The sequence below is a fragment of the Rousettus aegyptiacus genome, unplaced genomic scaffold (genome assembly GCF_014176215.1).
Source record: "Rousettus aegyptiacus isolate mRouAeg1 unplaced genomic scaffold, mRouAeg1.p scaffold_m13_p_2, whole genome shotgun sequence".
NCBI lineage: Eukaryota > Metazoa > Chordata > Mammalia > Chiroptera > Pteropodidae > Rousettus > Rousettus aegyptiacus.
The window spans coordinates 155,165,890-155,454,247 of NW_023416295.1; the positions used below are offsets into that span (position 1 = coordinate 155,165,890).

The following is a 288,358-nucleotide window of genomic DNA, read 5'->3' on the forward strand; positions in this document are numbered from 1 at the left end:
CAGGAAGTCGAGGCTTATATGTCATCCTGAGCTAAGAAACTGGGACATGGTCCTGAAGCTTCAAAGGGGTTGGAGGCCAATTCACCGGAAGATAAGAAGAGCAGATGTTTGCCCTGCCATGCAAGTACATCTTTCAGATAAAAAGTTATTTCTGGTGATAGCTCTTTTTCTGGGCCGAGCTCCCCTTATCTAAATTATTTTAGCCAGTTAAGGGAGAGGTAAAAGTTTTTTTTGGCTGGTCTAATAAATAAATTGACATAAGATAGATTAATGGGAGAAAAACAAAGTCTTGGGTCTTGATGCCTTCAACTCAAAATAATCTACATGTCAAATTGGTACATTTTTGGGGTGGCATATTCTGCTCCCCTTCATTATCAAACAAATTTCAAAAGATCCCTGAGCAGGTCAGAAATTGTGAGCAGTTATGATATATTTAACAGTAAAACCAGAGAAAAACCTATAACAAAACTCATACAGAAAAAAAGCTGTTGAGAAGTTAAAAAATAAAAGCCGCTCTCAACAAAGCTCCCAGCTCAGAGTCAACAAAAAAGCAGGTCTGGGACAATTATCAAAGCAAGAAATTAAAGAAAGAATGCAGAATACCTAGAACTTTCAAGCGCCTTCCCCTCTACTGCTTATATGAAACGGGAGACATCTTCAGCATTTGACTTTAGGAAAAAACTCCTAGAACAGCTTTCTAAACAAAGTGAACAGTTTACCTTGTGTGTGGGTGTGGGTATAGTGTGGGGAGTGTCCTTGTTAATGGTGAGGCTAGAGAGAAGGAGAGCAGATAGACAAAAAAGAACTGCTAATTTCAACTTTTGCCCCTAGCAAGAAATTTGATATCAGTTCTGACACAGACAGCTCCCAGAATATGTTCTGATGCCTGAGAAGCAAGAAGGTGACTGGATGGAAAGACAAGTTCTCCCTCACTACCACTCTCATGGGAGACAGGTTATTCAACCTACTCTATTGCATTTCTGGACCTTTCCCTACTTCCAGCATGCACATGTCCCTCCCGCCAGCCCAATGGCAATGACCAAAGGGCAAGGTATCAAAACTAATTCAACTCAACAAGTGAACATCAATTCTAGAATGAAAGCTCATTGCAAAAGGGTTGTCTTTTTTCTCTGCTATATCCCCAAAATCCATTCCAGTGTCATTGCGCAGTAATATTTGTTAAATGAATTGATAAAAGCAAGTCAATAGAAATAACTTAAATGCTCAACATTAATGAAATTGCTTAAATAACGATCCATACAGCTAACTATTATGCAACCATTAAAATGCTTATTTGTAAAGTACTGATATAGAGAAATATTCAATATCAATTTTTTTTTAATGGAAGAAATAGCATTCACTAAGGTAACCTACAACCTGGTGGGTTTACAGATTTTTGCTTTGTGTGTGTGTGGTTTCTGATTGCTTTATTATTAAAATTTACTAGAAATTTATCTTTTATTTTTTTCTTTAGGACACATCCAAACCCAACCCAGATATAATTATCACCTATTGGGAATTCAGGAATAATTAAGTATGAAAAGAATGAACCCAGGAAGTCACAGGAGGGAAAGCATTTGAACTGAGTTCTAAAAATGAGTGGGACTTCAACAGGCGGCGAATAAGACAGACACGAGGGAAACCGCAAAGGATCTTAGCAAAGGAACAGTCTCAAATTGAGTCGTTAGTTCTGCAAGACACCAGAAATGCGGACAAGACAGAGTGAGCAGGGGATGCAGAAAAAAACCTAGCGAACAGAAGTGGTTTCAGAGTGTTCATCTCGCCAAATGCCACCAGACGGGAGAGAAATGATAAAGATCATAGTAACGATAACACACACAGGCATTCAAGTGTGGAAAGGAAAGAATAAAGTCGTTAAGAAAGCCAGGACGATCAAGACCCAATTGCTCTTCACTGTTCTCTAGGCGCCAGCACTGAAGACAGCAAAACCCAGGGCAGCAGACGGCGAAACAGCACCTCTCGCAGGCGGCCAACGGTCTCGGGAAGCAGCAGGAAGAAGCGGCCTGGCGTGAGAACTACAACTCCCACTGCAGCCCGCGGCACAGGGACCCTTCCGTATTTCCGCTTCTGCCGCCCGCCCTCACGTGCCCTCTTCAGTCGAACCCACACCGGAGCGGGCCTGGCGCGTGACCGCGCATGACCCCGCGTGACGGGGTGTTCCGGCCGAGAGGCCCCAGGGCAAGGCTCTGGGACCCATTGGCAGAAAGGCGACCCAAAAAGGTGGACCTGAACTTGAAAATCTCGATAATGATTGGAGTTGATGGGACAAGGGCGGAGTCTAACGCCCGCGACGCTGGCCAATCAACGTCCGGGATGATCTGGGGACCGGGAAGGGGAAAGGAGCGAGATGGATCCGTGATCACATGCCCCGGGGTCTGGTGGGAGGAGCAGTTGCCCAGTGGCCGCCTGGCGCTTCCTGTTTCCGGTTCCCAGAGTGGAGCACCGCGAGGCGCTGGGGGGAACGCTGGCTGTGACACGAGCTCTGGGACTGGGGTCTGCGGCTGGCCCCTCGCTGGCCCTGTCTCCCAGCCCCAGACAAGTACTCACCCAGGGAGTCTGAGCTTTGGCTACTCCCTTTGCCCGTGACACGTGAGTATTAGGGGCTGGAGAGCGCTCACACCTTGCCGTCTGTGATAGGGGCCGAGATCGTTAAGTCTCCCTTGTCGGGGGTTCGAGCCAGAAATCCAGCTCAGGAACCCTGAAACAGAACGGAGGCGGAGGCTTAAGGGCGAGTCGTCACAGAGTCCCAAGGGACGTGAGAGAGACAGGACCTCCAAGACCAGACTGGGAATTTACGTGTATTTGGAAAGCAGGGGAAGGAAGGTCTCTAGGTATGGAGTGCGTTTGAGGTGTAACTGGATACTTTAGAAGGAATTTTGGCCTGCATCGTAGAGGAAGATAGCATTATTTGGAGAGGGTATGGCCTTAAGCAGTTGGAAAGTTAGGAGACCAGAATTTCCAGAACCCTGGAGGAAGTTTAAGGAGGATGAGTGTATGGTATGGCAAAGAGTAGCTAGTTGAAGAATTATTGTTATGTTCCTCTTTGTAGGGAGCTTCCACCCTTGGGACATAGAGCTGCTTCTCAGGTTTTTCAGCACTGGGCCTTTTAGCTAATTAGGACTGATTTTCTAAAAGTGTAGGTTGCTGGAGACAGGAGAGAAGGGCTGCTACCTCAGACATGAATGAGATGAGAGTGGAAATTTCATTGAAAAATGGAAAATGCTCATGACTAGTCTTGAGGGGTGAGTAAGTGAATGGTACAGAGTACCCCCGTGATGTAAACTGCTTCCCACTTCCTGGTTTAGTCATTGGTCATGCCACTGAGGAGAATTTTTTAGCACTACCAAATAGATCTATCATTGAACAAGAAAATTGAAGGGAATTTTTCAAACTCTTACATTCCTGCCCCTTCTTTCCAAAGTATTTAGACAAACTCTTGCACCTTGAGAATCTAATTGTAGTACATTAAAAAGGAACTACCCAGCCCTTGGATTTCATACTCTTTCTTGTACATTTTTGCACCCCTATATTTATCAGAAAACTTTCAGCAAATATCTTTGTGCCATTGATAATCCAGGTTGGCCCACTAACTTTATACCTGTTCAATGTTTTTATAATCTAGGGTGAGTAACCTCTGTAAGCATCAGTTTCCTCATCTGTAAATGGGAGAAAGTAACCTACTTTTCTGGGTTGTGAAGATTAAGAAACATAATCTAGGTAAAGCACTTAGAGCACATGCCACTGAATTGAAGAAAAGCAACTCGACCATATAGCCAAACGTTAAGCTGGAAAGAGAGAAGACTGTCGAAGAATATTCTCTTTCTAACTTTTTGAACCAATAAGCAAATGAAAGCTAGCTCAACTCAATTAGTGCTGACTGCAAGGTGTTTTACCCTTCATCATTTCCCAATTTTGTGAGAGTCTCTGTTCTAATTTAGGAAAAGAAATCATCAACTCTTAACATAAGGAACTAACTGTAAGGCCAAAGAACACAGAATTCTGTGTGAGCATCCCTCCAGAAAAACTGGTCCTGGGAAAAAAATCTTGAAAGCCCAGAAAGCTGAAATTTTAATTTAGGCCCTAAGAAAATATAAGGAAAAAATGGCATGCTAAATTAATCAAATGAAAGAAGTCTCTTCTTTTTAAGTAACTAATCTGGTCAAGTTGTGTGTTGAGCAATGAGTTAATTTAAGGAAGATAGAAGTTTGAGGTCTTAGTTCTTTATTCCACTCATTCAGTGAACTGTGTGAGGCATCACTTCTCCTTGCTTTGTCAAAAAGAAAGCAAAACTTTGGCTGCCTACTCTGATCCCATAAAAACTGATATGAAAGGAGATATACATGTAGTGGAGTATATAGACCATGAGCTCTAAGTCAGACTATTTGGTTCACTCTACTAGGTCTGTCACAGTTTTCTTATCTGTAAATAGGGACAATAACTGTATTACTTCATAGGGTTATTGTAAGAATTGATTTATGTATGTTAAGTGCTTCAAACAATGGCAGAAGGCAAGCACTCATTGTTTCCTATTAGTGTCTTAAATGTGCTTATGGGAGCCTCAGACTTTTTGGCTGACTATAAGTAGTCTGTGGAAACGCCTTATTAATATTACTGTAGTGAATTAATGTTTAGAGTACCCAAAGTCAGGGAGACAACTTCCCAAGCATGTGTTGTCCTAGTGGAGTATGGGAACCATAAGGTCAAATGTAAGTTTGTTTAGGGGAGTGGAGAAAATTCATTCAGGGCTCAGAGCTTCCATTTTCCTATCTTTAAACTTATTGGTACTCATTAAATGCTGCATATTTCAAGTTTTACATTCTAAAAATGCAATAGAGTCAGTGGACAGCATGGAAAAGAAATAGAGGACTTTAAAGAGTATTGGAACCAAAGTCCAGACTTGTAGTGTGGAAGCATTTTATAATATAATGGAGAAAAGTTTGGAAGAATTAATTCTTTGTATCAGAAAAATTAGTGATACCATTACATTATGAAATTAACAAGTAGCAGTGGCCTGAAGGGTCATTAATGATATCAGAGTGAAGACTTTTGCAAGGGTGGATTAGAGAAAAGAAAATGAGTTTGGGAAGCAGGGCCATGTGTTTCCTAGAGCAGTACAAGCATCAAGTCAATTAGATTTACTAAATTGTAAAGTGACTTGGTGATTCTCAAGGGTTGTGAGCAGTTTGGAGTGTAGGAAGATAACTGTTCTTACTGGAAATATAGAAACTCTTGAGCTTCATGACTTGGAGGCTGAGCTAGATTTTGGAAGACTTCTTCAAACCGCTCGTTTTGACCTAGCGAATTTTCTTTTTCCTGTAATTTAAATGATTGAGTTATTTTTCAGAAATGAGACATTAAAATGGATAATGTCAAGTTTAGGTGCTGTGGCTGTGTATCTCGATTCATCAATCTTATCGAGAATATGAATGAAGACCGTGGGACGCTCCTGAATAATGGAATGAGAAGTTAGGGCCCAAAGTAGTCATGTCTCTTTCTCTATTTTTACATCTTTTTTAGTAGTTTCCAAATAAACCCTATCAAGTGTTAAGTTGTAATCTGCACATTATGTTAGAGCCACTGGATTAAGCAGTATATATGCATACACTTCTCAGTTGTTCCTTTCCTTTGTTTAAAGCAAGTTCCAGGCAGAAATCCCATCCCTCTGGCCTCAGCTTCTTCCTGTTAGATATGTAGTCTGCAAAGTAAGAAAAACAAACAAGCACGCAAACAAAACCTAGTCGATCCTGCCAGTAGCATAATTTCGTGTCAAAGGTTAAGCCATACGTGTCTAGGTACACGAGAATGGTACAGTGAAACTGCACAAAGTTTAAAGTATTAAATTTCAAATAATAAGATATTGCAACCTAACTTTTCACCAAACAGTAAAGAAGTGAGGATGTTTCCAATGAGGCTGTCATAATTAACTAATTCTTTTTTGTTCATTCCTTTCCTTCTTCTCAACTCCATAGTGCGTCTGAAGGACTCACCTCTGAATTAGACTGAAGGTTATATATCTGAGCTTCCTGATATAGGTGCTCTTGGCACAGAGATATCAAAATGTATTATTTGTTGCATATGCAAAGAATTTTATACTTTCTGCATAATCAAAATACCATCATTGGTGGCACCTAGGCCATTAGTTAGTCCTTCGTCAGCTTCTAGAACAAAAAAATGAGTTTTTCTCTTAGTAGAACTGAGGAGTTGGTAAACTGCTTTGGAAGTCGAGGTATTCTTGTTCTATGCACACCTTGCTAAGATCAACAACAACCTATAGACACTCTTTAAGGCCAGTGCCGTCCTCTTCGTTGAGTGCACGTTGTGCCCTTGTCCTGGAAGGGGACAGGAAGGACAAGATGTAAACGACAGCTTCAGGCAATAGTGTCAGCAAGGACAAAGCTTTCAAAATAAGTTTTGAAAAGAAAAAGAGAAACCTAGAGACTTAAGAATCCAATTCAGAATATTAAAGGACAGGAAAAAAATAATTTGGATGAGAGCTAAAAGCTTGAAATAGACATAAGATAAAACCTAACTTCATAATATGAAGAAAACTGGCTAGTATAAAATAAGAGGTGATGGGTGGAAGAGAAAATGTTTTTTAGAAAGTAGCTTTCATTTATATGCTCTTTCTCTTCTGTCCTGTTCCTCCCCACCCACTTCTCCAACACACACACTCTCCCCCAAAAGGATGTTCCCCTTCTACAGCTGTTGGAGGACTAGATTACTACTGCTGCTACTCCTGGCTGTGACGGTGAAGGAATCCTGGCAGGCAGAAGAGAAAACCTGCGACCTGGTAGGAGAAAAAGGTAGAGAGTCAGAGAAAGAGTTGGCTCTACTGAATAGGATGAAACCACTGTATAACAAAAGGTAAATGAGAAGAACATTAAAGGGTTTGAGAAATAACTTTGTTAAAGAATCTTTTCCTCCTCTTACTGATTTTATTTTGGTATTACTATTGATTATGGAGGAAATACATGTATAATAACCTCCTCTTTATCCGGGATAGCTGGTCCTATCTTGCATTTATGACGTAGAGCAAATTCTCGCCCCAGTTCTTTGTAGCAATGTGCAATTCTCTTTCGCAGAAGAGTAGTTGTTTCCAAGACTGGATTCAAAAGACCAGCTTGTAGGAATTTAAAAAGCGTTATTTGATGCTTCCATGTGATAAGACTTTAGAAGTATCAGATAAGTGTATGTAGGCCTGTACACATCATCAGAAGTGACAAATCTTTAGGTATGAGATCTGAAGATGCTCTTTAAGGTACCAGGGAACATAGACCCTTATTCACAGGGAAATGGTAGCTAACACTTTAGCATAGTCTAGAGCAGGTATTCTAGGAATATCTAGTTGTCTGGGGTGGTATATTTAATTAGTCATCAACAGTTAGGATGGTCTGTCAGGGTCATGGATAGCTTATGATTCAACAAGTATTATTCACTGTTAACATTTAGTTGTGACATCAGATAAATTAAATACACCTTTGGGAGGTCAGTAAAAGGAAAAGAGGCTGCTCTTCTAAGATCGATAGCCAGTAACTCTCCTCTTCCTTCTTTCTCCTTCTTCGTACAGCTTTGAGAGCACTGTGGGCCAGGGCCCAGACAAGTATATGTACATATTCAGAGTGTGCCGGGAAGCTGGCAACCACACCTCTGGGGCAGGCCTGGTGCAGATCAACAAAAGTAATGGGAAGGAGACAGTAGTGGGGAGACTCAACGAGACTCACATCTTCAATGGAAGTAAGACTCTGCCTGTTGACTGTTTGATCCTGTTAATCCCTCTGACCATCCTGTGTGTCTTTCCTAGTCTCTTGAGAATATCATATGATATGTGTGGTTCAGCACACCTGAGACTATAAACCACCGGATACTTGGTTCCATAGCTTTTCTGGAGCCAAGGCTCAGGACATCATGAAAAGTTTATGCAAAAAAAGAATCTAGCTGGAATTGTATAGCCTGGAGTCCCTTTATCCATTTCCTGTTTGCCCCAAGAATACTCACCAGCGGTGCTCGTGGCTGCAGCATTTACCCAAGATAACTCAAGATTACAGTCCTAACCTGACCACCAAAGTTTGTCACAGAATGCCTCGTTTTTATTATTTTCATGTCACTCTAGTATATCAGTAGTCTTTGGAAACAAATGATATTCTATGTATAGCATTCTGTTTTTAGCAGTGATGTTTCCATTTACAAAATATAATAATTCTCGATCATTGGAAATGTCAAATCCTAGAAAATGCAGCATTCCTACACATTATGTTAATTAACATCATTCTTGAACAGGTGTTAGCCAGAGAGTCATTTGATGAATCTGATATATGTATACATTTCCGTTATATTAGAATTAGAGACAAGTTCTGTTTAGAAATAACTCCCAAGAATAGTTTTTATTTTCGATTTTCACATTGAAAACTAGTCAGATTTGCTTCAACCTCAAAGAGCATATTTATGTAAAATTAACACTGGCAGTGAGCTGCACTTTTTTTTTCTAAATGGGAGATGGGTTAATAATGAGTTTTTCATGCTAGGCTTCAAAATATTAACCATCATCATTTCTCATCAAATTAATCACTTTGCCAGTTAAATTTTAAGATCAAGGTTTACAAACTATTCAGTCTACAAAAATTTCCCTACAAAGTTGTGATAATGATGGTGATAATATTTCTCAAAAGTCATAAAATCTTATTGCTGGAAAGGACTATGTGAGTACCTTAAGCAGATAAATAAGTATTGCCTCAGTGCAAGTGTTTGCTCCTATAAATTATAAAAAGTAAAAAAATAATGTAAAGAATGTGGGTCTGTGGATCAGAAGATTGGATTTTTGACCCAAATCATCACATTTACTTGTCCTGTGACTGAAAAATCATTTTACCTTTTGACTTTTCGTATACACAAAATTGGAAGCAGAATCCTTACCTTACTCATCTCACATGACATGAATCAAGTGATATTTTGCAAAAGAAATTTGAATACAGTAAATGCTAAAGAAAAAGAAATCCTTCCCAATCTTAAAATCATCGATTTTGAACTTATCTGTGGCTAATTTAAATCTTAGGCTTTTCCCCACTACCCAGTAATTATATGGAACCTCTTCTTTTGATGTTAGCAGGTGTTCAGCAAATGTGAGTCATTGTTAAGGTATGAATCATAATTGTTTTTGCACTATCCATTGCCTGCCTTTAACGTGGGGAATTAAGATCCTTATATGAATATCTGTCTGATTCTTAGATGTCTTAGCAAGGGAACATAACTTGAAAAAAGCAAGTTTTACCTTGATATATCTCGTTTACAAAACTTATTCTGATGAGGGTTATTTTAATTAAAACCAGTGTCAACTGTACTATAGTACCCAATTCTGCCTCTGCTTTTCCCCGACCCCACGCTCCATTTCCCTCCTCAGGTAATTGGATCATGCTGATCTATAAAGGGGGTGATGAATATGACAATCACTGTGGCAAGGAGCAGCGTCGTGCAGTGGTGATGATCTCCTGCAATCGACACACCCTAGCGGTGAGGCATCCTTGGGCGTGTGAGCCTAGAGAGATGAAAGGATTGACCTGAGGTGGGAGAGACTTTCCAGAGGAGACAAGATACATTGGGATGGACAAGGGAAAACTAGAAATTCTGTCTTTCCCTGTGGCAGACACCCATCTTCTAACATAAATGAAAATAGGTTATTGAACCAAAGGAAAGCAGATATTTGGGGGGTTTTGTAGGGGTTTTTTCTTTTTTAGGTGGAGTCAGAAGAAACCACTTTACCACATAAATGTTGTGTTCTGTCCTTTCATCATTAGGACAATTTTAACCCTGTGTCTGAGGAGCGAGGCAAAATCCAAGATTGTTTATACCTCTTTGAGATGGATAGTAGCTTGGCCTGTTCTCCTGAGATCTCCCACCTCAGTGTGGGTTCTATCTTACTTGTCACGTGAGTATCTTTTCCCTTATCAGTCCAAGTCTTCTCTTTTGTTTAACTGATAATTTCTTGTATATGAGTACAATTGTGTATTTATAATATTTTATAATTCAAGGGGGTGAAGTTTGTGTGGAAACCCTCTTTAAACTCTGACTATACAAATTTTTTTAAAATGTGAGATTTAATATTTTATCCCCCAAAAATATTCACATTAGAGGTATTTTTTTTCTCCTGCCTGAGAGCTGGGCAGTTTTTAAACTATCCCATTAGATTGTTAGAACTTTCAGACAGAAACATGTATCTAATGGTGACTGTTCTTGGCAGAACTCACACTGCGTCTTTTTTTCTGAGCATTTTTTCTTAGACTGATAGCGCTCTTATTGGTTTTCTAAGGAAGCTACCAGCCCCCTTTTTAACATAACTACATCCCCCCACCCACAGTTTATAGAACACAGCTTAGGAAACCGCTAACAGTGAATACAGATGATCCTTAGTATCCGAGTTTTACTCTTTCATGGTTTTTAAGATGGATCTTTCTTCTTCGACAGGTTTGCATCTCTGGTTGCTGTCTATATCATCGGGGGGTTCCTATACCAGCGACTGGTGGTAGGAGCCAAAGGAATAGAGCAGTTTCCTCACTTAGCCTTCTGGCAGGATCTTGGCAACCTGGTAGCAGTAAGTAACAGGGCAGCTGGCTGAGTCCGTAGCCTGCTTACAAGGTTGAATGACCAGCCATCCCGCTTTGCCCAAACTGAGGGGTTTCCTGAGATATGGAACTTGGGTGCTAAAACCACAAGAGGCCCAGCAAACCAGGACAGATAGCTGCCCTAGCACTAAGCAGCATAGGATCTTACTATCTGGCCTTGCTAAGACTTGGCTGGAAGAACAACATTGTTCCTTAACTTTAGGAATCTAATACAGATATTAAGGGGCCTAGGTAGGAAGGTGAGGCCTAATTAGAATTTTTCCCCCGTTTCTCCCAATTTAGGCTTATCCTTGGAGCTTCAGGGTGTTCTCTTCATTATCCCTGGAGAAAACTAGTTCTTGCCACATTCTTAGACCATAAATATACTTTGCTTTACCCCAAGGTTGCTTATTCCAAACAATCATTTCTTTCCTTTGCCTCTTTCCATACAGGATGGTTGTGACTTCGTGTGCCGTTCTAAACCCCGAAATGTGCCTGCTGCATATCGTGGTGTGGGGGATGATCAGCTGGGGGAGGAATCAGAAGAAAGGGATGATCATTTATTACCAATGTGATTGCACTTTAAATTCCCAGCTTCTTCAGCCCCCTGCCCAGACCAAAGCATACTCAGCCAGATTTCTGAAGCAGTCTCTCCTCCAGTCTCTCCTCTCACCCTTAATGTTGCTCTTGCTTTCCAGTTTGCTTTTGGTTTGCATCCTCTTCTCACTAGTTGATATACCTTCCCTTTTTCCATTTTTGCTTTTTCCTCAAGAGGTAGAGTTGTAGGTCAGAGGTAACAGGGCCAGTGACAAGAAGCTATTGCACTGGCTTGGTACAGGAGGGTACAATTAGGATCATTTCAATGAGCAAAAGCATGTGGCAGGCTTGCTGGCCCTTCCTTTTTTAAACACATTTTCACAAGTTCTTGAGACACTGGATTTCTTTAATTTTAAAAAAAGAACAAGGGAAGAAACATTTATACAAAGGATTGACTTCATGCTCTTACTCTCTACCCTCCAGTAGTGTCCATGAGAATATGGATGTCCTTTTTTTGCTGCTTGGAACTACTTTGCAGTGATCTCTTGGATGCAGTCTAAGTACTGCCATTTGGTCCAAGCCTGGAGATGTAGACCACCTCTGGAGTTAGGATGCGAAAAGTGTGAAATTTCCCAAGTAGAAGATTCTAAGGTACCATGCCATCATTCGTTGGCATTGGAGTGACTTTAAGTTAGAATTAGGTCCTGGACTGTGTTCTTGTGGTTATTAGTCCATATGTAGCCAAAATGCCTAATCTAGAAGTCCAATTTTCTACGAAGGGAAATTGAAAGCGTCCTCCACTTTGCAACAGGAGTTCTGGAAAAGGGAAGTTTACCTTGCAGTGGGATCTCCTTGATGGCTTTACCCTCCTACTCGTAGTAAAAGCTGGCAAAGCTTTTCATATTCCTGAGATGTTTCCCGCCACCAGTGTTTCTAAACATGTTGCACTTTCTTCACAGGCATGTCATTTTGACCTTTTTATTTTCAGTCTTCTGGAAAGGGAATGGAGGCAAAAGTAGGACGTCTAGGGCTCTGCCATCCTCTGCGCTGGGTGTGGGATGCTGCTTCACCTGCCCCTCCTTCTGGCTCAGGGAAGTGTCATCTTGCCCACAGCATTTCTGTGGAGAGGTTTTTAATCCTTTGATGCTTCCGCCTTTCTATTTAGGCCACATGCCCCGAAACCTGGCCTGATCTTTCTTTAATAGTGAACCTGTGCCATTGAAGAGCAACATGGCTCCACTCGACACAAGGGGATGGAATCAATAGGTAGGGGCCCTTTATAGCCTTAGAGAAGAAAATGAAATTATTTCATCCTTGGACTTTAAATACTATTGGAATGATTTCTTTTTCTTTCCAAACAGGGAAAATGATGTTATAAAGGCATCTTTTTTGTTATTTGTTTGCATCCCTCCCCCACACTCTGGTGTTTTAAAAATGCAAAAAAAAAAAAAAAAAAATTTTTGTACAAAGACACTTGAAAGATTAAAAAAAAAAATACATGTTGGCCTAGTCATTTGTGTGAAAGACACTGGATTGGAGTAACAGACAACTGAGACCAATTTTTATCCTTTTACTGAGGAGGAAAAAAATATTTAATATTTTTGTTGTATAAGGAATAGCACCTAAGGCAGGTATTTATACTCCTGACCTCGGCCCCACACACTCGTTTCATAAAGCTATAGGACAGAGCAGAGTTGGAATTGAAAAGAAAGGGCAGAAAGACAACAGATAGAGTGGAAGGGAGCAGGGGGATGCAGAAAAAATTGACAACAGTCACATGTGCTAAACACTTTTAGTCCCTGCGGCAACTCAGAATGATGCCAACCAAGTCCCTACGCCGGCTGGTGAGCCTGCCACAGATGCAGGAGAAAATGTTCACTAGTATGGGAGTGAGTGACGACAAAACGGCCATAGCTACAGTCAGACACTCCAGAGGAAGTCCCAGTTTTTGCTACTTGTGTCACACAAGCTAGAAGAACCCTACCTCTCCCATTGGGGAGGCACACCTACATTCCGCCCATTTCCTTGCCTTACCGCACCGTATATTCCTCTTGGAGAACTGAGACCCTGGCTAGACACTCTAGGACAAGGCTGAGCAGTCCTCATTCTCCAGACTTCTTTTATAAAGACTGGATTGGAGTAGGTGAGAACTGTAAAGATTTTTGAAAATAAAGTGGAACCCAGAGGAAATGTCAAAAGCTCTGCCATGTAGCACCAGCAACCGTTTCTCACACTTTCCTTCCCTGTCTCAGTGATCCCCTCCACAGAAGCTTTACATACTGGAACAGTCCTTTATTCCCTGTAAAATCTGTGGGACCAGGCTGTAACCTGGACAGTGGGGATGCCTGCCTTAGGCTGCTTTGTGCAAGAGAGCCACCTTAGGTCTCCTTGAGAATGTTTATCTTGGCGCAGATCTTGAGGGCAGGGCCCAGCTTGATGTTCATGGCACTCATAAGATGTTCCTCTTTAAGTAATAAAAGGGCCTGTCCATCAATCTCCTGGGAACGAAACTCCTCTGCAATCTCTTGGCAGCCTAAAAGGAAATGGTAGGAATATGTATGAGAAAGGACATGGTAGCATCAGAGAAAAAAAGGTGAAAATTAAAGATGAGAAAACAGACCTAAATGGTTAATCCCAAAGTATGTGTCCCAAATTCAGTAAAACAAAGGTCTGGAATGGCAAGTTTAAAACGCAAAAGGAAATCAGAGCGACTGGCTAATTAAAAAGAAAAAAGTGCCAAGATAAAGAACACTGGCAAAAAATTAAAATAAACCTTGTGACACTTATGTTTAAGGGCACAGAATTCAGACAAATAGCAAAAAGGGTAGAGTGATTTTCGGGAGAAAGCCACACCTTTGTCAAGAATAGCTTATAAACACTGCTACTTTGAAAAGAAGCAGGCAACAGTGGTACCTTATTTCCTAATCCCCTTCTTTGAAAAAGTATTTTATCCATGCTGGAACTGTTGCTGATTGTGGGTCTCACAATCACATAAAAAATATACTTTATCCAAAAATTATTAGCAATAAATAATAGCTGAATCATAATAAGTGTTTGATATGAAAACCAAACACTGAAATTGCTGACACAGCAGAGGACAGTCAACCCAGCAGGAAACTGGGAAACCAGGCTGGAGGCAAGTAACTTAAATATCAAGAGTAGAGCTTTTGTCATACCACATGGGCCCCTTCTTAGAAGTCAGTAATGTTCCCTGTTACCTAGGCCCGGGTGGGATGACCTAGGGAAAACTAAGCATGCAGGTGGCCCAGATTCTGTTGGATGGGCCCACAGTACCTTGTAGAGAAGCAATAAACTCGTACACCTCCTCTACACTCCAACGGCTAGGATTACTAGACAGGAACACAGGGTTGATGCCATGTAACTCTGGGGTAGGCGGGGCTGTATTGGGGTTCCCCAGGTCTCGTTCTCCATGGCCAGCTCTCACTGATAAAGGCCCAGGAGATGTTGGAGAGAGTGCTTCATCATAACTGGAATTATCTGAACCCCGGCTAGAGTCCTCTTGACCCTACAAAGAAAATTGAAAAACAGTAAGGTCATGAATAACAGTGTTTCCTCTCCCCTCCCCAAAAACCTTGAGTTTGGGTTAATATTGGGCATAGAGGAAAAACTGATCTTACATAAATGAAGTAATGTGTACTTCATTTGCAAATGCCCTAAGTCACCTGTCTACTTTCAAGCACCTTTCAGGTATACACTACCACTTTCTCGATTCTTCCCTTCTACCAATGATTGTCCTAGATTTTCTCTAATAAATATAGTATTAAAATTAATGGATACATGAACCAGTAATCAGATGAGAGGGGACCAAACAGGTCAGGATCTTTTGGAATTCTCAGTAATGCAATCAATGTGAAACCAGTTCTGGTCTCATACTCTCTAGGTTCATTTTAAAGGTCGCTGGCGCTGTGACGGCCGCTCACCCGGTGGCGCTTGCCCTGAATCTTGGCTCGGGCGATGTCAGAGGAGCTGCGCCGGGGTCCGCGCCGGCGGGCACGAGCATAGTTGACTTCTTGAAACTCTTTCATTTTTTTCCTCTTCAGCCGGAACTGGTGGCTACAGCTCACATTATACCTACAGGTCAGGCACATAAGGATGTCAAAGGTGCTACAGAAGATTACCTGGCTACCCAGTGCTAAAGGTAAACTGGCATTTTAAGAACTGATTTGGGGAAGACAATAAAAGAAAGATGGAGACATTAAATATCAGCTGTGAGATGATCCTAGATGGAGGAAGCAGGCTGAAGGTGAGGAGGAGGTGTCCACAGTACCTCTTAGCACAAGTCATGGAGCAGAATCTCTTGGAGCCGCGAAACTGCTCTGCAGGGGCGTACTTCCCACAGTACTCGCACTTCAGGAGATTCGCCTTCTTATCTAGCTCTGAAAAACAAGGTATCACTTGAAAGCTGCCATCAGTTTTTGCTGCCACATAAGTCATCATTAGGCCCAGAGCTGGACTCTAATTACTCTCAGGGTTTGTCCCTAGAGACCTCCACCACCTAACTGAAAATCCCTAAAACATAAATTTCAAATTCTAAAACCATGAAGGAACGTCCCACAAGGATATCAGTTTACCTAACCTTAGGCCAGACTATTTCCATTTTGATGACTGATTTTATCCTAATTCGTACTCCCAGATTTCCGACAAGACTGCATTTCTGAACAAGAGAGGAACTGATTACTTACTAATGCCTAGAAAGATATTCCTCTCCCACACAGTTTCCAAAAGCAGGGGGGTAAAGTGTAAATAATAAGAGTTTATAATATAGACTATAAAATCTAGAACAAGGAGAACTGGAGATTAAGAAATATCTAATTTTAGATAATCTTTTGAAAAATACATCCTTACAGTAAATAATTTAACAGGTTACTTTAGCTTGAAAAAAATCCCCCTAATCCTATGGAATTCCTTTTGTGTGATTCTAAATATTCGGATACATATTATGGTTTCTGTGTCCTGATAGACATCATATAATTCCTACTTTAAACAGATAATTACTATTTTACACTGAATCCTCAAACACATCTCCATGAGCCTCCTTCCCTGGACTGGTCTGTAAATAAATACTTACCAACAGATGGGCTGTCCCCTCCCAAGGGGCCACCTGACTGATTCTCATTCAGCCCTGTCGGGAGGCCAGTCTGCAGTGGCTTCTCAGACTCTTTCAGTAACTGAGAACAACCCACCTGTCTCAGAAAAAGGTCACAGTTAAGTCAGCCTAATTCCTTTCTGCTTCTCTATAGCTTTCCCCAGCATTTCTCACCATCATGTCTTTGCCTGGAACTCTTGAGTTAAAGGTCAAGTCTGGTTCAGAGAGACTCATTCTCAATGTGGCAGTCAAGTCTCTAACAGGCTTTTTTCAAATAAGCCACTGGAGAACAGGTTCCTAACCAGACTCCCTAGTTCGTCCTTTTCCTTCCTAAGTTGAGGGAAGTCACTAGGATAGCTGTGTTCTGGTTCTACAAGTCAGTACCTAGAAAGGTCCATTAACTTCTCCAACACAATTTTCTTCATTATAAACAACTCAGTTTGTGTAACTAAATATTACAGCTTTAAAAGTCATATTCTTCCTTTTCTCCTTTTTTCAACATTTTCCTTTGCCCTTCTTTACAACTCACAAAATAAACAGCAAAACTGAACCATTCTCTATTAATTAAATAGTTCTGAGCCTTTTGATTTTAATGGAGACAACAGTCAGACCAAGATCCCCCTTAAAAGTCCGACCTCATGGCCCTGCCCTCACCGGGAATGGTTCTGCTCCTTCCTGGATAACAAAGCCTTCAATGATGTGGGTGAGAATCTGGGGCTTCACAATGGCCTGTGGGGGTTTTGAGTCACCCATCTGTCTGGACACCATGGCTAGTGTAGGAGGCGGTGCAGATGGGGCAGGAGCCAAGGATACGAGTTCACCACTTGGGGCATTAGCATTCACATTGGTCATTGGTTCACCTTTCTCTGGAAAATAAACACAAATTCAGGAACAGACATGGGATAACATAAGTGACCCATCTGTTAGCCAAGCCAGCCTGATTTTCCACAATACATATTCACCTTTCCACAAATTCATCATTCACCCTGGGTTCTATTTCTGAATCTACTCATTTGTCCACCAAGTTCAGGCCATATTCTCCTGAACCAGATTTATCTTTTAGCTCACTCACTCAGAACATTAATCTCTGTGTGCCCCAACAGCACTGCAGAGGTAAGTCTCTCACCTCCAAGACTGCTCTTCTCCTCCATGGCCTTTGGGCTCTCTGCTACTGGAGATGCCTTGGCAGGAAGCATTGAACCCATTGTAGAGACATCGTCTCTCTCTTCCTCAGACTCTGCCTTTCGTTTGACACCCAATGTCTGGGGTTTGCCCTATAAAATGAAGTATGGGAAAGAAATCAAGATATATGAATGAGGATAAGGAACCACACATATCCTTATTACTTTCAGAGAAAATTTTCTTAGTTCCAGATTCCCCAATCTTTACTTTCCAGGGTACATTAAATTCCCTGTCATGTCCAAGAAGTATAAATTCCACATCAGGACAAAAGAAAATGCAACATTAATTAGTCCTAGACCTTAAGACCCTGGGTTCATTATGGCCCAACTAAGAACTATTGTTTTTCTAAAGATTGTTTAGGTGGTTTATGTTATCTTGATCCAACTCAGTATAGATCCAAAACCCAAAACAACTTCAGTACCACATTTAGTAGTATGAAGTTCAGATTTTATATATATTTACATCTCTCTCTCACAAAAGGAGCAAATACCAGTACCTTAGCTTTCCATTAATCTCTCTCTACTCTTCATTCCCCTACTAAGTTAAATTCTATTTCTACTCTGCCCCAGGTTCACTCTCAAGAGTGACAGTGCCCTCAAAGCATCAGACATCACTCACCGGCAGGTGCACAGACTGCATGTAGAAGGCAGCAGGGACCTGGGCTACAACAGGTGAGGAGGTGGTAGCCCCACCCTTTACCACATGTGCTGTCCCCTGCACAGGAGCAAGGGTCATCCCAGAGGCCAATGTGGGAGGGCACTCCTGCAGTGTACCAGGAGCCTGGGATGAAGGTGGCGAGGAGGAGGCCAAATGGGACTGGCCAGGCTGCATTGTACCTGGCATCCCCCGGGGAGTAGGTACAGCAGCTGCCAGCTGTGCCAACCCCAAAGCCTGTGCCTGGGCTGTACCTGGCTGTCGGGTGCCCACAACTTGCACAGGGATATGGGGTGGTGGTTGCTGGGTAGCTGACATCTTAGCAGCCCCCAACTGAGGAGGTTTGATCGGTGCTCCAGGTGGTTTGGATTGGATGGGAATGGGTGGCTTGGGAGTTGGGTCGGGTGGGAGGGACAAGGGTGAAGACTGGAGCATAGGTTGAACCACCAGGGTTTGGGCTTGCTGCTGGGACTGGGAAGGTGGGACCTGCTGAGTAGGTGGGACCTGTGGTGGCTGAGGGGCAGAGAGAGCTGTGGCTTGCTGCTGCTGCTGCTGCTGCTGCTGCTGCTGCTGCTGCTGCTGCTGCTGCTGTTGCTGCTGCTGTTGCTGCTGCTGCTGTTGCTGTTGCTGCTGCTGCTGTTGCTGCTGTTGCTGCTGCTGCTGCTGCTGCTGCTGCTGCTGCTGAGCCAACTGGAGGTGTGTGGCTGTGTGGAGTAGCTGAGACTGGCGGTGCTGGAACTGCTGCTGATGGTGGATGGCAATCTGCTGCTGGATCACCACCTGCTTCTGCTGCAGGTGGATCTGCTGCTGTTGCTGAATCAGGGAATGGGGCTGGATCTGTGTGTAGGTGGCTATAGGAAGCAAAGAAGAGCAGAAAATAATCATCATTATAAATTGAAAGTAAAATCATCTTTCCAAGGTGTACTTAGTTTTGGAATCACACAGTGAATGAAAATCTAACCTGGAAGGACCTGAGAGATCACCTCATCCATACTCTTTCCTCTGAGTCCAACATTACCAGATCTTACCAACTATTTCTAAAAGATCTCAAAGAAAGAATTCCCTTACTCAATCACTTAACAATCTCCTGTAATTTCTTACATTTATCTAACTTTTACTTTCTTTGCTATACTTAAATCTTGTTACTTTATACTCAGCAAAGTAAGCTGGCCCATCCTCTGTATGAGTGGACTGAGTTCCTCAAGGCTGAGTCCATGTTTCATTCATTTTTACATCCCTAGAACCCAGCCCGGCACATCAGATACATTTAATAGTCACTGAAAGAATAAATATCCACAGAGGTAAAAATTCCAACATCTTCCCATAAATGTCACGGTTTTTAAGACTCATCATCATTTTAGGTCCCCGCCTATGAGAAGTCTTAGGAATCAGCAGTTACAGGCTCTGACTATACCCAGTTTCCTCCACCAAAAACCAGAGTTGATGATCTCCCACCTCCTACACTACCAGGCAGTCCAGAGAACATTATGTATATGAAAGCATTTTGGAAACAGAAATGCTTTGTACATAAATACTAAGTTATTAGCAATACAACTGATAATTAACTCTAACTTTTTGTGAGTAAATTATCCAAATGTAGCAACAACTAAAGTGCTAGAAATAAGGAAGGCAAAAATAAACATTGCCAAGTAAGGTACACACATCTAACTATATCCAACAATAGCCTGAAAGCAAGTATAAATGGTTTTGGGTTATATTATTCATTTTTATCCTTATTGACACAGATGATAAGCTATTAAACCATGGTTCTATTCATTAGCCCTAAGCACTCTAAGGCACTTATACTGTCTGTGCTCTGTACTGGGCCAACTAACCACCATTAGACACAAAATAAAGAGAGAATTCATCCCTTATGCTAGATTGTAAGCTCCATCAGGACAGAGAATCTGTTTTTTCAAAGGTGTATCTCTAGCACCTCCTAAAACACTGTAGGCAAGTTGAGAAGAACTGGGTAAATGAATGGGTAGAGTGAGTAAACTAAAGAACTCAGGGCCTAAGAAAGAGAGGACAAGGCAACTTGTAGACTGAGTTTACAAGATCTGTTACCTGTTCTCCCATCTTCCTGGCCTAATATTATCAAGGCTGATGTGACTCTCTTTCCACTACTCCAGGACAAAAAGCAGCAGGAAAAAAGGCAAAGAAATGTACTCTAAAGATTTCAATTTCTAAGAGAATAATGACAATATAAGAATGATCACTCACCTGAGCTAATAAGGGTCTGGCTAGGAGCAGGTGTAGCTGTCCGTGTCAGGTTCATGCCCACGTTCTGCTGACCAGTGCCATCTGCTTCTGCCTTCTTGGCTGCCGCACTTTCTGCTTCAGTCTGGCTTCCCTGACTCACAGTCACTGTTTGGGCTGCAGGCAAGGGCTGCACCACTCCTGTGCCCTTCCTGGGACAGCTCCCACCACCACCCATTCCTGAGGAAGGCAACTGACCCATGCCCCCAGGTGCCTGGCCACTTCCACCTGGACCCATAGACCCTGGGATGCTATTCCCACTGCCTCCACCAGCTTGACTAAGGTTGAGGGACTGGCCTGAGGCCGCAGAGGAAGCCTGAGCCACAGCTAGGGCCTGGCCAGAGGCCTGGGAGAGGCCAGAGACAGGGGAGGCTCCGGGAGGAATAGCCTTCTGAGTAGAGCCTTGCATTTGAGGTCCTTGGGCAGAGGCCTGTTGGTTTCTCACAGCCAAGTTCTGCACCTGAAAGATAAGAAGAAAAAGGTAGACTGAAAAAGGACAACAAGAGGCACTAATGTCAAAGATTTCCATGGCCAATTCAGAAGCAGTGAAGACAGCTGCATATTCCACAGCCAACCTCAACTCATCTCCCCACCTTTACGATTATATACACTAAAGGCCTCCAGTCACCTAGGCAAGACCTCCTGAATCAAATTTTATTTTTCAGTCTCCTTCATTCACTAACAAAATCTATCATTAAGTTTGGTAATTTATTCCCTCAAAAAGTCTCAGATTTTCCCTTTTCTCTCCATTTATTCATTCAACATTTACCAAATACCTACTCTGCCTCAGGTATTACACTGTATACTGGAAATGCAGAGATGAAAGAGAGTCCCTGCTCTTAATGAGTACTTTCTATTTGGACAGAAAGACAAGAAAGTCACCAATAACCATATTATACATTGCACAGATATGCACAAAGTGCCATGGGAACACAGAGGAAGATTAACTCAGACCAGATAGATTAGGAAAGACTTTCTAAAACAGGTAATGTCTGAACTGAAGCCCAGTAGGTAATAGTGAAGGTGAGAGTTTGAAGACACAGGTAATGACATTTGCAAGACTTATCGAGCCAAGAAAAAGCATAGCATTTTTGGAAATTAAGAATATTTCATTATGTTTGGAGTGAGTTAGAAGGAGTGGCAAGAAATGAAACTAGGAAGGGTAGGCTGAGGCTAGGGAGGTAGAAAGGTGTCAGATCAAGAAGGGCCTGGTATGTTATAATAAGGAGAATGTGAACTTTAGTTTGGAAACAGAAAATGTATCTGTCTTCTTCACTGTTATATTCCCAGCACCTAGCACAGTACCTGACACATAGTAAGTACTCCAAAATATGAACAGAAAGAAGGAATAATGAATGAGTGCTTAACTGATTATAGGAAGGCACCGAAGAATATTAATCAGAATAAATATGATCAAATCTATAGTTGAAACCATTCTTTTAGACATTGCTGATAGAAATGTAAATCGGTACAGCCACTCTAGGAAACAGCTTGGTATCAAACCCTAAGTTGAACATTTACATACCCTCTAACCCAGGAATTCCACAAGAAAAACCCTTGCTATGTATAACTGGAGGCATGCATGAGAGTGTTCACAGCAGCACTATTCATAGTAACAAAAGTCTGAACAACCCAAATGGCCATTATCAGAAGAGAATATACTATATTATATTCATACAATGGAATATTACACAGAAATCAAAATTAATAAAGTATAATGACATGCAACAATATGCATGGATCTTGACAATAAGCTATTAGGAAAGCATTCCCAAAGATTACATATAGTGCAAGTACCTTACAAATGTAAATACAAACAAAATGTACATTTATATACATTATGTAATGATATATATAAATATATATAAATGGTATGGTATCTGGGATTTGCTTCTAAATAATCCACAAATGGAAGGAAGGGGCCTAGACAGACTGGCTACCTGTTGATAAATGTTGAAGCTAGATGGTAAGTACATAAGGATTCATATTTTTTCCATGTTTTATATGTCTGAAATTTTCCATAATAAAAAGTACTTTATTATATGAAATACAATTAAACTATATTACAAGGAAGGAAGGATGAACCTAGGAATCTGAATGTCCTTACCATTGGTGGAACTGGGATTGATTATATTATTAAAACTTACTGAGTAAATAAATAAAAGTGGGCCATGAATGGACCATTGATGAGAGGATGTCAGGAGCCAAGGACATGATTTATCAAATTCTGTATACAAGAGGTACAATTAAAAATAATGTTAGTAAAATCATATATTTTCATATTAAGAAAACTTATTCTAATAGTAATGTGGAAGAGGATGAGAAACAGATAAGGCTAAAGTCAAGAGACTGGTTAGAAAACCAGCACAATAATTCAGGTGAAAAATAAAAGAACCTGAATCAAGCAACATCAGTAAAGAAGAGTTAATAGCTTTTGAGAAATATTTACAAGAATCATTAGGATTAGGTGCTAGGGCACTTATTACTATCTGGCAATTATACAGTTTTTTCCTACTCGGCTTTCTTTCTGTAATGGCTACTTAAAAGTTTTCTACTCTCCCTATACCTCAGAACCACTTCCTCTTTCCTCTCATTCACCCCTGCAGAGACAATAAAACCATTTCATGAGCATGATACCCCACCAAATCTATACATTCATCTACATAAGCACCCATCACTTACTTCTCCCTCCTCTCCCTTCTACCCCTCCTCATTCTCAAGAAGCTTATGTTACCAATTCTCTCCTGTCTTTTCACCCTCTCCTGTACTGGCTCCTTCCTTTTGCTGTCCCTGAACCTCACCTCCCCTCTCCCAGTTTCATATTCCTTTCCTGTCACTGCTAAACTCTTAATAATTGTTTACATTCATTGATTGCATCTATTCCCATTATCCTCAGTTATTCCTCACCCCGATGACTCCACTGAAATGGTTCTTCATCCATACCTGTAACTCCATCTTTCTTGCCCTCTTTACTGCATTTGATGGAGGACCCTTGCCACTTCTTGTTCCACTCTGTTCCCTGGTTTTCATGACACCACACAATCCAGATGTTGTCTGTCACTTTTTCCTGTTCACCTTTGCCAGTCCATTACCCTCCACTTGACCTGAACTGCCCTATTTTCTAAGGGCTCCCTAACCCTCGGGGCTTCATCTTAAAGGCTTTCTCTTATCAATCTATGCCATCTCCCTACGAAATTTCAAACACTCCCTAGAATTCAATTATCAATATGCCCATTGCTCTTGAATGTTTATCTCAACACAGCTGTCCTCTGAGTTTCCACCACATACATAACATCACTGACCCTGTATCTCTTCCTGGACGGCTAGAAAGGGCTGCACATCCAAAAGTGAACTTCACCCTAAATCCACTTCTCCAACATTATTTATCTCATAATTATCACTACCACCCACCTCACTACTGTGTGAGGTCTTATCTCTGGCTTCTTCCTCAACTCCCTATCCACTGAATCTGTTCTCCTTTTTTACTGACCTATGCTTTTCTCAATATTCATTTCTGTCCATCTCCATTGCTACCACCCAATCCAAACACCATCTTTCCCATAAACTGTTATGATGGTGTTGTTCTCCCTACATTCATACTCATGCTATTTCCATTTATTCTCCATAGAGGAGCCAACAATCTTTAAAATTAACAAACAACAAAAACCTCAAATCACTCCATGTCATGCTTAAAGTCCTTCCATAGCTTCCCATTGCCCTTCACATAAAGCCCAAAATCCTAAAAACAGTGCCCGAGGTCCTGCAAGATGAGGTTTCACATACCTCTCCAGCACCATCTCCATCCTCTTTGCCAAACTCCAGGAATACAGGTCTTTCTTTCAGTTCCTCAAATATATAAAGCTCCTTCCCTCCTCAGGAATTTTGGACATAAGGTTCCCCCGCATTCAGCACTCTCTTTCCATGTCTTCACCTAACTAGCTTCTACAGGCCTGAATTTAACTGTCACCTCCTCAGAGAGCCCTTCTTGACTTCTATCCCCATCCCAAGGCTAAATTAAGTCCTTTTCTGTTTTCAGAGCATGCTGTACTTCCTAATGAAACAATTATTAAACCACTCAGGTGATTATGTATGTATATAATGTCTGGTACTTCAATGATTTGTGATCTCTATCAGTCTAGTCATTGTGACTTCCTTGGGCATTCAAGGCTAAGGAATATATATATCTGATATAGAATAATGATAGCTAATACTCATAAACACTCATCATCTCAGGCACTGTTCAAGCACTTACACATATAAACTCATTTAGTCCTCAAAACATACCCTGGAGTATATATTTTATAATAAATGTTTTATATATTAAAAAACCATGGCAAAAAGATATTAGGTCATTTGCCTGGGTCACACAGTCAGTTGGAATCTGACCCAAACATCGGATTCGCACTTTCAACCACTACTCTGTCCTTCCACATGTTGACACTCAACAAATAGATGGATAAATGAAAGAACTGGATATGGAAACAGTCTCAACCTCACTCATCCTCTGATCCTACTGTTGGCATAGTCTAAAACAAAGGTCTTACCTTGTTACTAGCTGACCCCAAGAGTCTCTTTAGTAGGTTCCCTAATTTCTCTTTCTTCTCTGGGTACATGTTCCTAGTTGCCTCTTTCTAAAGTACTTGTCTTTTCCTATTACTCTGCTGTTCAACAGCCAGCAATGACCCCTGCTACCTACGAAGTTACTTAGCTTTCAGACTTTTCCCAACAATGACCTTTTCTACCATCAGCCTGTTGTCTCCACTTTATGCTCACCCCTAACTCAGAGTCACACATATACGAATGATGCCTTCACATAGACTGTTCTCACACCAGTTTTCTTCTTACTCCAAATCAAATCATACCCCATCCTCCAAGAATTTGTTCAAGTATCCCGAAATTCACTTAAGATTACTGCAGCCAACTCTTCTCATATCAAAGTTAGTGCCATTTACTTTTGCATTTCTTTGTTTTCTAAGCTTTTTTTTTTTTAATAAGGACCTGACTCATATTTCTTTTCAGTCTCCCAAAGTTTCTAGTATATATCTGAGCACATCGACAGAAAGAAAGCTCAATATTTTCTTGCTATTTGATAAACTAAAAGAATAAAGTAAGTATTATGAGATCCCAGTTTATATCCCAGTAATAAGATAAAAAAAATTCAGGCTTAAAAAATATATATAACACTAACACTTTATGTATATATTGGGGATAAGGCATGGGGAACAATGGTGAAGATTTCCCTTGGAACACAGCGAGCAGAAACGGATTGCTAAAAAGGTTGAGAGCTATAGGAACTCATAAAGAGAAGGAATCAAACATCCTTCCAGCAGCTTAGCCAGGTCAGCTTCACATCCATGTAACAGGACAATTCCCTCAACCATCCCTCATCTTCCAGAGACAGTACTGCAAGGAGAGAGAATTAAGACTTCCTGAACAAAATGAGCCATGGAGGGCAAAAGAATAGTAAGGAAATCTGCCCTGTGTTAAGAATAAGGCTTTCCAGATCCACAGGGCTATTTTCAGTCAAATTTATTTCTCTTACTAACTCAAATAACTCAAAAGTTGTATGGGATTTAAGTCCTATAGAAATTAAGAAAAAGACAAAAAAAAAAAAAAAGAAAAAAAATAAGAATTCTGAAAAGTGGTAATGGGACATAAGGGTGGGCCTTAGTCTGTGGTCATTCCCTTCATCCTCCCCAGTGCCCATCCACAGGTCAATGGTTGCCACTGACCTGATCTGCATCTGTATGGACTCCCGGAGACTGAGCAGATGGCACCTCCTGCTGGACTGCAGCCACTGCCCCGTTAGGCATCAGGATGAGTTGGGAGGCTAGAGGCACATTGCGGCCAAGGGTCCGGTTTACCTGCAATAGGTTTCCCAGCTGTGGCTGGCAAGGAGAGGAGGAAGAAGAGCAGAGGAAAGCGAGCCAGAGGAAAAGAAGAAAGACAGAAGAAACGGAAGGGAAGGACCACAAGACAAAATAAACAGAAGATATGAAATAGTAAGCCCTGCCCCTTTCCACACCAACCCAGGAGACCCTTTGTTTTCCATATGTGATGAATCATCCAGAAGAAAACCTAGAATGTGTATAAAACTAGAGATGGATAACAAAGAGTCACACATCAAAGAAGTTGAGACAATGAGAATCTTAGCACAAGTATTTATGTATAGTAAGTAGATAAGCTAAGAGCTAACACTTAGAATTAGGTTTAAAGATTAGACTATCTGATGTTAATTTAGACAAATGTTAAGGTGAACACTTCTAATTTAGGATCTCAATGTAATCTGCAGGCTACCTGTGAATACTGGGCGTTACTTCTAGAGGTAAGTAAGGTATAGGAAGGAGATGGGCTTGTCTTAAAACAGCTGGGTAACTATGGTTAAATAAAATAGCTTTCACTCAAGTCCTAGCCAGGACAGAACAGTTATGCCTGTGGGACAATGGCAGTTGTGTCTGTGGCTTACCCGTAGATACATCTGGGCTTGGGACTGGTTGAGGGGTGGGGAGGTGGTGTTCCCCAGTAGCACAGATTGGGTCAAAGTGGTAGCACTGGGAGAGCTCACACTCTGGGATCGGCTGATGAGCTGAGCGGCCGACGTGGTGGCCAGATTGATCTGTATGGTATAGAAAGGAATGAAGACTAAGAATTTAAGAAAGGTGAAAGGAAATGAAAGTGACTGACAAATTCAGAGTGATATGGTCAAGAACAGAATACCTCCCTTTCACAGAGTCAGGGGTAGAAATGATTAATACTTTCCTTTCTGTAACTGTCATCCTGGCTACTGTGGTATATTACCAAAGTAAAGAAACCAGTCCCTAGCCACCAGCGTAACAGTTGAGAAGGCAAATGGAACAGATTTTACTTCTCATTGAAGGGTCTAGAGATTAGTCCCTTTCCTTTATTATCTCCTCTTCTTCCCCAGGATTTTCTTCCTCCTTTCTTAGACTTCCTTGTTAAGACTCCTATATAGATCCAAGTTGGTTACTTTTCTGTTACTAACATTCACTACATAAGAGCAATAAATACCATTGATGGTTCAGTAAACACTCTGAGATGGGCCACACAAAGTTTAGCCCAGAAACAAAGATGCCAAGAGAGAAGCCTCTCCTCAGTGGGAAGAAGCGGTACTCACTGAGGCCTGGGTGGTGGCAGTCTGCTGCTGTGCAGTGCTGGTGTTTGGGGAGCTGGCCTGCCGACTGGCAGCAATTGTGGCCTGAGAGAGAGAAAAGGAAATAAAAAAGAGCGGAGACAACAAAGAAAAAGGCTCTGAATCTGCCAGCAATAAATCAGAGGCAAAGAAAGTAATAAAGACTTCAGGTAAGAACCAAAAGACTCTTATGAAGCAAAGAAAAGTATATCCACTATGCCAACGATCTCGCCTTACCACATATGCTAACTACCCAGTGACTCCCACAGAACCCCCCTGGGGCAGGCAGGCAATCTGTCCTCCTCTTCCCACTTTCTTTTAGATGGAAGAACCTTTGGTCAGGTCACATTGTGAATAACTGATAAAACGAACCCACAGCTGTCCAATACAAATATAATGTGAGCCACGTATATAATTTTCTAATATGTACATTTTTTAAAAGAGAATAGAAATAGGGGAACACTCCTATAGTGTATTTTAAGCCAATATAGCTCTCGTTTCAACATGTAACCAACATAAACAAACTACTGAGATATTTTACTTTTTTTTCTTGCTAAGTCGTTGAAATACAAATCTTACTGCACATCTCAGTTGGGAAAGGCCACATTTCAAGTACTCAATAGCACCACGTGGCTAGTGGCTACCGCATTACATAGTGTAGTTCTAGACATAGCCAGTCTACCTCCAAAAGGAAGTTCTCCCACAGTTCTCACTACAACCGCAGAAGCTAAGATCCATTAATCTTTCTACAGGAGGACAGGAGGCAGAGGAGAATGTTTCTAGCCAGGCAGGGTGCAATATGCCCCTACCCACCTGTAGCACCTATCCCCTCCCTCTTAGGCCAGCTGGCTGCTGACCTCTCACCTGCTGGACGGCAGCCAGGCTATGCAGCTGGGCATTACTGAGCTGCTGCTGGAGCATGAACTGGTGGAAATACTGAGCCGCGTTGGGCTGACGCTGCAGTGCCTGCAGAGCCTAGGAGGAGAAAGAAAAGATCAACTCACTTAGAATGAATCACTCCTAACTCCTATTCTATGCAAATCACTGTGATCCTGTGAAAGTGACACAGGGCAAGGAGACAAAGGAAGATGGGAGTTTGGCTAAACCATCAACTTCTGATTTGTCCACTTTGTTTATATGAGAACCAGTAAGTTCATATAGTCCTCAAAAAGTGGAGAAACAATTAATTCTGCTATGCTCTATATATAAAGAAAAGTAAAGCAGTGTAACTCACATGAACGCTTATTTCTTAAAATGGAATCTAAAAATACATGATACAGCAAAGAAAAGAATAGGGAGGGGATAGATGGCTCAAAAATAAATGGAATGTTGATAAATGTAAAGAGAAGAAGAAAGTAAAAGGCCATATTCTAGAGATACAACAGAGGTGATAAAGCCCTAAAGAGTTGAAAATGATGGAAAACTTGAGTAAGTGGCTTATGAATGATTCTAGCATACAAAATTTTCAAATAACTGCCATTTTCAAACATCTACAATATAATGCTAATGCATGTTTCTTAAACAATATTGGTAATTTAGTTTTAAGTGTTAACTTTAGGATATTACTATATTCTTCTTCTTTAATGATTAAAACTATTTATGATATTCTTATTCTTTAATGATTAAAACTAGTTATTCTAGTAACCAAAATACTTTAATTAAAGGACTCCATTCCCAAGCAAATTTTTAAAATCATGAAATTTACCATTTGTCTAAAAATAAAACTCTAAAGAGTTTTATACTTCTGTTACTCAAGGTGATTTTTAAAAGACCAAAGATTAAAAACCTGAGAATCCATGAAGAGAAATGGTTAGTGAGAATCTAGTTACATGAACTGAACAGTACAAAAAAAACCTTAAGACTGAATCTCAGTCTCTGTTTGCTTGCTCAAACTGTTTTAAACTCCTAAGATTCTCAGAGCTAGAAGTGACCTTAGTCATCACCTAATCCAACTCCCCCAGTTTTCTACAAAGGAACTAAGGGCGATTATCTTCTGGAATCCATGCCTTCCCCCAGCCAATACTCACAGATCACAGCCCCTCAGAGCTGAACCTCACCTGCACTGCTTGCCGTTCGTACAGTGACATTTGAGCTATCTGGGGCCGAGAGCTGCCCCCAGAGCTGGAACTCCCATTGGTGGAGTTAGAGTTCTGCTCGCTCTCAGTCTCCATGATAGTGGTCCAGGAGTCCCAAGGCTGGTGCTCTAACTCAAGACCTAGATGGAAGTAGCAAACAATTAAAATTTATACCTGATCTCGAACTATTATTTCATATTATTATTCATATAATCTAAGAATCTTCCTCTTCATCCATAATCCATGTTTTTTTTTAACTACCAAATCTGCAGTATACATTTCCCCACACCATCTTTTGAAGCTATGCAGTGTCTCAAAAGAAACAACTTTTACACATTCCCTCATAGCTGTTATTAAATATAAAATGGCAGGGATGTAAGATAGCACCTCACAATACTAAGGCCAGCTTACATTCCCATAACACTTTTGAACAATTTAAAATCTTCCTGTTTAAAACTTATTGTTATCTCATTTTTATCTGCATCTGCAACATCCTTATCAGTATCATCCTAACATCAGTCACCATTTACTGTGAAGCCACTAGGTGCCTCTTCTCACTGAGTTAGGCTCTTCACCTTCATTATCTCTCACAGTGCTTAAAGATAAATATTATTATTCCCGCATTACAATTATGAAAATGAGGTTTTCTGAGATTGAAGGAGCTGTCCTACTAAGTATCAAGTCTACACTAGCACATGCTTCTTTAAATCAGAAACCAAATCTATGATTAAGACAGTGTCACTCAGTTGGAGTATGCACTGTCCTCAGTTTATGGAGGAGGGCCCTAAGATACACACAGGTTAAACACATCATGAGCAGTCAAAAAACTAGGAGGTAGAAGAGCTCGTCTACAGCCCATGTATAGCTCAAAGAGCTACCTGGTTCAAGTTCAGGCTAACAACAACACCTTGGGCATGTCACTTTCCCTTCTTATACCTCAGTTTCCCCATCTGCAAACAAAGCTTCACAACTGAATGTAATATATCATTTTAACAAATGACTCCCAGGTATTAAACATATTAAATATACAGCAATGAAAATCTTCAAGAAAAAGAGATTCAATTTTTTAGCCAACTAAAGTGGTCACAATTAACCCTCTGGGGTCTAGACTAAAATTTGCAAAATGACATTTGCAAACACTGGTGAGAACCAAGCAAAGAAATAGGAGAAGAGAAGCAAGAAGACATATACCTTTAAAGCAGCACTAAATGACAATAAGAGTTTTTTTTATTCGTTCGTTTTTTTTTCTCCTGTTAAACCTAAACACTATATTCTGTGCTTTCGCGGCACAGAAATAGGTCTACAAACCACACTACGTGGTTTAGGAATGTAAACATCAAACCAGAATTTCTGTTAAGGGCTGTCAACAGTTTTATTACAGTGGATGTATCTTAATGACTGCATCCAAAACAAAAAAAGTAAGTAAAATCAAACCGGCTAGCATTAGAAATAGAGTTGGGGACATTTCTTGTTATTACATTCCCAATATCATCTGATTGCATCATTATCCCCCAAGAACTACCCATCTCTTCAGTTTCATTTAGGAATAGCAAATGTCAGTGCAAACGGATGTAACCCAAGTACATAGGAGAAATCATATCAGTTTCAACTCTAGTCTACCTTCTCCCCACATCTTTTGCCAAAATATCAAAGCACTAAACAGATACAGACCCATGAATCCTCATTATCAGCATGTGAAGAAAAAAAGTGGGTAAGGATTAGAGGCAGCACTCACAGTTGTATAGATCACTGGACTTAGTTGACTCAGAGACATGAGACCCCTTTACTAGCTAGAGGGGGCATTAATTCCTACATTAATAGGTAAAAATGCTAATAAACTAAATGGTCCCCCCATCTACCCCAAAATGGAAGCCTTCTTAATATTTTTTTCAGATTGTGAAATGGATACAGAGATAGAAAGGGACAAGGTTAAAGTCTTTAATAAAATCCAGGGAACTGTCATCAAAACCAGGATTTCTGTATCCCAGGTACATAAATCTATTCGTTCAAGATCAAAGTTGGGACTGTAAAATTAAGTACAGAAAATGAAGACAGCAAAAAGTTTGGGAAGCACAGCGAATTCGAATTTCAGAATTAAACGAGAAGAAAGAGTGAGAAACTGATCCACAGAGGTCCCCACAATAGCTAAACCATTGTCGTCTTGAAAGGTAGTATTTGGGTGTGTATGGATTTGGGTGGGTAGGAGCACAGACCCCCTGGAAGGCAGGTAGGAAAGGATATTGAAGTAGAACTATTACTGGGCCTATTGAGCCAAGAGTTGGAAGAAATCAATTTCCCGAGGCATAAAACTCTGTCTTGTGGAAAGGATGGGGCATGGGAAGGAAGGCGGGAGAAGGGGGTGGTTCCGAGAAGTCTGTGCCAAAGAAATGGAAGTAATCTGGAGTAGAGGAATAGTAGACGCCCAGGGGTCCTTGTTGTATATGAACCTTAATGAAAATGAGGTTCCAAAGAGAAATCAAATACACTGGGGTAAGGTAGCAGAAAGAATAGTACCAGAAGTGAACTGACCCAAGTTAGCAGGGAAATGTGCTTACTGATAATAGGGAGACGGGCAAAAGAGACAGACAGAAGTCAAGGAACCGGAGGCTGAGGAACCCAGCGGACCGTATAAAGCAAGGAGATAACTAGACAGCATGCTTAGATGGGAGAGCCAAAGTCTAAGAAGAAAAAATGAATGAGAAAATGAGCAGTCAGAAGCAACTAGGGTAACGGACAGACAGCATTAAGCACAGCGACACGAACAGCAAGTCTTGGACAGGCAGAGCCGAAGGACCGCAGAGCTAAGCACTAGAGGTAGGCAGGGAAAGAAACTGGGGGAGGTACCTGGGGCGTTGCACAGACCGAGGTGGCTGGAGAAACCTCCCCGCGCAGCCAAGCCCCCAGAGGTGCTGCCCCTCCCCAGCCCGCGGTCGCCGGGTTACCTTCGCGCCTGGCTCAGCACCCAAGTGCTCCCGGGGGGCGTCCACCTCATGTGCCGGGGTCCCCCGGTCGCCGGGCTGGGCGGGGGGATCGCTCGGCCTCCGCGGCGGGTTCCCCTCGCCTCCTCCCCTTCCTGGAGGGGCGGGGGCGCCGAGGGCGGGGTGGGAGGTGCCCGGCGCGGCCGCAGCTCCCCGCCCCTCCCGCCGCTCCGGGTGCGGGCCCGGCCGCGGCTTTGCCAGGCCTCCGGGGCTCGCTCCGGGCCTGTCACTTCCTGCCAAGCCGAGAGGGTGGGGGCTGCAGGCTGGGGGCTGCGGGCCGGGCTGGAGGAGGGGGCTGGCGGGGAGGTGCTTCCGGGGCAGCCGGACCCCTCCCCCGGCCCACCCCCTCCCCTCGGCGCCCTCCTCCCCCTCCCTCCGCGCGTCCCTCGTTTCCTGCCGGCGCCCGTTGCCATGACGACGCCGCTCCCGGGCCTCTGCGCTCTAGGCCCCGGGGTTGTTTTTTTTCCCAGTCTCTCTCTCCCTTTCTCCTTTTTTTTTCCCCCCTTCTTTCTCTCCGAGTTCTGCTCTCCGGTTGGAGGGACGAAACTGAGAAAGTGCTGGCCTCTAGTGGGGAACTCACCTCTCACAGAGGAGAGGGAGATGGGAGAAGGGAGGGAAGTGACGTGAAAAGGGGAAAAAAGAAGGTATTTTCTGGAGCTTCTGGGAATAAGGCATAGAAAGAAAGGATCAAAGGGACCAACAGGAGGAGAGGGAGAAAGAGCAAAGCAACGACCCCAGAGACACGATAGACTGGGAAAAGAAAGAAAGCCGAGGAAAGAACAGGAAAGAAAAAAAAGACTGAGGAAAAAGAATTTTGATTGTTTAATCTCTCACCTCAACTCCAAGAAGGCGGGAAAGAATGCTGCTGCAACTGAAACAGTGAACCCGTTAGGAGTTGACACTCCTCTAAAAGCAATCTAATATAACTTGCTTTGAGTAACACCTTTAGGTCTGTAAATTCAGGGATTTTGTGTGCTTGTGTGTTCTTAGGCTTAAATGCGCATGTAAAAGAATTAGAACGACAAAAACAAGGGGGAAGGTAAGGGTATCAAAAGAACAATGGGGCGGTATTTGGGAATATTAAACGTTTGATAAAGCAATAGCCTTTGTCATCGGTTTTTAATTATCTTAGACTTTGAACATTTAGCAAATACTTATAGAGCACCTACTATGTGTCTCTCACTGTTTTTTGGAAGCTTGGATTACATCAGTGCGCAGAACAAAGATAACTGCCCTCATTAACCCTTACAGAAGGGACCAGGGGACACCTTGTGGATTAATGACTAGAGCTGATGCTTTTTCTGTTGTTACCGTAGTCCAGTAACTATATTTATCTCGTGACTTTTTCCTAACCTCTGTTCTATCCAGGTATTTCTTTGTCAACCCGCTCTTTAGTCTCTCCTTTAAAAGCCAATGCATGGGTTGTTTTGACAGGAAAAATAGAAGTGTTCTCTTTGTTTATAAATTAGATCCGTTTAGATATGCATTGAGAGAGGAGTGTTTGGGCTCCAGGCTCTTAATTAGCGGTAGCCAAATTTATAGAAGAGAAAAATCTCTTCCAGGCTTCTAAGAACCAGTCAGACAAGTATGCCAGTGAAGAAACCAGAGGGCAGCCAAAGGACTGGAAAAAGAAAGATGTAAGGTGTGGGGAGGTGAAAGGGTATGTTGCCAGGATGGATGACCGGCTTTGGCTGAGAATGAATTGGAAAGGTTCTGGCAAAAACTAGTGGTAAAAACTAAATAAAGCATTAGTCATCTAATTCAAACGGAGATTTGTGGCAAGTTTAAAGCTTTCTTGTAGAGGCTTAGAATAGATACATGGAGCCTACGCTGAAGATCCTAGCACTAATTAAAAAAAAAAAAAAAAGTTGTGCTGATGGATAACTTTCAGATTATGTGACATTCAGGTCAAGAGATATTACTCATGTGCTTCCATGAGTTCCATGAGAGAATTATCACTGTTCAATGTCTAAAGAAAGCTTGTTATATATTCCAAGGATAAAGAACCCAGATGCCAGCCTGTGTTTTTCCAATAGCCTATGGAATTTGCATACCTAATGGGTACCTGGCCATTTCAGCCTCATTAGTAATGGAGCAGGATCACTACCAATGCATATAGTTACATTCCACCTCTAAAAAAGATTTGTATTTTCTGGACTACCAGCCTCTACATCTACTTAAAGTTATATGTTTAGACGATGTTAAGGGATAAGATATGATGTACAATTTGTTGGATGTCTGATAGAAATCTAGCCTAGGAATACTCTTATTACAGAGCATGCCTTATTGATTATGGGCCAATAGTTTAACCTTTTTTTTTTCTATAAAGGCTTATACCCTACATTTCCCAGTAATTCTTTTCAAGTTCGTTTCTTCCCAAGATAGACCAGTCTTCCAGGGGCTAAGCAATTTTCCAAAGAAAATTTCAGGATAAAAATATATATCAACAGTAAAGTGAAGTATTAGAAAACCTCCATTCATAAAAAAAAAAAAAAAAAAAAAAAAAAAATCATTGCCGTAGACTAAAATCAGCTTGGGAAGAACTTACCTAAACAGAGCAAAACAATTTGTGATTCCTAAAAAATCCATGACTGATTTTCTTTTTTTGCTAAACTTTCTCATTTTCATTTAATGATTGTGCTGGAATTAGTCTTTTCTTTTACAAACCAAATAGTTCTTGCGAATGGAGGCTAAATAATTTCTTTACTCTGCATAACACTGAAAGTCTTTAGCTTAAAGAGGTGAGAAGGAAATGCATTCTATCTGGTAAGTAGAAATTGAAGCCCTCCCCCTGCAAATTTACCTAAATAAGGTTTTGAAAGGAAGTTAACTGTTTGGAAGCAACTAAAGCAAATAAAATAGAAAGTTAGCTAATATAATTTTGCACATCAACTGATGTTTGAATAAGAATTCTTCAAACTTCTAAGTCCTGCATTGTGCAATGAATTGTGAAGGAAGAGATGGTCTTTACCACTAGAGGTGTTAGTATCATTGGAATGTGTGTATTTACAAGTAGCCAAGCAAGTAAGCATGTGTGATCACATTTTTATGCAAATGTGGATAGGAGTAGTGGTGGGGGGGGGTGGAATCAAAACCTTTTCTCTAGCTACCGCCAATTTTGGATGTGAACCACTACATATATCCCACCCCCATCTCACCACAATTCTATATGTCACTTAAGGTCTAGTTGGGAGAAAAAAAAAAGATGATTTCTCCCAAAACGAAGAGGATTTTTAGATTTTTAAAGCAAAACAGAACTTTATCCATCCCCTCAATTTTAAGTGGAGAAAATTGAACACTAAAAAATAAATGTAGAAGAGGGGCATTTTATAATCCCTGGCGAGTGGAAAATATCTTTATGTGTTAATTTCCTAGATGCTCACCCTTCTCTCAAATAAAAAAAAAGAAAAAAGAAAAAGAAAAAAACCATAGAATTTAAAGAATAAAGATACTTCTCATTCCTCACCATTAATGCCCATGATAGAGTTCAGGACACACTAACCCAAAACATAGCACCTTGGCACATTGACTATTTTAAGCTGAAGAAGTTTGAAAAAATAGCAGAAACAGGAAAGTTATTCTGACTTCTTTCCCTTTCTTCTTTCCTAAAAGAGGTAATAAAACCCTCAGGTGAGAGGTTCCCAAGGAAGAAAGAGCATCCTTATCCCAGAAGACAAAGGGACACCACGAAGAAGCCTAGCAAACAGGCCTTGCCATGTTTCCCCCAGTTAAGTACACTTACGTCACACTCCTTAACCTATAATATTCTTCCACAGTTGTCCACTCTTCATCAAATTCAGCATAAAAATACACGAGTCTATTTCTTTGGATCTTCATTTTGTAATGAAGACTCCTATGTCACATAAAACTTAAATTAAATGTGTTAAGATAAATTTCTAGGCCCAAGATTGAGACACTCCTGCCTGGGGTGCCCCATCAGCAAAGTGAAACTCAAGATAGTTTTCATGTCCCCTGTAGATATGCCTCTTTACCATAAACACAGCATATGCAATCAGCCAATCCTCAAATGCCAAGCCAACTCTGGGCCGTGTATTTACTTCATTGTTGTTTATTCTTTATAAAGAATCCCGTCTCCCATCCCATTTTGCAGCTTTCCAAATAGACACCGTCCACTTCATGCAGTGTTAAAGTTGGTAACCATCACCTAAACTGTCGTCTTTAGTCATTTTTAAAAACAATAGGTATGTTTTCCTCCTGTAAATTTATGTCAGTTTAGTTTTCAGACTTAGCCAGGAACCCCTAAGAAGGTTAAGGAATGATTTTTCCTCTCTTACACCACCCAAATTCCTTCTCTTTAGAACAGAAATTTAAAATTGGCATATTGATTGGTTCAGCTCAATATGCCATGCATCATTACCTTCAAAAAAAGGAAGAGATATACCCCCAAACCTCGAGTAGCATAAGGTTGGCAATAACATAGGTGTCACCTGTTTAAACAGTTACCATGTGATTAAGGGCAAATCATGCACTTTCTTTCAGCTTTGGTTTTCTTTCTGTAAGTGGGAATAAAATCTAGTAGTTGTTGGAAATAAATGAGATGTTTATAAAGTATTTCGTACAGTATCTGACACATAATACGAGCTATTATTATTAGTTTCCTTTAGTAACCCAATATATTTTTTTATCATCGAATGTATCTAAACCACTCTTTGTTTCTTATTCAGCCTATAACTCAACTTTTTAAACTCACAATTTAATGAGTTTATAAGTTACTGAATTTATTGTCAAGGAGAAAAAACTTTTCTTCTATTCAATTAATGGGGGCCCCCCAAATTAAACTAACAAAAGACAAATTCACAGGAGAAAAGACACACAATTTTTATTAATATTTACTTGTATGGGAGTTCAGAAAAGAATTAAAACTCAAAGAAGCCATTAGACTCAGGAGCTTATAAACTCTTCTTAACAAATGAAAGACAGGTTGAACTTCCAGGAACATAAATTGCAAAATTGCTGGGGAATAGTGCTTTCTTTTCTTCCTGGGTGGGGATGGCAGAGCTGGGGGAGACCTCCCTCACAGGGAAATTTATTAGGCAGAGAGCTCTTCCTGCATGTGTTCATTCTCAGTTGCCTTTCACTCAAAATAAGACTCATGCCAAAGTGGTATATTTGGGGGTGGCATATTCGGCTCCTCTTTATTGCTATCATTTTATATGAAAAGAGTATTTTGTTTCCTGTGTACAAAATTTACCTCTTTTTGGCTTCAAGTGTGTCTCCTGGTCTACGTTTCCAGAACTTGGTTACAAATCCATGCTGAGACAAGTCCTGGATATATGTCCTCTGGAGTTATGTGCCCAAGGCCAAGAGACCTAAACTCCTAGAAAGAAGTCTAAAGGGGAAAAAAGAATCAAATATACTTAGAGCCTCTGTTCGTGGCTTCATATATATTATTGTGTTCAACTATCTCAACAGCCTTTTCAGCTAGCTATTATTAATCCTTAAATTAAGGAAATTAAGGTTCAGGAAGTTTAAGTGAATTGCTCAAAGTTTATGGGAGTAGTAACAGAGTCCAATTTAAATTCAGGTCTGTCTGACTCCCAAGCTCTAATTGCATCACATCTTCCTCAGTGTGAAATAAAGTAGTGCAGATCTATTTAAAATGCTTAGCATACACATAAATGTTTGCACAAAGATGTTTGGCATTTGCTATTGTAAATGCATGCAATGGAGGGCCCACTCGGCCTTGGTTAACAATGGGAATAGCTCTGGTTATCAGACCATAAAGATCCCAGGGAGATGTCTCAGCAAAAAAATAAAGAAGAGAAAGGTATTATTTCCCTAAATTCTCTCTTTTCTCCTTAGCCTGCTGATAATCTTTGGTAAGCAGATAATAGCCCCAAAGATGTCCTCACCCATGAAATCTATGAACATGTTATGCTAAGGCGAAGGGGAATTAAAGTTGCAAATGGAATTAACTTTCCAAACAGCTGACCTGAAACTAAGAAGATTATCCTAAGCTATCTGGATGAGCCCAGGGTAATCACAGGGTCCTTAAAGATGTAAACGACGGAGAGAAGACAGGTCCAGTGATATGATGAGAGAAGGACTCATCCTGCCGTTGCTGGCTTTGAAGATGGAAGGGGACCATAAGGTGAGCAAGCAGGAAGCCTCTAGAAGCTGAAGGGGGAAGGGGCGGGGGACAAGGAAATGGATTTTCCCCTAGAGCCTCCAGAAAAGAGCATAGACCTAACACCTCGATTTTCGCTCAGTGAGATTCATGTCAGACTTCTAATCTACAGAACTATAAAGTAATACATTTGTGTTGTTTTAAGCCACTAAATTCGTGGTAAATTGTTAGAACAGCAATAGGAAACTAACATGTAAGCTAACCAATGTGTCAAAAAGTAGCTGCTCATCTTAGAGCATTCCTGCTTCCTAAAGTCCAGCCAGTTGCCAACTTCATTATTCTTCTGTTTGCTGACAACAGGAGAATTTATTGTATCTCACATGCTTGGACTAATCAATGAGTAAGTGCTCCAAATCATTTTGAATGGCAGCTTTTCAGTTCTGTGAAAATGATATTAAAGTACAGTTTTCAAAAAGGTAAAATCATAACTCATGCAAATATAAAATGAATATGTATCAAAAATTTTACATAACTCATTAATTAAAGAACCAGTGAGATGTCGAACTCAGTTAATAATGTTTTTGAGAAACTTGGTGTTTCCAGGCAATTTAATAAAAGAATGTTAGAGAAGGTGTCTAGTTTGGATACAGAATTGGTTAATGTCCTATTGGACATGAACCATAACCTTAAGGATTATTTTTCAACCACTGGACAGTAACTGTTTGCACTATGAATTAATCTCTGCTTCTTCAGAGATGCAAAGTAACCCAGTCAATAGGAAATCAATGAAAAGCTCAAGCCCAGTACTAAACTGAAATAACACCTAGTAACTTTTCCTTCTATTTCTAACTTACGGTTCATTCATTCATTTGTTTGTTTTTTGTTTTTGTTTTGTTTTTTTACAAGTATAAATCTGGGTAAAGAAACAGAGTTGCCAGAGTCAGGGAGAATAAATCTTCCCACAAGAGCGCTTTGCCTGAGATTTTCTTCCTGACCACATTCTAGACACGTGAATGGCAAACCACCAACAATTGCAGCAAACCTGCTCCTCCCACAGACTTTCCCAGTTTAGAAGATGGCAATCCCAGTTATTTAAGCCAAAAAACCTTGCAAACATCCTTGACTCTTATCTTTAGTTCACACCCTGCGTCTAACTCATCCATTTATTCAGTATTCAATAGCTATAATTTGAGGGCTACTATAAGACAGTCACTTCTTTCTGTCATGGATGTCCCTCAATAGACAAAACATAAAAATTCTTACCCCCATAGAGCCCTCTCTTTAGTGGGGAAGAAAAACAATAAACAAATAAGTAAGATCTAAAATCTATACAACGTTAGATGACGACATGCAATAGAGGAAAATTTTTAAATGGAAAGGGGTCGGGACTTGGAATTTAAGTAAGAGAGATCTCACGGAGAAGATGGTATTTAAGAAGAGGTCTGAAGGGAGCGAACAAGTCAGCCATGTGTGTATTTGCTCTAGACAGGGGGATTGTGTGCCATGTGTTGAAGTAATGACTGGGTTTGGGACACACTACTCCAAAATATGACTCCTTGGCATATTGAATATTTTAAGCTAAAGAAGTTTGAGAAAACAGCAGAAACAGGAAGGTTAGAGTGACCTTCTCTACAGCATCCTCCCTCGAAACGGGTCATGAACCCTCATGTGAGAGGTGCCCTCCCTATACCTGATAAAGAGCATTTCTATTCTGAATACAAAAGGATGCTGAGAAGAATCTGAACAAACAGGCCCTCCTCAGTTTCCCCCAGTTTACTACATTTACCTCATACTCTCTAACCAATCATATTTCTCCTCTACTATCTGCTCTTCATCAAACCTAGCATAAAAATACTTCCATTAATCTGTCTTTGTCAGTTTAATTTTTAGACCCAACCAGTGACCCTAAGAGAGTCAAGGAAAACTTCTTCCTCCCCTAAAGGAACAGCAAGCACAGCATGTATTGGACCAGAATAAGCCAAGAAGAGAAGAGTTGGAGATGAGGTGAGAGTTGTAAGGAAGTGTGGGAGTGCCAGGGAGGAGAGGGTGAGGGAGGGAAAAAGCAAGTAATAATTATTTAAAAAATAATAATAATAAATGACTTTGGCTTTTACTCTGAGAGATATCAGAAGGATTTGAGTAGAGGAGTAATGCGATCTGATTTACATTTTTTCATAGGATCCCTCTGGCAGCTTATTAAGAACAGGCATGAGAGACAAAGATAGAAATTGGTAGACCAGTTAGAAGGTGTTTGCAATAGACCAGGGTGGTAACAGTGGAGATGGTATGGAGTGGTCACCAATATACTGGATATATTTTGAAGCTAGAACCAATAAGATTTACTGACATAATGGGTGTGGGATGTGAGAAAAGGAAAACACACACACACACACACACACACACACACACACACACACACACACGTGACTCCAAGCTTTTTAGCCTAAGAATAGACCTTAGAGATTATTCTGTAAGAGAATATGTACAGCTGCCATATTCTTTTTTTAACAGTTGCATAGTATTCCCTGTGTAGACACATTGAATGGACATTTTTGATATTATATAATATAGATATTTTGATGGACATTTTTGTTATTTATAGTATTTTATAATCATAATACCCTTAAGCAGGTATTAAGCAGTACACATAGATGCGACACAACTCTAAAAAGTTCTGTAAAGTGTAATTGTTAAGTCAAAATGCAAGTATGTTTTATATTGCAAAATTCCTATCTGTAGAGGTTTATCCACTTAAGACAATATAAAAGTACAGTATTTTCCTAAGTGGGCAAGTTAATCCTGGCAGCCAGAAGTAGATATAATCCTGGGCCCTTTACAGGATGAGTCAAAGTAGGGATGGCATATGAAAACAATATCTCTCAAACTTGCCAGGGAAGCTAAATGGTTAAAAACCTCTGTTTTAGATGACTTCTTGTATATGCCTTATAATTTTATAGTTGTCTTTCTCTACCTTTTAAATGTATTTCTATTCCTCCCTGCCTTTTCAACCCTCCATACACACACCTACCAATCCATTCACCTCCACACATGCCCAAGAAAACACATCCCCTAAGGACACTTGTTAGTGGAAGATAAGATATACTTCCCATAGAAAGATGATGTATTATTAATAGAATACACACTTTTGATGGTTTTGTTTGTAGTAATAAATTTATCCTGAGCTTTTTGTTTTTCTTGAAACAACATTCTATGTTTACAAGATGCTGGTTAGTGTTAAAAATGCAATATATTATTTAACCATGAATGATTTTTCTGTACATAAACCAAAATTACTAAATGAAAAAGCAAGTCCAAATGGATTCTTGCATCAATAGTGTTAGCGGGAAATTTGGGAGCACTGCCTCCAGGATCTATCTAGATGTGCTCAGCTTTAGTAATTCTACACTTTATAATAGATTCAAACATTTTCTCCGTACATTCAAACTTGACCTATAAATGATGACAAGTTCAGATTTCTGAAGCTGTGAACTATAGTATCACATGAATGGTCAGTATGTCTCTCTTGTTTATATTGGGAACGATTTATAATGATGACTCAAGTAGAGAAAGCAACAACATTGATCCTAGGCAGGAATTGGCTTCCGTAGCCTAATGGCTTGGTAGTCCTGCTAAAGGTGATTATTTTACTGTCTGAGTGTCACAAAGGTAGTCTGGTTTTTTAACTTCGAATACATAGAGGAGGAAAAAATCTGTACCTTCTTAAGTTCTGCAGTAAGGGTCCGAAAATTAGGCTGACAACAGTTTAATAGGGGAAAGGTTTATTTTATATGCACATGGGGGAAGGGGGATCTCAGTCTCACACACACACACACACACACACACACACACACACACACACACACAAAGCAGTTAGGCCTGGGAGCTTATATTACCATTTTAACAAAGGGCTATAAACTTGTGGAGAAATGATAAGACAAAGTAAAAGGGGTTTAGGCTTCTGGGTGCAGTAAATTGTGAGAAAGTAAACATATGGGGGAATCAAACAGAAAATAAGGGTTAGCTTAGTAAGATTTGTTTGTGCAGACCCATCTAGGTGCCATCTTCCACTTATAGTGTCTGGCGATTCAGTTCTCTTCTTCCTAATATGGCAGAAGGAAAGGGGGACACCGTCACAAAGGGAAATTTATGACCTGATTTTAGGCAGATAGGGGGAGATAGAGAGCTATTCTTGCATTTGCTGTCTCTCAGTTGCCTTCAACTCAATCCAATCTTTATGCCAACATGGCATGTTTTGCAGTGGAATACTCTGATATCCTTCGAACGTATCACTCATAAAACCTGAATTCATATACCTGAATCTATAATTCTTTGCACAAACATAACACCCTCAGAAAAATAGTAAATTACTTTGTTCAAAGTATTATGCTAGGCGTCATGAACATACAAAGACAAACAAAAATATTCACTCCTTTCAAACAATATGATTAGGAAACAAAATCAGGTATATATATTGTTTAACGTGGTTAAGGGCATGAACTATGACATCTGGGTTTGGATCCTGTCTCTGCTACTTATTAACTCTGCCACTTACATGGTCCTGAGCATGTGTCACAACCTCTGCAGGTCTCATTCTCCTTATCTGAAAAATGAAGGCTCTATCTATCTTTTGGGGTTGTTATGAGAATTAAGTAAGTGATACATAGAATTTATTTAGCCTATTGATTGTCCTTGGTAAGCTTTCAATAAATATTGATTGTTAGTATTAACTACTAGTGTATAAGCAGATCATGATAAGAGATTATAAAAGGATTGTACATACTCAAGGATAACAATGTCCCCATCTGTTCTTCATAAGAATTTCCCTTCCTATGAAAAAAAGAAAACAATATTTGGAGTAAGGTTTTCTCAGAACATGAAGGAATCAGAAGAAACATCTTTAAGAAACCTATCTCTTGATCAAACTGGTCAAATGATAACCTCGATAGTCATTTACAGTAGCTAACTATGCTAGATGATTTTTAATTATCCATTTAATCTTCACATTGGCCTGGAGATGTCATCCTTACAATGTCTCATCTAGATTTGGGGTTATTAACGAGTCTGTATTCAAACTCTGTCTCTGATCTGACGTCCTGGAAGGCTTTAGGGAGGAACCACCAGATCCACTGTGCATAAGTAGCACCTTCCAGACTCACTGGCCTTCCGTCTCCCTCAGCAACCATGACGCAACTCATGTAGTATCCTTGGCTTGTAAGCCTCAAAAATTTTTGTGCTAAAAGGTGAAATGTAGAGTGAACTCATGAAAGCTCCCCTAATTTCTATTCTTTAACAAGAAATTGGTATAATATCTCCTTTGTGTCACCATGAAAGCTTTATTTGAGAGTTAACCCAGTCTCATAGAAGTAAGACACTTTTCAGGAGAAAATAATCAATACATATATATTTTCAGCACATTTTGCGTTTTCAACACTGCACTAGGGTATGTAAGAAATACAGAACTATAAAACATTGTCTCTGTTCTCAAAAAGCTTGTAATATGGAAGGATAGAAGAAAACTGCTAATGTAAATTATAGCAGCCAAGCAACACATAAAATTTTTTCTTTACTGAAAATACTAAAACCAGATGGCACATTATCTCTGGGTAGTGAGTAGAAGAAAGAAACTAACATTGGGCTAAGTGATTTCACATGTGATTCCTCTCAAGCATTTGTCGAATTAAGAACTATTTTCTCCATTTTGATTGATGAGGTTACCAAAACTGACATGCTAAATGACTTGTCCATGATAACATAAATATTGGAACAAAACTCTAAATATTAAATTCTAAATCTCTTACTGCTTTTATCATATTGAGGAAGCCTTGAAGACTTGTCACAATTGTTCCAGAGCTTTCTCCTTCTAGGTATACGGTAGGATTGTACTTTCCCCGCCCACCTGAAGTTAAGTATGGCCAAGTGATTTGTGCTTGCCAGTGAAACATAAGTGGATGTGATATGCATTACTTCTGGGCAGAAGACTCAAGAGCCAGTGCACACAATGAACCTTGTTTTCTCTTGTCCGTTGCCACAACATAGAGCAATATTCGAAATAACAGCTGTTTGATCACCTTGGTTCCTGGAATGAAGACAATGTGGAGCGCAGGCCCTATCCGACCTTCTTTGAACATATAGAATGAGGAATAACTGTTTTAACTTTAAGCACTAAACTTTGAGGTTGTTTATCTTAGCAACTTAACGTAACTAATCTTGACTCATTAGTACTGAAAATAAGGCGCTGTTCTCATTAAACTCCTAAAATATATAACTTTCACTTAAGGATCAGGGGCAGATGATGAAGAAACTTACTGGAGACTGAAAGTCTGGGATGATATTTTTTTTCTATAATAACTTGAGAGTCTGATAATGTGTTCGATGATCTTATAATTCTAGAAAAATTTGGAAAATAGCAGTAGAATGTATTTGACTGCATTTGATAAGGCACTACAAGAGATGATCATAGTAAAGAACTGGACAGTGTTTAATCAGAAACAAAAGGGAAAAGAGAGAGTTTGAAAATTGGAGACTTAAGGGTTTGGAAGAGACACTGAATAAAAAAACTTTTGAGTAATAAAAGCCAATTAGACCTTAGTTTTGTGGCAAAGATCAAATCAAAGTATGGTAGTCATATTACTTGTTATAACCTAAAAATAGATTAATGTTTTGCCCAAAAAATCCTTTCTGTTAGGAAAAAAATGGCTTAGGGTTTAGCTCTCTCACCAAAGCTTAGTAGGCTTAAAGTACTCACAATTAAGTTGAGAAAGAAAGAAGTCTTGAAAGAAAGAATTATAGATATGCCTATTGATACATGGGGCTGACAAGAATTAAATAGATAAGAAGCTAAATTTTGAAACCATAAACGTGTGTTAAGAAATTTGTCACTGAAAAATGACTCCTGGATTCTTAATCTTTTGTAGGCAATGAGCAAGCTGTAAAACCTGCTCGGTAGTCCAATGCCCTCCTCAGATGTGACTGAGGAGGATGATGGCCAAGAGAGAGCTTCCAGAGGGTGGAGCCACTGCCACAGAGAGCGTGAACTGGCAAGTCTCTCTTGGGAACAAAATTGGACCTAATCAAGGACATTTCTCATCCCCAAGGTAAGAGACCTTCTGAATATTTGTCTAGAAATTCTCCAGAGTAACAATTTTTCTGGTTAAAACATTAAACAAACAAACAAATAAATACATAGGAGCTTTGAATGCCTTATTTTTTATGTTAAATAATCTCTACCTTTCACATATCACAGAAGGCTAATTGTGAAAAGACTGTAACCTGCTCGATTTCTATAGTCCTCAGGTTTCATGTGCTGCTTGTCTTGGATATCATAATGAATTCTGCACTTTGGGTCCCAGTTTCCTCATTTTTCTGTTAAAGAGATCTTTCTGTGTAATTTCTAAAGACAGTTTTAAAAAATTGTGATTCTCTCTTCTGCCAAAGGTGAGCAGTTCTTGAACTTTATTTATCCAAGATTTAGAAAATGTTCTTCACTGCATCTCTAAATTACTAAAAAAAATAGTACAGGGTTGTCTCTCCCTAGGACCATGTACATGACAACCTTGCACTGGTGAGGGACATTAGTCACAGGATAGATTCTTATGTATTCAGGATGATGACTTCGAACTGGGAAATTCTGTGTGTACATTCTTATTCAAAATGTTTGGAAATGGGATCACAAGATGAGTAGAATGGTGGACACAGAAAACAGGAAAACAGAGAAAAATAACCTCAGTTTCCAGAGAAGGCATAAGTTATTTCCTCTGTCTGGAACATTCTTCCCACACCTCACTCCTGTACCTATATCATTCCTGCTTATGCTGCAGCCTACAGAGCAAGCATCACTTCTGGGAATCCTTACTTCAGCCCCAAGATGAGGTTAGGTTCCCATAACTCCCGTCCTTTGTTGTATTCATTTCACTCATAACTACATGTTCAGTGCTTATCTTCCTCACTAAGCTCTAAGCCTTACCAGGGCAGAGAGTGTAGTTATGTTCATCCTATGCCTAGCACAGTGCCTGGCACTCAGTAGGCTCCCAACAAACATGTATTTAATGAAGGCCTCTGCAGTCGCCTTCATATTTCAGTGTTGTGGAATAATTATTTATCTTCCCCGCCTCACTACCATGTAATTGCCCTTTATGATAGAAGAGAAGAAACCAGGAATAAGGGAAAATGTGCCCCACTGGTTTTGCCAAAACCATAAATTGCTGAGGGGGAAAATACTAGTAGAATGCTTCAAACAGTAATGTCATTCACAAAAGATTAAAATGTGCATACTCCGAAAAAAACTAAGTCTCGTATAACTACAGAGCAAATGCAATTGGATAGCTTTTATTTAAGGAATATCTCATACTCAGTTTCTGAATTTCTGCAGCAACCGTCAGAGGATAAAAGATGATGTTTCTTAAATTTATACATGTGCAATTGAACAGGGACAGCATATTTCTGAAAATATATTTAAGAAACTGAGAACCATCTATACCCACACAGTGTACTGTCTGCTTTAACTTTACTATCCCACTGTCTTCATCAATATGACTTTAATATTCCAAGAAACTCTTGCCCAGAGAATAAAAGTTGCAAATAATTATATTGTTTCATTCAGGAACATCTAGAAAAACAACTTTGAACGGCTCAGCTTTTCACAGACAATATTTAAAAGATTATTTATTCCCGAAGACTTTTCAAAACCCTCACCTTGCTGTGCCCACAATCTTAACCATGTTTCTTACTCAATCTTCATCAAACCACTACACTGAAAGACTGCCCCACCTGAAACCAGATTCCAACACCTCATAAATATCCTGACTTCCCCCTCCTCTCCCGGACACTACTAAGGCTTCCTTCAAGGTAGTGTCCTCCCTCACTATGGTTTGAATAAGCCCAGCTTTGCCCTATCTATGGGTGTTTAGGCAGTATTTTCAGGGAACTAGCATTTGACAAAACTAATAGTGGTTACCTTTGAGGAGGGAATTGAAAGAAGAGACGTGGAAGGCGTCCTTTTGCACCATTGGATTTTTACACTGGTATGTCTTATCTATGCCGAAATAAATGATAAAACAAAATTTAAACATGTGAGAAAATGCAGAAGACACATGTGTACTCTCCTCTCTGACCAGAAGGTGTCATTCCTTGCCTAGGTACAAGCTGCCTCCATCCTTCCTTGGGGATGGGGCAAGGGATGACAGGAGGGCCTCAGAGTAAGGTAGAGGATCTAAGTGGTCCTGGAAATTTTAACTCCTCGAAAGAAGGATCCAGGATCTCTCCTCACGATAATAGCTAATATTTATCAAATACTTTCTAAATGCCAAATACTATTTTAAAAACATCTTTCTTAAGGTAAAATTAGTGTATATTTACACATATTTAAAGTGTGCAACATGATGAATTTCGACATATGCATACAACCATAAAACCATTACTGCAGTCAAGATAATGAACATCACCCCCAAAAGTTTCCTCATGCTAATTTCATCCCTCTCTCCATCTGGATAAGTTTTTAAGTATTTTTCATGGATAATATTATTTCATTCTCATCACTACTCTTTCAATACTCTCATTCTCATTTTACAAAGGAGGGTACTGAGGTGTAGACAGGTTAAATAACTTGCTGAAAGTCGGTCAGCTAGCAAGTTGTAGAGCTGCTAAATGAACACTGGCAGATTTGACACCAGATATACATTAAATCATGTACTGCAATTTTCAAACTGTAGTACATATATCTCTGGGGTGTATGAAGACTTTCCAAAGATACTAGGGCTTAAGTTCCCAGATCTTCAATGTCCACATGTAATCTCCATCTCAACGATTTACTAAGAATGGTGTATATGAGTTGAAGTGTCATGATTATTCCTTTTTCTCCTTTCTCTTTTCACTTTACAAAAAATATGACTTTCATTCATTCATTCCATGGTGCGTTGTTCTTGTTCTGGGATTTAAAAAGTAAAATCGAAATGTGTTCACTTTGTATAGGTAAGTTAATTTAAGGTAAAATTCTTTTTCAAGTCAAGATTTACAATACTTTCAACCAAATCAAAGGAGGACCTGATTAAACTGAGTATTGATAATAGATCACTGAGAATAATTTTTGATGAAAGATTATTGTATGGTTTTTGGCATATAACTTGAAAGAGTTTAGAAAAGTCAGCGAGTGGCATTGCTGAAGCCAAAAGCCTTCCATTCGTACTTACTTATTTACATGAGTGAGATTTCCCAGAAAATTAAAAATAGAAATAAAATTAATCCTAATACTTTTCTCCTTCTAGAACTAATAATCATCTGTAGATACATGCACAAATTGAAAAAAAATCCCAACCATATCCATCTTATTAGGAACTGTGTTTCTAATTTTATTTTACATTTTGTATTCAAAATTTATTTAACAAAACATATGGTTATTTAACTTTTTACTCTTAAATTCTGTGCTATTTTGATTAATTGTATCTATTCATAATTGTATTGTTAACCCAATCCACAAGAATTCTTGAATCTCTTTAAGTTTTATAAAATAAAAACACTTTTGCTATTTCAAGATATATGTGTATTCTTGTGGCAGAAGCTTGATAGGGTAAATAATAAAATATTAGCATAAAATATATTAGAAAATGTCTATGATGAAAGTGGATGGAAGGGAAAAAGGAACAATGTAAAAATTCTAACTATTGAACTTATTCATGTAAATTTTTAATGAATATTGGATATAAAGACATATGGGCTGTAGATTACATTGGACAATATTTCTTAAGTGATACAACAGTTTCATTCCTGCCAGCATTATAATATCTAGAATTGACATACTTTTAATTATTTAAATTCAAGATGAATATTCTAGATATTGATTTGAAAATATTCCAGGGAGTGTATTCTTTTAAAAATTTCTTTTAGGAGATATGCTACAAAAAATGTTTAAAGTTCATGTCTTGCCTCATATTCACTTCATGGAAAACAAAATTAATGGTCCTGACTGGTTGATCCAAAATCTCTTTGGGGATGCATCATAGAATATATAGTATTCCTCCAAAATTTATATATGGAAGCTCTAATCCCCAATATAACTATATTTGAAGACAGGGCCCTTAAAAAGGTAATTAAGGCTAAAGTAGGTCATAAGGATAAGGCCCTAATTCAATATGACTGTCACCTTATAAGAGTACCAAGGATGCACACACACAAGGAATTACCATGTGAGGACACAGTGAGATTGCTGCCTGCGAGCCAAGAGCAGAAGCCTCAGAAGAAACCAAACCTGTCAACATCTTGATCTTGGAATTTTAGCCTCCAGAATTACAAGGAACAAAGGTCTGTAGTTTAAGCCACCCGTTCTGTTGTATTTTGTTATGGCAGCTCTAGCAGCCTAATACAAGATGTTTCAAGTATAGAGTATATGGTAGACCATAAGCCTGAGAGAAATTTCCATTATTTAGGACCACAAAGGTTATTTTTAATATAAAAATACAGGATAGAGTTCTGAATTAGCAAACATCTGTATCAAAGCCATATTATTATCTCTGAAAATGAGATAATCTCATGATTTGAGTGTCATCGACCCTATTTCAAAGGGACAGTAAAATCACCACAATTCTCTCTCTAACCACAGCTTTAACCTCTCTAGAAGGGAAAAGTGAAAATGCATTGGGTTTTTTTTTTTTCCATTTACAAAATGCGACAAGGTTTTTGCTCAAAAATAAATAGACATATAGAGAAAATTCTGCATGTCAATTTTTTCTATTTGCAAAACCTAATTCCTCTTATAATCATCTTGAATCTCAGTTTGAGAGTCAGCTTAGAAAACTGTTGGTTTATACAGTGATTGTTCAGTGGAATTGAGAAGGAGGCCTTCAGTACTACCAAGGAGAGGAAGTTCATAAATTTGAGGAATCCTACAACATTACCAAAGAAGGGACTCGGGGAAGGAAGGAAGAACATCCTCGATGAAAACTCCTTTCCCTCATGTCTTTTTTCCAAATGTTTATGTATTACCTTATTTATTTTTTCTACTTTTTATTCCTTTTTTATACTTCTTTTTTTTCTTGTGTTTCGTTTATCCCAATTACTCTCCCTTTCTTAACTATTTCATCAGGGAACTTGTGAGAGGACAAGAAAGTATCAAAGAACCAGAATATATGAAGATAGAACAACGGCTGTTTCTTGACAGAAGGTGGTACTGCTAAATGCACAGGCTGAGGGTCATTCTTATCTATGGTTTATTATTCAGGGTTTGCCTAAGGCTCTGATAATTTAAGTCACATGCTTCTGTCTTGAATACACACCAGAGTAGTCCCACGGCTTCTTGTGTCAGGGCTTCATCTCCCTTCCCTATTTTCTCACCTCAACTTATTTTCCTTTCTGTTCACTTCCTCCTTAATGGAAAAGCCTTCTTAGATCATGACTATCTGAACAGATACTTCAGATTTAAGTGTGTAGGGGAAGAGCAGAGAAGATAAAAGGTCGGAGAGATTAGGATGGTGTCTAACAGCCATTTATTATTATTTATATTATATTTACTATACAATATATATTTTGATACCTCTTATCTAAAAAAAACAAATGTTCCCAATGCTGGTCATTCACACTTGACCTTGGTTAACATGTGATATGCATGTTTCACTCACTCAGTATATTATTGAGCACATACTATTTTTAGGCATTAAGGGGGGGTCAAAGATGAATAAATCTGACATGGTTCCTGCCGTCAAGGGTTTATAGTTTAGTAGGAAGCACCATGAAGATAATCACAAAGTACAAGACAGCAAAGCAAAAGATGTAGTTGAAATGCTAAGGTAGTTGAGAAGCCTAAAGGAATTCACCTACGGCATTGAAGACTGAGGATATCCTTGAGGAGGGTGGCACCTGAATTGGGTCTTCAGAAAAAGCAGACAATAAATGAAAATTTTAAATGCAGTGGAGAAAAGCTGGGCGACCTGCACCATTGAACAACATTAATCTTTTTAGTTTAGTTTATTCAACAAATATTTATAAAACATTTATTTAATGTGGTAAGCACTGGGAATAAAATAGTGACCTGATCACAATCTCTGTTTTTAAGGTGTTTACACTCTGGAGGCATATTGGCTTTCTATTGTTACTGTAACAAACTATCACAAATTTTGCAACTTAAAACAATACCCATTTATTCTCCTGCAGTTCTTTAAGTCAGAAAGCTGGGTGGGGCTCAGCTAGTTCCATTGCTCCAGGTATCACAAGATCGACTTCAAGGTATTCACTCACCAGGCTGGGCTTTTCTCTGGAGGCAGTGGAAGACAGTCTGCTTCCAAACTCAGTCAGGTCGTCGGCAGAATTAAGTGACTTGCAGTTGTAGTTTGAGGTCCCCATTTCCTTGCTGCTCACCTTCCTTATCATTTTGTCCCCTCCACCTTGCAAGCCAGCAGTAGCTGGTGACACCTTCCTCACATTCTGAATCTTTCTTACTTCCTCTTCTGCCTGTCACTTCTGCCTCTTGGTGAAAGTTATCTGTTTTTAAGGGCTCATGTGATTAAATATGGACCACCCAGGTAATCCAGGATAATCTTCCTATTTTAAAGTGTGTAACTTTAATAATCATATCTGCAAAGTCCTTTTTGCCCAGAAAGGTATCATATTCACAGGTTCTAGGGTTTTGGGCACAGACATGTTTGGGAGCCTTTCTACCACTACAACACGAGATCAGATAAGTGCAGAGACATTTACAACATAGTATAATTGGCCCTCGATATGGATAAGTATAGCATCCTATGGGACACACAGCACATTTAACCTTGAAGGGGAATTGGGGAACCTCTTTGTATTAATTATCTATTGATGCATTAAAAAAGTACCAAGAAACATAATGACTAAAACAATATCTGTTTATTATTTCACAAGTTTCTGTGGATCAGGAATTCAGAAGCAGCTCAGCTGGCAATTCTAGCTCAAACTCTCTCATAAGGTTACCATCAGGATGTCAGCTGGGACAGTCATCTGAAGGCTTGACTGGAGTTGAGATATCTTCCTTCAAGCTTACTCATGTGACTGTTGGCAAAAGGACTTGGTTCCTTACTAGCTGTTGGCTGAAGGTCTCAGTTTTCACCATGGGGGCCTTTCCATACTGTTTAACTGTCCTTACAACATTGGCAGGAAGCCATAATGTCTACTATTTTCTGATATCGCCATCACTTCTGCCTTATTCTATTCAGTAGAAGTGATCACTAAGAAAGCTGACATTTGAGTAGAAGGGAATTAAGGACCACTTAAAAAAAAAATGTGCTCAAGAGTTTTTGGACATATTTTAAAGCATCACACCATCTATCTTGTCCCTAGAAATATCATCTCTGTAGCTCCCTGTGGGTTAGTCTCCACTCATTCTACCCTGACTTGCTGCTCTTTGTACCAGTGTATTTACCTTGCTTCTGATGGTGATGTCCTATCACCTGGTTTCCATTATTCTATCTTTCTCATTGCTATCAGAGGGTCAAGTTTTGTAACAGCATCTCCTGTCTTCAACCCATGCCTGCAGAGTACAGCCACCACTTAGCTTCTCAGTGATGCTGGTGCCTCATTGAACAAAGCACTTCTGACCCCTTTGGTAAACAAAATGCCCTCTGGCTCTTCCCATTGAATTCTGCAGCAAGATAACTTCTCTGAGCTACCCGATTCCTTCTTCAGCTATCTACCATGGCAGTTCTGTTGTTTCTGCTTCTCTTATGGGCATCACTTTCCTTAAGCTTCCTATGAGCCATCTCAGTACCATTTTTGTACTATCTTCTGGGATCCTTACCTGGATATAAAATTCTGTATCCTGGGAATGTTCTCCTATATTGATAGACTCTTCTTTATCCAACCTATGTTCTAGATCCCTTAATTCGGCACCTCAGAATTTATCTGATGCATACTCTCCTGGCTCCTGCTGGTATGTGTGGCTGGATCCTGCAGCTTCTTCTGGATATAATCCTTTCCCTCCCTTAGCAGGCCCAGCACTTCCCCAGTCAGATTGTTATATGACTTATTCCTAGTTATTGGCATAATGGGCAGGCGAGAAATAAGGGACATACTCTGTCTTGCACGGTAAAAGCTTCTGCCTCATCTTTAAGCATTTAACAGAGAGCAGTAGGACACTTTTTCAGGCTCTGAGGATTCAGGGGAATCTGGAAATTCGTCAATTTTGAGTGTATCAATCATACGTCCCCATCTCAATGTCTTAGGGTCCCAGTCCTTCCCAAACAGTGCTTTGACCTTAGCATATCAGATCTGTAATTGTTGCACACCAGAGTGTAATTGTTGCACACCAGAGCTGTTCCTCTTATGGCAAAGCTTTGAACCTGGTCTTCAGATTTTCTTGCCCTCTGGCTGTAGAAGTTGAGAATGTTTATATCCTACCAAGAGGCCCTCTGATTTTTATGCTTAGCACATACATAATTGCTTATTAATCACCCTTAACGTGTAATTATCTTTCTCCAAAGCATCTATTGCTCCTCATCAAAAGCCATCCAATTCCACCGTCCTTATAAATACTATTTCCTCTGTACTTCTTAAACACCTGATACAGTGCTCAGCCTATTGCATTTTCTTCCACGGATACGCCGTTTCAGTGTAATAGAGGCGAAAACTTCAACGACTGCACTGCTAACAATACCAGGGACTAGCAATGCTCCAGCCGCCCACCGTGATGGAGTCCTCTTCAGCACCTAGTCAATTGATGATTTAGCTCCAAAGGCACAATTTAGAATCTGTTTCCTTGAACCAAATCTGACACCGCTTCCAGATTTTCTAGGAAGCTGACTTTGAGATATAGATTTATGTGCAGGGAATTTATGAGAGAATGTTCTCACGATCAACATCTGGGGTTGATGAAAGGAGGTTAGGCTGCATGCAACTGAGTCACAATAAATCTCATGAGATCTGGAACTGAGGTACTGTGCAGTGTTCTTGAATTGAGGCAAGGAGGCAGGGTCTTTATCCCCCACTCGGGCCATTTATTGATTTTGGGCTGTTCCTGGAAAGTGAGGGGACAATAGATAAGGACAATTGTCCAGAAAAGACACAACTGCGAGCTGTCAGCAGCTGTGGAAATAAGTGCTTCTATCCCGAATGGGGGTAGATGTGGGTGGTGTGCCACAGAGTCCATTATACTGTCATTATCTCTGGGTTAGAAGGTGGTGTACTTAGATTCTCTAAAACAGTCTAAGAAAAAATCAGGACAATAAGTGAATTTAGAAAGGTTGCTGGATTCAAGTCCAAATGTAAAACAAATAGAAAATTAAATTTAAATAGTGATACTATTTATGATAGCATCAAAAAATTTCAAATGCCTAGGAATAAATCTAATATAAGATATACACCACCACTACACTGAAAACTATAAAACACTGCAGAGAGAAATTAAGGATGACCTTAATAGACTGAGAAATAGAACACATTCATAAATTGAAAGACTTTATATTTATAAAGATGTCAGTAATCAGTAAATCTATAGCTTCAAAGCACTCCTCCCAATTCAAGCAGGTTTTTATATTTTTTTTTTTGAGGAAATTAAACTGATTCGAATTCATATAGGAATTCAAAAGGCCAGGAATAGCCTAGGCTATCTTGAAGAAGAATCACAAAACTAGAGGATTATACTACCAGATATCATATATATGATAAATATATAAAACTATTAAATGTAAAACTATAGTTCGTGTGTGTGGAGGGGTACTGTTGTAAGGATAGGCAAACTGAACAATGAAACAAGACAGAACCTAGAAATAAACTCTCACATGTGTAGTTACCTCATGTATGATAAGAGCAACACACTGCAATGTACTAGGCAAAGGAAGGCCTTTCAACAGATGGTGCTGAGTCAACTGGATATCCACACAGAAAAACAATGTATTTTGATCCCCACCTCACACTATATGCCAAAATTAATCCAAAATGGATTGTGTATCTAAAAGACAAAGTTAAAATTTTTAAAAAAGCTTTGAAGTGAAAACATAAGGAAAACACTTTTGTGATCCTGGAGTATACAAAGATTACTTAAATAGAACATAAAAAGCACTCACTTGAACTGTATTAAAATGAACAACTTTTGTTCCCCAAAAGACACTATTAAAAGAATGAGAAGGCAACCCTCACACAGAAAGGCATTTGCAATGCACATGTCTTATTTAAAAAATATAAAGAATTCCTAAAGACAGTTCAGTGGAAAATAAACAAAGACTTTGAACATACACTTTATAAAAGAAGATATCCTACTACAATGAAATACTACGTCACATCACTGAATGACTAGAACCAAAAAGTCAGATAACAACAAGTATTGATGAGGATGTGGAGAAGTCAGAAACCTCATACACTGCCAGTGGGAATGTAAAATGGTATAGACAGTCTAGCAGTTCCTCAAATGACTGAACTTTTCTCTTGCCTGTCCAACACGTACAAGGGGACGCAGTCAGTGACGTCATCAAGCACTCAGGCTCCTTTGATCTCTCTGCTCTCTGGTTTTCAGCATATGGTTTTTATCTGCATAGTTGCAAAATGGCTCCCCTTCCTCCAGGAATCTTATCCTTATTCCAGTCAGGAAGGCGAAGGAAGGATCAAAAGCTTTCCTCATGTGAGGCTTTGTCATTTTATCCAGAAAGGAATTTATTTCCAGAGGCTTCCAGTTATTTTCTGTTGACTAGAATTCTGCCACATGTTCACCGTTCACTGCAAGCGATTCTGAGAGGGTGAGTACTTTTGCTAGGCATGTTGTCGTTCCAAATAAAATTGTGGTTTTTGTTAGTGAGGAAGAAGAGAATGGATAATGGGGAAGCATTAAAAGTATATCACACAGGGTACAAGTACTCAAGGACCTGACGTCCTGGTGGGGGAACTAGACGGGTTAACGGAAAACCTGACCCAGTTTGGTGAGTCTTCACAGAGAAGCACAAAGGGCTGGAGGAGCATAGAGGAGTTCTTGGGGAAGGCGTATTTACAAGAGTAGAAAGCACACCTTGAAGGCCATACCTTACAGGTCTAGTGGAAGTCTTGCAGGCAGAAGAGATGAAAAGGCTTTCCAAGTAGCATATATCAAAATTATCAGAGAGCACAGTAGAAATAGATAATTAATTGTAGTTTGATATTCCTAGAGAAGTAAGTGTGCGGCTGGAAGGCCAAAGATGGACCTAGAGGGACAGATGCAGGAGGACCTCTCTGCCCTACCCACTCCTGCCTGAAATTTCCCTTCATGGTGCCTCTCCTCCTCTCCCCCATACCAGGAGGAGAACAAACCTTATCACAGGAGATAGAAAGTCAGGATTGACTTCTATCTGCGTAAACAAACCTTACTAAAATAACCTTTATCTTCCATTCCTTTTCCACATGTATTTACCTCTTCACAATTTACCACCCCTAGAAGCCCAAACCTCTTTTGCTTTGTCACTTCTCCATAACTTCTCATCCTCTGTTGGAAAAGTAATATAAGCTCCAGGGCCTAACTGATTCTTGGGGTTTTCATCTTTTTCCTGTGAAGCCACCACATGCATGTGAAATAAACTTTTTCTCTTATAAATCTCTGTGTTTTGTTTTGCTGTTTTTTGTTGTTGTTGGGTTTGGTTTTGTTTTGTTTTTTGGCCAGTTTAATTCACAAGTATCACCCACTGAATATAAGAATGTAGAGAAAAAGATTTTCCTTTTCTACATAATCCACAGTCTAGAATCCTGTCACTTTCCCCAGACTCCTGTCTTACATCCAGTTAGTCACTGACATGGTGAGCTTTACCTGTGCCTTGTGCTCAACCTGGGGAAGCTTTTCCTGACCACCCTTTCACCTCAGTCTGGGACGGTACCTCTCTTATGTGCTCCTATAGCTTATTGTACTTTCTTCTACCATTATTTTTTTGTCACATTGTATTATAACTTGTTAATTTGCTTATTTTCTCTCACCAGTACTCTGTGAGCTCCTTGAGGATAAAAACTCCATTTAATTTATCTTTGCATTCCAAGGCCTGATAAAGTACCCGACATATAATAAATGTATGTATTGAGTACTTACCATAAGGATTCTATAATGCCAAGTGTTACTTAATCCTTACAATCACCTTGCTTCTCAAGTATGCAAAAATGTTTACATTTCAGTAAGTACAACAGTGTAAATGTTCTCATTAACATCTTTCTATTCGGGGTAGTTGACAATTTAAGTCATAAGAATCTTCCTTTTTCCTTTCCCAAAAGATACAAGAACAATTTCTGTAATCATTTAAAATGTTCTCTACCCAGACATAACTTCTTATGTCTTGAGGATCACCACTTCCCTCCATTGCAAAAAGGTGGTCACTCAGGTAGGAGCTACAGAGCCAAATGAAACAGAAGGTGGGGCTTCAGTGAGTGCGAGCATTCGGGACTCTGCCCTCTTTTCTTTAGAGTTCTCTCTGTTCTCTTCCTGTGATACCTGAGGGGTAAGGCAGGCCTCCCTTTGGGTATTCCTATCTTCTTTCACTTTGGGGATGGCCTCCTTTGGGTATTCTCATCTTCATTCATTTGCGGAACTTTTAGGAGGACCAGGGTCTAGAGTGTAGGAGACAGGGAATAATAAATCGTTTATATAACTATGGCCCTAGGCTCAAGGAAATATGTCTATGTTGTGGACTTACTTTTCCCTGACTCTGTCATAATTTATGATCTAGAGGAGCAATATCAGAATGTGGATATCCAGGGTAAAGGGTGTAATCACCTAAAGAATCTTCTCTGTTTAAATATCACTCATCTCCCCTCCCCCTGCCCCCACCCCGTGCCTCCAAATCTGTTTCTAAAGCAAAAAGATTGCTCCAAGGAAGATCTGACGCGGCGATGTGGTATCCCATGTGGGAAAGAGCTTGGGAATCATGCAAGAAGAAAGCAGGGAGACAGAGGGAATCCCGGCCGGCCACTTTTCTTGTTATTGCTCAGTTTGCTCTGCGGTGACTGCTGGCTGAACACGGTCCCTAAATTAGGATTGAAGTCAAATGTGAGGTTTTTTATTTTAATAGCAATGATCATCTTCAAACAGAACCTTTGGTATCCACAAAAATATGCACATAACCAAGTGTACGGATTTTCTTTTCTTTGAAAAGAAAAGAAAATTTATTTATTTTTCATTCTATTTCCAAAGCCCTTAATTACACTCCCCTTGGATTTAACCTCTGGAAAGACCTCCGTATCATCCCTGGATCACCCTCTACCATCACCTCCTCTCTGGAGAGTCCCCTAAATGGCTAAATCACATCTTCTCCCTCAGTGATCTTTCCCATGTCATTCCTTCTTTTCATGATTACTATTAGCTTATCTCCCCCAGTCCTTTCTTCTGGTACTTAAGCATCTGTGAAGTTGTCAAAAGTAGCTGAGGTTCAGGACTGCTCATCTGTTACCCACTCTCTAGTCAATCACAGAAATCAAATTATTTGTTTTAAGAGGCAGACGAATGTTGCCCAGTACTGTCATAGAGGATTAATTTAATCTCTTTTCAACTTCTATCATGGGGTGGGAGGGAGGGGGTACAAAGACAAAAACAGTGAAAGACATCATGACACTCAGAAACTCTTCATAATTATAGAGGAGCTTTTTCCTATCTAGAAAAAAATCTCACAAATGCATGATAAGATTATTAATAGTGTTATCTCAGGGGAGTAGAATCGGGTAATCTTTACTTTTGTCTTAGTATTTTTATATAACAAAGATATATAACATAAAAATAATTGGGGAAATTTATCAATTTCCAATCAGAAGAAAATACTGTTTTTAAAAATCACATAGAGCTCCTCATGCAAATGCTACTATTAATTTTTTTTTCTGATTTGACCATAGAGATTATTACTCTCTCTTTAAGAGTTTAGGACAAAAAAGGAAAAGGCCACTTTCTATGAAAAATCAGCTTCCAAAAGACACTAACAGCAACTCAGAAGAAGGCCCCCTTAACTTCTGAATACTACCATCCTACCCAAAAGGCCACCCTTTTCTCTTCTGGGCTTACCTCATTCACAGGGATCAGAATACTGAATTGTTGCCTGTCCATCTATAAAATGAAATGATATATTTTATTATGTTGCAAGCCTCACACATTCAGAGAGAAAATACTTCATAAAAGCTACTACTTTAATCCTTTTCAGAGGATCCCTGCAGGTTGTACCCAGAATTACAGGAAGATTCTGGTCAGTAATATTTGCACACTTGTGATAAATTATTAATCGCAGCCAGAATATTAAAAATAGTCCTTAGAGAACAATGGTCTACATTGTTTCTTTGGTCTATAGACCACATCCTGTAAAATATCTCTAATGCAAGTGACTTCTTAAAATGCCATATAATCGATTTAAATTGTTTTAAGAGATCAGATAATGCAATTATGTGTTACTTGCCTTGGGAAGGAATATTTGTAAAATTAAGAGAGATATCATAAAGAATGAGGCAGAAGTATGTTGGAGGATGCAGGCAAACCTCAGCGCTCACCTGGTAAGTAGTAGTCATAAACTCTGATAGTTGCTGGCTTCAGGTTGGTGACTAACGCCCTTCGGCTGATGGTAAAGGTAGAGGTTTGAGTTTTTTTACTGAGCTGTGGGGAAGACAGACACAACATCACATTAAAACTAAAGTAAAAATAATACTCTGTGTAATGTGGAGGTTAAAAAACTCCTGCTGTTTTCATACAGATTTTCTGAAACCATCCCATCTGTCCTTTCTGCCCTATGCCAGTCTTAAAGACACGGTTTCCTGCTGACTTCCTGGCTCTTTCTTTTCTTAGGATCTTAAAGCTTCCTAGCCCTTCTGTAAAATGGTTCCCTCCATTTTTGGTCTGCTCTAACCCATGGCTCCTCTATCAAATAACTGAAGTAGTCAAAGAAACAGAGACATTTACTCCAATAGCTCTATGCTCCCTACTGGTTTTTGTCTATTAATTCAGTATCTGATTCAATGACATCTCAAAGAGGCCATTTCTAACCATCTTATTTCAAAATAGTCACGTCTTGGCTTATTCCCACCACCACCCTTTAGCCCCTTATCCTTTGTAGCGCTTATACTACTGAAATTACTGTTGTATATGTGTATGTATATGTGTATACACTTATAAATGTACTTTTTAATTTGCATAATGTTTGTCTCTCCACTAGCATATTAACTCCACAGAGGGCAGGAATCATGTCTGTTATTTTTACTGCTGCAGCTGCATCACATCGGAGAGTATCTGGCATATGTTGATCGCTCAATAATTATTTGTTGAATAAGTAAATAAATGGATAACTTTAAACAATTGTAAAAGTGAATCTCATATAACAAGAAAATAAGATTCAGGTTATACATTTAGATATAGAATTATAAACACCTAGATATAGATATAGAATTTTTAGATATAGAATTATAAACATTTTTCATTAAAATGTTATATTAAATTTCTGAAAGGATTTCTTTAGTGACAGTGCCTCTTGAAAGGTAGTCCAGGAACTCTCAGGGATCCCCAAGACAATACCTGAGGGTTTATGAAACCAGAATTATTTTTGGAATAATACTAAAACATTATTTGTTTCTTTCATTCTCATTCTCTTTTAAGTACAGTGTGTAGGGGCTACTTGATGTATGATATTGCAATGGATTGACCAGAAGCAAAATGGAGAATTTCATTCTTTTCAATTAAGCCAGATATTAAAGTAAAGATGCAAAACAATCTGATATTTTCACTTTTTTTGTTTTGAGAAATATAGTTATTTTTCATTAAAATGTTATATTAAATTGTAGTGAATTTATTATTTTAATAAATATTTTAAGATTTTTTCAGTTTTAGTTTATAATCAGATGTCAATAGCTATAACGCACAACATCATAAGCTCTTTGAGGTCCTCGGTAATTTAAGAGTGTAGAGGAGTCCTTGAAACCAAAACTTTTGGGCACCACTATTCTTCTCCCTCATTTAGTTACCATAAAGGTTTAAAGTAAATGACTAATATAAACCAAATGAGAGTTGGGATAACAGTCTTAATACATGGCCAAATAGAATCTAAGACAAAAAAAAAATTATATGTGTGTCTGTGAATATCTAAGGCAAGATACACACACACATGCACACATATATAATTAGGGTAAAAGAAGGACAGTATATATTAATATAAGGAAAACTGAATAAGAAGATATGTTCATAAAAATATACGCACCTTAATTATGTAGTTGCAAAATATATCAAGAAACAACTGACAGAATTGCACAGATAAATGAAAAAACCAACAATTGTAATTAGAAATTTTAACATATTATTTTCAGAAACTTAGTTCGAGCAGAAAAATAAGCAGAGATATCGAAGACCTGAACAATAGAAATAATGATCTTGGATTTTTTAAAATCTAGATCGAATCCATACCCAAGAAAAATGGAATAGACATTCTTTTGGAGCACATGCTGAAGTTTCCCAAAAGAAACCATTTATTAGGTCATAAAAGAAACTTCTATACATTCCAGATGGTCACTACCATGAAGACTATATTCTCAGACCATAATGCAATAAAATTAGAAATTAATAACAAAGGGATGACTTTGAAAATTTCATGCATTTTCAAAAAAATTATAGACCTGAATGGAAATTAAAACAATGGTTGTCAAAAATTGTGAGATGAAGGTAGAATGTACTTAGAGGGAAATTTATAGTTCGAATTCGTTAGAAAATAAGGGAAACTAGAAATAAACTCAGAGTTCAACTTAAGAAGTTGGAAAAAAGTAACAGAAAATATCCTCCCCCTTCAGTCCAAAATAAAGAAAAAATGAAATAATAAAGAAATTAATGAAGCACAATACCAAAACCAACCAAATGAATAACAAAAAATAACAGGTAAGAGGAATAAACCCAAAAGCTATTTATACTAAATGTGAATAAGACTGTATTCTGGTAAAGTTGATCAAGAGAAAAGGAGAGGAAATACACACAAAAAAGGGGGGAAATAAACCACATGTGTAATCATGGGCTTTTAGATCATCAGACTTGATGTCTCAAATCAGAAGCTGACTGACAAATTTGGCTGAATACACTGATGAGAAGGTCATTACAGTGTCAGGATGCGAAAATTTTAAACTACAATATTGTGATTTCAGGGTTGTTCCTGACAGACTAAACAGAGTTACCTCAAAAGAAACTATATGGCACTCACTCAAAATAGCAAACCCCTGGTCTCTGGGAGAGTAACAAAAACATCGTTTGATAAATGAATTAGTGTGGGGGCAGGCAGCTGGAAACAAATGTTAATAACATTGGTAAATTTTACTTGAAGATACTCTTATCTGTCAGTTATACGATAAAGTTACCTTTGTCCTTGTGTTGAATAGAATGTGATGAAATAACAACCTTTAGAACATTACTCATCCTTGAGAACTTTTTGTTTTGTTGATATGAATATTAACATTACATTAACATAACATCAATAGTAATGTTTATAGAGAGGCCTACTCTATACCAGGCACAGCTCTAAATATCTTTTACATACTTTAAATTCAACTCTTTGAATAGCTCTGTGAGATAGGTAACTATTTTTACCACCACCCACCCTCGTTTTACAGCTGAGGTAACAGATATTCGGCCATTTTCGGCTACAATGTTGTATGTGGTTACTGAGCACTTGAAATGTGGCCAGTCAGAAATGGGATGTGCTTTAAGTGTAAAATACATACTGGACTTCAAAAATGTAGTAAGGAAAAAAATGTAAATACCTCATTAACACCTTTATATATTAATTATCTGGCAAAATGAAAATCTTTGGGGTATATAAGGTTGAATAAAATATATTTATATTGAAATTAATTTTATCTGTTTCTCTTTACTTTTTAAAATGTGGCCACTAGAAATTTTTAAATGACTTAGATGGCTCACATTTTGTATCTGTTGGACAGCGCACCCTAGAGGTGCAGGAGGCTATTGCATGGTTTATCAGCATGGAGGCAGAATTCATTTCACAGTGTGGACTCACTCTCTCAGGTCCCACATCCCTGTGTGTGGGACACTAGTATACACAGATTAGAAGGGAAGTCACAAAGATATATAAACAATCAACCTCTCGGGTTCAGTTCTTGAATACCTACCTCATCCAAGTAAAAGTGAAGTGTGTCCATTTCAGACTCAACCTTCTTCACCAGTGGTTGCTGGAGAAGCTGAATAAAAAAGAAGAAAAAGAAGCTAAGAACTAGAACCTTCTCTATGCCACAGGGGAATCTTCCAGAGCTCTCTCATGATCAAGGCAACAACATATATGGTGGAAAATGTAAGAAAAAGGAATAAAGACTATTACAAGTTCCATTTCATATATCTGATGCATATCTGCAGCCCATTTAGATAATATAATCATGAGGTGTGTGTGTGTGTGTGTGTGTGTGTGTGTGTGTGTGTTTACCATGATGCTCCTTTCACCAGCTTTTTAATACTAATGTTAGGTCCCTGGCAGCTAGTCAAAGAAGAAAGCAGAAGTGACTTACTAATTGATTGGTGCCATCTGTGGGACTGAAGCCAGAAAGCATCTTCACTTCCATGATGGCCATGTTGGAAGAGCTGCGACTCCCTCACATAACTGAGGGCAGAAAGAAGAAGGCTGTATGAGCCCAGGATTTTCCCTCTCAGCACACTGCATCCCCAACACACACACACACACACACGCCCAGCTTCCACAATCCAGGTGCCCCCATCACCACCTCAAGTTTCCTCACTTGCTGTGGATGGCGAGAGTCAAGGATTGAGGTGAAGTTGGCTGCTCGCATCTAGTTTTTCCTATTTCCACGCTAAGATTAAAGGTCTCCACATTTTTAGGAGGGAGAATATTGTATCTCAGCACAGTCTAGTAGGAAGAAATAGATAACCAAATCAGAGTTGGGAAAAAAATAGAGATCATATAGTTCAAACTACTTTCCTTACAAATAAGCTAGATAGAAGGTTCTACTGAAGACGAAGATGCCCTTGGACTCTCCTTCCCAACATACACTCATTCTCATGGATCTCTGCTTACCTGCACATAGACACAGCCCTGGCCTGTGGCCTCCTAGGTATACACCCCAGGGACACTGGGCAGAGTCTCCTGCTGAAATACCAACCGGCTGGCAGCCTGAACGTTGAAAGTGCGCTGGAAATTCTCAGTGGATTTAACAGCCAGGGTAACTGCCTCACACGGTACATAGGCAGTTGTGGCATATTTAGCAAGAGCTTGGAGAGCAACTACAGTATCCTGAGGAAAACAATCAAGCTTGAGGTCACAACCTTATAACCTACCCATCCGGTGGTGGTTCACCAGCTTAGATGATATCTCTTCTAAGTGTCCAAGAACCACATTCACCAACACTGGGGAAGTTGACATAGAAATCACAATATCTTGCCTGTGCAGAAAATTGTCATCGAGTTATTATTGAACATCTGTAGGTCGCTAGGCTAATCTCATTTATTCATAATCGGTGACCAAACCTACCTTCAGAATGGCTATTGTTAGAAGCAAGTGGGTTACTGTTCAGTATATATTTTGCAGTTTCCTTATTTGAGGAGGAAACAGCAGTAACTTGATAGCCTAGAAATTGCACGTTCTTCAGAGTTATTTAACTGTGTAATGATCCTCTCTGTCAGTGGTCCCCAACCTTTGCGGCACCAGGGACCGATGCTCCTCTGAGAATCTAATGCTTGATGATCTGAAGTGGAGCTGAGGTGGTGATGCTAACACTGGGGAGCAGCTACAAATACAGATGAGGCTTTGCGTGCCTCTCCTGCTGTTCGACCCCGTTCCTGATAGGCCATGAACTGGCACCAGTCCGTGGTCCAGGTTTGGGGACCCCTGCTCTATGGCACAGTTGGAGAAGGTATTAGGAAAACCTTGGAAAATCCCTCCTTGCAGGTCGAGGCTTCTTAGCCATTATACTATGTGACACTCATTTCTTCATCTGGCATCATGTAGGTTGAATCTTTCCATTCTGAAAATATTTTCTCTTTATTTATATAAATTACAACTAAGGGAAAGGAAAAAAGAATGAGGTGTTTAGCAAATTTTTCATATCTCATTCTATTATGAGAATTTTTAACATGCTTGATAAAATAAGAGAATCCCACTTCCTCCTATCCCAAATAAAAAAGAACAGTTGTATTTAGACATTACACTGTCATATAAAAACAGGAAGGCAGGTCGCCACCCTGGGGGAAGCTGTAAACAAGTTCTGCCTGTGCAGCTTGACAATCTACAAACAACTTTTTGTCTACCCTCTGTGAACTGGAGCCAAGAAAGTCTTTCTTGCTCGGACACATGGAAGCATTGCGAGGAGTGGGACCTCATCATCAGCTGAGAAACCCACATAGGTGATACATGGCTTCTTGTAACAGCCCAGAATTTCACTGGAAAACAATTCTGATATATACCTGTTACCGAGAGTTCTAAACATTTCATCCACTACTTTCTAAAATTGTATATTATAATTATTTAGGACTCAGCAAGAAGAAGGAAGTCTTTTCTGATCATTGGCCAAGAATTTCCCTAAAATAAGGAAATATAGTATCATAAACATTTCTCTAATTCCAATTAAGTCATTACTATACTCGAGCTCAGGGCTCTTAATATCTTTACCAAACAATTCATCTATTAAAATCTGTTCATTTTTCCAGGCCTAATTTATATGATATATCCTCAGTGAAACTGGCCCTAATTTCAACAAATTAGAATCTCTATTAGGACAAGAATATGTTTTTTTATTTACTTCTGTATCCTTGGAAACTTAGACATGGTAGGTATTTAATATTTGCAGAACAAATGAATTAATTACTATTCTCTTGTGATCATCAAATCATCTTCATGACATTTTAAAAATTTATTGTACCCCATTTCCTACTGCTACCCCACTGATTCAATTTCTCCTTACCCCTAACCTAAACAAATGAAATAACCTCTTGATCTCTTCAAATCTAGTGTCTCCACCCTCTAAATCGGCTCGTATACCAAGTGACAGATTAATCTTTCAGAAACAAAGTTAAAAAAATTAATAGCTCTAGGTACAAACTTGAGTCTGATATGCAAGGCCCTTCCTAATGTGAACTTACCCTACCTTTCCAACTTGAGTCCCATTATGCTTCTGCTAAACCAGTTTTCCAACAGCCATTCCACACTTTTGCAAATGATGTCTTTACTCACACCATTCTCTCTTACTTTCAATAGCTGCCTACCAAAATATTCTTTTAGATCTACCTCAAATGCCATTCCCCTGTGAAGATTTTTCTTATCCCTCAAGCTGATGTACATTCTCTCTCCTTTTTGAAATTCAATATTTTGTACCTTTTGTATCTTATGTTTTATATATATATATAAAATCAGATTCTGCTTTATAATATAAGAACTTTTCTTCACTTTCTTTCTAGACTGCAAACTTTTTAGAGACTATGTCCTACTAGCTTTCTAATACCTAAAATGGTAGAAGGAGGTATGTCCATAATATCTTGATTTTATGCTTACAGACCCCATAAGTGGCTTTCTAATTTATTAATATATAAATTTAGCCATAATTAGATATGTTCTCTTTACATGTAAAACATGAATCTCATGATATTTCATACTCTACAAAGAAAGAGTATTAAATGCATATTGTACTACATATAAATGACCCAATTTTCTGAATTCTTCTGTATGTTTTGCACATGCCTTTTCTTCCTTCTCTATAGAATTATAAGTCCCTAGACCTACAGGGCAAGGCCAGTAGTTTTTCCTCCACACAGGAGTCTAATCCTACCTGATAAGTGGCAGTAGGAGAGCAGGCTATTTACCTGAGTGGAAGAGAAGCCCCCATACGCATTGCGTTGCTTGGCCAACCAGCCACTATGCCAGTGGCCTTGGCTATCTCCTTTTGAGTCAGACCGGCTTTAGTAAGCCAGGCCAACAATACATACGCTGTAAGTTCCACATCTACAGCCTCAGGCTGAGACCAAGGGCTGGCATCCAATGACCGAGTAGGTTTCTGGCTCCAGTGAATGGAGTCTCCCATGGAGAAAGAAGCTTAATTTGAAAGGCCTTGGAAGGCAATGACTTGTCCATGTTCACTTTACAAATGCTATACCTTAAACCAAAGAACATAACAATCAAAAATTAATCATGAGTTAGAAAAATATATATATAACATATATGCAGGGGTGTGTGTGTGTGTGTGTGTGTGTGTGTGTGTGTGTGTGTGTGTTTACACCCACACATAATTCCCCAAGGGAGCATCAATAAATGCTTCCAGCAATTATATGAAAACCACCCTTGTCACTCTATAAATTTTAATGCTAACAGAAATAGGTAAGTAGAAACTACTTATAAGCATTTTATCTGTTTGGGGCTTTTTTTTTTTTTTTGGCTTACAGAATTTTATTAGTTTTCAGGACTTGTATTACTTAATAAAAGATTTAACATTTTAAGAAGAAAAAAATGGCAGAATATGCATGAGAACTCTGAGAACCCACAGAAGAAATGCTAATGAGGGTGAGCAAATAGAATGTGAGACCAAGACAAAACTGTGACAGCCAAGGGGACCGAAGACAAAGAAGAACAAACAGAAACGAGAAGAGTGGAAGCTAGAAGTCTAATTAAGTATAACTTTAGAGATAATAAATGTGTAAACCACAGGAGGCAATCAGAAAACATGTAAGCCTGCAATGCAAGGTAGTGGAGAAGAGATCATCGCATTAAGTCAGCTTACAGCAGGCATCACGGTCTGAGACACCCATTCCATGATTAGAGTTGCCTATACACAGGACAAAAAAACTACCCAGAACCCATATGAGAGGGCAACTTGGCAATCACATTTATATAAGTGAAAGCTGACATTAAACTTTTGCCTGGAAGTATAATTTTACATACAATTCTAGATAAATAAAATGCATTAATATTTTATTTATAAGATCTGTTATGCTGTCAAATATTATTCTAAATATATCCACAGTTTTAAAGGGACCTTGTAAAATAATCTCTAAGTGTAAGTCTTACCCTTCAACGTGTTACACAAAAGAATGATCTTACGCCAAAGAATCGTTAAATACTTGCAAAAGGGTGATTTTACAATGCCGGTAGGTTTTCTGACTAACTTCTACCACCTGTTTTCTTTTCATGTTAAAAATATAACAATGCCTTTGAACTTATGTGGGCTTTCCCACAAAAATCTCAATTATTTTATGACACTAACTTTTACTAAAATGAATCCCAGGATTGAATAGCCATGGAACTATGGAGACTAGGGGAAATTATAGATAACTCACAGCATATTTTTCATGATTTCAAAAAACTCTTAATATGGCCAACATACCTGAGATGATAGCCTGCTGATCTATCTGCTCCAGAAGAATGTTTCTGATGTCCATCTCTCCGGCCAGAGAGAAAGTATAAGCTAGTAAGGCCTGTGTGTAGAGGCTGGTGGTAGAGGAAACAGAATTCTTGAGACACTGCAGACCCTGTCTCACCATTGGGTCCTAAAAAGTGAAGGTGAAGAACTGAATTTATAAGGCATTTTTTTGTAAAACAGGAAATGATAAGGAAATCATCATATCCTCTTTGAGTTTAAAAGGCTGAATAGGGACAAAAATAGGTAAATTCCTTTAGAAATAGGCATGAGAAGAAGGGTATAAAGAAGAGGAACCAGAGAAACTCACATCTATAGTTTTTCTCATCTCCAGCAATGCAGCTGTGATGTATGATGTCAAAGAGATCTCATCATCGACACCACCCTAGAGAGAAACGGGGAGACAGTAAGTCAAGGCAGCAGCCAGCACATGCAAAAATTATGTGCAGATTACAAAACGGTGATCCCCTCTCTGAATGGATGAATTATTTTAAAAAGAAAAGAAAAAGAAAAAAGCACTCCTAGGAGCTAACTGCAGCCCCAGGAGAACTGGCTGGACTTCAATAACTGCAGAGACTTAAACAGTAGCCTGCAAGAGGTAATACCAGCTCTTCAGCTTTGAGTGGGTATGTAGGAAATCCAAGAGAAGGGATTAGAAAGGATGAGGATTTTTGTTTTGTTTTGTTTTGTTTTTAAAGGGGGGTGGGAATAAAAAAAGAATCTCTTATTCTCATATTCTTACTGAATCTGAGCCATTAAAGGAGCAAGACTAAACCAACTCACCTAGCTCGAGGAAACCCACTGCCTGGGACCTGATTTCCTTGGTCAGCAGCCCTGACTTCTCTAGGTACTGTAAGACATAGATGATGGGAGCAAACAATACCATGTTCTGCTCCCCACAGCCACTTGGCATCTGCACCAGATTGTCTAGGTTCTGCAGGGCTGTGCCCATAATGTCTCCTGGGATACAAAGGAGAGAGAAGGAAGGTGGCGGTAGAAACCTTCAGAGTTATTATTTATTTAACAAATATGTATTAGCTATCATTTAGTATCTGCTCTGTGGCCTGGGAGACAACAATAAGTCAAACACAGTCTCTACCTCAAAGAGCTCATAGTCAGACAGGCAAACAATTACAACACACTACAATTCTAATTCTTTATAAACAATTATAATATACTACTATAGTACTGGGAATGTACAAGGTGCTAGAGACACAGAGAGGTATATAGGTCACCCGAGGGCATTCAAGGCTTTTAAGAAAACATGTCCTTGAAGATGGTGAATATTTTAACAAAACCTGCAGCAATTAGACTCAATATTTAAGTTCCTTCACTGCATAAAAGGTCATCACCCTCCAAATCTCCTAGTCCTTCTCAAACACACACAATCCTGATACCTGTTTTCAAGTTATATCTACTGACCCCTCCATATACTTTAGCTAAGAAGCCTGACATAAGTGATTCATGAATATCTGCATTGTCCTCAAGGAGCTCGAAATGCACTACGGAAGGTAGACAGCAAGCCACAATACAATTACAGTAGAGTAAATGCTATACCAGAAGTATGACTCAAATACAGTCAAAACGGAGCAATTTTAACCTGAAAGGGATCTTGGTAGGATGTAAGAGTAAAGAAAGAACTTAACATTTCTAGAGCTCCTACTATGATCTAGATATTTCACTGGGAACTTTATATCATATTTAATCTTCGCATGAATCCTGAGAGGTAAGTTATTATCACTGTTTTACAGAAAGAAAAAGAAGAATCAGAATTGTTCGCTAACTTATTCGAGGTCATGAGGCTGTCAAATGGCATAACTGGGATCCTAACTCAGTTTTACATGACTTTTAAGCTCATGCTTTTCTACTCACTCCCTCTCCTTGCCTAGAGAAGCGAAGTGTCCTGCCTTTGTAAATATGGCTGAATCTTTCCCAGACTATACTCAAAAAGTTTAATTCTTCATTTTCTTAAATGGTTGCTGTGAACATTTTGTCTTTACTCTACCCAGTTGCTAGACCACCTAAACCTAAATACATGTCAAGTTTCAGTGACCTTCAACTTCCTCCTGACCAGACTTCTTTCCATTTTTAACAAGAGCATACACATATGTCTGTCTAATCCCCCTAGACTGTATCAGCCCATTACGTAATATAAACCCTCTTCCTTTGTCACTTTTAATCTACCACAACTTCCTTTAGATAGGTTCTCATGCCCCACCTCACCTGCCTTGGCAGCCTTTGAACCCATTTCTCCCTTTTTGAGCCCGAATCTCTAGCTACTTACCCAGAACCATGATACAAGCCTTGCTTGAATCTGGAACAACATCCACAGGGAGGTCCAGGGATATAGATTCTGCAGCCGCTTTTCCTGCGAAAGGCGGAGAAGAGGTGAAACAGAAGGTGAGAATAGTGGGGTTCTCAAGGCAAAACCATAGGAAAATAGTCTACAATCCAGGGCTTTCTGTACCCAGTGCTCTCTGTAGGATAGAGGCAGATTTTTTTTAACCTATTCATTGTAATCTTTGCTGAAAATACATTCCCAAGAGAGTCATGATTGTACATTTTCTCTTCTTCATCCTGCCTCTCAGCTCATTGGCCCTTTTGGGGTGGTACCCCTAGATGCTCCTACCTTGTTGTCCTAATTATTCCTCTTTGTGACTAAATAAATCTTCAGCTGCCTAAGGAAATTCTCACCACCAACCCCTCTCTGAGTTCACCCGCCTTTCGGGCACAGCAACGAACTGTGTGTCTTCTCCACAAGGACTCCCTCTGGCTGACATAAAGAGAGACATGGATGGGTGAAAACGATGAAGATGAATGTCAGGGCAGGTGGCACTGAAGGAATAGGAAGGGGGAGGGAAATGGGGAGAAAAGGCTCTCCCTGTACCCCCAGCCCTCACCATGCTTCTCTCAGAGATGAAGAGCACAGAGCTCTTCAGAAGGACTTCATTTTAACCCAGGGATGAGCCTCTCAGTAAAATTATTTCTAGGCAAGGGCTAGAGCTAAGGACAAGTTTAGGAAACTTCTAAGAGGCAGTATTACAATGGAGTTAGTGATGGACTTAAAAAAAAAAAAAAAAAAGCTAATGATGCCTTTAGGGATTTAAGAGAATCTAAATTCATTGAGTGTTTATAAAGTACCAGGCACTAATAAAATGTATTAGGCCCTTTCACAGACCATTGGAATGGGTTAAGCAAATAGTTAAAGGCATAAAAGGGCCAGGGAAGGAGAAAGGTGAGCTATCTGATTGGAGCTGTGAGAGACTAACTGGTATGATTGGACACACAGCGAACATTCCCGGGTTGCTTGCCATCTCTCTCCCTCTGAAGCTAGGCCTGCAGAAAACTCACCTTGACCAGAACAGGTTTGACAAGTGTGTCACTCCGGCCCTTTTCTGGAACAAATCCCTTCTGGCCTCCGCAGAGTTCATTGCTGTCCAGAATCTTAGCACTAATAGTAAAATTTACATGACCTGAGAAGAAGAAAGGAAGGCATTAACCCTGTCATAAGGAAGTTTCTTCCCCTCTAGACCAGAGCTTCTTAAACTGAGTGGTATACAAATCAGCTGGGGACCTTGTTATAATGCAAACTGTAGGTCTGGGGTAGGGCCTCTCTTCTCCATTTTTGAGCTTCCAGGTCATGTTAATGATGCTAGTCAAGTGTGGTAGGCAGCCTCTAAGGGCCCCCAATAATCCCTGCATCCTGGCAGTTATGTCGTTGTGTAATCCTCCCTCATTAATGAAGATTTAGTGATTCACTTCTTCTGAAGAGGATAGGGCAGAAGTAATGAGATGTCATTTCTGAGATTCGATTTTAAAAAAGACTGCAGCTTCTGTTTTGGGTGCACTCTTTCTCTTGAACCCCTCGTTCTGAAGAAAGCCAGCTGTCCCTGTGAGAAACACAGGCTGTAGAATGAGCTTGAAAGAGGATCTTCTCCTAATCAGATCTTCAAGTGAGAACATAGCCCTGGCTGAGAGCTTGACTAGAACTTCATGAGACACCTTGAGCCAGGGGCACCCGGATAACCGACCCACAGAAACTGTGTAATAATCTTTGTTCTTTTTAAGCCACGTAATTGTAGAGTACTTTGTTAAGCAGCAGTAGTTAACTAACACATTCAAAAACCATACTTTGAGTTGTCAGGAATTATTCCATAAGCAAATGACATCTCCTAGAGTTAGTGTGATGATGAAATGAGTTAATCCATGTAGAGCAATTAGAATAGTGCCCGGCCCATTATAAGTGCTTGGTTGGTCCTGGCAGAAATATTAAAAGCTCCTTTTCACACTCGAAATAGTCCAATTTGGATAATTATTTAGATCATCTATCAAAGAGTATTTGCTTATTTATTTGTAACATAGATTTAGGAAGGAGAAAAATAGAAGCAAGTAAAATGAAAGGGAAAGAAGAAACAAAGCAAATGCAGTAAAGGATGGCGATCTCAATCTCTGAGCTTTGGCTCTATGCTTTCCGTGCCCATCTAACCCCTTCCTTCTCTTACCCAATCTGACAGCTGTGATATTCCAGTGATAGGTTTTTGCTTCATCAGCACAGAGACAGCTCGAGGCCTGAGAATCTCATCTGATTTAGCCAGGTTAGCTTGGACCTGAAAAGGATGTTTACAAATAAAAGATATGAGTAAAGAAAACAGCACACAGAGACTTAGGAAAATGTGGGGCTGAAACACTGGCATCGCCATCTCTTCCCCAGGGAAAACCAGTGTACTTCCACTTTAGGGATGAACTTATGCAGTAGGGTGTTGTTCTGGGGCTTGCATCTGCTCCCCTTTCTTACCCTGATGCAATCTTTTAGGTAATTGAAGATGGTAGCAGCAAGACGAAAGGATTCCCCGCGAACAACTGAGTAAGGGAGTGTCAGATCAACAAAGAATGGCTTGAATGCAGTTAGTCCAACAGTGGGAGAAAGACCAAAACCACTGGACTGTGAGGTGCAAAAAATCACAGCCTGCCACTTGGTGATGGTATCAGGAACCGTGATGTGCACAGCCTCCTTCCCTGAGTTTCTGTGAGAACACAAAGACTCAGGTGAGGCAGACAGCAGGAGAAAGAGAGCATTTGGAAATTAAGCTACAAATTTACCTGCAGAAGTAAATTTTTTTTTCGTGCATGAAAGGAAAAGCAAAGAGGCAACCGAACTAGAGAAACATGTGCATCTCAGAGCGTGAACCTTCAGGTGAGTGGAGATGTACAAATATGAGAAAATGGAGTGGTATATGTGGGTGGGCATGTGCGTGCTAACATATCTGAAAGAGGCCAGTGCCTTTTAAATCTATGAAGATAAGTGTTCTTAAGGCTTGTCAAAATGAGCAGGTATGCAGTGAGCAAGAACTAAACTAATGCCAAAATGTCCCTTTAAGTTTGTGTGGACCCGAAGTGAGAATGTACTGTGTACATTGTATAAATGTAAAGACGTGAATTTGATTTGAGTGATTGTATATGATTGTATAAGAATTCAGGGAAGAAACATGTTCCCATATCCACATTAAACTTTCTTGGCTTGAGACTTAGATTCATTAGAAATTATCTGATTCTGAGTTTTCTGCTGACTCCACACTGTATTATCTTGCTGTACCATTGAGGTCTCACTTACCCAATAGGAAATAGATCCCAGGGCCAAGTTTCTGGGAAATACTGGCGGACCTGAGAATCCTCTGGCCGAATTGATGAAGATGGTGACTCAAAATCCACCAGAAGAATACGACTGCTTTCTAAGGAGACCAAGGATAAGTGAATTTTAGAAAACAGAACACTTCTGTTATGAGATAAATTGAGTTGAAAGGACCATTCATCACAAGGCTAGTGACAGATAAAGAGATTTGGCCAAGAGATGAATAGATAAGGCCTTCAGACTTCAAAAGTCCTCTTCAGGGAGAGGGAGAAGGAGGGGATGGGGGGAGAGAGAAAAAGTCCTTGAGAAACTGCCTTCATCTATGACCCACGACCTATTCCCATTCTGAAGCTAGAGGCTCAGGGAAAGAACAGGAAGCCAAGAGGAAGCGTTCAGAGATCCTTAATTCTAAATTGATCAGTGACTCCACAAGCCACAGAGGTAGCTTACCTCTACCCATTGCAGCACTGTATTTTGGAGACTGGTGACTGCAGTCTATTGGCTTCTTGATTTTGGCATTGGACAGTATTTTCAGGCTCATGTCTTGATCCATACCAAAAAGAGGAGAGAAAATGTTAAGTCTCCTCTCTTAGTATAAGAGCTATTGCCTAGGAATTCCACCCTCCAAGGGTTGAACCAAGACATGCTTTTCCTATTAATGGTGAGACTTGTGGTTATCACCCAATAGTCAGCCACCAAGATTGGTTTACTTCTGTTTCAGTGTGAAGGGCTTTCAATTAAACTTATTTCATTGCTAAATATGTTTAATGCTTCTTTCCAATATTAGTCACTGCGTCCTGATTATGTGATTTAGACTCTAAATTTTCTGAGGCCAAGGGCCATATCAGCTCAATTAATTCAACAAAAGTATACTGAGTAGTATGAAGAATCAGGCATTAGAGAAAATACAAAGATGAGCAAGACATAGTTCCTGACCTCCTGGTCAGACTTGGGTCACAGCATCTCAAACTTTTGCTCATAACATAGGTGCAATATTTTTTACAATAATTATAAGAGACGCTGGCCTACCTTTTCTCGTTTTCTTTCTTGACCGATTCCATGGAAATCAATATTTGGGTACCACACAGAGGGGAAGGTTAGGTATACATACCGCCTCTCACAGTGGTTCTGTTCCAATGCAACTGGGCATTTTCTTCATGCATTAGGACCAAGAGAGGCTACCTTCCCTATCAGGAGTTTCTTTCAAGATTTTTGTCCCTGTCTGTGCCCATGTGCCTCTCTCTCTGCCTTTTGAGATATAGACTTTTCTTCCCCCTCCTCGCACTATCATTGTTTCTATAAGGAAAGAAAAAAAAAAGGGTAAGAAATCCACCTGGAAAAAAACAAAAATCTCTATGCCCTTCGAGAACCAAGGCCTCCACATTGTTGAATGCATGTTCCAGCGTTCTTCAAGCACTGGAACAAAGAGGGGTTGAGGGAGGTCCCCAGGGCCAGACACTGGACACTCATCATCTTCAGCCACCTGATAGGGGTAGTGACCATACCAGAATGGGAACATCTCATATACCTGAGATAAAAGGGGGAAAAGAAAGAAAATATTGACACAGCGAAATCAGTTAAGAAAGTTCTCACAGATTCTGGTTCCATAGTTCACTACTCCCGAATTATTTCTCTTCATTAGTCCAAAATCCTTCCTATATTTATTTCATCATAATCCCTTTTATACTTTTTAAATTTTAACCTTTATCTCACCTTTTTCTCATAGTCTGTCACCCTTACCTCCCATGCTATCTTCTTTCCTTATCTTTATATCCATGTTAACCCCATACTTCTCATACCATCATTTCTACCTTTATTTCACACCCACTTTTCTACCACTTTATTGTGGCACACTGTTTTCCTAAGACATTCTCTTCCACTCCCTTAGATTTATCCTTTATTCTATTGTAGTCTAATTGTCTTCTCTGCCAACTCCCTCTTCCTACCCCATTAGCAGACGACTCACAGAGCGGTTGCTCAGCTCTCTCTCTGGCCTAAGTAGTGAAACGCTCTCATCCACAGCCCAGACTGCACACAGGGACCCAGGAGCTGCCTGCAGCTTTAGCTCCACATCTGCTCCTGAAAGCTGCTTGGAAGGTGAGAAGCCAAGGGAAACCTGGGGAAGCAAAAATATAACTCGAGGATCAGATAAGCCTGGAGAGGAGAAGAAGAAACTGTCATTCAGATCATCCATCAACACACCCCAACTATGGTACCCAGCCCGCTCTTTCACGTTCATCCTGATTTTCCTTTGTAAAGTCTAGCCCTTGACACCCAGTGTCTTACAACAGAATTGAGAAGAGTGAGCAGCACCGGAGAATGATATAGAATGTTTAAAAGACAAAAAGTAGAGAAAAAAGAAAACACATGGAATAGCTATATTTAGAATAACTATATATGTGATATCCCAGCATGACTTTTTAAAAACGAGCAGGAGAGAGCTGGATTTCAACAAAACATGCTAAATGTATAAATACAATTGGCATCTAACTTCAATATTATCTTATTTCCCAGTCCCTGCCTTATCTCTAACCCCAGCATACACAAGGTCTCTCTCTATGCCCAGATCTTTTCTTCACCCTCCAGTGCCATTTTACCTGATTATCAAAGCACATCTCTACTGAGAATTGAATTTTGTCAGCTCTATAACACCTCCACTGGGGAAAATGGCATAGACTACCAGGGAAGGGTCAGGGGCTAGTCTGGAATTGAAGGTCAATGAGAGAGAGAAGGAGTCTTTCAGTCCTGAAAGAGAAGAGTGGGCGGGGTGGATATACAAGGATGAGAATACGCCACCTACCGGCGACAGCCAATCGTATGTTTGCACTTCTCCCTGGGCCAGCCACTGGCCTCATGGTGGTGCAAGTTTTTCATTTTCCTATTTTTCTACAGTTATTGTTACTTCTGTGTATAAAAATTGTTTCCCGGAAGTTTAAAATACCATTTCTCTTCCAAAAGAAGCGTGTACACTCACCTTTCTTCTTAGAGTCCAGATGTTTCTGGCCCTCCATCTCCAAACTTCCTTTCCCTATTAACTAAAGAAGAGAAAAAAAAATCAACACAGACGTTATGGGAATTTAGCCTTGATCCTACTTCTGGAGCATCCCTGCATCTCTCCATAAGGAGAGGCTCTTTCCATAGTTCCAGAGTCTGGCTCAATACCTCACGGAGCATCATTTAGCTTCTCAAATGTTGGATGCTGCCAACAGTCCTGACAACACTCCCATTGGAGGTCTGCCTGAGAACCACTGGGGTCGGTGAAAGGAGACAAATGCCATAATTGCCTCAAGGCAAGATAGAATAGAAACCATTCTTCACAGAACATGGCTGTCCACCATTTCTTGAAATCTCCAGGGCTTTATTCTCTTATAATCCTTTCAACGTAAATTTAGCTAAAGTTCATCCTCATAACTTTTTTTTTTTTTCGTAAGCACTCAATTCAAAATTCAGTGAAAATAAGTGCACCTTAAACTGCCTTGAGCCCTTCTGATATTTGACTCTCTGGAAGAGAAATCATCTTTTCTAACTCTCCCTGTTCATTCTCACTTGAAAGTGAATTCAGTGTGATTGTTTCTAAGCAGGTTGTCATCCCTGATGCCAGTCAAGGGCACAATGATCAGTTCCTCAGATGACCATCCGACACCTGAGCAACCCAACTCCGCTTTTCTTCCAGGTCTCCCCACACCTCTGTCCTGAAGACAGTACCTGTATTATCACTGAGTTGTTATTTTCCACCTACCCTTCCTCATTCTGTTGTGTCAGGATGATTGTTTTAGCCTGATGAAGACACTAGAATGATTCAGTGGGGAGAAAGTCTATTTGAGACTTTGAGAAAATGGTAAGGGAATGAAGAGACTCTGGACCATCAAACCTGAGGTTTACATGAGTCTAATGCCTCACTATCACCAAGGTGACCAAAAAGGCTGCTTATCATTACACATTTCTTTCAGGCTATAAGTTGTAGTTTTATTTCTCTAACAAGGCTGCTATCGATGTTAAGTTTAAACCTGTATCATCTATTTAAAAATATTGACTAATAAAACACAGAATGAAATTTATTCTGAGTCCCGTCCTTTCCTCATCCTCCCTCCCGCCCACCCATCCAGCTCCCTTTCATCCCTGGCCAGCAACATTTTCCTGTTAATTCCTCATTTTACTTCCCCACACAATTTTCCTGGGTTCCTGCTCAAAATCTCTTTATTCTTCATTTCCCCCATCCTTTCCACCTACACTGTATAATACTGTAGCTGCTTGCTGGCCACATGTGACTACTGAGCCTTTGCAATGTGGCTAGTTCAAACTCCTTTAAATATAATAAAACACATATTTTGAGTTTCAAAGAATTGCAACTCAGCTAAAACAAAGAATGTAAAGTATATGTTAATAATTTTTATATTAACTTCATGTTGAAATGATCATGTTGGATGTATTGGATTAAAATAAAATGTAGTTAAAAAACGAATTTCACTTGCTCTATTAATTTTTTTTAAAGTGGCTCCTGAAATTTTTAAATTACTGACATGGCTTGAATCTTATCTCTATCTGGACAGTCTAGTCGCTCTCCCCTGTCCACTCTCCCCCATTCCCTTTCATTCCCAACACACTTTCATCAATCCTCATTTCCCAGTCTCACATAGTAGGAGAAAACGATTTCCTCGTTAGGGTTTGCATCAGCTGGATCAATGTAATAATCCACCAGCACTTCCTGGGGCTGCCCACATTCTAAGATGCCATTTAGCCGCTGGATGCCAACAAAGCTGAGAGTTGTATTATAGAAGGGCCGCAGGTACAGGTAGGCATTTTGGTAGTATCGAGGCACCTGTTCTGGATCATATACCAAATCTTTCATTTGGAACCTGCCCTGGGAAAAAGAGGGGAGAAAAAAAGCTCTTTTAGCATATACCCAGCCACCTCTCTCAAATCTTCAGTGCTGAAGAATGGCATATAGATAATTTGCTAAAGATCCAGCCAAGGATGTTTGGTTAGAGAGTGAAATAAAGGCTGAATTATAATTGTCAAGTATTGAGAAACTGTGGTTGAGTGTGCACACCTTCACAGACTGATGCCTAGGGAATAGATAAGTATGACTAAGATTACATAGAAATTAAAAAATATATCTAAGAGATAAGAAAACTAAGCATAGAGGATAATAAGATTGAAATCATTATTTCTAAATAGAGTGGTCAAGTGATGTCTAAAGAAAGTTAAATTAGCCACAAGGCAAATAGCCTGTGTAGCTGAATGATTGCATTAATGGCTCCAATTCTTTATGCTTCCCAGCATCGACCTCCTTTACCATGTATACTTAGTGCTCTTTTAGTCTAACCGTGGGCCCATCATATGACTCTGTTGTTAGAAATGAGATGTCAGCATGTGAGAGATGAGCAGAAGCTTAGAAAAGCCCGTGGGTCTGCTTTTGCTCTCATACCTCATCATTGCCATGAGAATACATATACCTGATTAGCCCGCTGGAGCATGAGACATGGGGAGCACCAGCCTACAGGGAGGCACAAACATATGAGGAAGTCCGAGATCAGCCAAGCCGTCTCTCTGACTACTCCAGACGCACGAGCAATAAATGTTTTCTGTCGTGTCATATTAAAGTTTTGTAGTTGTTTGTTAAGCAGAATTGTGTAACAGTTGATAACTGATACAAGCAGGCTTCCTTGTAAGTATTCAAAATCTAGATTTCTCTTCTTTGCCATATTTATGAGTATGGGGTTAGGTGTACGGGGACAGGAGGAAGAAGATGACTTTGGACCATTTTTTCCTCCCTATGCTGATTTCAGATTAGGATTAGATAGAGATAGGAATAAGTTATAAGATGAATTAGTAGAGAGCAATTTTGATCTGAAGAGTCATTTATTTAATTGATATTAAAATCAAATTAGATCTAAGAAAAAATTTTGCCTATTCGACAGCAGAACTGGAGAGTGAGAGAAATGGAATTACAAATGGGGGCAGAAGGGAGAAAAAAATATATTTTTTGAAGTTTTCCTTTACAGAAGCCTTCCTTGTTAGAAAGCTGGTCGTCCCCCGTGCTTACGTCCTGAGAAATGTCTGTCCCATTCCAATTAACCGTATCCAGCTTGAAGGGAGCGAGACCATCATTGTCGGTAATAAGGGTATGGTCGAAGGTTCCAATTATGCCATAAATCACCAGAAACACTGCTTTATTCTTGAGTAGGGAGCCATCACGGCCTCTAACTCTTATCTGAGGGGTGAAGGTCATTAGAGTTAGATCTGGAGTAGACTCGAGCATGAGGTAAAGTGACATGATAACAGAAACTCTGAGATTATCTTTCAGGAAAGAGTCCAGAAAAAGTAAATGTGAATCAAGCATTGTAAATTAGCATCTATGAGGAACTGAGAAACAAACGGAAGTAGCTTAGCCTGGAGCAGAAGTGTATTTTCAGTGTAGCTAATAAAACTTCAGGGCCTTTCGAGGCTCTGTTAAGTATTTGCTTTCATTTCCTTAAAGGGAATCCTCTTCCACTCCCAAATCCTTGGGCTCTAGGAAAATCTGGATCCACTCTTGGCCTAGAGAAAAGGTGACTAAGGACTAAATGGATCTAAAGATGTACATTATTTGTGCTGACCAGCTGTCTGAGAAGTGAGGAAAGAAAGATAAGCTGGAGAGAGGGGTAGAGTGTTAGGTATTAGAAAGAAGACACCAACAAAGGAAATTTTTAAATCTCTAAAAACCAGAAAATGCTTAAAGAGCTTTTAGTGGCTCTCTGTCAAGGAAAGTTTAATGTTAACTTCACCTAGCTGCAGGAGTCCAGACTGGATGGTTTCTCCAGATGCCCTGCAGTTCTTAAATGCAAAGATTTGAACATTGGAATATGAGCCCCTGGCATTAATAAGGGCACTGAAGTCACATTAATATTTGGGGTGCAGCTCATGTGGGATTAAAGGCAGCACAGCCTAAGGAGTTAGGAGAATACATTCTGGATGCAGGTTGCCTGAGTTTTATCAAGGTTACTACTTACTAGTTATATAACCTTGGAAAAAATCATTTAATCTCTCTGTGCCTCAGTCTCTTCATCTATAAAATGGGCTAATAATAGTGTCTATCTCATAGGATTATTGTAAAGATTAAATAAGTGAACACATTCAGAGTACTTTGAACAATGCCAAGTCAGTTTTATTATTATATGTCTACAGGAAAGAGATAACAGTAGATGGTTAAGCATTTTTTTTTTTGTCTGTGCAGAAATAAGTTTCAACGTACCTTCCCACTGAAGGGGAAAGTGGGATAATAATAACCATCGGTGTCTTCAAAGGTTATTGATCCTATTTGTGAAGAAATGTGGATGTCTTGGGTGGTGTTGGCCTCCACTCCCGCAAAGGGAAACCAGATGTATGATCATCTTAATGCCTGATACCCTCATCTTTACGTTTAACATAAAATCCCTGAAAGGATGATGCCCCTGGAAGGATAAAGGTGAATATATTTCTGGCCAAAGAGCCAAACCAATTCCTTCTCCCAAAGCATGAGGGAAAATACATAGTGGATGGCAGATTGGAATCTGGCATTTCCCTTTGGCTGTGAACTATGAGCAGAGTTACTCCCAAACACTAATGAGGGTAGGTCTTGAATCGCCTGCATAGGTGTGTCCTTGGGTAGCTCTTTTTCTTCCTTTTCTCTTACTAAGCCAAGAAGTATCCCACTTACTTGTCCCTTCCTCCACCACAGCAGCCACAATATTGATGCTGTGGCTGTACGTATAACTAGTGAGGCTGAAGGTGGACATGTCCGCAGAAGCTGAGAAGCATCCTGCTTTGTCAGTCTATTGAGGCAATCAGAGAGAAAGGAAGAGAGAATAAATAACCTAATCTGTACTTCCATTCTGTAGAAATAAATAATTCCTTATCTTCATACTTCATTTTCTACATCTTCAAGATAGAAAAACTCTCCTATAACATAGAGTATACACCTACACATATATAATCATGAAATGACTGTAGCTCTAAGATATAAGAAGAGGAAACTGCAGAACAGGAAAATTATATCTCCCAAGGGTTTCAGTTAATTTTTTGATTACAAGGCAGATTCTAAACATTTTATCTGTTTAGGATAAAGAATGCTGCTTTGCTCCTTGGAACTGGGACAGTCCTGCCCTTCTCCAGCTCTTGTTCACTTCCCTGATTTACTCAGTCTTAGAGTATTCCCCTTACACAATGAATACCATCTAAAGGACAATGGAGTGTCTCTCTTCTCCCTTACTCCTAGCTCTGCATGGGATTTAATATCGTGTTCAGCACAAAGTAGACACTAAATCGATAATGCCGACTGAGTGAGCAGTGGGAAATAAGAGCAGAAATGCAATTAGGAAACATGTTCTTGGATGAGCCTGGACTACACAAAATATCCCTAGTTTTAACCGCTACTTCCATAATTTTTCTCCCCATAACACTCCTTCATTATACCTCTCAATATAGCTTTAATCTCCACCATATCCAGACCTTTATTCTTATCTACAACACATGTTTACTAAGAAAGATTCCTCCAACGTTGATAATTGCTTGGGCTCTACCACTTCCACCTTGAATTTAGGCAGCACTAGAGAGAGTGGAAAGATAAACAGAAAAGGAATTGGAAAAGAACTTGACCACTGAGGTAGTGAATAGTGAGGTATAAAAATAGTGATAATTAAATTAATTAATGAAATTAGAAGAGCCCATATTAAGGTCAAATGCTCCTGAAGTTATTAGCACTGATTCAGACATGAATAAATACCTCTCCCCAAAGTAGGTTTACTTTACCTTTGCTGCTTTTGAGACCAGATTATGTCCAACATTTGGACAGGCTCATTGCCCCACCTACCATATTCTTCCTCACTGAAGGTGCCAAAGGTCTTGTCCTCGGCCACCGCCACTGTGTAGGTGCCCAGTGTCGCCTCTGGTGCCAAGTGGAAAGATAGATCTACAATGCCTTGCTCAGGCACCACTTCCAGCCATTGTGTAATCCTGTCGCTATTGGGATCCTGTGTCCGTTAAAAAGAAACTTCGTGATGCGACTGCCTGTCTGATTCCCACTCTGCACTTCAAAAAAGTAGGTAAAGAAGCAAAAAGCAGGTAAAGAGTCCCCCCACATACACACACCATGGTCTGTATCCTGGAAGAACAGCTCCTTGGGTTATTTATGATTTTCTTTATTACCGAGTATAATAAATTTACCTATAGGTCCTGTCCCTATTTAGGAAGAAAAGTGTCCTTGTGATTTCAAATGAGCAGACTGAACCTCTAAGGTATTATGATCAGCTTCAGGATGTCTTTTATGAAGATTGATTATTCTTGGTCCCTTTTAAGGACCAACACTGAGGGGATTGATTGTAAGATACCTGAACCATAGGTAGTTTAACAAAAAAATGGAGGGGATGCCGTGGGGAATTTGCCCTTCTAGCCACTTTCTTTTAACACTTCTCACAGCTATTCATGTCATATTCAACTGTCGAGTGTCTATGACAAGAGCTTATTACTGAAGACCAAGAGGAGTACAGAACCCAGCCTGGTTGAATTGGCATGGCGCAGAAGAGTTACAGGAACCGGAGTGGGAGGGTTAGTGGCTGCAGAGGCTGCTGGCTTTACCTACGGCTGTTTAGAAATGAGAGGACTGGGTGAGCAGAAGCAAGAGAACAGGCACGGCTCCGGCTCAGGCTCCGGCGGCATTGAGGGCACGCGGCGCTCGGGCAGAGTCGCAGGCTCAGGGCCAAGATCTCGGAGATCTCTCTAGCTTCAAAGGTTAGCACCGAACTCTCATTCCTCCATCTCTGCAACTGACAGAAAAGAAGAAGAAACTTCTACTTACCTGCAGTCCCACCACAGAATACTGAAAAGGAAAACCAGATAATGTGGGTTAAAGCTGGGTAAGCAGTAAGGACAGCCTTGCTGAAAGCAAGTTCACAAAAGCATTTCCTTCTTTTCTTTTGCTCTGGAATCAACAGTCTGTTAAGAAACAACTACTTGGTATTAAACCAAGCTTCAGAGAAAGAAAGAATACAGGTGATAGGAAGGAGAAACTAAAAAGACTTCTAAGCTAAGGGGGAAAAGCAGCGACGGAGGAGGCTACAGAGCAATAAGCTCATAGCCTCTGTACCGAGGGAAAGGAAACAGAAGATCCGAGAATGTGGAAATGGAAATAAAAATCACGCTTTCCCTATAATTATCTTTAAAAGCTTCATTTGAATAGATGGGCTGTGACTGAAGGAGAAAGAAGGCACCAGGGGTGTGTGAGAGCAAAATATTTCAGAGCATGTAGAAATGACATAAGTCCTGAATTGAGATCAAACTTATCGTAAGGCTTATGGTTCTAGGAATCAAGTTGTTCAAGGAAAATTTAAGTATCGACCCAATGTTATCATGTTTTTACCTTCGGCACGTTTTAAATGCTGCCTTTAGAGAGGCATCTACTTTATAAAATAGTTTTTAAAATATGTCTGCTTTATAAATTGATACTTTTAAATGCAACCTTAAGAGAGTTGTCCACTTTATAAATTACCTGGCCTCGTCTAAATAAAAAAAAAAAAAATAGGGGGGCGGGGTGGATATTCTTACTTCTTCCTTTTGTTAGACACACTCTTGAATTATTTCTTAATCTTTGAACTGCAAAGACATTTGATGTCATTGTTGGCAAGTCTTGAAGTTTGCAAAAACTCTTCTAAAACAACAGTGAATGTAACCATCTCTCAGGAACGTTAACCTCATTGACATTGTCAGCTATAAAACCTGAGAACTAGACACCTCTGCATGTTTTCAGGCGGACAGGTGGGGAGGCCTTACACTTGTGTTTCAATTCCCACCTGTATTCTGCATCTCAAAAGACCTTACCTCCTCACACCCTTGGAAAGAATCTCTTCTTTTTTTTTCCAGACCCTAGTGTCAAGGGCTGACTCTCAATCGATCGCAGCGAGGTAGCAGCTCTGCTATGTACAAAACCCCGACCCAGAAGCAGGTCTTCTACGAATGGTTTAGCAGCGGGCTCTCCGCAAACGTGCGGTAAGAATCGCTTCTTTCCCTCATTGTCTCTCAGTCTGCCCTACTCCTTTCCCTTTCCCTCTTCCCAGCTGAATTCTCACCTCGTCATTCACCAGAACAAAGTTGCTGTTCAAAGTGACAATGCATAAGTGCACTAAGAAGGGAACAGGCATCATCAGCAAAGAAAATACTTCCCCCCTCAGCACCTTTCTTCCACCCTTTCTGTTTTCTTACACATACGTCTGAGTCAGCAAAACCTGATCAGGTTTTACTTAAAAAACAAAACCAAAAACAAAAAACAATCTGAGAGAGAGATAAATAAAGCCCCTAAATTGTTTCTCTTCGTGGCTCCTGATGGAAACCTCGGGATGGGATGCCCCTCTAAGTAAGAAGGAGAAAATACAAATAACAGGAGCTCAAACCAAATGTATATTTGTATATTTCATATACAGGCAGCTTGCTGGAGGACCCAACAATCCAATTACACTTGCCAAATTCCATTCCAAGAGAAACGTGTACTTCTGTTTTAGATAAGCACGCACCGTAGTAGCAACTCCCCCCACTACTCTTTTGCTTGTGGAACACATCATACATTCATTCAAAACCCATCACACTTCATCCGTTCAGACCTTCCTCTCTTCTGCACTTATTATTCCACAAGTCTACTACCAATCCAAAAAGCCCCTCTTCACAAATGTGTGTGGCCGTTTCCCCCATCTTTTGACTCCTACCTCTCTGCCCTGGGTTGTAGATAGGTTTGTCAGTTTGTACAAAGATGCCATTCCCCTGCCTCTGAATTAGGACCATCTTGTTTTCTTCAAAGCTGATGTTATTTCCGGTTCCTGACACCCGAATTGTGGCCACCTCTTCTGTGCCACCTGCAGGAGGTGGTACCTGGCCAAAAGAGGTTAGCTCTGGGGAGGAGCAGGAGATTGGGGGAACAGAATCTACTAGTCAAAACCCAAGAGCAGGAGAGTAAAAGGAAAGAACTAATTTAGTTAAGGGTAGCAACGGTAAAGCCATAAAACAAGTTGTCAGGAAGAAAAACGGAAACAATAATCAGAGGTTAAAGTCAGGAACTAAAAGGAGAAATCCAAGGTCAAGGAAATTACTGATGAGTTATGGCCAGAAACTGAAGATAGGTTTAGAGGAGATAGATTTAAAGGACTTCACAAAAGTAAGATAACAGTAAACATACTTAAAGTTCGATTACAGTGAATACCTAGTGAGGATAATAGAAAAATAAAGGGTTTAGGAGGAGCTACATCTGTGCTTACCAAAAATGAGATGCAATGTAAGTGCCTCTTCTTCAATCCATGGTGTTCTAGCAACTTCTGGGTCTTGTCCCTGGTCTTCAGAGTAATAGTGAATTTTATAGCATAGTACCCAGGGCTCAGATCCAAACAAATCTTCTGAGTAGAGGGAAAGTTAAGCTGGGCTGGTAATGTCACTAGATAGTTTCTATTGAGAGAGCAAAAGGATTTCAGGACAGTAATGAACCATCCATTCAATGAAAAACTAAGCCTTCTCAGCATATAGTAGTGAATTAAACCAAGCCCCTGCCTTTATGAACCCTATTTTCTGCAAGGGAGAAACTGAGAAGTAACTAGCTCAGTGCATAACCTTAAACCTCCCTTACGCCTAGGGTACCAAGGAAGAAATTAGTTTTATTATAGAAAACAGGGTATGAAGAGTCTACTGTATTTTCATATTATCTTTTTTTAAAGCTTCCTCTTGGCCCTTAACTTTTCTCTCTGGGTGAAGGAGAAATACAACCAAAGAAGGAAAAAAATGAAAAAAAATAAAATAAAATAAACCCAAGGTTATCTCTTCTCCCCCATATTTATGTTTAAGAAAGATAGACAAAGAGGCCACCTGCCCTAAGTAACTGACATCGAGCACTTACGGAAGGAGTTTTTCTGCAGTGGCTGGTGATAGAGCCAATGTTCATAGCAGGAATTGAGCCCACATCTTTGTGGGTGAAACAGATTCTCCAGGAGCAGGAACCAGAGGTCAGCACCCCTCCTGTAGCATATATATTACCTCCCCAGGGAGGATGTGGAGCTACCACTGAAGTCCCAGCCAATTATCTATTGGGGCCTCAGGGTAAGGTGGTAGACCAGGGTAGGGCTTGTGTTCCCTTCCCCAAATTAATGTCTCCCTGAAACATTTCTACTGGCTCAGCCAGTTCGTAATACCTGTTTTGGAAAAAAAAGTCAGGGCTGAATATTCACAGTGGTGACATTCACAGAACAAATTTTGGACTTCACCCTTTTCTTCTGGTTTCATTCCAAATTCCCATCCCCATTTGATCTTTATATCTCTTTTTGTTATTTGGGATCACAGGTATGGGAACAGTATCTATAGAAAAGCAGAAAACCTCTATCTAATTGGAAATTTTTAAAAATTAATACTTCTCAGTATTGTGTGGAAATAGGGACTTACTCCTTGAGAAACTATTTATGAACAATCTTTCTAGGTATTTCTCAATGCGCATCAAAAGTCTTTCAGATTTGCATGTTCTTTGACACAGCAACTTCTATGAAAATCTTTCTTATAGGAAAAGAGAGCACACACATATGCAAAAACTGTATCTACCCTGAGTTTCTTTATAGTGTTCTTTGGATGGCAAGACTTGAAGGGCACCTAGAGTGTAAATTAGTGAGAATACTTTCTAGACCAACAACCAATCCAAATAAAACCAACTTAAGCAAAAAAAAAGTTTTCAGTAAAGGGCAAATAAGACATGAAGAAATAACTGAAGGAATCAGAGAAACTCTGAAGACTTTATGTCCTGGAGTTAGAGATTTGATGCCCTCAGGACTCAGTTCTCCCAGTCTTTCAGTCTTATTTGCTTGTCTCCTGCTGCACACAGGACTTCTATCAAGTTGTGGGGAAGATGGCAGCTATGCGTCCTCAATTTGTATTCTTCTAGCTCCTTGATCCCAACAAACAAAATTACTATCTGTGTTATAGAAATTTCTGAAGAAAAATTTTGTTCCTCTTTCTCTCACATGTTCACTTCTAAATCAACCACTGTAGCCAGAATACTACAGTCAGGAGGACTTGAGTCATTCTTACTGAAGGTCAGGGGGATGGGGTACTGTGATTGGCAACCTCGTTGAGCCACATAGAACTGGAAAGAAAAAGTCCTCTAAAAAAAGGAGTCCACTACTATAAAAAGTGATTTGGAGTAAAGATGCTGGGATAATAGAACATTAACTCTATTCCAATGCTCAATAATTTTAATTTGGTTGAATAAATTGCTATATTGATATAAAGCAACACTATGCAACCATTAAAAATGATGTTTTCATGACAAGGGAAATTATTTGCAATAGTAATTGGATGATGGGGTGTTGGGGGAGATATGATAGAAAACAATGGGTAAGAAGTTCCACTTTCACTTAGGGGGTAAAAAACTAGAAATAGCATTCATTGCTCCCTCTCTGACAATGAGAAAAAGCCAAGCAAACTGCAAAATCACGACTTTCCTTGAACCAAAAAGTTGAACCTAAGAGCTCAGCTGACATCGCACGACTAAGTAGGCTGAAATCCAGGGAGGCACAGTTCCTCCAGAGCAGAGACTGGATGTGTGGACTGTCTCTTCCATGCCAGAGCATGCGGGGGGGTGGGGGGGGGTCTTTGGACCATTATAAAAGAAACTAAGAAGAACACATAAAATTTTCACGAATTACTAAAGGCCTATTGTGGGCTAGAGTAACTACAAAGAATCTCGATGTGCCACAGAAGCAAGGGCAGCTTGTGCTTGCTCACAGGCTCTTTTCCATGACCTTTACCAAGTACTCATAAAAAGAGGCTGGGTGCAGGTTGAGAGACTGAAAAAAAACCCTCTCTTAGTGGTACAGGCATAGAGGACAGTATTATCTATGACTGCAGGAAAAGCCCCATCTGCCTGTATTCCTCTCAAAAGGCTTAAGCTTCTGTGGGGGAGCAGCAAATACTATTGTCCTCCTTGTTGCCCAAGGAATGAAACAAACAAAAAAAAAACCAAACAAACAAAAACTCTACCCCAGGGGCAGGGGAAATAAACAGTCCTTAGCCCAGAATTCTATACCAATACTTTCAGAGGTCTTCAAAGACTGAAGGAAGGGCAGGAAAATCTTTCCTGCACGAGACCTGCTATGGATAAAAAGCAGAACTTGGCAAGCAGAAGAGCAATCCTTAGAAAATCTTGGAGGGCGGGGGGAGAGGGAGGTGGTGGAAGGTGGTCAAAAGAGACAAACTTCCAGTTATTAGATAAATAAGTACTAGGGATGTAAGGTACAGCATGGTGACTATAGCTAATACTGCTGCATGGAATACAGAAAAGTAAAGGGTATAATCTTAAGATTTCTCATCACCAGGAGAAAAAATTTTTTTCTTTTCTTCATTATTTTTATTGTAACTATATGAAATGATGGATGTTAGCTGAACCCATTGTACTGACCATTTCACAATACATGTAAATCAAACCATCACGCTGTATACCTTATACGGTAATGCGCATCAATTATTTCTCAATAAAACTGAAAAAAAAATTGAATAGAGTATCAAGGAGCTGCGGGATAGTATCAAATGGTTTAACATCTTTGTTGTTTGAATCCTAGAAGAAGAGAAAAAATAACAAGAAGAATAAATGTTTGAAGGGATAACACACAAGAATTTTCCAAAAATAATGAGACATCAAACAGATCCAAGAATCATAAAGAAGTCCAAGCAAGAAGTCCAAGCAAATACAAAAATAAAACACACCTAATCACATCATATTTAAACTGCCGAAAATCAAAGATAAAGAGGAAGTCTTAAAGGTAGCCAGAGGGGAAAAAAAGACATATATACATCAAAGATAAGAATTATAGCAAATTTCCCATGAGAAACAATTGTTAGCCAGAAGACGGTGCAGTTACATCTTTAAAATACTGAAAGAAAAAAAAAAGGAAATCCCACATTCTGTATCCAAAAAAAAAATCTTTCAATAATGAAAGAGGAAAAGACTTTTTCAGACAAACAAAAACTGAATTTATTGCCAGCATATCTATGTTACAAGCAATATTAAAGGGAGTTTTTAAGGCAAAAGACATAAGACCTGGGTTGGCAAACTATGGCTTGATTTTTAATCATTAAAAGATAAATGACCACCTGAAGCACGAAATAGTTCATTCTGAGTTATAATGTAGGACTGAAGCAATTTTTACATATCAAGACAAAGGGAATTGAAAATCAAGAAAGAATCACTGTAGAATGTGCTTAATATAATTCTTTTGGCACCTTTTCCTTCTTTCCTATTTTGAATTTTCTGACTCTAAATTTTTCTCCTCTCCGTTTTATAACTTATTCAGGGCTCACCATTACATGTCTACTTCTCTCAGCTTTTCTAAAATCCCAGTAAAGATACCTTTATTCTCTCCAGCCATGACTCTTTCTTTTTTACCCTGGCTCTTTAATTCTATCAAATAAGATTTGTTAACTTTGGGATTCTATTGAACATTTTCTAATCCTATGGATCTCAGAGAGAAGCTAGAATGGAGACAGGTACAGTTCCAGCTATGGAGGCTATCTCTGTATTCAATAATACATTATCCACGCAATGAAACAATAACAAAGCCTAATCTATGGAGCGGTGCTTATTTATTTACATTAAATAAATTTAGCTTGGATTTCAAGGAAGCCGACTATACTGCTAAGGGAGATTTAAAACAGCTTTTGCTGCCCTAGCAACCAGAAGACACCATTCTTACAGAAGAAAGATATTCATGCAAATAATCTGTACAGCGTATGCCATTTATTAGCTGCATGCCCTATGACAAGTTATTAGCCAAGCTGTGTTTCAGTTTCCTCATCTATCAAATGAGGACAGTAATAGCACACACCTTACAGAGTAAGTATAAAAATCAAATGACTTGATGTATGGAAAGTGCCTACAACAGTGCCTGCCACATAGTAAGCTTCCTGCAAATGTTAGCTTTAATGTTATTAAAGTCTATAATGAAGTAGGCTTTCTCGGGGTTAGCAACTTGCAAGTAATCAGCATTTTGAAGAGTAAAATAAGTCAAGATCTGTGGACTTGTTACACAACGATGCAAATATGGTTAATACTGCTGAACTGTACACTTAAAAAATGGTTGAGGGTAAATTTTATATTATGTATTTTTTACCAAAATTAAAAACTAAAATAAAAATTAAGACCTGGAGGTTAGAAAACATATTACAAAGTAAATTCATTGTAGTATTTCTTAAATTAAAAAAAAAACCTTGCAACTTTTATTAAAAATAAAAAGATTTGTGGACAGACGTTTTTTCTGTTGGGTACGCTGAGGGTTCCACATGATCAGCAGAAGTCACAGAGAGACACAGCAAAGCATACAGGAAAAAACTCGAAAGACAGCTTTTTCATACATGTGCTTTTGTCCATGCCATTCCTTTTGCCTTGATTGTCTTTCTCTTTCTCTACCTGGAGAATTTCTCATTGTCTTTCAAATTCAGCTAGCATCTCCATGAAAGCATTTCTAACCCACCTCACATTCTCCACTGCTCCAGAAAGAACCAATTCCTCTTTCTTCTGTGCTCCAAAACTTCAGCACCTGGTGAACTTGACTATAGCACTAGTCATCTTGTCTTGTCACTCTTTACTTATATCTCTCTTTGCCTCACCCATACCATGAAACTCTTCAGAATTAAAGTGTATCTATCTTCTGCCAGCCTAGGTACTCAGTATGAATACATAAATGAGGAGCAAAGGGCAAAGATTATTCCACATCCCATCCCTCTCTTTATTACCTGCAAATTAATTCCCTCTAGTCCTAATCTCCCAAAGTTTCAATATGCCTTCCCTGTTTGAAGCTCTTGTTTGTTATGATTTAATGGTTAGTGGCATCATTAATTATTCTTTCCTACAGCTAACTTCACCTACTCTGGGGAGAAGAATCCATTTTTTGTTGATTTATTTATAAGAGAACATGACAAAATGTTTGTTGAAACACATTTTGCTGGGGCTCTGTCTCCAAGTTTCTGATTTCTTGGTCTGTGACGAGGTCTGAGAATTTGCATTTTGAACAAGTTCTCAGATGATGCTGATGCTACTGGGACCACCTTTTGAGAACTGCTGCTATAATGCTAGATCTAAGGGTAGTTAACCAGAAAGCCTTCCTGGAGTTTAGAGCAAAGTTCCAATAATAAAGGTGTAGAATGTCAACCTCCCTTCTGCATTTTTCCCACCAATGTTCAATAGAAAGTGGCTGTGAAATTGTCTTCTTTTTTCTCTTCATCCTCTGTCTTTTGCAGTCGGTTCCTCTCAGGACTTCTCTAAGCTTACTGTTAGCGATTTTAATTTGGTACTCTGCTACCAAGAGTAAAATGAAAATAGTAACCATATGGGGTAGAAGAAATAAGATGCCAACACTAATGAGCTCTCTGTGGAATGAATCCAGATGAACACTCCCTTGTGGGAAAGGAGTTTCTCAGAAAATATGAGGAGCTGCCTCTATGTTTTATTGTCTATAAATTTCTTTAAAATGTATCCATATAAGCAGTGATGCATAAGTAAAACAGTGAATGTTAAGTTTAATTTACACCCTGGAGTGGTTAGTTAGCATTTGAAGCCCCAGAATATAAGATTCATATCCACATTCGTCTGGAAAGCTCTCCAGTGTGCACAAACTATACGAACTGTGAGGGCGGGGACTCTGTTTTGCTAATTATTGTATCTCCACATTTAATATAGTACCTGGCACCAAGAAAACTTTCAATCAGTCAATACTAGTGAGTACTTCTGGGATCATTATTGGATCTTCCATAAACGTGCCTTCAGAGCCTTGTTAGGAATACCCTGGCCTAGGGAACTTGTTTCTGCAGTTTAAAACAATCCCTCCACGTTTCCTCATTCCCATGACAAACACATGCAAAGACACACATATACGTGTACACACCTAAGCTCTTAGTTTGATATAGAACACTTTGTGGTTGTCTCTCGAGGCTCAGATTGATATGGACACAGAGAAAACCAGTACATCCAATTTAGGTTTTAGTCTATTATTAATAACTACTTGTCTTTAAATACATGGTTCTATCCTATACTGACCCTTTCCTTTTCTACCTACCCCTCCCTGAGGTGTCCATGTAGGGTAGATATCAGGTAGCTTTTAACTGCTGATGGGGCTAGTCTTGCCTTTTAGAAATTTCAAACAATAATCTATAAATAAATAAATAAATAGATGATAGATAGATAGATAGATAGATAGATAAATAGACAAATGATTCCATTTACAATAACATTGAAACTGATAAAATACTTAAGAATTAATTTAACTAGGGATGTGAAAGATCCCATATGCTGGAAAGTATAAGAAGTTAATTTTTAAAAATTGAAGAAAACACAAATAAATGGGAAGCTATTTCATATCCACGGATCAGAGAATCAATATTGTCAAAAAGTCCATCATTCTATCCAAAGTGATCTATAAATTCAATGTATTCCTATCAAAAATCAATGTCACTTTTCATAGAGATATAAAAAAATTCTAAGATTCACATGGAATCACAAATGACTGAATAGCCAAAGCAATCCTGAGAAAGAACAAAGCTGGAGTCATCACAATTCTTGATTTCAAATTATTTACGAAGCTGTAATAACCAAAATAGTATGAGGCTGGCATAAAACCAGACACATAGACCAATAGAATAGAATTGAGAGCCCAGAAATAAACCCATGTTTATACAGTCAACTAATATTTGACAAGGGAGACAACAACGATCAATTGAGAAAAGGTAGTCTCTTTAAATAATGTTGGAAAAACTGATATCCACAAGCAAAAAAATGAAATCGGATCCCCGTCTCAAAATAGATTAAAGACTTAAATATAAGACCATAAAACTCTTGGGAAAAAACATAGGGAAAAAGCTCTTTGGCACTGGACTTGGCAATGATTTTTTGAGTATGACACTCAAAGCACAAGCAACAAAAGCAATGTACTCACCACACACACACACACACACACACATACACACACACATACACACATGATAACTATATGAGGTGATGGATGAAGTAACTGACCTTATTGTGGTAATCATTTCATAATATAGACATACTTCGTATCATTATGTTGTATACCTTAAACTGATGTAGTGTTTCATTAGTTAAGTATAATATTTATACTAATTTAGTCCAAACTTTTCTATCAATTACATTTGCTGATCTAACTAATAGCTATTTTGAGTTAGAATCAGGGAACTACTCCATTGCTCTCAATACGAATCAAACTATGTTTTTTAAAAAAAGCGTGAACACTCCCTGAAGTCCCCATGAATGTAATTTGCCCATAACTCTGGCATACAGTAGAAGCTTAATTCTGGCAGTTCTTGTCTTTTCTTTCTCCCATCACTCTTTTCCTTTTTCTGTATATGGGGAATTACTCAGCTCCAGTAATACCAATTCTTCTGTAAGAGGCTAACTGATCTTCCACTGGGAGTTGTTTACTTCCCTTTATCACTCTGTCAAATGAGCTCACCAATTGTTGTTATGTCCTCTGATCCATTTTGATATCCACTTAATGCAGCTATCAGCCTGATAATCTGCCTGGAATTTGGCGGGAGAAAATGTGCAGAATTTAATAGTCTCCAAAATTTAGGCTCCATAAAACTCTATTCCTGGCATATTGTGTGGCACCTACAGATAAAATAGCCATGTTAATGGTGATTCTGTACAAAAATTATACACAACTTAGTTGTGTATCAGTATCCTGACTTGAGGATCTTAGCCTAAATAGACATCATAATTTACTACGTGGAAGGATTCTTGAATGTAGATCTTTATTGTGAACAATAGTATTTGTTTAGTATTTCTGGAGTAAGAATTATATCAATTATATATTAATTATATATGATCTTATTCTACTAGCTTATTATCTTATGCTATATACTATCTTAGGCATAAGTGTATGTGTGCGCATGTATATTTGTGTGGATAACAGTTATTCAGGAGTACTCATAAAAATTTTCAATTTATCCACACCAAAAAATTTGTAATAATAAGCACTCATCAGTACAGCTAAGAAAAAAAACATTGTTCTGGTATGTTAGGAATTCTTTCTTTATGTTATTTCAGCTTTCCTGATCCTTTTTTATATATTTTATATTTGGTCCCAGACCATTCTACTCAAGGATGTTATCTTCTCGTTTCCAGGGTATTTCTACTTTTTCACATACAGTCTTTGGTCTTCCATCTGCTAACATTTTCTTTGAATACTGTGCTCTCCAAAAAGCTACTAGCTGGCTTTACTTGGTAATCTCCTCGGAGATGTCTTGGTACTATTTCCCAGGAGGTGATATTCTCCGCAAGCCAGCTTTCTGCTCTCCTCAGACCAGAGGGCTGTTTTTGTCCCAATCCAGAACTGCAGATTGGAGGGTCTACCTCTGGAGAGCAGGGGCTAATGAAATCAAGTCAGTAATATTGGAGAAAAGAAAGGAGGAACCAGCTGAAGCTAGGGCTACTCCTTGCTCACTTTTATGTCTCCTCCACCCTTTCTACTAATTATAGGCTTCACTTTTCCTTTTTCAAATCCATTCATGTGAACTATGCAAAGTGTCAAATTTCAAGTGTGAATGTATTAGACAAATGAAGTTGTCACCCAACCACACCCAAGTTCTGACAGTAACTGAACCACTTTGCTAAAGTGAGAAATGAAAACAAACTAAAAGTTCATATTCAAAAAGGCAACAGATCACATGCTCAGATTATACTTAGGAATAAGGACATTCTTCAGCAAATATTTATTGAGCACTATTATGAGCTGAATTTTATCTCCTCAAACTTCATATGTTGAAGTCCTAACCTAGCTATATCTCAGAATTTGACTGTATTGGAGACAGGGTCCAGTCTATCAGCCTGCCTTGCAGATTTTGGGCTTGCCAGCTTCCACAATCATATGAACCAATTATAAATCTCTCATATACCTATGCATATAATATTTATTGATTTAATAGTCTAATGTGTGTATATATGTATATAACACTTTCAGTGTGTTAGAAACAAAAGGAATATATTTGAAGACCTTTCCTTTGACTTCAAGGGAAATATTTCATAACATAAGGTATTCACATATGAAAAGTACAATGACAAACAAGAAAAATACTAAAAAAGTACCACTGAATAGCATATGATTTATTACATAAAATGTGTTACTGATGATAAATACTATGTATTTAGAGGACAGATCCGTGGGCTGAGTTACAGTTTTAAAGAAAAGTTAAATGAAGTATAGCATGTAACTGAGAAGTTTCAAGGAACCTCTTAACCAGGTTTTCCTCATGCTTTTATTCCTACTTTTTAACTATACACTATTTCAAATTAAAACAGTTCTTCCCTTTTGAAAGACAAGATATTCCTCTCAGTCCTAAGCATATCATTTCCTCTACAACACTTGCTTATCTATATTAAGCCACTCTTTCTGAATTTGATGGTACTATTTTGGGGGTAAAGAGGGGAAAAGGTGGTAGAACAAATGGAAGCGCTTCCTGTGAAGTACAAAATTTCTTTTGGAAAAGAAAATTATAAAGAATTGATGGGAGAGAGGAGCTAAAGTTTTCCTAGAAACTCAGCAATGCTAGACACATAGTAAGTATTCAATACATTTTTGTTGACTGCTTACGAGAACAAGTGAAATATAAATTCTTCACAGCAAGATACTAGATAATATTACAGTATACCATGAACCACTATTTTATTACTGTGGTTATGTAATGTGTGAACTCAAGGAAGAACATGCTGTATCCTCAGCCCGCTTTCAACAGTGTCTGGCTATGGCAGGCATTTAATAAATATGAACGATTGAAAAATAAGAGCAAGAAAACCTAATTGAGGTAATTTGAGAAAAAGCCATATAGTAAGGACCTCCAAAAGTTTGTCCCTCTATAAAAGCAACAATAAGGCCTGGCAAAACAAGGTCAGAATCAACTTTACAACTCACAATTAACTATGGGCTTGCAGCAATCCAGGGAACATTTGGTTAAGAAAAACAGCTGGCTCCTGGTAAAAGCAGGGAGCTCTGTGGCATTTTAATTTACCTTAGCCCCACACCCCTGTTCCCTTGTTCCACGGTAACCTTGAAAAATAACAGCCTGCGTTCCTAATACTAAGGGGAGCAGAAAGGATCTCATTCCCAAAGAAATGTCATTATTTGACCTGTCTGCTAGTGGTTCCTTGGAAGACCATTGGAAAGACTCTGAATTCAACCTCACATGAATTTGCCCAGTACTGATCACCTGGGTGAGAAGTCGGGGGTAGAGCTTTTCTTGAATTTTTTAACATCATAGCTGCCTGAGATGATGACACAAAGAACAGACTAATCAAAAAGCTTAAAAGGAAAAGCTGAGAATGAGATATTCATAGGGACTTTGAAAAACTGTGGCATTGTAATAAAATTCAATGGAATTAGTCTAAATGTCACTGAACAAACAAATAACAAATATGAAAAAGCAGCAAAACAATAAACTTTGGGGAGGCAGAAGACTCTTGATTTCCAGAGGTGCCACATTATCTGAGATGTTTAGCTTTCAGCAGAAAACTATGAGAAACAAAAAAGTATGACCTATACCCCTGGGGGAAAAAAATCAATGGAAATAGTCCCTGAAGCAGCCCAAATATTGTACCTACTAAATAAAAACTTTAAATCAGCTATTTTAAATATCTCCAAAGAGCTAAAGGAAACCACATCTAACAAAAGGAAGCATGAGAACTGTGTCTCACCAAATAGAGAATATTAATAAAAAGACAAAAAAATGTTAAAAGGACTCAAATAGACATTCAGGAGTCAAAAAGTAAAATAACTGAAATGGAAAATTCACTAGAGTTCTCTAATTTTTGTCCCATGACATAGTCGATTTTTCCAGTCTGGCTGATGGGAATACAAACTATTTTGGTCCTTTTATAATCCCTGGGGACTGTTCTCACTAATAATTTCAGATGGTTTTTTTCTCTGCCCTTGGGTAGTTTCTTCACATGTGTGTGATCAGTACTCACCCCGCAACTCAGGGAGACCCTCTGCAGATCTCTGTATTCTCTCTCTGTGCAGCTCTTTCCTCTCTGGTACTCTACTGGGGTAAGTCTAGCTATGCTGACCTGCTAACTCTCAACTCCATTTCTTCAACTCAGTGAGACCACAAGTCTCCCATTAGACTGCCTTCCCTTGCACCGTGACCTAGAAATTCCCCAGGGAGTAAGTTGGGGCAAGCACAGGGCTCATCTTAGATGTTATCCATCTCTAAGAGATCACTACCTTGTGCTAACCGATGTCCAATATTTGAAGACCATTGTTTTATACACTATGTCCCATTTTTCAGATGTTTCAGATGGCAGGGGAAATTCAAAATGTTACTCCATCTTGGCCAGAAGCAGAAGTCCCCTTGCCAGTATTATTACAGTGGTCTCTCTCTTCCTACCTGCAATTATCCAGAGCATATAAATAACAGTGTAGCTAAAATGATCCTAAGTTCGATCATACCACTCTGCTCAAAACTGTCCAACGCCTCTCAGTTTCTCTAAAAATATTGTCTCCAGTTATGTTATGTTAAGGCTCTGCTTCATCTGGCCTTCCATGACCTCTGTTCTCCTATTGCTCTGTCCTACCATCCATACTGCCTCATTGTTGCTCCTCAAACACTCCAGGCACGCTTCCAGCTCAGTAATGTTTACAATTTACTGTCTGTTTCCCCTACTGTGCTCTAAAGTAAATGAGGGCAAGGATTATTTTTTAATCACCGATTTAACCCCAGCAACCAAAATGTGCATGGCACATAGCGGACACTGTAAATACCCTTAAAGGAAACTCGGAGTCCAATCATAGAGCGTTTGGGATATTAGGAAGGTTACAAAAACAGGCATTCAGCCATAGGAGTCAAAACAAAAGTCCAATTACCAAGAATGGAATATAACATCAGAGTCTTGCCAGTAACAAGAGTCATTTGGTGCCAAGTGTTATTGTTGGACAAGAGCTATTTAATGTGTTTTACCAAAGACCAGAATTTAACCTAGAGATTGTGCTGACATGGAGATAAAGTGGCTCAAACTGTGGGAAGCAGGACCTGATATTAAGCTCAGCCTGAAATGCCTCAAAAAATGATTTCAAAGGACAAAAATGTCTAATAGCAGAACTTCGGGAGGAGTTTGGATATGTACATGGAAAACATTATTCCTATCGGAATTCATTAAAGATTTGCGATATAATGTCATCATTTTTTTTTAAATCAGTTTGCCAAGACTTTTAATGCTGATGAAAGATTCAGTAAAGTGAGCACCTTATAAACTAATGGTAGAACTGTGTTGCAAACTTTTCTAATTTTAAAAAATTGTGGTAAAATATACACAACATGAAATGTACCCTTTTAACTAATTTTAAGTACACAGTTCAGTGGCATTAACACATTTACAGCCATCACCACCAACCATCTCTAGAATGTTCCAATACTGTCATTCTTAAATTTTTTTAAAATGAAGCAATAATTATTCTTAAAGTATTTGTATATCTACTTACTTATATAATTGATGAATTATAAAGAAACTTCTTCCTTTGATATTGAAGAGATTAGCTATATGGTATAAGGAAAAGCAGGAAAAAGCACAGATGAATCCCAAAGATCCTTCTAATTCCTTGTGTGTACCTTCAACAACATAGTGTTCTATTTTTGAGGTAAAAAAGGTTAGCGCTCTCTTTAAGAAGAAAAACGTGCCCTTGACTCAACTGTCTTTCATGTCAGATTTCATCTTGTCCTTCAAATACACATCTTACTAAAAGGCTACGTGGAAGTTCCTCCATTTTTTACTCTGTGGTAGCTCCCAGTACCAGTTCTCCTGGCATAGATGGGGCTACAGTTAGTTCTCTGAACTGGGCCACCTCATTTTGAACCTGGCAGCTGTTTGCGGGCTGAGAGCAGCATGCAGTACCCATAGAAGCTCTAAAACATATTCTCGCTTTCAGGGTAGTTGTTATCTTGGTGTTCTCTTTTAGAACGGAGAATTATAAAAGGCACAGGATATTTATTACCTGCAACTCTTTTAGTGGCCGAAGATTGGCAAGTTCAGTTTCTCACAATTTATATCCCAGTTGCATTTAGAAACTCTCTTCTTCCTTAATTTTCAGACTCTGCTCCTGCAGATTCTCTTCCTTATTCCTCCTCCCTCTCTCGGTCTCCTTCTCCCTACCCCTCACCTTTCTTTGTTCCTGCTGCTTCTCTTTTCTGACCTGATCTTTAACTGTGAGCACACAGTACATTTTAGTCCCTGAATATTTACATGTCACCACTTTGGAAAGCTATCTTCCCTTCCGGGTTTGACCACATCTTACATATAACCGACACGTTTAATATAGAAGGTTAGAGCTGAGGGAACTGAAGCTCCGGAAGATTAATTGATTCATCTAGGGTTGCTCAATTAATTATGGCCGAGCCAGCCAGAATGCTCTGTTCTGTCTCTCAATCCCGTGCTCTTTCCATTACACAATGCTGCTGCCCTAAATCATTCAATATACTAGACCCCTATCCTGGAAACCTATAAGCTATGTTTACTACTTGTTATCCCACCCTTAGGCAAGACAGCACAATTCTGCCACAGATAGAGTATGTATACCATAAATACTTTTACAGCATAAAATATATATTATATGAAAATATAAAATACATGTGAATATTTATTAATATAAAATACATTTAATAAATATAACGTAAGTATTAAATATATTTAATATCATGTATTTATCTTATATAAATATTTTTACTATAAAGATATTTGTTTTAGGTTTCTATTGCTGTATAATAAAACTACCACAACTCAGGGGTTGATACAAGAGGTACTTATAGTTTTCATGCGTCAGCAGTCTGGGCACAGGTCTACTCAGAGCCTTACCAGGCTGCAATTTCATCTGAGGCTTCGGATTCCAAGTTCATTGTTGCTGGAAGAATTCAGTTCCTTGTGATTGTAGGACTGAAGCCTTTGACTCTTAAGAGGTCACTTACTGTTCATGCCATATGATCCTCTCCTCTCCTTTCATCTAGCAGTTTGTTTCTTTAAGGCTAACAAGAGTGTCTCTGCTGATAAGGGATTAATAACCAGAATAAATAGAGAACTCCTAAAATTCTGATTTCTCCCATCTTTGTCATCTAAAATTTATTTTAACAAGCTCACCTGATTAGGTACAGCCCATCAAGGGTAATCCCCCTTTTGATTAACTTAAAGTCAACTGATTAGTGGCCTTAATTTTAACTGCAAAATACATTCACCTTTGCCATGTAACATAACCTAATCACAGAGCTGATATTCCATTATATTCATAGGTCCTATTCAAGTAGAAGAATGACACAGAGCATGTTCACCAGAGGATGGAAATTTTGGGGGCTGTTTTAGATTCTTCCTACTATAATACTAATGGAAGATAAGTACTTAGAGCTATTCCAATTGGTTTCCCTTTGCCCATTTAAAATCCCCACACTGAAGCAGAGACCAAATGTTAACAAAAGGCTAGTTTGGGGGGTTTCTTTACGGCTTTGCTACTATGTGACCATTGGAAGGTCACTAATTTCTCTAAAACTGTGGCTTAGTCTTTCAAATATTGTCTCCTGTGAAACTAAATATTGTCTCTATATTACTATTGCTTGTTTTCATCCCATTCATTATCTGTTCTAGATCTTTTGGGGGAAGAAAAATATTCCCTCCCCTTTCTTCTTGTAGGAAACTCATTCTGTGTATAGGGAGAAGGTGATCTATCTTGCCAATCATCCTAACAGAAGTGAGGCGATCTCACTGTAGTTTTGATTTTCACTTTCCTAATGATTAGTGATGTTGAGCATCTTTCCATGTGTTTACTGGCCATTTGTACATCTTCTTTGGAGAAATAACTATTCAAGTCCTTTGCCCATTTATTAATTGGGTTTTTCAATATTGAATTTTAGAAGTTCTTTATATATTCTGGTTATTAATCCCTTATCAGATATGATTGAAATGTTCTCCCATTCTGTGGGTTGCCTTTTGATTCTACTGATATTATGCAAATTTTTGTTCTAATTGTTTATGAGTAGTCTTTCTTCTCTCCATATCCCAGCAGAATTATGGGCTAGTGGAAGACAGAGATTATCACTTACAATTATTTTAATAAACCCTCAGTGCAAAGGGGGAGAATCTAGGAGAATCACTTATTTAATATCGACTATGTTCCAAATGCTACTGGAATTACTCTTAAATAAAAGAAAAACCTATCATTCATCATCTTCTGCAGATTTAAAAAAAAAATGGCACATAGAGAGGTTAATTTGCCCGCAATCACAGAACTAGTATGTTACAAAGCTACAATTTAGACTTGGTTTTAACTTGACTTTGTTTACTATACATAATACTTGTCAAATGATTAGGCTAGGGTTATTAGAGATGATGGAGCAAATAGACTTGATTGGTCTTATTAGTTGACTTCATTGTAAAATCCTTGAACTGGGAAGTCTGTATATAATTTCCCTGGAGAAAATGTATTAACATTATCGAAAGTCAAGTCTGTTTAACCCAGACTGTACTCGGTATATAATATGTCAGGCTCTTTGGCAGGAACACTTTCCATAAAATGGTTTTGAATTATGCTAATTTATCTGTTTATATATTGATTGAATTTATAAAATCTTTACTACTTGTACCAACAAATGCATATTATATGTTTTTGACTGGTTAATATTGGCATGTGTTTTTACTCAAATGGAATTTCCAGTAGATTTAGAGATGGAATGGCATATATACTGAAATAAAATTAAAGACTATAAAAGTCATTTTGGAATTATTGAATGGGTTGGCAGCCTTTCTTTTCTTTCTGCTTTCATTATGATCCCATACCCTAATTACACCAAATGTTGGTTTTTAATATGTTCCCTAAATGTGTGTTTAAATACTCAATTGGTTTTATGAACTAGTATAAATGACTCTACTATTCTTGTTGGCACTTTGTAGTCCCTAGATGTTAATTAGACTTGGCAATTCTTTATTCTTACCATGTTTCTACTATGGTCCAGCTTATCCTCCATTAGACGTAGTGTCTCTCAGGTCAATCTAAGACTTCTCCTGGTTTGTAGAAGCAGGTTATTATTATTATTATTATTATTATTATTATTATTATTATTACCAACTCATGTCTTTTTTTCTCATCCTTTGATAATGAATCACAAGTCTAAATTTTGGGAGTTACTTTACATATAACTATGGAAAGCTTATTCACAGTTTTCCAAGGTACTAGCCATTTTTTTACTCTTAGTTTACAGCTTTCTCCCCAAAAGGGTTACCTCTCCAACAATGCTTAGTTTGTGTTCAAATAATTTTCTTTTGGTTACTCTAAGAAAATCTGTCAAAGTTTCTTTTTCTCATTCTCATTTCTTGTACAGAATTCTTTGGCTGCACGTAACAGAAACAAATTTAAACAAAGAGGGAAATTTTATTGGAAGAATACTGGGATATTTCATGTAACTAAGTCAAAGGAATAAATTATGGTAGAAGCAAATAATAGAATTTTATGTAGCTGTTTAAAATATACCTACTGTATGGAAAGCTATTCAAGATATATTGCAAAGTTATGGAACACTCTTTATATCATTATCCCAGTGTGTTAAGAAAAAAAGGCATGCTTATAATAAATGAATTTAGACATTCTGAAAGGATATGCAAGAAAATTTAATAGTGATTCTTTATTGGAGTAAGGGCAGGAGGAAGGGAAAAGGTGATAGTGGATTTTACTTTCCAATTTATTCTCTCTTGAGAACTATTTGTTTATCATGAGCACTATGGCAGCCACAGAAGTTTGCCAATCAGTCCTCTTCTAAAACTAGCTATGAAAAATGTAGCTGGCTGGCCAGCCTCCAGCTACCATTCTTTTGGATGCATTTTCGTATTCACACAAAGGCCATGCTCTTCCTGGTTTACTACTAGCCAGTGACTGCATATAGCAGAAGTACTAGGTCTCAGGTACATAATATATAGTCATTGATTTGGTGAAGCAATTCCTTTTCCATCTCAGTCATGACAGAGGGCCAGAAATTGTTTGCATCCACATAGAATGGAAATATTCATTTAATTTTGCTTCAGGGATATGTTAACCCTTGCACCTTTGATGATGTAATCTAAATAGGAAATCTGGACATAGAACAAGTCATGAACCGCAAAACAACCTTGAGTCCAATGGAAAATTCCTATCACCTTGTCAGTGACTCTGCAGCAGTCTTAAACATTATAGAATACAAATCCACTGCTAATTTTGCCAGTAAGAGGTCATGTCAAGTGATTGACCTGGAAACAAAATTAAAAGTAATTAAGAACTACAAAGATGTAAAATCAGTGATGCTTATTGCTTGCCAGTTATGTCCAATTTCACCATAATTTTAACCTTGAAAAACAAGAACAGTGACAAGAACAGTGACAAAGCTGTTTCACTGAAGGCAGTGAGACTAACAATAACTCAAGGAGGGCCAATATCAGACATGCAGAAGCTTGTAATTACCTGTATTGAAAACCATACACAGAAGCGTATCCTTCTCAGTACCAGAGCCAAAGTAAAGAGTTTACGCTGTTGAAAGAAACGGTTGGACTTGACTATGATGTTGAATTTAGTTCTAGCTCTGGGTGGTCTAAATGATTAAGAATCATTCACTACATAATGTGAAAGTGAGTCTCTTCTGTGAGTGCTGTGAGGGCAGCTGAATTTTTGGAAACTCTAGACAAACATTGTGTAAGAAAATTACTTGCCGGAGCAAATATTCAATATGGATAAAATCTCCCTATTCTGGAAGCAAATACCTAAAAGGACTTTTGTCCTTAAGGAGACCGAGTCATTGCCAAGTTTCAAGGCTTTTAAGGAGAGGACAATAGTCCTGTAAGGGGGTAAAGTTGCATACTACAAATTGATACCCTCTGTGATCTGGCACAGTGAGAAGCCCAGGGCCTTCAAGCATATTATTAATCACACACTGCCAATGAACTATAGGAGCAGTAAGAAGTCATGGACAGACCAGGTCCTCTTCCTAGATGTCCTCTTGAATTGCTATGCCAGCAAAATAGAGAAACACCATTTGGAGAATAACATCCCTTTTAAGATTTTACTTATTGTTGATAATGCTCCTGGACATCCTCTTTATTGGTAGCCTTCATCCCAATAGTCAAGTGTTTCTCCCTCCAAACACCACCTCTTTAATCTGATCAATGGATCAAGAAGTCATAGCAGCTTTTACAGCCTACTAGTTGAGGAAGGCCTTTGCCCAGGTTATTGCTGCAACTGAGGAATACACTGATGCAATTCTAAATTACAACATCAATGACTACATCAAAAACCTTGCTTGAGCTTGGGGTGATGTCACCGAGGAGTGCAGGAATGGCATCCAAGACACTTGAAAGGTTTGTTCATGACTTCAAAGGATTGGCCAAAGACAAGGAGTTTGCAAAAATCAATAAGGCTGTCCTTAAGATGGCAAATAGCTTTAGCCTGGGTGTGGGTGAAGATGATACTGAGATCCTAGAGATAGTTCCTGAGAAATTGTCGAATGAGAAGTGTTGAACTGAAACAGGAACACATAGCTGAAGAGGCAAGAGAAAAGAAGACTGCGGAAAAACCATCCTCCAAAAATTCAGTGAAGGGTTTAGCAGATTTTGCAGACCTCAACAACCTCCTTAGAATGTTTTAAAACATGGACCCTAACACCAAAAGGTCTTCATTACTAGACAGAAATGTGCTTGATGCATTCATTATCTGCTTACAAGCAAATCTAGGGTGAAAAAAAGAAAAACAAGCAAACCACCATGGACACTCTTCTGAAGAGTGACACCTCCTTAAGAAGGGCCCCAGGCAGGTCCTTCAGGAGGTATTCCAGAAAGCGGCACTGTTATGAGAGATGACAGCTCCCTGCATGTTAAAGACCTTGCAGTGAGATATGTGGAGTTAAAAGTCAGTCATATTGATGATCCTGACCATGTGGGCCTAGGCAAATGTGAGTTTTGTTTTTAACAAAAAAGTTTAAAAAGTAAAAAAAAAAATGTATATTTAAAGGACTTAAAGAAAATATTTTTGTACAGCTGTATAATGTGTTTTAAGCCATGTTATTACATGAATTGAAAAGTTTTTAAAAGTTTCTAAAGTACAAAAGTTACATTAAGCTAAGGTTAATTTATTAAGAAAACTTTTTCTTATAAGTTTAGGGTAGCCTAAGTGTACAGTGTTTATAAAGTCCACAGCCGTGCACAGTCATGTACTAGGCCTTCATTCACCCACCACTCTCATTGACTCACCCAGAGCAACTTCCAGTCCTGCAAACTCCATTCATGGTAAGTGCCCTATACCATGGTTTTATATTTTATACTGCATTTTTTCTTTGTTTAGGTACACGAATATTTACCATTGTTACAATTCCCTACAGTATTCAGTACAGTAACACGTGGCACGGGTTTGTAGCCAAGGGGGAATAGGGTATGCCACATGGCCTAGGTGTGCAGTCAGCTAGCCCGGCTAGCTTTGTGTCAGTGCACTCTGATGTTCACACATTGACAAAATCACCCAAAAACACATTACTCATAAGGTATCTTCATCATTAAGCAACACATGACTGTACACCAATGACATCATGTTGATTGACAAGATGAGGAAGATAGGTTAGCACACTGGAGGCCTTGCTGAGATGTGTGTTCCTGCGATTGGGAGATGAACTATAAAGATATGGGGACTTGCCATTTCTGTAAAGCTCTAAGAAGACCAGTGGTAAAGGGCATGCTGGAAACATCCCCTACAAAGTAAAAGACAGCTTGTTACTTTTGCATCACCTGCTACAAGGAAGCACAATACCTGGTGGATTTCTGTAGATTGTGGAGGCTACACATTCCACCAAGTAAACACTATTCCAGCCCATATACTGGATAATATGAAAGTCTACTACATTTGAGTAGACCTACAAGTAGCCAACAGATACATGAAAAGGTAAAGATCACTAGTCAGCAGGGGAATGCAAATCAAAACCAAAATGATCACTTCACACCTGTTAGAGTGGCTATTATCAAAAAGATGAGACAAATACTGGTGAGGATGTGGAGAAATGGAAACTGTTGTGCACTGTTTGTAGAAATGTAAATTGATACCAGTACTATGAAAAACAGTATGGCATCCCCTCTAAAAATAAATATTAAAACTACTACATGACTCAGCAATTCCACCTCTGGGTACATATGTAAAGGATATCTCAAAGGAATATCTGCACTTCATGTTCATTGCAGCATTATTTACAGTGGCCAAAACACAGAAACAACTAAAGTGTCCACTGACGGATGAAGAAAATGTGATATACAGATACAATAGAATATTATTAAGCCATAAAAAGATGGACATCTAGCCATTTGTAACATAGATGGACCTTGAGGGCATTATGCTAAGTGGAATGTCAAAGACTCTATGATATCACTTACATGTGGAATCTAAGACTAGAATGGTGTATAAAATAAAAACACAAACTCATAGAAAAAGAGATTAGATTTGTGGTGCCAGAAATGGTGATGGGGGCAGTTAAAGGTGGTCAAAAAGTATAAAACTTCAGTAATAAGATGAACAACTTTGGGGATGTAATGTTCAGCATGGTGACTATAGTTAACAATAAACATAGTTTGAAAGTTGCTAAGAGGATAGATCTTAAAAGTTCTCATCACAAGAAAAAATAATTATAACTGTCAGCTGGATGTTAACTAAACTTATTGTAATAATTTTGTAATACATACATACATCAAAATCATTATCTACCTTAAATACAATGTTATGTGTGAATTACATCTCAAAGCTGGGGTAAGAAAAAAAGATCTGATGCAAGCAGCCTCCAGCTGCCACTCCTTCTGATCTGTGGCAGGATTCACATGCTTTTTCCCCAGGATGCTCCCAGGATACTAGTCAGGCCATTTCTGCCCAATGCAGGATTACTATAATGGGTAGTCTGCTTTGAGATTCTTCATTGAGCTGGCAGACTTTCTCAGAAAAGCTTAGATCTGATGCTTTTTTACTCACATTTTATTTCTTCTATTGCACGTGTCAGACTCACATTGCAGTCTGAAGGCTTTCCCTGCCCACTGCTCCTTCTTCCCTTGTATCCTTCACAGACATCTGCTTCAGACACCTCTAGTTGATTCCATCTAACTCCATCTTGGTGTCAGTCTGTTGATGAACTTTTTAAATTACAATAATCAAACGAGTGGGGTAGATTATCCGAAACTACCCATATCTCAACATGATACCCCTTCCAGGAACACAGATTTCAATGACCTAATCCATATTGTCTCTCAAATTTATATCATGTAAGCTTCAGATGTCAATAGCTCAGTACTGTTGCAGTCCCTATGAAGTCTGCTTCACAAAGCTCTGATTTTTAAAGGAGTCTTCCTGTGAAATTACTAAGTATAGGGAAACAAAAAATTTAAAATTAAACACACTAAGGTCTTCTGTTTGTAATACTGAAGTTATTATTATTTACTGAGTTTTCAAGTCTTAAGAACTGAAGGATTCAGTGCCTTTTTGGTCTTACAAGTTCCGCCTTTCTGTTCAGATATTTCTGGTTAGGTTAACTTTCATGAGTATCAACTCTTCCACCTTCCTTGACTACAAAAGGATCATTCTTGGTTTACTACATAGAATTTCCTTACATCCATTTCCTACCACAGCAAATAACCTCAAACTCTGTTAACAAAGCCTCGATTTAGAAGTATAATTCATGGATCATTGCATAAGGCACATTCAATCCACTCATTTCTCTTAAATAAGGGTCAGCCTGTTTTGTATAACCTATGAGCTAAGAATGGTTTTTGCATTTTTATAAGGCTATTTTTAAAAAATATTAAAAATAAAGCAACAGACCATATGTAGGTGGCAAAGCTTAAAATATTTACTACTTGTCCTTTCAGAGAGTTAAGTTTGCCAATCCCTGTTCCAGAGCAGTATTTCTTAAGGAAACCAGTGCTGACAAGATTTTGGGCAGTGATTCTCAAACAATAGTACAAGTTACTTGAGGAGCTTATCAAAATGCAACTCAAAAGTTCTTATGTCCCTAGAATCTACATTTTAAACAAATAAGCCAAGTGATTATGTAGGTGGTTCTAGGTCACTTTTGAGAAAAATTTTATCATTGAATCAGCTCAAAGGCTCCTTACTGGATTGCCTTTATTGGACTATACTTTAATGTCATATTGACCGGCATTGTGAGACAGCTCAGGTCCAAGAAATGCTGCTTTTCCTATGGAATAAGCTATCTTCTACCTTAAAGTTACTACATATTTTCTGATCATTTCATTCTGCTCTTTACCAATTTTGTTCCACCTCTAAGCAAACATAGAGGACCTGATAGCATACATTTGCATGTTTTTAATCCTCGGTTCACCTTATTTCCTCCCTCCCCCTCTATTTTGGCTTCATCTCTATCTCCCCCATTTGTTTTAATACATCTGTTAAGTCGCCTCAAATCATTTTGGGAAAAATTTCCAGTTCTGGTGCTTTTATTTTAGAAAATACAATGAATCATGCTACCCTAAATTATTCCTTATTGTGCATGGTATGCATATTCCTTATTTCTCCTGGTTTAGGAGCAAGAAAAAATATATATATTTTTGAGCTTACAGGGGAAAAAAAAATCAAGAAAAAAATGAGATAAAAGTTTTTCTTATATAAAATTCTTTAGTTAGCCAAAGAAGAGTGGAAATATTGAATAATCGGTCTAGATTAGAAGAAATGCCTCCACACACAATGTTCTAACCACAAGATCTCATGAATGGTGCTTACACAGGAAAACTGAAAGGAAATCAAGAAAACCTTATAGACTCCAATTCTGAGATGAAAAGATGCAGTAGCTCTTGAATATCAATAACCAAAATTTACAGAATTAAAGTAGTATTTATTGAATACTCAAACATGTGTACAGCACTATAGCTGTATTATAGCACAGCTAGTCTTTGCACATTAATCTAACAAAGTAGGTACGATTATTTCCATTTGTTACAAATATTCCCCCACTATGGCTTGAAAAAAGTGACTTGCCCAAAGATCATAAAAACAGTACATTTCGAAATTATAATGCGTGTCAATATTTGATTACAAAGCCCATTCTTTGCTGAAGGTTTGGGGTGGGGGGTGTATCTGATCCCCTAGTCTTGAAAAGGGGGGTCCAATATATGGTGATGGAAGGAAACTTGACTTTGAGTGGTGAGCACACAATGCAATATACAGCTAGTATATTACAGAATTGTACACTCAAAATTCATATAATCTTATTAACCAATGTTACCTTAATTAACCAAAAAACCCCCCAAAAACTTGGCAAGGGAAAAAACACACTAGGTCAGACATGGTCGCTTGTTAGAAGATTAAAATGTAGCAAGCTGTGTTGTGACAAGTGTGTGCCAGAGCCTTGTCAAAAAAAAAAAAAAAAAAAACATAGCAACAATTATTCAGCATGGACAGATAAATTGTGATGAAAGAGGCAGGGCAAAATCCATGTGATAGACATTTTAATACATGTCTATGTACCAAAAGGAATGTTTCAGAATATATTATAGAGATTAGTCAAGAACCAAAGGGGTGTCGTCTTGTAAAAACTGAAGAAAAGAATAAAGAGAATGACACATGCAGAGCTAGACTTCAAGTCTAGATATATGGTCTGAAAAGAATTCTATAAGATGAAATGTACAGAAATCATACACCATGCTATTATTTCATTTCCAGTTCTGGTGCTTTTATTTTAGAAAATACAATGAATCAAGCTGATTGGAGTTACTGCTTCCTTTTCTGTGTATTTCTATCCTCCATTTGAAAAACGCCATCGATGTATCTTCAACCATTCTGTGAATGAGGTAATAACCAAAAAGGATCATTGGCTCCTTTGAAAGAATCTAAGGGGAGAAAAAACATACAATTCACTTATATCACAGATTTAAGTCTTTATTATATGATGAGGGGGAAAAAAATTAAAGGCAGAAAATTAACTAATGTGACAATGTAATAACGCAAATTGTCTAGATTACCAAAAAAAAAAAAAAAAAAAATCACACCAGCTTTTTATTTTTTTTTAATTACAACACAACCTTGATGATCTCAAGTGATAAAGGTATATACTAAGGTACACTCTGATTCTGACTTGGAAGACATTTAATGTTCTTATTAAAAACTAAAAAACTTAAATCTATGGTTGGTTTATAAGAGCAACCACACTTCCCAAATTTACTTGGCCTTTCTTTAGGAGAGGCTATTCTAACTCCCTGGAATTTGTTCTCTAGTGGGTGAAGAATCAACAGTTCAATTTATAGGTCCATTACATTGTCTACTTCATTAAGATGTTGCCAACACAACAATAAACATTTTCTTCTCTTCTTTTTTCTTTATCCCTGAGTTTAGTGGCTTTATTTCAGTTAGACATCTAGATAAGGATACTTTCCTAGTGATTAACACTGCATTATAGAGATAATTTATATTTCATAAAAATCAACACAATTTTAGACACTGAATTTCATATTAATTAAAAAATACAATTATATAAAGATGTGTCACAGTGATTACCCTAACTATCCTATAATATAAACATGTGTTTTAGACAGAAAAATTGTACCAAGAGGAAAAAAATTGAGGCAAGAACATTTCTTTTACGTCACACAAAATAAAACATATGGTACCAAAATGCCTAAACAAAAAAAATTAAACCTAAATGCTCTTCCTTCCAGTGATCTAGGCTACATTTTCAATAAATTATACAAAGAGTAATAAATTTGGCTCAGATGAAGATTCTAGGTGGTCCTTTTTCAATTCTAAAGCACTGACATCTCTATATGCTAACCAAACTTTGTGATTAAGACAAAAACTGTTTTAAAAAAATTTAGAAATTCTAACCATATTAACTGAGGCCATATGGTCTTATGTTTCAAAGTAATATACATGTTACTCAGCATGAGGTGACTTCTTTTTACATAAGTTTCGGAGAAAGAAACAAAATTCACCATATATTTAGACAACACTAGTTATTCTGGCTTTGTGTTATTGATGAAAAGGAAATAAAGCTGTTTACCCGGGCAGATATAGACATAGCAAATACAAACGGAAAAGGGGAGACACACACCATACACAAAGAAAAGCAGGCAGGCAGAAATAAAAAAATGGCAACATTGGAAAAGTAAAATTCAGGAGAACTAAATGAAAGAGAGAAACACAGAGACTGAGATGAGAGATACGAAGACATGGATGAATAAACACAAAGAGAGAGAGCAAAGACGGATAAGTAAGAGAAAGATGAACACACCGTGTGGAATTATAGGCAAAAAGACAAGAAAACGCGACTAAACGGAAAAGAGATAGTTGAAGAAAAGATAACTTTTATCCCATAATTTTTTCAAAATATGTATGTTTTTATTTTTACCCTTCCAGTGTTCCCACTAAAAAGGGAACAGACTTGTATTTTTACAAAACGGTTACCAATGCATACTCCATTTACCTTGCAGATTTTCAAAAATCAGATTTACTATGAGATAACATAATTTTTGCCAACATTAGGTTCACATATTGGATATGAACTCAATGGGGAGAATCCTGTCACAACGTATACATATGTCAAATCATCACTTTTATCTTATAATTTTAGCTGTCAATTATATTTCAATAAAGTTGAAAAAAGGTTTACATGTCAATTTACTGGGGAAAAAATCCCTAATTTTACATATTGCTAAATTTCTTTTCAGAAATTTAGAAGAAATTCATCCTAAGGCAAGGACCTACTGGCATTTATGATTTCACATCATAGCAACTTATATAGCAGTGGTGTCTGATTAGAAACATTCTTAAGTCGAAAATAACTTACCATTTAAAGTCAAATCTAGGAATCTTAATGCTGTTTCCATTTTTTTGCTGCCTTTACCTCACTTGGTATGTCATGCTCTCTCTCTTCTATGTAGATTTTGTCAATGGCCATCAATCTGAAGAATTTCTTCTTCTGCTGCCACCTACCAGTTTATTTCTCTGCTGCAGCAGAAGAGTATACAGAAAAAGTTCTTGCTTATTAGTCAGATAAACAGAAAAATTCCTTTATTCCTCATTTCGTATTTTCACATGTACACAAACTTCCCAAGACCTCCCCACCAAAAGTCAAGACAACAAAAATCCCAATAACTGAAAATTAAACAATGTATGATCAATGTTCAAGCTAAGCTGGGGCGAGGGGGCGGGGGAAATTGAAAGATTTAGACACTCAACAGTTGCCATCTCACGGAGCGGTTTCTTTTCTGTTGTGTTTTCCTTCTTCACTTATCCCTATGATCTTATGAATAAATGCATAACTTAAAATGTTAACTAGGTAGTCTACAATTCCTGAAAATTTTAAATTTAGAGACTACCAAAATAACTGTGGAAGTGCAGCAATAAAGGAGTTTTTGAATGTAATTCTAGAAACTAAGGGTGTTTGGTGCTTTACCTGCTTCAGTTTTCAATGCTCTGGACTGCTTAGTGCCCAATGGCTCTGAATACATTAAAACACGAACACATACGCCACCTACATTTAAAATAAGGTAGCATTTGTATGCCCATTTAAGCACTGGGTACATTTTTTGCAAAAGAGTAATAAATTAATTCTTTTTAAAAGGACTGACCACAAATGCACATTTCCTCAAACTGTACATGTACATAAAATATTTAGGGAAAAAAAAAAAAGGTGACAGAATGACAAATGTAATAGCAGTTGAAGAACTGGAAATTAATACCACATAAATGTTTTGTTTGTTAAAATCCTGAGATTCATTTCTATTCGGATTCTCTTTGTCATTGGGGTCTAGGTTTCAAATTTATTCTGTATTAGCTATGAAAGAACAGTATCCAATAACGAACTAGTAATAATAGTGATGGCTTGTTTTTGTTCCACCCTCCCACTACCTTTACCCCAAAAGAAAAACATGTAAGTTTTGCCAACTTAAAAAATAAAACAAACACTGACATAAGCACCAAAGGCTAGCCAACTGCAGTGACATTGTTTCTACTTTCTTATTCCTTCCCCCATCTCAAACCCCACCCTTTGACCTCTGTATATGGGATGAGCCTGAGCAGGAGAGTTGGTGATGTCAGGACTGCGCCGTTCCCACGGATGCTCCTAGAGGCCTGCTGTGCTTCTGGGAACTGGGGCACAGGGATGTCTGTCTGACTGAAACCTAAAACAACAACAATTCACCCCACCCCTCATGTTCCCAAACCCCACAACAGCAGCCAGGTATATATGCTACATAAGGCCCATCTAATAAGTGAATATGATAAAATCTGAAAGCAAGATCATTCTTATCAAGTTAGTGATCTTCATGGGAACAGTGGAATGGAGGTTGTTAAATTCTCCATGTCCCATGTAATCACATAGTCCACACATTCTAATGCTGGCTATTCTTATCAGCAAGAGAACAAGGTTCTCTTGTATAAGCCTTTTTTACTATACATCACAAATTCCTGCATGAGTGTAGTTGGGATTCCTTTGTTAGTAAAGTTCAGTTCAATGGATTAGTATTTTTATCTTAAAATGGTTAGGAAACTATCTGTCCCTATCTTATATGAGTGAAATAAAGCACAAAACAGTTAAATGATTTATTTTATGCCTTTAAGTGTAGAAATAGCATTAGAAGCCAGATTGCCTACTCACTGGTGATTTACTGGACTGATAGCCTCTTTGGAGAGAACATCTAAAGGCACAAGATAAAATTATGCAGAAGTATATCTTGAAAAGGTCTGACTACTGTCACTAAAATTCTACCTATTAGGAAAAGGATTATATCCCGTAATGATAACAACTCATATCAGAGCTAAAATTTTAGAACAGGAAAAAGGTGGAAAGGGTAATTGGACTGGGTCTACAGAGGAATGGTGATGGTATATGAACAAATAGGAAGGGTATTAAAAAGGACAAGTTATATTCCTATTCCTGCCACTAACTTTGTTTTAAGGTCTCTATTAATCTATTTAACAATCACGTGTTTCAGAAATGCCCTCTAATCTGTTCAAACTTGTAATTTTTATATTTAAACCATTATTTTATGATAATCTCAAACTATTCATATCTATCCCTTTGTTAGAACTAGTATCTCAGAAATGCTAAAATGATTAGTTCTGAAATCACGCTGCTCCTACCATAACCAAAATGCTTTCTGCTATCTTTGTCTTTTCATTCCCTTTCACTTTTAGAATGATGTCACAGAAAGAGAAGCACTAAAGTCAACTGAATACTATGGTGAGTTTTTACCATATATATAACCTAGAACCTAATTTTACCTTTTTAAATTCTAGTTTTCCATACCTGTCAACTCCTAATTGATGTCTTTATACTGTGAGCTCACTGTGTATTCGGAACACCAACCCCTGAAAAAGCTTAAGCCAGAGTAGCACAATGGAAGAAACAAGCAGACCCAAAACAAAAACAAAGCCAAAAAAGTCACACTCTGAAATAATTATAGACATATATGCAAGGAATGGAGTTATCTATATGGTTTAAGCACATCCCCAATGTAAGTCTTGAGTTCATCCCAACCAATTCAAACTTCACCCCAAGTTCTTTAATCACATTTTCTAGATAGAGTTTTACATTATTCTTTTAAAAGGACACTTATTACAAATCCATGGTTGCCGTTAAAGTACATTAATAAATTTTTTAAAAGGAAAATAAAGTTAGCCTTGTGATGGAAAGAAAGGAGAAGGAGTCAAATTACCTGCAAGCAGGCTGGGCTGTGCCTGAATCCAAACCGCTGCATTTACCACTCATTATACAGCTGCATTATTGGGGGAAGGGGAGTTTAGAAGGGCACTGACCCCGAAAGTTCTCAATACTTCTCACTCATCATCAGGAAGGGGGAAGAAGGAAAGTTTTTTCTCTGGGTATTTTTTGTTTGTTTGTTTTTGTTTTTTTGGCTCCTGAAAAGGCTGGCAAAGAACAGTAATAGTGCAAGCAGTTAGAATATTTCTTTAAAAACAATTGTAAAAATGCAAAACATTAAGGAATTCAAAACACCAAACTTTCATTAATATAAAAAAAATGTTCACTAGAGTTAGGAACCACCCCAAAACATCATGGCAAAAGGGCACTGTTATAAAGGAAATAAAATATCACACAAAAATTCAAAACAAAACTAAAAACTTCAAATTAAACCTGGAAGACTAGAAGATTCCAACAGCAGATTTCTGTCCACTACTGAAACATTCCAAAATCGAAGCTTCAAAGGCGCCTAAATGTGTCTTAAATGAAACTTTGTTTTGTTTTTTAAAGAAAAAAAAGAAAGCAATAAACCTGGTTATAAATCCTATAATATATTACATTTAAAAACATCCTAGTACAACAAAAACAAATTTTAAATGAAATTAAACAAACAAACAAACAAATAAAAACAGTAGCAGCAGAGGTTACCTGTCTGAGCACCTACATTTTCTTAGGAGGGGATCGTGTCTCACCAGCCATATAGCCCATTAACCTTCTCAAAAAGAGTGAGCCAGGAGAAAATAACACAAGATTTGATTTCACAATGTCTCTAGGCTCCCCAGACCCCAAACTGGGGATTCACTGAATGAAGAAAATTTGTTTTTCCATTGGCTTCTTCTTGAGAAAAAGATGATTTTGAAAGTCAATTACTTCTTTCAATGCCTTCAATAACTTGTCAAAAGTCTGCTAAAGTGAAAGCAAGTCTCTTGATGATTTTTATAATGTTCCATGGTATTTTCTTATTGATAGCACATACAGAAAGATTTTAAAGTTCAGTGGAGTAAAAGCCAGCAGAAATGACCAATCAATTATAGGCACCAAAAAAGGAAAAAAACTATTAAAAATTTTAAATGAAATAGTTCATATTTATATATGTGTGAGTGTGTATATGTATAAAGATCGTCCGGTTTTCATCATGGGTGACAAAAAAACAATATCAGAAATAATTACTTTTAAAATACAATTCAGAATTACAATTTTAACAACGCACAATAATTTTACAGTGATTCAGATTTTGGCATGATAATATTTATACACAGTTGATAAATACATTTTTATCTCACAATAGCAATAAAGATTAAACAAAAGTTATTAAACAATACGAAAATATATTTAACTTTCACTTAAATATCTAGGCTGTTATATCTGGATTCTTCCAGAATAATTTGTTCATATTCTTTACCTTATTTTTTGAAGGAATGCATGAAGATATTCATGATGACCATTCTTTCCCTTTTCATTCTAACGTGTGAGTATACAAATCCAGAAATAAGTTGGTAAAGCTAAGTTTTAATATTGTATGAATGCACAAAAGATGAATAGTGAATAAAACTAAAGGTGAAATAATCTGGTATTTTTATAATACAGTTGGTTAATCTGATAAAACTTTGTAAAGGCTACCTACATTTTTCCTGGTGCCTTATCCCACCAAACACAAACCTTGAGTTCTTCAAATAGACAGGCTCTTCTATTTGTGTTTTAAAAACTAATCTATATACATGTGATATGTAACTATTCAAGGTATACGTAACATAATTAGGTGGCAACCAGATGGTCTCTACACAAACATATGAATGATGACTTAATTAAGTAGTTTTTCCCCCCTCATTTATTTCCCTATCCCAAATAGTATACATCCTCCAAAGTATGATCATTCAGTGAAAGTATTACCAAATATTTCTTTCTGTTGAGTCAGAGGTACTCATGTAAGTCCCACAATAACCATGTGCAAGTCAAATTATTTTAGATGAGATTAAAATATCCTAAAATAAATTAGAAACTCCTCGTGTATCCTTTTTCTGAGGTGAAATGAAACACTGCACAGATTAGAGGTACTATTCTATTTGTCAACAATCAACCTTTCATTCAATTTTAATATTATTTCATTCTATAGAAAAAAAACAAATTTTATTACATTCCTTTTTAAAATGGGGGAAAAACTGTACAAGTAAGCATGATCAAACCTCTGTTAGAGCTGGTTAATACTGATCTTTTATTATTGCCTCGAAGTCTCTCTAGCAGTGTCCAAGAAATTAAGTTTAAGGTCCATCTGAAGGAAAAAAGCGCTGGAGAGGCAAGAAAGGACTTGGGTAAAAGCTTCAGAGGATTGTAAGGAGATGGAACTTGCTGTTTAAAAAAATTATGTTGAGCTCTGGAGTATCATCATTTCTTAACACACCTTCCAAACCATCAGTGGGATAGTTTTACCCATATTTTAAAGGCTCATATTATATGTAGTTTGGGGGCTTTTATAAATTCAAAAAAGTAAAGGAATAGAAAGAGTGGAGAGTACTGAAGGCTTCAGAGTAGGGCTATAAGAGACTCAATACTGCTAAGTAAGTCCCCAAAAATATCCAGTCCACCCCACCCCAAAACCTAGGTGTCATAGGAGAAAACACGCAGCCAGAAGCATTGAAAAGCACGTAGCCTTGAATGAATCATACACTGAACAGTCTAGCTGGAATTAAAAAAAAAACAAACAAAAACCAACAAAAAAAAAACAAAACAAAAACAAAAAAAACAACATATACACAAATGGCCTAAGAAGCATCTATTCTCCTTATGTCTTCAGGTACCTCTACCCAGTGGAGTACTTATAAAAACAACTAATCTCTCTTTCTAAAGTAAAAAAATGTGTTTCCTATCATGCTCCATTTTCTAGAATCTATCATTTTTGATTGGTTGGTATAAACAAAAAGCAAAACACATACACATGCATTCGTGCACACACACACATATATACTGCCTCCTAAAATGTGAAAAATGCAAACATATAATGCTGAGATTAGAAATCACTTCAGCTTTATACTTAAGAACTTATAGGCCCTTGATTTGCCCCCCAAAAATATGTTTCCTTATCCTTATTCTTTATATGTCCAACCACCAAAAGAAAAAAATAAAATAAAAGGCTTCAAATGTACATTTCAAGTCAGTGTTTTGTTAACAAAAAAAAGGTAGCATTTTTTTCACTTTGGCCATTGTTAAAGATGCAGGCATAGATCAGGAAATGTTAGACTCGCATGTTTTTTTTTTTTTAAAAATGCAACATTAACAGAGCATATATCTTTCAAAAAAGACTAAAACACTAACAAATACAAGTCAATGCAAATATTTTAAACTAGTGTAATTTTATCTACATTAGAGTAAATGTTATTTTGTGTACCAAACATTGCAATACTGTTCATTTCCCTTTTATCATGCAAACATGCCAATTTTGTCATTAAAAACATCTTTATTGGGTCATATTCATGTTGCCCCTCCCATTCAAATTAAGGGAAAAAACAAAAATAATAAATCCCAGTAAGAGCCACTCAAGACTTCATAAACTATGAACATAAAGCTGCTAGTTAATATGGTAAAGGCAGAATTTTCAGATTTGTATAAAAAAATTCCTGTAATTTAAGTAGATGTTTTTCTTACCCCATCACAAATCTTTGAAACACAATGTGAAGTTATGCTACTTACTCTGAAATCTGTACCAACCGTACAAAAACAAAAGAGACCATGAAAAAAATATATTATGTTTTTCTTGGTCTGAGAACATATATATTTTTGAGTTAAAGATTAACTATGAAAGCCCGAGACATTTTTCTGTATCTCACCGCTTCTGCCTCTCTATCTATAGAATTTGTAAATGAGAGTCAGTAACATCTTAATTGCAGAAGTTTATCTTCTCCCCTAACTAATCCTACTCAATTTTCTCTCATCTTCCTGAGCATCTTCCATGAACAGCATTGCAAGTTGGTTAAAAATAATAATATAAAGTAAGAAAGAAATGAAAAAAAAAAAAGAAGAAAAAGAAAGTTTTACAAGGGCTTTGTTGGTTAATTATTTACCAGTGGAGTCACTCCACCAGGAGTTCGATTTCATTGGCTAGCAGCTGGTTCATGTTGAATAGGCCCCCTGGGAGCTTGGTGAGCAGTTCTCGCTCCGTGCTTTCAGGGTCGCTGTCGACAGAGCTGGAACTTGCGCTCATGTTGTCGACAGCAGTGCTGGCTGGGGGACCCAGCTCCGGCTCACTAGTCTCACTGGCCGTGGACACCACAGAGAGCAGGGACATACGCCGGGTGAGCCGGCCAGAGGGCAGAAGGGAGGCGGCATAATCCGCTATGATACCAGCTACATCTAGATTACAAGCCTTATCAAAGGCGATGAAACCTACATTTGCATTGGCCTCGCAGACATAGAAGGAGCCGTCATCTTTCATCAACAGGTCAATGCCACACACATCCATCCCCAGGATGTTAGACACCTGGATAGCTAGCTGCTTCCCCTGTTCACTCAATGAGCACATCATCCCCACACCACCTGACAAAAGAGAAGAAACAAACAAACAAAAAGTTACCAAAATGATAAATTTCTAGAGTAAAAGTAAAGCTGGCCTCTAAGGCTAACATCCTCTATTATAAATCAGCAGTGAAAACAAAGGTGTTAGTTATTCTGGTGTAAAATTGGGACTTTGAAGTCTAAGTTTCCTTCATTAGAGAATCCCCTTCCAACCTAGTCTCTCAAAGAATTTATGACTTAATACTTTTTCAATATGCTACTTATTCTGAAGACATTAAACTTTCACTGAAGCCTATCTTACTTGCAATAATATAAACCAAGTAGAAGGAATTTCTGCATAAATGCAACTATAACAAAAATAAGAGATACATAATATGGGTAAAGTACAGAATGGAATTTGGGAACAAGGGGACCTGAACATGGCTCTGTTCCACTCCTGCGGCTTAAGGTAGCTGACTGAATGTAGGTGAAGTCTCAGGGTTTGCTGGAATGAGAGAACGTAATTAGAACTAGATTTTTCTCATTTGGATATAAGGACTAGAAACTGAAGACTCTGGAGAAGAGACTAACTCAAAGAGTCCTGTGCATCCACAGGAGGAAATCCGACATCAGTATTATATGAATATGCCTAATATCTTTGACCCCAAAGAGACCTAAAAGTAACTGCAGAGGTGAGTGGAGTCCTCCCTACAACTGAGGGTGGAAGAGTAGGGAGGGGAATCAAGGAAACAGGCTTCTTTTAAGTACCTCAACAGGAGACTGGCACACTAGCCCATGAATTAAATGACTCTGCTTCTTAGCATCTGCAGAACTGAAGCCATCTGGAATGCTCCAAATAACCAGAGGAGAGCCATGATGTGACAACAACAAAAAAGTAACAAGCCATGTATGACTTGAATGAAAGAGACAAGAGCACTTTAAGGAAATTCAAGTTCAACATAAAAGCCTTTCTAAAGCTAAAAAAAAAAAAAAAAGCCATGATCAACCAACTAAAAACTTCAGTAGAGAAAATGAAGGAAACTACAGTCAATTTTGGGAGTCAACACTTGGAAAATCAAGCATAAGAAATATTTCAAAGCACATACAAAAAACTCAAGATGAAATCACACGAGAAAGATAAGAAATAGAGGACTGAGCTAAATAAGATTACTGAGAAAGTGAAATAAAGAGAGGAAAAACCTAAGCTAAGCTCTGAGGTTTTCAACAATAAGTAACCTCATAAAAATACATCTTTAAATAAATCAAAACCAGCAATCTTGTTTGGAATAATGAGTAAAATGAGTCAGGACACATCCATCTTAAATGAACTCCAATTATATACAATATAAGTTTATCAGCAAAGAGGAAATCTTCCTCTGGTCAAACATTTCATATATGTGTGAACTGAGTTACAAATGGGCCCTGAATGAAAGTAAATTCATGATTCAGAGAAATCCAATTTCATTACTAGAAAACAACTCAAAAATATTTTACATTCATGGTAGTTAAGCCTATTAATTATATACATGAAAGAGAATGTTCTTTTCAGCTAATAAAAGGATCTGTGGTTGTATACGAATACTCATTTGACAAGCTGTAATATTACTTTCTACATTAGAAAGATGCCTGCATCATTTTTACCTAGTGAGCAGTTGCTTTGCATCCTCCCATCTGTTGAACAACGTAACATGGTGCCAACCACACGGCCTCCTACAACAATGACACGTACATCTCGTCCATGAGACTCTTTAACATACTTCTGGAACAGGTATGGAGCTTCATGACGAATAAGATGGCTTAGATCAGCCAAATGGTGCTTGTCTCGAGCCAAGAAAACAGCTTTGCCTATAATTGAAAAAGAATAAGAAATATATTGAGTCATCAAACTGTGGGTAGGTTGATATCTATTACCTCCATCTTCTCATGTCCCAATCTGCTCTTTCAGAACTACTTTTTAACCAGCGTAAAAATACTTATGGCAATTAGTGAGACAATGCAAAAATGTATTAAAAAGTTAATAATCTTCTTCCGAGTCCCTCAATCCCCAAACTCTTACAGTGATCTAGAATTTATTTCAGTATATGTTCTGAGGTAGGGATCTAAAATTTGTATTCCTCCAGGTTAGACAACAGTGCCAGTCTCACTTACTAACAAAACATTTCCTTCTAAGTTAAAACATGTTTTATATTATTGTACAATATGTTACTATACCACATTTGTATATAGTAAAATAGCAGTGTCATTATATATACCTAGTTTTAGTTCTGAATTCTCTAGATGTTCTATTGCTCTAATTGTAAATTTTTATGCCAACAGATGTAGTTGTTTTTAAAACATAGTTATGTTTTGACATTTTTCTCATCAAGGAGGGATAAATCTATGTCCCATCCCTTTGAATTTAGGAGGGCTTGTGACTGCTTCAATCAACAGAATACAGCAGAAGCAATTCTATGTGACTTCTGAGGCTAGGTCATAAAAGCTCATGCTGCTATCTTGGTCATTGCAGCATTTGCTGTAGGAGCCATGAGACTTCTTGGCTGCCATACTGAGAAGTCCAACATAAACAATGTAGTCAGTAGTCCCAGCTGAACCCTTATCTAGCTATCCTTGTAAAGGCACTAAACCTGGTGATGTACTTGGATTTATGAATCATTTTATGCCTTAAGAAATTCTTCCTTAATCTGAAGTCATTAAGATATTTTCATACACTGTCTCCTAAAGCTTTATATTTTGCCTTATATATTTAAGTCTTCGAATTATATAAATTAGGAAGGGGATGGATGATTAGAGTTAGTGACAAAGAGTCTTTGTATTGTTGAAGAAGATAATGGTATTAAATTGAGGCTCTGTCCAAAAATAAGTATGTACCTTAAAATCTCTAGGATAACTACTAAATGAAAGGAGACAGCTTCTAGCCAAACTGAACAACTCATAGTAGCCTTCTATAAGTTTGAGGTACAATGGACTTAATAATTTCTTTCTAATTATTCTTCAGAAACCCTGTATCAAAAATTAATTTCAACTGATGAGACTTCTGTCTAGTCAATAACCATAAGCAAATACAAATAATTGTTTTGATCTGATTAAGAAAAAAATCTACACTGTAGAAACATCTTATTAATTCTCAAGAACAAATTTCAAAATTATGGATTGTAGCAACAACTGATACACACCTCTATGACCCCGTGTATTCTTCACTACCATTGGGAACTCCAGTACTTCTGCTTCATCAATCATTTTAGAAAAATTTTCATGACCACCTGGTTTGAGAAAAAAAGAAATTTAAAAACAGCAATAGAGATGTTTTGTGGTAAATTTTATCTACACTAATGTTAACAACACAAGGGAAGTAGAAGGTTAAGAACCTGATGACTAAATTTTGTTTTTCTTGGAGAAATAATAAATAAAAGTTGACGGTATAGCTAAATATCAGTTTAAAACAACCATACCTTTTTAAATGGATAAAAGCTACCTTAAACTAAATATTCTAATATCGGACCTAAAGAAATTAAATATTCTCTAACTAAAACAATGTCTCCCAATTCTATATCATTTTTCGTATTTTTTATCCCTTATTCTTCTACCATACAATAACAGAAGCCCCAAGATTTATTTAGTATATTCAATTCCCTGTTTGTATTAAAGAGAGAAGAATGAGTCAGTTGAGAAGACTCATTCAAGGTTGAAGATGCTGCACATGTACACATGCACACACACACAGTCTCTAATACACAAATTAATTTTTCTTATCTCCATTATTAATCAGAGTTCTTCCTACACTGAGCTACTCAGTACCCGTGTGTCAAATTTTACTTCTGTTTTTATTGCCCAGGAACAAATGATACAGTAGAAAGACTGGAGAAAAATTAGATTGTTGCTATAAAAATACAGCATGATGATATAGAAAGATTAAACCAGGGAAAAGTTCATTAAACAACTTCAATATCATACATTTGCAGCTTTGAGAAAGTAAGATGATTCAGTCTCCAAATTTGAAACCTTTAATATCAGAACATAGGTAATAATTTAATTGTTAACCCTTTTATCCTTTCCATTCTCTTAAAATCAGAATTGTAGACCCATAATATAAGCTATATCCCAAAAGCATCAGAAAGACAGAAGTCGCAAATTATTCATATTGTCTATTGTGTAATTGCTAAAAACAGAAACTGTATTATATAGGCTATATAACTTGGAGAATTCCTTTCTTTAAAATATTAAAAATAAGAGGACAGGGATTTTTTTTAAAGCCTCATTAATTCTCGAAGCATTCTACTGGACATTTAGAGAAATAGCTTTATGAAAAACTGTACTGGCTTACAGCAAATCTTATCCTTTCCAAACAAGAACTAGAAATGCAATATTAACATAATATTATTTACAATATTACTCAAAACGTGGTCCAGCAACCTATGCCCATTTCTGACTTCTTTGCTATGTGACCAGATAAATATAAAAAGAGTAAGCACTAGAAGCTTATATGGCAATTTGGCATTGCTGTGATATTTTTACTGTACTTTATAAGAGTACTGATAAAGCATATTGGCCTTTAAAAAAATCATTTACCACAAATAGTTTTAGAAGCACTAACCTAATATCATGTCATTTTCTTTGAAATAAGGAAATATTTATGAGGAATTATAATGAAAATGGTAATAAAGATAAAAATTAGACAGAGATGTCATCAAATTCTATTATCTTTTACCATAGGGGCTGGCAAACTAAAGCCTGTGGGACAGATTTGGCCCACTGCCTTTTTTTTGTAATAAAGTTTTATTGGAACACAGCCACATTCCTTTGTTTAAGCATTTTCCATGGCAAGCTCGCACACTACAACAGCATTACTGAGGGTCACGAGAGCGCATTTTTAGCTTGGAAAGCCCAAAATATTTACTATTTGGCCCCTAACAGGAAAAGTTTGCTAAGTCTGTTCCATCCATATCATGGAACTAAATGTTAAGACATGAATCATAATTCTCCTGACCAGTCTGTTACAACTGAAAGTCACTTTTATCTATAAAAACCTTCAGGTTCACAAATTCCCTTATATTGCATAACCTTATTAGATTAGTATGGCTTTCAAAATGATCAAGTTCTCTAAAACTTAGGCTATAAATTCTTATTAGTAAACTCACCATAAGAAAAAGTATCTGGCAAAGGAACACCATGGCCAGCCAACTCTTGAAATGTCCAGAACTTATTAACACAGTTCAGGATGGCCTGAGGTCGATTCATCAACCGGCATCCCATCTTCTCTAGATGGCGCAAAACAGTGATGTCACTATCACTCTGCACCCAAGGGGTTGGTACTCTCACTACCACCACCTGGGGGTAGGCAGTAATTAGTTCTCCATTGATCCGAAGACCTGAAATATATAGGAAAGAAACCAAAACCATTCAAACGAAAAAGACAATAAAACAAAGAAACAGAAATATACCCAAGCTTCAATCACAAAATTAAATGTACTATTTTGTTGACATTTCACTGGGACAAAGAGAAAACCTCCTTAAATTATATTTCTTTGTAAGAAAAAATATTTAATGGGAAACTTCTGCACTGGTTAAATAAATTATGATATATGGCGACACAATGAAATACTACATAGCCATCAAAAAGAATGTCATAAATCTCTATCCAGAAATAGGAAAAAAAAAAAAAAAAGTCCAGATGTTGAATTTAAAAAAAGTAAATCTGAGAATAAGTTTTATCTGTTTACATATGCATAGAAAATACATGAAAGGATAAATGATATACATGGCTTTCTCTTGAGTGCAGAGTGTGTTTGGCAAGGCAGGGAGAGGAAGATAGAATAGGAAACTAACATTCTTCTCCATGCAATTCTCTATTTTCTTTATGTTCTTTTTTAAGTGAGAACATATGCTTTTATAATGGAAAAAAAGAATATTTTTTAAAAAGGAAGTTTCTGGAATTTTACCCAACACCAATCTATTTAAAGAGGTCCCAAGTAATAAAATAAGGTATTTATGAGTTGGTCCTTAAAACCTATTTTCGTTAAAAAACAGTATATATACATGTTTAAAACTTTCAAATACAAAAGTATATAAACTCCCCTCAGAGACTGTCCGACCCCTCCCCTGTGCCCCCCGCATGCTGATTCCTGAAACAGGTCTTTGCCCTCCCCAGGTCAAGTGTGTAATGCATTTTCCCCTATCTAGGGCAGGTCACACCTTGGTATCTCTATCCAGCCTACCCGGTACTATACAACCCTATAGCATCTGCCATGGCACGCCTAATACAGAAATTCTCTAAATAAACTCAAGGTAATACTAGAGTTCGTCAGCTGCTTTCTGGGGTTTCTTGGCCCTGGGGGGAAGTTTTACATAACAGGTCCTTGCTCTCAAGAAGCTTTCATTCTAGTGGGAGAGACTCTATGTATTAATTTTTGTTGTATTAGCTTTTAAACATGGTAGAAGTTCTGATACAGGAGAGACTGGTAGAGGTAATAGCTGAGTTATGGCATAAGCGTTGAGATATCTGTATGTTTAAAAAAGAAAGAAAGGACACTTCAGATTTAACAGAGTAGCAGAAGTCACAGGGCAATAATAAGAACAATGTCTGCTTCAACTGCAACTTGTACTGATGCAATGTAAAAGGTTGGTCAGTTAAGATTGGACAGTCAAACATGCAAAGCCACAAATTTCTATATAATTGCATATAACATTGTATTCATTTTAGGTATACAACATAATGATTCAATACTAGTACATATTGTGAAACAATCACAACAAATTTAGTTGGCATCCATTACTTCATATAGTTAACAATTTTTTTCTTGTGATGAGAACTTTTAAGATTTACTCTCTTAGCAGCTTTGAAATATACACTACAGCATTGTTAACTATAGTCACCATTCTGAACATTACATCCCGAGGACCTGGAAGGTTGTACATCGTGACCACCATCACCCATTTCCCCCATCCCACCTTGCCATTCCTGCCTCTGGCCACCACCAAATGTTCTCTGTATCAAAGACTTTGATCTTACATATTAGTAACATCATACTGTATTTGCCTTTCATTATTGGTCTTATTTCACTTGACTTAATTCCCTTAAGGTGCATCCATGGTATCACGAATGACAGAATTTCCGTCTTTTCTATGACTAAATAATATTCCATTATATATACATACATACACACACATTACATTTTCTTTATTCATTCATCCATTGATGGAAACTAAGGTTTTTTCCATGTCTTAGCTATAGTAAAAATTGCTGCAATGAACTTGGGGTTCCCTGTATATCTTCAAAATAATGATTCTATTTCCTTAAAGTAAAAACTCAAAAGTGAAATTTGTGGATCCACAAATTCTGAGCTAGAGTTTATATCTGTTCTGACTGAGAGAACTGACGGTTTGTGCTAAATATTAGCTGTTGATACCACTCACCACATACCACCCACTCCCTGTATGGCTGGGGCTAAAAACATTCCCCACGTTTCCTTACCAAAAGAATTCTGGTTAGAGAATCCATCAACGAGAGACAATTACACAAAAACTTAAAGGTGAAAGAGAAATGGAAATCATTCTCCAGAGGCAGCTTTGGGTGGGTATGTGGTCATCAGCAGACATGGGTTTTGCCTGCAGCCTTAGGCATTCTCATAACCATTCACGGTGCTGCTATAGGCATCTTGAGATCAGCAGCAGCAATCTCTGCAATCCTACATTTGCCTTGCCTCAACATCCACTCAAGAAGTCTAAAGCATATTTTTTAATTGGAAAAAAAACCTGGTAATGATATTAGAAGTGAAAAGACTAGGATATGGAAAATGGGAAAGTTAAAAAGGGAAGCCAGAAGGCACAGAAGATGCTAAATTTGGATCTAAATATAAAAGATTTTGGTAATAACATAAAGACAAAGTAGAACTACTCTGTAATAGGTTAAATATGAATTGGAACTATTACGTATATGTTTACATAATTCATATTGGTAGTATGGAGTGTGTGTTTATTTATGGGAATCAGCCCAAGATGTAATAGCTAAAGAAATTAGGGTATATAGGCTGACAAACAAAAGGAAAAAATAGAGAAACCTAGAACAAAGATTTGGTGGATCTCAAAAGCCAACAAAAACCTGAAGAAAAATCAGTCAAAAAACTAGGGAAATCTAGTTTTAAGTACTATTATAAAAGATAAGACAGTATTATCAGGGGAGAACGATCAAATTCATTAAATATAACAAAGGTAACACAAAGGTTAAGTTTTGAGTGATCAGGAAGAGATACTATCAAGAGAAAATTCAACTATTATTACATTCTCTTCTCATTTCCCTAACTAGAGACAGTTTTTGCTCTTTTTAAGAAAACGGATAAGGAAGGCAATGAAACTGTCCAGTGCTCAGTCTGTATCACCAATACGAACCACCTATCTGCTGCCACCAGAAAATGTGAGTACAGAATACTTTACCCAAGGCGCAGTCAGATCTAAATAGTACACTACGCGTGTATTCTCAAGGATGGAAAGAAATCCAATAACGGTAACAGAAATCCAGTAACAGAAACAAACACTTTGTTATTTTAGGCTAGCAGGTGATGCAAGGCTGGAAAGAAGGGCAGGTACAAATGAATGTGAGCCAAAACAGGCAAAGTGACATCTCTTACGACTCTGCTGCTGATCTCCTGGACACTCTGCAAATGTCACTCTACGAATCCATTCTTATAAGAATATTATAAATGCCTTTCGTATCTGTTTGGCTGCTTCCTAACAAGATATATTTTGTGTTTCCTATCAAAATATCCCTCTTTAACACTCTCAGTAAGCCTTTTCCCCTCTAATGTGTTTCCAACTTATCTAGCTATTAATCCCAGGGATAGACAAAATTTTTCTCTTCAATTCTAAGTCTGTTTGGTAATGATGAGGAATAAAACACTTTCTCCAGACCTTTATCAGTGATACAGAAAGAAACAAAAGGAAGACTATTGTAACAGTGTGCTCATTATCACTGAGGATTGTCCCACTGCAGCTGACAGTCATGTGTTTTAAAAAGAGAGAAAATGGGTGAAGGGTTTTTTTTTAGTTCAAAGAAATTGAATAAATTTTCAAAAAATAAAGAGAAGAGGAAAAGAGAAAGCAAGCAACCAACCAATCATTATAGCTATCCATTTTTAAAGCATTTTTTATTGAAAGTAATGACTAGCTTTTTTTATAAGTACCTTTAAAAAATACAAAATCTGAGATCAAGATAACCAACTATCCCAAAAACTGGCAAAAGGATATAAAACATCAGATTTAGAGAACTATGATGCCACCAGCTAATATAATTCACCTCTTTGGATTTTATAAATGCTGACATTTAATCTCTACATTATTGAATGCACTTTCTTTAGCTTTTCTATAGAGTTAAAAAAAACTGGCTCAGGAGAAACACTTCATGAAATTGATAAACAAAAAGACAAAATATCCTTAAGGGACTCATCTATTTATCCATTCAAAAATATCTGCTGAGCACCTTCTTTAAGTACTCTGAACCTTAGGATAAAATCCTAGCCCACCTGAGAGGTTTTGAGGAGGATGAAGGGTTGGAGTGAGTGGGGGATGCATGTAAAGTACTTAATGACTGGCACATGGTACGTCATTAATAACTGGTAGTGGCTTTCAACTACTTTCAGTTTACGAAGGAAGGGTGGGTAGGTTGCTGGCAAGAGGACTTTTGTCCTCAACCCCTGATTGAACATATCTGCTTTATTTAATATTTGATGCATAAGAACTCAGCATTAGACTCAGTATTAGAAGATACTCTTCTGTTTTGCTAATTTAACATGAAAGCCTGTTTTTATGATTTCTTACTATTTTAATGTGATTTGAAAATTAAAAGTCAAAATACTATATCCAACCTAATTATATTCTCTTTACCCATAAAATAACAATCTTTACTAAAATGGTAAAGAAAAGCTATATAGAAGTGAGGAAATACATAATCTAAATTTTTGTTAATGAAGCCAGCTCTAAAAATTTATTGCAGTCTTCTAGCAACAGAGTACTGTAGAAGAGGGGAGAGAGGAAGCAAAGCAACTTGGTAATGTATGCAAAGCTTCTTTTAAATGTCCAGCCTCTCTGTACATTTTGAAAAAGGGTAAACTTTTTAACAGTAGCTCCAGGTTAAAGACAAATATTGACTCTACCCAACTTTTAGCTATCGCAACTGCATGATATAAAACTTTATCCATATAGCTATAAGTAAATATAAATAAAAATATATAATTTATTTAACCATATAATTTAAGTAAAGTATTAATAAGTAAAAACTAAAAGCTTTGGAATAATAAATAATGAAGGGAATTATTTTGACATGGCATTTACATAAGAACTTGCTTACTTTTTTGCAAGAATGTCACATTTCCTAAAGTTAATTTCATTTCTACTACCTGTAATTTCACAGTAACTTTTATTCATACAGCTATACTCTAATTTACAATACTCAACATCATATATAAAACTATAGCCACTTCCAAGAACAATTTGATCCCTAAATGTGAAAGTTTAAAGCATTAGAGGTACAACTAACCCTATTTCTTCACTTTCCTGAATTACTTTGGAAAAGGACAAACTCTAATAAGACAGACATAATCACTTGGTGCTGGAGAGAAGATAAATTTAATTCAAGTATCTCACTGAAGAATTAATAACAAAAATGAGGACTGATTTAGTATGCAGACTAAAATAATCAAAGTTCTCTAACTTTAACAACAGGAGGAAAAGGGATATTCAGATGATATTTGCTTTCACGTTTATGTTTTAATACTGTTTGTGTCATTTGTATAATAAAAAGATATAAAGCTATTAGTATTTTAAAAAAGAAAAAAGACATATGTAGCTAGGGTGCCTAGCACTATGCTTTGTATATAGTAAGTGCTCTCAAACTGTTCACTTTTCTTCCCTTCACAATTTACAGGAAATAACCGAGGGAATATTTAATAAAAATGTCCAGACTAAATTAAAATGTTCTAATTATATTAAATAACTTTGTTAAATAACAAAGGGATGAGTTTGTCTACTTATACAACAATGGAAAAGAAGTACCAAAAAGCCAGAATGACCCCCAATGAATGAGGAACAGCTTATCTGATGGCTTCACTGGTGAATTCTACCAAACATTTAAAGAACCAATACAAATCTTTCTCGAACTCTTCCCAAAAAGAGAAGAAGGAACACTTCCTAACTCATTCTGTGAAGACAGCATAACCCTGATATCAAAACTAGACAAAAACATTCAAGTATCCCCTATGAACATCAATGCAAGATCCTCGACAAACTATGATCAAACAGAATTCAGCATCATATTAAAAGGATCACCATGACCAAGAGATACTTATTCCTAAAATGCAAGGATAATTAATTCAACATATGAAAACCATATGAAAACCGAATTAAGGGGGCAACTTCGATCCCCTCTAATGATGCAGAAAAAGTATCTGACAAAATTTAACACCCTTTAATGATAAAAATCTCAACAAAACAGGATTAGAAAAAAACCATCTCCACATAATAAAACCCATATGTGAAAATCCTACAGCAAACATCATACTCAATGGTGAAAGGCTGAAAAGCTTTTCCTCTAAATCAGGAATAAGGCAAGGATGCCTACTCCTTCGCCGCTTTTATTTAACATACTAGATGTTCTTGCCAGAGCAACTGGGCAAGAAAAAGAAATAAAAAGCACCGAAATTAGAAACGTATTGCTTTTTGCAGATAATTTGACCGTATGTGGAGAAAACACTAAAGACTCTAAAAAATAACTGTTAGAATAAATTCGGCAAAGTAGCAGATAAAATGTCAACACACAAAAATCAGTTGCATTTCTATACACAAACAGTGTACAATCTAAAAAGGAAATTACAAAAACAATTCCATTTACAATAGCAACAAAAAAGAATAAAATACTTAGGAATTAACTTAGCCGAGAAGGTGAAATACTTGTACAAAACTATAAAACATTGCTGAAAGAAATGAAAGAATAAATAATATTCATGTTCATGAATTGAACACAAAGCAATCTACGGATTCAATGCAATCCCTAGCAAATTCCCAATGTTTTTTGCACAAATAGAAAAATGCATACTAGGATATATGTGTTGATATATAAGACAAGATATATGCATTGGACCTAGCCATATATATTAAAAAAAGAGAGAGCTGGACTGAAAAAAAAAGTGTCTATTTTATAAAAGTAGTAAATAGTTATTCACTCAAGTGAAACAAATTAGAAACATTTCTAAAGCATTTATTTCAAAAGCAACAATAACTTGTTGAAAGGTACTAAGAATGAAATAAATAGATGTTAAAGAGTGAATGTTTCCAAAGAGATTCTACTTACTTAAATCTCTGGTATTGTGTTATTAATCAGGCAAGATACTGGTCTATTAACCAGCCTGTGAATGAAATTACTTAACAACAGAAGATTTGTACTTTGAATATTAATTCTCACAATAGCCACCTGTCTCCATTTTATTGATGAGGAAATTAAAATATATAGCCTCATTATGATTCCAGTCACAAAGCAAGTAAGTGATCTAGAAAGTATTTTAAATGTTTACCTTATGTCCTAACCCAATACTATTGCTAACCCATTAAGTATTCTCTGAAAATTAATCAAAAATTCCACTTATATGCCACCCTACCAGAAATAACCAATTTAGCTGTAACAAGTAATAATTGTTACAAAGCAAAGGTGTAAAGATTCCTGAAAGTTAGTCCTAAAAAATTTCTATACAATCCCAAGATATTTCTTTGTAATCCTAAAACAAATGTGAAATATCAGAAAATACTAAAAATGCCTCCAGTTGAGTCATTAGAACACTTTTGTCCATTAAAAAATAATTGTATTAGTATTTTATACTCTATGCACAAAATATTTTACATAAAGAAAAAAACAGTAAGAATCACATATAAATTTTGATTAAATTACTAAAATGACCCTCCCCTCATTGGTTACAATAACCCAGAGAAGCACCTTGTAAACAAGGTATTTTAAAACTAGAGGACAATAATAATGGAAGAAAACTACTAGGTTGTCTTTGATTTCCCTCCCAACTATTTCCTAAATAATACTATAAAGGGTTTAATAAATACTGGTGTTTCCATTTCTTAAGATTAGATAATACTTAGTATGATAAAGTTATTAACAATTCCTTTGTCCTAATTATTCCCAAAACATGCAGATTCACCATATTCTAAGTAAAAATCCAAAACATTAGTTAGCACAGACTTACCTAGGTTTCCCTGCTCGATTGTCAGCACCACCTCATCCATTACCACAGCCCTAAAATCCAGTTCCTCCTCACAACATTTGGCCTTCAATGCGCGTAAGATCTCTTTCTGGGGATAATCTTCCCTGATTCGACGATCTGTCAAAAACCACAACTTGGCAGCCACAGAGCTACACATCTTGATCTGTCTGTTCTTCCTTTTCCTGGATTATTTCCTCCTGAATGTAAACTCTTTCTAGATGGAAGAGAAAATACACATACAAATCAAGAAATCTACTTAATTTCTGGCTGTTACACAAATAGATGCTGATTATATACTAACTATAGAAACAGGGTAATAAGAGCATTACTTTTTCCCTTGCCTTCAAATTAAAAATTTTTATACCACTAGAAACACGGAAAGTGATAACCTCCCCTGAAGTTAGATTTTTTCATTTTCTACTGAATAAGCTAGCACTGCAGTTTTATAATTACAAGAGGTCACTTATCAGAAGCTTTCAATATCATTCCATATATTATATGTTATATATAAATATACTTTAATCTGATCGACATTCAACTGATTTACCTCTCCCCCAAAATGCAAATCTCTTCTTGATATAAAAGATGAAACTAATCAATATATTCCCATAGCTCTCCCATTACTACAAACTCTGATCATATATATTGAAGTACCTGTATTTTTAATTCAATTTTCTTCCTTTTTTTTGTTATATGTGTATTTTATTATAAACATTTACAGGTATGTAAAACAAAATGCTAGATGAGCATTAACACTGAAGTCATTTACAGTAACTTTAATCAAAGTAAATAATTTGAGAATGTGGAAAAACAACTTTAAATAGCCAAATAAATGTCCAAGTCCTTTCATTAAAATTTGTGTATTTCAGTCAGGACAGCATGCTCTTTCTTAGTGTTTTCATTCTTTCTTTAAATAGATTTTAAAACAAACACAGTTTGTTTACTAGAATGCAAAAAAGGGCTTTCTTCCACAAATAGAGTTTTGCTTCTCAGAGTTTATATATAGCGTGAGCAAGATAACAGCTGAAATTCATTTTCCTGAGAAGCAGTGAAATGTTATGCCTTACTAACAAACGTTAACAGGTGATTTCAACAAAAGAATTTTTTTTCAAAAATAAAATTCCCATTATTATTTCAGATGACATGGCAAACTAACAGATGGAAAGGACAAGGGCAAGGACTAGAGGAAGAAACAGCCATACTGATTTGACAGCCAGCTTCCACCATCTCCCAGCTGGAACTTGCCCCTAATGTACCACTCATGCACTCCCCAGGGTCTCAGCCAGAAGGGCATGCTCCACAGATGCCCAAAGTGGTTAAGACCAGAATATTATGGAACACAGGCACCCCACCCTACATACACACCCCAAACCTTGGCCTGCCATGCCTGCCTCAAGACCCCTGGCCTCAAAGCATCAGTCACTGGAAAGCAGGGAAGGAATAAAAACAATGTGGGAGATAAACAGGAAAGCAGGAATGGGGCTTGTAGCTGTGGAAAAGCAAGGGGGGGGGGGGGTACTCTCAGCTGTGGTAATGCATCAGGGCGAGACCTAAGTAACCAGCAAAGGGGATGCCCAGAGCCTCCTGGCCCTCTATGCCCTTGCTGCACAGATAGGGTAAGAACACACTCACTCAAGCCCTAGGCTAGATATGGTAATAATTCAACTTACACAATAGGAAGATGGGATGTGGCCTTACAGGGTCTCCCAGGCCACTAGGAAGGGTCTCACTCTTAGAAGGAAAAGCTCCACAAAAGTCACACCACAGTACCTAATGTAGAGATTTCCATTTCCCTTGCAAGAACTGTAAAAATGCCTTTATAAAACGTTTATATTTGGGAAGTTTTTGAAACACCTTTTTCTTGACATTGTGAAGCCATCTCAATGTCTTCCCTGACACTTAGTTCTTGAATATTGTCTATTCACCAATATGACTGAATTTCATTGTATAAAACAACATTGCATGAGCACAGCAGTTGGGGCCCCAATAGAAATCAGGATGGGATGTTACAGCCACTGGCAACTGAGAAGCAGAAACATTCTGCCAATACTGATATGTCAGCTCTCAGAAAAAGCCCAGGTCACCACGGCAACACAACATGGTGTTTCCAGTGATTTTTTGCTGGGATAGCGAAAGCACTCCGGGACTGCCATCCCACACAGGCATGCAGCAACTTCTGAGATGCACATGAGCGTCTCTATCTCATCTGGCTTCATAGCCACATAAAGTTTGGGTGTTTCTACACCGGTATGCAGCAAACTGCAGGTTCGGTTTAGGACCTCCATCTCCTTTTTCTTTTTAATCGGCTCCAAATTCTCTAGATGGGGTATGAACAAGGAAAATGACATTCCTTCTGTCTGGGAGAGTTGAAGACAATCTAGAAATATCACTTGCCAAAACTGAACCACAATCTTTCAGAAGGGATGCCCGCACCCTGGACCTAGAACTGGAGGAATGCTCTTGCCCTGCAAAAGACGACTCTATGAAAGAGGTACAGGCTGTGCTGCTGAAGAGGAGCAACATTAGTTTCAATGGCTATGGTTTCTCAAAGCCCACCTAAGTGGCAGGCAACATGGCAGGATCTCAAGGGACTTCACCTCACCTGGAAACGAGGCATCTTTAAGTTATATGGAATACATTTTTATCAGCTTCAAAAGATTTTTGTTATGACTTGCTTTTCATGTAAAGATCATAGAAATATGCTACACTGTGTTCCAACTCATTATTTCAGTATACCAAGTAGATGGCATCCCCAGTTTGTAAAGAGCACATTTGATTCTTAATGACCTTCAGCTTATTAATTATGGTTGCAATGGTGCTGGTATCTCCAAGTGACACCTGTCCAGAGACCAGTTTATTGACCGGGAATTAGAGGGCACAACCTCTCCACCCAATGGCCACTCCTGTTTCCACAGGAGGACTCGGGGCTGGCCATCCTTGGTGCCCAGGGCTGCTGCTGCAGTGGCTGCTTAACTTTTTAAGGCTACTCCATTGGGATTCATATCTAACCATATCCAAGAAATGGTCATATGAAGACTCTCCAACCCCAAAGGCAAGAGGCTCTGCATCATCCCCCATCCCTACCACCACCCTCATGGCCTGGCCAGCAATACCTTCCTGTGGGGCTGAGGGCTTGAAAGGGACCAGCAGATCTGCACCTACTCTGATGGCCTCCTCCTCCCCTACTATTTTAAAACATCTACTCTTCCCTTTTTCCCATTAACATAAAGGAAAAAAGAAAAACAAAAAAGTTTCTAAGAAGTCAAAAGCAAACAATAAATTTATGTTGTCCAGGAGCCCAAAAGTACACCAAAATGATAGTCCTGAGTCTTAAGGGGAAAAAAATTCAAATTACAGTCACTATTTTAATAAAGAGTCCCGTGTAAAATAAAATGGTTCCTTTTTTTCCCTCTGACATTTAAAGGAGTAGGTTTGGTTACCCAAAAAGTTATCTGTACAAGAAGAGCTTATTGAGGGTGGGAATGAAGGCACCGACTCTTCCACATGGCCACCATAACAGAGCCCTGCAGCACCAGGGCACCTGGCAAGAGGGAAGACAGAATTAGAAGATCATGTGATGTTGGCGTGGGAGGATTTATCCTGGGTACTTTAGGATGCTGGTTCCATGATGTAGGTATAATTATGCAAAACTAAGAATACAGGAAAGAATTGCCAGACGAGGAATTAAAAATAAGATTTTATATGAAACTATCCACCTTGATCCCGAAAGAAAACAAACCAATGCCAACAGCAGCAATTGAGTTGTCTTGAGCATTAAAAAAACTCAAGTACGACTCACTGAGTTACTGTGAACAAAGTGGAGATCGACTACATAAAACGTTGTATGTACCATAAGAAAGCTTTCAATCAAGTATGTCTAAGTTTTCTTAAAAAGTGTTATCCAATAGTGTAAGGTAAATAGAGTATTTGCAAATATCTACATATACAATACAGTATTTCTCCTCTTAGAATGTAAACTCAGATCAACTAATTTCCACCCTCTATTTCCCAAGTATCAAGGAAAACAATGTATGTGTAAATATCAGATACCAAATAAAAACTATTAATAACTACTAACGTAGATTTTTTTGAAATGAAGAGAAATTCAAAGAGAATTTCCTTTCATATTAGAGAAAGTTTTCCCATGCAAACTTCTGGATAGGCACACCATTAAAAAAGTCACTGTCATCTTCGAATAGTCTAGGTAAGGCTAATTAAATGTGAATCATAAAGTGATTCACTTTTCTTGTGAGGCCCTTTCACAACAATAATTATTCTGGTAAAAAAATCACAATCTACCATCTGAAGATTATTCAGGTACCTCTTACTATTAGGAAAATTCTTTATTCCAGATAAGAAACAGCATATGAAGTCAGAATCAAAAGACTGAAAAAGAATAAAGGGTAGAGGAAAAAAATGAAATAATAATACACAAACAAAATTTACTCCATTTGGCAACTCCTAGAGAATGCTTTCAATGACATCATTCTGTCTTGGATATGAAATACAGAAGTTGGATAAGGTTTATAGAAAAAAATAACACGTGTGTCTTGAGTTGTACACTCCTTCAGTCTCCTTTTCTGTGACTTTTTTCCCTCACAGCTTTCCTTCTGTACATAATCCTCTAGGGCTTCATTCTTAAACCCTTCTCTCCTTTCTCTAGAAATGTCATCCTCAGCCAGGTTTCAACAATTATCATTGAAACCGGAATCTCTCTCACCAGCAGCTCTAACCTGAATTTCAGATCATATTTCTATGTGCCCTTAGGCATCCCTAATTAATGGCCGCCACTACTACCTCGGTTGAGAAAGTAAAAATATGAATTTTTATTTTTAGTTACCACAAACATGCTACAACACCTGGATTTCCCATTGTGACGGTTAAATTTTGTGTGTCAACTTAGCTAGACAATGGTGCCCAACTGTTTGGTCAAATAACAGTCTACATGTTGCTTTGAAATACATTTTGTAAATGTGATTAAGATCTACAATCAATTGGTTTTGAGTAAAGGAGATTAGCCTCTATAATGTGGGTGGGCCTCATCCAATCAGCTGAAGGTCTAAAGAGCAAAATTGAGATTTCTCAGAGAAACTCTGCCTGAGTTACCAGCCAACTAGCCAGTCCTACAGGTTTCAAATTTGCCAGTCCCACAATAGCACTAGCCAATTCCCTAAAATTAACAGCTTGTGCACGCACACTCTCATGTCACATGACTTAATAAAATTGTACCTTTTAACTCCAACTTTGTGATACTTCAGCTTTTAAGCAAGAATCTGTATACCAAAGCTTTTTCTCTCAGTGAGTACTACTATCACCAATTCTTTCCAACTGCTCCCCTAAACAAAACACATAATTTGGTATATGACAGTTTACCCTCTTTCCGTTTCTTTACTCTATCCAAAAGTCTGTCAGAAGTAGATTTAACTTGCTGTTAGAAATGAGAAATAATAGGAATAAATGTAAGAGAGACAAAAGCGGGGGTGATATTTTTACATCTTATTAAAGGTACAAAAAATAAACATTAAGATGAAAAGCTCAGAAGAGTTTCAGAAACACCCAAATAAGTTTTATTCCAGTTACTCCATTACCCACTAATAATGTTCATCAATAAATGATGACAAAAGAATATCCCTTTGAAACCAGGTAGTTCCTATATAAATAATATCCTTTAGCTAAGATGCCACCTAAAATAATATTACTGTTTTTGTGTTCCAAGTTTATAAAATGTCATTTTCTTTACTACATCAGCTTGAATGAAGGTAGACTGGAATGCTGTGAACGCAGCAGCAGAAGGCTGGATATTAATCAAAACTGACTACACCAGGCACAGAAAAGAAATGTATAACAGTCCTCATGGTACCCTCTTTATACGCGAAAGATGGTGCCTCAAATCAGACCAAACATCCAATTTCTCAAAATTTACATGACATATCCACTCTCCTTCCTATACCTTTTTAAAAAGCTATATACATGATTATGGGTGAAAAATAAGAGAATAATGATTTTCCTAACCAAACTCAATACGGTCCCTTTTATCAAAAGATTGAAAAAAAAAAAATAATGGTAAAACATGAGTGTTTGCACAGAAACCGAAAAGGCAATGAAGATAAGGAAATGTTGTGGAATATATAAACAAGTGCCTATAAATTTAATTCCCTTTCCTACAAAAAAATACGTGCAACATAAAGGCAAAACAATGCATTCTGGTAAAGTTAAATACATTTTCTATTTACAGTTCACAAAATACTTTCCACATATATATTCTCATTTACTGTAATATAATTATGTGAGGAACAGACATATATTTTCCCATTTTAAAGAAACAGCCTATCCAAGATATCACAATAATAGAGGAAAGACTAGGAGTCAGGTTTTCTGAGCTCTTTGTACTCTTTTCCACTACACTTAAAGATATCGAAGAGAATTTGGATAAGAAAAACAAATTCACATTTTGAGTGGGTACATGTCTAAATACCTTGTTAGGCAGTTTTATTTGTATCTTCTCATTTAATCCTCACAACTATCCCTCTGACACAATTGTCTTTATTTGGCAAGTGAAGCTGTTCTAGAAGAAAGATTAGTTAACTTGTCTAAATTCACACAATAAAAAAGTGTAGAGCCCAAGTGACTTCCATACTCCCTATGGCAGAGATCCCCACTTGCTTCACAATATCCATTTTTTATGTATTCCTTAGTAACAAGATATCTGACATTAAGCTAAGTATAATGCCATGTCTGTATCCCCTAGGCTTTCTTACAAGCAGATATGGTCATATAACTATATCTTGGCCAATGAGAGGTGAGTGAAAGTACTACATTGCAAATTCCAGGAAGCATACTTAACCTATTTCCCATTTAGGGAAAAAAAAGTACAGCTCGCTGACAGCATTAATTTAATTTTACATAAACACACTCTTTGAGGCTGAAACAAATCTGACTAGTTTTCAATGTGAAAATAGGATATAAGAACGGCTATTATTTCTAAACATAACTTGTCTCTGATCCTAATTTAACAAAAAATGTATACATAAACCAGATTCATCAAATGAATCTCTGGCTAATGACTATTCGAGAATGATGTTAACATCACACGTAGGAATGCTATGTTTTCTAAGATTTGACATTTTTAGTGATCAAGAATTACTATATTTTGTAAATGGAAATACCACTACTAAAAATAGAATGCTATAAATAAAATGGTGTCATTTGTTTCCAAGGACTACTGATATACTAGAGCGATGTGAAAATATAATAATCAAAGTGAGATATTTTGTGGCAAACTTTGGGGATAAGGTTAGGGCTGTAATTTGTGAGTTATCTCGGGGTAAACACTGCAGGTGCAAGCACTACCCAAGCCCCACCAGCGAGTATTCTTGGGGCAAATTGGAAATGGGTTGAGTGGTGTCCTCTTCATTGGCCCTTCCTCCACCTTGCTACCTGGAATGTGAATGTTATGGCTTCAACTCTACCAACTAACCATCTGGATTATGAAGTCAACTCTAGGAAAAGCACAACTTCACTTTAGAAGAACTTGAATCCCTAACAGTTGTGTAGAGACATGGCCTTGGACTGCCTACTATCTCTTTGTATGAGAAAGAAATAAACTGCTATCTTGTTTATGTCAATGATATTTGTGGATTCTTTACTATAGGCCACTGAACTTTACCTTAACAAATATATTCTACCATATCTTGCTCAAAAACTAAAGGAAATTATTTCCTTCACATCAAGGTATGCATGTCACCAAGTAATGTTTGTAAGTGAAACTTTCTTCTTACACTAATAAGATCATCATTTTACATTTGATCATTTTAACTCTCTTTTTCACAACTTCCCTGGAGAAGTATTTCTATATATCTCCCTCAAAAAAGCAAACTGTTCAAAGTCAAAAATCAGTTGTAATCGCAGATAAACTAAGACTCTAACAAGATAACTACTAAGTACACAAAACTAAGCGTTCAATTAAGTAATACATTCAATTAATATTTGAATGCCTACAATGCACTCTACCTAAAATACCATGGTAAAAAAAACAGGTGCAGTCCCAGCCCTCACAGAGCTAAAATATCTGATGGTTAAAACATTATGAGTAAGAAAAGATGCTCAACATCAATAATCACTAGGAAACTGCAAATCAAAACCATGAAATTATACTTTGCACATAGTAGGATAGCTATCAAAAAAAACAGAAAATATATGTTGGGAAGGATGTGGAGAAACTGGAAGCCTTGCAAACTGTCAGCGGTAACGTAATGAAAAATGGTGCAGATGCTATAGAAAACAGTATGGTGGTTGCTCAAAAAATTAAAAATAGAATTACCATATGATCCAGCAATTCTACTTTTAGGTATAATCCAAAAAAACTGAAGGCTGAGTCCCAAGGAGGTATTTGCACACACATGTTCATTGCAACATCACTCACAATAGTTAAAAGGTGGAAGCAACTCATATCCACCCACAGATGAATAAATAAGCAAAATGTAGTATATTCAGACGATGCCTTAAAAAGGAATTAAATGCTGATACATGCTACAACATGATGAACCCTGAGGACATTATGCTCTGGTATCTAAAGTAGTCAAATTCATAGAGACAGAAAATAGAATGGTGGTTTTCAGGCGCTGAGGGTTGGGGGATTGGGAAGTTATTATTTTATGTATAGCGTTTCAGTTTTGCAAGATGAAGAGTTCCAGAGATGGATATGGTGGTAGTTGCACAACAGTATGAATGTACTTAAACCATTAACCTGTGTACTTAAAAATGGTTAAGATGGTAGATTTTATGTTGTATGGATTTACCATAATTTAAAAAAAAAATTAAAAAGGGGAATGAAATGTCATGAGCAAATTAACATGCAAATTTTTACACATTTTCAATTAAAGGGTGAAAAAAATGTTACTTAAATTACCTATAGCTTAGTTACTAAAATTCCCAATAGAAGGTGGTATTTATAACATATTAAGCTTAAAAGCATATAGTTTTCTATCAATGGAAGGTTATATAAACATGGCACAAGATTTGAAAAATGTTCCTGAGACACAATGTACAGTACAGATCAAAGTTCAACACATTTGACATGCTAAATGTTGGGCCAAATTTTCTTTGAATTGAACATTACTTTGAGAAAAAGAGTTGGAAAGCTATTACCAATACACTCCAGCTGAAGGCTTTATATTTATAGATACAGCTAAACTGATAACTCCAAAGCATCACAGAATCCCAAGGTTCTTATTTTGGCAAACCTGCATGAGTTTTCAAGATGCAGTTTTGAAAATATATCAAGGTCTAAAATGCTATCAAACATGGGACAGTAGAGCGTTAACAGTGAACTAGTCTCATATAGCAAACCCATGTTCTATTTTGGAGAACTTTTTCCGAAGAACCAGAAGCCAAGAGCAAGTATCATAGGAGAGAGAGGAGGGGAAGGGGGTAAGAAAAAGAACAGATATGGAGTTGAATAGATTGAAAACTTTTAAGTATGGGGTAGATTTGGATTTTTTTTTTTTTTAATCACAACTTGGTAATGATGTGTTACCACTTTAGAAAAGTGGTAAAAATGAATTGGGCATCTCAACGTTTACACAAATTTGTTTTGCCAATTCATCAATTCACAAATTGGTGCAAATTTTATATAAGAATCTAGTAGACTTTTCCCAGGCAATGCTGGGGGAACTGACAAATGTAAAGTACAGAAATCAATAAAATTAAACTATAAACTCAATGAAGACAATCCCTGTTTTATTCTCTGCTGTTATCTCCAGTGGGCAACATAGAACCTCGTATATGACGGACAAAAGTTAAGGGTTAGGAGTTAAAGGAGTTTACTATATTAATTAAGAGAGCATCAAAAAAACCATAGCTATTTATAATATTAAATACCAGGCAAATGTGTATTCTATATGATCTAAACATGCTATCAAAAATGTTATTTCTTATAAAAAATAACCAAGCCTAATGCTACTTTCCATCATCATTATACAACTGATCCTGAAATAATTAGCTTTACTAACAATTAACGAGGGGCGGGGTGGGGGACACAATTTCAGTAAAAGGAGGAAAAAGATATAAGCAGATGGGTTCCATGCAGACCAGGCTTTAAGAGAGTAGAGCTGGCGAGCTCTGTGGCTTTTGTCCTCCAAGCCAATTTTAAAAGGGGGGTGGAGGGGGTAACATTGGAAAAGAAAACATTAGCATTAGTTACTACGAAGCCAAAAGTCAGTCCTTCTTTTTCGCAAACCTAATATATACACAAATCATATGGCACGTGAATCTAAAATATATTATGTACGGATATTTTTGGAGGTACTACATTATTTCTTAACAACCCTTAATATAACAAGCAGGAACATTCCCAAGTAATGAAAGACAATTTCCCCAACATCTGTACCTAATCTCCCCTATTCAGCCTCTTGAAACAACGGCACATGCCAGTACAGCTAACTTTTAAAAATATTTTTCATTGTTCCTAGCACGATCTACTACCTCAGATTTTAAAATAACATATCTATTACAATTTCTAAAGTCTCTTCTCATATGCTTATAATTTAATCTCATTTGCAGAGAATACTTTTTAAACTAACCTGCCATAAATTCTCTCTACAAATCCGTATCACTAAGTACCCCCCAAAACAGTTGTCAGCAAGCAACATACAATAAAAACTCACCCTCCTTACTTTATGTTTGGTTTTCTCTCACTCTTCACATGTTGTTCGTGGGTATAGAAGTTCTTCCTCCACCCATTTTCTCTCAGTTTAGGTCTCTATGCCTGCTCCCCAAGGGAAGATGATAAAGGCTACTTCCCAGAGTGTGGCACAACTGGCACTGCTCTGTCTCCTTCCCCCAACCCCTTCCAGGGTTCATGGTGTTCAGTCTTTTAGCTCAAAGGGTGGGAAGAAGTTTTGAGAAATCAGTTCAGTGACTTACCCCAGTAGCAAATCCCAGGTGGATACAAATTGGGCAAAGGAAGAATTGGGAGATATTTTAAAGGATTTGGTTCATCCTGTGCCCCAACAAACTAATGCCTGAAGCTTGGTTGGTGTTCATTGGTCAGAGGAAAAAAAGAATATTCACTTTAGTGTGTTTCTTCACGATATGGCTGAGAAGGGGTAGAGTTTTTAAAAGATGTTGCTGGCAATTTCCCTCTGGAGAGGAAAAGGGAACTAAATGAGAAGGAGAAATAAAAAGGATAGTTTCTTCATGTCACTCTCCCCTCCACCCCCAGATGCTATCAATAGGGACTCTAAGGAAACATGAGAAAAAATTTTAAAAGCTATCCCCACAGAAACTAAGATAAGTGGAATTTTAGCTGGTAGCCAAAAGTCTAAAGGTTAGATATGCAGCTCCTTACCCCCTGCAGGGGGAAAGGCGGGAAGAAAAAAGTGGCTCTTGACTGAGTGGAGGTTTGTAAGTGACTGAATTTGCTGTTCCCCTTCTTGGCTCTTTTCTCAGAATCACAGACTGCCCCCCTCCCTGAAAAGCAGACTCCAGCACCTGGTGGGGGTAAGAGAAGACAAGAGAGAAAAAAAAGGGAGACAGAAAAAGATAAAAACATCAACAGCCATGTTGCCAAACTAACAACTAAACCTATGACATGAAAGAAGGAAATTAATAGCACTAACCAAGATAGAAAGGAATAAATAAGATTACCTCAAAACAAAATAGGTCTCCTCCCCTTTGACACACTAACCAAATAACACACAGTAACCATTAGAAAAAGAAATTTAACTATGACTGTTAATATTTTAAATTAGTTTTTTGTTCTAAAATATAAACGTTAAATCTCCATGACTGGAATTTCAGAGAGTGTTTTATTCCAAATGAATGTCTTAAAGTATATTGACAACGAATTGTTTAAAAAAAAATTACCTTTAAACTACCTAATGTTGTAAGAATTAAAATGAGATTTAAACATGTAAATTTTAATTAGTTATTAAAATGTCCATAAATATAACATGTCAAGCCCACAGAAAAAGAATTATCTTCCATACTAAGCTTCTCATGTACTTTCCATTTAGAATAAACTCAGCAAAGATATGGGAACAATTTCGTAATTAATGGGAAAATAACAGCACACAAAGAATTCACATCGAAAATATATTCAACACGGTTAGTGTAACTTCACTCATAGAGCAGAATTAAAGACCCATCTCTATTCATAAGCACAAATGGGATAAAATACTGGGATTACAAATCTGCTATCAAACATAAGGATAAATCAGTAAATCTGAAATTACTCCCTTTTTGGCTTTTTTAAAGGGGAGCAGGGAGAGGTAAGTTGCAACAGGGTCAAATGCTTAAAAAAAAAAAAAAAATCAACCAAAATAGGCAATGATTTTGTCACCCCATTCTTATTCAAAGGATGTCAAAGGAAAGAGGAATGACTGTCACACTCTCTAAAATTTACACGTAAGGGGGAAAACATGGAATTAAAAACATCATGACTGCAGAAGAAACACCACATCCTCCTCCCTCGGTCACACCACAGGAATTTGTCTGATGGAAACAGGGGCAGCAGAGATTACCACACTGTTGGGGACAGGTTAGCACAGCGCATTCCCAGGGCTACCACACCCCCTTCACAACAGGAAAGCCGTACTTCACGCCCGAGGTCGCCGCCTCTGCAACACGGTCCTCCCGGCCACAGGCACACGGCATCGTCGACCCCTCCCAGCATCCCCGACGAGCCTAGGTTCCGCCTCGCCCCGCACCGCCACGGCTCTGAAACGACCCCCGGCCTTTCCGGGCCCGAGGCGGGAGAGCGCACAGCCGGGTCCCCACCGCGGCCGAGCCCCCCGCTCGGCGCCGAGTCCATTCGGCCGAACCCCCGCCCGCTGCGGGGAGCCGGGCGCGGGTCCGGCACGTCCCTGCCTCAGCCCCGACACTGGGCGAGGGAAGAAAGCGGACGCTCACCTGGCTCGGACGGCTGCTCCCTAGCTCTCGGCCAGCGGAGCCCAGCTGGGGCCTCCCGGGGAAGCGCGGGCTGCGGGGCGGGCTGGCGGTCCGCGGAGAAGGGGGAGGGGGTCGGGATGCCGGGAGCCGCCTCCTTCCTCCGCCGCCGCCGCGGCTCCTGCAGCCAGACCGGGCGCCCTCGCACACTCGCCCACTTTCTCACAGCCTCGCGGTCGCTCTGGCTCGCCCTCACCCTCACTTCCACACACACTCGTTCCCACACGCACTCACGCCCGGCCGCTCCTCGCTCCCTCAGTCGCCCGGCGTGCGCGCGCGCGCGACCCCGCTTACACACAGCGCGCGCGACGCCGGCGGAGGCCGCGACGCCGGCGGAGGCCGCCCCGCGCTGCCCCAGAGCGAGGCGCCGCGTGCAGAGCCCGGGCGCGCGCCGCGGCCCCGCCCTCCAGACGCGACCGCGCGGCCGACGCGGGGCGGCGGGTGGCCGGGCGAGGGGCTCTGTCAGCCAGCAGGCCCCCGCAGAGTGGCTCTAACATCTGCAACGGGACCCGCCCTCTAGGCTCCCGGTCCCCGCCGGCGGCCATCGCCGACCTCGCGGGTTGCGGCGAGGCGACGGAGCGCGCGCGCTGGGAGGGAAGCGGGAGCGCGAGAGCGCTTCGAGGACGCGCTTTCCCCACCCGCTTCCAAACCGTCCTCTCGAAGGAAGGGAGACGGGTGGGGGTGCGAGGTTTGTTTCCGAAACCGCGAGATGAATCCCTTCCGTTGCACACCTTCCCCACCCTCACATTCCCTTCTCGGGCCGCATTCATCCACACTTTGAACCCTGACGCGAGCCCACCGAGCCGCTTAGACGCAGTGTCCGCGCCTCTGCCTCCCGCCCGGCCCAGCCCACCTCCCGCGCAGCCTTTTGGACGGCCTCCGCCTGGAGTACGGGAGGCAAAGATTTGGGGACAAAGATTATTACTACCAATAAGGTCCTTGTCCATGGTACGAAGTGTAGACAATGCTTCTGTATACCGTGAGGCAAATTTTTAAACTGTATATTCTCGAAGCTTTCAAAATAGTTTTTAAAGATATAGGGTAGTGTGGTTGGTACAGCCAGCTCTAACACCTAGAAACCTGTGTAAACCTTGGGCAGATTAGTTACTTCATCCGAGCCTTGAAAAGAGAAGAGCATATTCCAAGTTTGCTGTGAGAATAAAATGAAATTCTGTATTTAAGAGCATTGTGTAAATTCCAAAACTCTATTTGTAAAAAAAATTATAGTCCAAAGGAGGCTTAAGTATATGAATATGTTCAACTACATAACCACTCTTAAATTTTTCTAGATCATGAAGAATAAAACCAAAGGCAACAGATGATGGGGCTACTTCACATGGAAGATCATTACCAAATAACCTGAGTCATTTATTACCACCAGAGACCCCAGACGTGAGATAATATCATGTCCTAATCAGTTTGCCTTTTTGCGGGTCACATCTCCCTTCTCAGTCGCCTCAGCCTACAGATGCTTTACAGCCCTCCTTTCCCAATCTTTTGGGTCTGCTTTTTTCTGGACTGGATCGGATTTCTAGTTCCACTTACATATGTCATCTTCTGAATTAACTTTTCTGAATCTTAATCTGCTCAACTATAAAAGTTAACCATAAAAATATTTTATAAAAACTATAGAAATAGTTACCTACTTTCAAGGAATATATGAACTAAAGTTTATGAAACTTAATGCCTGGCACAAAGCAAGTACTATTTCTGTGTTCACTACTCTGATTATATGTTATGCTACTAAGAGTAACCTACGATAGTGAACTATTTTCACAAAGGTCATGTTTAGAGGAACACATGTGCCATATGATATATTACCTTCAGAAGAAAGGGGGGAAAGTTTACAAAACAAATGTTTCAATTTACTTTCACTCTGATATTCTCTCTCCTAGAACATAAAGTACAGTATATCCAAACTAAAGACAAAGAAGAAAAGCATTTTGTAATCCAGGCAAGCTTGATCACAGAAATATTAACAGTATGAGAATCTAGCAAAAGATACATAGGGAAATTGACACAGGAAAAAGGTTGCATGACAGTGCCCAGCAGAGGACCAATAACACCTAATCTATCCTTCAATCCCCCTGTTAAGGAACTCATTCATGGTAACCATGCACTGTCCAGAAAAAGCAGATTATATTGGTGAAAGTGCAGATAGGGATTATTAACTCACTGGCCACTTGCCTTTTAAAAAACGCTGTCATTCAATGTACTGTCACTAAAAAATTTATAATGTGTGCAACAATATTGTTTTTCACTTAAACTAGTCAGAAAACTATATTTTTTTAAAAAGCCGATGATATTGCTTAGATTACTATTATTATATAACATTTACACAAATAATGATCAAATTCCTACTTCATGTTTTTGTGTGAAGTAATGAGGAAACCAAAATTATTTTTAGCATAATGGGAAAAAGCAAGGTCCAGAGACTGTTTCTTAGACTCAATTGTAATCTCTGTGCTTTGATGGTTGATATGTTTAGACAGGTATGGACTCACATCTCCTTTGGATAGCAATGTATGCTCAAAAGTATTTTAAGTAGCTTATCTTGATGTAATCATGCAACGCTTATTTTTAACCAGTAAATTAATATTCTTCAGGACTTTCTGGGATCAGTTAAATCCCTTCAGAAGACCTATTGTAAGGCTAGCATCTCTAGAGTCAGATAAAATCCCAGCTTTATTTGCCAGTAGCATGGAATTGTTGCTTAACCTCCATAAGCCTGTTTTCTCATCAACAAAATGGAGATTAACTACTTCATTAAGTTACAAAGATTAATGAGGGAATTCACATATAATGCCCTACATAGTAAGTGCTCAATAAATATTGCCAATTCCTAATAGAACAAAGAGTTATAAATATTTATTGTATGTCCCTATTTGTGTGACCCCAAACCATATGGTAATATCTTTGAGAAGAAGTGCATACTGTGCCTAAAAACACTTCCAGGTTTTTGCTCATTCCTAGACACATTCGAATCAATGGAGAGCTTTTAAAAACTGATCAAATCAGACTATCTGGAATTGAGATCCAGGTATCAATATATTTTTTAAAGCGCTCCAGGAAATTTTAATGTGCAGCCAAGCTGAAGACCAAGGTTTAGATGAGAGATGTTAGAATAATTAACTATATGACAGTATTGAAATGTGCATGTTATCTAGACATTTCAATTAACCAATTAGCTGGGTATAATATGATAGCTAGATTTGCAGCAAGAAGCATTTTTAAATTTTATTTGTAGACAATATGAAATTCTAGGGGAGAAAGCTCATACAAGTGAGGGTTCGATGAAAACGAAATCTCCCCCATAAAGTTGCCAAGGTCCAACCAATTCTGTGTCTCTGATTCTCCCTGTGTCACATTAGTGGATGTATATATACATCAGCCAGAAAAGCATAACTCACCCATTATACACACCATCTGATACAAATCTTTTTCTCCTGGATTTAAAGACAAGGAAACAAGATGGGATCTGATCAAAACTAAAGGTCTCAAAGTGGTAAAGAGGAGAATTATAAACAAGAATGAATCCAGAATTGTTGTCAGTATTTAGAATAGTGTTCTTTATAGGATATCTAATGTGATTGTTATAAATTCATGTGGCTGGAGAAAAGGCAGTGAGTGTCATATCAAAACCTACACTAGCAAATAAGGGACAGTATGGGCAGCTGCAGTAGATCCAGCTCTCCCCACTACTTCCTCTCCTCAAGCCAGCCGGCTAAAACCAGCCTGACAACAAACAGTTTTCACAGTTTGAATAGCTGAACACTGATCTAGCCTTTCTCCACCCACAGCCCTCCTCCTTTTCCTCCAGTCCATTTCTGCACATAAAACTGTGTCCCTCTCTAACTATGCTAAGAAAATGCCAATGCCAGACACAAAGGAAGATGGGGTGGGGAAAGGGAGGAAAGACTGTACATTGGTTGCATCAGAGAGGGAAAGAATTAAAAAAAAAAAAAAAAAAAGACTAAGAAAGAGGCATGATGTAGGTTTTCTTTAACTGTTTCTGGTTGTTAGTAATACTTCTTTTCCCCTGCTACATAGGATTAAGCTGGTATGCTGGTTTAAAATGCAGTTTACTTGGCTGTCACCCATGACCCTCTGAATCAGCCTGTGTATCTCCATTTTGTGAGCCAAACTCAAAGTTTACGGAATCAGCCATAAGTCTGCATTTTTAATAAGCATTTCAAGTGATTCTTACATACATGAAAGTTTTGAGAATAGTGTCTTAAAGAGACAACCATTTGTAAAATGCTCTTTATTTAAAGCACCCAACATTTATAAACTCATTTTAGCCTCAAGCAACCTTGTCAGGTTCAACAAATACTGTTAGTACCCTCTGACAGAAGAGAAACTTGAGGTATTGGGATAAAATCATTGGTGGCAATTTCCTAGTATTCTGATTCCTGGTCCACTGAATACCTTGAAAGTATATAAAGAGGAAGAATGGAAGAAGAGAGAATGGAATAAGTAAATGTAGAAGCAGTGTGCTCTCTTCTAAAAATTAGAGGAACCATCCAGTAATAAAAGCATAAAAAGAAAACAAGAGACCCCCACCCCACCCAATACAGGGAAACATGACTGAATTGGTAGACATTTCAACCACAGAAATGATGATATTCAAAGCACACAAGGGCTGTGTAGATCTGTCACACATCTATAGATAACACCAGCAGCACCTTGAATAATTAATAATATTTACAGACTGAATGAAAGAATGCTGGAAAAATCCTAATGACCTGCACCACCATAATTGCCCTAATTTGTTTTTCTGTCTTTTGCACATTGAAGAAGATAGACTAGAGAGCACCGTTCATTAGTATAAGTTCATTTAGTGATCTTTAGTACAAAGAAACAGTGCAATTTATATCTAGTTGGTCCAAATTTTTACATGCCCTATTTCTTCATTTTGTTTTTCAATAATTCTTGCACTTTTGGTTTTCAACCCATATTGGTCATGGAGCTAGAATTTTATTTTTAATTTTCCTTTTTATCTTATTTAACCTTTCTTCCATCAAGTCTACCTAAATTTCCAAACTACTCTTTCCTTGATTTTTCTTCTCTCTCTCAGAACCTTTGAGTTTAGGTTTCATCCTAACAGCATGATATAAAGCAAAGGCGATAGTAGAGAGAAAGATAGGAAAAATGAAAATCTATGTTGAATGACACAATGGAATTACTTGGCAAATTTCTAATATATTTGTTTCAGTCCTTCTTGCTTGTTTCCCAGAATTTTTCTAGACAATTGGGGCGGACAATTTAGACCAAAAGAGAGGATCTGTAATACTGGCTTGCTTAGTGAATAAATGGTGAATAAGGAAATTACCACAGAAATATTCAAAATATATATAGTTATGTAACTGTCCCCAGTCTTATAATAAACCTAACGCGTCTTAGAAGATAGAATGTACTCAGAGTTTTTACATATATTAAACATTTTAATACTACTAATAACCCTACTGGGTTTGAGTCTCTTCTTTTTACAAATGAGCAAACTGAGGCACAGAGAGGTTAAGTAACTTGTCCAAACTCAGACAGCTAGCAAGTAGCTAAACCATTATTCAAATCCAAGCAAAGTACATGCTCTTAACCACTTCTCATAATCCATCCAGACTACAAAATTGATTTTTTCTGTAGTTTCCCCCCACTTCTTAGTATATAAAGTTTTATTTAGATAGCAATGCCTGCTGTTTTCCTTATGTCTCCAATACCATCTACAAACATTTGAAAAATAATAGTACATATATAGTAGAATGTGTCACAAAGGATCTAAGTGTCAATTAACCAAGTAAACCTTTAAAGATTCAACAAAAAGTTATCCAAATATATAGCTTCTGTTGATTAACAAAGTACAAATTCATTTAAGTCATAAACGAATTGCTAAAATTATAGCTTTTTATCATGCTTTTTCTCAAACTTGAGATGCTAACAGTACGACTACTATCTTGTGGGAGACTGTGACGTTTAAAAAGGGCCCCACTGATATGTTGGGACAAAAAGGGTTGAGTAGAGAAAACAGGGTTTAATGCCTAATAGAGAGGGCAAAAGTAGGTCAGTGTCCCTGGCAGTCACAGCTGGTATAGAGTGATGTCATCAAGAAACGGGGTGGGGGGCAGGGGAGGTGGAATTTAAGGTGGGAAAATAGCGACTGGGGGAGAACTGTGGGGTAAGAGAGGAGGAATTTACAGAGGCGGGCTTAAGGCAGCCTTTTATAGGCTGATTACAGAAACAGCTGAAGCACCACTTCCTCCTCCCCTCTCCCAGCCTGCTCCTTCCAGGCCTCTTTCCCTACCTCTGTATCACCATCAGACCTCCTCCGCTGGAGACAAAGACACTCAAGAAAGGAATGAGGAGAAAGACAAGCCTAAAAAAGAATTATTTCGATAACAGAGAATCTTAATCAGATCCAGGGAATCATGATGGAGAGGAACAACAATGGAAGGAGACAGGTTTTAAAAACAGTACAAAGAAAAGGAGGCAAAGATGGCTAAATGAAACAAAAGACATTCGTGAAAGGAGCAAAAGTAATATTGGAAATATAATTCTAATAATTTCTAATTACTTAGGTTTAAAAAATGAAGTGAGCACAAGCTAAGAAAAACATAATGGTTGAGATTTGAAATCATCAAAAATATGTAGTGTTGTAGCAACAAAGCAAAACTGGGATGCTCCCAACTAAGACTCCCCTCCCCAGCTCATATCCAACTTCAAAGTTATGCTGCCTCTGTGTTTATCGGTCTAGCTCTAGAAGTTCTCATGACAAAGTTAAATCTTCATTCCAGTTACAGAGGTCCCTATTAAATTTTGTTAATAGTTACAGTAGTAACAATAACCATCCTTGGAACACAGAGATAGTGTATCTCAACACCCCCGCTTTTGAAATATGCCAGGCACGTCATGTTATTTTAATCACCGAAAATAAATAAATAAATCCTTTTGAATTAATCTGATCAAAACTGAATGTCTTTCTATTATGTCCACTAGCTCTGCTAAACAACAAGAACAAATTTTTTTTCTCATCTAAGAACTGTTAACACTCCTTTCTAGATAACTGTTAAGTTTTTAAATACCCATGGTGTAACCAAAACATGCCTGTAATATGCATGTTAAGATAAATCACATCTAGAAAGAAATAAGAAAGAAAAACTAGAAACTATCTCACCAATGTTTCAGAAGAAATATGGTATATAGTGCCTATCCCTGGAAATGTTGCTTTTCTTTCCCTTCTCTCAAATTTCTTCCTTTTCTAAGGAAGGAATTTCTATTGTTTATCTTCTGTTTTCTCTTTTCCCCTTTCTCCAAATCTCCTTTTTCTTTTCTCTTCTTGCAACGCCTTCTCTTTTTATTTCCATCTGATGTTGCCCCCGTATTTCCTTCTGACTTTGTTGTGTCTTGACTCATTCGGCCAGACTTCCACTAAACTTTCAGAGCTGGAATCGGAACAGTGCATTTGGCAAAAAGTCAGTCACACATACCACGCAACCACAAACAAACACTCTGACTGCAAAATCCTTTCAACAATACAGTCCCATTTCTCACAATCAGCAGTTCACACAGACTCATAATCTGAAGTAAGCAACACATACATTCACATACATTCTGCATGCACACGGCCTCTGCAGTCAGCTCACAAAGACACAATATCTGCAGAAAGGTCCTGTAGGCAGCATGCACAGACTGCATTCTCCACCCCTTTCATAAGCTCTTCCTGACTGGCTCTCTCTCCCAGCTACCTCCTCCCCTCATGCTGCCTGGCAATGACTCCCCTCCTTTTCCTGCAGCTCTTGAAGTCGTAACTGCAGTGCCATCCATCACCCTCCCAACAGACTGTCAGGCAGAGCAATTGTTTCCTGAAGCTCTATTTGCCCCTGACTTGGAATTTGTTCTAGCCAAAAGACAGTCAGAATAGAATCTCCTCCTGGAACACTATAACGTAGGTTGGTCTTTAGTGCCCTAACTTGATTCTGCAGACTTTAATTTTGACATGGAAGTCTTGGGGAGAAGACAGGAAAGAAGGAAAGAGAAGAGAGGGGAGGAAAAATGAAAGGAAGGAAGGAAGGCAGGAAGGAAGGAAGGAAAGATAGGGAGGCAGGAAATGGAGCAGGAGGAATGAAAGTAAAAAGGAAACAAAGACAATAAAACTATGAAAGATTAGTTATAACAGATTCTTGAGCTTTTTGTTACCCAATAAGTTACTGAAGTGACCCTAGAAGTAGGACAGAACATTTTTTGAGAAGGTTAATAGGAGAATCAGTGATAAAGAGAATAATCTGGTAAGATCGTACATTTTGAAATTTCCTAAAAAGACTAGACATCTCAAATATCTGCCACAAAGAAGATTTAAACTAATTTGTATTTAGTGACACATGGAAAGTACATTTGACTTTCAGTTAAAACAACAGATGATTTTTCTCAAATATTGCAGTACGAGATATACTAAAACTTTATCTGTTGTTTATCTGAAATTTAAATTTATTTGACCATCCTGTATTTTATCTGTCAATCATGTCTCAGGGAATTCTAATGCGTGCTCAATTTTGAGAAATACTGGTATAAAGTAAGAAAGAATGCATTTAGTTCAAGACCTACTAGAGGTAGTTTCAAAGTGGAGAGTCTTACCCCAACCACAAGCATACCAAACTGAAATCCCCAAAGAAGCAGTTCAGGAATCTTCATTTGATATACATTGGATGGTTTCGATGTACTAAAGTTTGATGCCCACTGACTTCCCCACAATTTTTTCATGGAACACTCCCTAAATCTGCATTAAAAATTGTTTAATTAGGACGTGGTTCCGTAGTGTAGCAGTTAGCACATCTGCTTTACACACAGAAGGTCCTGCGTTCATGCCCCAGTGGAGCCACAGTTCATGGTCTACGGCCATGGCACCCTGAACAAGCCCTATCCTGTCTGATCGCGGAAGCTAAGCAGAGTCGGGCCTGGTTAGTACTTGGATGAGAGACTACCTAGGATGACCAGTGCTGTAGGCATAAATAATAATAATAAATAAAATAAAAATTGTTTTATTTAACAGGGAGCCATTAGACTGAGGTGGCTCTGACACCATGGTGGTCTACATAAGCAAACCCAAATCTAATTCTATAAATGACTTGAGGTTAGGAAAGCAAAAGCTAAAGACAACCAATCACAAACAGCCAACTAGCCTGTAAGCTATAGCCAGACAAACAACTTCCTTACTTTTGACTTTTGTATAAGTCTACCTCTGAGCTCCAGTGTGTAGAATGCTCCTAACTGGTTCCTATTCGGTGCTACCCAATTCTAATAGATTTTTGTTCAAATAAACTCAAAAATTTTAACATGTCTCAGCTTATCTTTTAACAGTTCTGGTGTCAGGAGAAGGACCAGAAGAGCCCCCCGACAATGACCCCAAGAAACAATGAGCAACCAGGTGTAGGTATTGACATAACCAATTGAAAACTCTTGATTTCTTGTTGCATCTGATGGTTTGGGGTAAGTCCCTCTTGGATCCTAGCCCCCCAGCTTTTGTTACAAGCTGACCAACTTTATTTGAGCATTTCTTTTTCACCCCAGAGTCTGATAGGGTCCAACTTAGAAACCAAACTGAAATAAAAAATAAAAAAAAAAAAAAAAAAAACAGAAAGAAAGGAAGAAAGACGCCAAATTAGGTTGGGGGTCAGACTGAGTCTGACTTAAACTGGATTGGGCCCAGTGTGAGGCCTCAGGTGAATAAAATTTTATATTAAGGCTGAACACGTAGGTTAATTTTACAAAATATAATTTTAAATTACAGTGGCCACAGTGGGAAACTTTTAACTTGGATCCATTTTGGGGATACCTTAGAGAAAAGGGGGTCTTAAGCAAACACTCACTATAAAAGCAGAGGGAAAATTATGTTTTTTCCTCTACAGTTTCTAGTGACCAGAATGAAATTCCCTGAGACACCTCATTCTCTCTAGAGCCTGCAGATGAGATGGGATCCTAGGGAAACTTGCAATAAGCTGGCAAAGGGTGAGAATTCTTACCAAAGCCAATTCTCCCAGATTTCTATTTGCAGTGCCTAGTTGAGAGAGGAAGATAAAATTTCATGTTGCCCCTTCTGTAGGAGTCCATGCAAGTCACAAGACATGCCTCTGTGGTATGTGGGCTCAAGAGAAACTTGTAGTTTCTAAAATAAATTAGGTGCCTTATCCATAATGAGATTATCAGATAATGCTTTTGGCTTACCCATAAGGGCTGGGCAAATGAACATCTGATCTTCCTGCAATGACCTTCCTTTCTAATGCCCTAAGGTGCCTCACCTCATCCTTAGCATGGTATGTACCTCATTTTAACTCTATCTGTCCATGAACTTCTCATGCATGTGGGGTTCCTATACATACGTATGTAATTAAATTTGGTTATTTTTCTCATTAATTTTTGTCATGTAGATTTAATTATCAGATCAGCTAAAGGAACCTTGAAGTGCAGAGGAGAGCTTCTTCCTCCCACACACCTCCTTTCAAAGTTCAAACTCTTGAGAATTTGGTTTTGGAATACAAATTCATTATGAATTCTTTCTGTCCCAGGGACAGCTATTGCCTTCTTGTTTGTCTTATTTTTTTGTCCGGAGAAGCTTGGCCTTCTGCCTGCTTGGGCCATATAGGTTGTCAGTTCTTGTGTGTATAGGCATTTCAACTGTCAAATTGGAAGCCCCAAAAATACGACTGGACAGATGTGGCCTGCATGCATTTGCAACTAGATATGGATTATACTCAGTTTGCAGCTTGGGTGCTATTAACTGTTGCCAGCATCTCAGGAGAATTGTCTAAATCTTTCTTTGGCTGTCTTTGGGAGTGCTTCTGGATCTTGGGAGAATAGTATCTTGTGCACCCTCTATTGGGATGCCTTTGGCAATCATGGGGTTGTTCAGTATTGCCAAAGAATATTTACTATTTGTTGTAGCTGAAACCTAAAAAGTTATGTGAAAAGATGTTTTTTTTTAAGGTTTGTCTGTGGTCAGAAGTTGGCTCAATTGGAAGCTGGTGTTCAGAGCCTGATAGGAACTTTTTAAAAGGCATTCTCCTCTAAGCAAAATGAAACTATGTACTCAGAGGGAAAGGAAAACATTCTGAAGCCATTATGAAAGCATTTATGGGAGGAAAAAAAAAAAACATTCCAAAGACACACAGCTCTAAATCTAGAACATGGAAATCTTGATTTCCATCTTCATTGGCAACCTCCCTGATATAAAGAAACAAATTGAAAATAATGTAGTTGGAGTGCTGGGTTAACCTCTTGATATCATTTAGGTTGCAGCCCAATTCTTGGAGGGATCAAAAACAGCTGTATTTGCCTTATAAATTGAATTCTTACAAGAACAGAAATGCAGCTTTAGAAGCAATGCAAAGCCACATATTCTTTTTACCAATCCCCAAACTTTCCTATTCATCTCAAAAGGCTTGCAGATATTATCAAAGATCTAGATTTAGGAAACAAAAACCCTTCCTGGAGAAAATTACATCCTTTCTCTGTGGCTTTTAAATGTAAAAGTTCCACCTGGGCTTCTCTAGAAAACCAGATCCATCTCTTTGAAATACTTCTGACCAGCTGGCTACAAATCTGGGGTTCTGACCAACCCCCTCCTTGAGTTTAATAGTTTGTTAGGACAGCTCACAGAACTCAGGAGAGTACTTATTATTACCCATTTATTATAACAGCCAAATGCTAGAGATGCATAGGGCAAGGTATGAAAAACTCTACTACATACTGTATGATTCCAACCACACATATTGTGGAAAAAGAAACACTGTGAAGCAGTAAAAAGGTCAGTCGTTGTCAGGACTTAAAGTAGAGGGCAAAGCACAGAGTATTTTTAGAGCATGAAAACTAATATAATACTGTAATGATGGATACATATCATTATACATTTGTCAAAAGCCATAGAATGTACAACAGGGTGTGCAGAGAGATGCATTTATTACAACTGCTAAACCTACACTGATCCATTGTTATCATCCAAAGCCCAGAATTTGCATTAGGGTTCACTTTGTTTTTATACATTGTATAGAGGAGACTATGGATGTGTGGGGCAGGAGGAATATGGGAATTCTCCGTACTTTTCACTCAATTTAGCTATGAACATAAAACTGCTCTAAAAATAGAATCTATTTAAAATGGGGGTGGGGGGCGAAAAAAGCAATGGGCTTGAGTAGGAGTATGCTTCTCCAGCCATTCTAGAATTACTTGGGATAGAATCTGCTAGGTCGGTGATGATCACTTAGGAAATCCTTAGTTTCTATCTTACTTGCCCCAATAGCTAACCTTTCCACCATCTTGAGCAGCCATTGCTACTGATGAAAATGGGTTAAATCACTTGTTTCTTTACATATCAGGGAATAAAGAAAATTCAGAATTACTTCTCCCATTAAATTCTTGATTCCTTGCATGTAGAAGTTGTCTTATTCATCTTTTCAAAATTACCAATACCTAGTGAATTGCCTGGCACTGAGAAGGCAACCAAAATATGAATGAAATACAGTTCTGAGTCATTAGGAATCTTCCATCCTGTCAGGCATAGCTCAAGAGTCATGCCATGTGAACTACAACAGTCAGTTGGAATAGTAAATGGGATGTAGGAGAAAGCAACTAACTGCAAAACTGGACTAGAAGTTGTTTGTTGCCCTCTTGTGTCCAGTTTTAGAAATACAGCCTCTCCCCTCCACACAACAAACACAATGTGTGTCTCAGTGCTTGCTTTTGGGCATGCAACAGTAAACAAAGCATCTGTCCACCATGAGCCACTCATTGTGTTGGAGACAATTTGGAAAGAAATCCAAAGAGGATATTACCCAAACTGGATTATAAAGGATGAGTAGAAAATAGGTGGCTGAGCAATAAGGATTGTGGGAAAATAAGGATTATGTTGGAGGTGTTGCAAATAGAATGTAGTATGTGCTATAATAGCTTAGAAGAAAGAGAGAGCTTGGGCATTCTGTGGAACTGCAAGTAATTCAGTATGGCCGGAAAACAGTACAGTCTCTTGGTGGTCACTCCAGGAAGCTCAGCCTAGAGTTTGTTGTTTAGCTTTCTCTCCTTCTGATTAATTGAGTCTGATCTTTATAATTAAAGCCTGACTGACTCAAGGTGCCAATCAAACATCCAGAGAGAAATATGCTCTTACATATTCAGACATATAGCTCAGAAAATTGTTGTAGAGTAGACCGAGGTATAGATCTGGGAGCATAAACAAATAGATGGTAAACAAAGACATGGAGTGGGTGTGATTAATGAGGAAGAGAGTATAGTCAAAGAGAGAGTGGCTGGGGCGAGAACCTTGAAAACTACCAGCTAAGTGTAAAAACTACCAGCTAAGTTTAAACAGAAGAAGAAAAAGAAATATAAATGAACACTGAGTGCAGCTAAGAGAAAGACAAGAGATATAATTTCATAGATTTCAAGGGAAGAGGACATCTAACAAAAGAGAGAAATGGTCAACAGGGCCTAAGGCTGCAGAAAACAAGAGAATAAGACTGAAATGTATATTGCTGAGCATCAAACAGGTTTTTGTGTGACAACTTTTCTTAGAATTGTGAAGAGAGGTAAATTAGGTTTCAGGGAAAAGGCAAGATACAAATGTTCCTTGTTTGGCGCTTATCTAGTCTGTTGAAAAGATTCATTTTAACTTCATAGGCATTGTGCTAAATTAGAGATGGCTACACATTTTTTGCCACTCCTCCCACCAAGGGGTGGAGTCTATTTGTCTTGCCCTTAAATTAGGATACGCCCTGTTGACTTATTTGACCAATAGGACATGGTAGGAGTCGTGATGGTTGACTCCTAAGGCTGAATCATCAGAGTTCCACAGCTTCTTCCTTTGCTGCATGGGATGCTCCTCTCAACCCACAGCCACACTGTCAGAAGCCCAAGTGAGTCAGGTATGGATACTGCATGGAAGAGAATCAGAGATTCCTGCTGGCAGGTAGCACCATCTGAATAAGGTCATTCTGGCTCTTTTAGCCAACACCACATATAGCATAATTACTGCCTGATCGACATACAAAATCATGAAAAATAATAAATTGTTGTTCTTTCAAATCAGTAAGTTTTGGTATGGTTTGTTAAAACTGGGAGTGGAAAGATATCAAAGTTTTATGATAATCGATCAGTACATAGTGTTTGAAAGAGTAGCACTGGACTTCTGTCTCGCCATTCTCAGGACAGCTACAAAAGCTTCCTTCACTCTTGTATCAGAGAATTTTAAAGGTGCAGGTGACTTCACTGAACAACAAGCAAATTCCAATTTCCTTGTGATAAAACCCAGTTCCAACTTTTATTAATCACCCAAACTTTTATTCTGTTTCTAGAATATGTCAGTGCCAAGATACTAGAGAAGGAAGGTCTGTCTCCAAAGAAATGATTCCTACAGCTTTCCTTAGAAAACATAAGCAATATAAAGGCCAAATATTGTCTGTTTTATTTTTGCTACATTCCAAATGCCTATAACAGACTGGCCGGAGTATAGAAAGTTTCTCATGTTTGTTGAATGAATAAATGCATTTTAATTATTCATAGTCAATTATTCGAGCAGTCACTCTAAGATATTATTTAAACTAAACTCCAGGTTAAATTTATTTTTATTTTGTCCTAATATATGTGGAAATGGTAAAAAAAAAAAAGTTACCAAATCTTCAAAATTTAAAATTATGAAATTCCTCGTTCAGATTTTCTTCTCCAGGCAAAATAACTTAAATTCCTTTAGTTTCCTCTTACAAACTAGATTTTATAATTGTTTAATTCTATGGACCCTTGACAGATTTTCTAGATTTCAAGTAAGTTGTAGTACTAAATTACATAAAGTTTTGATTCATAGTATTAGAGGATCACTCCGTGGTTCCACCTGAGTTCTCATGCTTTCTTCCACCCTGTTTCTCCCTGCCTCTGTTTTTCCTTCTTATTTTATTGTCCATCTCTCCCTTCTTCCTTATCTCTTCCTTCTTTTCATCTCTTTCCTCTCTTTCCCATGAATGTACTAATTTCAACGGAAACCATCATATTTCTTTTTTAGCACAGTGCCTAACGTATTTTAAGTATTCCATAAACATGTTATATTATTAACTACTGTTAATAACATAACAGGTAACATATAATAGCTAATTTATAGTCTTATATTAATATCCTTATATCAATATCATAACATTATTATATACTATATAGTTATAAATGTTATTATGTTCATATAATAGATAATATATACAGTATTGTAGGTATAGGACATATTAGTTATCTAGCAGCTTAAGACAACCCCTTTCCCAAGGTTTCTGTTCTTTAGAAATCCAAGCACAGCTTAACTGCATACCTCTGGCTCAGGGTGTATCACGAGCTATATAGTCAAGGTGTTGGCTGGGACTGCTGTCCTCTCAAGGCCCCACTGAGAAAGGATCCACTCCCAAGTTCATTCACACGGCTTTTGGCAGGCCTTAGGTTACTGGCCGTTCTTGCCACATGAGCATTTCTATAGAGTAGCTCACATCATGGCAGCTGGCTTTGTTCAGAGCAAACAAGCAAGCAAGAGATTAGGAGAGAAGCCCAGAACTAGAAGCCAGAGTCTTTGTTATCTAATCTGGGAAGATACACCCCATTGTCTCTGCTGCATTCTATTTGCTAGTAGTCCCTAAATTCATCCCACACTCAAGGGGAGAGGATTACAAAAGGGGATCACTCGGGGCCATTTTGCAGCCTGCCTAGGCACCTATAATCTATAAAAATATAAAATGCATTAATCATATAAAGGTATTAAATTGAATAGCTATACTAGCTATTATTATTTGTTAACAACTACATACATTTGCTAATAATTGTATAAATATAAACTTCTCTGGGTTTTTTCCATATTTGCAAATTTTAGACTTTCTCTGTTTTTGTTTGTTTAAAGCCAGGTTGGGCAGATGGAGATTTCCTAACTGTTAATGAATTTCCAGTATTTGTCTGATTTTGTTAATATGTAGCCCATTTTATCAGTTATTCAAAATTTTTATTGTGGGTTCCATTTCAGGAACCTTAACAGAGTATTGAACTCATATCAAGCATTTTACATTTGCATGGTCAAGAGAATGTGTGGGTGTGACAATGCAAGACCACTAGCGCTATCGGAAAATTGACACAAAGCAGAATGACGAAACAAAAGGACTAATTATTGCAGATATAAGTTACGAATGTTTTATATGCACTGATTTTAATTACAGCCTTCCTGCTCAAATTCTTCCCTTTCTGAAATAACCATAGCCTACTTCCTTTCACTGTTACCCTCCTATTGCTTCAATACATTGGTCTAGTTGTTCCGCTAGCTGTACTCTCAAACTACCTTCTCTAGAACTTTATCCTCTACTTCTTTGAATTTGACTCTGTTTTTAAATGTTTAATCTCGGAATAGAAAGTTACTATTTCAAAGCTTCATCTCAACTCAATTCAAATGGCCCAATTTTGAGTTATGTGCTAATCATTACATCAGCTAGAGATGAGTAAGACTTAGCCTTTGCGATCAGAAACTCTCAGTCTACTTTGGAATATGAACATGTAAAAGAAAGAACGTAATAAGATTAATGACACAATTATAAAGATAAAGAGCTAGCTCAGTAGAGGGAAAGATTAACTCTTTTCGGAAGCAGAGGGGACCAGGAAAGCTCTCTAGGAAGAGGCGACTTCTAAGCTGGGTTTTGATGTACATATCAATGTTTATTTACTGAAGTTGGGAAAAGGATATCTCAGGGCAAAAAGGAACAGGAAGAGTCATGCACAGAGGCATGAAGAACAATGTGTTATAGCAGGTATGGGGTACTAAGAAGCGGGGAGTTCTTCCTGGCCCAAGTTTTCTGAGGACGTGTGTTGGCTGGCTCCTAAGTCTTGCACTGAATCCAACTTTTAGGTTTGACCGTCACTACTTTATTGCTTCATTCCACTATATACACTGCTCTCTCTCTCTCTCTCCCCCCTCCCCCAGTTCATATAACCCTCCTCCCTTCTTTTCCTTCCTTTTATGGAAATTTTGTGTGTGCGCGTGTGTTTAGGCCCTGGATTTAATTTAGTTGGATTGGACTGTAGTAATAACATTTCTGTACATTTGCCCAGAGGCTTTCAGCTAATGGGTGTATTCTTTACAGGCCAATAAACAGATGAATAAACCCAGTGTGCTGTCTCGAATTGCTGCCTCCCTTCCCTTTTTTTGCACTTTGCCCATCTTTGCCCACTTTGCTTGGAGACCTTTTTCGACAACTAAAATTTTCCTAGGTAACTCCAACATTAGATTGCCTTCATTAAGTCTTTTCTGCACCTGCCAGTCATTTCCGTGGAGGACTTTCCTACTGTTGGAGGTGTTCTCCACCCACCTGCAGGAGATCCAGCCCATGTCTGATGGGAGTTCTGTGGCCCCGAGAGTTCTTCCCCACTGTTAGCGAGAACCTCCAGAAATTATATGCCTCACATTTGTGGGTGACAGTTGTTCATTTTTGACTATTGGTGGTGCTGATTATGACTTCATGTAATTCAACGATAAACTGATAGTGTAATAGAACAGAGGCTGACCAAAACACCTTGAGCAAAGTCAAGCTGAGTTTCTCCAAACCTAAGGATCTAAAACAAATGGGGAGCTACACTCGAAAAATAGGGGCTGTCAAGAAGGAAAAAAAATTAACCAAATTACTTTGAAACAAACTACATTTTTGTATGTTCCATTAAGCCCAATGAGAATCAATGGTGGTTACTGCTCTTACACCAGTTCCTGCTTCGCTTCCTCTCCTTTCTCCTTCACTCCATGCCTGCCTTCTTCTCCCCCTGCCTTGCTCTGAACATTCTGTTCCATTTTCACCGCCTTAACTTCAGACTCCCTCCCAGGACCCCAGGAGAGCGCCCCCTCCTACTGCCTGGGGAGACCTTCCTACGCCACAGCTCCAGCTTGGCCAGCACATTGAGGTCATTGCTCTCCCTGCCAAATGATTGGCCTGAGTTCAGTTTCTCCATCTGTCTGAGTTTCATGGAAAACATGATTGTTGCTCTAGGCTCTTTGTTATACGTCCTGCCTTAGGTCTGCTTTACATCTGCCTTTTTTTTTTCTCCCCCCCACCCCCCCACCCCCACCCCCAAATGCCTGCCTTTTCTTTCCCCTGATTCTCCCCAGACTGGAATCACATCTGTTTTCCAGCCTCTGCACTCTCGCTGCAGAGCAGATGGGAGAAGAGCAAGTTCTGGGCCAAGCAGATCAGGAAGAGCTGGGCTTTGTACTCAGATTTGTTCTAAGGACTGACCAGAATCCATGTATCTCAGAAATGGAACACTGAAAGCTCCCTCAGAGGAACCAGGTGTTATTTCCTTATTTCTTATTATGTTCACTACTCTTCCTTCCTCCCAACTAGACAGCCAGCTAGTTTTCTTCTTTTCTTCCTTCTTTCCCCTCTTTCTTCCTCATTTCCTTCCACCATTTACTCTTCTTTCTTCTAGTCTGTAATTCATATTATCTGCGCTCTCTGTCTACCTTGTACTCTTTTCTAATTTAGCTCAGAGAGATACACAATGTAGACTACAGGAGCTAACAGGTAACTTGAAACTTACACACTTCTAATGCACGTAAGGTCAACTACTTCTCAGATTTGAATTTCTATAATTCATGTTGATTCTCTCCAAAGTGGAGATATTTTAATAATCTAACTACTAGGGTTTCTATGAATAAGAGCAAATACATTACAAAGTCTTTAAAACTCTTGGAATCCCAGAAAGTGTTATCTACATATTACATGATATGAGGAAAAGTACTGGTGGAAAATAAGTCACGCAGAATAAACTTGGCTCTCAGTTTTCTCTGGGCCTTATGGCATTTTGTCTTTATGAAACCAAGATTCTTAGCATGAGCTTAAACAAAGCCAAGAGACAGAATACAGCCAGCATGAAGTGTGACTCCTCCACACTTCAAAAAGATTTCAAGGGTATTGTATTCATCAGCTTTTTCTAACCCTAAAACAGACAAGACTCCTTTTTAGACAAAGCTTATATGATATCTGTGTTTACTTGGATGTGGGAATAAATAGGATTTCTAAGGGAAGAAAAAACAAGAGTCAATGTCTGGGTCAAGAAAGAGGCAAAGAAGAGAAATGCAGGTAGACAGAGGAATTTGCTGTTAAAGAAATGAATGTCAAAAAAGAATAAAAGTGAGAAAATGGAGGGAAAAAATCAAAAATGGAAGACAATAAGAGATAGGAACAGATTCTGGTGATATGCAGGAAAACATTCCGAGAATGAGACTGGACTATCTAAGTAAGAAGGAACCCCAGGGAAGGGGGCTGGTGCTAGAGCCAGATTTCGAGAGGGAAAATAGGCTCATGGAAGAAAGGCACACATGAGCTTGGGCCAGTCCTTCTAGGGAGCAGCAGTATCTTTCACCAGTGTGGTCATAACCTTTGGAATGAGGTTGTGAGTGACTGCAAATTCCCATCCCCCTTCTCATTTCAGCCTCATTGCACTCCTCTAGCCTGGCTTTCTCTCTCCCGTGCACACACTCACTCTCTCTCACTCTCTCTCTCTCTCTCTCTTGCTCTCTCCCTCGCTCTCCCTCATCTCATTGTTTCAGAAGGCCAAGTTTGAAGTCCTTCCCAGGGAGTGGCCCTGTTCATCTTAATCTCCAGCCAAAGTAGGAATAGCGTGAGAAGGAGAGAGACACAGTCAGCAGCCAAAGGACTCGGTGGAAAGAGCAGAGGACCATAGACAGTGAGTTGTTTGATTGTATAAAACCCTAAATAAACAAAGGGAGTGTGTATATGCGTACGCGTGCATGTGTGTGTGTATGTGTGCAGTGAAGGGCTGGAGGGGGGCAAGGGGCCTGTCATTGAACTTAGAATTGAGCAAATATCCCAACTATTCATGAAATTCAAATGAAAAAAAGACACCAAGATGAGCAAATGATATAAACAAGTCACAAATAACCAAAAAGAAGATTAGACCCTAGGAGAGTGTAGGGATAAAGACGGACCATTTACAATATAAAACTTCCTCCGACTTGGTAGAAGAGTAATGAGAGTAAGAATAATGTTGTGATCAAAGAATAGAATTTGAAGGAGAAATAAATGTTGAGCAAAAAGTAAGAAGAGAGAAAGGATTTAAGCCACATGAAGGACCAGGAAAGTTCCTGGGAAGACAAAGCGATGGGCTACAAACATCCTGCCCGGACCTGAATGCTAATTGTCCCTGATCATTAAAATCTCTGCTCTCCCCTCCACCTGTCAGATATGCTGCTCTTGGAACCCAAGGTGCTGCTGTTTCTCACTGCACTCATCATTCCCTCGGGTGAGTCCCTTCCTTTATTCTTTTCTCTGTAAAATGACAGCTTCTCAGCTATACATGTGTGTGGAGGCGTGTGTTAGAAAGTGGAATGGAAGGATGTTGAAGGGGCATTGAGGGAGAGATGCTTGCTGTTGAATTCTAGAATTGCTATTGAAAGAGAAAGAAAAGATTTTGTCGAAGAAACGGACAGGGATGTGGATAGAGATGACCTCAGCCTTGGGAAAAGGTATCCTGAGAGTTATAAAACTAGAGGGAAATGAAGATACACACAAATACATATTAACCAATAGAAGGTCACACACATAAATATTCAAGTAAACAAATATCAAAGAAAAAGAAGCTGATATACAAATCCATACACAAACACAGAGAAACCACCTAATAGGAAAATGGACCGAAATTTAAATACTGTAGGAAAACAGTGGGAAGATATACACTAATACCTAACAAACACTAACACCAGCATACACACAAATATATTCACATGCACACCAAAACCGTGTATCAAATCTACACGCACACACACACAAAAAAATGATCTTTACAGACTTCAGAGAAGCTAGCGAGAAGATTAGCCACAGAAAATAATCCTTGGATTTCAAAAAAAATCCTACTGTATTTTTCTCATTCTACCAGATATATACTGTGAAAAAATCTTTTTGCCTTGTTCAGTAGCATAGCTAGTGGGATGGTTGTGGGGATAGAAGGACAGGAGCCATTACAAAGGCTGCTGGCCCTCTCTGTGGAACAGGGCCTCATTCCTTCTGGTGGGGAATTAGGGCGAGAGGTCATCACGAGTCAGGGCGTAACAGAGTAGGAGTTTGTTGTTAATAATCTGTTGACTTTCTTGAGTGTTTCCACATTTGTGTGTAGCACTAATGATCTGAGTAATTTTGTATTGAACTATCTATAAATTAAAGTACAATCATTTCTCCATCATTTTCTGGTTCATCTCATGAAAAGCTTTATGGGATATGAAGCTGGAGTCACTTACATCCTTTTTCTCCTTCCTTTGGTATAGACCGGACACCTCTAGGGGTCAACAGTCAAGAAGAAGGTAGGTGAACCCTTGGGTCTGGGCTCTGTTGGGGTTCTTATCAGGGTAATATAGATGAATGGTCAGAGTTCAAGAATCAGTAATATAACAGAGATGTGTTGCCAAGCTGTGAAAAATAAGACCTAACTCACCAGTTTCTACAATCCTTTCATCTCATTCATAAAACCTTCTTGTCTTTTTTTTTTAATCCTGAAATACTTTTCCCAAGACCTTCTCTATGCCCATCTCCTGCTTCCACTCTCCTCTATACATCTCTTACCTTGCTCAGAAAATGTCCACTAATCCTAAAAGAAAGCATTTGCCTAGCCACATAACAGTGGAGTAACTAAAATGCAAAGACAGGATGAGAAGTCATCTCAGCACTACAGCAAAATTACGGCACAACTGAACAGAACCCAGAAGATTTGGCTTCCAAAGGACTACTTCCTTCAGCTTAATGAAGAGAATTCCAATCAACCTCTCTGTTCTGCCTTTAGATATTAAACATAATTACAATTTATCTCTTGCTTTTCCCTATCCTTGCAAACACAGCAGTATGTAACCCATTAATGGGTCATACAGTCAAATTAGTGAGTCACAATTGGTATTTGTTAACGAGATAGGATAGACTAAAATAAAGTACATGCAAGTACACTGCAAGAATAAAGTATTATCTTTAAACTTGTTTCAGTTTTATGCATACACTGGGACATGATATGATTTCTTACTCTGTGCCCTGGAACAGAAGATAAAAACATAGAAATAAAGACTTTTTTTTCTTCTGTTGTTAGTAAATAGGTCTGAATCCCCATGATTCTGAACTTTGATCAAGTTTCAACACTAGCAAAACCAAAAATCTGAATTTATTTCTCTGGGCTGGTTAAGGTCCAGTCCTATTTTATGACTTTGTGGTACTTTTTTACTAGAAATAGTACAAGATATGATGCACATGTCTCCTTAAGATTCTTTTTCAGAGAACATTCATGAATCCTAGGTATGCGTTTATATGGTGGTAGTGCATGGAAAAGGTGGGTAAACAGGAATATGCAGAACAGCAGTACTCTGCCCGAAATCCTCGGGAGGCAGCTAGGAGACGCTCTCGCCCCCTTCGCACTCCCGCCGCTTCACTTGTTTCTATGAGTGGCCGGACTGGAATGTGGCTAAAGAAAGGGAAACGGGGCCAGACTGGGTTACATCAGGGAGAGGCTCTTCTCCCGCCTCCCAGTCCCTGGGATGACTCAGGTCAGTGCATTTTTTAAAAAAATCCTGTGGCATTGAAACAGACTTGGATTCCTTTTTTCAAAATTCGCTCTGAAAGAAGAAAGTTTATACTGAGTGTTAAGGATAAAAAGGCTCTATTGTCAGATCTAATGATCTTTCTGTTTGGAATTTAAAAAAAAAAAAAAAAAGGAGATAAGCAGGGGAAATTCCCTCACAACGTTTAATTGTGACTCGCCTCTACCATAAAGATCAAAAACTATGATGTGCTTTACAAAAATGCTATTCTCACCCGATTTAAATCTGACATTTAGACTCAGAAGTTTAAAAAAAAAAAGGTCAAAGCAAATCGCAGGGATTTGCTGACCCCTAGCGGGTAAAATAGACTACGGCCATAAGCTTTCTACAGTGAGGGATAATTAGGCATGGTACCTTTGCTGTTTAAATGTTAACGCTGCTTTGTTACTTTGCTTTATAAAGTCAAGACAAGTGGTTCCAGAAGTGCTATTATTTATAGCTTCAGATACAGTTTTCTTGGTTTATCCCAATAGATTCACCTTTAAAACCTGGACTATTTTTATGTCTTCTCTTCTTGCCTTTATTTTCTAATGATCAACTGCAAGGCATTCTCTACTAACACTGGCATTTCCCCTCCCCTCTCTTCACTCTTCACTCTGCTTCTCACTGAGCCTTAAAAAATTATCGACATCACCTTTTGTGAACACTAATATATAAGCGTATCAGCAGACTGATACCTAATTACATCGAAATTGTAAATAGCAAAAGTGGTAAAGGTAATTTTCATTTTGAATAATCATTGCAAAGAGGTCCTCAATCTGCTGCATTTATTAACAAGCTCTCTGACCTTAGTAAATTATTTATTCTCCTGGTGCTCAGGTTTTTTTAATCTTTTAAAACAGGAATTTAAACAGTGCCTGGCACATAGAAAATTCAAATTAGCTAAATATGTTCATTATCTGTTAGGACAATAAAATAATGTGAGTTATTCCTGCAGTCCAATGCTAAATTGGTCTCACTGAGAAAGGGGTGCCTATGGGGGGTTTATCTGATGGGCATGTAGTTCATTCATTCCTCTAGATAATACAAAGGAAAAAGGATGCTCTGGGCTAGGACTGTACGGGTATATTCGTGGAACTAGGAAAATGTGACATCTGTTTGGGTTAGAGGGGAAAGGACTTAAGCTGGGGAGCAAATAAAGAAAAATAAAAGTGGGATACTGTGTATTGGTTGCTGTGCTAGACACTTTTACTTACTGAGAGTGCAGGGTGGGAGAGATAAAGAGAATACTCCAAAAATGTTTTCTGACTTTTTTTTTTTTATTTAGTCAATGTGACTCAAGTGACTCCAGAAACATTCACAGAAGATCCTAGTAAGCTATCCTTTGTTTATTTCTTTGATTTCATACTGGGGATAAAACGATTGAGGACGATGTCTGTACAAAGAGAAATGAAAACTAGAAAGATTGGTGGGCTCTCGGAGCTCACGTAACACCTAATTATCTTATGTGCCACTGATGCTGGAACATGCCCAACCTTCTCTCCGCTACTTCCTTCTGTGATGTCTCTTATATTGGCCCCATAGTCCACATTCTTTCACTTTGACCTTTTTTTTTTTAGATCACCATTCCATATCCTACTTCCCTTTCTACTTTTCCTACCTGCATTTTTTTTATTCTCTGTGTTGTATCATTGCAGATCTGGTAAATGAGCCCTCTACAGATGAAACAGGTTAAGTTTTATTACAGTTCTTTAAAAAATGGCATGATTCTTGTTAATATTCACAATATTTACTTCGGTTCTTGAATTAATCCTATATTTTTATTTCTGGGGATGGGATAGAGGGATTGTGGGCCTGTTGTTCAGTGACGATGGGGTAAAAGGAAAGAGGCCTCCTATTCTTTTAAAAAGAGGAAAGAAAGTGGATTAATAGCTACTATAAGGCATGAATGATAAAGCTTGTGGAAATTAGTATAATATTAGTAGGCCAAATAGTCTTCAAAAGATATTCACAATTACTTCAATTAACTTAATTCTATTGGACATAATACAAAACCCAGCCATAGCCTTGAATTTGAGCCTCCTATCTCCATTCTCCTTTTTTTTTTTTTAACTCTGCCTTTCCCCGCGCCAATTCAAAGCCCTCCTCACACCTTCTGTTTTGTGCGTTTTCAGTTCTGGTTGATATCGAGCCTTCCACAGATGATCTGGGTGAGTTCAGTTCTGGGATCCCAAGGCCACTGGGGCCATTCTGGGCTTCCCCCAGAGCCCGTCATGGAAGGCAGTACAGCTAGCTGGTGAAGGATCTTAAGTAGACAGGGTTACAGTTTATGTAGCACTTTCTTCCAACGGTTAAATTTAAATTAAAGACATTTTTGATCCCCTAACAAGCAGAACTGTGCCAGGTGTTTAATATACGAAATACTGAGACGTGATCTTCCAAAGTTTCCAAGACTAGATGAATAAAGACATGACGTATAAACAAAGAAACATATGAGAAGATAAAGGAAGACTTTCCAGAAGAAGTAAGGATTGAGCTGAATCTTGAAAGAAAAATTGGAGCAAGCCAAGAAGTCAAGTGTGGGATGTACATTCCAGCCAAAGAAAATAGTGTGTTCAAAGATATAAAAGCAAACTAGAGCATGGCATATTGGGGAAAATGAGTTTTTTGAATGATTAGGGTCAAAAACTACAAAGAATAAGTGGTAGAACATGATAAAATGAGATAGAAACTAGATTATTTTTCTCAAATATTTACTGAAAACCTGCTACTTAGGTGCCAGGGATATAAAGATGAACAAAACTAATTTTCTTCCACTAGACATCTTTTGGCTAACAGAAAAGATAGGCAAATGAACAGATAACTGTATTTAGTTTCACAAAATGCTGTTATCAGGATAAACAAAGGAAGCTATAAAGACTCATAGTCTTCATATTCAGTGTTGGGGCTAGGAAAGGCTTTTCTGGATGGCACATTGACTAAGTTGCTTCTTGAAAAACAAGTAGAAATGAATCAAATGAATAGAAGAAGGAAGAGCTTTTAGGTAAAAAATGTGGACAAAGGCTCAGGATGGAAATGAAACTCATTCAGAGGGTAGTGTATGCAAAGGAAAGTTCTAATCAGATTTGTGAGTTGGAAAACCAATGAGGATGTTACAGTAATCCAAATAAAAGATGACGGCCTGGACTAAGGCAGAGGTAGTGAGAATTCAATGGGAGCTGTAAGAAAGAGAAGACTGCTGAGATGATGTTCAGTGTTCCATAGGATAGATGGTGACTATTGCATGGTTGGTAGCCCCATTCACTGAAGAACAATTTGAATTGAAGGTAAAGTTAAGTAAGTTTGAGGTATGTCGGATTTGAAGGATCTTTGAAAAATCAATGAAATGTTCCAAAAATGGCAATTAGGTGTATAGGTCTAGAGCTTAGAAGAATGATCTTAACTAGAAGTATTAAGTTTAAGAATTCTCAGCATATAAATCTGTGATCGAACCCATGGGATAGAGACATCACCTGGCACATTTCCTATGGTGTCCTCCTACTAACTCTTCCAATAACATTTTTACAGGTAACTCCCACAGTTAGCCTATTCCCTCAAGATTCAACTTACTCCTTAATTTGTTCTCTTCTGCAAAATTAGGCCCATTTTCAATCTGCTATGGTTAGGTGAAGCTCTGCTAAGGTGAAGCTCTTCTGAATATATGACACTTTGCTTTATGTCCCTACTCAATTTGCTATCATCAACAATGCAGATACATTTCTCAACTCTCTAGGAGAGAAAGGCAAAAATCATATTTCACATCCCAACTTCTAAATCTTTTCAATTGCATGGATCAAAACAAAATCATTATAGTTTTCTTTTAGAAGTTACTAAAAGAGGTATTAACTCATTTGTTTCCTATCTATATGGGTGCTTCACATGGGTCTCAAGTGAGGTAATATGACAGTTACAGAAGCACTAGCTTCTAAAATAATAGTAATAACTGAATAAAATTTCTGCCTTCCAGCCTTGCCCAATGATAGAAATACCACTGGAGGTATGATTGTGTTTTACATGTCTTTTTCCTAAGTTTTTTTTTTTTTTTTGTCCTGAGGATTCCTTACCCCTTTGGTTTTGGGGGGCATATCTAGTTTATATCCAATTCTTTCTCAAAGAATACTTTCAGTATCCTTTATTCTTCTTCCTTCTCTTTCTCTCTCTCTCTCTTTTTAAGCTCCTCTCCTAAAAGTCATGGTGAAAAGATTGGGCCACTGTGATATAATCCTGAAACAATCCTTTTCCTAAACTCCCTTTGGACTTTATTTGTGATTAGTGGGTTGGGAATGACTACAAGGACTCAATGTTACAATAAATGTCATGGCTAAAATTGCTTTCTCTAATGTACTGATAATTCTCATGAGGAGCTAGGGTTAAAAACTACTGGAAGAAAGATCTAGTAAGCCACTTTAAAACTCTCATTCTTCAGAACAGGATTATCAGCATTTCGATTTGACATTTCATATTGCCACCTGTATAACCCTAGAAGGACTTTTTCCTAGAAGAACCCTCATAGATAATTTTAGCCACTTGTGTACAAATAGGAAAACACCTAAATTTCATTGTAGTCAATTTTCTATTACTCTGTTTTGGTGAGCAGAAAGGAAATACCCCAACTTACAATGATCCTCTGTGGAGACTGCTTTGTAAGTTTTCCCCACTCGATCTCTCCTCCTCCATAGCTTTAATCTTTTGTTCATCCCCCCTCCTGTTTGTTATGCCTCTCCCTGTTTTTTTGTATCGGGCTTCTTCAGAGTGCCGGGATGAGAAATTTGCTTGCACAAGACTCTACTCTGTGCATCGGCCAGTCAAGCAATGCGTTCATCAATTATGTTTCACCAGGTAAGGAATCCCAGAATATCCAGAGAGCATCTTCCGTAATAGTGTTTTTGTATCAGTAACTATGCAATGAGTACCCACTAAGGAATTTCAGTCTTTGAAGGGGCAAAAGTTTTTAGCATAATGCTCTCAGCTATTCCGAAAGGTGCCAGCTAGAACCCGTAGTCTGGATTGAGGCATACAGAGAACAGGCTGACTAACAAGTCTAGATGCTAGAGGGCAAATGAAGGCGAGGACTGGGTAGCCACGAGGGAAACACATGGATTTATTACCTCATGGAAAAGAGGCTAAAATGAAAGATCCAAGTCTGAAGGTAGAAAATAGTGGGGAGAAGTACTAAGCTTGAATGTGGGTGGAATATGCAAAAACGTCTGTAGGAAGAGTAATCAATACCATCCCATCCCCTCTACCTCTGGGGGGAAGGGGCAGGGGAGAAGAAGTCTGAAGTACTTAAGGAGATCCAGATAATGGGAAATACAGGAGCTGAAGAAGCACCCTAGGCCTAGGCTAGTTCTCCTTCTCAATGTTTTTCTTCTGTCTCTGTCCTTAACCATATTGGGACTCTGGCAGTTTACGACGCATGTACATCATCAACAATGAAATCTGCTCCCGTCTTGTCTGTAAAGAACATGAAGTTATGAAAGGTAAGATGATGTATGTGTTTTTAGTGGAGGTAAATGAGGACATAATGTTAACAGATCAAGGTCTGGCTTCGGAGAAGGGCTCTCGATCACTCTTTAACCTCCTTCAGTCCCTACTTTACCAAGTTACCTCAAATAAGTGATCTAAGTGAGGCAATATGCTTAATATAGAAATATAATCTTAAGAAAAGTAACCCCAGATCTCTTTCCAAGTGGATTGTGACTCCCAATCTCTCCCGTATATATTAGAGATTTCTGAAGCTCTGGCTGCTTTGAAGGTCATTTACTGGGGTTCTAGATGAAAAGGCCAAGTCAGACTATACTAGTCTGTAGCCATGTTCATAACTCTAAAAAGTTAAAGCATAAGTTAATTTGGAGACAGTATCACTTGGAAAGGGCGATACTGTCCTTTAAAATTAAATTTAAATTTAAAATACAGTGGATATTTAGAAACTGGCTACATTATAAACAGTCCAACACTTCCAAGAACCATTTACATTGCTCATTGTGAAATTTCAGAGGTAGAGAAAGGTACAAAGACTTTATAAAAACAATTCAAAGTGTCGAAAGTGTGTCTATTCATGGTGGTAATAAAGATACTTTTCACCTTCCCCATCGCCAGCCCCAAAAGGTGGCTGTGGTTAGTGAAGGCACCACAGACAAGCCACGTCTGACTCAGCAGCCCGCCTCGCACTGAGTTCCTGAGTAAGAGCTGTACTTAACTTCGCAGAAGGAAACTTTCTGCTTGCCCCCATTGGCCCTGTGCAAACCACCTGCAAGGGAAGCACCTTGAGATTGAGGATGAGTATTTGGGACTCTAGGCACTTTTAAGCATCTCAGGGGACTTAGTCAAGTTAGCTATGTGCACATAGTAAACACTTGAATATACCCTGAGTGATTAGACCTCATTTTTGGGCTATTGAATAAATTCGTAGTTAGAAGAATGTGAAGCTAGGTATGCAAGGGAAACTAATATTTACTGACCACCTGTGCTACATTCTTTTTATACATTATTTCATTTTAATACTCACAACTAAACCATTGAGGCAAGTATTTTAATGCGTATTGTACAGAAAAGTGAAGTTTTAAAAAGTTAAGAAATTTTCTAGTAAGTTGTAAACAACTAGGGAGTTGCAGAGATGGGATTCTAACTCACATCTTTTTCTCTCTAACCTTTTCACTCCACCATTCCACTTCCTATATTCTCATCCCACTGTGCCCTGCTTCTCTTCTAGATGAGCTTTGCCGTCAGATGGCTGGTCTGCCCCCAAGGCGACTCCAACGCTCCAACTACTTCCGACTTCCTCCCTGTGAAAACGTGCATTTGCAGAGACCCAGTGGTCTGTGATCACCAAGGAACAGGAAAGAAGAAAGAATGTGTGGGTGGGAGGAAGAGAATGCTCTAGGAAGAGAAAACTCCTGGTCCAATTATGGTCAGCTAACCCATACACTGTAGCATTTCATAAACCAAATCTTCTGCAATGTTAAGCTTTTGCCCCTACTCTCTTATTTTTCACCTTTAGTGATAACATTTATCTCATTTTTCAGAACTTACAATACAATACAAAGTCTATATTATTGCATGGTTTTACTGCTTCCCAATATCGTAGACATAGTAGATAAATGATGACCACATGGCTTATATACTAACATTCTATATATAATTTTAAGGGAAAATAAACTTAAGATTAATAACATTTACTACTGAATCTGTCTAAGAAAGATCTTAGGGTGGAAGAAGCTATTACTGTCTATTTTGGCTAGCCAAAGAAAAATCATTTAGGTTCTTTTCAAGTTTTTCCAAGATTAACTCCCCATTCATCTATAAAATTATAGACCTCTTTACTCTTATTTTAACTATTTTGCTGATTGTCCTGACATTTGCCTGGAAGGTCCTCCTTATGAGAAAGATCATGATAATTTTTTGTATTCCTAGAAAATTCTCCATAGCCAAGAGTTATATAATCCTGCCAGCGATATATAAAGACCCAAAATGTTGTCTTCTGCTAAACTCAGAAGTTGAGGCTAAAGAGAGGAGTATGTCAAGTATAGAACTTGGACTCATGAATCTCTGTGTGTTTTTTTGATGCAGTAGTCTAATTGGCAATTAGAGCTTGAAAGTAAGTTTCATTTGCTTATTCATTTATGGTAGTATTGGGGTTATCCCACCTCCATGGGTTAATTAGACAACTAACGTCAAACCATATTACTGGGCTGAGTTCCCTTGATTTGTTGCTACGTCTTTCATTCTCAGCATTTACCAAAATTCGTAAAGATTATTGTGCAATAGATTCTGGAATAGCCTGATTTGAGTTGAGGCCTAAGAAGGAGGTTCAGATCTGAAATTTTAATAGACAGGCATAAAGTTTGCCTAATAGGAAAGGGGAAAAGAAGCACATTTAAACAACCCACATTCTTATCCTAGGTCTAATAGTAACCAGGTAGCCTTGGATAAGTATATTTCCTCATTAAGCTCTGGTTTAATTTTCCCATCTTTAACATAGAAGATTAAATCTACGTTAGTTCTAAGATTTTTTTTTAATTCTATGATTCTTGAAATTTAAATGGATTGTTTGTGTTTCTTGAAGCCCAGGTGCTGTCTAATTCACAACAACTATGTCTGCTTTCAAAGGGGGGAAATGCACTATATTAGGACAGCAGTCCACACTATAGTAGAACAAAAATCTCACTATAAGTGGAAAACTATATATTAAGGACCTTCCATCTGAGTAACTTTTAAAAAGCCTATGGAATTCAAGTAGGAACTAGGGGACGTTGAGACAACCAGTTACTAATGACAGAATGCCACTCAGTAGGGTGTTAATTCCTTTCATATTGCTGAGAAAACTGCCTAACTGAGGATTGGATTCTTGCGGCTAAGAAGCAATTTAGTTTAATGGGATTTGCACAACTGATTAGAGAAATGTTAAGAAAAGCCCCAAAGCATGTAATCTCTGCTCCATGCTCCAGTCTCTAGAAGTAAATGTATTTGTATGTAGACATATTAAATGCATATTTTAGCCACTATAAGCACAGAGTTTCCAAGAATCATGTAAGAATCTCTTCATGAACTTGATCTTCCTACTTCACATTGAACGAGAGGTGACGTTCCCACCAGAAAGCACCTTAATCTCAATATTGTGTATATTGCAAATTAAACATTTTAAAGTTAATTTCCAATTTCCTTCCCAAAACAGAGAGGTCTTTGGTCTGGTTATTCCTTTTTCTAGTCTATGCTTAAGAAAGAAGACTTGAGTTCATGTTTTTATTCTGCTTTGAAAACTAAATACCAATATCGCTCAGATTTCTCTATTCCACAATTTTCTGGTGTATCCTTCTTCACTTCACAACTTTATTGTTGATTCTCCAACATTCCAAATTTATTTGCTCTCCTCCAGTTGTGGCCCCTTCTTGGTTTACCAGACAATTCTTTTTTCTTTTCTGCCCAATTCAGGCCCAGTTCTCTTGCTAGGTGAAGTTTCATGCTTTTTCCTTACTTCTCTTTTGCGTGATCAAATTCCTGCGTTTTGCCATTTCTCATTGTTCTTACATTCTCTACCTTTTTTTACTTTTCTTGATATGTAAACCAACATTTCTTTCTCACTCCTCAACTTTTCTTTCCTCATCCTTAAAAAGTCTTATTTTCTTCTATAATTTTCCCCTAAGAACGGTCCCAAGTCAAATTTTGGGGGTTTTTTTGGTTAGTTCTTTTCCTCTATACTCTCTTCCTTATTGGCAGAATTAAATTCACCTCTTTTTTTTTTTTGGTTTGTATTATTTTTTATATCGGGTCTCTGATATTCTAGTTTTCTTTCCTTATTCCTCCTATGAAAAGATTTGAAAACCTTTTCCTCTTTAAAGTATTAATATTATCCTTTTCCCTGCGAAAGCAAATGATAACCTTCTTAAACAAGGAACTTACATTTTTATGAAAAGAATTACTTCAACTCAAACAATGGATCTTTAATGTTGGAATTAAAGGATTGGGTAAAAGTTAGGCAGCTTGAGATAAATGCCGTCTTTGTACCTTGAAGAGGTAGCAGCCTCACCTGCCTACTCATAAGGTTCGCCCTTGTTTTCTCTTCCAAAATTGAGTTGCTCTTGCTCTGAGTCTAACTTTTTCCATATTTCATGCTTATGATTAAAGTTCTCCTTTCTCCTTGAGTGAAAAAGTCCTGGAAATTCAAGCCTGCACTGTACTCTCTAAATATAGTTCCATGCACATTTTCTCTGAGTATTCTTTTGACTTAAAGGCAGATGGTGCAAACTCCAGCTGGTCCCCCTACTTTTGGCCCTTGCTTTTGATGACATCAAGCAGAATATGTTGCTAGCCACAAGCTCCGCCCTCCTCTGCTTCAAGGTGCTGTAGCAAAAGTTAAATGTTTAACCAAATACTTTACACCTGGTTGGAAGGCGCAAGCAACTTGCAGTCTCTAAGTTTCTCCCTTCCTCTATGCTGAATCAGCTGTAACACAGTGAAGAAAGAAATCTGAGAAGAAATAGAAAAGACAGAAGAGCACCAGACAAGAGGGATAAGGAAATGGGAGAGTGATGACAGGCCGACATCAGTTCAGGGGAACCAGGAGGATAGAAGATGGGAAATCACTAATCTCTGTGAGAACTTTCAGAATGTGTGGTGAAGAGGTCCTGAGAGATCTGGAACCTCACAGGGTAGAATGGGAGTGTATCAGGAGAACCATGGAAAAGACTGTCCTTATAGTTTTGTCAACTCAGGAGGCAAACATTTGGTTAAAAATCCAATGTGCCAATAATATTGAAACCCTTGTATCTTTTAGCATTTTTCACCAACCAAACATCAGCGAAAGTGACTTGTTGAGTTCCTCTGTGATGGAGAGAGAAACAGGTGGCCACAGTTTCTTTCTTTCTTTTTTTTTTTTCTAAAAGCCAGTCAAGCAAAGCCAGAAGCAGCAGTCAAATGGTAACTTCTGGGCAGAATCGAAGATGGAAAAAGCAAATGTTTATATAAATAGAGGTGCAGAGCCCATAGCTTCCTGTTGACAAAGGGAGCTTCACTTCACCTCAAACCCTCACATTTTTTTAAAACAACTAATAATGGTTTTTTTGCTTTTTGTTTTTTCAATTTGTCCAATCACTTTCAATAAGATTCTAGTATTTTCCTAACCTAGGGGTCCTGCAGGTTTTCTCTCTCTCTCTCTCTCTCTCTCTCTCTCTGGTGTTTTTCTTTTTCCTCTCTCCCTTTTCCTTTCTTGTGTGTGTTTACCTAGCCACACATCTATACTGTGTAGCTTTATGGAGTACATTATTAAATTTATGTAACTATTCATGAAGATCGAATTTAGAATGATCTCATAAATTTGTGAGATCCACTTCCTCCCCTAAACCCTTAAAAAAAGGTAATAGAAGAGTTTCGAGCAAGCATACGATATTATAATGGAAAACGATCCGAACTGTATTTAAGGGATTGATGGCCACTGAGGTATCAACTGTGTCATTATACACTATTTCTTAACATGTTTTTCTGTCCCAAAAGATCAAACACAGGAGTTACAATGCAGAGTAATTAGAACTTCACAGAAAAATATTACTTCTATTTGTATAAAATTACATTCATATATACATCCATTCATTCTTGAAAATGGATGAGATTTGTGGGAGAAGAGACATGAACTAATATTAATACAAATAAGCTTATGGAATGTGTAATAATGCATCAAAATCAATAGGCATTGAAAAAATTACTTCAAAACTATTCATATAAAAATGTTAATATAAAAGCATGAATAACAGCTAGTTTGTTATTAAGAGAAAACAATTTCTGTTGTAATCTACAACTTGATAGTTAAACTATACTTTTATGTTGCCCTTATCTTAGAGAAACAGAAAGGTCTGACATAGTGTAATAATTGGTCATTTTAACTACCATAATTTATAAATTAAATTATGACTTTAATCCACAATTAAAGTACAATTCATAAGAATCACAATGGTTCTAATGACATAGAACAGGAATTTCTCTCTTGCCATGTAGAAACTAAAAAATATTGTATCATTTATGCGCAGAACATCTATATCCCAAATCAACATAGTTCTATGTATAATAAAACGTAGTTAGATCATCCTGTTCATTTTAATATAAAAGAATTGGTGTTTGTTTCAGGGCTAGTACTGATATGGCACTCACTAGTTATGTGATCTTAAGTGAATAACTTCTCAGCTGTAAACTACTGGTAATACATCTGAGAATTAACAAGATCATGTTTCCAAAGGTTTTGCACGTGTAATATTATATATTTGATAAAACGACAAGACTTTTTTCTACTTAAGCTGATTGGTTTTTCCCTAACTATTCTTGATTAGATTGACTCTTCTTTCCCTTGTAGCAAAACGAAGTGACCCTTGCTAGTTAGACAATGAATAGGCAAGTGTGGAAACCTGCAAAGGTGGCCAGTGCCACCAATGCTGGCTTCTCTGCAGTCGATTTAAATTTAATTTTTTCCAGCATCCAAAACTTCTTTAACAGGGAATGATCCAGATTAGTTTTTTAGGTGCGGCTGGCCCATCCATCCCTGGCATGCTCAAACTTGTGGCCCTTTGGAGGATAGGTAGGGTCTAGTCCCTTGAAGTCTCTAATTTAATAGGAAATTTTCATTGAGGTGAAATTCACATAACATAAAATTAACCATTTTAACGTGTAAAATTCAGTGGCCTTTAGTATATGCATAGTTGTAAATCTAGCACTTCTATCTGCTTCCAAAACGTCATCATCCCAAAAGAAAACATTATATTCATAAAACAGCCACTTCCTATTCCCTCTCTCCCTAGACTCTGAGCACCCACTAATCAGCATTCTGTCTCTCCGGATTTACCTATTCTGGATATTTCATCTAAATGGAAGCATACACTATGTGGCCTTTTGTGTCTTCCATAATCAGAATTTTTAAGATTATCTCTCTGGGGCATAAATTAATTATGCAGCACATTCAAGATAATTGTCTCCATAGGGAAAACTCACTTTTTTTATGCAACAGCATGGGGTCATGCTAAATAAATTAACAAAATTGCTGCACGTACTGAATGGATTGGCCGTGTCTAATTGTGCTGAAGTCATTGACTCTTCCTGTCCTCTGGTAACAAAGCGAATGGATCCTCATTGGTACTTTTAGCCAATGTGTGGGTGGAAGGAGGAGGGGGAAATATGTGGGCATCACAGGGCAGCAGCCCAGATCAGTTATGTACTTAAGAATTTGGAGCTGCTGATACAGTCAGATGCCACTTAACGATGGGAGGTTGGTTCAGAGAAATGTGTTGTTAGGCAATTTCGTAGCCTGTACAGCATGTCACTGTACAAAGAATGAGATTAAATCAAGAGAAACGATGGAATCAAGAGATTCGGTAAACACAAGATCACATGAGACTGCTGCCAGCTTAACACAGCATACTGTTTATAATGGACTTCTTTTTTGTAAATACAAAAAGCACACTCTAAAATAACAAAAGTGCAGTATAGTAAATATATAAATCATAAAATATATAAAATATATAAATAACAGTCATTTATCAAGTATTATGTACTGTATATAATTTTACATGCTATGCTTTTATATGACTATCAGTGCAATAGGTTTGTTGATACCAGCATCACCACAAACACGTGAAGAATGTGCTGCACTACGTCACTAGGTAATAGGAATTGTTCAGCTTCATTATAATCTTATGGTACCACATGATTGTCCCATGACTATTTGTTTCTCAAATCTCTTCAAGAATACGGAAGTTAATTAAATAGAGGCTGTGATTTAATTATCAGTAGAAAACAGGCAATGGTCAGCATAGACCCTTACAAAAAAGAGAGAAAGAGAGAGAACCAAAAAGGAAGAATTTACCAATATGATGCTAGGACTTCCTAGAGCAGTGGATGATCTAATTCCAATGAGTGTTAGGGACGATTTAGACAGAAATATGGCATGAGAACCTCAAAACTACTCACTCACATTTTATGACTAATCAGAAAACTTTGAAGCATGTAAACAGGTAACTCGTTGATGATCGTAATTTATATTTTTGAAATATCTTGTCTCCTAATATCTCAGCCATTATAACTTTTTATAAAAACATTGGTTCTTTAAAGAATATCTTCTATACGCTAGGCCAATATGCTAAGTCACCTGTTTACATTACTTTTAACAATCCTGCAAAATATTTATTTCAATTCTTTGAGTGTTCATGTCCGAAAATTAGAATAATAGTCCCTACCTCTTGGACTTAAATGAGATAGTATATGCAACCTGCCTAGCAAAGAACTTGGCATAAAGTGCACAATAAAGGTTAGCTGTAATTACTATTATTTGTTTACATTTTACGCATGGGAAAAAATAAAACATAGGGCATTAGGCAACATAAAGAAACTTTGCTAGGAAATGGAGATAGAATTCAAGTCTTTATGTGCTTAGTTACAAAACTGAACTTTTCCCACTACTCTTTATCATATCTTATATGTGCATGATCAATGAAACTTCTTTGGTTAATTTTCCCCTCAAAAATAACTCTTTAGCCTTTTGCCCAGCCCTAGGCTTTTGATGAATGCTTGCTTAGTTGCTCTCTCAACCTCAGTAAGTCCTGGGCAGCTGCAGCAGAAGTTGAGTAATTCCTGTATATGTTTAAAGACCTCTTCCTCAACTTTTTCATACCCCAAGAGAAATTCAGTAATATGGCTGGTGACAACTGAGAAAAACAAAAATCTGGAAATGCAGAAGCTGAAGCACTCCAAAAATCACACTTTCACCCACGTGGACACCTTTTTTGGGCTCTTTCAAAAACAACAAAGTATCATATTGAACAATCTACCTGGGGTCCAAAAATAGTGACCCATAGTGTCAATGTCTGAGCATCTTGGCCCTCAGACACAGGAATGTATACCTTGGCTGGTTCCCAAGGGGTCTTCAGGACTCACATCCTGACCATAATGAAACCTCACCTGTGCTTCTCACGACGAAGAATGGCAGTGGTGAAGTCCAGATGTCCAAGACTTAACTCAGCCACCAGAGACATAATTTCCAAGTCATGTTGTTTTTGTTAAAAATAAACTAATTAGGTTATCCTGGGGTTTTTCAAGAGAAGTTGGTTAGAGGAGCGGATAGTTAGCATGAAAAACAACTTTTAAAAATAGCTGAATGAAAACCCCACAAAAATGATCTTTTAAAAAATTTCACTCCAAATAATATTTTAAAAAATACTGTTTTCCCCTAATATTTGGAAAACTTTCATGTTCTAGGATAGCATGCCTTACTACCTGATGTATTGCCATGCACTCAAATTTAGGCATATTTCCAGATGTGCTTATTTACAGAAGCATAAGGCAAGATGAACACTAATATTTCAACTTTGAGATGCTATAATTCTACAATTTTTGAAATTGTCTTTAATTTACAGGTAATTCTTTCATATTGTCATTAAAGTTTTGCTTATTTTTAAATTTTTTAAGAAAGTTTTAAATTCATTAAGGAACTATAATGTATATCATGTTCCCCTTCAAAGCTCAGCCTTATGCTTTCTCATAGATCTTCCATAAATATTAAATGAATAAGCACTTTTTGAATTGCCCCCAAAGGGGTAGAACATCAAAACAAACCCCACAGAATATTTTTGCTCTCCAGCACCTTCATTTTCAAATACTGAATATCTAAAACATATATGTTGGCAAGAATCTTTACATAGTCTATATAATGAAAAATAAGACTTTCAAAACAAAAGATTTTCACAGGAATGCACATTGAGTATTTTGTGTTGTGTTTACTAGATTTTGTCAATACCCTATCAAATCTACTTTATAAAATAAAGTAAGTCTACGGCCATGCAACCCTGAACAAGCTCAATCCCATCTGATCTCAGAAGCAGGGTCGGACCTGGTTAGTATTTGAATGGGAGACCACCTAAGACCAGGTGCTGTAGGCATCAAAAATAAAATAAAAAATAATAAGGGATTGTAAGCTGACAAGGTCCTTGCAATCTGTGAGGTCAACTAGGGTTGCCTCTCCTTTAAAAAATAAATAAATAAAATAAATATTCACCAATAATTGTGCTTCAGAAGCAAATTTAGAGGAATTGACTCAATAGCCACCTTTCTATATTCTCTCTCATGCTGCCTGGCCTTGTATGCTTCCCAATATGCAGCATTTTATTTCCCTATGGCTAAGGCTAATGTCCCATCATTGAACTGAGAGATGAGGAAAACATTCTGGTTAAAAATGTCACCAACAGATACTCTTGACAAAACGAAGAGCTCAAAGTCCATGTGTCACTTAGACCGAGATTTAATTACTTGTAGACCAACTGTCTAAATTGTTTATGTGGGAGAAAAGTTATACCTTGCATAAGCCATTTATTGAGTTTGCCTGATATATGCAGCCAAGCCCTATTCTAAATGATACAGTAATACCGGGTAAACTCCATCTCTGTAGCTCTGATGAAGATTTCTAAACTGATATGGCCAACTTGACTAAGATCTGTGGGGTTGATTTTACCAGCATGACAGTGTTGCACATGCACTGATGTAAGGCTGACTTGGGATCAAATCTCAGTTCCAGCTTTTCTGCTTTTCAGCTGCCTGGTAGTAAACACATTTGCGATTAGAAGAACGAAATCTCTCTCCAGCCAGAGGCTGAGCAGAAAGGAGGGCCCTAATCTGAGAAGTTATTGCACCTTCTAACGCAATAGTTTCATAGTTACAGCCAGAATGTGTGTGTGTGTGTGTGTGTGTGTGTGTGTGAAGGAGCTGCCATTAAGGAGCATGAGATCCACTTACAGCACTTTTCAAAACAGGGATTCACAAATGTGTACGCATAATACACAATAGTCAAATGGTAGAAATAACCCACATCCATCAACAAATGAATAAACAAAATGTGGTAGATACATACAATGGAATATTTTTCAACCATAGAATGGAAGTAGTTCTGATACATGCTATAACATGGATGAATCTTGAAAACATTATGCAAAGTGAAATAAGCCAGACACAAAAGAACAAATATTGTATGATTCTACACATATAAATAGGTAAATTCACAGATAGAAAGTAGAGTAGAGGTTACCAGGAGCCGAAAGGAGGAGAGAATGAAGTTATCGCTTAACTGCTGTGAAGATTTTTGAGGAACGGGGTGATAAAAAAAAGTTTTGGAAATGGATAGTGGTGTTGGTCACACAGCACTGTGAATGTAATTAACTGAAGTACGCACTTAACAATGTTTAGAATTGCAAAACAAAAACAAAAGCAAACCAAACCCAAACCAAAAAGAAGACGTGGATCAGCGATGAGCCAGTTTTCTGATTTCTGGCTGGAATAAAAGGGCATAACTGAAAAAGACGAATGTACAAAAGGAACTTAATACAGCTTTGCATGGTCATGTGGCACACGCACTGCAGTATCAGTGTGGGAGCCTCTCGTTGGGGCAGTTGGAACATGTTTTCTTTTTTCTTTTTTGGATTTAGAGATGGTATCACCTCTGAGAATTAAATTTTATCCTTTGGAAGAATGTATGTGTGCGTGAGTGTGTGTGTATTATTCCCTGGACAATTGGATGAAAATATGGCAAAGGCCATCTCACATCTGAGAGACAACTTGAAGGGATGGGATTCCGCATGTCTATACCCACCGTGGCTTCTGCAGAGGAAGTCGGAGTCTCCTTCCCTCCCTCCCCACCATCTGTGTTCTATGAAAGGGAGCGCCAAGGGTGACTACCATTGACTACCATCTATTGGCTTTCTGGTGCCCTGAGGAATATGTTCAGAAATATAATAATTAAGACTTGGAGAAGTGAACATCTAGAGAGGAATGGGTCATTGGTTGGGAATAATTCATGATAATAAGAGGCAGAGTTTCCCTGGGAAGTTAGCAAGGCCAGGAATGGGGCGTAGGCAAGAGCCGGGAATGGGGTGTAGACGTGAGCTGGGCCTCTGTGGAGAGCTTAATTCTTTGGAAATCTTCTCCATTTAAAAACCATAATGATCTATTAATTTATATGACTTTTCTCACATGTATTAATTTCCTTCTGTTTCTCCAACGTCTCAGTACCTTCACAATTCAATGTGGTTGTATTGAAGTAAAATGAGATGTCTCGTTATAAAGCGTAGTGGGGGTTTATACCACATCATGTCCCGTCCGCTCCCTCCTACAGAGCCCTGGAGAGTGAAACAGCATCATGCCATCTTTCTGGGGACCCACGGTGGAACTAAGAAGAATATGCAAGAATCGGTCACCATGAGCACAACTCAGGAGCATACAAGAGACTTTGTCCCCATAACTAGTTTTCTGTATTTGTATTTGTGTTTCCTGCTTACTTTGTATTTTAAAGTGCTTAGCACAATGCCCAACCGTACTAAATACCCAAAACTATTAGCTTGGATTAACTCAATTTAGAAATTCTCCTTAACGTCCTGGGATTGATGGGATGAGGAGAGAAGGGGCAAGGCAGATAAGAAACTCTAAATTTCTATAGTTTAACAAAGGATGGAATTAGAAAGTTTCTAGTTGGGGCATGAAATGCTGAGAAGCAGTGAGCACTCTCTCTTCCACAATCCAATCATCGAAGAATCTTAGACTGAGAAGGGGGACAACAGCTCGTCTATTACCACCTCCCAACCAGTGGTCCTTTCGTTTATCCCTAGGCCAGTCAGGTCTCTTGTTATGTGATGTATACTTTCCTTTCACAGCAGACATCAGTTTTGATGATATATTTACATGTTCAATTACTTGATTAATGTGTTTTTCCCACTTGGATGTAAGTCCCATAAGATCCCATTGATTCTTTCATTCAATAACATTTTCCACTGTTTACTATATACCAACATCGTGCTAGGTGCTAGAGGTATCACTATGGAGGGGCAGGGAATGACGGGGGAACAGACAAAAATTCCTCCCATCATGGACCTAAGATTCAATGAAGAACATAGATAATAGAGTATTTTAAGGGATAAGTGCTAAGGACAAATATAAATTAGGAAAAGGAGAAAGTTTTTGGATGATGAGATATAGTTAAAATTTTAGATACAGACACTAGAAAAAGCCTCAACTACAATATAAGGTATCAAAACATAACTATATATATAGGGAAAGAACATTCCTGGCAGACTATTCAGCAAGTTTAAAGGCAGAGGCAAGAGTGTGTGTTCTTACTGTAAGCAAGAAAGAGAGTTGAAGATGATGAGCTCAGACAGGTAACACAGGAGCAGATGGCAGAGGGTCTCGTGAGCCATTGTAAGGATGTTGGCTATTATTGAGAGGATGAGGAGTCACTGAGAGTTTTGACAGAGTTTTGACATGACCTAAAATGTTTTAAAAAGGATGACTGATTATTGTGTGGAGACTAGAGTAACTGAAAAGGGTGGAAGCAGAAGACCAGTTGGGAGGCTAAATGCCATACTGCAGGTTGCTTGGACTTGGAAAAGTTAACAGGATTGGCTAATGGATTGGGCATGGGATTTAAAAGGAAGAGAGCAATCAAGGAAGACTGCCAGGTTGGCCTGAGCAATGGGAAGAAATGGCATTGCTACTGAGGTAAGGAAGATGATAAGAGAAGCAGGTTATGTGCTGGGAGAAGAAACAGGTGTTCAATTTTAGGCATGTTTAAGATGCCTGTCGAACTTTCAAGTGGAGATACTGAGGCAGAAGTTGGATACGCTTGCCTTGAATTCAAGGGAGAGGTCCAAGCTAGAACCATAGATTTGGGAATCTGTGTAGATGGTATTTAATACCTTGAGTCAGGAAGAGAGCAGGGACCCTAACTGCTTTGCTCACCATTGTACGCCCAGCACCTGGCAGTTTCTATTATGTAGTAGGTAATAAGTTTCTATTGAATGAAATAGAATGCCTAAGGAGTAAGATAGGAGGAGAATCCAAATCTTTAATAGACCACATTATATGAGGGTAGGAACTTCAAGCCCCTCATTTAAAAGCCCAACCTGTTTTCCAAGTTCAACGCAGTCGTTTAGATGCCGATTCTGTCTGACGAAATAAACAAATTTTTATTGTTTGAGATGCTACCACTTCTGACTTCAAATTAATAGATAGCTTTCGTGAGAAAGATGGCTTATGCAAAAATTACTTGTGTATAATTATCTAGTCTTCTGGCAATTCTTATAACATAATCAGAAAGAAAAAAAGAATCAGTGGCTTGAGAGGCAAAATTTCTATGTCCTAAGTCCTATATAACTGACTGAGATCATTTGCTCAGTCACAAAGCAGGAGCTGTTGGCCCTGGTCTCTACTGAGATTCAGAGATATTATGTAATTGAAGGAATAGATGCTTTTAGCTCTGGAAACGAAAAATACTATTTAAATAAACATTACTATTATTTGCTTTTAATATTAAAGGTCTTACTTGTTACCATGATTATAATCAACAAAGTATCTACTACTACAGTCTCCTTCCTTATCTTTGGTGCCTGTGGAGCATGAACAGGGCTTTAAGAGAAGCAGCTCTAAAGGAATCTATACATTAAGCAGAGGGCCATCAATCATTTTACCCATGTGACTCTGCCTATGACAACCCCACCCATCTTCACTGGACCCAAACAGGAGGAAGGCTATTGGGGTACCTGGTGGTGGTGATGCTATAGGGGGAGGAGCCCAAAAGAGTAAGCTCAAATTTGAATGTATGGGACCAATGAACTCTCAGTCAGTGAAGCAGCAGTGCTTGAAGCAAGCTTTCCTTGGCCTGAGACATTCAGGGAGCCACGAAAGACACCATGGAATCCACAATGGACAGGTAAAGAGGCAGTTTCCTCATGGGTGGCTGTGCTGGCTTTTCTCTCAGAGTAAGCCTGAGTAATGAAGATTGGTACCTATTCCTTTCTCTCCTCTAACTATCTGATTCACAAGATCTGCCTGGTCAATATGCACATTTATTTCTCGGGATCTGTATCACCTTCTGTTCAGGTCTTATATGCTGTCTGCCTAATTCTCTTTCTCTTTCCTTCTCATATTCAAAAGAACTTTAATATACCATGCATTGACTTGTTCTGAGATCTGTACAGCAGTTGGAACTAGTGTGTGGTAATATTAACATAGCAAATGTTTAGAGACTCAAATCATGAAAAGGAATAGCAATACTATACTAAAAACAATAGTGATTGTAATAATAACTTCATAAATACTCATCTATAAAAACCATTTAAAGGTAAACTTTTCCTAGGGAGACTTTACTGAATAATTTAGTTAGGTAGTAAGGAAATGATGTTATTAAATGCCAATATTCAAAATTAATTACTTGAAAGTCACTATAACTGTGTCTATTATAAGGGGAAAATTTAGTCAAGCAAGTTATTTAATGTTGTATGCCCAACTGTTGGGCAGTTAAGGGTGTTTTTACTCTTTACCTAGTCTTTCAATATGGCCAAATTTACTTTTTAAATGTGTTCTGCAAGATTTTCACAATGTCTTCATATGCAGCTTATGTCAGTTAAGTTACTATTCCAGAACTTATTCTATTCCTACTTTTATACATTACTACTAATGTATGAGAATGATGCCTAATCCATATACTTTACCTCAATTTAATTCTTTCACAAAGAATTGACACTAGAGTTAAGATTTTTTAATGGTAGAGTAAATGTTCTTCAGAAAACTTTTCTAAGGGCAGAAATGTTGAACGTCTTTACCATTTCAATGAGATTTTGAAAACTAATCCGAGGTATAAGTCAGAGATAAATAAAGGGCTCTGTGGAGACATTTGTATAATGAAATGCAAAGCAGTGGTAGAATCAGTGTTGAAATTCAGAGAAAGACAAATTTAAAAAAGGAGGAAAGATGCGATTCAACAGGAGAAAAAGGGAAATATATAATTATCATTAAGGAAGATGATAGCTGCAGAGAGCATTGGTGATGGCACACGGCCAGAGAGGTTGACTTTGTCACGACTATTTTTAACCCGTTTGTCTCTGATTAGCAGTGCTGGGGATGCAGCCAGTGTTCTGGCTGAGGGAGCACAGCTGTTCAGACAGCTGTCAACCTGTAGGTACGAAAAACTGCCTCTGCAAGTCCTTCGTATCCAGAAGAGAAACCAAGAGAAGAGCAAGGTGCTAGAAACAGGCTTCTAGCTACAGCTGAAGAGAAGTGATGAATGGAGAAAGTTAATGAACAGGTTACAGTCATGCAATTCACTTCATTGAGACTAGTAACTTCTGACAGAAACCGTAAAGAACTATTGAATATTCAGGCGGAGTAGGAAATAACAGTCCCTATGTATTCCGTTACCTATGTCATGTTCTATAATTTTCAGAACACTTTTTCTTCCTCATGGTAGCAGGACCCGGCCACACTTCCTGCAGTGTATGACATAGTAATCCCTCCCCCGCCCTTTCTCATCCATATAGCCCAGACGAGGAGGTTAAATGTAAAAAAAAAAATCTGGTGCAAGATGATGCTTAATTTGTTTAAAACTGACTGGGCCCCAAAGAGAATTTTTTCTTTCTCTTCAATATTATTAAGCACATGTTATAAATTCAGTTTACATATGCTATGGGTTTTTATTTGCTAAGTATATAACAATAGTAATAGTAACCATGGAAGTGCTATGGCAATTACCACAATAAATTATTGTCCTTTTAAAATAACACCAATTATTATTAGATCTTTGTTAGCATCCATTCGCGATTCCTACTAAAAATGCATTTGTAATCTTACAATAATATGATTGGCTAATTTTTATATTATTTGACATATATAATGTATATATTGGTGATAGATCTAGTTTTCTGCCTCAAATTTTATACTTTTAAAATTTTTATTTATTTATTAGGCGAGGCAATCCTTGGTTGACCTCACAGATTGCAAAGACCTTTTCATCTTACAACCCCTTATTTTTTAGTTTTTTATGCCTACAGCATCTGGTCTTTCTAGGTGGTCTCCCATCCAAGTACTAACCAGGCCCAACCCTGCTTAGCTTCTGAGATCAGACTGGATCAGGCTTGTTCAGAGTGGCGTGGCCATAGGCTGCCTCAGGATTTAAAGCGTATTCCAATAAGCTTCATGCATGTGAAGTGAGACATTTAAACTGAGACAGCTGTCAAAAGCTCTTGTCCTTGATTATCTACTTAATAATGTTGATATTTGGGTACTTAACTGTTAAATTTAGGGCCCATCACATGTATGACAATATTAAAATATCATTTCTCAACATGTGTCCACACAAAGACTGGTTGGTACATGAATCTTTGCAGGAGCCTTATTCACAATAGCCCTAAAGTGGAAACGAACCACGTGTCCATCAACAGGTAAATGAAAAAAATGTGCTATATCCATGCAATGAAATACTGCGCAGTAATAAGGAACTAACTACCGATATGAGCAACATCATGAATGAATTTCAAAGTCATTGTGCTAAGTGAAGGAAGTGAAAGAAGTCAGACACAAAGGAAGAGATGATATATGATTTATATGAAATTCTGGGACATGAGAAGTAATTTATAGTTACAGAAAGCAGATTAATGGTGGCCTAGGAGATGGGAAGAACTGACTGAAAAGATGGATGAGGAAGCTTTGAGGGAGGGGTGCCCTGGAAATGTTCTGTATCCTGACCGTGGTTGCAGTTTGGTGTGTTTACATCTACCAGTATTCATAGAATTGTACATTTTAAATGGGTGAAGTATGTAAATTATACCTCAATGTAAAAAAAAAAAAAAATGAAAAGAAGTTTCAATTCTCTCGCCAGCAAACCGTATTCAAATTCTTGATTAGGTGTTATTTTTACAAATTGTTTGCACTTCTGCCCACTGCCATTAGATGGCAGCATTATCTCTACGAATTGGATAAATACATTTAAAAAAAAAAAAAAAAAGACTAGGGACAAAAATCAGAGACACTATTAGAGCTTTGGGGATCAACCACACTGTATAGCCTGTGTTATGTTCACAACAGATAAGAAACGTGCCTTAGCAGAGAGCATTTCCACAAATTCAATTCAATGTAGTGCTTATTCTTTGCAAGACACTGTGCTAGCAGCTAGGAAACACAGAAGAGGTCCAGGCCCTGTACGTGAACACACCGTAATACTTAGATTACATTGCTGAGTTAAAAGAGCAGAACACAAAATTACACATGAAATCAGTATAATCAAAATCATGTAAACACGTGCTCATAAAAAGACTAGAAGAAACAAGTTTTAACAGTAATTGTCATTAGACGTTCTTATGGTTGAACACATAACATCCCAAATTTTTAAATTCTTTAATATTTTAAATTTCATAACTGTCTACTTTTTTGTTTTTTTCAAATTGACAAGTCACGTATTACTCTTACACTGTTAAAAAATATATTACTCATAAAGTGGCATTTTCTGCCTCAAGACACAGAAGGTCGAATTGGGGAGACAGAGATATCAGCAATCCATTGAGAACAAAGGAGGAAGGCTTTGAGAGAGAGGAGTTGGAGAACAATGAGAAACTACAGGAGGGGTTTTTGTTGCTGTTATTTGATTTTGCCTGGCAATTTTTCTATAGCGATTATGGAAAAGGTCTCACTAGAAGAGTGGAAACTGTGGTTAGGCTTTGAAAGATTGTGTAGTTTATACCCAGTGGAAAAAAGGTAGAGAAGCACTTAGTCAGGAGAAGGGCCATCAGCAAGACACCTGGAAAGAAAAAGGAAAGAGGGTTGGTACCAGAGGGGGCAAGTACTAGGAAAGGAGGCTAGAAACGTGGATTGATGTCCACATGTAAAAACTGGCCTAAGTACCTCATTAAAGAATTGGGAGTTTAGCCTGTGGGCAGAGCGAAATCCTTAGGGGTTTTTCAGCATGGGAATTTTGGTGAGATCATTCTGGTATAGCTCGGATTAAAGCCAAGAACAGGACAGAGCAGGTACAAATTCAAGAGATGCTTGGAGGTTAGGATCCATAAATTTAGATCATTAATATGAGGAGTGAAGAAGGAGAAGAATTAAAGATGATCCCACACTGTTGGCCTGGTTAACTGAGATGGAAAAGTCAGGAGGAGAGGCAGGACAGTCAGGACAGAGGGCAGTTTAAAATCTGTTTTGACCATATTAAATTTTAAGTACCTGTTGGGCATTTAGGTAGGGAGTGCTAGCAGAACCTGAAAATGTACTTATGGGACTGAGGAACAAGTTTGTCATTCTAAGTTATCAGCATCTAGAAGACAACTGTGGGAGGAGACTGTCCTGTGAGCTTGTATGGCTTTGGGGTTCTTGCCATTTCTCAACTGGTCTTTAAAATAAGCATGGAAAGGGAGTTTTGATGGATTCCAAGCTCCATAGGTCTCAGGCTTCCAGCAAAGGAAGCAAGAGCATCTCCAGTTTGGCCCAAGTAATTATAGATTTAAAAACAGCTGAAGGAAATCCAGGAGTGACCAGAGGATAAGCTATGCTTCTGCATTTTTCTCCCTCCTCTCACCCACAGCCTCCTGATGAAGAGGAGGAAGTTTCTTTACCATTTTAAAAACGTCCGCTGGGCTAGGGGTCGTCATGAGACCTACCTGTGCTATGTGGTGAAGAGGCGGGACAGTGCCACCTCCTTTTCATTGGACTTCGGTTACCTTCGAAACCAGGTATCGACATTTGCTGCCCAGGCAATTAAAAGCTAAACTGTGGGCACTGTTAGAGCCATTTGCCTGTGGATGGCACTACCTTCATTCTGTTTTGCGTGTGTCCCCACTAGATTCCTCAGATCCTTTCTTACTTCCTTACATGTCCATAATAAATGTGCCCCAAAGGATGTCATTTTATGTCCTCCCTAACATGCTGGGCACATTAACGCCACACCTTGCTTCAATGCCAGGGATAACTGCCCCCAGACTTTCCTCCCCTTTCCCCAACATCCAAATTGCCTTTGAGTTTAAGGAAGAGATCAAAGGTAAAAGCCTTCTGATTTGGGGGAATCTTACCGGCTCATTCAAGCTAAATTTTAAACGTGAAAAACAAGTTGTGTCTCTGGAATTTTTTTTTAACTAAGGAAGAAAATTTAAGAAAAATGCTGACTCAATTCAGTTTTCCAAATGGTTTCTATTCCCTCCTGTTCATCCAGACAAGCCATTGAATACATACAGCATGGTGAGACCCAGAAAACAGAGAAGCCTCAATGGGTCGATTCATTAGATCAATCTCTAGCATCTAGAAAACCAGAGAATTGCATTCCCAAGAAACTTCTTCACCAAAATCCAGATGTTTTACATAAGCTTCTGCCAACGAATATTTCCTCTCTCATTACTGTGGTGACATCTGGTCTTGGTGGAACCCCAGGAAGAACCGGCGGGCGGGATGATATTGTCTGGCTCACTGTGTTATGTAAATTATGTCACTGCAGCTGTCTTACTGTACTGCTCTCTTTCCTATTTGGTGATATGACACATTCTAACTATAGAAGGCTTTGCTGTTACCAACCCTTTACTTCCCTCTCGTGTAATCCTCACAACACCAGGTTATTTTACAGATAAGATTAGAGACTCAGGAATTGAGCAGAGTAACTTGTTTAAGTCACATGAGAGATGATGCCAGGAAATAGAACCTAGGACTTCAGATTCTGAGATTCATGACTTCTCTGCAATGCTAAGTGGATTTGCTATAGCTCACTACTCTGATCATTATTACAATCACAGGGGTCAGACAATGAGCACACATTATTTAATTGCTCTTTGTCCATAGCAGTGCCTACTACTCCTCTTACAGTCCTCACCTGTAAGCCTCACCATAAGCCATCTTACCTCTTCTAGCCCTTCCCAACATAAATTTTCCTACTTCCACCTAGTGGCCCAGTGTATTTCTACAATGTTCCATCACCAGGCACTTCCAAGCCATTTTCCTCCTCAAAGGCTCAAAAAGCAACTTGACAAGTCAAATCTCTACCCAGATGGTGTGATGCCAAGCCCTCCAAACTCAACTCATTTCCTCCTCCCCATTCCTCAGAAAATCCATAGCCTTTCTCCACTCTCCAGAGCCAAGGGTGCAAAGAGTTTTGGCTTACCACTGTGCTTTCATTAACATAAAGACAAAACTGCAGACGCCCTAAAAAAAAGATAATTGTGGGAGGGAGATGCGTTAATGGCTGCAGAGCTACCAGCACCACAATACAGGTCAGGAGACATCAGCTGCGTCCTCCACTCTCCCCCAGTCAGGCTGCCACGTGGAATTGCTGTTCCTCCGCTACATCTCTGACTGGGACCTGGATCCTGGCCGGTGCTACCGTGTTACCTGGTTCACGTCTTGGAGTCCCTGCTACGACTGTGCCCGGCACGTGGCTGACTTTCTGAGAGGGAACCCCAACCTCACTCTGAGGATCTTCACCGCACGCCTCTACTTCTGCGACGGCTTCAAGGCTAAGGCTGAGCCCGAGGGGCTGCGGCGGCTGCACCGCGCCGGGGTCCAAATCGCCATCATGACCTTCAAAGGTGTGAGAGGGACCTGTCTGCTGACCCTGGGCAGCAGCTCTCCTTAGGGATTATGAACCAGACTGAGAGTCAGGGGAGAAACCCAAGGGGTGGGATGAGGGAGCGTTCTAGTTCACCTTTGGAGCCCAAAATTATTAGCTAGAATTGGAGAAAAAGAATTGATGACTTAGACACAAGGCTTTAGGGAACATGAACATGAAAAAGGGAGCGGGCATTTCTTTCTTTCCTCTAGATTTGAGACCTGAGCTATCTAACCACGCCCCACCCCCACCTCCTCTTTTAAAGATTATTTTTATTGCTGGAATACTTTTGTGGAAAACCATGAAAAAACTTTCAAAGCTTGGGAGGGGCTGCATGAAAACTCCGTTCGCCTGTCCAGACAGCTTCGACGCATCCTTTTGGTAAGGGGCTCATTGCTCATTTCCTTTCTCTCTCCAAAGTCTTTTCCTGGAGCTACTTATGTTCCCTTTTCTTATATTTCTTACATTCCCATTTTTGTGTGTTTGTGTATTAATCACTCACTTTTCCTCCGATGAAAACCTTATTTTCTCTTTTTTTTTTTTTTTGTCGTCCTTTCTCCTTCGATTGAGTCTGCTCTGCCGTTGTTTCACAATTCAGAGCCTTCTGCTAAGATGCTTTTCCCTCCCGCCCCCTTTTCTCTCTCTCACGAGTCTTTGTTTTGCGAGACTCTCCTCAGGATTTATTTCCCTCCCAGTAAAATTCCTTCGTCTCCTCTTGCTATCTCCCCTTCTTCCTTCCTTCCAACGTACTTTCTTCCACGTTACGAAGTCAACCACTCAATTTATTTCTCTTTCTCTACAGCCCCTGTATGAGGTCGATGACTTACGAGATGCATTTCGTACTTTGGGACTTTGATACCAACCTCCAAGAATGTCACATGCAATGAAATATCTCTGAAGATAGTGGGTAAAAGAACGGTCCTTCAAAAGTTGTATTTTTTCCTCAACTCTCAATTTCTTAAGAGTTTGGAGAAATAATGTTTATATATATGACTTTAAATATATATGTTGAAAATAGAGAAGGAACACAGACCCAACAGGATAATAATGCTGCAATTGGTGCATTTATAATGCAACAATGCCCCCTTCTGGGAAACTACAGAACTGCAAGGTCTGGGAACGGAGAAAGCCTAAGGTAAATCTGTATAAGCTCGGTGAGGTTAGATGTTTTCATAATCAGTATCTTTTATTATTTGATGCATTCTGAATTTTCAGTGATGTCAATGATAAATTTTTCTACTTTTTTCCTTTGGGGTTCACTTTCAAGTGAACAAACTTCCTTCAGGCTGTAATTTATAGCCTGATGAGAGAATTTGGGTGATTGTAACCCCAAGCCATCTCTTCAGAACATTCAATATCCAAGCATATGCCGTGTTTTCATTATCTGAAGCATGTCTTTATGTTTTTACATAAGAGGATTTTTTTCTTGGTTTGGAATATGCATGGTCGCCTTCAAGTTATTTCGTAATTAAGAATCTTAAAATGAATATGAAGACCTTGAAGATGACACCCATGAGTAGATGCTTCCAGTAACATCTAGAATCACACATCTTTTTAAAGAAGTCCTTAGTTTAGAAACCACAACCAGTCTAAGGCCGTTTCACCCTGTCCACACTTGATCTTGTCTGATCTCGGAAGCTAAGTAGGATCGGGCCTGGTTAGTACTTGGATTGGGAGACCACCTAGGAAGACCATGTGCTGCAGGCAATTAAAAGAAAAGAAAGAAACAACCAAAACTCCGAATGTTTGGAAGGGAGTGGCTTGAATATTATTGACAAGAGAAAAATCTATTCTCTGGTATGGGTTTTTTAACCTCAGCAATGTTAACCAGGTCACAATTTTCTACTTTTTGTACATATATGATGCTTCTCTCAAAGAAATGTTCGCTATATAGGACAGTGTAACAGAAGAGAGGGAAGGATGACAGAGAATTGCAAGGAAATAATGTTTTATCCAGCAAAATGTAGGGAAATAACATGGCAGAGAGTGCCTATCTGTCCCTAACAACTATCTTTGACTGTGAAAAAAATATTCAGAATAATCGTATCACTGCAGTTATAACCCAGCAATCCTTGTAATGCAGATAAACAGATCCACAGAAGTTGAATGCACAATTGTATTGTTTTAATCTTATTGTATATGTTTGTGAAAGAGTTAAATATTAAAAATCCTTATTTCATGTATCCATTCATACTTTATATAATGCTACATGGTATCTACTTTTGTTGTAATTTCCTTTTCAGATATATTGAAATGGATTCCTTAATGTCTTATAAATTTATACTTTTAGAAATGATTCTAATAACAAAGTATATAATTGTAACATAGTCAACATTGTCATAATATTGCTATGAAATCATTTTCTTAATTTTTAGTAAATTTTTCTCACACACAAATTTTTCTCACAGCAAATTTGATTCTGGCTTATTTCGATCAACTGAATAAATGATAAATAACTTTGGAAGTTTTGGAGATGAAATGCTGTATAAATTCTAAAAATGATTTATAAAAAGTTAAGTTAAAAAGTCAGTATGCTGGAATAGACTTGAGAGTCCAGATATCAGCTCTTTCATCTATGTTCAATTTCTGACAAGGGTGCCAAGACCATTCGATGGGAGAAAGAATAGTCTTTTCAACAAATGGTGCTGGGATAACTGGATATCCATATGCCAACGGACTAATTTGAGTCTCTACCATATACCATATATAAACATTAACTCAAAAGGTACCAAATATCTAAATGTAAGAGTTAAAACTATAAAAACCTTAGAAGGAAATATAGGCAGAAGTGTTTGTGCTGGGATATGATAACAGTCTTCTAAATGGCACCAGAATCACAAGCGACACAAGAAAAAAGTAGAGAAATTAGACTTCAATGAAAACTTTTGTGTGTCAAAGGACAGTGGCAAGAAAGTGAAAAGACAACTCCCAGAATGGGGGGAAAAAAAGTTTACAAATAACAGATCTGATAAAAGTCTAGTATCCAGGTTATGTAAAGAACTCTTACATCTTATAATGAAAGACAACCAAAATTAAGAATGGCCAAAAGACTTAGACATTTCTCCACGAAGATTTACAGATGGCTAACAAGCGCATAAAAAAAATGCTCAACATCCTTAATCATTAGGGGAATGCCAAGCAAAAACATGAGATACCTCTCAAAACTACTAGCAGTCAAAAAGTAAAAACATTCAAATGTCTATTAACTGATGAAAGGATAAACAAATGTAGTATATCTATACAATGCTATTTTATTCAGTCATAAAAAGGAATGAAGGATTCATATATTGAAACATGCTATGGCATGGGTAAATCTTGAAATCATTGTGCTAAGTGAAATAATCTAAACTAAAAAAAAAAAAAAGCCACATATTATGATTCCATTTATGTGAAATGTCCAAAACAGGTAAATCCATAGAGACAGAAAGATTAGTGGTTGCCAGGGGCTGGAAGGAGAAGGGAATGTAGTAACTACTTAATGGGATGGAGTTTCTTTGGGGGATGATGAAAACGGTTTGGAATTCAATAGTGGTAATGGTTGCAAAACATTGTGACAGTACTGAAAACCACTGAACCGTATACTTTCAAATGGTTAAAATTCACATAGATGTGAATTTTATGTTGTGTGAATTTAATTTCATTTTTTAAAAAGTCAATGACTTTGGAGTCAGGCCACCCTGAATTTGAGTTCTGGTTCCATACAACGATGGGCAAGGTATTTAACCTGGGTGAAGCCTTAATTTCCCATCTATAAAGTGGGTACAATAGTGTTAACTTTTCATGTACATATGGTCCCCAACATAATTTTTTGACTTATGATTTTCCACCTTTATGATGGTGCAAAAGCGATATGCAATTCAGTAGAAATTGTACATCAAATTCTGAACGTTCATCTTTCTCCGGGCTAGCAATATGCACTATGATACTCTTTCATGATGCTGGGCAGCTCCCAGTCACCCACGCAATTACAAGGATAAACAACAGATACAGTGTACTGTGTTGCCAGCTGCCAGCGTTTTTTGAATATTGCGTTCTGAGTACATTTAAGGTAGGCTAAGCTATGGTATTGGATAGGTTAGGTGTATTAAAAGTATTTTCAACTTACAACAGGTTTATCAGGATGTAACCCCATCATAAGTCTAGGAGCAGCTGTATTTTTGGTATTAAATTGCCAGATAATACAAAGCTGGTACTATCATAGTGAATAGCAGTGCCATTCTCTGTTTATATAAGAGAAACCTAGAAATCATCCTTGACATCGCCCTCTATCCTGTATCCAGTCCTATAGACACTGTGCGCAGGACGTCATAATGGATCTGAGACACCCCAAAATATCAAATACCCTCCTCTTTTGGCTAAAATGAATGACTGCCACTTCTTAGATTTATTGACCTACACGATCACAGAAATGACCCCATTCCCTCGCCATATCTAATCTAAAGCAAATCCCCATTTTCTTAGACCCTTCCCCAAATCACCAAACCAAAACCTTAATTCTATAATTGAATTTATAGTCATGAAGGGTCTCAGTAAGAGAAACACCCTCTAATTGAGACACTTCATGCTTCCCCAGGTGTTCTTTTTCTGCAAGAGTGATAAATCCAACATGTTCAACTATAGGTGTGTTTTTCGTGTGGTTTTTGGCTGGAGGTTGTTGACACACCTTTGTTAGAGCTATTAATATCTCGTTTAGTCCATGGCAATATTTATGGTGTTCACTAATTTTTATTACATTTTACTGAGAATCATTCTATGGTGGTGATGATAATGGTTTTAAAGAAAATTTTATAAGCAATAGATGCCTCATCTGCTATTCATTCATTTGTTCTTCCTAATATTTACTAAGTGCATAGCATTGTGACCAAGAAGTGAAGACTTTTTATAGAGCTATCAAGTATTTATTTTATTTAAGATGAAAGAATTTACTATCTAAGACAGGCTGGAAATTCAGGATAACAACATGGTTGCTTACCCCTCAGATATTCCAAAGCTCTGAGAACTACAGATTCCAGGTTGATTCTGTCAGTAAAAATAGACCCATGGGCCCTTTTATATGCTTGGCTTCTCAACAAGAGATTCCCAAGTATTCTCAGCAACCAAATTTTAGTAACCAGATTTGTGCAGATGGAATCTGGCACCCCCTGCCGTGTGCAGCTAACTCCTTGATGAGATTCAACTAATCGCCTCACTGATTGATTTGATTGTGAATTCTTTCCATAGTTTTGACTACAATAGAGTTGTCGTTCTAAAGTCCAGAATTTGAATAATGATGCAATTACAATGAAGTTTGAGAAGTTGCGGTACAACTTAATGACTAATAAGTGTTAACAATAATGCTTTGGATTTCTAGAAAGAGAAGATTGCCGTGGGTTGACTAAATCAGGAAAAGGTTGATCGAGGAGGTTGAAATTTACCTGGACTTGTACAAAATGTTAAAGAAATACATTAATATGTTTCCCAAAATTCCTGTGGATAGAGTGATAAATGGCTCAGTTGTCAATTTATGAACTTAGTAAAAGTATTTTAAAGATTAATGATACCACTGTGATTAAATAGTAATCCCCTATGTTTGGTGAGAGAGTCAACTAATATAGTATTTTAAATATATATAATCTGTAACCCAGCAATTCCATAGCTAGGAATCTAAAGAAATATCTTGAATATATGTACCCAAGTTTACATATACAAGGATATTCATTCCAACATAATAGTAGAGAGAAACTGAAAGTCAATACTGAGATGGTAAACATATTATAAAACTGTCACACTTAGTATGAATATGCCACAACTTAAAAGGGATGATGTAAAGTTACATATATGGAGAGACTTAGAAAATATTCCAAACATATTACGAAGTGAAAAAAAATTGTTTTAAAACTTTGCATAGCTTGATCTTATTCATGCTTTAATGTGTGTGTATCTGTAGACAGATTTTTAAACATAAACATTCATATACTTATACATATATGCTTAGCTAAATAAAGGGCTGAAGAGAGAAAATCCAAATTATTAACAGTGGTTATCTTCAGAGACAAAAATTGGACAGGAGGAAGAAGGCAGAGAAAAGGGAAATTTTTACTTCATATAGTTCTATAAAAAAGTATAACTTGTAAATTTTAATAATTAAAATTAAAGAAAAAATCATTTAAAACTTAGAACTCAATAGGAATTTCTTATTTTACATTCTCCAGTGTTTGCTTCCTAACACAGCTTTAAAGAGTCGAGAAAATTTCAGTAAAATAAGTCTAGCGAGGGGATGGCATAGGTCTTTGAGTGCCTAAAAATTTCCTTCCTACAACCAAGGATTTAGGAAACACTTTGAGGGGTGGGCAATCTGCAGGAAAGACAGTTTTTAAGCCAGGATTCAGAGAAAGAAAAGCCAGTAAGGGATGCGTATTAAGGAATTGGCTTACCTGATCACAGGAGCCGGCAAAGCGAGTCCAAAGCTTGCAGTGTGGGCTATCAGAAAGAGCAGGCTGGAACTGCAGGACACAAGCCCTCAGAGGGAACTTCTCTGTGGAGAACAGCCTCAGCTCTGTTCTTAAATCCTTTAAAGTAATTAAATCAGGCCCACCCACATTATGGAGAATACTTACAGTCAATTGAGCTTCAGACAGAATTACAAAATACCCTAGAGCAACACCTAGATTAGCCTTTTGATGAATAACTGGGGCCTAGCCAAGTTGACACAGAAAACACATATCACAGAGAGTTAACATTTTTGAGCGCAGACTGTATGCTTGTCACATGCTACTTGCTTTTCATACTTTACCTCACCCAGTCATTACAACCTAACCCCCAGGTAGAGTTAAACTTCAGTGCATCTGACTCTCGAGTCTTTAACTGTCTCAGGGTAACTCATTTAATTTTAGATAACAGAACTCAATTTACTCAAAAAAAAAAAATTATTTTGTAACCACATATAGACAGTAACTGGAAAAGTGAGATGGTTTCACTAAGTGAGATGATTCTAAGGACTGGCGGTTTTTTGCTGTTTCTTTTTCAGGGATCACATGGCCACTGTCTCAACTCTTATGTCTCTTTTTCTTCCTAAGGGTTCTCTCTGTTCACCTCCCTTATTAACTCACTCCCTCCGCTTACTCAAAGTTTCTGTTCCATAACACCTTAACTAGCATACGATCTATCATGGATGTTCCTACTGTCTCTATTTTGTATTCTTTATCTTTATAACTAATTGGCAATTTTTTTCAAACTCCCTAAAGAAGGACAATTCAATTGGCCCAGCTAAGGTTTCAGGCCATTCAAAATATGTTACTGTTGAGGTAATATCAATGGGAATTAGAAATGAGAGGCATGAAACAGTTATAGAGGCTTAATTTGATGAGATATAATTTAACTAGATACAAAGATTGCAAAAAGGGAGAGTGAATTAAAGAGGCTTAATTTGATGAGATTAATTTAACTAGATAATAAAGGTTGCAAAAAGGGAGAGTGAATTAAAAACACACTGCTTGTTTCTCCACTGACTAAAACTGTGCTCTTTGATAAAAGTTGTACTTGAGAGAAATATATTACCTCTGAACCCCAAGTCCCTTTCCTAATAGGCTGTCTCTCCTATTCCTGGTCCCATAGTCAGTGCAACTTGCACACATTGTGCCTAACACTTAAACTCTAAGCTCAAAGCCCAAACATGAACTTGCATTTCTCACCATCACCCCAGGGCTCCTTGAGCTTATTTCTGTCCTATCTGTCCTCTAGACTCTAGTCTCATTGAATTACCTCAATTCTGATCTCTTATTCTAGTTTTTCTATCTGTCATCTATCTCTGAAATTTGCTTCGTGGTTCTCTTCTACTAAGCTGAGCTTAGCTCCTCAGTTTCTGATAAAAGCTATTGATTTGGGTAGGAACAGAACTTTGTGTCAAAACTCTATAGAATTCTAATTTCATTTTCTCATGACTATGAGTGGCCAGACTGCTCACATCTCCCTTAAGCAGAGGAAGAGGAGTCATTCGTGTCTGTATCATATATCTTTTGAGCACATACTATTCTGTTGAATGCCATGGTAGGTGCTGGTCCTACAAAGTTAATGAGACACAGTCTTTCCCTTTAAAAAGCTCCAAGGAGGGGGAGACCAACAACCCACAATTACACACAATTTGATACAGGTACACAGACATCTATATGGAAGAGGTCATTTGAATTAGCTTGACGGTTCAAAGAAGGCTTTCTAGAGCATAATATTTTTTTTATTTTAAATAACATTAATGAAAGTATTATGTACATAGAGAAAAGTGCATGAATCATAAGTGACAGTTTGAGAATTTTTGTAAATATATGGCAAACGCTAAGATCAAGAAATAGAACATTACTAGCATATAATAGAACATATAGCAAGAAATAGAAAATTCCAAAAGCTCCTCTCTTGCCTCCTCCCAGTTCTCTTGCTTAAATTAAAAGAAGTTAGTAGTGAAAAGTGGGAAAGATACACTTGACACAGAGAATAATAGCACGTTTGAAGATCGAGAGGTTTAAAGCAGCACGCACAAGATTTAAGGAGGCGTAAGCAACTGTGGTGAGAAGAAAGGGAGGTGGTTAGAGAGAAAGCCGATCTCCTAAATCAGCAGAGGCCTGAGCATGGAAAATCCTGTATGGAGTGGAGTTTAATTTTTAAACTGAAGGCTATGGACAATGTCTGAAAGGATTTTATTTTAAAGGGGAATAACTTGATCCAATTTGCATTTTAGAAACACTCTGACCACAGTGTGGGGGAAGAATTAGAGGACCAACAGAAGACTGAAAGTTCTCCTAAAATGCTATTATACTTAGACCAAGGTAAAAGGGATGAAAGCTTTAAGGCAGAACTAGAGTCACCGTAAAGGAAGGAGGCAGTGAATACTAGGGCGTAGCATCTACCTTTGGTTAATTAGTTGTGGAAGAAGTTGTTGTTGAGGATAACTCCTAGGTTTTCACTTTGAAGAATGACTTGATGGGAATCCCATTATCAAGAGATAAAATAGAGGAAGGGAAAAAAGAATAGGGCGATAAAGACACTGAGTTAATCCAGGGGCATGTTAAAGCCGATAAACGGTTGTATATAAAAGTCTAGGTCGGAAACAATAGACTTAGTAGTCATCAGCCTCATTTATTAAATGAACCCATACAGGTATATGCAGTCCCAATGGGAGAAAATGTACTGAATGAGAATGAGAGAGAACTGAGGAGCACAGACACGTACGGTATGGGATGGGAAAGGAGAATCTACCGACGAGGCTCAGAAGAAACATCCAGAGAAAAAAGGGAAACCAAGGGAGTAGCATAAACGAATGCAAAACAGCGAGAACTTTTCAGACAGAGGGAGATGAGACACCAAGGGCTTTGGTGGGATTGGCAGATGCATTAGGTTGAAAAATAAATAGGCAGTAAAGAATTGGAGATGGATAGCAACAATCAAAAACTGGTCTTTCATGAAGTTCGACCAAGTATAAGAGAGAATTACAGGATTCGTATTGTTTTATTTGTCCGTTATTGTCTTAGAAGATTATCTGAATATAATAGGCACTGGATACATGTGCTGACTGAGCATCTTAAACCAGGTACAGGTCAAGCTCAGCAACAGATCTTTGATTCTGAGATTGCTTGCAACCAGACCATAATTTCTCTTTCCTGGGAGGCCACAAAGAGTAAATATCTGCTGATTCTATGGAGGGCAGGGCAGCTGCATCGGTTCTGTAGTGGATCAGGTCACTTGATGCCAGGGAATTATATAGTCCATTAGTCGAAGTAAATATGTCTGGTCTTACTGAGGGAGGGGTGGTAAGATACCCATCACAAGGTAAGGGTAACCACAGCTCATCATTCCCGAAAAATGTGAAGGTAGATTAAGGACATCAGGCAATTTGATAGAGTAGGTTATGCCTGGAGTTTGAGCTATCCTAGGGGTTATGAGTTTTTCTAAAAACTAATTTGAGACCTAAAAGCAACTAAACACCTCTAAAATACCCAGCTCTCCATTGCCAAATCCCTGCAAAATCAAAGCAAATGTTTAATTAAATGTCAACAAATACAAATTCACTGACCCTTGTAACTCAATTTATGTATGAATTTAATATTATATATAAATATAGACAATTGATGAGTAGCAAGTTCTCCTGTATTGTCTATATTTAATTTTCTTCTATATAATATAATGTTTTGATACCTTAAGAAAACCCTTCTGTCTGGGAAGAGGAGGCTGATCCTTCTGGGGCTAGTCAGTTCTTGAAGATAGCAAGGACTCAGCATGCCCTCAATATGCAAAGAAACCATTCCAGAGCAACCCCTCCTCTATTTGCCTGTACACCCACCTCCAGGAGACAATTTTCCTCTCCCTTAATTATCCTACATCCAGGTACTAGGCAACTAGGGACCATCCCAATAGGTTAGAGCTCAGTGAAATAATTTAAACTAACTAATCTTAAACTGTTTACCCTTTCTCCCTGGAAACCCCAATAAAGGCTCTGCCCTAAACTTGCTTCCTTCTGTCTTCCACCTCCTGACCACTCTTTCATGTATCCTTGTGTGGCATGCTGTGCCTCCTGTCTTTAGTACCTGTGAGTAAATACACATTTCTTAAGTATCTCCCTCTCCTCTTGTGGCTGTACCCCCACCCCACCTCCTACCAAAGAAGGACTACCTCAGGCCTACAGGTCTTCAAATAGCGCCTAGCTATCTCCTTGATCCATCACTAGAGATTTTATTTTATGCATTCTTCTTTCCCAAGGCCATAAGTGCATGTAGTTGGTGAACCTGAGAATGCCTTCACCTGTCACCCAGGTTATACACTGCACTGGGTATTCCCTTTAACCCCTGAGAGGGTCTCTTGTTTTGTCAAAGATAGATGGAGAACCCTCATCATTCTCAGGTTTAACATTTTCTGGTTGAAGAGGAACAGAATATCCCATTCTGAAACATGCCACTTTAGTGTGTTGATTATTTTGAATTAAAAGTACTTAACCATCTGGTGCAAAAAGCACACTCTGACTCTCCTTTGTTTCCCTGAACGCAGGGGATAAATTCCCCGTGTGAAAGCATCTTATCAGGAAAGTAGAAGGCATCCTTATTGCCCATCAGACACAGAGAATTTAGGGCCTGGTAACCGTACTTCTTCACCAATTTACTTCCCAAAGCCCAAATTCCATGCGTCTTGTCAATTATTCACAAATTTATTGTTTCTTTGTCTGACGTTTTAAGCTTCCTGTGTTGGTCACTTCTTTGAGTCACATATTTTTATAAGGCTCCCATTCGTACAAAATATGTTTTTCTCCTGTTAATCTGTATTATATGAATTTAATTATTAAACCAGTCATAGAACTTAGGAGGAGAGAGGGAACTTTCTTCCACTCCTACATGGGTTTTATTATTTCCTTAGAAAACTAAATTTCTATGATATTCAATACCTTTTTATTTTGTTTGTGCATAAACTTTTAGGCTGTAAATAATGCTAACATTCCAGAATCTGTGTTTCAGTGTGACTTCATTGTTCTTTATTTATCATATATGGGGTAACTTCTGTTTCTTTGTGAAACAAAAGAAGTCTTGAAATGATATATAAAACTTTACTAAAAGTTGAAAAGTTTATTACCTTCTGGTATGAGAATATTCATAGGAAACATGTGACTCTCCATGGAAATGTTTTGGGTTTACAGCTATGAAAATGTACAAACATCGTCATATTCAGGGACTTGGGTATTCAGGAAGACATAGGGTAATTTTTCTTACATCTTATGATGAGTGGAAGGAATAATCTATGTAATAAATGAATGCAATACTTCAGGAGTGAGTGGGAAATATTACAATGTAATACGCTTATGACTTAACCTTATTGGAAAGAAGAGTTATCAGACAACCCTGAGTTTCCCTAATCACAGCTTTGACACATGGAGAGGGTTAAATCTAAAAAGGCTATTAATAGCAATTTGAGTTTCTTTCTCGTGAGGTATTAGTGTACAGAATTTAATGTGGAAGAATCCTGAGTCTCAATTACTCTCTTCTTAGACTTGGAAATAGAATTTTGTTGACAAGTCAAGGCTTCTACACCTGAGAAAATCTAGTTAGGGTTCACTGAGAAACAGTAAACACTAATGATTGAGACATGGCACCTCTAAGTGTGAGATAGAAAGATTAGGCTATATTGAGAAAAAAGGACACATTTATACTTGGGTATTCAGGAAGATATAGGGTAATTTTTCCTATTAAGACTTAGATTACTTTACCTTCCCGGCTTACCTGGATATATAATCTCTCATACAGTTCTCATTTTATGCTATCATTCTAGAAAACACAGTTCAAGACATCTACTTGATGACCAGTCAGAAACTGGGAAAATATATGGCTGATGTACCAGCATTACCTTCACAGAAATCCCATTGAATAATTCACTCCTCCTCTAAGAGTACACCATATTGCAGCAGCTATGGCTTTATCCTAGCAACTTGCGCATACGTGCTATCACAAACCCAGGAAGAGCTATAGACCATCCACCAGCTTTTCTAAGATATTGGAAAAGTTATAGCATAAAGTGAATGCATCGCATATCAAGAAATAAGCCAAGCTAGAGATACCGACTTTTCTTGATATGTCTCTCCTCCCTCCAGCCCAAACTGGGAGACTGTCCCTTTTCTTTTTTTTTTTTTTTCTTTTTTAAGCTAGTTAAAGTGATAGAGTTAATAAACTCTTTAGATTCTCATCTCTAACAACCACTCTATATTCAAATATACCCTTCCTTCCTGGATCTTCTAACTCATAACCCAGCATCCAGCCCTGATAAAAAATTTTTTAAAAAGAGATGCTTGAGGAAGTACTGGCCTTCTTCTGACTCCTTAGCCATCTTTATTACTTGTTGCAGCGGGAAGGGTATGTGACTCAAAGGTGTGTTCTAGGTGCTTTTACTTCACAGCTGCATGTACGAAACTTGTACCTAGGTTCCATTCCATACAGGTGTCCACGTTGAGGGCTGTCTGCTTTATTCCTAGCTTTGTAAGCCATAACAACTCACTAATACATGCATTCACAGAGATAATCACCAAATATTACCAATGCCAAAATCTGGGAAGAGTAAGACTGTAGTTCCTATTGATTTCATAAAAACATTCAGAATCCTGGCAGGAATATATGGCACAATTTAACCATTTATAGGATGAGGATAGGGTAAAAGAGAGCCGAACGAGACAATGAAATGTCCTGGGACTAGTAACAACTCAGAAGCTGTCCCAACCCTTGGCCAAGAGGCCAGGAGCCGATATGATTTCCAGGAGCTGGGACAACTTGGGACAGAACTTATCTGAAGTCACACATCACTGGGGAGGTAGGCACAGAGGCTGGCTAGCTGGATGCATAGCAAACTGTTCTAATCTTTGAACCATGAAATCTGCACAGCACAAACAACCACCTCTGAGTGCTAATCAAATAAAACCTACCCTTAGGGTTTTAAAGCTGCCATGGTCCATGAACTTTGGTTTCTTTTTCCTTCTAATTTACATCCCGTGGGGGTTTTCATGTACTCTTTAGCATAGATGGGAACCAAATTCAAAATTAAGCTAAGAGAGATAAAGTATATTGAAATCAGTGAACTACAGAAGTTTGTAAAGAACTTCATAAGGACTGGTGAAAATGAACCAGAGTCTTGAAAATACAAAATCAGTCAATGATAAAATGATAAAATCAGAAGGAACCTGTGATCATCTACTTGGAGTACAAACTCTGATATTTTTTTCCTAAGAAGTTTTCAATGACTATTTCTAATGTCATGTTTTCAGTTTTATACAAAGACATTTCATAAGCATATATTACAAAGTAAATATGGCAATAACTTATACAGCAATGGAGATGAGCTCAGAATTCCATCCCATTTTCCAGGATGGCTCAGCTCTCCCATAATTTTAATTTATTCAAGTTACTGTGACTCTTTCTTTGGCACAATGCCTGGCGTTTTCATTCAGGATTTTCTTGACATTGACAATTCTCAATTATAAAACAAGATGATCCAGTTACTCTCATACGAAAGGTTGTAATTATTTCTGATAACTGAAGAACCTCAGTTTGAGAAAGACCTTCTTGGCCAGGTTCAGAGACTACCAGTTCTCAGCAAGTATAGGGTCTCAGTGAAGCGATCCTCAGTGACTGCCATTAACACAAGAAACATAAATAGCATCCTTTTTATTAGATTGCGGACAGGTTAAAAATTCATCATCTGGGTCTGCACACAGGTAGACACATCTGTGTGTTTACTTGCTCTGAGTTCTGGGACAAGGAGTTTATTGACTCATTTGTCTCCAGTATTGTCTCTGATTTGTATGGTGCCTCTTTAAGCTTAAGTAACAGTTTCGTTAGGCGATGAAGCAGAGCTGTCCAAGCACACAGAAACTTGTTCTCTCTCAGAAAGCACCCTTCATATTTGAAGTGAGGAACGTATCTTTCATGACGAAAGGTCAGATGTTTAAAATATTAGATCAGAAAATAAGTCACCAAAGAAAAAAAAAGTCACCAGGAGGGTACCGATTCCCAGTATAATTAAAGGACATTTTGTTATACTAACTAGCAGAACGAAGGTCCACAGGACTTTTGTTTCCTCCACGGGGCATTTTTGAATTGTAAATATGGAGGAAAATAGATCTGATACGTAAAAAAAAAAGTTGTAAGAAATGCTCATTTTGTCACAAACAACTGCTTCCTCTTGGTGAGGCTCTATAGTGGCATGACAAGGAGCTTAAACTCTGGAGGCAGAGTGGTTTAAAACTTAGTAGCTTTGTGCTTTCGGTCAAATCCTTTGAACCTTCGGTGCCTCGGTTTTCTCATTTATAAAGTGTAAATGAAAATAGTGTTTACCCGATGGAACAGTTAAGGTTAAATAGGTTCACACAGATGAACCACTTTTAAGAGAACCTGGTAGAAAATGAGTACCATTGTCTGTTTCTCATTTTTATCATTTCTCTCCATTCAACCTGCGATTATAATCAAGTATATATAAAATTTAATTGCTCCTCTTTGTTTACAGGCTGCTTCTACTAATTATACTGAATCTTGTAGGTTTCCCAAGCACCATGATATATTTTGAAGAAAAACCATTTAATCTATAACTTTGGAGCTCAAGAAAAAAAAGTCAGGATGAGAGACATAGTTGCAGAATAATGAATAATAATAACTATCATTTATCGTGTGCTTAGTATATTCTATCCAAGCTGTTTTAAATACTTTACATGTATTATCTCATTTGACTGTCATAGCAATCCTATGTGACAGGTACTTTATTATCCCCATTTTATAGAAGAGGGAACTAAAGCACAAATATGAAGCAACTTGCCCCAGATGATACAGCAGAAAGTAACTGCTAGAATTTGAACAGTCTGGCGATTCCAGTCTATTCTCTTAACTACCAGAAATCATATTATCATTTAATATTTATATATTATAGGTTGGGCTGATATTCAACCATTCAGCCAGTACAAGAGAGTACAGCCTGACTTTGTCTAATTGGTTGATGTCCTGTTCTGATTTCACTGGTACTTGGATGAAATCAGTTGTTGATTAAGTGTGACTATGACTCCTGATTATAGGTGATAGTTGAAGCCATGGAAATGGACGAGATCTCCTGGGAAATGTGTTTATACAGTATGAAAAAACTAGAATTTGAGCACCATGAAAGCAAAGATAGGGTCTGTTTTATTCATTGCTATATTCCCAGGTTGGATTTGCTCGATTTATTGACTGAATGAATGAATGAACGAATGAGAGGTAAAGTCTTGTAAAACACTGATATTTCCAGGATAAAAAGAATAAGTAAAGCTTAAGAAGAACACTAAAACAGGACCCAGGAGACAATATGTCATCAATGTCAAAGGTTTCAAGAATAATGTGGTCAAACACATAAACAGTGCAAATAGGTAAAGAAATACAAAGAGGGAAGAGAGCCCAGCAGTATCCTTAGCAAAGGTTTTCAAAAGAGTTGAGGAACAGAAGATAAGGACTTAGAGTCTATGGTCGTGATGCCCTGAACATGCCCAATCTCATCTAATCTTGGAAGCTAAACTAAGCAGAATTGGGCCTGGTTAGTACTTGGATGGGAAACAACCTAGGAAGACCAGGTGCTGTTAGGCATAGAGGAAGAAGAAGAAGAAGAAGAAGAAGAAGAAGAAGAAGAAGAAGAAGAAGAAGAAGAAGAAGAAGAAGAAGAAGAAGAAGAAGAAGAAGAAGAAGAAAGAGGAGGAGGAGGAGGAGGAAGAGGAGGAGGAGGAGAATTATTCATAGAACAATGAGTGTACACTATTATTTTGAGTATTTTGAGAACCTTGACTGGGAAAAAACAGACACATGAGAGTAACACATAATTGGAGAGTAAAGTGAGGGTTACTTTCTTATGTGGAGTTTCATTAATAACATTTTACAAATTCTGATAGATCTTTAGGTACTCCACAAAATTATTCTAAAGTTCGTCTAGTAGGAGAAAAATGTGAGAACACCACAAAAAATCTGAAAAAGAATGCCAGCGATGGGGCTTACCTCTTTGTTACTTCACTTCCTTCTTTCTACTTTTCTGCACTAACTCAGCCACAGACTTCCTTGGTTACACCCTCGGTGATGTTATCACTCACGGCTATTTTGCTTTTAAAATAGTTAATCCATTCTGTTTCTGACCATAACATACTATTCTTCAAGCTTGATTGCTTAAATACACCCACTACACAGATTTAATGATCTTATCAAGATTTCCAATTCATTGGCTTTCCAACTTTTTCCAACTCACCAGCTCCTTTTTTCATTTTCTTTCTTAATCAACTCAGAGGCTTATACTAATCTGAAGCTTTTTTCCCTCTCTTTCTTTTTGAGGCTCCTATCTGCCAAAATCCGAAACCTGGGTAAACCTAAACATCAGCATTCTCTACACCTGCACCTTAGCAGCTCAGTGCAACTGAAGAATGTCACATGAAAGATTAAAGACTATAAATTTATAACCGCCATTCCAAATGGGCCTTTATAGTCGTGTAGTATAGTGAGTCTACTCGACTTTTCTTTTCAACTCACTCTTCTCACCTTGACTGGCAGCAATGGAGATGGGTAAATATATTTATACTCTGGTAGAGAGGAAAGTCTTTATAAGCATTGTTGAATGAAAAAAAAAGTAAGACAATTTCGTAACAAGTTCGTTGTCCTTCATTCAAGGGAAAACAATTTATGGGTTGGGGAGTACAGTGTCTCCCAAGCAGCAGAACACTTCTGAGGGATGTTTGGGCAAGGGCACCTTTTATAGAGCATTTGAAGCAGCAACATGAAAACAGGCTTGATTGGCTCAGAGGTCTGGGATTTCCTTAGAAGGCTAGCAGGTTTTATTAGCAATGCAGGCTAACTTTGAGTGGGAGGATTGCGATTGGTGTATGTTAAGTTTATTTGACGGTGAGGTATTTCCCATAAATAAGTACAGGCTGACTTGGTTTTGACTTTGTGAGTCTCTCCTTTTTGTGAGTCCCTGAATTAGACTCTAGAACCAATTCCACTCTGTGGGGAGGGGGTTCTCCCTGACACAATCAAGTAATACTTGGAACACCAACTGGATATCCCACAACCCAGCACAATTCTGACTCTTTCTACCTGTAGATAGCACCAGATTCCTTAGGTTAAGAGTTCAGTCCCACAAGATTGTCCCCCCTGCCCCACCTTCAGATGCCAATTGCAAGCCCAGGTTACTATCTGTGCTTCTGACTGACCAGGTACAAATTGAAGTTCTTCAATTTAAGATGACAATCACAAGTCCAGGTTGTTACCTGCACTTCTGACCAACTAGCTATAAATCATGTTGCTGCTTATGACCGCCTCCTTGGGATTAATTAATTTGCTAGAGCAGCTCACAGAACTCAAAGAAACATTTTACTTACTATATCATTGGTTTAGTATAAAAAGAAATAACTCAGGTGCCACCACATAGAAGAGAGGTACAGGGAAAGGTGTGGGGAAAGGGTACGAAGCTTTCATACCCTCTCAAGGTATGCTACTGTCCCTGCGTCTCCAGGTGTTCACTAACCCAGAAGCTCTCGGAAAGCCCATCATCTTAGGTTTCTATAGAGACTTCATTCCATAGGCATGATTTATGAAATCATTAGCCATTGGCAATCGATTCACCTTCCAACCCATCTCCCTCCCCAGCAAGTTGAGGGATGAAACGGAAAGTTCTAACTCTTTAATCACACGGCTAGTTTCCCCAGGAAACAGCCCCGTTCTCTAGGAGAGCTAGGGGTATCCCAAAACTTACTGGTGGATCAAGTATTAAAAACCTATATCTTTTTTGTTATCATCCTGAGATTTTTTTTCCTTTTATCTTCTGTGTGGAATTACTTGTGTTCAGGATTCCAAGCATTCCTCTTTTTTGGTTTAGTTCTTCATCTTGGTGTAGCAAACCCTCCAGTTGTTTCCTGAGAAAGCATGGAAAGTAATTTCTTTCTTTCTTTCTTTCTTTCTTTTTTTTTTTTTGTTACCTTGCATGTTGAAAATGTCTCTATTCCCCATTCACACTAGATAGTTTGGCTGCATATAAAAGTGAGCTGAGAAACATTTTACCTTGAGAATTTTAAAGGCATGGGTCAAGTGTCTTCTAGATTTCAACGTTGATCTTGACAAGTCTGACAGTGGTACTTTTATATTTTGTTAATAACACTTTTTTCCCCTCTCAGAAAGCTTTTAGGATTTTATTTTAAAAACTATTTGAAATTTCATGTGGAGATGGGCAATAATGTGAGTCTTCTTTCATCTAGTGAGCTGGACACTAGATGTATTCTCACACTCAGTTTGTGAAATCACACTGAATCATGGCTGGCCAGTGTGACCAATAGAATACTGCAGAAAAAATAACGTATGATTTGAAGACTAAGTCATTAAAGACATAACAATTTCCACTTTGGTCTCTCTAAGACCACTTACTCTGTAGGGAGCCTGTTGCAATGTCATGAAGACATTTAAGCAGCCCTGTGGAGAGGACTACATAGAAATAAACTAAGACCTCCCGCCTCCCACTCGCACCCACTTGCCAGCCCCGTGAGTGTGCCGTCTGGGAAGCACATTCTCTAGCATTAGTCAAGCCTTAAGATGACTGCAGCCCTGGCTGACAGCTTGACTGTAACCTGATGAGAGATCCTGAGCCACTAAGTTGCTCCTGAATCCCTGACCCAGAGAAACTGTGACATAAGAAATATTTGTTGTTGTTATAAGCCACAAAATATTGGGGTTATTTGTGAAACAGCGGTAGATAACATGATCCGTGATACTGCTGTTTGTAAAAATTTCTACATTTGTTTGTTTTAATTTCTCTCCCCCTCCAGCTTTATTGAGACATAATTGACACATAAGATTATGTAAGTTTATGGTATACAACAAAATGATTTGATATATGTATATTGGAAAGTGATAAAATGAATTAACATATTCATTGCCTCACGTAGTTACAATTTTTGTGTGTATAGTAAGAACATTTAAGATCTACTCTCAGCAAATTTCGAGCATACAATACAGTATTATTAACTATAATCACCATGCTACATATCACATCTCTAGAACTTATTCATCATAAAACCGAAAGTTTGTACTCTTTGACCACTTTCACCTGTGCCCCTGGAAACCACTAATCAGCTCTCTATTTCTATGGGTTGGATTTTTTCCATGTAGAAGTGAGAATATACAGTATTTGTCTCTTTGTGTAACTTATTTCAAACAGCATAATGTCCTCGAGGCCCATCCATGTTTTTGCAAATGGCAGGATTTCCTATATAATAGCCCATTGTGTGTATGGAGAAATATATATATATATATTATATATATATATATAATTTATGTATATATCATATCCATTGTGTGTATGGAGATATATATATAATTTATGTATATATCATATATATATATAATTTATGTATATATCATATCTTCTTTACTCATTCATCCATTGATGGAAACTTAGCTTGTTTTCAGACCTTGGGTATTATAAATAATGCAATGAGCAGGGAAGTGAGGATACGTCTTCAAGATGATGATTTCCTTTTTTTCAGATGTATACTTAGGAGTAAAACTATTGAATCATATAGTAGTTCTACTTCTAATTTTTTTGAGGAAACTTTCTATTGTATTCCACAGTAACCATACCAATTTGCATTCCTACCAACTGCGTACAAGGGTTCTCTTTTCTCCACATTCTCGCCAACACTTGCTGTCTCTTGTCTTTTTGATGATAGAAATTCTAACATGTATGAGGTGCTATCTCTTTTTAGTTTTGATTGCATTTTTCTGGTATTTAGAGATGTTGACCAAATCACTGTAGGCCATTTGAATATCTTCTTTAAAAAAATATATCTATGCAGGTCCTTTGCCCATTTTTAAATCAGATTATTTGGTGTTTCTTTTTGCTGTTGAGTTGGTCAAGCTCATTATACATTTGGATAGTCACCCTTTATCAGTTATATGGTTTACAAATATCTTCTTCCAGTCCATAGGTTACTTTTTCATTTTGTTGATTGTTTCTTTTGCTGTGCAGAAGCCTTTCAATTTGATTTAATCCTATTTGATTATTTTTGCTTTTGTTGCTTGTACTTTAGGTGTAATGTGCATAAAATTATTGCTAAGACTAAGGTCAAGGAGCTTTATTCTTATGTTTTCGTCTAGGAGTTATGGTTTCAGGTCTCACATTTAAGTCTTTAGACCATGTTGAATTAATTTCTGTGAGTGGTATAAGATAGGATTCCCATTTTACTCTTTTGCATGTAAATATTAGGTTTCCAGCACCATTTATTGAAGAGACTACCTTTTCCTAATTAAGTATTCCTGGTTTTCTTACCAAATATTGGTTGATCCTATATGCATAGATTTATTTCTGGGTTCTCTATTCTGTCCCATGGGTCTGGTTTTTTGCCGGTACCATACTGTTTTGATTACTATAACTTTGTAATATAGTTTGAAAACAGGAAATGTGATGCCTTCAGCTTTGGTCTTCCTTCTTAGGATCGCTTTGAGTATCTGGGGTCTTTTGTGGTTCCATATCAATTTTATAATTGTTGAGGTGTTCTTCCTTTTGAAAAATGCCATTGAAATCTTGATAGGTATTATATTGGATCTACAAATGGCTTTAGTAGTATGAACAATACTAATCTTTCCAATCCATGAACATAAGATACCTTTCACTTATTTGTGTCTTCTTCAATTTTTTTCATTAATATCTTATAGTTTTCAGTGTACAGATCTTTCACCTCCTTGATTAAACTAATTCCTATGTATTTTACTATCTTTGATACTATTGTAAATAAGACAGTCTTTTTTACTTAATTTTCAGATAATTTATTGTTTGTGTTTGGAAATACAAACTGAAATTTCCAGAATTCTAATGGCACTCACTCTTTAGTGAATCATCATTGCCTGTTCTTGATACAGAATACACAAAAAATCACTCTATTCATCTCCAAGTCACAGGAACTTGTATCAACCCTGTAGCTAAAAGGATATGGGCTGGAATCATTTGGTAATGGCATTTTTGAAGAATAAGTTTAAACAATGTAAGCCGTTTCTGACATCTTCTTGAAATCATTACACAGGGAGGGAGACTCTAGAATAAAAAAGAAGTTTGGATAATGTTTTCTTAATACTATTATCACCATAAACATTTTAAAACATCAGTTAAAGACCATTAAACTACTTTCAAGAGAATACAAATGGGACACTTAAATTTTTAAAGAATGATATACACTAATATGGGAAAAGAGAATATTTGCAATTTTATAGAGCCAATATATGTTGTAATAACGATAACAAAATCTAATTAATATGGATTCCACATATATCTTAGACCAGTTTATTATTCCTTTTTCCCACTTATTTTCCACAAAGAAATTACCTTACTCTTATATTTTCTTAAGATAGGTCAAGCAGTTAAATAACTAAATCTCAATGTAATTGATAAATGGTGAGAAAAGTGTGTGTCAAAATTATCAGGAAAGAAGTTTAAAGAAGGCTGCTTCTTTATGCATCAGAATCTCTGTCAAATAACTTACTAAAATTATGCAGTGGAGTTCCAATGCATACAGCTTCATCCACAAAGGAGGATATCTTGGCCAGTGAGCTTCTTCCCCAGGTGGGTAGTTGACAAAATTCCTCCAGCAGTGGTCATACTCTAAGGAAACACAGTACATGGCTCATTTACTAAATACAACAGAAAGGTGCTTTTAAAAAGCTCAGCTTTAACATGAACAATGGACTAGTGGTTACCAGAGAGGAGGGGGAAGGAGGGAAGTAGACAGGGGGGAAAAATTTAAATAATTTCTTCAATTAAAAAATAAACAAATAAAAAATATGTATATATATATTTTGTTGTTGTTGTTGTTATTGTTGTTGTTTATTTTATTTTTTTTAAAGAAGAAGTTACTGGCTGGGGCATGGCTACCCACCATGACCTGCCCAGTTAGGAATTTATGATCAGATCACTCTGTGAGGTTTATGTCTATGGAACCCTTTTTTTTGTTCACAAGGAGGACACAGCCATGTGAAACTCTGGGAAGAGCATATCTGGAGATTCTGAGATGGGGACTAACGTAAGAAAGAAGGCCAAAGTGAGTGGAATATGGTGAAGGAGGGACAGAAGGGAGAGACTGTGCTTTGTGACAAAGCAGTGTGACATAGGCAACACCTGGCTTTTATTCTATTGCTTCTTCATTTTCTCATGGCATTTTATATCTTCAAGGCATGTTGACAAAGTTGTCTTCTAAATAAATAAATAATTCAAAAAAAAAAAGTCCAACTTTAAAAATATACCATATATAAAGCCCTCTGATCTTTTTGCTGCAGGAGCTGGGCTAGACTCCTCCAGAATCTCTAAAACAAACAAACAAACAAACAAAAACAAAACGAAGCAGTTCATTTGAGGATAGCAGAGAGGCTGTAGTGGCAAAATAGAGAAAATCGTCATATTTTTGATACTTTTCCTGCAATGAATTTCAGACCTGGTCCTTTGTCACATTATTTCAATTATTTTACTTCTGAGATTTCCACTCTAGGATAAAACCATCTCCTGACCTAGAAACATACCACCATCACAGTCTTTCATAAATGCTTAAGATTCTTGGTTTATTCTTTTCACCTGAGGCTCCCATGATCTGGATAGTCACACCACTGTTAATGAGGTCCCTGAGTCCTTGACGGTTTTGTTGATCCATGTGTTGATAAAGCCGTGATACAAAAATAACTAAAGTCACAGTAGGTCGTTGGCTCAAAAATTCTCTAATAGCCTTGGAGCATTCCCAGCAGGGACTCCAAGACAAGAACCAGATGATGGAGCAGCTGACAGACGAGCAAAAGTGTCTTTCTGAAGTAAATTTTTCTATAAAATTGAGTTCAACGTGCTTGGTGGAGTTTTGGCTTGAGTTTCGCCAAATCTTGTGGCTCTTGCCCCACTGAATTTCATAGAGCAAACAAGCCTCTTTACGGAGTTCTCTGGGATCAAAGAAGACTTCAAATTCCCAGGGTTGAATCCTTCTCCTGAAATATAAAAACACTCTCACGTTGTCATGCAATCTTGAAAAAAAACTTAGAAATAATTTCATGCCCCCATCTTCTATCAGGCAGATCTAAAACATAAAGTCTTAGGAAACTTTTTTTTTTCCCCACTTGTATGTCTTAAAGTTATCCATGCTGGTCCACTTGAATTATCAGAGTTTTTATTACGACACAATGAAGAGATTTTTCTCAACTCATGTTACTACTCTTTCTATACAATTGCCTGTTAGTTTTGAAGTCAGGTATAAATGTGCCCTTTTTTCTCATTATGGTCTAATATTTCTATCTCACACTTAGAGGTGCCATGTCCCAATCATTACTGTTTACTATTTCTCAGGGGACCCTAACCAGATTTTCTCAGGTATAGAAGCCTTGACTTGTCAACGAAATTCTATTTCCAAGTCTAAGAAGAGAGTAATTGAGACTCAGGATTCTTCCATGTTAAATTCTATACACTAATACCTCATGAGAAAGAAACTCAAATTGCCCTCAATGGTCTCTTAAGATTTAATCATCTCCATGTGTCAAAGCTGTGGTTAGAGAAACTCAGGATTGTGCTGATGACTTTTCCTTCCAATGAGGTTAAGTCATAAGTTTATTACATTGTAATATTTCCCACTCACCCCTGAAGTGTTGCATTCATTTATTACACAGATTATTCCTTCCACTCATCATAAGAAAATATATTTCTTGACAAAAGTCCTGCTTTTATAATAATATGTCTGGAAAATGGACATGTAATAGAAAATAGAAAGATGAAATTGAAGTGACAAATGAGTTTCCTGGTCCTTTCATTAATGACTATAAAAACATGCGATTTAAAGAGAGAAGAACAATAGTAAGATAATAACAGAACAAAGCTGAAAAGTAATTTTTTAAACAGAAACAAAAAGACATAGCAACAAAGATATAGTAAACAATAATTATAGAAGAAAAAGTTGAAAAGAGAAAAAAAATTAGGGGCATGGTAAAAGAGGAAAGGAACATTGAAGAAAGCTATAGTTCTCTAGTTCTTAAACACCCACTTATTCTTGGTTGAATTAAATATACAATGTGATAGTACCATTCTTACCTCAAGGTGGGATCTCCAGTTGAAGGACCTGTTGACCAAGAGATGAGTATGTCAAATAATACCCACATACAAATTGAGCTGCTAAAAAAAATGCTCTGTTCTTCTAAAAAGACAAACATATCAGAAAATGGAGTTAAAATATTCTCTCCTGAATTAATTGGATTGGTCCAGTTTATGGCATCAAGAAAAGTAAGATTTTTAAAAGAGTTATGCTGAAATCTATTTGCCCAATCTCAACCCAGGTAATCCTTCTTAAGGTTTAAGTATAAGTATAATGGGAAAGTCACTTCTCAAAGGCTCCTAGATATAATTCCTATGTGCCCCTATAGTATGCCATATTTCTTTAATCAAAGTAATTATCATATTATATTATGACTGCCTATTTACAAGCCTATAATACCACTGAACTGTAAATTATGTGAGATATGGATTATGTATCTCTTGTTCCAGACCTATCACACTGCCTGAAAAACGTCAGTTAGTAATAGGTACTTATTGAATAAACTTCACCATACAGCTATATACATATATGTGTGTGTGTATGTATGTGTGTATATATAGGACAGATCAGTTGTTATCAAGGGTTAGGGATGGGGTGGAGCAAGAGAGAGGAGGGTTTGGTTATAAAAGGTTAATAAAAGGGATCTGTACTGCTGGAACTGTTCAGATCTGGTTGTGGTAGAAGATACACAAACATATACAGGTGACAAAATTACATCATTCTAAATATACACACAAATGAGCACAAGGAAAACTGGAGAAATCTGAATAAAATGATGGATTATGTCAATGTTAATATCCTGGTTGTAATATTAGTCTACAGTTTTGCAAAATGTAATTATTGGGGAGAACTGAGCAAAATATACAAAGAGTTTATCGTTTCCTAAAGCCATATGTTTTAAGCTATGATTATCTCAATTAAAATTACAATTTACAGAAAAAGTATTTGGTAGTGTGGAGAGAAACTTGCTTAATAGACATATATTTTATAAACCTCAGCTCAAGACCAAAGAGAAAAGAAGTCTGCATAAGCGATAAATAGGAAAATAAAAGCATTTGCAAAGAGCATGTAGAAAGATGTTATTAAACCAGAGAAAAAGATACTCGGGCTTCAGTTGGAGCCCAGTGGTTACTGAAGGCATTGACGACAAAATCCTGCTAAGTAGAATATCTCAAGGGTGGCAAACTTCTCCCTCTGAATCATGTTAATCTGGAGAAAGAAGCATCACTGCTGTTATGAAAAGAACAAAACAGAGTCAGCAGCTGAACTGGGAGCTAGGAACTAGATGTTGATGTGGTGCGACTCAGTCACTCCAGTTCTCAGTACTCAAAGTGTCAAGGAATGGGATAGCATCCTCCTTTATCTATGGGGGATACGCCCAAGACCCCAGTGGGTGCCCGAAACCACAGATAGTGCCGAGCCCTACATATTCTATGTTATTTTCCTATGATACATACCTATGTATCATATGTTATTTTCATATCATACATACCTATGATAAAGTTTAATTTATAAATTAAATTACGTAATTTATAAATTAAGCACAGTAAGACATTAACAATAATAAGTAATAATAAAATAGAGCAATTATAACAATATATTTATTGTAATAAAAGTTATGTAAATGTGGTCTCAAAATATTTTATTGTACTGTATTTACCTTTTTAAATAAAGAAATCACGTTATGGCTTCTCTTTGGCATATTCAAATAGCCAGCATCATCGTTCTTGAGTTTTGGCCATTATTGAGCAAAATAAGGATTACTTGAACACAAGCACTGTGATACCATAACAGTCAATCTGATAACCAAGACAGCCGCTGAGTACTAAGCAGAGGGGAGAGTACACAACATGCAGATGCTAGACAAAGGGAGGATTCACGTCCTGGGTTGGTCAGAGCAAGAAGACACAAGATTTATTCTTGATTCAGAATGGTGTTCAATTTAAAACTTACGAATTGTTTACTTCTGGATTTTTTATTTAATATTTTCAAACCTCAGTGGACTGCACGTGACCAAAACCATGGAAAGTGAGACCGTGGGTCAGAGGGGACTAATGTAACCCTGATCCCCGCCCGTAGTCCAAGGACTCCTCGGAGTAACCAAGAACCTGCTCGGTGCCTGTGCCTTCCAATTTGCTATCACACAGGGGCAAAATACCAAAAAGGACCAAGAAGAGGGTACTAGTGACTAACAGATAAGTCACCCCCAGAACGTGGCAAATTATAGTGTGTTGGGAAATCACTTATATATCCTTTCAATAAAAGTTAATTGAGAGTCTACTAAACATTAGGTATTCTTCTAAGTACAGGAACAAGGAATAAAACAAATCTCTAGCTTTGTGCTCATGGAGTTTATATTTTAAATAGAGAGAGAGACAATAAGTAAATAAATACATATATTAAGTCAGTAGTGACAAGTACTACGAAAAGTATTGTAAGGAGATCAAAGGTGATGGTGAGACAAAGCTAGCTTTCAGAGGTTGGTCAGGGAAGGCCTTTTTGAAGATGCATTTAAGCAGAGCCATGAATGTAAAGTGAAGCAAGACACATCAAGGCAGAGCATGCCAAGAAGAAAGAAAAACAAGTGCAACGGACCTAAGGTGAAAAGGTCATGGCATGTTCGAGGAAGAGTAAGAAGTAAGCTTGCTAGGTCAGAGTGATCAAGATACACGATGACAGGAGATGAGCTTGATCATATAGGGCCTGCTAAGCCATGGATTTTATTCTAAGTGTACCAGGAAGCCATTAAAGAATGTAGGAATGATTCCGGCAAAAATCTGGATTTTAGAGGCTGTGCCTCTCAAGACTCAGAGCTTTGGGGATGAAACGGGCACTGACCTAGTCTGGATTCAGAATGATCGTGGTGCTGAATTCCAAAACTTGGAGAGCAAAAAGGCAATCCATTCGTTTTCTTTGGGGAAACATAAGCAATTTTTTTGGCAACAAGAACCCATGTTAAGATGTACGCTCTGGTTATTTAGAAGCTAAAGTGTCTGAGGTGGCAGGAGAAAAGGATTACACATCAAAAGGCTCAGTTACCATCACCAATTTCTCTTTTCCAAGAAAGCAGAGATCCATGGAGCTTGAGACACAGAACATAAGATTTTCTCACATGATGCCTCTTCTCAGTGGGTTGGAGAGAGATAAAAAGTCACTCCTAACTCTGAGGGTGAAGTGGCTGTGGAAGATGCTCAGTCCTCTCTCCTGGCCAAACCTTAAATCTGAGATGCTGTTTTTGAACCAGAAAGAGTGATAATACCTGGGAGACACTTCCTCCAAAACAGGAGGTACTCTGCCCAAGGCTCTGTGTGTGTGCATGTGTGTGTGTGTGCGTGTGTGTGTGTGTGTGCATGCGCGTGCATGCACGCAGGGGTCTAGAATGTGCCATGGAGGCATAAAAACTACTTTGAACTGAAGATATTTGAAGATAGACTTTTTCCCCCTGAAACTCTTTATTTTCCTAAAAGCAGAGCCTCTCAAAGAACTCAAAAGAAATAGAACCCAAAGAATTCAATTATCATAAATCCCATCCCCAGGAGCAATCAGAGGAGATCGACCCACCACTGGCAACAGCCACCCAAACAGAAATTATCACAACTGTTATATCTCCAATCTGTTCTCTTAAGGGCCTATCTGTGTTTCCTAAAAGTCATTTGTTTCTTGATAAGTATCTTTTCTCCTCTCCTCTTCCCCCATTAAGAGGCTGCTAGGTTCCCCATGAGTGCTCTTCTCCATCTCTGCTTCTCCCAGTAAGATGGTACATGAGCCCAAATTCTAATTGCCTCCCTGAGTCACATTGCGAGCTGCTGTATGTAATTTTGTCTTTTCTTTCACTAATTTGGCTGTTGTCAGTTTAATTAGCAGATCCACAAAAACTGAACCTAAGAGGATAGACGAAAAGTGTTTCCTGCCCAACAGTGTGTGTGTGTGTGTGTGTGTGTGTGTGTGTGTGTGATATGTCTGTTTGTACATTTGTACTAGAGGATGGAGAGGTGGCAGGAAGTGAAGCTGTGCATGGCACTTTCCAGGAGATGGAAAATGGTTCTAGCTGGGATGTGGGACTAAAAAGATAGTCAGATATCCAGGAAAGAGGACAGAGTCAGGAAACACTATCCTAAGTGTGACTTAGAGAATAAATCTCTCATCCTTAAAAGAAAAAAACAGGGAATGTGCGTGTTCAGAAGGATGAGAAAAGGGATGGCCAACACCTTGGAATGGACACTGCTCAAACTTCAGTCCAAATCTGTGTCCTTGAACTAGTTGATATGCTCTGAGGAGGCCTTACAGAAACAGAGGTCATGAGAAGGTCATATGGGTGATAGGAAGACAGTTCCTCTGAAGGAAATGAAGCAACACTAAGAACTTCAGGAAGATAGTATAATATACTCTCAGTATCTATCCCTGGGATGCAAGGCAAGGATACCAGCCACATGAATTGGGATGGTTTGAGGATAAAACACACCACCTTCAGAGAACAGTCCAGGGAACTTATTCAACTGAATAATGTATTTAGTTTTTCCCCACAAATGCCACTCACAAGAGAATTTTAATAGAGGAAAAATATAATGGAGAAAAAATATTGCCTCTTAAAACCCAAGACTGGTATCTGTATTATTTCCCATCACGTCATGCCCACACTCTTGCAATAGTCTTTTAACTGGTCACCTTGCTTCCCATCTTTTCTGTTTCCAATCCAAAAGTCATCAAATGCCAGGTAAAAGTGTCTAGTGTCATTTCGGTCATCTCTATGCTATTCACAAGTTCTTAAGAGATTTTCTCTTACCGAAAAGATCAGCCTCAATTTCCTTAGGCTGGTAGTCAGGCTCTCTATAATATCGCTTCAAATTCGCTTCCTAATCTCACTGCAGATTAGTTCCACAAACTCTTTTTTTTTTTTAGTTTACCCAGTTTACTCAGTATGTTTCAAACACAATCTTGGTAAATTCTCTCAAAGTCTGTGTGTCAACCAACCTGGAATCTTCTTCTCTTTGCCAAACTAAATCCTACCTTTGTAGGATCCAGCTCAAATCCTACCTTATCTGAAAATTCTTTTCTTTCACAGCCTAAAGTGTTCTCCTTTCCCATGAATTTTTCCTAAGTAACTAAGCCTTAAATGATTAACATGCCCTTGTGTAATCACTTCTCTTGCTATCTTAAGCTGTTGGTTAACTGTTGTATATTTTACTTATTTTTTTACTATGGTGAAATGAGCATTGATTTAGTGTCATTTGATCAAAATCGTTTGTGGATGTGAAAGTTAATAATAAGAAAAATAATAGTAATAGATCTTATTTTAAAATAATATTAATATACTAACAAATAAGAAAGTTGGAAAATGCCCAAGGACACAAGCACAAGCAAAACACACACACACACACACACACACACACACACACACACACACACACGTAGGGTTTCTGCGCTTTCGAAGAATATGGAGCTTGCCAGGCCCCCCCATCCCCGATCCACTTACCTGTGTCAGAAGCCATGGTGCTTGTGTCACTGGACTTTTTGCCCTCCAGTTTTATATAATGCTGATTGCTCTTGCCAGCTACACTGTTTCTTAAGGTGTGACCACTGGCTCCTGCTTGGGCAGAGGATGACTCATCCCTGAGTCTCAGGTGGTTATTGGGTATCTGGACTACACGAACAGGTAGTAGATTAAGAGAAAAGCTGGAGTGGGATTTGCATTCGTGTGGTGCAGAAAACTTATGGTGAAAATAGTCTTGAAGAATAATTGAGTATATCCAAATTACACTGCGTATATCCAAATTACAAAGTTCTTCTGTGATAATATCTGAATTTAGGAACCTTTCCCTTTTCTTTAAATTAAAGTTAAGATAAGACTGATTCATCATTGTTTACTGATGAGAATAAAAGTAGAATAAAGAGAAGAGAGAATTGACCTGTTTCCGTAACCTGAAGGTTTCCATTGTTACCCGGTGAAGACACTGTGGACTTGCTCTTTAGCTATTATTCTCTTATTTTGAACTTCCTCTTATTTTGCTCTTTGACCCAAATCCTGTTGGAAAGGGGAGGGACACTGATAAACACAAAATCAGAAGGACTTCGGCCTCTATGTCAAGTAATTAGTCTTAGGTCATCTCTCTCTCTTCTTGAAGCTAAGGGTAAGTGTATGGCCAAGTCCGTGTATGCTTTTTTCTCCTCCTTGAAAAGATGAATATTACATATACTCCCATAGCCATTGCCCCTGTTGTCTGAACCCTGGATCAAGCTCCTCTGAATTTAAGCACACACTCTCAGAATTGAGGTCACTCTCAACTCCTAAATTTCCTTTTGGGGTCTCAAAACTAGAGTCCCTGAACTTTGAATCTCAAATTCTACAAACCCAATACCCAAGCCCTAAATATAAGATGCTCCTTAATTATGAAAGTCCATTATTATGCTGAGTGAAACAAGTCAGAGAAAGATAAATACCATATGATTTCACTTATATGCGGAATCTAAGGAACAAAAAATAACAAACTAATCAAAAACAGACTCACAAATACAGAGGACAATCTGATGATGACCAGAGGGGAAGAGGACTGAGGAACTGGGAGAAGAGGGTGAAGGGTTAAAGAAGTATGAATTAGTAGTTGATAGATGGTTACCGGGATGGAGAACACAGCCCAGGGAATGCAATCAGTGTTAATGTAATGGCTAGGTGGCGAGCCAGAAAAGAGAAAGAGCAATCAGGGGGATCATTTTATAAACTATATAAATGTCTAACCAATGTACTGTACACTTGAAACTAGTAATGAAAGAAAGAGAGAAAGAGAGAAGGAGAGGAGAGAAGGAGAGAAGGAGAGAAAGAGAGAAGAGCTACAAACGCGAGACTATACCGTAGATCGCTCCTAAATACACTCCACCTTCCCCTCGCCCCCTCCTACCTCTCCCTCTCTCTCTCCCTCTCTCCCTCCCTCCTCCCTCCCTCCCCCCTCAGCCCTCCCTCCCTCCCTCCCTCCCTACACCTAAAGACAGAACAACGCTGAAGCCTACGCCTCCGCAAGATGAAGCAGTTCTATGGAGTGGCAGGTGAGAGTTTTGAAGAAATGGCAGAAGCACCACATCATAAACAAAAATCCTTCAGAAGCCAAGAGTTCCAAAGTTAGGCATAAGTGGTAGGTAAAACAATGACCCCTCAAAGATGTTCACCTCCTAATCCCTGGAACCTATAAGTATGTTACCTTATGAAGGCAAAAGTGACTTTGCAGATATGATTAGGGTAAGGATCTTGAGATAGGGAGATGATCCCAAATCATCTGGGTAGTCCCAGTCTAATCATCTGGGTAATCCCTTGTAAGAGAAAGGCAAAAAAGTCCGTCAGAGGACAGGTGAAGATGGAAGCAGAGATCTGAGTGATGTGATTTCTGGCTGGAAGGGGGCTGTGATTCAAGGGATGAGGACAGCCTCTAGAAGCTGGAAAAGGCAAGGAAATGGGTCCTTCCCTAGAGCCTTGTGAAGGAAAGTTGCCCCGATGACATCTTGATTGTAGCCCATCGAGACTCTATTTTGTACTTCTGATCTCCATAACTGTAGAATAATTTATGTTCTTTTATATAATTAAGTTTGTGATAATTTCTTACAGCAGCTAAAGGAAACTAAGACATTGGCACACACTCACAAGAGGCACATAAGCGATAGTTAAGGTGGTATATAAAGTGAGTTTGTTTCTATTAGAATTCCTATTCAATGATCGGTCCATCTTCTGTTTTGGAAAACTCAGAACTATCAGGTATGATAGACTGTCATGACATTTCATTATTTGTAAAAGAGGTTGATGATAAGTCAGTGTCCTATTCCTGGGAATTTATCAATTTAAACAAATGTATACATATACTTATGTAACCATTCCACAACTGGGATGTTTGAGATCTCACCACCCAAAAAAATACTCTGTGTCTGTTTGCAATCAATCTTCCTAGCCTCACCCCAGACCCGAGCAACCACTGCTATTTTTGTCACTATAAATTACTTTGGACAGTTTTATAGTTTCATACAAATGGAGACGCACAATGTTTTTGCTAAGTAAAACTGATCTACATGATTCAAAGTGTCAGAGGGTCATTTCTTTCCATTTCTGGGTAAAATTCCATTATATGGGTCTACCACAGTTTGTTTACTGACGGACTTTGTGTTATTTCCAATTTGGGGTTATTACATATAAAGGTGACATAACATTTGTGTACAACTCTTTATAGAAACATATGTTTCTTTTTTCTTCTCTTGGGTAAAAAACCTGGGAGTGGAATTGCTGAAACAAACATATAAGTATATATTTAACTTTTAAGAAAATGCTAAATTGTTATATTCGTTTATAGTCTCACCAGAAATATGAGTTTCAGTTTTCCAACATCCTCATCAACACTTGGTAATGTCAGCCTTTTTAGTCACAGCCATTTTTGTGATTGTCTGGTTGTATCTAATTGTGATTTTCAATTGACATTTTCATGGTGATTAATGATATGTGCTCATTATTTATTTATATATCTTCTTTTCTGAAGTCTGAGTATTTTGCCCATTTTTTAGTAGGATGTCTGTCTCATTACTGAGTTGTAAAAGTTCTTTATACATTATGCATACAATTCTTTCATAATACGTGTGTGTGTGTGTGTGTGTGTGTGTGTGTGTGTGTGTGTGTGTTTCTCAGTATCTGGTCTGCTTTTCATTTCTTTGATGGTGTCTTTTGGAGAACAGAAGTCTTCAATTTTAATGAAGCTTAATTTATCAATTTGAGTTTTTGGGGTTAATGTTTTTCAGATCTTGTCTATAAAATCTTTACTTACTCGAAAGACACAAAGATGTTTTAAATTAGATTTTACTCTGATTTTAAGTAAGAAATAAGCCCCAAGAAAAAAGTCCCTTCAAAGGAATTGAATATTACAGAAGAGTTCATATATACTCATAAACAAGTACATATGAATAGAGTCATAAACAAGAACAAAAAAGAAAAATATCTGACTCAAGAGAAATGTGTTCTTCACAAGTCCATCGTTTAGACTGCAGGGGTTCCATGAAGCAACTGAAGTTATAGGCAAAATATTATGTTTATGTGTATTACTTCCCGGGGGAGAGTATACATTTTATCAGGTTCTCAGTAGGACATTTGGTCCTCCTGATATGAGGGACCATATATGTTTTAATAAATTTTCTTTTCCCTCTTTTAATCAGCAGTAGGCAGAAAAGTAATACAATAAGCAATACAACTGTCAATAAATAAAATGTTCCACTTTAGTTCTTCTAACAAGAGAGGAAAGTGATCCCATACTTCCTGATATAACCCAAAGGACCCTACAATATATAGAGTGTTATATTTGAAGTCTATGTGAATTTTACATTTTACACCATAGTAACATGTATGTTTGTTTTAATATCAATATATTTTATATTAATTATAGAAATCAGTTTATACTTTTAACTCTTTAATCCCATGTCTAAAGTTTTTCTAAGGGACAATGATCTATAAACAAAGAGTCATAACATCGTTCCACCATGAAAATTGAAAATAACACATTGTTCAAGGATAAACATTTCCTTAAGTAAAGTATGTATATAAATAATCATATATAATACAGCCATTAAATTATGTAGATTTTGGTGATTTGAAACAAAAATTCCTATGATCATTAAGATTATGTGTGTGTGTGTGTGTGTGTGTGTGTGTGTGTGTGAGAGAGAGAGAGAGAGAGAGAGAGCAAGAGAGAGATTCAGTACATCATAATTCATGATAGATTTTCCAGGAAGACAAATTATACACATAAATGTACTGATATTTCAGATCCAATGGGTTATAAATCAAATAGGTAGTTTTATTAAAACCTTTATCCCAAGAACACTCCTTCCATTCCTTTTCCTGACCGCCTACCCACATCCACATTCGTCGACTACCATGTCTTCATAATGTCGTAGAATGACATTGTCGTCATTGTCCTGATAGAGCATGGAAATGGGGGATAGCTTGGTGGGAATGCAGACAGCCTGGGGAATTGCTGGGTCAACCACATGCATCAGTGCTTGCATGAAAGCATAATTGGAGCTGTTGAGGGAGGTGGTCATTGAGAAAGGACAATCTCCATGGCAATAATTTGCCATGAACCCCTTGGGGGCAATGATCCACTTGTGCCAACCCAGGTCCCGGAAGTTGATGAATAGCTGGTGACGATGGCAAAGGTTCTTGCAAGAAGCATAAGGGGCAGGGATGGCTGCCCTCCTTTTTCGAGAAGAAGTGGGGCATTGCTCAGGATTGAGGGTCACCAGCAGCAGGGAGGCATGAAGAGAACGTCTCAGTCTGGCACAGATGTCCTCAAGCTGAAAATTCACCCCAGTGTCTCTGTCTCCTTTGACTAGCATCTCTAGCAACAAACCTAAGTTCTTCTGGTGGTTATCATGCCAATCCTTAGCCACATCCAACAGGTTGAAGTAAAGAACACCTTGAGGCCATGGTACTGACTGCAATACAAACATTTTACCTGGTTTAGGGATGAACCGGCCCCACACAGGAGGCTCCTGCACCAGGGACAGAGCCAATTCCAGTTCTGGTCCCAAGTTATAGTAAGTGTTGGGTCCCAAGTCCAGACCCAGACGTGCCATTGTTAACTGCTCCTTATCTTTAATTGCAGACAGATTAAAGTAGAGGAGCTTCTGTAGACAAGAGGAAGCTTGGGAAAAGTTCTCCGAGTAAAGAAAGAATCCTAGATGGGAACAGAGAGACATGAGCCTCACCATAATATAGTTTACTTCATATCCATCTACATGAAAAGAAGATACATAAATAACTAATAGTCACATACACAAAATAAGGGCAGAAAATAATCAGTTATACTCAAACTCTACCATTTTAGATGATTTATTTATTTATCTCACTCCGCTTAAAGCCAAAGTTTCTCTTTTTTTTTAACTTATTTGCTAATTGTAGTTGACATACAATATTATATTAGTCAAGTGTACAACATAGTGACTAGACATTTATTTATCGTAAGAAATGACCACCCTGGTAAGCCTAATATCTATCTGGCATCATACATAGTTATTGCAATATTATTTACTGTATTCCCTATGCTGTACTTTGCATCTTCATGACTAATTTTATTACTTCTTAATCCCCTTAAAAATACAAGATAGCTCACAAATTTGTATGTCATATTCGCACAGGGGCCATGCTAATCTTCTCTGTATCATTCTAATTTTTAGTATATGTGCTACCAAAGTGAGAACAGACCAGAGGTTCTCATCTTTACATCCACAGGTCCCTAAGGAGTCCTGGATAGGCTTTACAAGGTCCATGGTCACGAATGGGAAAAGTAATCACATCTTTATTTTTAGTAAATTCTAAATGAAATTTAACATTTCTTTCAGTTATGAATATAGGCAACAAAGCCCAATAATATTATCAGGGCCTATGATACTGTTACCAGTAAAAATCACAGGTATGTTCATACAAGTTGTTCAGTTGTTGCAAATATCCTAAAATAACACTTAGGCTCACACTACTTGAATTTTTTGTAGTTATAGTCCCTTTCCTGGGTCTTATGTGCTACTTCAATAAAGCACCATATACGTTACTATATACACATTTGTTTTTAAAATATTTTTATAAGTGTATTTTAATATTTAATTGATTTCTTTTGAAATTCTAAATATTTTATTCGAGGATGTAAACCATTATTCTGAGAAAGGGTCCATCGGCTTTAAAGGGACAGACGGCACAAAAACATTTAAGAACATCCTAGGCTGTCAGGTGTTGCTAGCCAAAATGTACCTTCAAAACAAACTCCTGTTATCCAGCCAAGACTGGCCCTCCAGAAATTCCCTATTTTTTATCCTTTGGTAATTCCTTACCTAAAGCCTGCTATTGTCAATGTCAACATGTCTAGTCTTGTATCTCTGAACATTTCATCCCCCATGTCACTGAATACTGAGGAGCAATGTGACTCTTCGGTTTCTCCTAATGGACCCCTTTCTCTGTATCTTTTGAAGTTGTAGGTGTACTCTCCCTATTTTCAAAGCCAGTTTCTCTGCCTGGATTTTCAAACCTCACCTACTCCTCTAGGAAAAAACCCAACAGAGTATATTTTCCCTTTTTTTTTTTTTAACTTCCAATTTCTCCCTGTCCACAAATAATTTCTTTGGCCTGGCATCATCATTATGATCAGTAGGAAGGCTCTATCCTCCGAAGGCATTTTCTAAGGTCATTTGGTTTGTGGAGAAATTATAACAGAAACCCAAAACTTCTAACCAACCCACCACAATGCCTCTTCTTTCTCCTCTCATTTTTAAAAATAACAAAATTAAAAGGCATTAAAAATTACCCAGTTTTCTCTTAAATCCTACTCTATCATCTCTCCCTTTCTTTTCATTGACCATCTTTTAAAAAAAAAAAAAAATCAGTCAGCATTTGCTGCCCCTACTTCTTACCTCATATACTTCTGTTATTTCCCAACACTTTTATCCTTACTACTTACTCTGCTGAAACAGCTTTCTCGGTTACTGTCAGATGCAGGGATGTTTTCCCAGAACTCATCCTTCTCAAGCTCTCTGAACAATTGATCTCTCCTGTTTGAGGTTCTAATTCTAATATATTGGTCTCCTTTTTCACTTATATCACTAAATCACATTTCTTAGGCACAGGGTGGGGGAAAGCCATAATGGAAAAGATGGATGGATTTGAAAGCATGAAAATAAAAAAAAATTTCTATATTCAAAAGCCATTACTAGCAAAATCAAAAACACAAAATAACTGACAATACTGGTAACATATCTGATGAGTTAAAACTCATGAATATAGAGCTTTTGAAATGATTAAGAGGCCTTACAAATCATTAAGAAAAAGAAGAATCCTCAATAGGAAAAGTGTCATAATCTATAAATAGGCAACTATTTTGTATAAATAGGCAACTATTTGAAAAATAAAGATGAATGATTCATTATTCATTTGAAAATGCATCATTTTGCATTATTAAAAATTAAAGTTAAAATAATGAGATTACATTCTGCTATTAGATTAATAAAAATTAACAGCTAAAAGTGATGTTATCTCGTGGACACCCAGCGTAGCATGGATAAGCACATTGTCATATATTGCTAGAATAAAATACTATACAGCAATGAGAATGAACTACAAATATGCACAGTGTATTTGTGAGAATAAATGAAATGAAAGAAGTCAGACATAAAAAAGGATACATTCCACATTTCCATTTATATGAAGTTCAAAAACAGGCAAAACTACTATGTAATGTTAGATATCAGGATAGAAGTTACCCGTGCAAGGAAATAATGATTAACCAGAGGCGGCATGAAGGATCCTCCGGAGTGCTGGTCATGTTGCCTCTTGATCTGAGTGCTGGATAGTCTGTGAAAATTTATTGTACTGTTCTCTATGATTTACGCACTTTTCTAGATGTATGCTATACTTCAATAAATTTCTATTTTAAAAAAGACTTTTGTCAATTGTATGTAAGAATTCTCATACAATTATGGTGGTGTAAAAATTTTGGAGGATGTTCGTTATATGTCAAAAGAATAAATGTGCCTCTTCTAATAATTTATCCTAGGGAAATAGAAAAAGTGCACACGCACACACACACACACACACACGCATGCACACACACAAATGGATGTGAAGCCGCACTATTTATGATATGTCCATGCCCATCGACAGGGCATCCGTTACATAAATTTTAGCATGTTTATATAATGTAATATCATGCAACCATTAAAACGAGGATAAGTTGACTATTTGTTCAGACTTGTAAGAGATGTCCATAATATTAAAGGAGTGTATAGTATGATCCCATTAAAAATATATTCTAATTTTATATTATATGTATGCAAATAAGAAAAGTCTGGAAGAAAATATATCAACTGTTCATAGCGATTTTCTCCAGAGGGAAGGTTACAGAGGAATGGTGGTGAGATTTTGTTCTACCCCTCCCCCCCAAAATTTGTTAGGATTATGATCATCACAGAAATCAAAAGTTTTTCCATCAGGGAGGGAGGGAAGTAACCTCAGCTGTTTTCTACTCTACATGGAAAACTCTTCAAACTTTCTTTTCTTATCTCTTAACCTTCCTCCAGAAATTTTTCCTGAACTCCCACCCCCAAGGACCCCAGTCTCTAACATAATACTGAGCACAGTGTAAATATGGAAGTCATCTATTTGTCTACTTCCCTTCTATAAACTCTTAAAGAGCAGATTTTATCTTTAATTTCTGTATTCTCAGTTCCAGGCACACAATGGATATCAACTAAATGCTTTTTGGACAAACAAGTATTTAAATCTTAACTTCAAATTGCTCTAAAACTTACCAATCAGGGCTCTCAATTCTGTTTCTGAACCACCTTGGGAGGCTAATAGAAATGCAAATTACAACAACTACCTCTAACTTAAATAAGAATGGGATGGGAGAATGAAGGGTAGGAACTGGGCTGAAGAATCAGCTTTTTAACAACTGGCTTGGGTAATTTTGGTGGGTTGTCAGTTTGGCAAAGTATTAAATGGCACTCAGTTAGATACTTATATAAAGGGTATGTATGACAATGGCATATATTATTGCTGAGTATCTGTAAACCAAGAGTAGTCTTTTCCATCTAAGGACGGTAGGGGGGAGGTGTGGAGAAAAAAAGCTAGTCTCATGGGCAAACTAAGGTCAAAATTTTTATCCCCTGCTTGCCATACCAAAGGCACCACGATGCATAAATTGTGCGCTAAAGAGTGGGAGACAGAGCCCCAATTCCGCCCTCACCTCTCCTACCTAAACCGCAGCACAAAGCTGTAGGTTCAGAAAAAAACCTATTTTGAATCCTGACTTTGTTCACACGCTAGCTGTATAATCTTGAATAGGTTACAGGTTATCTACTATTGTCTGAGAACTTCCTCTCAGAATTCTTGTTGGGATTAAATGAGATAAAATACATAAAATACGAGCGCAAGACCTGCTATCTATGAACCTCTCAGTAACTGTTATTGTCTTTTATTTCCTTTCTTCGAAAGCCAGATTCTTCTCTAGGAAACACTCCAATATCCTTACCTTGATCTGGAAGAAGTCGAAGTACGCTCCCAGGGACTCCCAGCTCCTTTACGTAGCATAAGTCTTGAGAGGCCCCAGTGGTGGCTGCTGCCTCTTGATCCTGGAAAATTTTCTTCATGATATAAGGCACAGGTTGGAATTTCTGTGGAGATGGAACCTTGTCCAAGCCCAGAAATTGGATAAAGACATGTTCTCGAAACTGTAATGTCTGGCCCAAGGCCGCAGTTAGGAGGCTGAGAGCCAAGACTGGCAGGGGAGGAAACATGACCTCTGAGTTGAGACAGAGCTGGCTAGTCAGGCTGAAGAGAGCTCTAGCTCCTGAGTCCCCCACAATCCAAGTGCTGCTAATTTATCTGATGTAAGATAATCAAGTGTGAATTGCTCTCTTCCCAGCTCCTCAAAGGCAATTGGATGCGAAAAGATAGAACTTTTTTCTCTTTCCTAGCTCTACTGTTCCAGAAAAAAAAAAAAGTTCACAAAGCAAAGATAACCAGCGCGTGGACCTAACTCTACTTAACCTGAGCTTTGTCTACAGTACACAGAGTGGAAAGGATACAGACATTTATTCCTCTCACAAACATTTATTAAGCATCTGCGAAGTGCAAGGTGCTGAGATAGGTGCTAGGAACATAGTAATAAGTAATCCAAAGTCTTGTCATTCGTAGTCTGATTAGACAAACACGGAGGTAGATTTCCTTTAGACTGTAACCACAGCCATGTGGAAAACCACACCAGAGAGAAAGAACAAAAGGAAGTTTGATCTATATCGTCAGTTTTCAGCTCTAAGAGGGACTGAATTTCTTTTCATCTAACTTTGCCCTTCCTGATTAAAAGTCAAAAGTCAGACTGACTGAATTCATTCTTGTTTCATTACGTATTAGCTATGTGACGTCGGGCATGTCACCCAACCTACCCATATTTTTTTCTTCTCAACAGAAAATAAAAACTGACCTTTTAATTTGCCATAGGAATCTGATAAGATGATGTGTTTAAAGTGCTCAGCCTGCCAAATGGTAAACCCACACAAAGTCTTCTCAGAGGAGATAGTTTTAAAGTTTAAGTAGACATTTTTCAGTAAGACAATCAGACATTCGAGGCTGAAGGAACTACATATGAAAAGGCATGGAAGTTATTGAAAAGTTTAAGTAGGGAGGCATATATCAATTTTAGTTTGTGTTTTCTGTTTTATTTTGTTTTGGCCAAACTATTACAAGATTTTCAGTGCTATAGAAGGATTAGCTTGTCTGTTGCCAAATAAATTTTCAAGCTTTTTGAGGACAGGGACTTTATCATTTTACATTATTTTTTACCACCTATAACAAGAACTCGTTTCTCCCAAAGGAAAAACAAAGCGTATATAACATATAATAGTTTCCCGTCATCTGCAGGATAAAATCTAAACTCCTTAGCTTATTGTTTAAGGACTTTCTTGGTTTGGCACCCATATTCCTAGCCAGCCTCACTCCTACCTCCCACCATTACCAGTGTTAATGTTCTAATGATATTGATGTATTTGTAGTTCTTCTATGAGCTCATTTCGTCTCAGAGACTTTGAACAGACAAAGTTCAAAGGTCACTTCTACTACAAAGACTTCCTCGGCTCTCCAAAACAGATTTAGATGCTTCTTCTCTCTCCCACCAAGCCTTGAGTGGGCATCCATTATAGCACTTATCGCAGTGCATTTCCTTGTGTTTTGCCCATGTTCCTTCCAGTTAATACAGTCGTCGGGGATTGGAATCATGACTTTCCTTTTCTCTAGTATCGCCACTGTCGAGGAAAGTAGACATTCACTAAATATATATGCAATAAATCAGTGAATGGATAAATTGGTGCTATTTCCAGAGGTCCCACTCTTCTAGATAGCCCTATTTCTGCCTCCTTGCATCCTAGTTAATACTTTTAATCTACAATCCCCACCCGTTTTCAACAGTAAGTGTGCGTTGCATTTTTATTTTCTTTATTTAACTTTCCTGACTTAAAGTCAGAAATCAGACTAACTGGTTAAAATTCTGGTTCCACTACTTATTAGTGTAATCATGGGCAAGCCGTTCATGAGAATTAAACATTCTTTGCTAAAGTACGAAGAGGATTTGATGAGATAATGCATATGCAATGCTCAGGACAACATCTGCCAAATAGTAAGCACTAAATAAAGGCTGGCATTAATTATTATTATATATTACAGTGGACTATGATCAAGGGAGACAAAGCAGTAATTGAAAGTGTATAGTCACCTAATACGGCAGAAAAAGCACCAGATCAGGAGTCAGGAGATCTGAGTTTATTAAGTCTCCTCCCATGGCTGTATAATTTTTGGGCAATTCACTCAGTCTTTTATGATACATGCCCAGGCATGGAAATTTTTTAAATAGAAGGATTCGAATGTCACTAAGGGCTAACCTACTTAGGCCTCCCTTTCTTTACCTAAAATCACAGGGTTGAATTTGATTTTCTTTAAATATTTCTACAAACAAAACCATTGTAATTCTGGACTTTCAGCCCAAAATAGAAAGTCAAGAGTGAGGCAATATGGCTGAATAGTATAGAACTGGTCCCAAAGTCATGGACTTAGTTTAAAATTCTAGCTCTATCTTGCTGTGGGGTCCTGGACAAATTGCTTTTTCTGGTCTTTGGTTTTCTAATCAATAAAATGAGAAATACATTAGTCCAGAAGAGTAACTGTGACCATAAGCATGAAAAACATTCACCTTCAATAGTAAGAAAAAAAAAAAAGAAATTTCTTTATCTATTCAATTAGCAAGATAAAAAAAGACAATATCTTGTATAGATGAAAAAACAAGGAAACAAGCATTTTTATATTCAGCTCTGGGGTATACATTAATATAACTTATCTGGAGGAAAATTTGGCACATATATTAAAAATTTAAAACTATTTTATTCCTTTTTATAGAAGGTACCTAGAGTAATCAAATTCATAGATACAGAAAGTAAAACGATGGTTGTCAGTGTTTGGGGTGAAAGAGAATGGATAATGGGTAATTATTGTTTTATGAATACAGAGTTTCTGTTTTGCAAGATAAAAAACAGTTCTGGAGTCAATGGTGGTGATGATAGCACAATGTGAATGTACTTAATGTCACTCAACTGTACACTTAAGAATGATTAAGATGAGGAAGTTTATGTTATGTGCATTTTGCCACAATTTTTAGAAATAAATTTTAAAAATAGTCATGTCCTTTGATCAGTGATTCCACTTCTGTAATCTTATTTTAAGCCACTAGACTATAAGCTACAAAAGGGCAGGGGCAAATGATGGATACTTGATAAATATTTGTTGAGTGATTTAACTAATGAGAGTGAACAAAGCATTACACATATAGATTCATTTTAAGATTATTTATTATAAAGAAAACTTGAAAATAACCAATTGTATAATAATAAACACATGATAGAACATAAGTAAGATTATTACTTGGCCATAAAAAATATTGTAAAATCAGTTTTAATAACATGAAAATTTATCCGTAAATATTATTAAGTGAAAAAATACAGATTTTGAAACAATATAAAAAATAATTCAATTTTAAAAAATATGCACACAAAAAAATCTGGAACGGTTGATACCAAAACATTAACAATGGCTATTTATCAGTAATATTTGTAAATTTCTATATTTTAAATTTTTAATAATTATTTATTATTTTGATATCAGAAAAGTTAAACAAACAAAACAATATATTCATGACCACTGAAGCACAATGTGATTTGGATGCTTCTGCCAGTCAGTGAACTGTGCTAAGTACTGGGACGTGGCCAGTGCCACAGGTAAAGAATTCGATAAACTTACATTAAGAACTAATGGGTAAGAAGTTATGGTTCATGTCACTCAACCATTAAAAAAATGAAATCCTACCATTTGCAATGACATAGATGGACCTAGAAGTTATTATGATGAATGAAATAAGTCAGACAGAAAGATAAATACCATATAACTTCACTTATATGCAGAATCCAAGGAATAAAAAGATCAAACTAATCAAAAACAGACTCACAAATATAAAGGACAATCTGGTGATGACCAGAGGAGATGGAGTTTGGGGAGCTGGGAGAAAGGGGTGAAGGGTTAAAGAAGTACAAATTAGTAGTTGATAGTTGGTCACGGGGATGGGGAGCATGACATAGGGAATGCAGTCAGCATTAATGTAATGGCTAGGTGGAGAGCCAGAGGAGAGAAAGAGCAATTAGGGGGATCGCTTTATAAACTATATAAATGTCTAACCAATGTACTGTATACCTGAAACTAATAAAATAACTATTAAAAAAAAAAAACTAAGGAAAACTTAAAACATGTAATGAAGCTTCTCTAACCCCGACTCGGTCCCCACTCACACTCTCTAATTGATACAAGTCCCTTTTCCTCTAATAAAAAGACCTTCAATTTTTTTTTGTTTTATTTTTTAACATTTTCTACTCAATTGAATCGTGGACACAGGTTTCATCATCTGTGAACATGATAACAAGCCATAGCCATAGTGCGATCATAGAAATAAAAGTTGAGAAGAATCTAGAAATTAAGGAAAAGTCACTGAGAGTTTCCATACTAATTATAACTCATGACTTGGTGACCACTCACATCTCTGACTAGTTTTTAGAGAAGCCAGGAATGAGCACAGGCGGTGAAAGATTACCCAAACAGGTAGAGTAAGAATTTGCTGAGGGCACATACGAAGCCAATACACTAAAAATAGATTCTTGGAAAGAAAATTTTAAAAATTGGTGTAGAGGAGGGAGGTGGAGGTAGACAGGGTAGAAGAGGTCAAATATGTGGTGACAGAAAGAAATCTAACTATGGGAGATGAACAAAAATGTGAATATATATATGCCTTACTGTTAAAATGTACAGCTGAAACATCAGATTTTGTTAACCGATGTCACCATAAAACATAAATTAATTAATTTAAAAAAATGGATGTAAACAGCAAGGGGGAAAATGGGAATATTTTTACTTTCTCAGATGTATTTTATTATTCAGTGTATTATTTATTTATAATTATGTTTAGTGAATGGGTGAATGGCAAGAACTATATTCTAAGCAAGGGTAATAAGAGAATATTGAGCTAATAAAACCCAGAAAGTACACAGGATTAATATTTGTAGAATATCTTACATTCTGTAAGAGCTCATCTTTGCCATTTAATAGCTTGAGTGCTTTATCATATTGCCAAAAATAAAAATGAAATAATAATGAATAAAACCACTTAGAATCACATTAATGACTAATAATATTATTTTGTATTAATGTACCATTTAATGTATCATTTAGAAATTTTTCTTTTAATCTTTAGACACTAAACAATGTCTTTAGCTGCATTTTATGACATGTCATATTATGTTTATATTAAGTTATTAAGTCTAATTATCGATTATCAATTCAATATACATGAAAACTGTTAAGAGTCTTAATTCTTTGGGATCAACTGTTTTAGATCATGTATCAGTTTATAGCAGTAGTGAATGAGTTTAGTTTTAATAACCTTGGCTAGTCTCGGATATCTTCTTTCCTTCTTTCACTTCTTAAGATGAAATGCAAATGATAAAACTTTCATATCTTTATCTGGACTTCTTTGATTATGAAGGTTGATTTTTGAAGTTATTTGTATATTCCCCTAGATACATACATTTCTGTTATTCACACCCTTTTGGACTATAGCAAATACACCTCATACTTTAAAAGAAGCATTTTCAGTAATGTTCAGCATCAAGTAATCAGAAATCCCACTGGCAGGGTTTGCACCTCCCATGTGATGATCATAAATTGAGGTGTTGATGTTCTACTGAGATTTCTAGGCACTACCACCTCGAATGAGCACCAATCAGTCTTCAACTCCCTGAAACAAAAGCTACTCAAAGTGTGGTCCATAGACCTTCATGCTTTTCTGCAAATTGTAACTTAAGGACAACAGTGCAAAGAATGAGTGTAAGTGTTAAGGAATGATTATTAAGCAATCTGACAGAGTAATGTATGTCAGATGAATCTATTACTTTTTCAATGGGGCTTGTATTTTACATGTTTTACAATTTCAATTTTTAAAAAATTGTATCTTATAAATGGTTTGATCCATGATTGTAGATTAAAACAAGCTGAGCCTTTACCATAGACAGGTTAAGAAGCACCATTCTAAAATATTTTTTGACTCAATGTTAGTTTCCAATTGCTGCTATAAAAAATTATCACAAATTTAGTGCCTTAAAACAACACAAATTATTATCTTACAGTTCTGGAGATCAGAAGACCAAAATATATCTTATGAGTTAAAATCAAAGCACAAATAGAGCTACTATTCTGTTTTTTGTTTTGTTTTGTTTTGTTTTTGCAGGCTCTAGGGGAAAATTTGTTTCTTTGCCTTTTTCAGATTCTTGTGGATACCTGAATTTCTCTACTAGTAATCTCTTACTTTATTTTTAAAGCCAGCAAGGTAGCATCTTAAAATATTTCTGACTCTGATCTTCTACTTCTAAAGCCCTTTTTGATTACATCTATACAAGATAATCTTCCCATCCTAAGAACCTCAACTTAATCACACCAATAAAGTCCCTGCGCCACATAAGGTAACATATTCACAGGTTTGATATGGACATCTTTTGGGAGGGTGCTACTTAGCCTTCTAGTTTCAACCTTCAAAGCGTCATTCTTAAATCCTCCTTCAGAGATCAATAGGGGTTCCTGATTACACCGGACAGACTTGTTTCCCACAAATACACATGTTAAACCATGGCTCAAGTGGCAAGTACTTAAATGATTTGGCTCTGGATGTAAACACAAATATAAAAAACCTCTGTTGGTTTTCATGAGTTTTAGCTGTTTCAGGTGCCATCAATCAATCATCTAAAATCACTTTATCTGTTTACCTGTCTGGAAAAGGTTGACGAATAATACTATAGGAAGATATCATGCCACCACCATGTAACCCAAAGCCAAAAAGTGATGGAACTCTAACAGAATTTACCAAACTTTATCAGCATTTCAAGGGGTTTTGTGCATGTGTGTGGGTGTGTGCGTGTGTGGGTGTGTGTTGATTACTAAAGACAACTTTTTATGTTTTATCAGCCACCACCATTTGTTATCGCTAGTAAACATCTTTCCATGGCACAATGTTGTACTTTGTGCATATCCACACCATTAACCTTCTTTCTGACACAGATACCAAGAGTCGTTTTTGCCCTTAGCTGTGATTCCATTCATTGTGATTCCTTTTAGTTTGAAGTTTTTGTTTTTCAAGGACCAGCAGGCACAAAATAAGGTTGTAATTCGAAGCTGACATTAAGATTTTTTTGTACAATTTTCATAATTACAAACAATGCTAGAGTAAACAACCTTATACAAATCATTTTATGTTTGACCTTTGCGCAAATGCCTAAAAGTGGGATATTTATCAAAAGATTCGCATTTGTTTTATAAATTCTGTGTAAGACATATTTTGACATATAATCTAAAATGTTCGTCTAAAAGGTTATACAGCTCTTTTGCTCAGGCCCCTGGTGCTGGCAGGATGACAAGTATTGAGGTCTTTGTACTTCCAAGAAGCTCTAGAACTACGGATGAAATCAAAAGTGGCATGATAAACAGTACAAGAAAGCTCATTTGGGCACAGCCCTGAAGGCCAACGTTTTTAAGGAACTGCTTCCCATGCAAAGGGAATCGTGCTGGAGAAAGTAAGGGCTGAAGCCGAACAGTCACATTCTGCCATCAGGAAGTGTGTTAGCGTCCAGCTAGTGAAGAATATGAAAAGAAAAAAAATCACAGCTTCTGCACCCACTGATTTTTTTTTTTTAATTTTATTGAGGAAATGATAAAGTTCTTATTGCTGGATTTGGTCTCAAAGGCTTGCTGTTGGTGGCATTCCTGGAGCCTACTTGAAGGTTGTCAAAGTATCCAGTGTATCTCTTATGGCCTTATTCCAAGGCAAGGAAGAAAGACTGAGGTCATAAGTACTGATGGCGAAAACAGAGTAGTAAATTTTCATATGCCCCCCAAATAATAAGAAGAAATAAAAATAAAAGGTTGTACAATTTACATCCTGTAGTATGCATATTATCTTGCCTCCAAGTACTCTGCTAGTCATGCTATCCAAGAGGTCATAGGACAGAAAGGCTCATAAACCAAATTAAGATACTCAAACCACATTTACAAAATCAACTGGAAACATAGTGAGAATCAAGATGAAAGAGATGGAGTAGGTTAACTCACCTAAAATGAGGTGCAAAGTAGGATGGAAGGACCATACTACCTGACGCCTGGATTATTCAACATTCGTATGTCTCGTCTCTCATTCTCCCTCTCTGTCTTTTCTACTAATGTTGTTGTTATGAGGACCAGAGTAGAACTTTGAGCAAGGAGATTCAGCAAATGCCTGGAGCCAACATATACTTTCTCTGTCAGAAAGATACAAGGGCAAGTACACCTGCCCACAGCTATGGCTACCACTTAGTCTATTGAGGCAGAGCTCAAATGGGAACAGAATGGAACCATAATGGGTGTCACCAATGGGTTACCAATTTGAGATCGACATAAGTATCAGCCTAGAGTTGGCACAATTTCTACATATACTTGATCTTTCAACTATAATGACATATCTGTTTGTTTCATCATATATTCCATTTATTCTATGATTTTTAATATGTTTTACAGGTTACTTGATATTTAGCACATCTAATATCTCAATTCTGCCAATGTCTGACAAGCCTCTTGTTTATCACGCACATTAATACTTCTTGTGAGTCTTGTCCATATCTTATAAGATATTACGTCATATACTTATGTCACTCTGTTCCCCCATCTTCCCCTAAAAACAGGTCATAAAACCCTCATGTCAAAAGTGCCCTCCGTGTACCCGTGTACCCGGAGGAAAGGAGCATCCTTATCCCCAAAGACAAAGGGACACCAAGAAGAATCTGAACAAACAGGACTTGCTAAATTCCACCCAGTTACTGATACTTAACTTCTCGTACTCCTTAACCTGTCAGATATCAGCCATCAACTTTAGCATAAAAATACTCAGCATAAAAAAAAACTTTAGCATAAATTTCTTCTGGTCTTCATTTCCTTATGGAGTCTCCTGTGTCATGTAAAGTTTATATTAAACAAATTTGTATGCTTTTCTCCTGTTAATCTGTCTTTGACAGTGTAAGTCTCAGACTCGACCAGACTTTATGAGTTTAAGAAAACTTATTCTTCCTCTGCACTGTACTTAACACTGCTTACTGGTTTCATCCATTCTATTTGTTTTTATTTTTTCCTATAACACAAGTCAATATTCTCAAATAATATAGCACTCATTGCTGCTCTTTCTAACAGTACATTTAAGTACCATTTCCCCCCATCGCACATACTGACACTCCTTCACTACTCTTGCTTTTATTTGGGTTTTTTTTTTTCATTCATTATGGAAAAAGACATAATTGTTTTTATTTAAATTTATTGAACTTTTAACATTCACATATATTTCATGACTATTTGAACTTCTTTTAGAAATTTCTTGACCTATTTCTCACTCAGATTATTCATCTCTTAAAGTTTAATTTGAGGAATAATTAACAAGTCCTTTGGATATTAAGAACTTCCATCTGTCATATATGTGAAATTTTTTCCCCAGTTTAAATTAGTCTTTCAACAATGTTTAAAATGGGTTTTGCCATCGCAAATGTTTAACTTTTTTTGATTAAGTTTTGTAAACTTGTATGGTGTTTGATTTTTGCTTCATGCTTAGACAAGAATTTCCCCAATGTAATAATACAGATTGCCTCCCATATATTTTTTCTAATGTATAGCTTGATCTAATGTGACATTAGGCAAGTTAATTAACAGCTCTGTGATTCAATTTTTTTATAATCTGTAAGAAAATGAGAGTGATAAAAATATGTACTCATAAGGTTATGAGAAGTAAAATGTGTTGCCCTATGTAAAACGCTTAGAATAGTGCATGACACGTAAATGCACAATCAATATTCACTGTCATTACCCCTGTATCAATCACACAATCTGACCACTTTAAGTATCCTACTTGGGTTCTTGAAAGCAAACATTGTTTGAAATATATTCAAACCACAGAAAAGAGGAAAATAAAAAGAACCTCCCCTGCAAAGATATCTATCTGCTGTTAGCAGATTAGTGATTATTTCTATAATAAATATGGCAATAAATATGTAAATACATACAGACATAGGCAATTATTATTTGATTTATATAAAAATGGAGTTATACTATATATTGCTCTGTCTCAAATTTTGTTACTTAACATCTCTCAGATAGTTCTACCCAAATATTTACTTCCTTCTCTTTAATGGCAATATCTTATTTAATTCAATAATTTACTTAGTTGTTTTCATTTTTATATTACAGAAGTCTTTGTTTTTTAACAGAGACCTCAAGTAGGTTTTGCTTGCATGGGAATCATACTGTATTTCCCAGGCTGGGTCCTCTCCCACTCTCCTAATCCATTTCCTTCTTTCCTCAAATTTCTAACATCTCCTCTCCTATCCTTACTCTCAACTTGCTTCCTATTTCTCTAAGAAAATTGAATCAATAAAGAGAACTTCCAAAGTCTACCACAAGCACATCAACCCTTTTACCCACAAATGTACCCATACACTGTGCCTTCCTGTTACTGCAAATTAAATATCTAAAGCTAGTCTCTTTGCTTGTGTCCTGATTCCATCCCTCTTGCTTATTCCAAGTCATCGCTCAGCAACATTCTCTCTTCAATCTTATCCATTTTTTCCCTCTTTACTGGATCCTTCCTAGAAATATTCAAACACGCTGTTCTTTTTCCCATCTTAAATTTATTTTTTAAGTCTTTTAACTCCATACAATACCTCCTAATTCATTTCTGTTTCCCTCTGCAGAAAACTACTTAAAGTTGTCGATCATATTGATTATTTCTGGTTCTTATCCTTTCATTCTACAACACTGCTCTTGATCACCAACAACATTCACCCAGTTCTCAACCTCTATCTTACTTTACCCTTCAGCAGCATTTGACATGATCAATCACTCCTTACTTTCTACACTTACTTAGCTTCCAGGATAGTGCCCTCTCTTGGTTCTCTACCTATCTCGCTGGTCACTCATTCTCAGGCTCCTTTTCTCACTGGCCTCTTAGAGTTAGAGTGTCTCAGATCTCAGACCTCAGGTTTTTTTTCCCCTCTCTAATTACATTCACCTCCGTGATAAGCTCGTCTAGTTTATGGCTTCAAATTTCATATATATGTTGATGATTTTCAAATTTTGTATCTATTCAGACTTCTGAATCCTAAAACCCTTTACTTAGTTGTTGATGCAAATTCTGTCCTTCCTGTTGTTCAGAACGAAGCCTTGGAATTATCCTTGACTCCTTTCTTTCTCTCATACCCGTGTTCAATTCATCAGGAAATTCTACTGGCTCTATCTTCAAAATATTTTTGGAATCTGTATTCTGCTGCTACCACCCTAATCTGAAACATATTATTTCTTATCTGACTTAAGTCATACCCTCTAAACCCATCTCTGCTTCCAACCTTGGCCCGTCCTCATCCTGGCTAGTCTATTCTCAACACATCAGCTAAATTCTTTAAAAATATCATCAGTCATCTCGTTCTGCTCAAAACCCTCCCCTGGCTCTTGATTTCACTCAGAGGAAGAGTCAGTGAACATCCTATCCTTTTCCTGCTCACTCTGCTCCGGCCACAATGGTTTTGCTGCTACTTCAATTCTTCATGTACTTGCTGTTCCTTCTGTCAGAATTCTCACATACATAAATATTTATCATGTGAGTACTGTCTTTTCTGAGTCTGGCCTAGAACTTAATTTGAGAACATGTTTTTCTTTTATATTTTATAAAATGACGGTGAGAGTAAATGGTGGTATTTTTTCATTAATGCTCTTACTGGGAAAAAAAATATTTGCAATTTTTTCTTTTAGGGAAGGAAATGGAAAATGCTATTGTCTGCGAACCACTGAGACTTTGCCTAAGAACAAAGTCTGAGAACCACTAACTTAGACTACTTGGTATTATCATGTTTCTCTTTCATAATTAGGATTTTTAAAATTAACGCTATGTAATCTTATTGAAGAATTTGCTACCTTTCACCTATAAATTTAGACTCAGAATATTTTCACAATCAGAATAGCCCATCTTAAAGTATTAGACATATGCAAAAGCTAATCTAGGAATAAAAACAACCATTAGCTTATAGCAGCAAAATATTATATACTCTAGACAGGGTAAACAAAATAATAAAATAAAAAATATTTAGCACAGAGTAAAATAACTGTGTAGATTAAAATTAGGTGAAAATAAAATATTATTACATCATAGAACTTTATATTTATTTTATTTAAATTATGATTAAGAAACTGGTTCTTCAATGACAGTTCAAATTTTAAATAAATGTTTGTAAACAATTTCTCTTCTGGATAATGGATTTCTGAATCTTTTTGGTTTCCCAAAGGCAAGGATAATAAAATACTAATGCTTAAATTTCTAAGTTGTCCATTCTATCTAAAAGACTACCCTTGATGTCTGGGCCTAGAGCTAAGATAACAAAAACAGTCTTCCTTTCCCCTAAGGGTATACATTTTTAGTTGATAAGGATTGGTGGGTCATGTGTATTGCCTTGAATAACAATGTTTTGTAAGCCTTGCATTCTTAGATAACAAATCCTTCAAAGTATTCTTGTTTCAGGTCAGATGACAATAGAAAAGACTTTGCTCATGACCTTTCCTTTTAGGATTAACCTCTTTGACCTTTTTGGATTCAGGATTCCAAGTTTCTTTACTATTTAAAAATTAGTGGCAGAAGTTACAAATTTTTCCTGGAGAGGAAAAAAGAACAAAAACCAAAATAATATTGAAAACAAATGCACTCATTCTTTCTGAATACTTGTGATTTATCATTTATAAGAATATAAAATATTGTCTACAGCCATGCTACCCTGAACATGCCCAATCTCCTCTGATCGCCAAAGCTAAGCAGGGTTGGGCCTAGTTAGTGCTTGGATGGGAGACCACTTAGGAAGACTGGGTGCTGTAGGCATAAAAAAAAAAAAAAAAAAAAGTCAGTACATGAAGTGGGGTGCGAGAGAACATTTATTTTTTTATTTATTTGTTTGTTTGTTTGTTTATTATGCCTACAGCCTGGTCTTCCTAGGTGGTCTCCCATTCAAGTACTAACCATGCCTGACCCTGCTTAGCTTCACGAGATAAGACAGGATCAGGCTTGTTTTGGGTAGCATGGCCATAGACTAGAGAACATTTAAATTACCTCCTTGATAGGGGTTTTTGCTTGCATGGTGTCACTACAAACCCTTACATGTATTATTAACTGGTTCTTTAACCCATTTAGATCAAACTCATAATGTTTTCTGTACCATTAATATGATTTCTAACAAGACCTTCAGATCAATATTTTCCCCCAAATGTTTCTGACGTAACAGGATATAAGCTGTATTAGTTTCCTATTGCTACTGTAACAAATTATCACAAACATGGTGGTAGTTTATAATCTTATAGTCATTTTGGAGATCACAAGTCCAAAAGGGATCTCATTGGCCTGAAATCAAGGCATCAAATAGGCAGCGTTCTCTCTGAAGCCTCTAGAGAAGAATCTGTTTCCTTGCCTTTTCCAGTTTCTAAAACTGGCTCATGATTCCTCAACACTTTGCCTTTTCTTTCTCTGCTCCTGTTGTTATATAGCCTTTTTCTCTGTCTGACCCTTCAATCTCCCTCTCAGAAGAACTATTGTGATAATCTTGGACCCACCTGGATAAACCAGGATAATCTCCTGATCTCAGGGTTCTTAAATCTGTCCATCTAAGAACAGCCAAGCCTGTAGAGAATTTTTATAAAAATTTATTTGAGCCAGAGGATCCACCTGGAAGAAAGAGCTCAACAGACTGAGAAAAATGCTTCTGAGAATGGCAGTTGGCAGTTTCTTTTATGCATTTGGAGTTAAGGAGGGCGAGTAAAGAAGTTTCAAGAAGGTAGGAGAAAACAAGGCAGGGGCTAGATGACAAATGGTGTTAACAAGAATATGTGCTATCTTGAGGTGGTTACTTTGAAAAGCAGGCATTTCAAAAGTGTGTTAACCAAGATGCACAGAAACAATGGACAGGGCTTGCTTAAGGCAAAGATAAGCCTTTTACTGAAGAAGTTATAAGCCTAGGGTGTGACTATCCACCCAGTTAGGAATTTATAATCTATCACCCTTTGAAGTTACTTGCCCTACAACCTCTTTTTATCCACAAATCATATCTGCTGAGTCTCATTTGCCCTGTAAGTTAACATATCCATAGGTTCTAGTGATGAGTATGTGGACAGCTTTAGCAGGCCATTTATACACCACATGTAATTTCTGAAAAATCATTTGTTTTGCAAAATTACACATGTGCACATGCACACACACAAACAGTGATTATGGGGAATATATGGGGCTAAGGAGCAAAATGCAGTCAAAATCTCCACACAACTCCACACAAAATGCCACAGAAACTCCACACAACACAAGAATTTCTAATGCAAATATACTAGCACTGTTAGAGAAAGATATACACAATTCTATGAAGCAATTTGATTTATATTTTATTCGGACATCATTCCCTTATTTTTTGTTTGCATATGAGCTATCTCCCCTGTGGAAGGACCTTTCCCCCACCTTTCTAATAGATTTTTTTTTTTTTTTTAGAATAGCTTTAGATTTACAGAAAAACTGAGAAGAGTTACCATATGCTCCACACCACAGTTCCCCTATAGTTATCTTATATTAGTCTGATACATTTGGTAAAATTAATAAACCAATGTTAATACATTATTATTAAATGTCATAGTTTACTTTTATTTCCTTAGATTTTTTCTTAATGTCTTTTGTCAGTGTAAGGAACACTCAATCCTGCAAAGAATTTTTATGAGCTGAGCCAAACTGACGACTATGTGAGGAGCAAGATCTCAAATGCTCTGGAGAATAAGAGTTTTGCAGCTTCTTTTGTTGTAGCCACCAGCCCCCGAAAGACACACAGACCACCAGAACTCAGTGAATTATAGGAAACACTCTTTATTCAGCCAGCTGGATCTGCTAGAGGTACACAGACCCCAAATTAAGCAGCCCCGAAATGTAGAGGTACAGGGTTTTTAAGCCCAAAATTTCATTCTTCATTCTGTCTAAACACAAAGGGCTATCTTTCTTCTATTCGCTACCTGTCAACTCACAGGTCAGGTGCATAAGAAGGGGTACAGAAGCAGAAAGCTTGTTTAGAATGTTATGTTCCTATGGGTGACAGCCTATGTTCCCATGGACATAGCCATGTTCCCATGGGCATAGCCAAGCAGTAATTTTCCTGCAAGTAATAAATTTCTAGCAGTCATTTTTCAGCCATTACACTTTTATGCATTTGAAATTAAGGAGAGAACATAAGGATGATTACATGTAGATAGGAAAAAGCAAAGTGGGAATTGTAATACAGACTATAACAAGATTACTGCTCTCTTTGGGTTAATACCCCCTTCAAGGGGTATTACTTTTGGTATTTCAAAGGTGTTTTAACCTACATGCACAAGAACAATGGACAGGGGTGGTTTAAAACTTTTCGCTAAAGAAGTTGTAGGCCTGGAGTGTGACTACCCACCCTAACTTGCCCAGTTTGGAATTTATGGTCGGATCCCCCTGTGAGGTTAATTTCCATATAAACCCTTTTTTCCTCCAGGGTCTGAACTGGAGGTTCTCTTTAAAAAGCAGCCAGGGAAGTAAGTCTGAGAAACAACAGGCACAAATACTTAAGGCTTCTCTTTGATCTCTGGGCTCTGGATCTCCAGAGCCACTGAGGCAGGGCCCCCCACCAGCATTACCTACTATACAGTTTTGTTGAACCCTACAAATAGACAAAGAAAACAAGCCTCTCCTGAAATCTCACCCTTAAGCAAACCTGGGAATGCTGACAATATTTGCTACTCTGTGTTGATAAACATAATTGACTAGTTAAGGAGTTACTTTATGACTCCAGCTAGCTTTATTCAAACCTCAAACTTTGGGAAATCTGTTACTCATATTTTCCTCGCCCCTTGGGAACCGTGTACAGCACGCTGCTCTCTAGCGGGTTGTCATATTGTAAAGTCCTCATTAAATGTTTTTCATTAAGCTATGAAATAATTGGTAATAGAAGCAGAGCTCCACCCCTAGGAGAACTGAGTCTTAGTTGTGGAATTTCAAGAACTAAGGTGGATTCCCCAGAAAGGAAGGCAGCTGTAGGGTGGTGGCGGGGAAGGAGGGCGTTGCCTAGAGAAGAGTTCTCAGGGAGGAGCAGATCCGAGAAGGAACTGCTTTCGGCTGCAACCCTGGGCCCACTGGGCCCTCAGGTACCAGCAGCTAGCTGCTCCCCCACCCTGCCTATGGGGCTTCAGTGGCCAAAATTCAGGGCGGATGGCCCTGGAAGCCTGGGGGCAACATCCTGCACGAACAGCACCAAGCACAGCTCAATTCCTGCGGGAAGGACACCAGGGGCGGGGTGGGCCTGCCAGGCGGAAGGACGCAGGCCCGGGAGGGCTGAGGCCCTGACTGGGACAGAGAGCAGCATGGGGAGCGCCAGTTATTCATTAACCCAGCATCTGGGAGAATGTTTCAAAATCGCAGCAGTCCTCTATACCTCTCTTGGAAATACTTCTCACTACCAGACCCTACCTATGTTTTAGATCAATGATTTGTTATTGCCTGTCCCCACCAGAGTGAATGCCCCTTGAGATCAAGACTTCAGTTTTGCCTATGGCTTTCTCAGCCTGACCTGAAGCCAGGGAGGCACAATCCAAAGAAAAAAAATTCTGAGCTAGAGAAGGCACCTGGAGAGAAAAGGGTGGAGTCAGTAGATAAAAAATTAGTCAAGAGTTGGAGGTCATCACTTTACATCTCTGGGGCAGATTAAAATTTTTAAAGTACAACCACTAGGTCTTAAAGCCTTTTTACCCCGCCTTCAGCCTCTGACAGATTAAGCCATTTCACTGTTTAAGATTCTTGAAGGGTAAATTTGGCTAGAATGTCAGTCTCACGGAAGCTAGTGAAAAGTTTAGACGTTTCACTTCATCTGACGTTTTAACACTTTTTTGTGTTTTGTGCCTTTCTCCGGTCCCTGACACTTCTTGATGGGAAAAAGTCGATAGAAAACCTACGCAGATTCCTAGTCCAGTCCATCCTGCGCGGATTCTAACAGCCCCTTCCCGAATGAATCTGGGGACTTGAGGGTTCTGTGCATAGTTGGCAGTTTCGCTCTTAGAGATTTTCTCTTTGCTTTCCTGTTTTGTCACTGGAGGGAGTATGCCCCCATCCTCTTCTTCTGATTTGAGGAGTTTTACTTAATTATATCCCTCCATCAAGGGCTGGAAATTAATGCAAAGAATCTGTTGTCCAGAAAGGAGTTATGTGGCTTATGTGTCCTAGAAATTTTCTTCCCTAGTCATCTGAGAATACTGGGGTTCAAAGTTGAGCAAACTCCTAGAGTGGGTCCATGGAGGTCTAGTCACAGTTTGGAGCTTTTCCTAAATCTTTGGGTCCAGACAAAAAGTGCCATTTGAGGCTTCCACATTGCTTCAAGTAGGTCTGAAAAGAACTTTAGCACAATTAGAGCCGACTTCCAATAAATGGTAGGTGGAACTGGACTAGAAATTCAATTCCTATCTCCTTTGAGCCTATTGAATAAACCCATCTGCCAGCCCATTTAAAAATAAATGAACCATTGACTGAAAGAATTAGGTGGGTGGGTATTGAGATTAAGTAAGGCTTGATATGGTTCCTATTCTATTCTCTCACTAAAACCTTCTATAAGTCTACTGAAAATTTTAAATAGCTTGTCTTTTCTAGTTGTATCTCTTTGAGGTTGTCTACAATCTCCCGGATTTGTGAGCTAAGCTTGTGTGTTCCAGGGCATTCTTCCCCAGCACACTGAAAAATTTTAAGTTAACTGGGATGGTTCTTAACGTTTTTCTTGCCAAGCACTTCTTCAGCCTCTTGTGCCTGTCACACTTTGTCTTCCACTGAGGGGAGTGGAGAACAACACGTGGAACAAGTAGCAAATCATTAGGGCACTAAAAGACTAAATCATATGCAACTAGAGGGTAAATAGGTTCTGAAGATCTAACACACAGCATTGGGAATACAGTCAACGAAACTGTATTATTAACTTCGAAGTAGTTAACAGACCAGATCTTAATCGTTCTCACCACAGAAAATAAATTACCAGATATGATAGCGGTATTAGCCAACACTATGGAGGTAATCATATTGCAATATATAAATGTATCAAATGAATGTTATACACATTAAACTTCCACAATGTTATATGTCAATTATCTCAAAAAAATTTCAAATTACATCCTGCCCTCAAAAAAGAGTAAATCATACAGAGTTCAAGAAATTGATATTATTTAGACATGTTTTGTAATTGTGATATTAATTTGCTTTAAATCTTATAAATGGAATTGTAACCTTATGAGCAAATTAAGTTTGATAAATTGGTTTCTCCTCTCTTTCCATTTAATTAAATAAACTATTCCTTTGAAATATCAACAGTTCTTGATGTCTGGAAGAGAGCCCCAACATTTGAGAGAATTCAGATCCTGAAATGAGTTGGGACAGCTTCCCAGCCACTCTTTTTTTTTTATAAACTAAAATTAATTTTAGATTGTGGTAAAGAATATACAGCATTTATTTGAGCAAAAGGAGCTGCAGCCCAGGAGACACAGATTCGGGTAGCAATCTAAACTGTGTTCCACCAAGACAAAGGGGAGATCATCTTTTATAGGGAAATTTCCACCCAAGTTCCTAATTAGGTCTCTTTTATGTAAATGAGGTGCCTAAATTGTGCAGTTCTGATTGGACAGGGCAGGTCTCCACCTGTTGGTAGAAAGACCACACCAAGGGTTCCCCCCTAGTGTTTGACTCAGACTGTGTGAATAATTGAGGCATAGTGCAGGAAGCCAAGAGTTCAGTTTGAGGTTCTTCCTGCTATATAGAGCATGTAAGAAACTCCTGTCAGCAAAAGGCCATTAAATTCTTATTATTTATAAAATTTGAGCCTCTGCTTGACCATGGGGAGTCCATCTCAGCAGACAAATTCTTTCTTAGGGTTAACATCGAATGACTCTTCTTGGAGTCCTCACTCATGCCCTCTTCCCTAGCTCTATTTTATAATCCTAGCTACTACTAATCACGTATCAACGCTGGGTCAATTGCTGGTTGATCAACTGTCGATTGGCGAAGAGGCCTCTCCTCTTGTTTGGATGGGCAGAGTCTTGGGCCAAGAAAGAAATCAAGGGATGGAGAAACACACTCTTGTGAGACAGAAAGAGTGCTCTGATTCAGGCAGAGAGTCCTGGAGATTTTATGTGTAGCAGTGACGTTAGTGTCTTATCAGCCAGGTGCACGGGGGTCTGGTTATCACTCTTGGTCAAAACAACTTCACTCTTGGGGTAAACAATTTCAGTTAGGCAAAACAAGTTGTTTACATTCCTAAGGTTTAACATTAATGGAACCATTTTACACACATGTAATATAATTCAAATCTAGTTCACACAAGGGCAAATAAACTCACAATCCACATGTAACAAACCACTGCAACAAATTACTACCGGAAGATAATGTTTTTTCCTCAAATTTTCAACAATACAAAACATAAATGGTCTGCATGAGGCACGCCATATCTTAATACGTCTGAGATTCCCCTGGATGTCTATATTCATTACTATAATGTTAAAAATGAGGCAACGAGTCCAAAATGGAGGTGATTAATCTAAGCCCCACCCCATCAAATTGAGATTTAATTACAGTTCTAGCTCTCCCAGAAATGGAATCTTAGACCAGTCAATCAAGAATCACCAGATCAGCACTAGTTAGGTAACTTGCTTAATAGACACCCCCCCCCGCCCCCTCCCCCCCCCCCTGTCATCCCCTAAAGGAAAGTGACCTTGCCAAAACCAATTCACTTCCTGCCTAGTACAACTTTCTTGTCCTGCTCTCTTCTGCCTGTAACAGTTTTTCATTTTGTATGGCCCCTTAGAGTTCCTCTCTATCTGGTAGATAGGATGCTACCCAATTCATCAATCATTGAATAAAACTAATCAGGTCATGAAAAATTGCTCCGATAGAATATTGTTTTTTAACAATTGTCTGGGTAGAGATACTGAACTTATGTACTGACTCATTCGACAAGCACATTTCATGTCCATCATACCGTAATGTGTTAGGCACTAGAGATAACATGAATTCAGTGGGTTAGCTGATCTAAAATCTCATGTTCTGTATGTATCTGTTTTAAAGCTCTTAATATTTATTGTCAATAATTTTTCAAAAACTTTGTTCACAGCCACCAGCTATAGGAAAGGCTAATTACACAACACTTCTTTCCTATCATCATCTATTCTTAAATTACTATGAAATCGTTTAGAAGAAATTTTAATTAGGCCTTTAAAATTCAATTAAAACTGAACTGTTGTACACGTTCCTTTACTTGTACTTTCTCAGATGAGAAGACTTTGCTCATTTTTTTAATCATCAAATAGATTTTTATTAATTACTATTATTTTGTACTTTATCATATCTGCTTCAATTTTTTGTACTATATTATTTGTCTTTTAAACTTACCTTATTTCTTGATCTTGTCTAATAAAATCTAGCAGTACTTTTCTTTGCAATTATTTTGTTCTCTACCACATTTTACCTTTCATACTCTCCAAGGTCCCCACCTCTTCTAGCTTACTAATTATGGAAAATATACAGTTCTAGTTCTTATTGTTTTTTTCTAAGGATTTTTTTTTAATTAGCCATTTAATCTATGTAAAATCTGTTTCAAAGTGGGAGAAGAAATTAAATAGAAATTGATTTATTTCTCCCATATTTTTAAAAGGCTTTCAAAACTGAACTGATATATTTTGATTATATTTCTTTTATCATGTATCATTAAATTTTTTTTCATTGCAGTCACTCCTTTTATTATTCCAGTAGCTTAAATTACATACATTTGAATATTTTTTCCCTCCTCTTTAATACTAGCCTCCCCATTTCCACCCCTGACCTATGGATGTTGCCATTTCCCCTTAAGAACTGGATCTCTGAAGGCGGGGCATCTCCTCCCACATGCTCTCGGGGTTGCACCCAGGGCTTGGTGCCCCGGGCACACTCGGGGTATGGGTGGTGGCTCCACATGGGGTGCAAACCCAGAACCTTCTGCATGTAAAGCAGACATGCTAACCACTACACTATGGAGCCACCCCTCATATATTTGAATTTTTAACCTTTAAATGCCTTCATTTCTGGTGAAAACTAAGAAGTAAACAATTATGAACTATCTTTTATATTAGTATTCTGTGGCTTTGCAAAGTTATAAACTTTTTTATAATTTCTAAAAACGTGAATTTTCATTAAAAAACACATTTCTAATAACAACATAAAAATGTTTACTGATAGACCAGGTTTTTTTGGTGTGTCAAATTTAATGACAAAAGGGTCACTAGGCAGCTGAATCCTCTCTTTGTCATTCATTTATTTATATCCTCCCTCCATCCCTTGAATCTTTTGCACACTCATAAATTTGAGTAGAGTCAACGTGGGTTGTACAAAGGGGTCAAAAACAGCCCTTGGGGACCTTCTAATTGCTTCAGGGGCCACATCTATTTGTTCTGTAAAAACCATCTGGATGTGGTTCCTTTATATCCTTAGTTATAGGAATTCTGTCCAGCTAGCCTTCAGGTGGTTCTCAGTGATGACTATTCTATAATTTAGTTGTAATTTTGATATGATCGTGATAGGAGGCAAGCTCAGGGTTTACCTGCTACACCATCTTGACTCCATTCCCTTTCCTCTTTTCCGTTGTTAAACTCTTAATCAAATCATTTTCATTACTCGCCCAGACTCTTGCAATACAGTATTCTCCATGTTGATTTCCCTACACTCATTTTTGTTCATCTATACATTTGACTACTTTTTCCCTCTTAGAAAAAAAAGTTATATATGCCTTTCCTGTAAAGCAGCAAATAGATGTAGATTTGTCAAGACAAGTCTCTGTCCCAACTGCTGTCTTCTGCCCTCCCCATTTTCTCTTTCACAGAATCACCTGCTTGAAACATTTTTCGGCCGATTGTTTTTATGGTATTTGTCTCTGCATTTCAAGATAGCAAGGTTATAATGATAGTTCTTGATATTTGTTTTGTTTTGTTTTAGACCTTATTATTGACTTGTAACACAGATTTGCTTCTTTTTCTCCTCTACTACATACTCATATATTTCCAACCCCTCATCTTTCCAATTTGGATAGATCAACACTCCCAGTGTGGACAAAAAAAAAAAAAAAGAAGAAGAAGAAAAAGGGAGTTTCTATGGAAAGTAGCCTTACAGGAAGATCTGATCATAAATTCCTAACTGGGCATGTCATAGTGGATAGCCATGCCCCAGGCCTACAACTTCCTTAGAAAAGGGTTTTAAGCCACCCCTGCCCATTGTTCTTGTGCAGGTTAACACACCTTTGAAATACCTTCATACTCAAAGGGGGTATTAACCCTGAAGAAAACAAGTATTCTTGTTAACTATCCTATAATTTGATCCCTGTCTTGCTTCTCCTACTTCCATGTAATCTTCTTCCCTCCTTAATTTCAAATGCATAAAAGAAGCTGCATAAACTCTCAAGGTTTACGAAAAAGATGAAAAACTATTGCTACAAGAAGGTGTGGGATGTAGGTTGGTGGAGTTTCAATTTGCTTGAACAGGACAGAAGCTGAGCCAAAAGCAACGGAAAGTAAAAATACTTAAATATGCTTAAATATTCTTAAATATGCTTTAAAATGATCGAATTTTTAAAATCTTAAAAGTTTATAACACCTTTCTAGTTACCATTTTTTCCTTTATAGTATAAAAGATGAGATTAAAAAGCCAGACAAATGGAATGAATGAAACAGACTAAAAGAACCTCAAGAAAACTATCATTAATTCTCCAGAGATTAAAAAAGTCATAATAGTTTTGAAATAAACAGGATGCTCTTTTTTAAAAACTCAGAGAGCAAAAATAAAGAGTACCTGGAAATTAGAAGTTTGATATTAAAAACAAAAAAGACAGTTAAAATAAAACCAAAGTTATTCCCTTAATAAGTAAAGCATAATCACAAACATGTAAAACAGGAGAGAAAATATGATGAGAACCTAAAATCAGGAAATATAATGGCTTCAGACTTCTTTAACCCCGAATGCTAAAAATAATGGAGAAATAACTTTTGTTTCTAAAGTAAAATGATTTTCAACCTAAAATTCTGTACTCAGCCAAACTTGAGCAAGTGTGGAACATATTTAGACATTCAGTTTCTCAAAGTCACCACCTACATATAGTCCTTTGTTGAATACAATACAAGTTGGGTGGAAGGATCTTACTTCTCAAATTAAGGGATATGCAGTTATGGGGTTCAAGATACCCTAAAATATTGGCACGTTGAATTTTTTTAAGCAGAAAGAGTTTGAGAAAACAGCTGAAGCTGGAAAGTGTCTTGTATCTTTCTCAGACCTTCCTCCCACCCTTCTCCCTCCCCCATGCCCCCAGGTAGGTCGTAAATCCTTCAGTGGCAAGGGGCCCTCCCTTTGCCTGTAAGACAGAAGCATCCTTACCTCCAAGACAAGGACACTGAGGACACTGAAAAGAACCTGAAAGAACTGGTCTTGCTCAGTTTCCCAGTTTTCTATATTTAATTACTCTTTGTCCTAGTATATCTTTCTACCACTTTCAATTTATCATCAAACCTAGCATAAAAATATTCAGGTTTAACCATTTCTTCAGGTCTTCATTCTCTAACAAAGACTCCTATCTCGTATAAAACTTACATTTTAAAAACGTGTATGTTTTTCTCCTGCTAATCCATCTTTGTCAGTATACTTTTCAGACCCAGCTAGGGACCTTAACAGGGTCAAAAATATATATATATATATTTTTTCTTACCTACACAGTGTTCATATGTCCTCTCTCTACTGCTTCACCCTTCCTCGTGGATAGGGTGGTTATGAGGACCAGCGTAGAGACAGCAATGACATGCTGATTCTACTAGTAAAATAGGCCTGGCCTTCGCTGTAGATTGCCAATTTGTGAGTAACCATAAATTTTATTTGCATTTTTAGAGCAGAGCATGTGGGCCCCAAATGGAATAATAGTGAGTACCACCAATGGGCCACTACTAGGTGATTCGTGTTACCACAGGTGATATGATCATGACTTGTTCTTTTCATCTTTTTCTTTCTGTAAGTAGTAACTGCTGTTTTGTTTTTATCTTGCAGGTTACTGTTTTGCTTACTGTATATTTAAACAAGTTATAAATTCTGCCTGTCTCATTTGCTACTTGTTTACTCGAACTCCACACTTCCTGAGTTTCACCTGTCTTATAAGATATGAGTTTATTGTCTACGCTTAACACATTTTTAAGGTTTCATCTATCCCACTTCTTTTTTCCATTATAGAAACGAATATTCTCAAAAAAAAAACACTGTAAATGCACATTCTACCCTTTACCAGTGTCAGTGTAAGAAACTCCCACACCCGTAGAGAACGTTTACAAGTTTATTTGAGCCCAACTGATGACACATGCTGGGAGCAAGATCTCAAATGCTCCGGAGAGTCTATGTCAATCATTCTCACTGTCTCACCTATTATTCTTAAACCTCCTGCAATCTGATTTTTGCCCTGACTTTTCCTATGGAAGTCTCAGAGACTTTAGAAGAGGGTCCCAGGGCAAAAGAGTAAACAGCTGAGCATTGAACCACAGGAGTAGAAAGTTAAGAGACCCTTCTTAAATTTTAGCACACATCAGAATCACCAGAGAACCTTTTAAAAATGAGTGAGTGCCTCAGTTTTTGATTCAGGAGGTCTGAGTTGGAGCTCGCTAATTTCTAATTGTATCTAACAAGTTACCAGGTGCTGTTGGAGGCTACACTTTTGAGAACCACTTAAATAGAATGTTGTGATATAACATATGTTTATGGCTACTCCTCATCCCCTACAAAAATGTGCCTTGATCATAACTTCAACTCTTGCTTTTTACTAAAAGAAAGATTACTTTTGAGTATTTTCTCAGTTTCCAGCTAAAAGAGAAATGGGGGAGGTTGTATGTTGACTAAGAGATGGGAAAAAGATTGGGGCAGCAGAGGACTAATTCTACCTCCTATACAAGATCAGCAGAGAATGTGGGTGCTCTTTACTAGAATTCAGTACAAGTATTTGGGTGGGGGCTGGGTGAGTAGCAATTTACAAATTTAATTCGGTTCCTTACAAATGTTAAATGTATTTAAATTTACAGTCCATAAAACTAAAATTAAAGGTCCAAAATACACATCCACAAAATATCAAGCTAATATGCTGTTCATAACAGACACAGATTTCTCCTCTACTTTTCCTTACCAGCAGACTTCTCCTTATAAGCCCCTAAAGGTTTAAGACAATCAGGCAAGGAAAACTCGGAGCTTAATTGGGAGTTAATCCAAAACTGGGTGGGAAACTGCCCTTGTCCTCTCTGTACCAGAACCTTTAAGTCCAGTTCAGAAACCAGCAGCCACCTCCAGAAGTAGAGTTTGAAAAACACTGACTTTTAAGACACAACCACAGGGCCTGTTCATAAATTTTCCGGCCCACTTGACAGAGGGCATGATTATTTTAATGCAGAACACATGAAGAATTCTCCTAATAGTCCACTAATAGGACTACTCCCACCCACCTCATTCCTTACCGTCAGCATTTACATTAAAATGGACTGGCTGATTGGCTTATCTGTAGTCTTTAAGAGGAAACCAGATCTCAACTTTTAGGTTAGCTCTTTCTTCCACTGCGCTTAGTTGAAGTTGGGCTTTTCCCTTCCTACTTCTGAGCTACAGGGTTCTTGCCAGGGTACGTAGGCAGCAAATACAGAGTTTTGAGCATCACCTTCCGCTAGAAACCTTTGGGCAACCTTGGAGGAGCTTGCAGCTGTGATGAGGCTTCCAATGGACTCACCCCAGAAACTTAACCCAACCCAGACCCAGGAGTCTTCTCAGAAGCCCAGTGAAGATTCAGGTAAGACAGACAGTGCCCTTCTTGACCACAGGGGTTTTGGGGTGTGAAGGGCCTGTCCTTTCTTACAGAGTTCATCTTTTAAAGAATGGCTAAGTAGGCCCCTCCAGTTGGGGGGTGTAGGGGGGAACAGCCCAAAGGAAAAAAATAAAGGGTTTAACTGTTGCTTGCTTACTGCTATCAGGAATACTTCAATATTTTAAGTCCAGTTTCTGGAGGAGAGCCACTGTATTATTTCTTCTAGAACCAGGGCTCATAGCGTCTCATGACCAGTATTTTCACCAGGAATGATAAAAACAGACAAAATACAAGAAACCTAAACTTCCATTTAACTTAAAGTTTTTCTTAATCGGCAACATTTTCGGGATGGGCTTTCCAGCTAAATTTACCCTTTAGGAATGTTAAACAGGGAAATGGCTCTTCAGGAAATTGAAGGAAGGGGTGGGTTCATAAAAGCTGGTGAATGTGCTGTGTAGTTAATTACTAGGACTTAACTTTACAAGGGCCGCTTTCTTAGAAGCTGTACCCCAGGGATAGCGCGGGTCAGGTCTCCGCTGCCCTGCGTGCTTTTCCGTGGGGTAACTTCTTGGAGCCGCACCCAATACCAGGCTTGGCCATGGAGGTAGTTTGGAACTTTATTAATCTGCCTAGTGGTAGGGGCGTGTGGCGGCGGTGGTGGTGAATGGTCTGGAACCAACATCCCCGACTAACCACTGGGCAGCGAGTAAGCTGGGTCGGGTGCTTGCTGACGTCGTCTATTCCGCCCTCTCCTCCGCACCCGCAAGGTCCAGACTGCCTTGCCTGAATCTTCAGGAAAACACCCTGTTTGATAAATACTAGGAGGAAAAATTAATGGAGGAGAATATCTCTATGACATACCCAGTCTCTCCACCCTAATACCTGACAATTCCACAGCCTGGGATGTTTGTTTCCATGTGTTCAAATTCACAAGTTGAGTAGATCTTGACTCTTAGTATATACTCTCCCATATAGGGAAAACTAATGTTAACTGACTTAGTCTATGAGACAGGAGGGTGGGGGGTATGCATCATGGTTCAGATGAGAAGAGGCCAGAGGAAGTGGTCGATTTCTCATAACATTGGGTTAGAGTGGAAAGGTTTAGTACCATGAAAAAGCTGGGTATAATGAGAACATCACAGCAGCTTCGACTAACTAGTTCTCCTTAAGGATAGGGATTTGGGGAGAGGCTTGTAATTGGGCTTTCTTTGTATATTTCACAGGCGTGGGGTTTTTTTCCAAAAAATAACATTTATAATTGTTGTAAAGCTGAACTGCTGAAACTTATTCACTGACATATTTTGACTTTAATGCTTTATATCCCTCATTTATATTAAATTCACATGCAAATGAAGTGAAAAAACTGCCTGATTTTTGTCCCATGTTTTTCCACTTAATAATCACATACTTAGCTACTTTTTGACCCCATGAAAAAATTTGGCATTCAGAACTACCAATAACAGGAAAAAGAATTTTTGAGAATCAAGTATTTCCCAGTCTACAGCCATGCCATCCTGAACATGCCCGAGCTCATCTGATCTCTGAAGCTAAGCAGGGTCAGGCCTGGTTAGTACTTGGTTGGGAGACCACCTAGGAAAACTGGGTGCTGTAGGCAAGAAATGTTTCCCATATTGGTGGCCTCTTGAGCACCTTCTCAACCTATGCTCTCAACACGTGCTGAGTGCTAGACTAGCACAGTACAAAAGGCACAGGGAATGTGATCCTCCACCTTAAGAAACTTCCCATTGTCCATTGTTCACTTGTTTAAGAGCTAATCAGGTTTGAGCCTGAGACTAGTTACTTTGGGATGATGCAATTCACCCTAATGGATCTTAACTTTCTCTTTCAGCTGGCTCTCAAGCTGTCTCAGAAGTACTGGCAAAGAACCTTAGTAACTTGACTCTCAACCCCAATACCAAATTCCCTTTCCTTCTACCAGAATGTTCACCCCAACAGCAGAACAGAGAAAAGGACTTACAGGGGGTAGGGCTGGGCCTGGGTCAAGGCATACTCTACAGGAGGAGACGTGGAGTAAGGACACTGGCAACTGCTCGGAAAGAAAGGATGCAAAGGATGCTGCAAATTATTAGGTACCGCACGCAGTCTCTGGTGAGTTTGTGCTCTGGGCTGACAGCAGGGCCCAGCTGGGGGAGGGGAGGAGAGGAGGGGGTGCTCATAAATTAATATGTAAATAGCGATGAGCAGCAGTCACTCATCAACTGCACTGATGAATGCAGGATGTAAATAACACATTTTTAATAAGATTCTCCAATATTTCTCATGGCAGATGTATAATAATAATCCAACTTTTTCCTGGTAGTTTTTAATAAAAATTATTTTTTTCTTATGAAGCTTCGAAAAGACCCGCAGGAGAGGAAAATTGAGGTAAATGGAATTTTCTTACTATACATGGTAGATGAGTAGCTGGTTTGTTTCCTTGTTTTGTTTGGTTTTTGTTTTTTTGAGGAGGGAGGGGAATTGGCTTGGGCTTTATGAATCTCCAGGAACTATGAAGAAGTCATTTCATGTTTGTACTGTTTGAAAAAAATTTTTAAGAGCAGTTTTAGGTTCACAGCAAAATTAAGCAGAAAATTGCTCCCTTATACCTTACCCCCTGACCCCACACGCTCACAGCTTCATCCACTATTATTGCATACCAGAGTGACACGTTGTATCATTATCACCTAATGTCTGTAAGCTTTACTCTCAGTGTTACGTTGGTACTTTTTACATCCTGTGACAAACGTGCTCAATGACAATTTGTAGCGTTAGACAAACGCCTGAACACAATGTCCAGCAGCAGAATGAGTTACATCTCAGGCATTAAGAGAACTGACGCTAGAATATATTATTATTGATTGACTATCAGCAGCTGTTAGCATTACAAAATGACCCACATTCTGGCATTCTTCGGTACCCATACGTTTCAACCCTGCCTCCTCCTTTTTCCCCAAAAAAGGTTTTGTTCTTTGATTTTACCATATTCCAAAGGCTACGCTGATAGGTTTGTTTGGGGTGCAAATTAACCCTTTAATTTTATTAACCAAATTTCTATTTCATTATTTTTTAGATTGAATCAAGATTCAGAAGATTTAGATGTAGCTGTCATTATTGCCTATATCATGGAGATCCTTCTGATAATATCAGCATGGAGAATAATTATGACATGGAATCGATTTAGCCATAAACCTTATTTTTCTGGGTTTTTTTTTCCTTGCTAGTAGTTTTAGGATCATTATGTAGCAGTTTGGGAAAGCCACTCTATCAGAATTTTGATAATCTATGATATATATAGTTCTGTAATGTTTTTTTTTCTTGCATCCCTAATCTACCTTGATACCAGTTAACTTCTAAGGAATCTATGTAATTCGTATTCTAATAACTTCGATATACTTCAGTTCCACTTTATTTGACCCAAAGCAGCACTAAGAGGTCTTGGGTATTGGATTGTAGATATGTTTTAGAAGCCTGAAGTCAGTAAGATGAAACCCAGCATTAAGAATTAGAAGCAAGTAACTCGTGGGAGGAATGTAAAAAAGAAAACATTGGGTGGTTTGGCTCAAGTATAATTAGGGGAGGGTGCTCTAACTAGATTCTTTGGTTTTCAAAAATTTGAATTGTAACTTTTTTTTTGGTGTGCTATTTCAATTTTTAGTAGCAAATAAATATGTATAAGATCTTATTAAAATTTGAAGCATATTTGAGTACCTTTTAAAAATTCTTTATTCTTAGTCTATATTTTATGCTCGCTTTTGCTAACAATGAACAATTATCCTTATCATCACATTCCTAGGATATAAGTATCTGCAATTCTAAATTTGTGGTATTTTCTACTTGGAAGGAATTTTATGCATTTGGATAAGGTCAGAAAACACGGGCACAGATTGGCACATTCCTGGAAGAGATGTCAAAATGAGGGGAGGTAGAAGGGCAGTAGAGCTTAATTAGAAGGTTGTTGATAGGAGGGACTTGAGTATGACAGTATAGGATACTGAGGAAGGATGCCATCTAATGGTGTTTACTTAGGTTTTCTTTCATGAGCCATCAGCTACACAGACCTGAATTTCTTTGGGATTCAAAAGCTATGAAAAATATGTCATCTACCTTCCAACTGTCACGTATTTAAAATGTTTTGTTTGCTCAGGTACCCAATTATTTTTCCCTTAAGGGCAGCTGGAAACTTGGGGTTAAAGAAAGAAAAATGCCATGCTGATAATGTAGATAGTAGGTAAGGAACAATAACCTGTTGATATTCAGAATGTAGTTGAGACAAGCACACCTGGAGGATTCCTTGCAACAAATGGTAAAGAAGTTGAACAGTGAGGTCATCATACTGCCAAGTTAGGTCTTCAGGGGCTATTTTCGAACTACTGGAGCGGTGGCCTACCACCATGGGTAAACGTGGGGGAGGTAGTCATAAAGTTTTGTCAAATTTGCAAATTCCTAGGAGCACAGCCATCTTGACTACTTTTCTATATGAAATTGAAAATCACTACTTTTTTAAAAAGCTAAATTATTTCATATTGCAATTATGTTGAATTTATAAAATGTGGTTTGGTAATGCAAGAATGGGAATGAAGAAAATACATTTTACGTAGTCCTTTAGTGTCCTTCAGATGTATTTAAATGTTTTCTAAACAGTTATGCATTTTTTAGATGCCTTAGCTCATTTAATTCTCAAACTCAGAAAGCTCGCTACTTCTAGGATCCTCATTTTATAGAAAACTGAAGCAGAAATAACTTGTTCAAGGCTACACAAAAGAGGCAAGTCAGTACTTTAAGCCAATATTCTGTTTTGTACCTCTTACATCTTTTGAGTAATTCGCATAATTTTGAACTGGTGGCATTATCAGAAAGCTGGTTATTTTTGTTTGCCTACAATTTTCCGGATTAGGCCAATAAACTGTACATACCTCACCTAAACACCCCAGTTGTTAACATTAGCCACATTTACTTAACACTTTACTGAGAGTTGAGTAAATTTTAGATAAGCTTTCTTCCCCAAATAGTTCAGTTTGTGTCTTACATTCTCACACAGAAGGATCAATTTTAAGAAATTTATAAAAAATTATATACCTTGGGCAAATTATATTCAACCTTTCTGAACCATTGTGACTTATAAAGCAAAGGTTAATCAACCCCAGTTCTCTGGCTTGTTTTCTAGTACTTTCTTCCAAAAGGACTTCATATGCCCCCGAGTTCTTTCACATCCAAAACTTTGTACATGGCTTGTCTCCTTTTCTTCAAGGATATTGTAAAAACTGTTCTAGTGTAAATATGGAATGATAAAAGATCTGAGGCCAGCTCGCCTACCTCAAGTTATTTTGCCTGACTGCTCTAGAGTTTTTTTCATTGAGCACCATTAAGTTTGCAAATAGCCCTTTGTCTTGATCATTGAGTCATTTCCTTTTGGAACAGGAGTGTTCCCGTTAAGTTTCTTTTATGTTTTTTCTTGAATGGTAACTTTAGGATTGTTCCATCTTTTTTGTTGTCTGGGGTATCAAATTATGTGGTTTTGGCTATTCAGCTTATATTTCTTATTCTAATCCTTTTACAATTACTTCACTCCTGTTACTCTACTTTCTTCCATAGTTTCTCGTGCTTCACATTTTCTCGTCTTTGACTATTGGTAGCCCACGTTTCCTTTACTCCTGTGCTCTTGAAATTTCTCCCCTTGGTTCCTTAGAGTTAGTGGTCCTTCAGGTTTTGCATAATTTTGACTGACTGCCATTCTTGCTCGCTGTTATTTAAAAATCACATTTGGTGATGGTTAAAATGCAGACACCTGAGCTCTGCTGCTTACTAGTTGTATGACCTTGGCTAAATCACCTTTGATATTTTTGTATTCCTATAAATATTTTTGAGCTTAATTCTAGGACACAAATTACTTGGAAACAGTTTGCTTCCATAGGCTATTTTAGATAGGATCAGAGCAGCTTCTAGTCTAGGGTTAATCCCCACAACTGAGACAGCCTTTCTGAATACCCATGAGTTATATGCTGCCTTTTTTTGGGGGGGGGGGGTCATTCTTGCTGGTGAGAACTGGCACTATTTCTGTCTGACCTCGTGAACACTGTACTGTTCCCTCTTAATCCCTGGCTTAGGGTGGTCCTTTCTCCAGCGCTTGGTGACTTCCTCACATGAACTGACTACTTAGCTTAAGGCTCAAGGGCTGTGACAACATGGATGGGACTAGGACAAACAGACTCAGGGATATGGGCAATAGGCTAGTGGTCACAAGGGGGAGGGGAGGTCGGTGGAGTAAAAGGGGTTAAATACATGGTGACAAATCTTACTGGGCAGTGAACACAATGCAATATATATGCCTTACTGAAACTTCAAGTTGGAGTTCATTAACCAACACCAGCATAATAAAGACTCAGGCAGAACTAGACCCTCTGATTTCCAGAGCCTATCCCCTTGCATTCTTCCCATCTTGGCCTCCCTGGACTCCCAGCAGCATTTCAGACAACTGGATTCATTTGGAAACTTCAGGCCACAGGCTGGAACAATTCTAGGGTTTGCCTCCTGTCAGGGATCACTGTCCTTCATTACCTGATATCCATTGTGGTGAAATGGTGAAACCTGTTATTCCATATAAATTGTACTGTTTTTTCATTGTTTCAGGTAGGATAAGTTTGGTCCTAGCTATTCCACCTTGGCCGAAGTCTTTATCAGCATATCTTAATTTGGACAAGCCACATTTCAAGTGCTCAGTCATTTGTGGCCTGTGGCTCTCAGATAGTGTAGGACCGGACAGACTGGGACTCTAGATGAAGTTGAAAGCCATGAACTGATAGTAATTCCTCAGTGTGACATGGTTTTCTCAGCTCTAAACTAAAGTAGTAGTAGAGACTAGCATTCGCTTGTCTGGGGTGGAAGATTTGCCAGGCAGGTGGACTGGAAAGACCAAGACAAAATAAGTAATGCTACTGGTGAAAGGTTCTGATGGTCAACTCGGATCCAAACCAGGTAAGGAAATAACACAAGGAGGATCCTGTAGTCTGGAAGACATGAAGGTGACACGGAACTAAAGAGGGCATGAGGTTGAGAGGGTGACAGAAGGGTCCTGCAACATGAATTCAGAGGGGGCTCAAGGGTTCCAATTCCTTAAATATGACATTTCTGTGTTTATCTATGTAAAATCCTGAAAGATAGTACCCATCCAGATTTGAAAGAAATAGATCTTGTGTTTCTCTGGCTAAAGAGTCTTGAAGCAATTCAAAGGAGAGGCATCTCAAATTTAATATCAAAGGGAAATCTTACAAAAATGCTAATCCCCAGTTTTCTGAATTTCCTCAAACATATTTAGATACCTGACTGCTCGATACCAACCCAGTAAGTGTCAGGTTAGTGGGTATGTTTGAATATGTTTTCCTTCCCTTAGAAAAGACAGTATAATATCAGAATAGGCCTAATAACAACATGACTGTAGTAGGTAATAGACGTGCTTTTCAAACCTATTTTTCCACATTACGTGCCCAATATGAGATTTCCTTTTTTAATAGTTTTTTTTTTTTTTTTACTTACGCGGATCCAAGAATTTCACTTCCAGTGAAATACAAATGACTTCATTGTATTTCTCTTAATTACTACTAACTGCAGTCCTATTCCATTCCCACCTGTGATATTCAGGAGGCTCTGGCCTGTTCTGACACTTTCATAGTGCTTTGGGCCTTGGAAACATAGGTGCATCAGAGGAGGCGCCCAGTGGCCAGCGGTGGGGATGAGTGGTGGCTGCTCTTTGTCTCGCCGCCCGTCTGCTCCCAAGGTCCAACTAAGAGCTTTTTAATTGCAGCAACTTTAATATTCACTGTTGGAGCTGGAATTACCAAGGCTGCTGGCACCAGACTGGCCCGCCAATGGAGCCTTGTTGAAGGAAATAAAGAAGACCCGTTCTAATTACAGGGCCTCAGAATCCTGTTTTGTCATTTTTCATAACTATGTCCCTCTCCCCTTCCACACTCCCCTCTTGGTAACAAGTGGTTTGCTCCTTCCTTGTTCCAGTGTGGTAGCCATTTTTCAGGCCCCCTTTCCTCAGCTGAACAGATTCCCCCTCACCCACGGTCACCACAGCAGGAGAAAAAGTTCTAACAGGACTGAGGGAAAGAACACATTCTCAGTAACTCATTTAATGTGGTAGAATTTTTACTTTGTTTTTATATTCAAATTTTCTACAATGAAATGACATAAAGAGGAATGTAAACCTTAACATTAAAGGCATTTGATAACATGTTGGTAGATTTAAATCCTACCACTCTAGGAAATCCTGAGTCTAAAGGAGGACAAATTTTTTTTTTTTACTGTCGTTCTCCAGTGAGTATATTTTAAAACAATGGAGTGTTTTTACCACAATAAAAACAACGGAAACAAACAGCACATTCGGTGTGGTTGGAACAGGAGGAGTATGACCGTAACGGAAATGTGACTCACCGATTCACACCAGTATAACTGCTCAATCCTGTGAATAATGAACTTATGCTTTTGAATTAATTCTGATGACTTAGTGAGGACAACTGCAAAGATTGCTTGGAGCCAAAAAGAATATGCTCCAAGTTGCCTACTTTGACTTAGTGTTAAAAATAGGGTGGAGTCACAACAATGAATAAACTTAACACTACTGAACTGAATAGTAAAAATTAACATAGTAAATTTTATGTGTTTTTTTAGCACAAAATATTTTTGACTTTAGAAAGGGAATGAGGTGACAACACCAGAAAACCAGAGTCAAAATTTAGTTCTTTAAAATAACTAGTAAAATTCCAGAATGACTTAATTATGTGTATGGAAGGCACAAATCATGAGGTTAGGAATGAAAACATATGACGTTTCTATTCATTTTACAAGCTTAAAAAATATGAGAGTTGTCACAGTCGATGGGCAGTAACGTAATCAAGATGCTGCAGTCTGCTGGACCATACGTACTCCTTCACGCAGGCAGTTTGAAAATAAAGTTCCAGAGAAACAAAAGCTATTTCGGGAGGATAACGGAATTCCAGTGCATCTAAAGGGTGGGGCGGCTGGTGCCCTGTATTGAGCTACCATGATTCTTACAGTTGGTGGAACAGCATATGCCATATGTCAACTGTCTCCAGCTTCACTTCCCAAGAAGCAGGTTTGACTTTAGTTGATCCTCCCAGCAATCATTTGGTTCAATTTAATTCAGCTCTCTATGGACCAGTAAGCTGGGAGGAATAATATTTATTGAGTTGTACTAGCTCAGCAAAGCAGCCTTTGCCATGAAAAAAATATGCAAGAGAAAATCACACCTGTGAGAATGACTTACCAAAAAGACAAGAGGCAAATTCTGGTGGAGATGTGGAGAAAAGGGAATCCTCATTCACTGTGGGTGGGAATGCGGACGGATGCAGCCACTCTGGAAAAATAGAACTACCATGTGAGGCAGCAATCCCGCTTCTAGGTGTATACCCAAAGGGAATAAACTCACTATCTCCAAAAGACATCTGGACTCCCATGTTCATTGCAGCATGGTTTGCAATAGACAAGACATGAAACAACCTGAGTCAGTTGCCAGATGAATAGATAAAGAAAATGTGAGACAAATATGTAGTTATACACGTGAAAACTATTCAGTTATTGAAAAGAAAATCCTTCCATTTGCAACAACGTGGATCGACCTTGAGGGCATTATGCTAAGTGACATAAATTAGAGAAAGACAAATGGATATAATCTCACTTATATATGGACTTTAACAATGTACATCTCAGAAACAGTGGCATGATGGTTGCCAGGAACTGGGGGTGGGAGAAATGGAGAGTTGGTGGTCAAATGGTACAAACTTTCACTTTTAAGATGAATAAGTTTTGAGGATCTAACGAACAGCATGGTAACTATAGTTAAAAATACTCTATAGTAAACTAAAAGTTACTAAGAGAGTAGAACTTTAATGTTCTCATCATAACAGAATGGTAATTATGTGAGGTGAAGGATGTAACTAACCTCACAGTGGTAAACATTTTGCAATATATACATGTATGAAGTCATCGCATTGTACACCGTAAACGTACAGATCGCAAAATACCGATAATGTCTGATGATGGAAAAAATCTTTAGAGTTATATAGTATTTTTTATTGACTCTGAGTAAAACCGTGTCACAAAGGAACGAAAACAGGTTGGAGTATTATTAATATAACAGCAGCTGCGGACTTAAAATATGAACAAACACTGAGCCACGAATGCTACTCAGTCCTCAAACCGGGAAGATTCTGATGAAACAGCAGCAGCCCAAGGCACGCGGTTACCGCTGACTGCTGTGTCCGACTAAAATGAGAAGGGTGAAGTGCCGTTCCTCTTCCTGGCAGCAGATGGAGCCATTGGAACACGTGCGACTTGCTAGAGAAAAAAAGGTAAATGCATCTTAAGAGATTCTTCTACGACGGATTTAAAAGACTCATGCTAGGGGTCTTCCGTGATTGAAATTGACAAAGTTCCTGACTCTAATGCGTCTAACCTGGTAAAAAATTTAAATCCTTGTAGGCGGAGCTCACAGGTACGCGAACGCTAGGATAAGTTGTACATACTGCGAAGAAGCAAGAATTTCCCTTAGGTTTCAGGATCTACACCTTGGAGAAATATAGGGAGTTGACAGAGAGGCTCAAATGACCAAGTGAAAATGCGATTTTTAATTAAAGAGAAGTCCTCCCACCCCACCTCCACCAGTGCTGCAAATCATCCATGAGATGAGGACTAAATTGTGCAGAAGAGAATGAATGAAAATATCTGCTTTAAGGGAAGGAAAATCATCTCATTAAAAGACCTGTGTTTGAGTTGTGTAAAATTTCAAATATATGTATTGAACGGAGACATCTGGGTTTTGTTTCATTATTTTTCCTTTATATGAACCATTTTGTCACATCATTCATTATTGACAGAATAGTGGCATGTGATCTGATTATAAAAACACCCTCATCCAACATACACACACACGCACATTGATTAAAGTTAAGCACTAAGTGATGGACATGTAGTCACAGCTCTCTGGTGCTGACTGGAAACAATATCAGTAGGGTTTTGTTGTTGTTGTTGTTGTTTTGTTTTGTTTTTGTTTTTGTTTTTTTTAAGTAGGAGAGTCATTTGATATTGAACACTTTCTAGTGGTGGTTCCAGGAAAGTTTTTTTAAAACTTAGATGACCTTTTCATATGTTACTTTTTGTACATTAAATATTATCATGCCCATTATACAGATGTGAAAATCAGGAATTAGAAAAATTAAATGTTTGAGTTAAGTCACATAGCTAGGAAGTGGAGAAACTAAAACTAGATCTGTTAAAAATTATGCTAGACAGGCTTATTCTTTGGGCCGACCCCCAAAATGTGTGTTTGAAGGTCAGGTTGTGGGGTGTGTGGACACTATTTTTTCTAGGTGAGGAATGTGCTGATACCACAAGATCTTATCGCATCCTGTGTTGATGAAGCTCTGCCAAGAATCCTCCTCAGAAATCAGAAGGGTTTTTCTTTTCTTCAGCTGCCACCTTCCACCAGCTGAAAAAATGTCTCCACCTTTTCTAATCACGGAACCAAATAGAGAAGCCATTTTTAAGTGTTAAGAACCGAATTGATCTGGATGAAAGGGAGTAGAGGAGACAGTTGAGGGAATCAGAATTCCAGACAGAGACTTGGGTGTGTCATGAGCCAAGAAAGTAATATTTAATACCATTAGAGCACTGGTTCTCAGCTAGGAAGAGTTTTTCCCCAGGGGACATCTGGCAATATCTGAAAACATTCTGGGTAATTTTTGGGGGTTGAGGGGAGGTGGATGTTACTGGCTTACAGTGGATGGGAGAAGGACAGGGACTAGGATGGGGCAAGCAAAGCAAGGGCAAATGGAAGGAGCTCTTAAAAATCTCAGTATTCAAGATAAATGTTTTAAAGTGTTCTGTTTAAAAATCAAAATTAATGCAAAAAAAAATCCATGATGATTTGAAGAGGATGTGGAGAAAAGGGAACCCTCATACACTGCTGGTGGGACTGCAAATTGGTACAGCCACTATGGAAAACAGATAGATTAGATATATATAAATGGTTAGATGGATGGATGGGTAGATAGAGAAATATAAAGATAGATAATGTGGATGTTTTATGCTTTTTTATTAAATATTATTTTTCAATGAATAGCAGTGAAAGAAAACTCATATGCTGCTTTAATTATCAGTACCAATTAAATGCGTATAAATTAAATATCAGATATATTTAATTTTTGTCTTTGTTTAAAAGACTCTTATGTCTTGGCAAATATAGGTTCCTCAAGGAACAATTTGAATGCCACAGCAATTTTTGCTTATCGCATTCTGAAGCTATAAGATTTGGAGCTTCTTTGATAATGAGTCGATAACTATTATAGAGGCTTGACCTGAAAGCTTTGTTGGTGGTATTTAGGAATGAAATGAAGAAAGAAACCTTCTAGGATAGTAATGGAAAAGCACTTGGATATCTAATGCAAACTGAAATATCAAAGGAGAAAAATAGACATCAGAAAGGAACTCTGAAGCAACTACACTGCAAGCCTTAATGGGAGAATTATACTGATCTGCTCATATTCAACACCCACCATTAACCCTTAACTAATTTTGAAATCATATTTACTTTAGGATTAACCTTGATACCTACACTAATATTTCCCCCAACCCACCACCATCAAAACCTGCACCTTGGCCAATGGCTATCCACCTAGTGAATGTTACTAGACAAACAAAATTATTTTGGAGGGCAACTGTACCTATCGAAATGTAAAATGTGCATGCTATTTGAGGAAGCAATGTTACTTTCAGAAAATTGTCTTAAACACATGCAAAAGGATTTGTCTTTCAAGTATTTTCATTTCAGCATAATCGTAATAGGAATATTTTAACAACAAAATCTTTTTACATTATGGAATTACCTTCTGACCTTATAGAAATTAGACTTTTCAGAATTCACTAGGAAAGGTATATACACATTTGTATTTCTTTTTTTTCTTTTTGTTTTTTTTTAGTTATGTATAAAGGCTTTCAAGAAATAAAGTTAATTGGCATTAAAAATTCCCCTCTAACTTACCATCACTTGCACTTACATACTCTGCCTTTTGTCCTATTACAACGGTCCTAACTATTGGGGAACAGTGTTTGTGCACAAGATCCCATCCCCTCTTGCTCGGTCAAGTGTGTTCCTCCAGCAATTCCCCTTCGCTCCTTCATCGATTTCTTTCCTTTCTGTGTATCACATCCAGCAGCATCAACATTGCTCCCATTTTCCCAATTCCAAATAAACCTTCTTCATACTGCTTTCACCGTCAGCAACTTCTCTGTCTTTGCTCTTCTTTGTAGCCGATTCCTTAGAAAAGTATAGTATTTCTTGCTCACAGGATGGAACATTCTAGGTTAGGTGGCTTTCCACATGACAAAGAACGAGGCCTCTTCCATCACGTATACAGCTGCCATTCTCTAGGTCTTGAGTCTTCTCCGTTCAATAATAGATAAACTTGATAAAAAGAGAAAGGGTTGTGCATGGGATGGTTTTTAGAGCCAGAATTGGAAGTGGAGCCTGTCATTTCCACTCACATTTTATTGGCCGGAATTCATTCACATGATCATCCTTTACTGCAAGGAAAGCTGGGAAATGTAGTGTAGCTGTGTGCCCCCAAAGAAGAAAACACACATATTGGTGAATATTAGCAATAGGTCTTTTATCTCTGTTGTCCAGGCTACTTGTAAAAGGGCAAGACCCTTTTGTTAGCAACGATTTTGCATACTTTTTCACAATCTCTAATCTTCTGACCCCTCAACTTTTTTCCTACCCTTTAGTACCCTCTTGTAGTGCTCTGCTCCTTAATCCTGGTCCAAAATTACACTCTTGCAAACACTTAAATATCCTGGCCTTCCTCTTTCAGACATTTCTGCTATATAAGAATCCATCCATGGGACTCAATTATATTTTTTATTTCAGTCACTTCTAATAAATAATAAATTTGAAGAAATAAAAAATATCCGAGGTACAAAAAAAAAAAAATTCATCCACCCAGATCAGGCTGTAATCCCATCAATGCAGCGGTCAATCTTAACTATATTAATTGTGGGACAGCCAGAAATTACATTTGTCCTGATGCTATATAAAATAGATATCATTTGTTGCCAATAATACTATTTTATATTATTACCAAGACTATTCAACTTCCAGTTTACAGAAAATATAGGGAAAATATAAGAAACAAGTTTGGTGACATCACAAGGAAGTAATCAGAAAATCTGAGAGAGGCATTCTAATGGATCAAATCTCTTTAGCCTATCATATCATGACAAGAAGACTATTCTAGGTTAAAAGAGACTTAAGGGATGTTATAAAGAAATGTAATTCATGGTTTTGGATTAGATACTGGATTGGGTGTTGGAGCTGCTGAATCAGGGTTTTAAGCAAGACCAAGCTCTAGTCAGAAGCTAAGAACCTTCTTCAGGACTGAGGAGGAGTCTGATTTCTCAGTTTTTTCTGACTTGCTAAAACAGAATATTTCAGATGAGTTTAGAGAAGAAACTAGAATGGTTGTGGAAAGAACCGCTAGATTCCTGCAGCTTCCGTGAAGTACTCCATTCCTCAGGCGACTGAAGCAGACATAGGCAGAATAGTCCTCTATTAAATTAATTCTTACAAACCACCCTGTAAGATAGGAACTTGCTCCCCTCTGCCATCCCACAGCCAACGTCTAACCTGAGGTCTTTTTTTTTCCTTATCCAGTCATCTCTATCCCTGAATATATCTTCCTTATTGTTGTATATTTAGGGTTTATGACAGTATATACCCATTTGTTTTGTTTGGTTCTTCAGCTTCTCATTCTTGAGATTGAGTCACAGTCACATTGGCTTTCCTCTGACCCAATCTTAAGAAATAAGACTTCGGAAGTCAGGACAAGATCCTGTCTAGCTAATGCGGATGCCATGTAAGATTTTGGCAAAGGTCTCTGTCTTTTCCTGGCATTATCGTGACTTCGATTCTCTCTTCCTTTAAAGAGATGGCATCAAGAGTCAGACACAGGAAACGAAAAGGTTTGCCTATTTCAGTGGTTCTCAAGTTTCACTACATGTTGGTGTTACTGGAAGGAGCTTTAAAAAGTACTGAGCCCTGAGCTCCAGCCCCAGAGGGTCTGATTTAATCGATCTGGGGTGTGCCTTGGACATCAGGATTTTTTTAAAGCTTCACAAATGAATCCAGTTGTTGAGAGCCAGTGGTTTTCAAGCTTTTAAGAAGCACCTAGGGATCTTGTTAAAATGCAAATATTGCTTCAGTAGGCGTTGGGTGAGACCCGATTTTGAGATTTAGTCTCATTGGGAATGCAATTACATCACTTTCTAGAACCAACTGGGAAAAAATTTTTTTAAATAAATTAGAGTTTTAATGGCCTACTATCAGATATCCTCACGTGGCTCTAGAATCCTGCAGTAATAGCATGTTTGTGTGCTAATGGGGAAGATCTGGTACCGAGGGGAAAATCAATGGTGCAATAGAGAGCAGTGAGAATTCCCAGAATAATGTCCTTGAGCAGTTAGAGAGGATAAGATCAAATACAAAACAGGAAGCATTAGCCTTAGAAGGGAGTCTGGACATTTCATGCAGGGACAGTTTTATAATGCAGAACTGTATCTACCAGCTTTTTTTTTTTATAGTTTCAGGGGAGGAAGAATATCTATATTCCCAAGATTCTTTCTACTAACAGCTCGCGTTAGGAAGGTCCGCCTTCTTAAAGCGGAACACAGGAAAGGAAGCAGTTCTGAGCTCAAAACTAGCAATATGATACAATTAAAATCGAGGAGTGTTTTTTTTTTTTTTTTTTTTAACAATTGGAGTTGAAAAAGAAAATTTTAGTCTTCTAGCTGAGAAATGAGCAAGTGGTGGTTCTTCGCTTTGTGCTGAATGCTGAGGATATTTATAATAATTGCTTGGAGGAAAAAAAGATCCTGTGAACAAAACTCTCCTTGACGCAGCTGGTGCCTCTTTGCTACAACAGGCACTTAACCGGAGATCAAACCCTGCTTCTTGGAACTGAGACGTACCCACGGATCAATTTGCTTACAGTTTGCTTCTCAGATATGTCACTTATTATTTTTGTTAATAGTACTTCTGGAAAGACAGCTCCTAATTGTCATGTCCTAAATTTAATTCGTGTCAGTTAATAAAAACATGACATTTTTATGACTATAAAAAAATAAAACAGTGGCAATCAATAATAATTTGTACTTTGTGGAGAAGCTGTTCATATTAACTCCTTACTTAAAGTATGTAAACCTTCTCATTTCCTAAGTCACTGTGAATGGCCACTCTCCATTATCACCTGCTAGTTTCCTCACAAGGAGTAAACAAACTTTGACAGGTGCTCAAGGCTGATATGTTTGAGAAATTTGGCATTAAAAAGAATATGAGGGGAAAAAACAAAAGAATATGAGGGGGAAAAAAGAATATGAGGAATGAAATAATCTGCTCTTACATGTTTTACCTTTTCAGATAAAATAAACAAAACCAGATATTTTTGTGTATAGATAAAACATATACACAATTTTTTGATCAAGTCTGTTTCTGTGTATGTGTATGTGGAGTCATACTATAAGTTGTAATATTTTTACACTAAATAAAAACATATTCTAAATAATAAACATATCTAAGGTAATAAATAAAAATGACATTGAAATAATACAACTATTATGTTTAGTAAGTAGCTGTTTTACGTTAGACACAATAGTGTTTAATTGAGATCGGGCTCCATAGATTGTAACATGGCCTTAACGTTTAGATTTTGCCAAGATTTCAAAACATGGTTGGGGGAGGGGAATTGGGGATGAGGTTTAGGGAGTTAGGTCAGCTTGGGATTGGACTGTGACCATGTTTTCTGTGACTCCAAAGAGGGAAAGACAGCGGGGAGAGCTCCTCAGCCCCTCCATTTAGTAAAATGTAAAGAAGAATGTTAATCAAAGGGGAGAATTTGCTGTCAAAACCAACCAGGCGTCAGGGGCTCAGTCACCAGGAGGAGCAGGTGGTAATATCAGCCCTGCTTGAGAGCTGGCAAAGTCAGGTGCCCAAGCCCAGTCACACAGCAAGTGTCCTTGTCCCTGTGATGCACAGCTCAGAACCAGTCACATCTGAAAGGACCGCTAGAGAGATGGGGAGAAAGGCAGAGCCATCTGTGAAACAAGCTGTGCCCTGGAACGGGAGAGCATGCAAGCACAGAAAAGGAGCCCTGCAGGGGCCGGCTAAACTCGGTCCCTAGACCCACTGCAAGCAAGGCCCAAGTGTCCTGGCATCCTGGCCTTCTGACCTCAGGAGGGCGGTCCTTCCCAAATGTGACAGTCAGAAAATCTAAGGGTACAGCTGCACAACATCCTCGGGTAGCAGTGGTTTTCCTTCACAAAAAAAAAAAAGAAAGAAAGAAAGAAAGAAAGTGTGAATTAGACATGTTAAATGAGAACATCTAGTGTTACCTAGCTTCTAACAAAATTAATATACATCAGTTAAATTCCTGGAAATCACATTAGGTTGCTTCTGTACTGACAAACTTCAGGCATACAAAAAGTAAATACTGATCGTATCAGAGCCAAACAGGAAGCTAAATGTTTAGACAGACTAATTTTTGGCAGAAACATATCTTAAACTTCCACTCATAACACTCTGTCCAGACAACTCCAAAAAAAAAAAAAAGGACTTTGTGTTGATAAAGCAGATATCAGAGAATACAATTTAGAAAACTGAAGTCTTTTATATCTATAACTTAATAGATCCTCACCTAATTATGTGCGAAGTAAAACCTCTGGAAATGGGCCAGAAATATCTGAAGGGTAGTTTTAAAGGTATCGGGTGATAACAAAATATAATGTAAATACATAAGGCAAATGAAATGTGCTAACTTCTTTTATGAATTAGTTCTCAAGGACTCTATTATGAAATCTGGACCTACAAAATTTGTTCCATTTGAAATCTGGTACAAAGCTTAAAAGTATTTGATGACTATTTGATAATTAATTTGCTTGCAGTTTTTGATGTCCTTAATTGGCTTTTTAAAGTAGCGGTAATTCTCTATTTAAATAATAATTAAAGGCACAGTTCAACAGTAAACCTGCGCTACTAAGCGACTAACAGGAAGGGAGCATACACAGTGTGGACCTGGACAAAAGGACTATTTGGGTCCAGGGCAGGATGGCGTGAGACAGCCATGGATTCCATCGTGCTGCTCAGAACGGTGCACAATTTAAAACTTATGAATTGTTGATTTCTGAAACTTCCATTTACTATTTTCAGACCATGGTTGACCTTAGGTAACTGAAACCATGGAAAGGGAAACTGAGGGTGAAAGGGAAGTACTGTAGTTAAACAGAAACAGCTTAATTTCTCGCTAGAAACTGTCCTTTTTTCATACCTAGGACAGAAGGAAATGTCTGAGATCAACACAACTCAGGAAATTTTGCTGTATGACAATTTTTACACTATCATTTTTATACTCGATGTGCAGACATTTGAGAAAAGCGAAAGGACTTTAAAGAGTAAAGTAGCTAAAATATGTAATCATGCAAATGTAAACCAGTTCTTTTGGGAAAGGGGAAAACTCCTCCTGCTTCTTTAGTTCTTACAGCTGGACTAATAATAAAACAATAAAACTGACACAAGGCCAGATTAGCGGGAGCAAAACCAATTTAATATATGTGCATGGGAAAACCACAATATGATACTCAGACCATAAAATGAGGCTCAGAGAAATGATTAAAACAGGCATCTTTTTATACTCTTTAGACGCACACACAAAAAGACATTTTTGAGAAACTGACAGAACAAAAAAAGTTAGCGTTCATTAGAAAGGAATCTAAGCAAAGTTCTGGTATTCATTAGTGAGGAATCCAAACAAAGTTTGGACTTGGGTAGTAAATTAGTAAAGTCTCCAAAGCTTATTCATATATGTTTTTGACGCTGGATTCTTTTAACCCTTGCAGTAAGGTTGTCTCTCAGCCCTTAGGTGCAAGGAGGGGACCTACCATGAAGATTTATCTCCTACTTTCAGGGGAGACAGAGAGGTCAGCATTTTCTTCTTGCATGAATAGTTGCTTAAGTTACTTTAATTCAAAATAATCAATATGCCATTGTGAGTTATCTTGGGACGGCCTGCCTTGGGTCTCCACAGCCCCAAGCCTTAACTTTTGCACTAATAATTTTAAGAGCAACACCAACTATGAAAACTGAATTAAGATTATTTACACAATTATAGTCAGGCTCAAGAAACTTTTGTTCTTGCCCCATGACCTTCCTCGAATTACTACTGTTCAGGGAGCCAGTGAGAACATCACCGTGTACTGCCAGGCCTTTACATGTTGTTTTTACTTTTTTGCAAGACAAATCCTCCTTTTCCTGTGGAGTCCCACACAATTGTGTCCCTGTGTCTAACCAACCAGGGCTGGTCAAGGCCTTTCTATAAATGAATTGCAGGATCCTCACTCCTTGGGCAAGTGTTCATTACAACTCACCTTGCCCAAACTCCCAGGAATGACTGACCAGACAATACAAACCCAGTGGACCGCACCTTCTTGGTGCACATGGTCACATTCCTGCAGCCAACACACAGAACACACACAAAAGGCCTGTGTACACTGACACCCCGGTCGACATGCAATTTCCTGGTGTTTGCTTTATTCCTGGCTTTTCTAGTGTTTCAACTTAGAGTCCAAGATACAGTACGCAATGATGTGAGCTGTGTGCGGTGTTCCTGCTTGCCCTCCAAGCTGGTGCCACGTGTGACTGTGCCACTTTGGACCACTTCTAGGAGAAGGTGATGGTTAAGCTCAGGAATACTGTTTAAACCGTCAGGCGGCACCTCTCATTTAAATTATAAATTGATATAATATAGACAATAATGCATGTGATAGGTAATGATATTATATAGGAAAACAAAAACATTGTAAAAAACGCAAATGTCTTATCATGAGAAACTGATGGATGATGCTTGAAATTCGCAGAATAGATTAATATGCTCAAGTTAAAACTCATATATTTTGAAAAGTGTTTAGTAACAGGAAATATTCTTGATGTAATATGTGAAAAAAAGTCAGAGAAAGTTGTTAGAAGGTTTAAGAAGGTAAAGAAATAATGATTCATTAGTGTTTCTAAAACACAAATTTAAAAATTTCCCAAAAAGCAATCTATAAATCAGCATACATATACTTTTCACAATCTTGTGTATATTGTACATATAAACAAGTGTATACATAATGAAAAGAAAAAATCTCCAAAGTAATACTTTTATATCTGACTGGTGGCGCAAAGATAATTAAAATTTGCTTTTCTCTATATTCTCCCTATTTCCAAATCTCGTTTTCTTCCATACCCATTTTTAAAAAAACTGTAGTCAGAAATATGTTTGGTCCCTGAATAAACAGCTTTGGGATCACATGGGAGCTTGTCAGACATTCAGATATTTGAGCCTCACTTCAGAAATACTGACTCAGAAACTCTGAGGGTGGGACCCAGTGACCTTGGTTCTAACAAGGCCTCCTGGGGATTATTATTCGTGTTGAAGTTTAAAAACCACTGGCGGGTTGGAGGGTGGGGGACCAGGGTCTGGGAGTGGAGGGTGGAAGAGTATGTTGTCAGAGGAGTTTTGCTGACCCCATTTCAATAATTCCATATCTTATCATTCTGCAATGACCCTTTTAAGCCCCCAAGGCACCTTGTCTCATTTCTAGCTCAGAATGTCTCATATACCTGTGTTCCCTTTCTGTCTCTGAACCTCTCGAGCCTATGGGGTCTCTGACTCTCTCATGTATGATAGGCTCTCACATATATGTATGTATTAAATTTTGTTATTTTCTTTTGCGAAAAAATAGAATAATTATAATTATAATAATTCCATGTCTGTTCTGCTTCAATACAATAGCTAAAGGAGCATTTGTAAGAAAGAAAATGTGCTAGCAAACCTCTGCACAAAACCTCTGTACCACTGTCGTCTTGTGCCCACCCCCTTAATCAGATTGTTGTGCAGATTTGTCCTTCGAATAAATGTGCCCCACAGAAATTTCAGGTTTGCTCATCTGCATATTGGCAGCATTTTCTTACTGGCTGAAAGGTTCAGACACACCTTTCTTTTTATCATGTACCTGGACTGTTCCTTTTCATTCTGGCCGTGCAAACCTTCTGTTGGTATATTAAGTAAAGAAGGTTGTTACTCTCAAACGGCTAAGTAGATCAGAACAGAAATACCACACATTACGCTTCTCAGTTCCTCCCTCCCCCACATCCCTTTAGTTTTCTTGGATGACTTTCTGCTTACTTTTGGGATTTGGAGTCAGATAGCCTTTCTTCCTGTCCTGGCTTTGTCACTTAGCTAAGCTGTGACCTAAGACAAACTACTGACCAGCTCTAAATTGCAGCTTCCTCACTCATAAAATGAACAATTATAATCGTTTCTATCTCATAGGGTTGTTTTAAGCATTAAATAAAAATTTTAATATCTTTATCTTAATAACATATTATTAAATAATAAGCATTGAATGAACAGTTAATATTATTGTTCTTATTCATTAATTTTCATAGCACCCATGGAACCCTGGCCTCCTTTCTAACTCATTGTGAAAAATCAAAGCTATTGTGTGTGATTTTCCTCCATCCCTTCCTCCCTTCATAAAGCTTGCTTGTCCACTTTCATTCCTACCAGCTGGGATCTAATAGAAAGGCTGTTTCTCTGTTCAAGACCAACCATTTACCTGAGCCTGACTTCTTCCCCTTCTTCCCTGTTCAGGGACTTTTTCTCATCCCCTCCTGCTTTCCTTTATCTTCTCTTCTTTTAAATGTGCTCAAGTCTGTACTAATGAAAGCTTTACCCATCCTCTCCTCCTCTTTGCATTCAAATTTCCAAATGGATTAGCTATATTTTTGGTTCATTTCCCCCAATGCCACAGAAAATGTTTACATTAAAATTACCAGTGATTATCTTCACTCAGATTGATTTTTTCCCCTTTAACATTGCAGCTTCCAAAAAGATGCATCTTTTTTGTGATCACTGGTCTTGTCATTTTAAGTGGTCTCATTGGATGTTTCTCATCCAAACTAATCAGTTAAGTACCATATCGATAAGTCCCAAGTTCCAAGTTCTTTGTCTAGCTCCAGCCTTTCCTGAGGTCTTTAAACTCATCTCCAACTGCCAGTAATATGTCTTCATTTGTATCCTCAAACTCATAATGTCTGAGACTAATTCACACACCCACTCGTTTTCCCCCCAAATTTTTCAGTTTCCATTGGTGACACCACCAGGCATCAAGCTAAAAGGAAAGAATTCTGTCATTTGTCACACTGAGGGAGGACGATATACAGAGAATGAAGAGATGTGTCCCCTCTTCTGTGTAACCCTTCAGCAACAATTCATTTACTTGTAGAGGGCCTTTCTCCTAGCTCAGAGAACAAAACCGTCCGAATTCTTGGCTTCTAGGTCCATAATGTGCAGTCTGGTTTAAGATACAAAAGGTCTGAAGTGAGGTACAATTAAGCAGAGCTAGCTTTGCCCACTCTTCTTCTCCACTGCGTGTAGATCAAAGCCCCTTTGACATATGGAGGAGATTGGAGTCTAAGTAATTGAGTGTGGGAAAGGGAAAAATTTTCATCAGCTTTCTTAGTCTCCTTGGATGGCTCTGAAAATTAAACTGACAAAGATAGATTAACAAGAGTAAAGCACATACATTTATTTGATAAGTTTAATGTGACACTGGAGCCTTCATAAAGAAATGAAGACCTAAAAAAACATATCAGTGTATTTTTATGCTGGGTTTGGTGAAGAGTTGACAGTTGTGGAGGAATGCCATGGTTTAAGGAGTGTGAGGTAATGGTAGTAAACCTAGGGAAGCTGAGCGGGTTCTTCTCAGCATCCTTTTGTCTTCAGAGATAATCATGTTCCTTTCCTCCAGATATAGGGAGGGCACCTCTCACATGAGGGTTTCTATGACCTGTTTCAGAGAAAAAAGGTAAGGGTAGGGGGCAGATCAGAATGACCTTCCTGTTTCTATTGTTTTCTCAAACTCCTTCAGTTTAAATATTTACAATGCCAAAGTGCAACATCCTGGGGTAGCATGTCCTGAACTCCACTAAGAGCATAATATGAGTGAAGGGAACTTTGCATCTTGATTCTGCCTCAGGTAAAGTCTAAGGTTTGGAAACATGAGAGACAACCCCATGCCACACTTTCTAAGTTCTGAGACTGGCAAACAATTAAGTAGAATTTGGTCAATTTAGTGTCTGTACCTGAGAGGACAAAGATGGTCTCCGGAAGATTGCAATTGATATTTCAAATTAAATTCATAAAAGAGAACTCTCATAATACTGCTCCAAACTGCCTGATGCTCTCCCTCAACACAAGATCAGGAGAAAAAGAAACATTAGTTTGCTGGAAACCTCACTTCTGTGATTTAGCTATGCTCCTACGATGTCTAGGAGTTCAAGGGTCTCTGACTAACTTTCATACTTCAACCACACAGTTCAGTTTTTATCGGGTTTTCATGGCGGGGAGTGGGAGGACAGTGCTGGGACAATTTTTTGGCCTGAAAATATAAATTACTGCTTTGATGGGGGAAGAAAAGGAAAACACTGGCCACAGGTCAGGGTGGAAATGGTGATGATTCATAACTTTTCCACCCTGAAGTTACTCCTAAAATTCCAGAATTTCTGTTGGCTTTTACAGGTTTGTCAAAAGAAAAATCTCAATGTAATTAACCAAGGGTAAAATATATAAGATATGTACAGTTATTTGATTCCTTGATCTTACAATGTAGCAGATGTGGCTGCCAGTGCAAGATCGAAGGATATGGGCAGGCCTGGAGGAGGGGATGTGCCTGAATATGTGGTCTGCTTGTATTCTCAAGAACATTGGACCTCAGAGGCTGGGCTTTTAAGGCATGTGCCATTTACGTTAGTGACTTCTTAAGATCGTCAAAAGATTTTATTCACCTAAGGTTTAAGGTTTAATGTGTTCTTCAAATAATCGACTGGTCATCCACGGGGAGAAACTCCTTTTATAATTAAAAGCAATTTCAAAAATATCACCAGGAATGCATTAAAAAATTATGAGAGCACTTGTGCCTCCCAATCCTGAGAGGGTCTGACTCAGGGAGATGGTAGACAGATTAGAGAAAAAGGACAAAGTCATACATGACTGGTATGATTGTAAGTCTGCCAAGTGTGCCTCCCAGGCATGGCAGAGACATTGGTTCTGGATTGTTTTCCCACAACATTTTTTGTTGGTTGGTAAGTTATCTCCCTACCGGTGCCTTTTGCATGAATTTTCTTTATAACAGCTATGTCTCTTACACCTATCCTGTGGAACTCCCTCTACAGCACTAATCCTCTGGTAGTCAGCGTCCCTCTCAAGAGAAGCTGCCAGGATGGATAACCTAGGAAGCCAAGGTAGTAGCCCTGTCATGACAGACCAAATCCAGCCCCTGTCAAATGGTCATAATCTATCTGGTTTACCAACCCTAGATCAGCTTGCTAGTGAAGCCGCTACCGGTAAGACCTTCCTCCACAGTTAACTACCATGGACAGCTCCCGACTGTTTCCCGGGTTTCGACATTGTTAAATTTGACTCAAGTGCCAGTCCCCGTGTATTCCTAAACACGAAAGTCAGGCTCTATGAGTGATTCTGAGAAATTCTCTGCACTTGGCTGAGATTTACAAAGTGGCAACCCTTTCTTCCACCAGATTGTGAGGAGGGTGTGTGCTACAGGGAAAGAAAGCACAGCTTATCGTCAACCTCTCTTTAAAGAAATTCCATTATCTTTTTTAATCACTCTCCTTGTCACTTATAGACACTTCAAGTGGGTGGTAAGCTAATAATAGCAAAACCTGTTTCATAATCTCTGACATAGAGGACCTATCCCCTGATTACAGTGTATTTAGGATTATACCTTTAAGCTTGCCACCTGAAAAATGTTCTCACAAAATCTGCCTCACCTTCTGCAAGCTTGAATTCCCTCTAATTTCATCTGTGCAAATGAATAGATAGAATTAACATTAAGTGCTAAAAATGCATATATACTACAATTCTGACACCAGTTGCAATGTGTGGGGTTTTTTTTTCCCCCACATCAAGCAATTTTCTGACACCAGCTAGGTGTCCTACAATTCAACTCAATTCTGACACTATCTACCAAGAAACAGCATCAGATTCCACAAATTAAAGGGCTCAGTCCCACAAGACTTCCCCTACTTTAGAGGCCAATCACAGGTCCAAATTGTCACCTGTGCTTCTGACAGGCCAGCTACAAATCAGAGGTTCCCACAACTCCTCCCTGGGTTCAATTAATTTGCTAGAGTGGCTCACAAAACTCAGGAAACCAGTTTACTTACTAGATTACTAGTTTACTACAAAGGATGTTAAAGGACATGAGTCAACTGGTCAGATAAAGAGATACACAGGGCAAGGTCCAGAACAAAGGAGTTTCTGTCCCTGTGGAGTTTATGGCCCTGCATGGAGGCGCTTGCATCCATTCTGGTTCCCTAACCTGAAAGCTCTTTGAATGTCATCCTTTTAGGTTTTTATGGAGTATTCATCACATAGGCACAGTTGATTAAATCATTGGCAATTGGCGATTGAACTCAATCTGCAACCCCTCTCCCCTCCCCAGAGGTCAGTCAGGGGTGAGACTGAAAGTTCCAACCCTCTAATCACTTGGTTGGTTCCCCTGGCAACCAGCCCACCTTCAGATTAACTAGAGACAATCTCAGGGCCTCATTAACATAAGAAAAGGTGCCTTTGCTGCTCTCATCATTTAGGAAATTCCTAGGGTTTTAGGAGCTCTGGGGCAGGAAGAGGATGAAGACCAAATATATATGTATTATAAATCACAATCTCACACATAGTTTTCTGTGAGACCAGAGCATCAGGTAGCAAAAGTGTCTCGCTCTTTTCAGCAGAAACAAGTGAAAGCCTGCATTTATCACATGGCCCTAGAGTAGGAGGCAGAGTTGTGCCAGAAGAGCCCCCTTGGAAGATTGCCTCCTGACAGTTTTCTTTGGCTCATAGTCTCTCTTCAGTACCTATAGGAGTGATATAAAGAAATACATTTCGGGAATCTAATGGCCTTTTCCACCAGTCTGCTCTTTCAGCAATTTTGCCATCTACATGGTAAGTCATCGATAAATACTTTTTGAATTAACATGAGATATATTTTTATAAAAATTTGCATCATACTGTAAATAATATTTTTCATATCAGTGCACATACATTCATTTAAGATTTAGTTTCTTTGCATCTTGATTACA

General features: G+C 38.1%; 8 protein-coding genes, 1 non-coding gene and 4 pseudogenes across 25 annotated transcripts; 7 read left to right on the plus strand and 6 right to left on the minus strand.

Moving 5' to 3' along the window:
- Nucleotides 1-2,457: 2,457 nt before the first annotated feature.
- M6PR (mannose-6-phosphate receptor, cation dependent) lies at nt 2,458-12,607 on the plus strand. Of its 3 annotated transcripts, none has more exons than XM_016128051.2 (8): nt 2,470-2,610; nt 3,157-3,263; nt 6,706-6,885; nt 7,589-7,755; nt 9,416-9,525; nt 9,810-9,940; nt 10,477-10,603; nt 11,066-12,607. In XM_016128051.2, the coding sequence occupies exons 2-8, from the start codon at nt 3,241-3,243 to the stop codon at nt 11,186-11,188; spliced, it is 861 nt and encodes a 286-aa protein (XP_015983537.1). In that variant the 5' UTR covers nt 2,470-2,610; nt 3,157-3,240; the 3' UTR covers nt 11,189-12,607. The 3 variants fall into 3 exon arrangements, with proteins under 3 accessions (XP_015983539.1, XP_015983537.1, XP_015983538.1); XM_016128052.2 differs by having other exon boundaries at nt 3,162-3,263; XM_016128053.2 differs by lacking the exon at nt 3,157-3,263 and having other exon boundaries at nt 2,458-2,610.
- Nucleotides 12,608-12,709: 102 nt separating this feature from the next.
- On the minus strand, nt 12,710-32,779 carry PHC1 (polyhomeotic homolog 1). 2 transcript variants are annotated; one of them, XM_036237119.1, is made up of 15 exons: nt 32,520-32,779; nt 29,560-29,717; nt 28,367-28,477; nt 27,488-27,568; nt 26,819-26,968; nt 26,085-26,216; nt 20,317-20,812; nt 18,058-18,944; nt 17,384-17,531; nt 16,912-17,123; nt 16,240-16,354; nt 15,439-15,547; nt 15,092-15,242; nt 14,445-14,676; nt 12,710-13,683 (listed from the first exon to the last, which is right to left on the minus strand). In XM_036237119.1, the coding sequence occupies exons 2-15, from the start codon at nt 29,671-29,673 to the stop codon at nt 13,529-13,531; spliced, it is 3,093 nt and encodes a 1,030-aa protein (XP_036093012.1). In that variant the 5' UTR covers nt 29,674-29,717; nt 32,520-32,779; the 3' UTR covers nt 12,710-13,528. The 2 variants fall into 2 exon arrangements, with proteins under 2 accessions (XP_036093012.1, XP_015983536.2); XM_016128050.2 differs by having other exon boundaries at nt 26,085-26,240; nt 32,520-32,778.
- A 78,233-nt stretch (nt 32,780-111,012) lies between these two features.
- RIMKLB (ribosomal modification protein rimK like family member B) lies at nt 111,013-202,949 on the minus strand. 11 transcript variants are annotated; one of them, XM_036237131.1, is made up of 9 exons: nt 146,920-147,248; nt 133,993-134,220; nt 125,899-126,129; nt 123,937-124,023; nt 122,405-122,608; nt 120,660-120,805; nt 116,235-116,445; nt 113,363-113,523; nt 111,013-111,410 (listed from the first exon to the last, which is right to left on the minus strand). In XM_036237131.1, exons 2-7 carry the CDS (start codon nt 134,165-134,167, stop codon nt 116,356-116,358), a joined length of 933 nt encoding a protein of 310 aa, XP_036093024.1. In that variant the 5' UTR covers nt 134,168-134,220; nt 146,920-147,248; the 3' UTR covers nt 111,013-111,410; nt 113,363-113,523; nt 116,235-116,355. The 11 variants fall into 11 exon arrangements, with proteins under 11 accessions (XP_036093024.1, XP_036093019.1, XP_036093018.1 ...); XM_036237130.1 differs by having other exon boundaries at nt 111,229-111,410; nt 133,993-134,224; nt 146,920-147,059; XM_036237128.1 differs by adding an exon at nt 113,972-114,049 and having other exon boundaries at nt 111,229-111,410; nt 116,235-120,805; nt 133,993-134,224; nt 146,920-147,059.
- MFAP5 (microfibril associated protein 5) lies at nt 166,330-176,741 on the plus strand. 3 transcript variants are annotated; one of them, XM_016128041.2, is made up of 10 exons: nt 166,330-166,671; nt 167,188-167,247; nt 168,266-168,301; nt 170,844-170,888; nt 171,214-171,246; nt 171,691-171,726; nt 173,523-173,552; nt 174,307-174,394; nt 174,962-175,035; nt 176,268-176,741. In XM_016128041.2, the coding sequence occupies exons 2-10, from the start codon at nt 167,190-167,192 to the stop codon at nt 176,378-176,380; spliced, it is 513 nt and encodes a 170-aa protein (XP_015983527.1). In that variant the 5' UTR covers nt 166,330-166,671; nt 167,188-167,189; the 3' UTR covers nt 176,381-176,741. The 3 variants fall into 3 exon arrangements, with proteins under 3 accessions (XP_015983527.1, XP_015983528.1, XP_015983529.1); XM_016128042.2 differs by lacking the exon at nt 173,523-173,552; XM_016128043.2 differs by lacking the exons at nt 171,214-171,246; nt 171,691-171,726; nt 173,523-173,552.
- On the plus strand, nt 189,673-197,781 carry AICDA (activation induced cytidine deaminase). Of its 2 annotated transcripts, XM_016128040.2 has the most exons (5): nt 189,673-189,776; nt 194,421-194,568; nt 196,128-196,404; nt 196,690-196,805; nt 197,227-197,781. In XM_016128040.2, the coding sequence occupies exons 1-5, from the start codon at nt 189,757-189,759 to the stop codon at nt 197,278-197,280; spliced, it is 615 nt and encodes a 204-aa protein (XP_015983526.1). In that variant the 5' UTR covers nt 189,673-189,756; the 3' UTR covers nt 197,281-197,781. The 2 variants fall into 2 exon arrangements, with proteins under 2 accessions (XP_015983526.1, XP_015983525.1); XM_016128039.2 differs by lacking the exon at nt 197,227-197,781 and having other exon boundaries at nt 196,690-196,940.
- On the minus strand, nt 191,884-192,002 carry LOC118614499 (annotated as a pseudogene).
- Nucleotides 202,950-217,841: 14,892 nt separating the features above from the next.
- Nucleotides 217,842-226,496, minus strand: APOBEC1 (apolipoprotein B mRNA editing enzyme catalytic subunit 1). Its single transcript, XM_016128026.2, has 5 exons — nt 226,481-226,496; nt 221,007-221,034; nt 219,519-219,916; nt 218,437-218,555; nt 217,842-217,991 (listed from the first exon to the last, which is right to left on the minus strand). The coding sequence occupies exons 1-5, from the start codon at nt 226,494-226,496 to the stop codon at nt 217,842-217,844; spliced, it is 711 nt and encodes a 236-aa protein (XP_015983512.1).
- A 4,375-nt stretch (nt 226,497-230,871) lies between these two features.
- GDF3 (growth differentiation factor 3) lies at nt 230,872-236,304 on the minus strand. Its single transcript, XM_016128027.2, has 2 exons — nt 236,040-236,304; nt 230,872-231,701 (listed from the first exon to the last, which is right to left on the minus strand). Exons 1-2 carry the CDS (start codon nt 236,302-236,304, stop codon nt 230,872-230,874), a joined length of 1,095 nt encoding a protein of 364 aa, XP_015983513.2.
- Nucleotides 232,117-232,224, minus strand: LOC118614456. Its single transcript, XR_004956057.1, has one exon. It is a non-coding gene; the product is annotated as a U6 spliceosomal RNA (small nuclear RNA).
- Nucleotides 236,305-242,773: 6,469 nt separating the features above from the next.
- LOC107501650 lies at nt 242,774-243,990 on the plus strand (annotated as a pseudogene).
- Nucleotides 243,991-248,952: 4,962 nt separating this feature from the next.
- LOC118614106 lies at nt 248,953-249,071 on the plus strand (annotated as a pseudogene).
- A 12,735-nt stretch (nt 249,072-261,806) lies between these two features.
- On the plus strand, nt 261,807-265,763 carry LOC107501652 (developmental pluripotency-associated protein 3-like). Its single transcript, XM_016128025.2, has 4 exons — nt 261,807-262,080; nt 263,945-264,204; nt 264,448-264,480; nt 265,166-265,763. Exons 1-4 carry the CDS (start codon nt 261,999-262,001, stop codon nt 265,274-265,276), a joined length of 486 nt encoding a protein of 161 aa, XP_015983511.1. The 5' UTR covers nt 261,807-261,998; the 3' UTR covers nt 265,277-265,763.
- On the plus strand, nt 263,592-263,710 carry LOC118614659 (annotated as a pseudogene).
- Nucleotides 265,764-288,358: the final 22,595 nt, after the last annotated feature.

Coding starts and splice junctions, on each gene's coding strand:
- RIMKLB (XM_036237126.1), bottom strand. CDS start 134,167: ATGTGTAGCTCTGTGGCTGCCAAGTTGTGGTTTTTGACAGATCGTCGA. Junction 126,130..133,992: donor AATCGAGCAGGGAAACCTAG/GTAAGTCTGTGC, acceptor TATATATTTCAG/GTCTTCGGATCAATGGAGAA. Junction 120,806..122,404: donor GCAAAGCAACTGCTCACTAG/GTAAAAATGATG, acceptor CTCTTTTGTCAG/GTGGTGTGGGGATGATGTGC.
- PHC1 (XM_016128050.2), bottom strand. CDS start 29,673: ATGGAGACTGAGAGCGAGCAGAACTCTAACTCCACCAATGGGAGTTCC. Junction 27,569..28,366: donor GCCTGGCTGCCGTCCAGCAG/GTGAGAGGTCAG, acceptor TCTCTCTCTCAG/GCCACAATTGCTGCCAGTCG. Junction 17,532..18,057: donor TGCAGTCTGTGCACCTGCCG/GTGAGTGATGTC, acceptor TTCATTTTATAG/GGCAAACCCCAGACATTGGG.
- M6PR (XM_016128051.2), top strand. CDS start 3,241: ATGCTCATGACTAGTCTTGAGGG. Junction 6,886..7,588: donor AAACCACTGTATAACAAAAG/GTAAATGAGAAG, acceptor TTCTTCGTACAG/CTTTGAGAGCACTGTGGGCC. Junction 10,604..11,065: donor ATCTTGGCAACCTGGTAGCA/GTAAGTAACAGG, acceptor CTTTCCATACAG/GATGGTTGTGACTTCGTGTG.
- MFAP5 (XM_016128041.2), top strand. CDS start 167,190: ATGCTGCTCTTGGAACCCAAGGTGCTGCTGTTTCTCACTGCACTCATC. Junction 171,727..173,522: donor GCCTTCCACAGATGATCTGG/GTGAGTTCAGTT, acceptor TCTGCCTTCCAG/CCTTGCCCAATGATAGAAAT. Junction 174,395..174,961: donor CATCAATTATGTTTCACCAG/GTAAGGAATCCC, acceptor GGACTCTGGCAG/TTTACGACGCATGTACATCA.
- AICDA (XM_016128039.2), top strand. CDS start 189,757: ATGGAATCCACAATGGACAG. Junction 189,777..194,420: donor ATGGAATCCACAATGGACAG/GTAAAGAGGCAG, acceptor TCTCACCCACAG/CCTCCTGATGAAGAGGAGGA. Junction 194,569..196,127: donor TCGGTTACCTTCGAAACCAG/GTATCGACATTT, acceptor ACTCTCCCCCAG/TCAGGCTGCCACGTGGAATT.
- GDF3 (XM_016128027.2), bottom strand. CDS start 236,304: ATGTTTCCTCCCCTGCCAGTCTTGGCTCTCAGCCTCCTAACTGCGGCC. Junction 231,702..236,039: donor TCGACTTCTTCCAGATCAAG/GTAAGGATATTG, acceptor GTTCCCATCTAG/GATTCTTTCTTTACTCGGAG.
- APOBEC1 (XM_016128026.2), bottom strand. Junction 219,917..221,006: donor ACTGGAGATCCCACCTTGAG/GTAAGAATGGTA, acceptor TTTATATTTCAG/GAGAAGGATTCAACCCTGGG. Junction 218,556..219,518: donor CCAGATCATGGGAGCCTCAG/GTGAAAAGAATA, acceptor GTGTTTCCTTAG/AGTATGACCACTGCTGGAGG.
- LOC107501652 (XM_016128025.2), top strand. CDS start 261,999: ATGAGGCTTCCAATGGACTCACCCCAGAAACTTAACCCAACCCAGACC. Junction 264,205..264,447: donor GGTACCGCACGCAGTCTCTG/GTGAGTTTGTGC, acceptor TTTCTTATGAAG/CTTCGAAAAGACCCGCAGGA. Junction 264,481..265,165: donor CGCAGGAGAGGAAAATTGAG/GTAAATGGAATT, acceptor ATTATTTTTTAG/ATTGAATCAAGATTCAGAAG.